Source organism: Sorex araneus, chromosome 1 (assembly GCF_027595985.1).
Source record: "Sorex araneus isolate mSorAra2 chromosome 1, mSorAra2.pri, whole genome shotgun sequence".
NCBI classification, from domain to species: domain Eukaryota; kingdom Metazoa; phylum Chordata; class Mammalia; order Eulipotyphla; family Soricidae; genus Sorex; species Sorex araneus.
The window spans coordinates 37703026-37988302 of NC_073302.1; the positions used below are offsets into that span (position 1 = coordinate 37703026).

Below are 285277 nucleotides of genomic sequence, written 5' to 3' on the forward strand. Positions count from 1 at the left end.
AAGATAATCAGATTTCTTTATTCTATCAAAACTTTACTTGAGGGGCTGGAGAGATAGCACAGCGGGTAGGGCGTTTGCCTTGCACGCGGCCGACCCGGGTTCAAATCCCAGCATCCCATATGGTCCTCAGAGCACAGCCAGGGGTAATTCCTGAGTGCAGAGCCAGGAGTAACCCCTGTGCGTTGCCAGGTGTGACCCAAAAAGCAAAAAAAAAAAAACTTTATTTGAGGGGCTAGAGTGATCGTAGAGTGGAGAAGGCATTTACCTTGCCAGTCAACCCAACTTTGAGCCCCAGAAACTAAGACTTCAGGTCTCATATGGTTCCCTGAGCAAATGACTGCCAAGTTCTGACACCAAAACAAAACTGTACTGAATTTTCCTTTATATTACTATCCTAGTCATCTTTCTACTGTCAAGATTCTCAAGGTCAACCCTGCTAGTCATTCCATTTCTTTAAGTGGTATAATGGCTTCTTAACCACAAAGCTTGAGTCAGGAGATTCTTTGACCTGGAAACTTAAAACAGTTTCTGTTTCTTTTTAAAAGCTACTTTTAGGAAACGGAAAAATAGTAAAGTAGGTAGGACACTTGCCTTGCACAGAGCAAACAAGAGTTCAATCCCCAGCACCCCATATGATTCCCCAAGCCCCGCCAAGGAGTGATCCCTGAGTACAGAGCCAGGAATAAGCCCTAAGCACTGCCTGGTGTGTCCTTAAAACAAAAACTTTCTTTAAAAAGCTGGCCAATCTTTGGGGCTGGAGCGATAGCACAGCGGGTAGGGCGTTTGCCTTGCACACGGCCGACCCGGGTTCCAATCCCAGCATCCCATATGGTCCCCTGAGCACGGCCAGGGGTAATTCCTGAGTGCAGAGCCAGGAGTCACCCCTGTGCGTTGCCAGGTGTGACCCAAAAAGCAAAAAAAAAAAAAAAAAAAAGCTGGCCAATCTTGGAGATTCTAAAGCATGATCGACCTTAAAGTCAGCATCTTCAAATCTGTCTAGGAGTCTGGTTGGGGGATAGGAGGGAACCTGGGGTGATTGGTGGAGGGATGGGATCAAAGGGTGGTGGGATTACACAGTTGTTTACAAAAAGGTTTTAGGCATAAAACTTTGTATGCCTAAAACCTTATTGTAAACAATTGTGTAAATAACGATCTCTAAATTTTAACATTTTAGAGAGATAGATTTTAAAATAAATATAGAAATAAAGATAGAGAAATAGATTTTAAAATAAAATCTAGAAATAAAGACAAGTAAATAAAAAGTCATTATTTCCTCTGTGAACCAGTGAGTACCAGTAAAGTTTCACAGCAGTGGTTAAGTAACATGAGTTAAAAAGGAACTTGAGGGCTGGAGCGATAGCACAGCAGGTAGGGCGTTTGCCTTGCACGCCGACCCGGGTTCTAATCCCAGCATCCCATATGGTCCCCTGAGCACCGCCAGGGGTAATTCCTGAGTGAAGAGCCAGGAGTAACCCCTGTGCATCGCCGGGTGTGACCCAAAAGCAAAAAAAAAAAAAAGGAACTTGAGGGGCTGGAGTGATAGCACAGCGGGTAGGGCGTTTGCCTTGCATGCAGCTGACCCAGTTCCCAGCATCCCATACGGTACCCTGAGCACCGCCAGGAGTAATTCCTGAGTGCAGAGCCAGGAGTAACCCCTGAGCATCGCCGGGTGTGACCCAAAAAGAAAAAAAGGGGGGAAAAAAGGAGCTTGACAACTTGACAACTACTACTTTGGGGCCAGGAATATAACTCAGCAGTACAGGACTTGTCTTAGATATGTAAGGAAATAGGTTTGGTTCTTAGCACCATAAAATAAATGAATAATAAAACAGAAAACTGCATAGAGAATGCACAGAAGATTATTTACTAAACAACTGCAAGGCACTAGGCATAAAGGGAGACAAAGGAGACTTTTTAAAGAAACAAACATGAAAACCAGTAATAACAAGAGGAGACAATTTTCAGTGGTGCTGACACTCAGAACTTGTATTCTCTCCCTCAGTCAACTCTAGATTTGAAGCCCTTCATAATTTCCTACCTCATTGAATGTGGAGTTCCTTAAAATCCAATTAATTCCACAGGCACTGTACACCAGAGGTTCTTGCTATCTAATTTTTTAAATACAAAATCACATAGAAAGAGGCGATACAAACAGAGCTGGCTGAGAGGATGGAGCCAGTTCCAGAGTAGATGAAGTACTCACCTGCTGCGTACAAAGCAGAAGTGAGAGAGAGAGACAGAGAGAGACAGAGAGAGAGAGGGGAGAGGAAAGAAGAGAGCGGAGAGAAGAGAGGGGAGAAAGGAGAGAGGAGGAAGGAGAGAAGGGAGAGATAGAGAGGGAGAGAGAGAAAGAGAGAGAGAGACACACTAAGATTTCAGGTCCAGCACTGGCTCAAGCCAAACAAGCAGCAGCAGCTATGTATCTGCTTACTGCAGAGGCAGTGTCTGTGATACTCTGACATACTCTTTCTGATTTTCAAACAGACCACCATTAGAGTAGCTATTGGGAAGAGTCTCATGAGAAACAAATGAAAGCTCAACACTGTAAGGTGAAAGATTAAATGAAACATACCTTACTGGCCTTTGTCTAGGAAAAAGCAATCTTTCTTATTAAAGATGATACTACTTTTTAAAATAGTTAATATACTAACCTTCATTAGCAGAATTTTCACATCCAACAAGGTTGAGAAGAATATCATCATCTTTATCATCAACTTCACATCCCAGGAGCATCCAACTTTCCACATTATCGCTTTCTGAAATGATGCTCTCTTCTTCTTCTTCTTCACTTGAACTGACCTCTATAACCATAACTTCTCGGACTGTACTGGTTCTCTCTCTGAGTTGAGGTTTCTCAATATTCCTCTTACATTTCTTATCAGCCAACTCATTAGAAGGAAGAGAAGCAGGAGAACCTCGGGTCTTTTTTTTTTTGGCTTGAACTCTAAAATTCTTCCGTTTACATCTATAAACACTATCTTCATCAGACAAAGGGATGACCTCTGACCCATCTGATAGCTGGATAACCTCACTATCTGAAAGGATAATTAAGTTCTGATTTGGTTTACTAGATGATTCAGAATTCCCAGAGTGCATCTCTTCTTGTGCTTCCTCCTTGATGACATTATCCAGATCCTGGGCATAATGAACTTGGCTATAGAGCTGAAATTCCACCTCACTGTCAACACTAAGTTCACTTGATGATTCTTCACGGTAGAGGTCATCTTCATAGTCTTCTATAGTCTCATAGCCACCAAACATCATGAAAAGGCAGGAAGGAACCTCGAAGCTGTAAAAGACAAATACAATAAAGAATGCATTATAAAAGCTCAGTTCATATCTGTTCACTGCAAAATGATATAACCTCTTAAAACTAACTGCTGTATGTTGTCACTTCTTAAAGTATCTTTTTTTCTTATATGACTCTTTTATTCTAAAGAATTTCAAAATTTATTATTATTCTCTAACGTCTACCTCTCCCAATGAAAAGTATTACCAGTAAAATGTGTCACAGTTGTTATTGGAAATAACATATTTCACAAATATTAGGGAAAAAAATTTTTAAGTTCTGATGTTTTTCAAATACAAAAAACATCCTTTCTCCAGAAACGGTAAAAACCAGGTCATGAAGATAGCTCAAAGGGAAAGTGCATGCAAGTGGATCCAGGTTCAAGTCCTCACATTATACAGCCTCCTAAGATATCCTTCTAAGCACCAACAGGATATAGTCCTGGGGGCCCCAGAACCTTTGGGGAAGGTCGAAAATAAACAAAAAAATGTTAAAAATAGGGCTAGAGATATGTAGTACAGGGTGTAAGTCTCTTGCCTTGAATGCTGCCAACTAATTTGATCCCCAGCATAACATATGGTCCCCACACTGCCAGGAGTTATTCCTAAACATAGAGCTAGGAATAATCCCTGAGTAGCACTTGTGACCCAAATCCCCTCACCCACAAACTTCACTCTTATATGCCCTGATAATTAGTAGAAATATCTAGTATATATGTAATATCTAATAAATCATCCATACTAGCCATTTAAATTGTGTAATATGATTGGGGATGTACGTCCATGGTATAGCATTTCCCCTGTATAAGACCTGGGTTTGATTCCAAAAGCAAAAGTGTTTGTTTTTGTTTTTTAAAAAAGGGAGTGGGGTTGGGGCTGGAGCAATAGCACAGCGGGTAGGGTGTTTGCCTTGCACGCGACCGACCCGGGTTCGATTCCCAGCATCCCGTATGGTCCCCCGAGCACCGCCAGAAGTAACCCCTGTGCATCGCCGGGTGTGACCCAAACCCCCCCCCCCAAAAAAAAAGAGTGGGGTTAAATACAAATTTACTAAGGTCCTAAAACTGAGGTAAAATTTTGCCTTACAACTTTACTGGGTTTGATTCCCAAATCCTCACCCCTCCCCATATCCCCTGAGACTGCCACCAGGTGTGGCCCAGAAACCAAGTATGTGTGTGTATACACAAATCTGTATATGTCTGTACATGTGCTATGTATGTTATATGTTATATATATAAGTATATAAGTATATACATATACATACATATATGCTAGCCTATTGTGGACATATTACACTGTGTTTACCAAAGACAACAGAAACAGAAACAGAGAACATGAGAACTGGTATTCATTAGGAAAAATGCCACTTGAGGGGTTTGGGGGATAGAACTGGGAGGGAAGGGTTCTATGGTAGAGGGAAGGGTTCGACCAGGAGGAGGAGGTGGTGATGAAAGGCAGTAAAGTGTTACACACACACACACACACATACACACACACACACACACACACACGCATTCACACAAATAGCTTCTCCTAGAAGCAAACTGATGGGTGGGAGGCAAATGGGTTTGGGGTTGGGCATTGGTGGTGGGAAGTAGACACTGGGGAAGGGATCAATGTTGAAACATTGTATGCCTGAAACCCAATCATGAATAACTTTATAACTGCACTGTGACTAAATTTTAAATTTTTTTAATTGTGTTCATGCTTCAACTTAAATATCTTCAATCTGCTTTCTCTGACCCATCACCCTTCTATAAACATCTAAAGAATTTACATTTCAAAACGCAATTCTAATTACTGATTTTGTTTTGTTTTGGCTACACCCAGCAATGATCAGGGGTTACTTCTGGCTCTGCACTCAGGAGTTACTCCTGGTGGTACGCAGGGGCCATGCAAACCCAGATCAGTCACATGCAAGGCACAATGTGTCACAGTACTATATTGCTCCAGCCCCTCTAATTACTAATTTAATGTGACTCTTCCACAAAAACCGATTACAAACGAAGAAGATTTATAGTTGTATATCCACTATGCTCTTTAAATCTGGGAAGTCTAATGTATGTCCAAAATATAGAACTTATGGTGGGGGGCTGGAGCAATAGCACAGCGGGTAGGGCATTTGCCTAACACATGGCAGACCCGGGTTCGATTCCCAGCATCCCATATGGTCCCCTGAGCACCACCAGGGGTAATTCCTGAGTGCAGAGCCAAGAGTGACCCCTGTGTATCGCCAGGTGTGACCCAAAAAGCAAAAAAGAAAAAAAATCTACAGTTTCTTTCAATTAGGTTATGACAGAACACTGACCAAATGAGAACTCTAGAAAAATAATTCATGTCTGTTAGAAAATCAGTGAAAGGGATCAGATAGATAGTACAGCAGGCAGTGCAGCTGCCTTTCACAAAGCCGACCCGGATTCAATCCCCAGCAACCATATAGTCTTTCCCTGAGTGCAGAGCCAGGACTAAGCCCTGAGCACCACCAGGTGTGACCCCAAAAATCAAACAAAAAATCAGTGAGAGCCTTAAGAAAATAACAATTGCAGGAGCACACCCAGCTGTGTTCCTGGTTTGCTCCCAGCTCTGTGATTACAGGAATCACTCCAGGCAGGCTTGGGAGATCAGACAGGGTGCCAAGCACAGAACTTGAGTCGACTGCATGCAAGGCAAGCAGGTTACCCATTAAACAATCTCGCCAGCTCAATAACAATAATTTATAACTTCTACTCCACTTTCAGCTATAACGATATAATTCAGAAAGACTGGGGCAGGAGCCATAGTACAGAAAGTAAGGTGCTTGCCTTGTAGCGGCCGATTCAGGTTCAACAACCAGCATCTCACATGGTACAAGCCTCAGCAGGAGTGATTCCTGAGCACAGAGTCATGAGTAACTCCTGAGCACACCAGCCCAAAAAACAAAAAAAAATCACAGTAATTTATCAAGACTAGTTGTGAAGTATGTGTGTGTGGAAGGGGGTTGGGGGGAGCTGTTAGCCCACATTCAGCACTGCTGCTCAGGAGTGATCCCTAGGGGAACTACATGCAGTGCAGAGCATTGAACCAGGAGTATGCTGCAAGCAAACACTTTAACCCTGTACTTTGTCTCCACACCGGCTAGTCATTTTCTTAGTTAACCAATTCTCTATCAAAAAACTCAAGGTGTTCTCCACCAGTTGACTCTGGGAAGCAAATCAACAAAGCCAAATATGAAGTACATGCTGGGTTTTTTGTTAACAGAAATTAAACTGACTTTTGTTATAGTCTTTAAAACTTTGGGGCTGGAGTGATAGCACAGCAGGTAGGGCATTTGCCTTGCACGCGGCCAGCCTGGGTTTGATTCCCAGCATCCCATACGGTCCCCTGAGCACCGCCAGGAGTAATTCCTGAGTGCAGAACCAGAAGTAACCCCTGTGCATCCCCAAAAGGCATGACCCAAAAAGCAAAGTAAAGCCAAAAAAAAAAATTTAGATACCGGTCTATGTCAATTACATATCGACAAAGCTGTCGGGAGGGCTAGAGACAGAGCTCAGCAGGAATAAAAGCCCCTAAGTACTGCCTGGTGTGCCCCAAAACAAACAAAAGAGCTGGGGGGAAGGAGAGTGGAGGAGATGAGTAAGCTTTCAGTCAACTAACACCAGCATTCTTCAACCAGTGGTCCACCAACTGATCCACGATTGTAACTGCTGATCCATGGCCCCGTGTGCAGGACAAGTGCTAATCCACAGTTGAACTAAATTATAAATTTGAAATCTTAGAGAACAGACCTTAAGTGTTCTCACCACTACCCTCAACACACACACACAGTAAAAAATGTGAAGGAGGGCCGGAGCGATAGCACAGCGGGTAGGGCGTTTGCCTTGCACGCGGCCGACCCGGGTTCGATCCCTGGCATCCCATATGGTCCCCAAGCACCGCCAGGAGTAATTCCTGAGTGCAAAGCCAGGAGTAACCCCTGAGCATCGCTGGGTGTGACCCAAAAAGAAAAAAAAATGTGAAGAAATGAATGTGATTCATCTTTTACATATGTATAGCAAAGCATTATGTTGTATACTTCACTGTCACTGTCATCCCGTTGCTCATCCATTTGTTCGAGTGGGCACCAGTAACGTCTCCGTTGTGAGACTTCTTGTTACTATTTTTGGCACATCGAATACACCACAGGTTCTGCCATGGGGGAGAGATACTCTGGGTAGCTTGCCAGGTTCCCCAAGAGGGGCAGAGGAATAGAACCCGGATCGGCCGCGTGTAAGGCAAACGCCCTACTCGCTGTGCTATCGCTCCAGCCCATGTTGTACATTTAGATTTGTAAAATAGCATTTGCCAATTTTATCTTTAAAAAGTTGGGAAGAAACAACTTTTAATGCCCCTTTTGAACAGTACAATATACTCTTCTTGCACTGTCCTGCAGGCTGCCATTGCCAGGCTGTTGTCAAACAAGTTAAATGTGACTGTCTGAATAATGCTCAGAGCATTTATAAGTTTATATTGAAATGTTAGCCCCAGAAGAATTCAAAAAAGGGAAAAATCCTTTCCTTTTTATTTAATAGGTAAATTAATTCTAAAAGAGGTCAAAGGAATTATGCTTCCTTCAAAATCCTTACTGGATCCACCATCCTGAAGATCCAGTGTTGGCTTAAGATAAAACATAATTCTAGTAAAGCACAGAAAAAAATTAAAGAGCTAAATTACAGAGTTACAAATTTGTACAACACTTGGAGTCATCCCAAAGGAAAGGGATTAAGAATAGAGCCATAGGCACACCTGTGAATGTATGCCAAAAATAAACTACAAAAATATAATAACTGACTTCCTTGAGTCTAAGGATTTATCCCTGAAATGTAGAAAATAAATTTAACAATTTAGCCCCTATGGCCTTTAAGAGGATTTTGTACCTTCTGTACTTGAAAATTGTGCTCAATATAACTTGCTCCTCTACTTATGTAGCTTATGTGTTCCAGGGTTAAGGTTTGCCTCAGGCTGTTTTGGTTTATGTTACAACCTTAATTACATTCAAATACAATTTATTTGTTAAGTATATACCTAAGAGGATGAATATGAAATATATATTCAGAAGGCTTTCTAAGCTTTTTGATCATTGTACATAAATCTCAAGCATACTTAACTAGGTAACAGAATGTCACAAAATTTTAAATCTAGAAGAGACCCTACTCAATTTATTCAATTTATGTGAAAGAAAACGAGTTCAGAAGTAAGTTTATACAGCTTGTTAAAAAAACCAACCTGGGCCTCATTCACATTTCCCTGTCAACCAAACATTTGCTAATTTTTTTAAATGTTTAAAAATTTAAAAACTTCCAGTGTTTTATTTGCGTTAGTTTTAACACCTAAATTTACTTCACAAATAACCCAACTTACTTCCCACTTAAGTATGAAAGAAGTGTTTCAATTGGAAGCGGAAAGCATACATCTTAACGTCATCAGTTTACCACTTACGAGACTACCAAACTGATACTCCAAATTCGAGCAATTCCATGTATTTTTAATGGCTCTTCTAACGTAATATGTGGAAGTTTTTGAAAGAACCCAAATGGTCCAATAGAGGTACAACAGCCCGTAAGCAACTGCCAAGACCCTCCCCACGCACAAGTGGGCACAGCACCCACTCAGCTTCTCTGATGCCAGACAACCTAGAGTTTAATCTTTCAGAATTCACCAGACCTTTTCTTTTTCTTTCTTTCTTTCTTTTATTGAAGTTTAGGGGAGATGGTTACAGTGGTGTTAATGTTCAAAGTTTGGATGAACAAAGTGACTGCACCTACAACCACCACCAAATCTGCCCAGACGGTGTTTAAGACCCGCATCCAGGATCCCTGCTCCGCCCCCTGTCCTGGGCAGCCCCCGGGATCACTCCTCCCCAGGCCTTCACTTTAGCCCAGCTATTTCCCGCGGGGACTCGGGTCTCATTTCAAGCCAATTCCGCTCCAAGCCCGCGGGTAGATTCCAAACCACGTTCACTTCGAGGAAGTGAGTGGCCAGCACGTTTGCGTTTAACTTCCAATGTGGCCCCCTTCCAGGGGCCCAGCTGGACACTTAACAAGGTTGCCTCCTCGGGGAGGGTTGGAGTGGGGGTGGGGGTGGGAGTCAGCCTCCGGTCCTCAAATGTGACTTCTATTAAAAGTTTTAAAAGAGAAAAAAAAAATGGGAGGGGGGGAGATGGAGAATCCAAACTCACGAGACAACAGTTCCCAAGCCCTCCCCAGTCCGCACCAAAACAAGAGGGTCGGGCAGAAAAATGTGAAGAGGTGGGTGGGAGAAAATGACGCCTGAGCCCGGGGACACGCCCGGCTGTGGCGCTGGAGGGGCGGGGTGGGAACCTTCAACTCTGCACGGCAGGCGGCTCGGCCCCCCACGGCGCGCACGGCGCCCGGACCCTCCTTCTACAGTAGAACTCGACCCTCGACCCCCACACACACACCCACATCCCAACCCTCCCCGGGCAGCCCCCAGGTGACTGAGAAACGGCCCCGCGGGAGCGCGCGCCGCACGGGGGGCAGGGAGGGGTGTGTGCCAAGTCACGACTTTCCCCTCAACACTCCCGAGCGCTCCGAGAGGAGGATCGCGCCGGAGTTGGCCGCGAGCGCCCGAGCTCCGCGGCGCCGCTGGGATGCCCCACAGCTCCAGAGCCCCTTTTCAGCCCAGGTGGCCTGAGGAGGACGCGCCCCCACACCCTCCCCGAGAGAGACCCCCGACCCCGACCCGGCCTCCCGCTCCCGGCCTGCCTGTCACGGGAGGGGCGGGGGGGACGCTGCGAGCTCAACCCGAGTTTCCCGAGTTGTCCCGGGAGAAAAGGGGGACTCGGCGGTCGAGGGCGGCCAGGCCCTGCTGCTGCAACTAGTGCCGGCGAAGCAGCAGGAGTTGGCCCGGGGCTGCCGCGTCCCGGCGGCGGACCCCACCCCACCCCCGGCCCCGTCGGAGCGGACACTGGAGGGGGAGGCCGGGACGGTGAGGGGTCTCAGCAACAGCCTCGCCACAAACGCCCCGAAGCCCTGGGGCGCCCGGCCTGTGGGGAATCGGCGCCTCAGGCCTTGGCCGCAGACAGGGAAAAGGCAGACACCCGGGCCGGTCCCCCTGCCCCCCGTGTCGCGTGGGGCAGGGCATCCCTGGGAGGCCACGGGGCCGCGTCCCGCCACGAGCGGACTGAGGGTGATGGGACACACGCGCGCGCGCACACACACACACCACACACGGGAAAGACGCGGTCGTGGCCGAGGGGACACGCGCTCGCCTCACAGCCCCCGGCGGGAGAGGGGGCTGCCCGGCCGCGGGCGGCTCAAGGTCCGTCACACACGTACTCACAGCCGCAGCTGGGACCAGGAAGCACCAACCAGGAACCAAAACGCGAAGAGGGACGGGGAGGGGCGAGGACAAATGAGGTAAGGAAACCGCGTTCGCGCGGACCCGAGAGGAGGGAAGGTACTTCCGGGGAAAACACGGCTCCCCGGAGGCGCCTTCCGGCCCCGCCCACCCGGCCGAGCCCCGCGCGCATGCGCGATGCATGTTAACCCTTTCTCTTCCCCGTTGTTACTCCTTTGACTTTCCTACTTGGCTTTGTCCCCTTTCTTTCGTGACTTCTTTCAAAAGTGCCTAGGCTGCGTCTGTACTAGAGGACACTTTGTTTAGACATTTAAGGAGCAAAATTGAGGGGCGAGGGGACGGGAGACCACGTTCTTCGATACGCAAAAGAACTACAATTCCCATGATACCCTGGGGCATGTTTCACTTGGGATTCCGCCTCCTTCCCGCTTGTCCTGGGGGAGACCCTCGCTGAGCCACGTGGCTCGGAAGCTGAGCCCAGTGCCTACGCGTGGAAAGTGCGCTGAAAGCATCCTGGCTTTGCGGACCCGAGGAATCAATCCGTGCAAGTCAGAAACCTCTTTAGAAGTTTCTGATTTCTGCCTCCTATTCCAGCGCGTTACACGGCCTTAAACAGCTCTCTTCTAGACAGCTCCTGTGCAAGGTTGAAACTGAACTTAGTTCAAGCTGGGGCGTTTCCGCGGCCCCTTTTTTTATTTCTAGGCAGAAGATTAACTCTTTGTGAACCTTGGAAACCAGCATTCAAACTAGAGATTGAAGTTGATACCGGCCCTTTCGGAACTTCTCATTGGAGGATATAAAATTGGAGGAGGTTCTTTTTTTTTTTTTTTTTTGCTTTTTGGGTCACACCCGGCGATGCACAGGGGTTACTCCTGGCATTGCACTCGGGAATTACTCCCGGCAGTGCTCAGGGGACCATATGGGATGCTGGGAATCAAACCCGGGTCGGCCGCGTACAAGGCATACGCCCTACCCGCTGTGCTATTGCTCCAGCCCCTGGAGGAGGTTCTTGGAGGATAAAAAATTATACTGGGAACTTTTGACTTCAACTCTTCCCACATCTTTTTGTTTAGGAGGTTCAAGGATTGAACTCAGGGCTTCATGCTGCATTGATTGAGTTTAGACCCAACCTAAGCCTTAGCCCCGCCCTTCACACTTATTTTGATATTTAGTAGCAATAATGTCTACATGGTGAGGCTTGCTGTTACTGTTTTTGGCAAATCCAACCGTCAGCAGTGTGCAAGGCAAGCGCCCTGCTGCTATGCTGTCGACCTGCTATTGTGCCAACCTGGGTTCAATTGATTTCTCTGCCCCTCTGGGAGAGTCTGGCAAGCTACCGAGAGTATCTCGCCCTCACGGTAGAGCCTGGCAACCTACCCTGGCGTATTAGATATGCCAAAAACAGTAACAAGCCTCACGATGGAGACGTTACTGGTGCCCACTGGAGCAAATCGATGAGCAACAGGATGACAGTCCAGTAACAACACATCTGTACAGCTTTACCAATAAAGGAACTCTTTTTTTTTCGCTTGACAACAGTCCTGAAACATAAGGTCAACATTAGTTCTTCATGCGAGCATTTACTCGACATCTAACAAGAGCCAGCAATTGCAGAGGTGGTGTATTTAAAAAAAAAAAAAAAGTATGTGTGAGTGTCTATAGCACTAACACTCCCTCCAGGAAAACAATACAGATAATAAGGTTATAGTGTAATAATTTGGGTGGGGAAATTATTACAAATTTTAGTATGATAATGAGAAAGGGAGGAGGCAGGGTACAAGACAGTGAAACTAGAGAACCTAAGTGTGTCCTACACAAGCACTTTTCTATTGTAACACTTTGAAGTCGATTTTCTTAAATTCCCATTTTACAGAAAGGAAACATCCAGAAGAGGTTAGATAACTTGGCCAAGACCACAGGATTAGTAACTGTCCCTAAGTACTATGCCCGTGCCTCCCACTATTGTTCATTGAGACCACAAAGATTTACTAATTGCCATGATCAAAATATTCTGTTAACACCCTTTGTCATCAAAAACCCTGAAGCTCTTTGATAAGTGACATTTTATGAGTGACATCTGCCTGCTCTTTCCCACAACCCTGGTCAATTGCCAGAACAGTCTGCTTTCACACTTTTGTGCCTTCACTGATCCAGTCCCCCTGTCCAGTAAAGTCCTTGTTCTTCTGATAAGGTGAATACCCCTATTCACCTTATACTACTCATGTCTTGGTTCCCCAAGGAAACCTTCCAATGGAGCCACACATAACATGCATTCTTTCCCTCTGGGCCCCCCATACATTCTGGACAAATATCCATCAAGCAATTGCACTGTGTTTGCCTTACAGCTGTCTCCCTGCTAGATTGTGGATTCCCTAGAGGCAGAATCGTGTATATTTTTGTCTTTGTATCCTCCCCATGTTTGGCAGGCAACAAGCACTCATAGGCATTAAAGGAATGAAGAAGCTCTCCCTGTAGAGGATTAAAAAAAAAAACAAACCAAGAAGGAAATATGAATCCACCAACTGTTAGTTCCTTGGAGAAAACATGTCATCACCCCCCAAATAGCTGTGACATTAAGATGGGATATAAAAGGGCACAGGGACCCCAACAATACAGAGATTCCTGACAAAGGAGGACAGCATATATAACAGTACACACACCCTTGACTTTACTTGGCAGGTTCTTAGTCAGGTAGATTTAAAAGATCATGAGATCCTGAGACTGGAGAGAGTACAGCGGGTAGGATGCTTGCCTTGCACTTGACTGAGTCAGGTTCAATCCCCAGCACCCTATTATGGTTATCGAGCTGACCAGGAATGATCTCATTCCCTGAACGCAAGGCCAGGAGTAAGCCCTGAGCATCATTGGGTGTGGCCCAAAACCAAGAAAAATAAAAGATTCAAAAAAATCATGAGATCCTGGGGTTGAAGAAGTAGTACAAGGAAGAGGTTCTTGCCTTGCATGTGGCTGACCCCAGTTTAATCCCAGTCACCACTTGGTGTTCCTGAGCTCAATAGCCCAAGAGAACTTCTGCATGTGGGTGTTGGTGGGGTGTAAAGAACAGAAGAGATATGTTAAGAGTCTCCTAGCAGAGATAAAACTGTGTCTGTAATTCAGGTCTCTGACTCTCTCACAGTAAGTACACACATAAATAGTTTTTCTCTTTCTGCCTCAGACTGTCTCTGGCTCGTAGTCCTTGAGGTCATGGGCAGCAGCATGCCTAAAAGTCTGCAAACTTTCTTACAATGACCATTCTAAAGAATCTAAAGAATCCTATTTATTTGAAGCAGGAAGCACCTGATTTCCCTAGGCCAGTGACGGTTCTACATCAGCACTGAGCAGCTTATTTGGGGTGTGTGTGGGGGGCGGGGGACAAAGTAGAAACTTCTATAGAAGACAAGCATTGGAGACCAGACTGTAACAGTGTCTTGACAAGTAGGACATGTCATTTATCCTGACTCTTCCATTGAAGTGAGAGCATCTACCTCCATTCATTCCTGTTCATTCACACCCAAAAGCTTAGAAATCTGCTTAATCATTTGTCTATTAACAGTTGTCTTTCATTTGTTGATTCTTTGCTGAAAACCTGCTAAGAGGACAGACCCTGGGGTGCCACTTGAGATAAAGTCTCTTCTGTTCTCAAAATGATTCTGTAAGAGAAGCATTAGCCCCTTTCAGGGAAATTGGGAGTTGGCAAGGTTATGTGACTTGCTCTGAACTTCACAGCTAGGATTAAAACTCAAGCTTATCTAAATCCAAACCCTTGCTCTTTTCTGTGCCAAAACTTACCCTTTAAAACTAACCCCCTTAAGAGGTAAACAGAGGCAATGATCAGGGGCCTGGACACATTGGTGGCATAGAGGTAGGTGTGGTATATGTATATATCTAAACCAGCTATCAATGTCATAAGCATGAGACCCAGACTGCAATAATTAATCTTTACAATGTGCCTGTCAAGGAGGCAGGCTGGGGAGTGGAGGGAATCTGGGGACATTGGTGGAGGGAAGTTGACATAGGTGCTGGATTGGTGTTAGAATGCTATATGCCTGAAACTCTATTATAGACGCATTTGTAAATCAAAATTTTATTTTGATTTTATTATTATTTTGATTTACAAATTAAAATTTTATTTGGAAATACAAAGCAAAACTAATTTCATTGAGGCCGGGGTGGGGGGGAGGGGGCGGCAGCTAGAGAGATCTGTTTCTCTCCACCCAGCACTTAGCTGAAGACTGAGCACGCAGTAGGCTCACAGGAATGCCGGTGAAGTAAGTCAGCGTGGGCAGACATCTCTGATGCAGTGTGTGACACAGCAGTCACATAATAGAGGAGGAAGCAGTCTTCGAACAGAGAGCTGGTTGGTAGGGGAAATGGAGCAGTCTCTGGGGAGAGAGAGGCTAAAAAATTGTTCAATAAGAAAAACCCAGTCACCCAGAGCCCCAGAACACCAACAGACAATTCACAGAGGGAATCCAAAATATCCAAACTGAGATGCTCATCAATAATAATCATTATTAATAACCAAAAAATTCACCAAGGCTGGGAATACAAATTTAAAAAAAAAAAACCTTTGAGAGGAGCTACTTGACAGTACCTATCAAAATCATAAAGAAACTAGGTCCTGACATGAAAGTACAAAGATTGTTTGTGAGGCTGGAGAGATAGTACAGTGGATAGGACTCTTGCCTTGCCCTCAGCCAACCCTGAGTTTGACCCCCAATACCTCATATGGTCCCCCAAGCCCCACGAAGACTGAGCCCCGAATGTAGAGCCAGGAATAAGACTTGAGCACTGCTTGGCCCAAAAAAAAACCCAAAAAGGGGGAAAAACTTAAAAAAGATTTCTTGTAATAGAAAAACACAGAAACTGGGGCCGGAGCGATAGCACAGCAGGTAGGGCGTTTGCTTTGCACGCGGCCGACCTGGGTTCGATCCCCGGCATCCCATATGGTTCCCCGAGCACCGCCAGGAGTAATTCCTGAGTGCAGAGCCAGAAGTAATCCCTGAGCATTGCTGGGTATGACCCAAAAAGCAAAAAAAGAAAAAAAAAAAGAAAAACACAAACTATAAATATTTATGAGAAAATTATATATTATAAATTAGCACTGCACTGTAGCACTGTCGTCCTGTTGTTTATCGATTTGCTCGAGCAGGCACCAGTAACATCTCTGTTGGGAGACTTGTTACTGTTTTTGGCATATAGAATACGCCGAGGGTAGCTTGCCAGGCTCTGCCGTGGGGGGGATACTCTGGGTAGCTTGCCAGGCTCTCCAAGAGAGATGAAAGAATCAAACCCAGGTCGGCCTGTGCAAGCAAGGCAAAGGCCCTACCCGTTGTGCTATCGCTCCAGTCCATATTACAAATGATAATAAAAAATGTTAGAAGGATACTGCTAAACACTGTTTTAAAGAAAACTTATCTTGGGGCTGGAGAGATAGCACAGCGGGTAGGGTGTTTGCCTTGCACGCGGCCGACCCGGGTTCAAATCCCAGCATCCCATATGGTCCCCTGAGCATGGCCAGGGGTAATTCCTGAGTGCAGAGCCAGGAGTGACCCCTGTGCATTGCCAGGTATGACCCAAAAAGCAAAAAAAAAAAAAAAAAACTTATCTTGATTTTATTTTGCAGGGTGACTTGTTACTAAGCCCAACTGTGCCACACTTGATCGTTAAGTGCTCGTTAAGTGCTTGGGCCTGGCACTGCAGTGGTACTCAGGGCCCGAGATGCTGCAGCCACTAAAGCCACACCACGGTCATGCTTGGGGGCCACCAGGGCTAAACCTACCAGTGCTTAAGGGACATCAGCGCCAGAGATCAAATCTAGGTCTGTGAACATGCTAGCATATGTTTTATCATTTCAGCTCTTTCCTTGCTCTTCTGTCTGTTGCTTTTATTGGTCATTTGCTTTTTTTCTCTAATGCCAGAGTTGAACCCAAGCCTCATACTTGCAAGATTAACTCTACCACTGAGTTACATTCCCAGCCCCCTCTTGCTGCTTTTAAATTAGGGAGATGAATTTAGATTTACTGACATGGAAAGATCTGCAAGACACATAGTTATGTGGAAAAGAGGGCAGAGCATCACACAGTTGCATCACACATTTATTTTTTGCTGTGTTTTATAGGATCACTGTGTCTGCATGTAGACACATAAATATAAGTGCATAGAGAAAATACTGGATGGATACCAATTGATAACATAGTGGATGGGAGAAAAAGTAGAGGGAGATGAAAGGAAATTTTACTTAGGAAAAAAATGTAAAACATGATTCATCTGGGCTGGAGAGATAGAATAGCAGATTGGGTGCTTGCCTTGCATGCCGTCGACCTGGATTCAATCCCTGGCATCCTATATGGTTCCTTGAGCACTGCCAGGAGTAATTCCTGAGCAGAGAGTCAGAAATAACCACTGAGCACCCGCACCCCCCCAAAAAAAAAAGAAGAGAAGGGGAAGGAGGAGATAACTTCTGTTCTTCTTACCAAAGACATATAACCTGAGGGGGCTGGAGCGATAGCACAGCGGGTAGGGCGTTTGCCTTGCACGCGGCCGACCCGGGTTCTAATCCCAGCATCCCATATGGTCCCCTGAGCACCGCCAGGGGTGATTCCTGAGTGCAGAGCCAGGAGTGACCCCTGTGCATCGCCGGGTGTGACCCAAAAAGAAAAAAAAAAAAGACATATAACCTGAATATATTTGTGCTGCTGTCGGCCAAAGTTGAAGAGCATTATACCAAGGCCATAAAATGCAAAGGAAGACTGAGGAAATGTTTCACAATAACGGAAAGTAAAGACATATGCTACTTTGAAAGCACAACACACAGTGTGGGGTTTTCTCTAAAGGTATTATTGAGAAATTTTTTCTTTAAGGATTAAAGAAAATAATTTTTTCTTGGGGCTGGAGCAATAGCACAGCGGGTAGGGCATTTGCCTTGCACGCGGCCAACCTGGGTTCGATTCCCAGCATCCCATATGGTCCCCTGAGCACCGCCAGGAGTAATTCTTGAGTGCATGAGCCAGGAGTAACCCCTGAGCATCGCTGGGTGTGACCCAAAAAGCCAAAAAAAAAAAAAGAAAAAAAAGAAGTTTTTCTTAAGTTTCTTTAAATTATTAAGATATTTTAAGGTGCTATTGAGAAAATCCAAATAGGATTTAGATTTAATGAGAATTTGCATTATTGTTACCTTTCTGATTTTTATATTTGCATTACAACTGTGAGAGAATGCTCTTGGTTTTGTTTATTGGATTTTTTTTTTCAATTTGAGGTGGTGAGGGTAGGGCCACACTGAGCAATGCTCAGTATTTACCTCTGGCTTTGTGCTCAGGAATCATTCCTACAGTGTTTGAGGGACTGTATATGATGTCAGCATTAGAACCAGAATTGATCTCTGCAAAGCAAATGCCCTAACCCCTGTACTATCCCTCCAGCTCTGCCCTAGTGTCTTTAGGCTATACACATCGGACTATTTGGAGTAAGAGGGAGTGAGATCTAAATCTTCAGAAGAAAACTGGATTGGGGAAGGGATAGAAAAAGAGGGGAGAAAAAGGGGATGAGCCTCACCCAAGACAGGATTAACCTCACCAGAGAGTGGACCCGCAGGAAAACCCAGGTATGTGGGAACCTGTGACTGAGTTCTCCAAGCCCGCCCAGATGCAAACTGAACCTCCTCCCCCCAGGTCCCCAGGTTTCTAGTAGCCTGGCAGTCACACCCACAAACTGCCCCTGCGAAATGTAATCTCATTAGCAGCCAAGACCCAGAGACTATAAACTAAAGCTCCCGGAAGAGAACAACATAGAATTTCCTGGACATTATATTCTATCCATAACAAGCAATACAAAACAAATCATCTAGCATTGCCTTTTCGGCAGGTTTGAGTGGTGGTGGGACTGGTGTCGAAATATCGAATGTAACCAAAGTAGAGAGAGAGTATGGGAAATAATTTCTGCCACACAGGCAGGGAAAGGGTTGGAATGGAGGTGGGGTAGGGGAATACTGGGGATTTTGGTGGTGGAAAATGTGCACTTGTGAAGGGATGGGTATTTTATGATTGTGTGACCAAAGCTCAAACATGAAAGCTTTGTAACTGTATCTCACAGTGAATCAAAAAAAAGGGGGGGGGAAACAATAATAAAATAATAAAATAAAATTAACATTCTGAATGAAAAAAAAAGTAATGTGGACTTCATCCCCAGCTCAATTAGCTTAATCAATGGCTGGATAAATAGTACTCCTACATTATATAAAAAAAAGAGGAGCGTGATGAAATGCATGTGAAAAACAGATTAATATTTGGGGAACCTAGGTAAACAGTAGAGTTATTTGTAGCAATTTCAGAGTTTTTTTTCTCTAAATTTGAAATGATGACAATATGTGAAGTTAAAAGGAAAAATATAAAGAATAAGACAGGATTTGCCAGGTAGAGAACATGGGGACATCCTTTGGCAAAGGAATGAGAGAGACAAAGGAAACCAACAGGTGCAAGAGTTTCTTTATTGAGATACAATCAGTGGGCCCAAGTGTTCAAAGCAAAGCATGGTGAGAGATGGGTGGAAATGGGGTTGGTCAGAAGAAGGAGCAACACAGCCATGAATGGGAGCCTTCCCTGCTATCTAATAGTGGAAATGCAGGTTTGAAACTTTCTTTATATCCAGTTTAATCCCCACAAAACATAACTTCAGTTTTTAGGCCTAGCTGTATAGTTATTTTGTTGACAGCAGCCAAAAAAAAAGATACCTTCACATAGTGACTGAAAGGGGCATCCCGTCGAGCTCCCTCATTTTGCAAGCACTCAAAATGGAGAAAGGATCTGCCAATTTCCAACAAAAGTCAGTCTTACGACGAGCCTCCAGTTCCCAATCCTTCATTCTAGGGCACCAAAGTCTCAAAAAGAGTGAGGCAGAAAAAAGAAGGCCAGCAAGTAAAATAACTGCATGGCCCTTTCAAGTTTGGGTGTTTTTCATTTGCCACAAATATGGACTTAATGTCTGGGCAATTTAAAAATGTGATTATAGAAACGGTTGTCACTTGGAGCACATACATTGCCACTGCTAAAAGCTATTCAATTCAGGCTCCTAGTCTGAAGCAGCAATCAAGGTGATTCTCAGAAATTCTCAATGACATTGGTACCCATCTGGATTTGTTGAAAAGTTTAACATCCTTTTTTATTATTCATGATTTTGCAGTTCTTCAAATTGCAAGGTGATGGAGAGAGCACGCAATTTTCATCCAGGCTATGAAATCGTTCTTGGAAATTTGGACATTCATATAGATGGCTTTTAATTTTTATTTGAGGCTGCTTTTCCTTATAAAATCATAAAATTAAAAAATATACACTATAAATTAAACTATATAAATGATAATACTCTCATTATAATAAAATCCTAGGAATAGGGAGCTAGTATTCAAGGACTCTATTCTCATTTGTTATTAGTCTTCATTGGAATTGTATTCCTCAAGCCTTAGGTCTAAGTGACTATACAATGAATAATGACTAGCTATTGAGATTCTAATTTACTTAAGAAGCAATTCTATACAATATTCCATACAAGACATTTCCAAGCATGCCATTAATCACACATTGAAAAGTCAAATACTCCAAAAAGCTTGCCTTAATTTTTTAATTGGGGTTTGATGGCCACACCCAGTGGTGTTCAGGGCTTACTCCTGGCTCTGTAACCTCAGGGGTCACTCCTGGTGATGCTCAAGGGACCATGGAGTACCAGGTCCCTTCAGTACCAGGTATTGAACCCAGGTAGGAGCAGGCAAGCACCTTACCAGCTGTACTGTCTTTCTGTCTTTTGTCTTGATTTTAAATACCCATAACCCCCACATTCACAAACTCCAATAATGAAGGGACACATATGCTCAGAAAGAAGCGGACTCTATTCAGGTACCATCTTAACCTGCCCATTCTGAACTCTAGATTCACATCTGCATTTTTAGTCCAGAGACATCTTTCCCATGATATTAGCACAAATTCTTTTTTTTTTTTTGCTTTTTGGGTCACACCCAGAGATGCTCAGGGGTTATTCCTGGCTCTGCACTCAGGAATTACCCCTGGCAGTGCTCAGGGAACCATATGGGATGCTGGGAATCGAACCCGGGTCAGCCTCGCTCAAGGCAAACAAGCACCCTACCCACTGTGCTATTGCTCCAGCCCCTAGCATGAATTCTTTAGAGTTGATAAGTGAAATCAATCAATGTTAGATTAATAACATAAACAAAGATCACATTATTGGAGCATGGAAGGTGGTGACCCAGGTTCAATCTCTGATACCCCATATGGTTCCCCTCCTCCCACATCACCAGGAGTTATCCCTGAGCACAGATCCAGGAGTAAGTCCTATGCATAGCCAGGTATGGTCCTCAAACAAAACAAAACAAAAATCACATTTTTCAAAACTCCATATACAGTGTATATTTTACGCTTTGTGTTTCAACCATTAATTTTTCTCCCTTTTTTGGTGGTTGGGGAGTCATATCTAGTGGTATATCTCTGGAAGTGCTCAGGTTCTTCACTTAGGTTGCTGTGCGCTATCACCACCATCCACATCAGAGTCCTTCCTTCTTGTCTTCTAGAACTCAAATTCTGTACCCAGGGGCCAGAGAGCTCAGCGGGTTGAGCACATGCTGTGACTGGAGGAACCCAGGGTCCATCTCTGACACTGCAGGTGCACAGAGCGAGGAGTACACTTTAAGCACCTCTGAATCTCCCCAAATATATGTATATATATATATATATATGTATATGTATATAACAATGATGGGTCTCATTCCCCTGACCCTGAAAGAGCCTCCAATGCAGTACCGTTGGGAGAGGCAATTAAAGAGGCTTCTAAAATCTCAGGGCTAGGACAAATGGAGACATTACTGAGACCGCTCAAGAAAATTGATGATCAGTGGAATGATGATGATGATGATGATGATGATGATATATATATGTATATATATATACATACATGCATATATATATATATATATATATATATATATATATATAACTGTGTACCCAGTGAACCCTGACTTCCTATTTCCCCCTCTTCCCAGTCACTGGCCACCACATTCTGCAGCAATTGAGAAGGAATGAATCTGACTAAGTTCCGCAGAGAAGTGAAAGGCTTCTCTGTGGTCAGTGAAAATCACACCTTGTCATGTAGCACAATCAGAATTTAGGAACTGCAGAACCTTTACATTCCATTTCACTACTGAGATCCTTTCCACAGCTTGCTGGGTTCATCCATGGCAAAGGCAAGACCCACACAGCCTCTCCTCTGTCCTGACTGTCCTATTTTTGCCACCCGGCCTTGATAGCCCCATTTTCAAGTTTCAGTGACATTCATTCATTGACTCTCTTAAAGACTCCCATGTCTTCTTTCTTTCTTTCTTTCTTTCTTTCTTTCTTTCTTTCTTTCTTTCTTTCTTTCTTTCTTTCTTTCTTTCTTTCTTTCTTTCTTTCTTTCTCTTTCTTTCTTTCTTTCTTTCTTTCTTTCTTTCTTTCTTTCTCTTTCTTTCTTTCTTTCTTTCTTTCTTTCTTTCGTTCTTTCTTTCTTTCTTTCTTTCTCTCTCTCTTTCTTGCTTTCTCTCTCTCTTTCTTGCTTTCTTTCTTGCTTTTTGGATCACCTCCAGTGATGCACAGGGATTACTCCTGGCTCTGCACTCAGGAACAACTCCTGGCAGTGCTCCGGGGACCATATGGGATGCTGGAAATTGAACCTGGGTTGGCCGCGTGCAAGGCAAACACCCTACCCACTCCAGCCACGACTCCCATGTCTTGAGCTCCAGCTCCACCCCAATCTTGTGCTGGGTATTTATAATCTAGAACAAGGAAATAGATCTGTAAATTAATGTCAGATAAGATGCTCCCAGCTCCTAAGAGAGTTTCTGGGTCGTGGGAGTCCTTGTCATCTAAAACCGACAGAATAAAGGAGTCTCTAGGACAAGGGCTCTCTCATTCTCAGAAGGGAGCCAGGGTTCCCTTGGGTGGAAAGTGGGACAGGAGAGGACCCTGCAAAGGTGAAGGCGGGAGGATTTGCTGCACTGAGTTCTAGGGAGGCCTCTCCTCTCATTTCCTCTCTCCTCCCCTCATCTCCTCTCCTCTTTCTTCTCCTTCCCTCTCTTCTCTCTTTTCTTTCTCTTTCCTTCCTTTTCTTTTTATGACCCTAAGGATTGGACCCAATATCTCACACAGGCAAGTCCCTCGACCAATAATTTTCTTCTTATTTTTAATTTGTGTTTGTTTTGCTATTCTTTTGTTAGGCCACGCCTGGCAGTGCTCAGGTATTACTCCTAGAAGTCTTCCTCCAGTGCCATGCAAATGTGTACTCAGCCCACTGAGCAATATCTCTGGTACATTGGCCAGTAATTTTCAACCAAAAGAGCAGCCTTGGAAATATTCTGTCTGAATTCATGCACCGCACACACACCCCACCACAAGGTTTTAATGACTAGATCTAAGGAGAGGTGACAAGAAGCAAACTCAAGGGGCTGGAGCGATAGCACAGCAGGGAGGGCGTTTGCCTTGCACATATGGCTGACCTGGGTTCGATTCCCAGCATCCCATATGGTCCCCCAAGCACCGCCAGGAGTGATTCCTGAGTGCAGAGCCAGGAATGCCCCCTGTGCATCTCCAGGTGTGACCCCAAAAATAAAAAATAAATAAAATAAAATAAAAAATAAAAAAAGAAGCAAACTTGAAATGGCAACAGGATGAACCCAAGGTGTGTGTGTGTGTGTGTGTGTGTGTGTGTGAGTTTGTGTAAGAGAGAGAGAGAGAGACAGAGTCAGAGATAAACATAGAGAGTGAGAGAAAGAGACAGAGTTTGTTGTGAACTTGGTTGAAATTCGATGGCATCTTGCTGAGGAAAGTGAGTCGGAAAATAAAAGATAAATATAATATGATATCACTCATGCGCAGAATAAAAATAAATTAATTAAGGGATTAGAGAATTCTCAATGCAAACAAACCCTGAGACACGATCAGTAGAACTGGGGGGTAAGGGGAAGGGACTGTGGACAAGGATGAAGGGAATGATGTAGTTCTCTGCAACTAGACAATAACAACTTTTTTTTTTTTTTTTTTTTTTTTTTTTTTTTTGCTTTTTGGGTCACACCCGGTGATGCACAGGGGTTACTCCTGGTTCTGCACTCAGGAATTACCCCTGGTCGTGCTCAGGGGACCATATGGGATGCTGGGAATCGAACCTGGGTCAGCTGCGTGCAAGGCAACGCCCTACCCGCTGTGCTATCACTCCAGCCCCTAGACAATAACAACTTTAATACTATTGTAAACACCTCAATGAAAATAAAGTTAAAAATATTTCTGTTGCAGCACTGCAGCACTGTCCTCCCATTGTTCATTGATTTGCTCAAGCGGGCACCAGTAACATCTCCATTGTGAGACTTGTTACTGTTTTTGGCATATCAAAAATGCCACGGGCAACTTGCCAGGCTCTGCCATGCGGGCAGGATACTCTTGGTAGCTTGCTGGGCTCTCCAAGAGGGACAGAGGAATCGAACCCGGTTGGCCGTGTGCAAGGCAAATGGTCTACCCACTGTGCTATTTGCTCCAGTTGTATTATACAAAAATATTTCTGTTGTAGGCACACATATGCTGCCTGAGCAAGCACATGTGTCGCTTGCATCTCCCCTCTTGAGATATATACTTTCATGCTTCCCTGTTTAATGCTGGGATGTATGTAGGGGCTCTTTCTGCCCCCTGGAGAAGCCCAGCTTCTCTCTTAAGCACATTACTCTCCACTTTCTTCCACTTTCTCTTCCTCCTTCCCTTCAAAAACCTCCAAATAAAATGTTTTACTTCAAAAAATATATTTTTGTTGTAGTATACATGTGACTATGAAAGAAAATAAATTAAACATGGATATTATGACAGTTGGACATCAGAACCCCACACATGGGGCTAGCTTAGATTTGGAATGATATGCATTGTTTAATAGTAGCTATATATTAACTTTTCTTTATACAGTGACTCTTTTATTCTGATTTGACTGCCTATCTCTTCCTTTGCCGACTCGTTTTTTATTTTAATTTTCTTCTGCTTCCCTTCTCCCCGCCCTCTTTTTAAGATGTCTCTCCCTGAAGGAGTTCCCATCCCCAGTGATCCGTCATCGAAGACGCACTTGAATAGCTGACATGATGTAATGCTTTGACATTTGGCAATTCCCAAGGCAACCCCCCACCCCTGATGCAGAATAAGCTGTCAGAGCATGAAATTGGTATTTTTACATATTCTTAATGTACAGATGTCAGTCTGAAAACCATTCACTAGTGTTATGATTACAGTCTTTGTCTCATTTTCTTTTTATGCCAAGATTCATTCTTGTGATTTCTTTTCTTTGGGGAGTTTCAAAGAGGGATATAAAACTTTGATAATCCAGTTTACTGATTCTGCCAAAGGTGCAAGCAAACTTTTAAGTTTCTGATTATGTTTTTGGCCACAATACATCTGGCAGAGGAGAGATGTAACAAGAAGGGCCAGACAAGGTGGAAGGATAATCACTAACCCATTTGATGGTGCCAGATTCTTTAGCATGCTTCCAATCAGATCTGCTTGCAGGGTCCAGAGAGGCTAGCACAGGGCTTACAGTACTTGCCTTGCATGTAATTGACCCTGGTTCAATCCCCAGCACCACATGGTTCTCCTGAACACCCTTGAGAACAACCCTGGAGACCTCTGAGCACACCCAGGTTGACTCAGGTAAACCCTGGCACTGCAGGACTCCAACAGCATCCAATATTTTTTTCAATGCCAAATTCTTGAGCCCTTTCATCGAACCTCTGGTCAGGTTGACCAAGATTCTCCAGAAGGCCCCTCAGATTGACTGAGGTACATTTCCTCCATGACTGGACTCCCTGGACTCCTGGTTCTGACTTCCAGTAGGTGAGATCACATTTTTCCTCTACCCTTCTAGCTTAAGATTTGCAGTGTACTTTTGTTCTCATTGCTTCCCTCTTGTCAGGAAAGCTTCTTCCCTGGACATCTTCTCTTGGTTGCTAGGGTGGGGACCAGACGTCCCCCAGCTGACTGTGGTGCTTGCACACTTGGATGCAAGGTTCACTGTGGTTGTAATTTTTTTATTTGTTGGTTTGTTTTGGTGTTTTCATCTGGAGGCCTCATCAGATGGTGGGAAGTGGCTACTCCCGGCTCTGTGCTCAGGGATCACTCTCATAGGTACTAGGAAAATGTGTGGTGTTGGGAATTGAAGTCAGGCCTCCTGCATGCAAAAAGCCTGCACTCCAGCCCACTGAACTCTCCTCCGCAGCCTCTGCACACATTGTTCCAGATGTGATGCTTACACACACTAGGCCACGGTGTACCATAGATTGTTCGGTTTATTTTGCCATCAGGAACACAGCATGATGGCACTTAGAACATCGGGTGTAGTCAGGAATCCAACTCCAAGCCCTGAGATGAACAGGCAGGTATTGTGCCACTGAGCCCCAATGCTTCTGAAGCTCCTCCCCACCTTGCGTAAAATTAGCCAATATCAAGGTGGGCCCTAGCCCTGACTTTCAGAGCTCAACACATGATCAGACCTGACAAACAAAGAACCTATTTCCAGCCAAGATATTGACTTGGACATGGTCATCTGACTCAAGCTGACCCATAGAAATCCTTCGCTGGGGTTCTAGCTACACTTTTTCTTTTTCTTTTTTTTTTTAGTGTGTGTGTGGGGGTTTACTCATGGCTCTGTGCTCTAGGATGACTCCTGGTAAGCTCAGGGGACCATATGGGATGCCAGGGATTGAATCTGGTTTGACTATGTGCAAGGCAAATGCCCTATCGGCTATATTATCATTCCAGCCCTGTAGCTCCGCTTTTTCTGATATGGTCTTTGAGCTGGGACAGGGTTAGAGCGGGGTCCTAAGCTTGCCAATGGAATAGGATAAAGCTTACATCCAGCAAGAACCAGCCAGGGCTGCAGAGACTTTTGCTAATACCTTCTACCAATCTAGAGCACCCCCTCCTATCTGGCCTGAAATATTAATTTGCATGGATGCATAGTCTCCTCGTCCCAGTGCTTTCTTCAACTTGGGATTTCCATCGTTCGCAGGCCTCATGTAATCCTAAGAAACACAGATCCATTTGGTAGAGAAATATTCCCTGGAGGAGACCCAAATTGCCTTTTCTCTCAGTGGCAGCCTGGTTCTCAGTTTGGGGCATTTCTTGGCTCCTGCCCACCCTACGTGGCTGTTGACTTCATTTGTCCTCCCTGACCTGTGCATCTCCTCCCCTTCCTCAGTGTCTTGTGTCTCACTATTTACCCCTCCTTGTCCCTTCCATCCAGAATGATGCTGGTCTCTTGGGCCCCATAGCAGCATTCCGGGAAATCTGTCAAGGAGAGCAGATCTATGTGACCTTCAGTCTGAGGCCTTCGTGCCATCACCCTGGTGCTCTCAGGACCTCAGATCCTCATGGCCTCCCATCATTCCCCAGTTTGAGGCCTTAGGTTCCCAGGTATGATGCTGCCTACTGTGTTCTAAGTGGTCCCCAGAATACTATGGGTCCCAGTATTGAGAGTTCCAGTACTGAGAGTTGGCTGTTCCTCAGAAATGACAGTTCCTCTGGAGAGGAGCCCACAAACCCACTCAAACATGGACTTTTCCCAGGAATGGAGAGACTGGCCACATGTACTTGGAGCTGGTCACTCCCCCAGACCTTTACCTATTTTAATTTTGAACTATCCTTAAGCAAAGTGCAATATGCAATATACAAATTGAACTATCCAATATGCAAAGTGCATATTGTCTTCATGCTTCAAATAAAGACACAGAGACTTGGAGTGGCAGCTTGTTCCAAACCTGAAAGGGGGTGAGATGACTGAAATAAGGCCCAAAGAACTCCCTCCACCACAACCCATCTCCCTCACCCGTCCCAGAATGTGTGTTCAGAAACCAGAGGCAGAATATCCTTCCCAGCTACCAGCCCTGGTGGGAGAGACGCAAGAGGATCTGCAGAGGTGGCCGAGGTACTCAAACAGCATGTATACTAGACTTTCTGTTTGTTGTTTTGTTGTTGTTGTTTGTTTGTTTCTTTGGGTCACACCCTTGGTGCTCTGGAGCTATTTCTGCTTCTTTGCTCAGGAGCACCCCTAGCGGTGCTTGGGGAACTATATGCGGAGCTGATTTGATCCAGTGTCAATGGGAAGCAAGTAAGGCCAACACATTACCTTCTGCATTATCTATCTCTCTGGCCCCGGAGCCTAGGTTCCTAAATAATGTAGGACTAAAGAGATGAATGGAGAAAGTTCCTTTTGAAAATGTAGAGATCTGACTGTAGAGCTAGGACAGCGAGTAAAGCACTAGCTTTGTATGAGGCCAAATTGGGTTCGATCATGTATGTTCCCCTGCGCCCAGCCAGAGGTGATGCCTGAGCAGACTGGGTGTGGCTCCAACTCCCCACCTCTTCCCACCCCTCCAAAAACAGTAGAAAGTCACCATTTTACCTAAATAACAACAATAATACATAAATAAATAATAAAATAGAAAACCATATCAGTAGCAAACATGATTTGGGCTGGTACTTATAGGGGGCACCAACCTCAGGACATTTTGAAGAATTTGCTTGGTCAGGCATTTTCACTTTTGCTCAAAGTCACAAAACAGTCTGGAGGCTAAGTCCAGGGTGAATTCAGGGTATTGTTAGTTGGTTGACCTGAGTAACCTTCTTTGAGGAGAAAAGAGTGGCCAAATCCTGGACAGCACCAATCAATTCAGCCAACTCATCCCAGCCCACTTCCAGGGGACAGGACAGGCAGCTCAAATAACCTGTATAGGCTGGTGGGGAGGCTTGAGCACTGGCTTTCCACGATCCTGTTTGGGACATTAGTGGAGTCTTCACTGGTCTATAGTACACCTACCTCAGAAGAGACTCTGAAAGCTGGAGGCAGTGTCTGGTTCTTCTGCAGGAACTGAGGTCAGATCTTGATTTTAGAAAGAGGATGGTTAAGGGGTCAGAATTTGAGGCCAGGGACGATATAGAGAGTCTTTGGGCTATCTCAAGGAAGCAGGTAATGGGAGATAGTAGTCATGGAAACCAATAAGGCCAGATCTCCAACAGGAGGGCTGGACTGGAGAGATAGTACAGCAGGTAGGGTGCTTGCCTTACACACAGCCAACCCAGGTTTTACCCCCAGCATCCCATAAGTTCCCCCAAGCACTGTCAGGAGTGATCCCTGAGTGCAGAGCCAGGAGTAACCCCTGAGCATAGCCCGTGGCCCCCATGCCAAAAACATACACAAAGGATCTCCAACAGAAGGAATGTGACCTAATATTCTCAAGTTGTCAAGAACTCAGGTTTGTTGGAGATCTGTAAGGCATCCAACCGGCTCTCAATGTCTCCCTTCTTCTTCCCTGTTCTTAGTTATTGGTTGACATTTTTCATATGGTTGTCTATTCACTCAACAAATGTCCCTTTGTTTCTTTCATATGATAGACCCTGCACAAGGCAACGGGGATACAAAGGCAAATAAAAAGTGGTTGTTGGCCAGAGAGATAGCTCAATGGGCTGCGTACATGCTTTGCATGCAGGAGACCAGGGCTTTATTCTCTGGTTCCACTGAGGGTGATCCTGGGCTTTATTCTCTGGTTCCACTGGGGGCAATATCCAAGCACACACCAGGAATAGCCCCTGATCATTGCCAGGTGTCATTTAAAAAGCATAAGCAAACAAACAAAAATTTAAATAGTGTTCCTCTTCTAAAAGAGCTCCAGTCCAGTGGGGTTGGAGAGGGCATCCCAGGAAAGATGACACTCAGAGGGCACAGGCCCAGGGAACAGAAGGCCTGGGCTCCACCCAGAGTGGTGCCACTAGTCCTGTAGGTGACCTTGGGCAGGCCCCTTCCTCTTGTTGGACTTCAGTCTGACCCTCAGTAAAATGACTAGGGAGGATTATGATGATGTCTTTGGGGCTCTCTTCCAGCTCTATCATTCTGTGATTCTAAATCCCTTTATAACAAACTCTAGGAGAGGAGCTTTGCTCTTGCAAATGGAGTGTAAAGTTAATCCTGCCTGTGCAGAGGCTAACTAATGTGCGTGTGTGGTTTATCCTACTTCATTAAACCCCGACTCCCTACAGAGCAACACGGAAGGCAGCCCAGGCAGGTAATGCCAGAGTGTTGCTGAACGGGGCCTCCTAATGGGAAATGATCCCCCTCCCAATTCTTCCTTGGGTTTATCAACGCAAAGCCTGGAACCCCCATTTACCACACGGCTACTTGGCCACGTGGATAGATCCAGGACCCCATCATAGAAATGGCAATTGGGGTTTGACACCTTATTTATATGCAGCCTCCACCCTCCTCTCTCCCCTCACCGTGCTGCAGGCAGTACCATCATTTGTATATGAAGAAACCTGGAAGGTCAGATTGATTAGGGGGGTTGCTCAGTCAGCACAGGGTGTGGAGGTGGAAGGATAGCACTATTCTTACTGAAAGGCTCTATAAGGGATGGGGTGGGGTGGGAGGAAGGGAAGGGAAGGAACTGGGCAGCTCTAAGACAACCATGCCAAGTGAGAACTTGCCCTTTTTGTAAAATTTCTTGCAGATTCCCAATTTACTTTTTCTAAGACTCCAAGGAAGCACCCACTCTAGACGGGAGTCCGGAGAGATTTCCTCGAACTCGAGAAAAATGAATAGACCACTGTAGAGGAGCATTAAGTAAACTTTATGGCTCTACCTGTTCCCCTACATCAATCGGGGTCTAGAATCTGACTGAGGAGAGAGCCCGTAGCTTCCATGTATGCGGTCCTGAGTTGGATCCCCAGCACAACACACACACACACACACACACACACACACACACACATTCACACATACAGAGTCAACTAGATAGTAGTTTATGTGTAATGAGGCAAATCCTAAAGTCAGACTAGTTAAAGTCTAGGATGTCCCCACTGCCCCAACACCACCTGGTCTAATTTCCTTGTTTTCTGAATAAAAAGAAATGAAGTACAGAGACTTTCCAGCGTTCCTTTGGTTAGCTTGAAGGGGAACTCAAGACTAGAATTGGATTCTCTGCCTCCCTACTCATTTCTCTTCTGTGGCTCAGATAAGCATAGCAGTATTTTCCCAAGATGGATTTTTTTTTCTTTTTGGGTCACACCCGGTGATGCATAGGAGTTACTCCTGGCTCTGCACTCAGGAATCACCCCTGGCGGTGCTCAGGGCACCATATGGGATGCTGAGAATCGAACCCGGCCGCGTGCAAGGCAAATGCCCTACCCACTGTGCTACTGCTCCAGCCCCACCAAGATGGATTTTTTTAAATCGTGGATTTTATTTGTTCAGTTGTGAACTCCCAAACAGTGCTCATGGTTCAAGGGCCACTTCTGGCCATTTAGGTAAACCAGGCCAGATGGTTCAATGATCAGGCCCAGTAGAGCTGGGAACTATTAGAGCCATGCCTGGTGGTGTTTAGGGGCTTAAGCAGTACTGGGGATTGAACTAGAGTCCTTGCTCATGTGAAGCACGAACCCCTAACCTCTGACCTATCTCCCTGTGCTCAAATCATATTGTCGTGGGTTACTGTGGCATGAGGTCACAAAGAATAATGCGAGGACTGTGAAAGGAATATCTATCCAGTCACCGGAGGAACTTGTTCTTAAAAATAGGTTCTGATTGTATGTAAAACTTGATCATGTAACTATGGGAAACGGCTCTACCTGCACGTGAAGCTGGAGGCGATGGAAGTGCTGTCTGACTCCAAGGTGTGCTCTGAGTCTGAAGCCCAGGCTGGTCCCAGGGGCCCGGGTTGCAGCCTTCAGCACTTTGCCTGCGAACAGAATTTGTTGTCCTGACCGGATGGCTCTGCCTCTTTCCTGCAAGGGGACACCTCTGTCCTGGCGGGGGTGTACGGGCCAGCTGAGGTCAAGGTCAGCAAGGAGATCTTCAACAAGGCCACGCTCGAGGTGATCCTGAGGCCCAAGATTGGACTCCCTGCCGTAGCGGAGAAGAGTCGGGAGAGACTCATCAGGAACACATGTGAAGCTGTGGTCCTGGGGGCCCTGCATACCCGAACCTCCATCACTGTAGTGCTGCAGGTCATCAGTGACACTGGCTCTCTCCTGGCCTGCTGCCTGAATGCCACCTGCATGGCCTTGGTGGATGCGGGGTGCCCATGAGGGCCCTCTTCTGTGGGGTCACCTGTGCCCTGAAGTCTGATGGGACCCTAGTGCTGAACCCCACAGCCCGGCAAGAGCAGGAGGCCCGTGCAGTCCTGACCTTCGCCCTGGACAGCATGGAGTGCAAGCTGCTCATGTCCAGCACCAAGGGCCTCTACACTGATGCCAAGCTCCAGCAGTGTCTGGCCGTGGCCCAGGCAGCCACCCACCACATCTTCCACTTCTACCGGGACTCACTGCAGAGACGTTACTCCAAGAGCTGAGGGGCGCCCCCCACCCCCACCCTGCAGAATAAACCGGCCCTGTCTCCCCCCCCCAAAAAAAAAACTTGATCATGTAACTATCACAGGGTGATTCAATTAAAGAAAAAAGAAAGGTTCTGGTTGCTGCAATAATAGTACAGTGAGCAGGGCACATATGGTTCCACTAAGAGTGATCTCTGAGTACAGAGCAAGCCAAGAATAAGTCCTGAGCATAACCAGGTGTGTCCCTATATGTGTGTGTGTGTGTGTGTGTGTGTGTGTGTATCACTGCCATTATATCACTGTCGAGAGGGCACCAGTAATGTCTCTATTCGGCCCATCCCTGAGGTTTTAGCAGCCTCTCCTTACTTGTTTTTCCCAATGATTGGAGGCCCTTTTCAGGGTCAGGGGAATGAGACCTGTTATTGTTATTGTATGTGGCATATCGAATACGCCAAGGGGAACTTCCCAGACTCTTCCGTGTGGGCAGGATCCTCTCGGTAGCTTGCCAGGCTCTCCGAGAGGCATATACAATATATATACATATATATATTGTGCATTTTGAGACCCTGCACTGAAAAGTGATTTAGTAAGACAACTTGGTTATTGTAGGTTACTTATTTTTTTAATTCATACCTGGTAGTGTTAGAAGCAACTCCCAGGTTGCTCCTGATGAACCTTGGGCCTCCTCCTACTTGTAAATCATATGCTCAGCCCTCTGAACCATATAGATGGCCCTGGTTGTTTTGTTTGTTTGATTTTGGCACTTTTTTTTTTTTTGGTCATACCTATCTGTGCCTAAGGATGACTCCTGACAGAGTTTGGGGAACCATGTGTAGGGACTGGGGACTGAATCTGCTTTAGCAGCATGAAATGTAAGTGCCTTATCCACTGTACTATCTCTCTAACTAGGCCCTGTAATTTTTTTCAAAGCCTGCAAGTTGATCCTAGTAAGAGAGTCTTGGGACTAGTAAATAGTTTCCACTTAACAGAGAGAAACTGAGGCATGAATTCGGACAGGCACAGTGACTGTACTAAATCACATATCATTTCAACAGTTGTCCAGGAGAGAACTGTACAAGATTCTGTATATAAGAGAACTGACATATTAATAATGTTTCTCTCAATATCATTTTTGTGGTTGGCACGTTTGATTTTTTGGAAGCAGCTTAAGAGATTCCTAGCCACGCAGCAAGGCACTCAGATTTGTGCAATGTTTACAATGACTTTGTTGTTCATTAAACAAATTTACCCAGACTAACCCAACATGAAAGAAATCATCTTGTTTACAGTGAGATCCTGACAAAAATATGTGTCGCCAAGACAGACAAACACACATAAACCTGGATTGCCGAGTGGGACATGATTTGCTGCTGCATCCAATTTTTCTCATTAGAACTTGTTTTATTTGAACATGACTCAGTACCCCGTGTAAATGTGCAGTTGTTAATCTTATTACTATATGGAAAACAAATTAATTAGTATGCATGCTATTGGAGATGAGTTGTAAGGTCGGTGTTGGAAAGATTAGGAAAATACACTCATTACTCCAAATGATATCTGATCTACACGTCTGACTTCCACTTTAAGATTGGTTCCAATATATGGGCAACAAATATAGCTAATAATAATCAAGCTTTTGTGCTCAGCATCTGAATGTTGGGATTGGCCAATGTATTATACGATGGCCTTCTTTGTTTCAAAATAAAGGTGGGTGTGCTATCTAGCCACTGTCAGTATTCCCCCATCCCCCATCCCAGCACCTTCTTGGGTTCTAGCTCCCACCCCCAAATTGAACCTAGCTAAGAGAAATATTCCTCTTCTTTTGTTTCTGGGGCCAAATCCAGCAGTTCTGAGAGGCTACTTTAGGTTAAGTGCTTAGGGATGTCTGTTCTGGAGGTGTCTCAGTGGACCATGAAGGGCTAGGGCTTGAACCCAGGCCTGCCGCATGCAGAGCATGTGCTCCAGCCTGTTGAGCTCTTGCTCTCTGGCAATGATCTTTGTTTTCTTCTCTGTGTCACATGTAGAGATCTCTTGTTATAGTGGTTATAATGAGCAAGCTTCACGTTTTAGGAGGGTGTTGTGTGCTCAGTTATGGTGAGGGCTATATTCCAATGGAAGATTCCAATGCAAGTCGGTAAGTTTTTAATGCTCCTGGAAAAAAAAAAAGAACAAATCATGAGGAAGATCTTTTGTATCAATGGGGAACAATTACCAAACTGTCTACCATGCACCTGAGTGGGCTTCCTCCACAGGAAAACTGGTGACACTGAGGTTGACTGCTCAATGCCAGGGAAGGGAGCTGCATAGTGGAGGAACATGGTTAGAAAAAGACTTTTCATCAGGTTCCTTTTGCATTTTGAATTGAGCCACATAAATGTGTTACCTACTTTAAAAATGAATTATTAAATTAAAACATGAAGCTCTCAGTGCTAGAGAGATAATAGTTTACATCCATAACCCCATGTACATGCAAGGTAAGTGCCCTACCTGTTGTACTATCTCTCCGGCCCAAGTTGACTGTTTTTAGAACCATTTTTTGAAATCTCTCTCTCTCTTTAAAAAAAAACTGTTGTGGGGTCACACCCTGTGGTATTTGGTAAAATCTTGGAGGTGGAGGGGACATGCAAGTGCTGGGATCAAAACCAACACTCAAATGTAGATGTAGAGGAAGAGGTAAGGAAGTTTCAGTCAGACTGGAGGCCCTCAATTTGTCTTGCTTTTTATGTTTTTTGCTTTTTTTTTTCTTTTTGGGTCACACCCAGTGATGCACAGGGGTCACTCCTGGCTCTGCACTCAGGAATTACCCCTGGCGGTGCTCAGGGGACCATATGGGATACTGGGAATTGAACCCGGGTCGGCCGCGTGCAAGGCAAACACCCTACCCGCTGTGCTATCGCTCCAGCCCCTGTCTTGCTTTTTAAACACTAATTTCTGCTCAGGCTATGACCTGAGAGTGTTATCAGCTGTAGGAAAACACTGAAGGGCTTTGCAAACTTTCAACAACTGCATCCTCTAGGATTCAGTGTGACAGGCCTTACAGAGGACACTCAGGGTGGCAGCAGAGTCAGGAGCAAAGAGGATTGAGTTTTAAGGAGAGGGTGTTATGTGTGCTGGAAAGGAATTTAGCCAGAAATCAGAACTTACTTTCACATTCCATCTCTCTCATTTCCTCACTGTGATTCTAAACAGGATTCAGTGTCCTGCGACTCAGCTGTCATTCAATTCAGAATGATGATGTGTGTAGGGCTGGGGAGATAAGTCAAGGAACTGGAACACTGGCCTTGCACATACTAGGCCCCAAATTCAAACCGCAGCACCTCATGGCCCTAGTGGTCCCCAAGAACTACTGGATCTGGCCCTGGAAACTTCCACCACTGCTGGGCCACACTGGGCCATTCAGTTGTCAAAGTATCATCAGGAGTGGTACCCAAGACCTCCTGAGCACTGATTGGGAGATTCTACCCTTTCCCCCTAATAATGTGTACAAAACGGTATCCAATAGATAGTGATATCTGAGTCATTCTTATTGGTCCTTCCCCTTGCCCCTCCCCTCAAGAATATATTGTACCACCTTTGCCAGGTCTAATTCTTTCTCTAATGTCTGTCAAGTGGTCCCATCAGGCTGTCTTGGGGACAATGGTTTCACATGGTGACTGCTGTACCAATAGCATTTAAAGAGAGGAATGAAAGATCTGTAGTCTATGAGTTATAGTCAGACACAGCAGACACAGCTGTGGGACTAGGATTCCAACATCTGCAGATTGGCATTTAGCCCCAGGACTTGGTTCTGTTTTATTCCCAAATGCATTTCATTCTGTTGAAATCCCAGCATCCCCTTCAAACCCCAAGTCGGGTTTATCCATCTGGTGACACAGAGGGTGGAGAAATACCCCTTGCCTGCCTGAGCAGGTATTGACACAGGCAGTTTCAGGTGCCCCCACATCTATTCTTTCCTAAGGGAACCAATCCTCCCAGAGGGCAAAAATAGCTCACTCCAGAGCTAATCAGGAGCTCATGGAAACTGGTGTGTTCTCTTTGAGGTAAAGAACTTTCTGGCCATGCCACAGTCCAAGGAGCTAGTTTGCCTCCTATTCATGGAGCTATTCAAACTTGGCTGAGCAGCATATCTTGGGTGTCAGAGAGGTTTCCTGGACCCAGCACATACAATTTAAGGAGGCCCTGGAGCCAGAGAGATTGTACAGCAGGTAGGCACTTGGGTTCAATCCTCAGCCTCCCTGAGCATTGCCAGGTATAATTCCTGAGGAGAGAAGCAGTAAGTCCTAAGCATAGTTTGGTGTGGCTCAAAAACCAAAAACCCCAAAACAATTTTTTTACCCAAATCTCTATGCCATGAAGGAATTATGTACTAATTTATCATGATTCAATTAGCAACGTGTTCATTAACAAACTACCATTTGTACCATCATAGAGAAGAAGCATATTCTAGCTTCTTCCTGAAGAGAATACATCTGGGAGACTCTTGGGTGAGACTGGAGAATCAGATTGAACATAAGGCTTCTATTTTTCTAAGCCATTTTTTATTTTTTTTTTATTTTTTTTTTTTTGCTTTTTGGGTCACACCTGGCGATACACAGGGATTACTCCTGGCTCTGCACTCAGGAATCACCCCTGGCCATGCTCAGGGGACCATATGGGATGCTGGGATTTGAACCCGGGTCGGCCGCGTGCAAGGCAAACGCCCTACCCGCTATGCTATCTCTCCAGCCCCTCTAAGCCATTTTTTAAAACCACTGAGTTAGATTCTTTCTGCAATGTGGAGGGTGTGGGTGCACGTGTGCACAGTCGAGCTCACCTTATTAATGCACTATTGCCTGAAATTATGTCTTTTCTTCTTCCCTCTAGGATCTGAGATCTTCTTTCCCTTCCAGCTCTGCCCAGCAGTGATATTCCTCAATAATTCCAAATCCAACATTATTTTTTCAGAAATTTTGTAGCACTATCATGACAGCTGTTAACCTGTGGCTCTCAGATGTGTTTGAATTGAAATTTTTATTCTTTTCTTTTTCACTTGCAGTGCTGGCAAAGGGCACTTTTGAAAGAATCACACAATTTTCCAACCTATGAGCACTGTCGACCTCTACCCTTACAAACAAACCTTCACTCATCTCCTGTCAAATGCATGGCCACAGGTCCTCTACTGACGAAAAAACTTAGTCAACCAAAAAGACTTTTAAAAAATAGCACTGGTGAAGCCAATCCCCTCCTAACAATGCTTCATAAGGCAAGTGCCAAGCTTGAATAATGTGATTCTCAAAACAGTCCTGAGAGGCAGGTTGAGTAGGTAAGCAATTATTCTTCCCATTATGCAGACTAGCAAGTTGAGGGCCAGAGAGATAAAGACATACTTCTTAGATATGGAGAAACAGGAACTATGGTCAGTAACTGCTGAGGGGGGCCAGAGAGATAATACAGCGGGTAGGGCATTTGCCTTGCATGTGGCCAGTTTGGGCTCTATACTCAGCATCCCGTCTGATCCCCTGAGCACTTCCAAGAGTGATTCCTGAGTGCACACCCAGGAATAACCCTTGAGCATCACTGGGTATGGTTCAAAAACAAACAAAAAAGGAGGAGGAGGAGGGAATGAAGGAGGGAACAAAGGAAGGAAGGAAGGAAGAAAGGAAGGAAGGAAGGAAGGAAGGAAGGAAGGAAGGAAGGAAGGAAGGAAGGAAGGAAGGAAGGAAGGAAGGAAGGAAGAGAAACTGCAGAAATTCAGAGGATATCCCTCTTACCTTTTTAATCATTCACCAGGCTCCCAAGTAAACATTAATGTGCAAGCCCCGTGCTGATTTGGGATTGTAGACATGGATCAACTATTTCCCCCACTTCCCACTCTTTTTTTTTCTTTTTTGCTTTTTGGATCACACCCAGCATTGCACAAGAGTTACTCCTAGCTCATGCACTCAGGAATTACTCCTGGCAGTGCTCAGGGAACTATATGGGACGCTGGGAATCGAACTCAGGTCGGCCGTGTGCAAGGCAAACGCCCTACCCTCTGTGCTATTGCTCCAGCCCCCCCCTACTCCCCACTCTTAGGAGAGGAAGATGTGGGCAAGATGACAAATGGTAATGCAAGAGTGACAAATGAATTAGCCAAAATACGGAACCCAGGGGTCAGAGGAATAGTAGAGTGGGTAGAATGCTTGCCTTGCATATAGCTGACCCAGTTTTGATTCCAGCACTTCATATGGTCCTCCAAGTGATACCTGAGTGTAGAGCCAGGAGAAAGTCCTGAGCACCATCAGGTGTGGTCCCAAAACCAACTAAACAAACAAATAGTGGGACTCAGAGGACCCGAAAATCCTTACTTGTGGATTGATCTGAGTACAAAGTAGACAGAAAAATCTCATCAAGGCAGGTGAGAGTGACCCAAGCTTTTCCAGAGTGGTCTTGCAAGAATGAGGGTCTTTCAAAGACTAGATGGAAGTTTTTATGTTTTATGAGTGCTTACAGGGCATAGTGGGTAAGTGGCCAAGCCTTCAGATTGATCTAGTGCAAGTTTTACTATATATCCTTGGGTCTCCACTTCCTTAGCTAGGTTCAGGCCCATCACCAGGGATGAGCTCCATGTGCTGTGCTGTCAATTTCTTAAAAAGTTAACCATTTTCTGGGGGCTGGAGTGATAGCACAGCAAGTAGGGCATTTGCCTTGCATGCGGCCAACCCGGGTTCGATTCCCACATCCCATGTGGTCCCCCAAGCACCATCAGGAGTAATTCCTAAGTGCAGAGCCAAGAGTAACCCCTGAGCATCGCCAAGTGTGACCCAAAAAGCAAAAAAAAAGAAAGAAAGTTAACCATTTTCTGTCTCCAAGCCATCGCTCATGTCCAACTCTTGATCTGCAGCATCTTTCTCCCCATCGTTTCCATCAAAGTCTTCCAGGTCTAGATCAGAAACCACCTCTTTCAAAAAATCTTCACAGAATTCCCCAGGAAAGAATTCCATCATATTCCTTATTGTATTAAATTAAAAACTTGACTAGGTTCCACCTTGGGAGATTAGACTTCTTTCTCTGGCCTGTCTCTGAGCAAGGGGGGCAAGAAAGACTTATCTCCCTCCAACACTGAGCATAAGGCTGTCTTGGCTGAGAACGTTAACTTTAAAATGGGAGGCGTGGAGAGATGGTGTTTGGGGCCTTTGGGGACACTTTGGGAATGGTTTGAAATAGGGCTGCTGGAGTTTTAGAGATCTGGGTTCTAGCACACTGACAAGCTCCATGTTCTCAGTGCTTGAACAGGTAAACCTGCTCAGGGAGTAATGAAATCACAGCCATTTGGTCTTCATCCTGGAAAAGCTTAGAAATCAGGGTTTCTCAGTGATGAGTTCAGCATCTCATCTCACTCTCTCGGGGACATTAAACATCTGGGTTCAGAGCTCTGCCCAAACCACTAAATGAAGCTTTTTAGAGTTGGAGTTGTGTGCCAGATATCTTCAGGGGATTCCTGTCACGCTGTAGGTGAGAAGCTACTGCATTAAGGAAACAGAATGAGTCACTGCCCGAAGAGCTGGAGCTGCACACTGGTATGCTGGTGAAGACTAGCCACCAACGCTATCTCCAAAGTACAGGAATGGCAGGACTCTGGGGCCTGACGAGTGATGGCAGCCACCAGCAGGGGCACTGCAGTCTTCTGCAGACAGCCAAGGAAGATATCTCCAACTGTGTGAGGACCAATAAATAGGGGGTTGAAGGTTTTTTGTTTGTTTTTTTTTCTTTTTGGGTCACACCCGGCGATGCACAGGGGTTACTCCTGGCTCTGCACTCAGGAATTACCCCTGGAAGTGCTCAGGGGACCATATGGGATGCCGGGGATCGAACCCGGGTCGGCCACGTGCATGGCAAACGCCCTACCCGCTGTGCTATCACTCCGGCCCCTAATAGGGGGTTGAAGGTATTTGCTTTGTGTTTCTTCCAAGCTGAGATTTTTAAAACTTTGATTTTGGGAGAAACCACACTTCACAGTGCTCAGGGTTACTCCAGGTTCTGTTCTTGGGGTTGCTCCCAGATGGTGCTCAGGGGACCAGGCATTCAGCCTTTGAGTTATGTCTCCAGCTCCTCTATGCCGAGCTTTTGATGAGTGTTGTAAATGTCTGTGTGCAGAAGCTAGAAACTTGGGAGAAATCAAGCTTTCCTAGGTTTTTCTCCTTTGTCTCTTTCCTCCTCAGAAGCATTTGCCATTCCTACCACTCCAACCTCCAAGCCCTCGGCCAGCTCTTTGCAAAGCAAAAAAAAAAAAGAGTGGAAGGTTTTTCTCTAGGAGCTTGCAACCCTCCTGAATGAGAAAACTCTTTAACTCTTTGTACCTCCACCACACACCTATACATACATACACATACCTATTGGGAAACAGTTCCCTCCTGGGGAACTGCTCTGGGGTCAGAGATCTCTGGGTCTCTCAAGCTGCTAGCTGCCTCCCCAGAGCCTGGTCTGTACTGAGGGCCGTAAAGGAAGTGGAGGAAGGAAGAGATCTCACAGAGCTTTGGAGGAAGGCACCGGGACAAAAACCCAGCCCAGAGCTTAATTAAACAGTGCGCTTCAGTCCCTCCCCCAACAAATGCAGATGCCCACAGAACGGGGAACCCAGCCTCCAGGAAGACAGGAAGCCTGAGACAGAAGCACTCTGGGCCAAGCCGCTCTGCTATGATCTGATACAATGACTATTGTCAAGGAGGGCTGTTTTTCCATGTTTTTGTATCCTTTTCTTCGCTTTTTCTTTTGCTACCTAATTTCATGCATCAGAGGTCAAAAGACAAAAAGGTCAGGCCTGATTTAGAGGCGGCAGCCCCCTCCCCCAGGAACGTGTGTCCAAAAGGAGGGCTTTGACCCAGAACCCTGCAGACCCCACCAGGTTTCCTCCTGCCTCATTCTCTTTGGTCCCTTCATGGGGCACATGAGTTGACGTGCAGATTGCATAGGAAATGAGATGCCAACTGCTGTACCAACCTAGGAAAAAACGGCCAGCCTTTCAGTTCATCAAATTGTTTCCTGTTCAAACCTTGTTTGTAAGAATTTGTAGCTAGCAGGACCCCCATCTGTGGGCAGACAGGCTGCCTCAGCATGATCTTTAGATACATATCCATACTATGTATTTATATCTATGTAGTGTATTTGTATAGATACATATATGTGTTCTGTGTACATACAAATAAATGTATGTTGTATATTTGTGTAAATATATTGTGTGTGCATGTTGTATATTTGTGTAGATACATCTGTGTGTGAATACTATAAACAATCTGAACAAAATTTCCCTCATTATTTTTCCTTAGAGAATTTACAAATGTCTTTCAAAAATTGCCAATACTTGTCTTAAAAATTGCTTTTAATAACAATGGAACATCATTTTAATATAAATCATTTGGTATAATTCTTTTGGTAGGACTATTTTTTCCCCTCAGACTTTACTTTTTTATTTTTACAATGCTCCATTTTGGATTTCTGGATAATACTAAATTGCTAGATATTTCTTGTGGGATAGATCTACATATGTTTTAAGAGGTTGAATTCTAGGTCATGCTTTCCCATTAGAAATGTTGTCATGCATGATTCAGGGGAAAATGATTTTCATGGTCTAGGTTTATACACCTATCATGCTAACTTGGAATGCCAAATGCTTTTCATCAGACTGAAATAAATTGGGGAACATCTTTCATTTTTCTTTTGAAGGACAATTTTTTAGTGGGCTGGCATTCAGTGCCTGAGGGTCAGGCCCCTTCACCAATGCCAAGTCAAGATGTTGTTAGGTATTATGGCAAGTGTCTCTGCTAAACACCGACACCAATTGCAGGCTCCCAGTAAAGACACCTTGGACCCTCATCCTGGCCCCCTTTTCTGTTTTACTCCCTGCTGAGTCCTGGAGGAACCAACTGGCAAAATAACTGGTCAAGTTGCTGCAAGTAGGTCATCAACAGAATTTGAGTGCATAGTTTTATTTCAGGCATGTTCTCAAACCCAGACATATTTTGCCATTTAACACCACAAATCCCCCCACCCCATGCAAACTAAGCCCTATCTTGTCCTGAGGTGATTCACCAAGTACACCCACTTAACTGGCTTTAAGGAAATTATCCCAACTCCTGCTGGGAACCCTTGCCACAGCTCTTAAGTTATTACCAAAAAAAGGGGGGGATGGAGTGAGAACATTAAAGGGCCTAGTTATAGAGAGCTGCACTTCCATTAACATTCTGCCCTGTGTCCCCAAATTAAGAGAACCGGTTCACCTGTGCTACCTTCAAAATCGCTGGTGAAGGAGGTTCCACAACCTTCCAATATTTTATGGAATCAAATTACATCACATTAAAATATGATTAGTTTAAAACATATTAAATAAAGGAAAGTCTGGGCTAGCGCATGAATATTTAAAGCTTACATTTCACGGAGAACTATCATAAGAAAAAGCGGTGGGGAGAGCTAACAGTTCATCATATAAATATTAAAGGACAAAAATCTTACATATAAACTGTATTGTGCAAAAGACGATACTTACAAATTTATCACAATTGCTAACATTTAAATAAAATATTTAAAAAATAAGCTGATTGACACTTGTTTTCAGTATTAAACAGAGTGCCAATCTTTTCCGTGCCCCTGAGTTTCAGAGTTTTAGGTAGTAGTGGATTTGGGGGACAGTTCGGCAGACTTGATAGACAACTTAACGTTTTCCATATTCACCTATTGGGAAGGTAACTCTGGGAAGAGTAAATTGTGTCTGGAAATTCTCCGAGTTGCCCTCCAGTCGCGTTCCGTGCCTGCGGATACAGCATATTTTTGTCTCTGGCCGGGGCACCTGTGTACTGGAAGCCAGTGGAGGGACTGAACGGAATCACGACTAGATCTGGGTGGAAATGAGCCCCATGCAAACAATCCGGGTCTGAGCGCGCACTTTCAGGCTTTTCTCAGGAACACTTGTAACTAAATCAAGAAAGGCAGTAAAGTCAAACCACAGGAGCAGCAATCCACCACGAGCAGCGGGTCCCTCGAACACTGCCCACCGTGTTTTGTTTTTTTTTTTCCCAGCGCTACACTAATATTTCTAGATGGCGAGCCGGCGAGCACATGGTGCTTCAGCAAGCCAACAGCAAGAGCTCGAAGCCCTGCATGTGCCGAGGATCCCCCTGGCAGCAGACCTGGGCACTTTGCCCCAACCAACCCTTAGCCTCTTCCCGCCGCGGGCGCCGCTCAAAACCCGGTGGCGACTGGTCTGAGCCGTTGCGCTCTGGGCGCTGTGCGCCCCGGGGAGATGCCCGTGGAGCAGGCGGCCTGGTGCACCCAGCGGGGCCCGGGGGGGGGGGCGGGGGGGAAGCCCCTGTGCTTAACACTCGAGGGACCTACTCTCGAAGATCCCGGGTCCGCCCTCCACCCTCACGCTCCGGCTCCTTGCAAACCCGGCGGGGCGGGGCACGAGGGGTGCCACCCGCTGAAGGTGTAGCGCCACGTGCACGCGGCTCGGACCCTGGATCTTGCCAGCCCAGTTGCGAGCCCAGCTGCGGCCTCGCGGGCGGGCAGCACTGGGCCCTCAGCTTTAGGGCGGGGCCATGCCCTCGCCTCCTGCCCGGACGTCGGCTCCCCGCAGTGCGCAGCGCTAGAACCCCGAGCCCAGGAGCCAGGACGTTTTCCCGCGGCTTTTCTCCGCGCTTGCAGCGAGGCAGGCCCAGCGGGTGGCCCACCCGTTGCAGGATTTCGGGCTGGGGGTCTGGGGGTTGGGTTGGGGTACGGTTGTCCGGGGAGTCCTGGGGCCGTTTCCCAAAGCTGGGCTCCTGGCCTCCTGCTGGCCTTCCCCAGCCCGCCGAGTCTTAGCCGGAGGGACTCTCGCTGCGTGCGCAGGGCCGAGCCCTCCGCGACTCTTTTCATCGCTGCCCCTCTCTCTGTTCGTTTCTGCTGTCTCCTTCGCACCGAGCGCGCAGGGGATGGGGTGGTGATGGTGGTGGGTTCCCGAGCGGCCCCGCCGATCTGCGCCCTCCCCCCCAACACCACCCAGTCTTGTCGCTCCCTCTCCACGTGCTTTCTTTCTCGATTCCCCCAGCTTCCCTGGCCGACGTTGCCGGCGCGCCTCTCTGCAGATCTAAAATTTGCCTCTCCTGATCCCCAACCCCCGCCCCGGATGCAGCATGATAGAAATCATGGTGTGGGGGGCGGGGGGGGGCAGAAAGTCCCGGCCAAGTGGACAGAGAGCAAATCTCAAGCTGCCCTGGGAACCTTTTGGGTCACCAGGGTTTGGCTTCCCCTGGAGGTGCTGTCCGCTCCGGTTTCAACCCGCAGGCCGCGGTGGCCCGGGTGCCTGCTGGCTTGCTCGCTTTCGCTCTCGAGCCGTGTTTTCGGTGTGTGTGTTCGAATGCGGATTCGTGTGTCCTGTGCTACAAACCGGGGGTGGGGGGTGGGTGGGTCCTAAAACCCGAAAACGGAGTAGAGCTGTGCTAGGGTCTCGGGCGAGTCTGATGGGGTCGGAGGGTGGGGGTGGGTGGATTTCAGGGATCCGAATGCCGATCGGCGCCCCAGACTGCCAGGATCTTGAGGGCCGCAGCAGCAATTCCGTGTCCTCCGAAGTGAGGCACCGCCTGCCGCCCCTCGGTCCAACGATGCGGGAGTCCGGGAGGTCCCTAGCGCGCGGGCCTGGCACCAGGGGAGGTGGAGTCAGTGTGGGCCGTGCTAGCCAAGGACAGAGCCTGGGCTTGGGAACCCCGCTAGCGGGGGTGGTTCCTGTGAATTCGGAGCCCTGACTCTGGCGCCGCAAGACCCGCCGCCGGGTTGTGGCTGGGGACGGGCGCCCCCTCGGGTACACGCTTCTGTTTCGCGGCGCTAGGGAGCGGGTCTGGGGCGACCCGGCGGCTTGCGCCCGGCCAGGAATTTCAGAGCGCTGCAAAAGCACGAATCGTGGTGCTTGGCCTAAATCTGCCTTTCCTGATTGTGGACGGGAACGGACTAGTGGCAGGTGTCCTCTCCCTGATCCAAGAGTCTCCACAAATATCTCTGTCTCTGTCTCTCTTTTACACACACACGTCTCATAACGTATAACCACAAAACTGAGCCAACACATGCCGAGGTAAAACAAAATGCTATCCCATACACAGCAGCTGATTAAAATAAAATCAAAATCGGAAAACAAAATACACAACGCATAGAAATACAAAATTCACCTAACACAAAACACAAACGACACCCTCGCCCCTACAAATTCAGCACAGGCCAACTGCACCGAACGAAGAGGCTTCCAAACGCAGAGTGCAGTCTTGCCCCAAGTACAGAAAAACATACGGAATCCAAACACCCGAGACCCAACCAAGCCCATCCCAAAGATCCAGCTCCTCCAGGCAAAATCCGTTTAAATGAAATCTACGAGAAGAGAGAGGGGAAAAAAAAGGCAAAATACGCAGAGCACCCGACACAAATGGCGCCTCTCTTAGATACGGGTGGCAGAAAGAAAGGGGGCGAAAAACTCGTAGAAAACAAATAAAACAAAACGAAGGTTCTAAAGAAAAACCCAAAACCAAAACCAAAACCCCCAGTATGCCCAGCCGCCGCAGGGGTGAAATGTCAATTCCGGGAGGGCGTTTGATGTCCGGGCGCCACGGGCAGCTCCGCGCGCGCGGCCAGGCTGGCGGGCAGGAGGCCAGGCTGGGACCCGGCCGCCGAGGCCGCGTGGAGCGCGCGGGGAGGTCAGGAAGCAGCGTGCTGTGCTGGGACTCAGGCCGGCAGGCTGCGGAGGGGGCGGCGCAGGGGGTGCTATGCAGACCACTTGGTGATAGTTGTGGTTGGGGGGCGGGGGTGCCTGACCATCCACAGCCACGTTTCCGATTGAGGCAAAATCCGGCCGGCCGAGTGCCTCTGCACTGTCCGGTCACCGCTACACCACCCCCCTCCCGCCCCTTTTCCCCCCATCTCAGAGCTCTAAGCCCCCCTCTAGCTTGCTACCCAGACTCGTGACCACCCCCCTCCAAAAAACAAACAACACTCTGGCCGAGGACCGTTCACTTTCCCAAACTGCCATTGTCCAGCGGAACCTAGAGGCCTACGCCGCGCTCCCCACCACCCCCCACCCTCCGCCGTGGGGTGGGGGGGAGCTCGCCCCTGCGATCACCCCCGCAGCGGGGGGCCCCACTGGCTTGCAGTGGCCGAGCCCAGCAGCTGGACTCGGGACTGGGGAGGAGGAGGGAGGGAAGGCAGGGAAGACTTGAGCCTCGGCCGAAGAGAGAGGGCTGGACACGCCACACTTCTGCCCGCGGGCTCCTTTCCCCTCTGCAATCCAGCCCCGGGGCTCGGGGGACGTCGCAGGTTTCTCGGGGCTTGAGGGCAAGAAGGGTCCACTGATGGGCCGGGATAAGGTGTCCGGGACTGCTGCCGATCGCCAGGACCTCCTGCGATGGCTCTACCCATCCCGGGTGCTCCACAGCAGAAGAACAGACCGTCTCTTCGGCGCTTCCCAGCTTCACCTCGGTGCCCCGGGCCAGAATGGGGTCAAGTGTGGGGAGGAGCTTTGCAACCGAGAGGCTGAGCAGGGGCCCCGGAGGTGGCCTTTGGGGTTCTGGCTTTGCTTGGGACTCCGGCATCGGGGCAATGAGAACAGGAGACCCGCAAATTCTCTGGGAGCTCCGAGATGGGGCGCCGCCCTAGAGGTGAATCTTAGGAGACTGGACCGCCCCTTCTAAGCCCCTGCGCACTGCTTTGCCTTTGCCACCCCCTTTTTAAAGAAAGAAAGAAAAAACATTTTTTTAAAGCACATTCTTGACAGATGGGTTCATTTCTTTAAAAACAACACCTCCCACACCCGGCTTCCCCCTCCCTCCCCACCTCCGCCGCCACCGTGGGGTCTGCACCTAGAGAGGTCATCTCGCGCCCCACGCAGAGAGCCCGGACGCCAATTCGCAGGGTGTTGTAAGAGGGTGAGGCCGCCAGTCCCAGGGCCCCCGGACTCGCCTCCGGGAGGTCCTTTGCGGGAGGCGCGCGGGCCAGCGCGGGGTTCCGTCTGCAGCCTGCCTTCCCTCCCCCCCAGCCCCCTATAAAAGTCCTGGGCGGCGCGGCGGCCGCACTGCTGCTGGCGCGGCCTCCCGCACGGCTCCCGCCCGGCCCGCCCCGGCCCGCCCCGTCCGGGCCGCTGAGCAGGCCCGGCCGCACGGCGCAGACACCCTTTCGCAGCTCCGGGCTGGGCGCGCGGCGCGTCTGGGGACATCTTGTGATGTTGGGGGAGAACAGGACATGATCTCACATGGCGAGAAGCTCTTTAGTTCCTTAATCATTTCACGGTGCCTTCGGACGCTTTTTTTCCACCTAAAACGTTTAGTTTCAGCTCAGTGATCAGCTACCCCAGCTCGGCGGGGGAGCGGAAGGCTTGAATTATTCCGACCTGTGAGCGGCCTCTGGCACCACATAAAAAAAGAAAAAAAAAAAGAACCAGCACACACACACACACATACACACACACACACACATACACACACAAAAGTGGAAACAACCCCCCACCCCCCTCCCTTGTCCATTCCATCAAGTTCTGAAAAATCAAGATGGATTTAGAGAAAAATTACCCGGCTCCTCGCACCGGCAGGACAGGTAGGACAGTGGGACCCGCTCCAGACTTGCTCAAGCGGGATGGGACGCGCATCCGGGCTCTGGTCCTCACGCACCGCGGCCCCAGGGTGGGGTTGGGGGTTGGGGGCACAGCGTTTTCGCTGGGATTGCTCGAGTGGGTCAGGGGTGCGTTTGTGTGTCTTTTCACCAATATTGACTCACTTTTGCCGCAGTCCAAGTGCCTGCACAAGCCTTGGTCTCCATTTCTTGAATGCTGATGTGGGTGTTTCTCAGAGAGTCTGAAAGTTTGTTTGGGATGTGAGTTTACAGGAGAGTTCAGCTGTGTGCGGCCGTTGACAATGACTTGGTGTACAGATCACTGTTTTCAAAAATTGCTCTAGTGTGTGTCTCAGCGTTTCCGTGCATGGAGTTTGGCGTTTGAGTTGGGTGTTCCAGGTGTGTGTTTCTGTGTGGGAAATGTGTGCCTCTGGGTCGTCTTCCAGATAACCCAGGTAAATGTTACTCCTTGAGGGAAGTCTTGGATTCACATCCCAAGTGGTGTTGGTAGTGAGAAGGAGGTGTTTACATGGACCCCTCTAGTTTGGGGATGTCCATAGCTATTGCTGTGTGCACTCCCAGTACTGGCCTGGAGGCACTAATATTCTTGGGACCTGGGATGGGGTTAGGGGGTCTGTTGTGCCTGGCCTGAGAACAGCCCAGCTCGAGTCTTCTTTTAGAATAGCTAGGGCTGGAGGTGTGCGTTCAGGATGCTGAACTCCCCGCAGCGTGAGGTTGTGGCAAGCTGCTTCCCTCATGGGCACCGTGGAACTTGCCATTTATTTTACAGGGTTTCAACAGCCTTAGCAAGTTAGAGTGGGCAGCACATGGGCTAGTCAGGTCGTTTTCTAGGGATCTCCAGTCTACCTTTGCCATCACCCCCTGATACTGCTCTGTGGTGTGTGTGCGTGCGTGTGTGTGTGTGTGTGTGTACATATGTGTCTGTGTAGATACGTGTGCGTGTGCCTGTGCTGTATCAGTGGGAGCTGCTCCCAAGGTGGAGAGTGAGGGTAGGTGGCATGTTTGTGCATGTATGTGTGCCTTGCCTGGGCATCCAGCTCTGGCCGGCACACACTTAGGTCTTTTTGGCTCTGAGGCTGGTGCCTAACACAGGCCCAAGCAGGGGGCATTGGGGTGTATTTCTGTCTGAGAGGATTGGGGGGGCAGCAGGAGGCTGCTGTCTGCCCAAACAGAAAGGCTGGATGTGAGGGAGCATTCTCTCACTAGGTCACGTGTGCTGATAATCACCCCAAAACACTTTCCTACCCCTGACAGGAGTCCCCCTCCCCCATCCACATCCCTGTGGATCAGACAGCCCCGGCCTTCATCCCATAAGTCAGAGAAGGTGGGAACAAGGTGTAAATTTGTAACAGATTTAGGACAACTCCCTGGGCTTAAACAGACATATTTCCAGAATCATGACTATAGAGAGATGTGAAAGCAGGGATCTAAGGGGTAGGGAGAGTTGAAGATTTCCCGGTTAGAGAAAGGGGGAAAGGAACCCAGAAAACCCGTCTGTTCCAGCACTACCGTCTACCTCCTGCTCCCTAACCCTGGGATTCCCAAAGGTGCTTCCATCTAGGGGCTAAGGGCTGCATCGAGGCTGGGAATCAGTCAGAACCTGTGCGAGTCGGAAAGGGCCTGAGTGACTAGTCAGGCTGCTTCTCCCCGACAAGTTGTCTACCAAGAATGTAATTCATGGCGGTCGATGGGCTCTTTGATTAGTTCAATTGCCTGAATAATCATTTAATCAATAAAGCATTTCATTTCTCCTCCAGGCGGACCTGGGTGGGGTAGGCAGTGGGGGTGGGGGACTTGAGGTTGGTTCAAATTTAAAATCTGGGAGCCACACCCCCCCTTTACCCTGGAGCTGGGGGATGGGTAGGCAGTGTGGAACCCACAGGCATCTCACGTGCTGGCTGCCTTGCCACTGGTCTGCCTTGATCTTGACCCTGGCTGAGGGAAAGGAGAGGACTGGCCAGTAGGGAGCCCTGGAAATCTGGTTTGGGGGATTTGGGTGAATTTTTTCGAACCAATCCCAACTTTGAATGCTTTAACTGGCTGCTTCACTTTCTTTTCCTTTCTCCAATCTTTCTTTTGACCTCAGTTCTCCCATCTTCACAGTGAGGAAAGAGTAAGAATGTCCTTAAAGCTCTAAGGCCAAGTTGGGGTGAGATCATCTCTAAACAGGGAGCTACTTGTGGATTCCCTTATCTAGTCTCTTCATCATGATAACAAAAGGGAGAAACTGAGGTGTAGAGAAGGCAGGGGCTTGTCTGAGACCATGACTCATGACCCACGTGTGGAAGTAGGATGGGATGAGTCTTGTCTGCCTGGTACTTGGATTCCTGCTGACTGAGAGACCCCTACTCCTGTCTCTCCCTTGGAGAAATGCTATTGTTGGGCCAACTCACTGCCTGGGGCTTCATTTCCCAATTCTGGGATGGATTTGGGTGGAATGATAACAATACATAACAATACTTGCCACCCAGAGACCTTTATTTTCTAAACTACTCATTGCAGGGTGGAGGGAGGCTCATTTGTCCCCCATTAGGCACTCAGGAGGTTGAACTGTAAGAAAGTGCTACCGTGTCTCAGGGAGAGAGAAAGGTTGTTCTGGGATGCACCCTCAGGGTGGTGTCAAGCTCTGACAATGAAATTTTACACAATCCTTGAAACTTTTTGGTTAAATTAAAGCTTCTCCCCACCCCACCCACTTCAAGGACTCATACAAAGCTGAGCCCCATGGAGCAGACCCTGATCCAGGCACCACGCAGAACTGGGGCTGTCTCCAATCAGCTGGCTAACTTGTCTCTCTGGAAGGCAGCTATGCTCCCCACTCTACTACCAAGGTCGTCTGTGGCTCCTGCATACTTTTTAGCACAGGGTTCCAGAGGACCTGCCTGAGGACAGTCCTAGCTGATGATGGACCTGGGCTGAGGACAGTGAAGTCAGTCTAACTTTCTGAAATCAGGCAACCAATCTGAGCTCTGTAACCTTGGCCTGACTCTAAGCAAGAGCAGAGGGTGTGCATGGGGAGGGTTGGGGGGGACTTCGGAGGCTGTCTCAGTCTTTGTCGAATCAGGTAGGGAGCAGTCAATCTCAAGGCCAGGAAAGGGGAGACGGGAGGGAGTATACCCTGAGTGAAGCCAGGCTGTGACTGAGGACCAATGACACATTCTCAGTGACCTTTCTTTCAATAGTGAAACTTTCAGACTCAGTGGGCAGAAATTTAGTTTCTTGATGCGTGGTTTCCTTCCCAGTCTCCTTCCTGCCACACTGAGTAAAGAGCTCCAAGCATAGTGGCAGGGGAGTGGGACTGTGCTGTTGCATTGAGGAGGAAGGATTGATGTTTGATCACATTCCCTGCTCATTTGTCTCTCTCCTTGACCCATAGTCCTGTTCTCTGAGCTCTGGGAGGCAGGAGGGGGCTGCTCACCCAGCCCTTGCTGTATCATCTCAAGCCAGTCTTGTCACTTCTTGGGGGCACCATTAGATGCCAGGATATTGATTGGCTCTGGTGGCTCCTTTAGGTGTTCCCAGAGGTTGACTCCTTGGAACCCTGCAGTGAATTATCCCTAATCGTCCCCAGTGGAAGCTCCCTTTGCCCTGGGCATCCTGTGTGGAACGGGATTTGACAGACTGACTAGACTGCTCAAACCTTCCCAAAGCCAGGCACCCTCAGTGTGAAATGAGAATCTGAGTCCATCCTGGTCGGTCACCTCGGTGGTTCCAGTCTGTTCTTTTGGTGCTCTGGAAAATCTTGTCCAGGCTATATAAGAACAGCGGTTTATCCAGACTGGTTACTCTCTTTGCTCCCAAACAGTAAAACAAAACACAGCCCTCACCAGAACAACTCTAAGAAGACCCTTATGAAATCCCAGGCCACAATCTTTTTTAACCCCCAGACTTGCTGTGCTTTTAGACAGGAAGCACCCACTGGCCACACCCAGCCCACCCTTCACTAAGGTCTCCAGGTTTGGAATCTTGTAAAATGGGGAATACCTTTCCTTGGAGCCCTTTAACTCTAGGACGCTGGGGAGGATAGCAGGTGGAGGTATATCTGGTTGCATCCTTCAAACTCTCCCATTCCCCAATTGTATCCCCTTTCTTGGGACTGCAACTCCTCCAGGTATAACCCTGGTCTAGCAAGAGTGAAATGGTCTAAAAAAGTCTCCCCACCCCCCCTCCACTGTTGGCAATCTTCCCACTCTGCTTCAAAGAGGAGTGAAGATGCAGACAGGCATTGAGGACAAAGGAGCAAGAATGTGAGCTCCCCTGCCCCTCCCCCCTGCACCCCCTGCAGTGAACACTCCTGGGTCCCCAGAGGGCCACTGGGACCTTCTGTGCAGCTGTGTCCTGGAGGGGGTGGGGAGATGTGTCAGCACCGGAAATGTATCTACCCGTCAGGGACGGGAGCAGAAGGTGGGCCCCTGACACACTGACACACTGGTGAAGGCATGAGAAAAGGGGAAGAGGTAGAGAGAGGGGAGACTGAGGCAGTGAATAACCCAGAAGTCCTCCCAGAGTCTTTTGTGCTCTGTCCTCCTTGCAAGTCCAGATCTGGAGTAGGCATCCCAGAGCACTTGTTTTGGTGGACTTATCTTCAGTGATAGAAATTCATTGCTAATGAGTTTGAAATGGTGGATCTTAGGATCTTTAATGTCCCTGCTGAAACTGATCTCATTCCTCTTTCAGGAGACTCAGTGGTCAGAGACCCTGCTTTCTGGTCCTAGGGGTTTTGTTATAAATGTATAAAGTAGTATGTTTTAAGAGCAACAAGAACAGCCCTGGGCAAGGAAGACTGGGTTTTTGAATAGCTGAAAGCTGTAGTATGGTAGTGCCCCTGATTTTGCTCCATTCTTGCAAATAGAACCTGTCAGCCCACTCACCCTCATCAGGGACCTTGATTCACACTGTACACACAACACTGCAGGACTTATGCAGTTCCCAGGACTTTCACGAGATGTGGGATTGCCTCTGCAGACAGGAGCCTCCTGTTGCACTCACCATCAGTCCCCAGAGCAATTGGCAACTCCTGGTCCTAGGTTAAAGAGGAGCTCAGTGTTCATTTCTTGAGCAATCTTGGTCTAAAGCCTCAGACATCCTCTTTTCTTAGGAAGATCCTAGTAACGAAACTAAAAGGCTCAGAATCCTGGATCCCACGGGATCCCAGTGAGGAAGGAGGTGGAAAGGAGGCTGCAGACTCTTGATAGGCACTTGATAAAGTTGGGAAACGTCATACTGGAAAGCCTTCATTAGTGACTAGATAAACCAACTCTGCCCATTTTACAGATGAGGAAAACGAGGTCAAAAGGGGCAGATGTGTGCACATTAAGAATCTATGGCTAGTCTGATGTTACTTAGATTGAAAGTTGTATTTTTATATCAACCATTTATGTATTTTATATGTTTATGTATTTTTATCCATTTATGTGGATTTCTGGCAACTATTCCTCCAATCTGGCCTCTGTCCTGGTCCCGGTCTCTCAGGGCATCCAGGGTCCCATCGCCCCGGCGCGGAGGTCAGACTCTCTTGGGACCCGCTACGGAACTCTCCAGGACACTGCTTACACTGCTTCCCCTCCCCCACCCGTGCAGCACTAGGCCTTCGCCCCGCGCGTTTGTCAATGAACGTGGCGCCGCCGCCTGGGCCCCGCCTCCCATTCTCTCCCATTGCCCAGATATCGGCTAATCAGGCGGAGCCCGCCGGTAGTTCAGCCAATAGGAACGTGCCTTGGGCCAGGACCGACTACCGCCGCTCTGATTGGCTTGGTGAGGCGTGATTGGCAGGTGAACCTCCGCCCCGCCCCCGCCCGGAGGGAGGCTGAGCCCCGGGCGGCGCTGTCCACACGCAGCGGGTCCTGAAAGCGGCTTCGGGGCGGCGCGGTGGCGCACTGTGCGCACCGAGCAGGCGAAGGGCGAGCGCCCGCGGTGATCGCGGCTGCAGCGCGGGCCGACCCAGCCGGCAGCGACTGCATCTCGGCACCGGCAGTCCCGGCGGCCTTGGCGGAGGGGACCTTTCTGCTCCCTGCTCTGTCCCTCGGTCCACGCCCGGGGCAGGCGCGGCCGCCGTCCCGGAAGAAGCCCCGAAAGACAGTCGAACTAGACCCTCGGAGAGCGGGCGGCGGGGGCTTGGAGTGTTGGTGGGCGTCGGGCAGACGCTCGGGCGAGGAGGAGCGCATCGCTGTTGGTCTCCGTTCTTGGTGGTCCCCGCGATGAGGGCGCCTCGGGGGCCTCAGGAACTTTGAAAGCAGCGGGCCCCGGGGTAGAGGAGCTGCTGCAGACAGCTCGGCAGGAGGGGGGTGGGGTGTGGGGGACTCGGCCCTCGGCCCCCCACGTCCGGGGCGGAAGCGCCTCCGAACCCGCCCTGGCCCCCGCGCGGCCCGAGAGGAAGTTCTGGGCAACTTGGCCCGAGACGTCGGAGAGGCAGAGCGGAGCCACGGAGGCTGCGGGCTCGAGCCGCGGAGAGCCGGGAAGGCGGAGAGAGCCAGGATCGGGCGCCGAGCCGGGGCGCGAGCGGAGACTGCGGGAGAAGCGGGGCCGCCGAGCCCGCGGCCAGCCCCGGAGCCGCGCGTCCCGCCCGCCTCCCGCCAGCTGCTCGCATTCGAGGCCGGGGCCGCCTCGCCGTCCCGGACGCGAGCCGGTGCGCGATGCCCCCGAAGCGGCAAGAGCCGGGGCCGCAGCGACTCTCGGCCCGCTCGGGATCTGCCGCCTGAGCCTGAGCGCGCCCCGGAGAGAGCTGGACCAGCCCGCGGAGTTGCGCGCCCGCTCGCAGCCCGGCCACACGAGCTCCCTTTCCCGCCTCTAGAGGCAGCTCCGGGCAGCGGTCTCCAGCCCCGAAGTCGCCCGCCGTGTCTTCTGAGCCCGGCTCGCTCGCGGCCGGGGCCTAGCGGCCCCCGACGCCACGCGGGGCAGCCCTTTGGCGCCGGGAGGCGGCGGCGGCGGCCGGCCTGCAGTCTGGAGCGCCCCGATGGAAATACACTGTAAGCACGACCCGTTTGCATCCATGCATAGTAAGTAGGCGGCAAGCTCGCTTCTCTCACTCTCCCACCGGGACGGGGTTGGGGGTGCCGGACCTCGGGGCTGCCGCGGTAGTCATACAGGATGCGGGAGCTCCTGTTAGCGGCGCGGCCAACTTTGCGAAGTGCACAGCTCCTAGGCAAGGCGGGGAAGATTAGAAAACCCCAGCGACTGGCCGCCCGGCCGGCGCGCGTTGCCACCGGGAATCCCGCCTCCAGCAACGCACGGTGCAGGCGGCCGGCTGCGACCTTGGCGGGAAGCCGGAGGCAGCGACCTGCCCTGTGCGGGGAGAATCCCGACTCTGAGCAGAGGTGGCTTCAGGCGGGTCTAGGCGGAGGGCACCAAGTTGTAGGAGAGGTTAGCCGAAGTGTGTAAGACAGCGCCCCGCACCTCATCCCCGGACAGGGATGGCGCCTTTTTCAGCAGCGGTGCTGATTAAGAGCAGGGCTTGCGCGAGGGGGAAAGGTGGGGGCCTGACCAGGGACTGCTTTCTATGTGTGCAGGAAGAGGGAGAGAGCTAGGGCAGGACACCGGGTTTAGAGCTTGAGAACATGCTGGAGCTGAGGAGGGTGATTTGAAAAATCAACGAAGTCGTGGTCCTTTCAGCGCGGTTTCTGCTCTGAAGGCAGCCAGATCGTGCAGAGACCCTAAAAGTCTTCTCTGCGGGGTGCCAGGCTCGTGATGGCTTCTCCCCTAGTGTGTGTGTGGGAAATAAAGAAGCTAATTAGTTACTATACCGGTTCCCGAAGCCTTTTGAAAAACACAGCGTGGGTAGGATGCCGGAAGGGTCATTTTGGGCACCAGCGAGCCGGGCCCAGCTGCCTGCCTGGCCGGGGTCCGCCAGTTCACCCGTTATTAGCCGGGCCTCCTGAGGGATGAGCGTTCTCTGGTGATTAGTTGACGCTAGATTACATTTTGAGGTGTTCGGGAAATTCCAACTGGAACGAATGAGTTGTGTTTTTCTTTTGAGCAGAGCGGGGAGACCCTGCAAGATGCCAGGCTTGGTGGCATCAGACAGTTGCCTAGCTGAGTCCCTGCTGGCAGAGGGTTAGGGTGTTACTTCTGAGCTGGGAGCACACTGCCCCCCTCCCCCTCCCCTGCCCGTGCTGGATTCCCTTCCAGACTGCTCGGTATCCTGCTTTCCCAGTCGAAGCGGTCCTCTATTTAACAAAGGCAGCCGAGACCCGGCTGGAGAGAAAGCAGGCTTCCTCTGGCGCATGTGTCCCTTTCTATCCCGGAGGTCTGAGTGGCATGGTGGGCAGAGAAAGAAAGATTCAGCTGCCTGGGTTGGCTGTAGGGCAGGTCAGTTTCTCTTTGTGTTAATTCTCTGAGACAGAGTAGGAGATAATTCACCAAAGAGGTGGGGAGAATTATGCAGGAAAGCTGCTTGCTTCCATCCACCCCAACCCAAACGATTCCTCCCTGCCTGGGACCTGTGCCAAAATGATTTCCAGTCCCTGGTGACCCCAGCACCCTCCGAAGCCATCCCCGCTGCAGACTCAGAGTGGGGTTCCCCCCTGGAGCTTCTGGTCCTGCAGAGGAGCCAGAAAACAAACGAGTTGGGGTCAGTACTTGAGAGGTGGATAAGCCTTCAGCTCAGCTAAGGAGCAGCTGGGGGAACAAAATGGAGCAGGGCAGGCCCCTGCACTTCTCTCCTTGCCAGCGGAAATCCACAGACCTACACCGCCTCCTTCTGCACAGAGCCCAGCGGCCCAGAGGTCATGCCCCAGCCCTTGGGGAGGAACCTCAGTCCTGGCAGTGCCTGAGCACGGAGAAGACAGTGGAGAAGGCAGCTTTTTCGAGGTGCTGTGTAGTTAACTGCTCATCCTTGGCCCTCCGTGGCCCCAACCTTTATCTGCCTAATCCTGCAGAAGTTCTCCTTCCTCTCTTACTCAGTCTCCTGGGCAGCATAGTGGGGGCTGGGTCCCAGGCAGCTCAGCTTCCAGTATTGGTTTCTCTGGATATGCCCTTGGTTGTAACACACACTTGTTTGCTTGCACAGTGCAGGGCCCCTTTGGTAGACCAGTGTGCTGCCTAAGATAGCGGGTGGGGGCCCTGGTATATCCTGAGAGATAGTTGAGGGCCCTAGAATCAGTTCCACTCTCTTACCCCCTTTCCTTGTCCTGCTCGGTTCAGTCTAGGAATGACAGCAGAACAGCTTCTCTGGAAAAGTGGAGTTGGAACACAGGCAGATATTGTGAAGAAATATGCACCTGAGTCCCCTGGCCCCAGCTCTTATTCTAGGCTCTTCCTTTTCATCGGCAAAATTGCTTTTTCCAGCCCCTCTTTAGATGTTTCTTTAAAAATAAATATTTTATTTATTTGTGGGGGGAGCTGAAACTGGACCACACCCAGCAGTGCTGAGGACTTTCTACTGGCTCTGCACTCGCCCTTGGAGGGCCCAGGGATGCTGGGGACTGAACCAGATAGGCTGGGTACACAGCAGGCGCCTATCCACTTATCACTCCAGCACCCCTCCCTAGATGTTTCTGCCACCATCCCTTCCCTCCTAGATATAGTTACTAGTGTAATAACTCTTCTTCTACCTGAGTTTGTAGAAGCCTTTAGGCACACACCCATCTTGCAGAGAGATAAAAGGACTGACAGGAAGTTCACAAAGGTAAAGCTGAAACTGGTTCTCTGGGACCCAGGGAAGGAGAGAGGGAGAGACTGAGACTGCAGAGAGCAAGCAATGGATTGTCTGTGTGAGTCCCTAGACGTGTAACTGCCTCTCTGTCTGGCTTGACTGTGTCCCACCTGGGACTGCCCATGGGCATAAGTGCTTGTCTGCTGGTGAGAGTTCACACAGCAGAGCTCATCCCGGCCCTTTCCTTGTGTTCTTGTTGGTGTGTGTGTGTTTCCATCCATCCTCTCTGGTGCCACTAGGAGGAATTTCAATGACCTCCTGGATCCTGGAGTTCAATCTGGGCTTGACTCAGCGGAGAACTTCTCCCTGAGATTGGGGTGTGGACTGGACCCTGGTGGAGTATGTTCTAGTCCACTCGGAGGAGCAGCTGTGGAGACTGGCCTCCTGCAGACCACAGCTGCAAAGCGACTCTTGTGGCAGGGGTGGGGGTGGGCAGGGTTGTTTTCCCTTGTGTTGATTTCCTGGCCTTGGATTTCATTTGTTTGCTTGGGTCTCTAGGTTGGTCTCTAAAGTCTCCTGGCTTCTGGAAAGTGTAGCTGAGTTCAAGGTTCCCTTACCAACTCTTGAGAGATCACCCATCGCTCAGCTGCAATTCACAGAGTTGAAATGGTAGCTTGTGCTCTTAGAGGAGACTTAGGGGTGTTGCTGGAGCCCCGTCCCCCTGCAAAAAAATAAAAAATCCTTCCACAGAAACCCTCTGTCCTCCAACCTGGGCTTTCTCCCATTTTCTGGTTTTAGCTTCTCAGCTCCCACTGCCCACCACACTTTCCTTTTTCCTGGCCTGTACTGACTGATCCATTCTTTTCTTGTCTTCCTCTGTCTTCCTAACCTGAGGCTTCCCTTCTAGTCTCTTTCTCCTGACTGCTTGTCTCACTTAGTTCCCATTCTTTGCACACCTCTTCTCTGTCTCTGTCTCTGTCTCTGTCTCTGTCTCTCTCTCTTCATCCTCTTTCAGACATTTGGACTTACTCCTTTCCAATCTCAGGGTAAATGGGAGTCATCGTCTTCACAAAACACCATTGCAAAACTCCCTTCCCCTTTGCAAGGTTCAATTGATGAGACGAGGACTGAGTCAAGTGGGTTTGGGGGCTTTTTCAGAAAATGGAGGGAGCTTCCCCCAGGTCCAACTATTCTGTGTCTGGTGGTATTTGTGGAAGTGGGAATCAGATTCTCGAAGGGCACCACTGGCCTAACCTCTGTGTTCAAGAGTGAAGTGTTTGGGGACCTGCTGTCACCTATCATGTCTGATTTCCCCCTCCCTTAACACAAATGCTCCCCCAAATGCACACATGTCCTGCAGCTCTGCTCCCAGAATTTCAGACCTCTGAATGTTGATGCTGTGTTTGGGCAGAAAGTTTAAGATACCATGGGTATTATAGAGTAAGTTAATGGAGGCCTCAGTAATGTTCTTTTAAAAGTGGCAGTTTTAGCTACCTCTTTGTTCTCCCAGAAGAGCTTCTATCCATTTTAAGTTTACCTTCTTTTTAAATTCTACCCTTTCCTGAAAGATCCTCACCACCTCTTTTTGTTTATTTGTTTGTTTTTGGCCACACCTGGGAATGCTCAGGGCTTACTCATGTTGCTGTGCTTAGGGATCGCTCCTGGCAGGATTCAGGGGAACATATAGGATGCTGGGGATAGAACCTGGGTCAGTCGCATGTAAAGCAAGTATCCTACCCACTGTACTATCCTTCATTCCCATCCTTCACAACACTTTTAAAATTAGGTGCTCCCAACCCCGGAACAAAGCCTGCTTAAGACTTGCTATATTCTTGGCTAGAACTCACTGCGTTCTTGGTGTTTCAGGTGCAGTTAGGTTTCTAGTAGTAAAACCCTATTCAGATGATCTTCCTGTTGCTTATATCTGGAGCCCTTTAGAATGATCAAAACTGGGTGAAACTCATTTTGAAAAGCTGAGAGGGATTCCTCTTAGAACTAGAACTAAGCCTCGATGTTATCTGTAAAATTGCCTTTTCTTCAAATTAGTCAGAGCCTGGAAATTTGGGGAAGTACTCAATTTAAACTCATGGGAAATGTCAATGATTTGCTCTGCCAGTTTTTAGGAAATTAGTTATGTTCTGGGTGTTTTCTTACTCTTCATTTTAGGTTTGTTGCTGACCCCTGGTAGTAGTTGAGTACTAGGGGTGAGGGTGAGGGGGATGCTGAGATGAGGCGCTGTTTCACGTTTTAGAGTGGGAGTGTGTGTATGAGATGCTGAGACTCCCTGAATCCTCGGTGTAGTCCAGTCCCAGTCAAGTACCAATTTAGGAGATAGTTTGCCTCTTCCCTGGCCTCTTAGCTGCCAGCAGTACTGGTAAATGCTTGGACTTGGCTTTTGGCTTTTGACAGTTCTCAGGGATGTCAGTTAGTCAGTTAGCGGCTGATTAACAGCTACAAGGTCAATGATGTAACTACACTGGATCACTCTGTCTTTACTGCTTTGGCTCTTCATTCACTTGGATGTTCATTTCCCTCCAGAGGGATCTTGATGTAAGAGAAGGAGCTTTCTGGGTGGAAGAGATACTTTCCTCCTCTCCTTTTACTTAGACTCTATCCCTGAGCCCTTAAAAACTTGGGACGCAGAAGCCTTCTCCAGCTTCTTTATTTCTCCTGAACCAATAGAAAGCTGCTTGTCAATTGCAAAAACAAAACAAAACAAACAACCCCCAAAAATTCCAAGGAAACTCCTTTATTACAAATTCTGATGCGGTTGAGGAGAACGTGATCCTCCAAGCCCTTTCTTTTGTGTGTTCTGAGCAAGATGCAGTGGGCATGGCTGCACATCTGCAGCGCCTTGTTTGTTTATTGCCCCCACCCTGCTGCTTTATTGAGGTGTGAGCCTCACCTCTTAAAGAAAGGTGTTTGGTTTTTTTTTTAACAGAGAAGTGGTTAGGTTTTGTCCACTATTCTGCAGATATGACTAAAGAACCATTAAAAAAAAATCCTTAACTCTTGCTTTAGATAACTGATTTATTTATTGTTTTGGGGGAAGTAAAATAGTGTCATTTAGAGAAATAGGAGAGGAGAGGAGAAAGAGAGAGAAAGGGAGAAAGAGCGAGAGGAAGAGAGAGAGAGGTCTAAGAGACAACACTGGCTTCTTCCTGGATTGCTGATTTAAAAACCACCACCCCCTACTCCCCCACACTAGGTGTACTGAAATAGTCTTTTTTCACTTTAAAAGATCTTTAAATCCCATGTATTTTAAAATTCATTTTCTCCCTAGATTCTGAGTTAGACCTTAGAATAACACACGTAAGTTTTGTCTTAAGTGTAGAGTGGGGTCTTGACTCGTTCTATTGTTTCAAACAAATTACAAGGAAAATTGTAGCGACTAAAGGAAACATGACATGGGGGTGCTTGCTTTCAGCCAACCCAACTTAGAGGCCAAGGAGAGATGAATGTAATGTGAAGACCAGTTTTCAGAAGCAGTTGGAGGTGCGAAGTTAGCCCAAGCCCATTCCAAGGTCAACACATCCTCTTGCGGCCGTTTCTGATCGAAGGGGCTCTGGGTGCTTGCGGCACTTCTGCTGTGTGATTGGTTCTAACCACCCTTTCCCTTGCCTTTGTTTCTGATCTATTTCAGGACATGGAGGAGTGAATCAGCTTGGGGGGGTTTTTGTGAATGGACGACCACTCCCGGATGTAGTCCGCCAAAGGATAGTGGAACTTGCTCACCAAGGTGTCAGGCCCTGCGACATCTCCAGGCAGCTTCGGGTCAGCCATGGTTGTGTCAGCAAAATTCTTGGCAGGTAAAGGCAGGTGCTCCAGGCTTCCCTTTTCAAATAACCACCTCAAAAACATCACCTAGTAGCTGTCCAGTGCGTCCGTGTCACAGCCAGTGTCCTGGTGCTTCCGGGGCCCCTTAATGCACAGCTTTTCTGGGTTTCTCAAACCCTTACAGGGACATTCAAGTCAAAGTATTAGCGACACATGGAATAGGGTGACTCAGTCTGGAGGAATGGCATTTTTTTCCCTGAAAGCCTGCTGAATTATTCCAAAGAATCCCAGAGTATAAGAGGTTCCTGACAATTTACTAGACACACCCAGGCGACAAGTTACAAAGTCACCAGATTTCAGTGTTGTTTTCTTTTATTTTTTTTATGTTTCTCAAAAAGCATGTTCTGTTTTAAAAAGCCTGCTGTCATTTTTTTTTTCCTGGTTTTGGTTATTATTAAGCTCCTCATGTGGGGCTGCTGTCTTTCCCTTCTCTGTGCCTTGTTTCCTTCCTAGTGACAGGCCTCCTAAGTATATATTAAATTAGAGGGGGGCGGGGGAAAGACCAAGCAAATACTAACTCTCAAATCTGACATTTGAAATGTGCCACTTGACCTGGCGATTTGCTCCCCGCAAAATACTAACAACACCGAATCTCCCCAAGGGCCACGCAGCCTCTTCGTGCTGGCGTTTCTTTTCTCTCTCTCTCGAGTGAGCCTCAGTACAATCCACAGCAGCCTCTAAGCAAACCTAGAAAGGCCGAGTTACTGACCCAGGTCTGTCGGCCAGTTACTGTTTGTGCGGGAAGAGCTGAAAGGCTTGCTAAGAGGCGTCAGCATCAGCGGCAGCCAGCTGTTCCCCCCCCCCACCCACCCCAAGCCCAAGTTTGATCCACAGGTTTGCTTCCAGACGTGTGAAGTTGTTTGAGTTCTGCTCTGGCAGCCAGGAGCGTTCTTGGGTTGAGCGAGTTTGGCGCTCTCCTAGGATTTCTCTCCTCAGTCAGAAAGCAACCTCTGTTTGGGCTGAGAATTGAATAGAAGAGGCGTATTTTTGAAGGATTGTCAGGGACATGGCGCCTTCTTACTTGCTCTTTACTTCCCACTGCTGGTATTGAAGACATTCTTCCGAGGGAGGGGGAGCCCTCATTTCTAACCTAGGGGAGGCTTGCAGGAGGCCACGGGAAGTCCAGCCATGGGCCAGGGGTCTGAGAGCCCAGTGAGGGGCCTGTATCCCACTATTGATTCCTTGGTGCCTTTCGAAGATCATTTGAGCTGTGGGCTCTGCTCCTGCCAGGGCCTCAAGGGGAAAAGTGTGGTGGGGAGGAAAGTGATTTTAGAGAGCAAGAGTTGAAGAGGCAAAATAGAGAAAAGAGAAAAGAGAAAGCAAAGAAAAATGAGAATGAGAAAGAGAAATGGAGACAGGATGGAAGGAGAGAGAAAGAAGAGAGAAAAGAAATATTTTAGACTGAGGCTTGTGCAATTAAATGGGTCTCAGATATATTTCAGATCAGTCTCTTTGTGCCGAGGTAGAGAGAGGAGGCTTTTCTTTGTTTTTGCTGAGAAATCTCTGCTGATCCGACATGTTGCTGGATATTAGAAATCTTCTCAGAGCATGAGACTGATCCCTTCTCAAGAGGGGGCATCCAGATGTGAGGTCTTGGTGTCCAGGTGCACTCCAGATTTCCTCTGGACGCAAGGGGACAGGATCCGTCCCAGGTGCCCTGGGCCCTGAATAGATATGTCAGTAGGTAGAGTGGCATTGAGAAGTTCCGCGCCGCTCGGGTGCCTGGCCGTTTAAGTTGTCAACAATAAATTGGAATTTCATAGCTCATTATTTTCATAACTAAGAACCACAGTGGACAAAATGTCACTCTAATTAGACTGCCTTTTAAGAAACAAGTTCAGTCCTAAAACAGTGTGACTGGGGGTTTCCGAGCTGGGGTTGTTTTGCCAGCCATTGATGGGTTCTTGCTTTTAATTTTTTGGTGGGTGCAGAATAGGTGACAAGAATTTGATGGTTGCACAGTGGGTGACAGGTTGTAGAGGGTCTGCAGTGGCCGAGTTTTCCAGAGGCTGCATGGCAAGACAGCGGTGGGGGGACGCCCCCGGCATCTCAGGGCAGACGGACTGCCAGGAGCGTGGGGTCCGCAGGGCACAAGGCCTCTCCAGAGGGGCTTGAGAGGCACAGGATGTTGGCATGTGAGATCCCTTGCACCCTTCCCCCTGGACAGCTGGAGCTTGGCCTGGAGGGCTCCTTTGGAGCTGGAGGGGGGGCACATGTGACACAGCCATAGAGAAGATCAATCTGCAGCACGTACTTCTGGGCTTTGCAACATTTTCCTTTCATCTCTGGCTTGTCTGTCTGCAGGAACGCAGGGCAAACATGAGCCTGTTTACCCTAACAGGGATCACAGGGACCCCTAGGGAGCTCAGTGAGTCGTCTGGAGTCTCAGAGTGAGTTAGTTTAAGAGTCCTTGATGAAGCCTTTCACCTTGCATCAGGAAAGTCTGTGCACTGCCCTGCCGCGGGCTGGTGCCCGTGTGTGCCTGTCGGGTGGAAGTCCACGAGCTGAATGACTGTTTTGCTGAGATGAAAGGATGGTTGGTTAGTCTGAATCCTCATTGGACACAAGAGGGAATTTCATCAGGGTTACCTTTTAAGTGTCTGGCTTTTTTTTGGGGGGGTCACACTCGGCGATGCACAGGGGTTATTCCTGGTCTGCACTCCGGAATTTCTCTTGGCGATGCTCAGGGGACCATATGGGATGCTGGGAATCAAACCCGGGTCGGCCGCGTGCAAGGCAAACGCCCTAACTGCTGTGCTGTTGCTCCAGCCCAGTGTCTGACCTTTGTGACATGGGAGACAGAGACCTCTCTTGTGAAGATCACAGTTGGCACTGTGGTAGGGGACAGTGAGTGTGGAGGACCCTGAGTACCTCCATCAGCCATGGAAGCCAGAAGCAGAGGAGCGGGGATTTTCCCTGCCTCGAGCTCTGAGTTGCTGCGGGAATATGGCATCCCCATTCGACTCTTGAAATTGCTGGCCCAGGGCCATCTGTTTGTCACTCCTCTTCCAACAGGCTCTGGGTGACTGTTGATTGAGCGAGCACATAAGTGGAAAGATGCATCTATGTGATTTAAAGGGGCCATTAGTATCATGATTATTGTTTTCTCTTTTTTTTCCCCTGGGAGGGGGTGGCACACCCCGTGGTGCTCAGGGCTTACCCCTGGCTTTGCACTCAAGGGTCATTCCTGTTTGGACTGGGTTGGGGTAACCATATGGAGTGCTGGGGATTAAACCTAGATCAGCCATGTGCGTGGAAAGCGCTCTACCCGCTGTACCATCTCTCTGGCCGCTCATTTTTATAACTATAGTGATGGTCGACTCTAGCAGAAGGGCTCTGGATTTAACTGCAGATCAGGACAGAAAGCTGGTGCTGCTTTTCACTTACAGAAGGGGCTTCAGCACGATGCTTCATCTTCTGATGATACATTTTCTCAAACCCCATGGGATTGGTGTAAGGGTGAAGAGAAGCTAAGGATGAGCCTTGGATGCTACAAGTCCTGGGCCAGGAGAAGGCATTGCTGGGTTGATTGTTGTTTGTTAATGACTTCTTGCAAAATGTAAGCAGACTTGGAGGCTGCAGATTGCTGTGTGCCTCCTTTTAGGCAAAAAAAAATTTTTTTTCTGAGATATTTCTGAAACTGTGTTAGTGACTGAATAGTTTTCAACGATGACAGAAAGAGGGAGGGTAAGTTAAGTTTCTTGGTATGGTTAGAATTTGTGAATGACTCATTTAAACGAAAAGTAGAATTTCCATGTCCATGTTATTACTTACAAGAGATTTAATCTGTTTATAGAATGTGATTTAAGTTGAGCTCTACCAGACTTCACCTTGGCTAACAATGTCCACATTTTTGTAAATGAAATTGGGCATTATTCTAGAGGACACTTGCCCATCTGTCATGGCAGAACCCCTTTTGCCCTTATTTATTTATTTAAAAAATAAAATCATGTTAGATGTGAAAACTCCCAGTCATTTCTAAAAAGTCTTTTTGGTTAACTTATTTTTTTTTCTAACTGCAAGAATAATCTCCTTTTGCAATAGAAAGCCAACAATTTTTCTGTAAGCGGCGTACAAGACATCCAGCAAAAGCCTAGTATCAGGAAAGGGAGCAAGTAATTTCTCCCCCGAAATGATCTTCCCATGGCACTCTTCTCAATTTTCCTGTAAAAGCCTGACATCCTATTTGCCTTAACGAGGAAGAGCTGATAGCATGGAAATGTCCTTAGAAGAATCGATTTACCTCGGGGAGGTCCCAGAAGACCCGAGGGAACTTGTGGGTGGCTTTTTAAAATTTTTTAATTCCTTGAGCTTTAAATTACATATGACACATATTAGCAGTTACTTGTGGAAGCCAGCACTCCTTTTACTTTTAATTTATGCCAGGGTAAAGCAAGCCACATTTTCGGATCCACTTTCACAGAATGCAGATGAGGCTGCTGTGGGGCGGGGAGAGACTGGAAAAGCTGGCAAATGAAGGATTCTGGTCAGATTTTTTGGAAACATTTTCTTTCGCTCAGGAGGTTGGGCCACCATCGTGCATTGGCTAATTGGTCTGGTATGATCCTGAGCAAATGGTTTTAAGCTCTCTGGATCTTTGTTTTATACCTAAACATGGGACCTATGTCTGGATGTGCTCATTCAGTCATTCAAGATATTTATGTGATTGAGTGCTTTTAGAAGAGCAAATGGAAAACTGTTCTGAATGTATTCTATTGCCTGTGAAATGATAGATACGTGTGAAAGAATTAATGGAAACTTAGTATCCTGGCCAGTACTGTCCAATAGAAATAGAATGTGAGCCATATGTGTGGTGCGGGTATCAAACCCAGGACCTCATACTTGCAAGGGGTTCTTTTTAATTTTATTTTGGATTTTGGGCCAAATCATGGTTATTCATTCAGAGATCACTTTTTTCAGGGATCAGGGGACTGTATGGGATGCTGGGGTTTGAATCTGAATCGGCCGTGTGCAAGGCAGATGCCCTACCTACCATATTATCTCTTTATTCCTGACCTTGAAGTTAAAATTTTTGTTAGCACGTTAGAAAAAAAATGGAAGGGAACCACATGATCAATTTAAATTATGTATGTATTCTTTTTAACCTAATAAGTTAAAAAATTATTTCAATATATAAGTGTAATATTTAATTTTTGAAGTTAAAAATATGTCTTTTGATTTTTTTAAATTAAAATTTATTAATGAGATATATTGCATTCTTTTTCTGTACTGAGTTTAAAAAATCTGTTATGTATCTTGCACTGACGCATACCTCAGTTCAGACTAGCTCATTTCAAATGTTCAGAAGCCCAGGGGGCTAAGCCACTGCTGTATTGATTGAACTGTGCAGATCTGGACTGATACTTTGTTGCCAGTCTCCATTTTGCTGATACCTCTTGGCTAAGTTCCTTTCTCCTTGAATCCTAGGTATTATGAGACCGGGAGCATCAAGCCGGGGGTAATTGGAGGCTCCAAACCAAAGGTTGCCACGCCCAAAGTGGTGGAGAAGATTGCTGAGTATAAACGCCAAAACCCCACCATGTTTGCCTGGGAGATCAGGGACCGGCTGCTTGCAGAACGGGTGTGTGACAATGACACGGTGCCCAGTGTCAGCTCTATCAACAGGTGAGGGGACTAGGGGTGTGGGTGGTGTGGGGGCTCATGCTGTGTCTTCCCTGATTATCTGGCTTCTTCTCCTTCCTCCAAGGTGCCATAGATGTACCTGTCGGTCAGGAGGGTTCTCCAGTGTGTGGCCCCACGGGTCTCCCTGTTGTCTCTCTCTTCCCTGCAAAGTGGACAACAGTCCTGTCCCTTGAGAGGACCTTGACTTCATCTCCAGACCCAGAGCCTCCCTCTCTCCCTCTTTCCCTCCCTCCCTCCCTCCTTCCCTTCCTCTGCCACCGGCCCTGGTCTGTGTTGCCAGCTTCATAGTCAGTATTTCTGATGAAGTCTTCCCAGGTGGTCTGTCCCTGAGAGCCCAGTCTCCAGGACTTGGTGCTGATGCATGTCAGGAGATGCCTCGAGTTCAGGCGCAGATTTGAGAAGCAAAGCCTTGATGTGGAGTTGGACTCCAATTACTTGTCCAGCTCTGTCACTAATGAACTCCAAGTGTGACCTTGACAAAGAGCTTCCTTTCTTGAGATCCCAGTGCTCTGGAGTCTGGATGTGGGTTTGTGATCTCCAGGTGTGATATTCAGGATAAGCAGGGCATCACTGCCAAGATCCCCACCCAACGAGATAAAGAACCAGAGAAGTTCCATGAGTGCCAAGCTTAGGGGTCTTCTTGGGAGTCACTATGGCTCCTTCTTTCTAGTCTCGCAGAGCTTTTAAAGTGAATGTTAGAAGGGAAGTTTCTTAGGTTGTGCAGTCTCCATTTAACCCCCTCTGGGCGGGGCTGAAGCCATAGTGCAGTGGGTAAGGCCTTTGCCTTGCACCTGGCTGACCCGGGTTCGATCTCTGGCATCCCATATGGATCCCCAAGCTCTGCCAGGAGTAATTTCTGAATGCAGAGCCAGGAATAACCCCTAAGCAACACGGGGTATGACTCAAAAAGACCAAAAAAAAAAACCTTAGGGGCTGGAGCGCTAGCATGGAGGGTAGGGCGTTTGCCTTGCATGGGGCCGACCTGGGTTCGATTCCCAGCATCCCATATGGTCCCCCGAGCACTCCCAGAAGTAAGTTCTGAGTGCATGAGCCAGGAGTAACCTCTGTGCATCGCTGGGTGTGACCAAATAGCAAAAAAACAAAAACAAAAACAAAAAAACAAAAAAAAAACCCTTAAAAAGACCAAAACCAAAAAATCCAAAAAACCTTCAGGCCCCGGAAGAAGTTGGGAGATGAACAAGAATGGCTCTTCTCTAAAGAGAACCCAGCAGACTGGAAAGCCGAGCCATTCATTCCTGCTTCTCCAAGGTCATACCTGACCCTGGTCAATGCAGATCCTGTCTCAGCAAAAAGTACCCATCAGCCCTAGCAGGAAGACCTGCTCAGATCAGAATGTCACTGAGATCCTTGCAGGTCTCAACAGCCATTCCTCCTGCGTTGATTCGTAAGCTTCGAATCTGAGCCCATAGACGTACCACTGCTCTTCCCTAAACCAAGAGTAGGCTTTTGTTCTCTCAGTGAGCGTTTCCATGCACCCCAACTGCGGGCTGGGAGCTGAGCAGAGAGAGGAGTCATCTTGGGTTTCTGTTCCTGAACAGCGCCTGGTTCAGGCTGGGATTCTAGCATGCTCCGAGAAGGCTGGGCAGTGGGCAGCAGGCGAAAAACGGAGGTGGCTGGGGGAGGGAGTAGCTACCATGGTTTGTAGTTACAATGGTTTTGGGGAAGAGATACTTCCTATTCTTTTATTTATTTATTTTTTGTACTTTCTATTCTTTTTTTTCTGGATGATGAGGTGCTTCATTATTTGGGAGTCCCCTGCTGGATATTCAGGACACAAAGCCACAAGATTTTCCTCCTCTGGGTTTCCAGAAGCACTAAGGGGAGGCATGGACTGCTCAGAGCAATGAAGAAGCAGCCACCTTGTGCTCTGTAGAGGAATCTTGGCCAGATCTAGGCTCCAAGCTATGGGGTCCAGGGGTGTCCCAGGGGAGGGTGTACCTGCCATGGGTAGTCCCAGTCTTCACTGCCTCTGTGGGGCCCAACAGGCAACACCATGACTGAGGCAGGCTAGGCTCGAGGTGATCGGAGATGGTGGGGTCACGGAAAACTCGCCAGCACAAATCCTTCAGAAGGGGCTCCAGCTTCTCATCCCCCACCGTCTGTTGCCAGGAATGGGGACACCGTGTTGGGTAGATTTCCCTCTTCTTTTAATTTTTTTTTTATTTTATTGAATCACCATGTGGAAAATTACAATGCTTTCAGGTTTAAGTCTCAGTTATACAATGCTGAAACAACCATCCCTTCACCAGTGCCCATATTCCACCACTAAAAAAAAAAAACACCAAAAACCCAGTACACCTCCCATTTTTCCCCCCCCAACTGATAAATTTCACTTTACTTTCTCTTTACTTTGGTTACATTCAATATCTCAACAAAAACCTCACTATTATTGTTAGGAGTTCCCCACTAGAGTCAGACCTGTTATGAAGAGATATGAGGTCTCTTCACGGCTATTGCGGCCGCGCGGTTTTGGATTTCTGTATTTTAGCAACTAAGTCCAGAGAAATTTTTCCAGATATGGGATCATTGCAAGCTTGTAACTCTCATCTGTGGTCCTCATAATATGGTGGTTGCCACACCCTTCACCCCCCGACCCCGCCCCCGGCAAGGAAAAAGGTGAGAGAGAGAAATACCTTTCCCTTCCTGGGCAGGCATGGGGTCGCGGCTTAGTTCTCAGTCTGGAGACATTCTGCAAAGAGTTGCCCATAGTAAAAGTAGTTTAGCTGGCCTCTGGAGTCATGCTCATGCAGCTGAGGATCACGTCTCGGTGGCGAGGGGGCCGGTGCCGCCCACTTTCCCGAGCAGATTTCCCTCTTCTTAAAGAGTTGCTGGAATCTAGAGCTTCTGTGTGTGTGAAAGTGCTTGGGTCTGTGGCATCTCTTGGAGATGTAGGGTTTGCAGAGTTGGTGCAGATAAACACTGGCATCCAGTTTCAGTGGTGTGGGTGGGGTGGGGACAAGTGTAATTCATTTGCCAGCTTATGAAAATTGTGGTGAATGTATTTGTGTTAAAAATAGTAGAGAGGGGGGCTGGAGTGATAGCACAGTGGGTAGGGCATTTGCTTTGCACGCGACTGACCCGGGTTCAAATCCCAGCATCCCATATGGTCCCCTGAGCACCGCCAGGGGTGATTCCTGAGTGCATGAACCAGGAGTGACCCCTGTGCATTGCTGGGTGTGACCTAAAAAGCAAAAAAAAAAATAGTAGAGAGGGCTAAAGAAGTAGTAGAGGGGTCAAGGTGTTTAACTTAGTACAGGAGTTAAGGAGCTGATTTGCTGTGTGATCCTGCCAAGTCCCTTGGATGCCCTAGGCTTTAGTTTCCTTGTGCATTGGAATTTGTCGCTGAGCTCCCTTTTCAGCCAAGGGTACCTGGGGCCTTCTTCACTCTCAGTAAAAGCAATACCTTTTAGTGCCAAGTAGCCCCTGTCATTTCTGGTTTAGAAATGGCCCTAAATAGGACTCTAGTTGTGATGAGTCTTGAAGATAGCCAGTTACAAAACAATTATTTTGGGGACTCCCAAGCAATGCCTAGGAGTCAGAGACCACTCCTGGTGACACTGGCCAATTGTGCACTACAATTCAATGCCCAGACCCAGCAAGGTGGTGCTGTTCATGCCCAGGATGCTGGGGGCAGGGAGTGAGGAGGGGGGAGGGCCATATTGGAAATGCTAGGGGGATATACAGTGCCAGGGATTGAACTTGAGGCCTCATGCACGCAGGGCATGAACTCCAGCCCTTTAAGCGCTTTCCCCGGCCCCTTAATTTTTTTTTTTTGTAATTGCTATGATTCAATTAGTCTTGTTCTTCCTATTACCATTTCTTCTCAATGGAATATGATGGTTTTTGTCCTTTTCTTGGCAGCTGCCGCCAAGCAGATGGGCAAAATCTCTATCCCTGGGGGCAACGTCGGAGAGTCCCTTACAATTCGGCTATCCCCCACAAAGCACAGTCCCACTGCAGTGTTAAAGTGCGGTGTCAGGAGGACTGCCCTCCCCTCCCCACATCCCACGTGGCTTTTTGTTTTGTTCGTTTAGCTTTGTTTTGTTTTGTTTTCCTGATGCCCTGGATCCCACCCAGGGCTTCAGACATGCAAAGCATGCACACCGCTGATGAGTTCACATCCTTGGTCCAGCTTCTGTGTTCTGAAGGCATTTGTGGAAAATGTGAATATTTGGGGGCCGGAGAGATAATACAGGGGGTAAGGTGCTTGCCTTGCATGTGGCCTACTTGGGTTCGATCCCTGGCATCTCACATCTCCTGAGCACCACCAGGAGTGATCCCTGAGTGCAGAGCCAAGATTCACCCCTAAGCATGGCCAGATGTGGTCTAAAAGCAAACAAGAAAATGAACCTCTTAAGATTGCAGTTGGTTATTAATCCTTGTAAAAATGACAACTAAGGGGCTGGAGTGATAGCACAGCAGGTAGGGCGTTTGCCTTGCACGCGGCTGACCCGGATTTGAATCCCAGCATACCATATGGTTCCCTGAGCACTGCCAGGGGTGGTTCCTGAGTTCACAGCCAGGAGTAATCCCTGTGCATCGCCAGGTGCGACCCAAAAAGTGGAAAAAAAAAGACAACTAAAAATAACAGCTAATATTTATTGAGGGCTTATTATGCAGCAACCACTATAGTCAATGCTGAATTATTTTAATCCTAATATTAGCCCTATGTAGTAGGAATGGATTGGTATGCATAATCCCATTTCACAGATACGGATATTGAGGCATAGTGAAGTTAAGAAATTTACCCTACATTATGCAGCTATCACATGACAAGCATTCAAACTTTAGTAGTCTACTGCCAGAGCCTCTTTTCTTGGGCTTATAGACAACCTTATTTATTTACTTTTTGTGTCACACCTGCTGATGTTCAGGGATTAGTCCTGGCTCTGAACTCTGGAATTACTCCTGGTAGTGCTTGGAGGACCATATGGAATGTCGGGAATGAAACCCGGGTCTGCTGTGTGCAAGGCAAATGCCCTACCCTCAGTATTATTGCTTCAGCCCTCATAGACAACTTTCCAGGTTAGACAATGCTTTCAAAAGCTAGGGCTATATGCTGAACTTCAGAGGAACACAAATATGATCTATTTTACCACACATATATATTTATATACAACAATAAACCATAATATAGATAAGCTATGGATTGGTATGCTCAGACATCTATTCATGTATCTAAGTATATCTTTGTAGACACACAGATGCATGTACACAGAGAAGGAGACATAAAAAAAATGCAAAACTTAGATTAAATGCCAGATTCATTCTAGGTGGTCAAAAAGACTCTATTGGGCTAGGAAGATGGCTCCTGTACTGGAGCACATACCTATAAATGTGAGGCTCTGGGTTCAGTCTAGCACCATATACCCCCATGCTTAGCACTGCTGGGAGTGGTCCCTAAAAAATAAAAGACAATGCCACCTGGAGGTCTCCATCAATATAATCCATGTGTTAGTCAAAATATTTTTAACTATTGGGGAGATATTTTTGACATTGGGTTTGAATTTTGGGGAAAGCAAACAGCCACCCTGGATGTTTTTGAGGAATCCTTACAGTGACCCATCAGAAAAGGAAAAGGCCTTTGTTAAGTTAGTGTGACCTGGACTCCAAAAGGCTTGTAGTTGGGCTGTGGCATTGTCTTGTCTACCACTTTAGGTCACTCACCCAGGGTGCTGAGGGCCCTCTGTGCCAAGCACGGAACCTGGAGAAGACAGAGACAGAAGGCAGAGCCCAAGAAAGTGAAAGGAAGACACCTCCTAATATGTTCTCTCTGTTTCTGAGCTGCCCAGAGCAGTTTGAAATGCACATCTAGAAATAATGGTCTGGGATGGGAAAAGCTGCTCATGTAATGTCTTGTGAAGAGTGAGGGATGCAAAACTGCCTCTCTGTTTTAGTTTGATTTTGTTGTGATTTTCCAAACATACTTAATGATGTTAGTATAAAAGAGATACACCAAAATGTGGCTTTAGATTATCTTCTTTATTCCTGTCCAAATAGTCCATAATGAGCACAAAGTACTTTTGTAACTGGGAAAGACTCTTAAGTGTTCCTTCAGTAGGCATTAGTTCGCAGGGGCGGGGAGCGGCGGCAGGGAGATGGCTCAAAGGGCTGGAGCACATACTGTACATGGGGGGTCAGATTCAAATTTTGGCACTTCATAGTTCTCCAGCACCATGGGGAATGACCCCTGAGTATCGAGCTGAGGTATAGCTGAAGTGTACCTGCAGGTGTGGTTCAAATAAAAACAAACCAAAAGCACAAGTAAACACAAATAAAATAGTGGTTAGGGGTTTAGACTAGAGTTCTATATTAGAGCATGAATATTGCATGTATGAGACCATGGATTCCATTCTCAAATACACAAACACACACACAGAATAGCTGGAGGCTGAGACAGAACTGTTCCAAGGAAGCAGAAGACTATTACCATCCACCCTTCTCCCAAGTGCCTGGGAAGGAATTTCCTTGCAGGTCTTGAAGGGCTTTTTGGTTTTGGTTCTGGTTCTGATTCTGGTGGGCTGTTCTGAGATTCACCAGGCTTAGGACTCATAGAAGCTTTGTTGTAAGCAGGGAATGCACAAACTAAGCTTTCCAGAGCCCAAAGTTGTGCAGAAAGACATCAGAGCTGTCAGGTGACAAAGCAAAGGCTGTACCACAATGATCTCTTTTATCCATAAAGCTTTTCCATAAGACTTCTTTTTCTTCCCAGAAGGATTTAATTAAAGTAAGCAAAGAGAAATATGCTCCAACTCCCCCATTATGCTGAGGTTCAAAATGGAGCAGACTTGTCCAGAGTCACAGTCAAGTTCATATTAAAATTGGAGCAAGGTGTCTGGAAAGATAGCCCAGGTTGGCCTGAATCTTCAGCCCATGGTAGCTTTCCTGGAGGTTTGGTAGGAGGTGAGGTCACTTCCTGGCTCGTGGGAAGAGCAGATCTCCCACACCAGATCTCTGGGTTTGATCCAGACAACAGAAAAGCAAAATAAAGTGGGAAAAAGCTGAAACCCTTTCTAGTTTGAGAGAAGCACATGTACTCACCCCCTTGGTCATTTCCAGAAGGGCGGTGTGGCCCTACTTCTATGACTCTCTAAGACAGAAATGGAGGTGAGAACTGCCAGATGTCACCTGGTTTGGTCCCCTCCTAGCTTCTTATGGTGTGGGAGCTGCTTTTGAGAACAGGGTACCTGTTTGTCGCATCAACAGTCTCTCTCTCTCTCTCTCTCTCTCTCTCTCTCTCTCTCTCTTTCTCTCTCCCCAGAAGAGGCAGTTGAGGGAAAGTGCAAGTCACCCAGAAGTACTGAGGGAAGGAGAAGGTGTGAATTGGTTCTAGTCCACTAGTCTAGGTTTCTCCCAACACCCATTTCCCAGCTAAGGTCATCATCTCCCCCACGCCTCTGCCTCTGCCCAAATCCTGGCAAACCCCAGCGCCCCATGATTCAGTTTGATACGGGTTTTCTGGTTTGGGGTGCACTACGAGAAGAGATTGTGTCACCATAATGGTATAGAACATTTTCTTTTTTACCCTAACTGTCCACCACAGGATCATCCGGACAAAAGTACAGCAGCCGCCCAACCAGCCGGTCCCTGCCTCCAGTCACAGTATAGGTAAGAACTTTTAAAAAAAATTTTCAAAAATCTAATGGGTTCCAAATATTCTAAAGAACTTTTAATCATTCTTATGGACAGATAATTCTGCATAAAACACTTCGGCACACGTACTAATGCGCCTTCTTTGTCATTCTCCAAGGGCTGAACCTGGTAAATGAATTTTATAAATACTGCTAAAAGGTTTTGAATTTTACTGATTATTATGATAAATAGCTTTCACCATGAGACAGAAAATTGAAATCTAAGCCAAAAAAAAAATCCACTAATGGGGGTCTATAGAATGTCAGATAATTAAAGTAATAAATCAAGAAAGGGATACTTATTCATAACATTTTCTGCATCATTAGTCAGTAAGTAGTTTTGAATGTGTTTTTTTCTTCTATCAACCAGCCCTTCTACAATTCTTTGTGCACTTGCAGTCTTGAGCGAAGATGTGGCAAAACTTCCCAAACTTTCTTTCTCTCTCTCTCTCTTGCTTCGATCTCATGTACTCTGTGAACTGTTGAGAGCTACCAGGCGTGGGGGGGCTTCTGACACTCCTCGAGGACGTCTGAGTGTGTGACAATGAGTTTATAGGCTGGAAGTCTTCATTCATACCACTCTGGAGTTCCCTTTGCCCTCTCCTCCCGGCAAAGACTGGGAAGTGAAAGTGACATGTGTCTGTTTAAAACCTCTTATTTTTCCACTTGGGATAAAGGATACTCTTCTGGTGAGCTGGGGGGAAAACGATTCTATCATAAGAAAGCTGATGGCCATTCAGCCTCTGATAGTCCTGTCATCCACAGTTCCTGTCAGTCGTGCTAAATCCAGCTCAGACTGTAGGATGCGTCTAGACCTTTGTCACTTTTTTCACTGAAAACTTGACCTTGCGGTGATGGAATACAGGCAGAGGTGTGGCTTATAATTCCTTCTTTGCCTGGGGTAGTAAGTCCTTAACTTCTCTGAGCCTCAGTTTCCCCATGAGTGGGTGGACATGCTCTCTAAGGGCTTCCATCCTTCATGATAGCTTGCATAGAGGTGAGACAGGATTCCTCTCTGCTATAAAAATCATTCTTTACCTTGGAATCCATTCAAAGTATCCTTACTAACCCCCTGCAATGCGGACGGTGGCTTTTGGGAATCCCTTTATAATGGAGGAGGACCAAGGCCTCATTCTTGTGGCTCTAGGGCTTGGTGTCATGAGGGAATGGAACAAAGAGAAGTTGACCAAACACAGAGAAAGTGCACAGAGAGAAAGTTTAGAGGGCTGTGGGAACAGAAGGGAGGGAACTTCCAGCTCCGTGAGGGCTCAGAAAAAGCTGGCTTCGTGAGAAGATGCTTGGCTGAGTCTTCACTTGCGGCTTTCACTATTTCAGGCCATGTAGCAAAGACTGTTATCAAGCTCAGTGTCCCTTCCACAGCCTTTTAGTAGGGCGTGGGGGTGAATGCTCCTTGTGAGGCAGCAGAGTGCTTCGTGTGGTCTCAGAAAATTTTGCAAAAACCACATCTTATATGTGTACAGCCTCTTCCCATTTTACTGACTTACGGGGGAATGAAGAATTGGGAGCTGAGAGCAATGAAATCACCGGCCCAAGGAAGGGGCGGAGCCAGAAGTGAACCCTGGGTCTCTGAAATCTTGTCAATCATAAACTCTCCACACAGAGGCCTTGGCTCTGTGGGCCCTGTGACTGAGCCTCTGCTCTCTGTGCCAGTTGTTGTTGCAAGTGCCCAGGGACTTGTGGTCTTCTCCCTTCCTCTGTTCTTTGCACCCTAATACAGAAAAGGGTGTGGCATTTGCATAAATCTATTTTGAGGATCTTTTTCTGGTGAAGGAAAAGAGAAGTTAATGATTTCTCACTTCTGTGGCTCCTAAGGAAGATCTAAAACCAAACTCAAACCTGAGAAGCAAAGCCCGGCTCCCCGGAGGTCTGCGGGGGTGAGAGCTGGCTGTGGGAACCCCTCTTCTGCCCTTCTTCCTTTTCTGAGTCATTCCCCATACCTTCCAGCCAAAGGTGGCCCCGTCAGTGTCCAAGTAGCGACAGCTCAGGGAAAGTATATGAGATTGGGTTTGGAGATTTGGAGCTTCTAATGGTCTAGAGGTGGAGATTCAGTAGGGCAATCCAAGAGAAGAGGATGCTGGTAACTCAGGGGTCCCTCCCTTGGACTGGGCTGGTGGCAAGAGTTTACGTGAGCCTTGTATCAGGCTCACCCTCTACACTCACCCTCTCCGGGTTTTTCTAAGGAGGAACTTTGAGACTTGGGTCTAGTCACAGTCACTCAGTGATCTCTGCTCACTTTTCTCAGCAGGAGAAATGGGCTTCAAGTCTGCAAACCCAAAGAGAGGGGAGGCACTGACTGACACTGAGGGCCTCGGTGCTCAGTGGGAATGAGTGAGAGCCCTAGTCTGTGGCAAGCATCTGGTGTGGGAAACGCCACCTTCCTGCCTGTGTGAAGAGTAGCATTGCTGGTTATTATTCATCATCGAGGAGCTGTTGATGGCTCACAGGGATTCAAACTTGCATTTTTGGGTTCCCATCCCCACTCTACCTCTTCTGAACTGTGTGGCCTTGGACTAGTCACTTCCCTTTTCATCTGAGCCTTGCTTCCTTTGTCTTCTCAGTGGAATAAATAGAGGTCTTCTCTCCCCGCAAGGCCAAAGTGGAATGTGCCCATGAAAACTTTCAAAAGCAAGAGGTGTGGTGAACCCCAGCTGGAAAACTTTGGCTTATTTTTGAAATTTGCTTTTGATTTTGTTTTCTGGGACCACAGCTGGAGGTGCTCAGGGCTTCCTCCTGGCTCTGCAGCCAAGAATCACTCCTGGTGGGCTTGAGAAACCATTCGGGATGCTGGTCGAATCCAGATTGGCTATGTTGTATATTTTGAACTTAAAAAAAAAAAAACAAGAAGAACAGCTCATTGATCATACCAAAAAGCACTCAAACTCTAAAACAACATGGACGCCCTGGAAAGGCAGAGGTGATGCTATTTACACACAGGGCTGAGTGAGGTGATTCTCTGAGAGAAGCTTGGTGCCATTCCTTGCTATTCGGTAAAACTAATGTGGACTCCCCGGCTTTGGTCACTAAAGTAGAAATCTCTGAATTTCTTTCCCTTTTTGAAAGCAGCAGAGACTGTAGGTCTTTCTTCAAAGCCAAATGGCCCAAACCCAACAACCATCTGAAAAGTGGGGGGGTGTGGGGGTACCGGGGCTCACAGGCTCTCCTGTGTGATGGTCCCACCGTTAGTTCTCCTTAAATAGATCAGCATAGGTCTGTGTCACCTGACCGTCTTCATAGTGTTGTGTGGCTATGGTATAACTGCTATGAACCAGAAAGGTCCCTGTAGCCTGGAAGGACAAACAGCCAAGGAGTAGTTTAACGAAGGGCATCTTCTTGGGAATTTTGGTGGCTGGATGTATTCTAAAGTCTCAATGTCTCCACCTATGTCTGCCTGTAAATGTGTGTAGGCAGAGAGCGTGTAGGCTTATGAATGAGCCTCATGTCTTTTTATTTCATTTTTTTAGAACACTGGCTGGTGGGCACCCCCTTGCCCAGAAGCCCCTTTTTTTCCCACAGCTGCACATTGAGCTAATGCATGGGTCCCAGGTTCTCACTGCTCATCTCTGAGGACCCGACCAGCCGCCAGCGGCGGGCAGGCGAGCCGTCTGTCTGTCTGCCGGTCAGTGCTCTGTGTGGCTCTGGCTCCCCGCAGCTCGCTGGCTTCAAGGCTCCAGGCAAGCAGCTTGAGCGCTTTTGTCTCTAGCCAAGCCTGCCGCCCGCCTGCCCGCTCAGCTGCCGCGTCTCGCTCCTGCTCGGCCCTGACCGCCCTCTCCCTCCGCACAGTGTCCACGGGCTCCGTGACGCAGGTGTCGTCGGTGAGCACCGACTCGGCCGGCTCCTCGTACTCCATCAGCGGCATCCTGGGTATCACGTCCCCCAGTGCTGATACCAACAAGCGCAAGAGAGATGAAGGTAAGGGATGCCCGTGCAGCCTCTTCTGGCGACCCACGGACAGACGGCAGCAGCGGCGGCGGCGGCGCCCTGGCGGCGGCCCGCGGGTCAGCAAAGCTGTTCTCCAGCGTGCCCTAACCAGCCTAGTCTGGGGTCCCCTAGGATGGTGGCTTCTGGTGGGCTGAGCCCTTTGGCAGGGGAGGGGGGTGGGGAACGCAGACAGACTACCTGCTGAGGGCGTGGATGTCCCCCTGCTTCTCCCACTCCCTATCATCACCCCTGGGGTATGCTGAAAAATAAGGTTGGCGGACTTTTGGGCCCTCAAATGTTGTGCATATTCAGGGGTGGTTGGTTCATGAATATTCCAGAGCTTTCCCCATGGATGGGGGAGGGAGCCGGGAGCCGGAGGGGGCCCTCTTGCTAAACGGGGCTTACAGGAGGTAGAGGGGGTCAGGGAGCTTATAGACGGCTGCAGCCTTGGTGATGGGGGCTGAGTGGGTTGAGGAAATGAAGCGTCTTCCCCTCACCCCCTTGGTCAGGTAGGAGGGCTCCTGGGAGATTCCAAAATGACAGTCTTCCTGGCTGGTTTTCCTCTCCCCACTCCCCCCCTCTTCCCTGGGCCATCCCAGCTCTCCAGGGCTGGCTGTCTTGTCGGGGACACCAGATCACCTTAACCTGGCCGCCTCTTCCTGGATGGGCGGCTGGCAGTGCAGGCCGACTTTAATGGGTTTGAGAGGAGAAACAGCCCCCGGGGACTCTGTAAAACCTTCCTCAGGAAAGGAAAAAGAAAAAAATCCCTGGCCGTGGTCTAGGGCCTGAGAGCTGCGTGACAGAAATCTTGATTCAATTATTCTGTTCCTCCGCATGATTCCTTTGCTGGGCTCCTGTAAGGGACTCCTGTGCCGGCGAGCACATGCCTAAGTACTTAAGATCTGTAACTGGAAAATTGAGTCTGCCCAGCGGTGGATTGGCCTGGGGTCTGGCGGGTGCCGGCAGCGGCAGCGGTGGAGCTGGGCCCAAGGCGTTTAAAGGGGCGAGCAGGACTGGGGAGTAGGAGGGGCGCTGTGGGAGTGGGGAGGTCGTGATTCATGGCTTTCGGAAGCCGCCTCCCTCCGTTCCTTTGCTCCTAAGGCTTGGAGCAGATGTCACAAGTCTTTAACTCGGTGGGAAGCTGTGCTGGGTTCCGAGGGGGGCTGCGGGGCCGGCTGTCTCTGTTGGTTTAGGAGTGGATGCTGTCATCTCCTCTCCCCGGGCCACCGGGACTTGCAGCAGCTGTGGCCTAGGTGGGGGCCCAGATGCGTGGCTGTATGGGATCAGGGTGGAGTGAGGTTCTCTTGGAGAGAGACCCTCCTGGAGAAGAATCCAGAGAGGGGTTTGGAGAAAGGGAATTTAACTTTTTTTTTGTAATTTGAATTTTTTTTTTTTTTTACTTTGATACTGGCCAGCGAACAGAGGCATGCTGCCTTCGGGAGAGTTTGCTGTGTCTGGGAGCTGTGGACTCTGCTTTCAGCCTCTGGCCCGTGGCCACTGGTCAGCCTCTCAAGAGGAAGAGCGGGACAGTGTAGGTTCCTCTGGGCTGGCCAGAGCTTTGTTCAAGGGTTGGGGCTCAGCTGGAGCATTGCCCTTTCAGAGGGACAATGACCAGTCAGTCGCAGTGTGTCCAGATGGGTGGAACCTGGATGAACTAGTCTGACCAGCTCAGCTCCTAGAGGATGCCTCGAGGCGCGAGGGACATTTGGGCACAAAGAAGAGAAGAAGGAGCAGGTCTGGGTTGTTGCGTTCACTCATGGTGGGCAGCAGGGAAGAGAGCTCAGAGGGCCGAGCACAGGCTGTGTGTGTTGTAGGTCTGCACCTGGTCCCCGGCACTGCATGGTCTTGGGGAGTGACCTCAAAGCACAGAGCTGAGAGCTGCCTCTGAGCACTGCCAGATGTAGCGGCCCCACAAATAAATAAATAAATAAATAAATAAATAAATAAATAAATAAATAAATGACAGGTTGACCTTGGGGACGGGGGCAGGACAAATTTGCCTGTTGTGTGGACTTCAAACCCAGGACGTGGCAGACATAGCTATTTTATCTCAGTATAAGAAAAAAAAAAAACCTGTAAATAAGAGTGATCTTGACTGCCTCAGGAGGTAGTGAGTACCCAGTCATTAGCAGTATGTGAAATTAAGACGTAGGGGCCAGGAATGTCGTTCGTAAGTGGAACATTTTCCTAGTATGTTAGGCCCACACAGGCCCTGGGTTTCATCCCTGGTGCCCAAAGGGGAAACGTATCTGGAACTAGATGGAGGATTGTTTGATCTTTGAGAACCTTCTAGTTGTGAAAAAAATTTTTTTTTCTTTTTGGATCACACCTGGTGATGCACAGGGGTCATTCCTGGCTCTGCACTCAGGAATTACCCCTGGTGGTGCTCAGGGGTAATATGGGATGCTGGGAATGGAACCCAGGTCGACCGAGTGCAAGGCAAATGCCCTACACGCTGTGCTATTGCTTCAGCCCCGTAGTTGTGAAATTTATTGTTGTTGTTGTTGTTGCTGTTATTATAGAATTAGGGGTAGAAATCAGAACCTCACACATGCCAGGCAAGTGCTTTACTGCTAAGATTTCTGACTCCCAGAAAAGCATGGGAAGTGCTCCAGTGTGTGGCCCGGAGGCTGAGGGACGGGGCTTCACAGGTCTTACCTTCAAAGCTTACCTCCCCATAGGCCTTGCCTCCCCGAGTCCATGCGGCGAAGCAGAGTCAGGCAGAGTGCCTTGCTCATGTCCTCCAATTGTCTGGACAATTGCTGTGGAGTGCTCACTACGGCCCTTGGCCGTCCTGCCACTGATTCTTCCCGGGTCCTTGCATGGACTTTAGAACAGGTGAAGAGGCAGACGCTGCCCCCACCTCCTGCCCTTGCCCAGCTATTTTGGAGGGGAGAGAACACCACCTGCCTAGGGAGTTTGGTGCTGTTGGTGGAACCACATGGCCAGAGTGGCCCGCTCCCACCCCAAGCCCATGAGGGCTTCTTTCCCTGCTGTCTTGTCCAGCTGTCTGCTGCCCAGCGTTCACCCTGGAGGGAAGCAGCTTGTGACTGGGCAGAGCTGCAAAGCAGGATTTGTCAACACCACCAGTTACCCAGTGACTTTGGGGTCCAGCCCAGGATGGCCAACAGATTCCAGGCTATTGAGAGTGTGGTGAAGAGTTAAAGCACTAGTCCCTGGGGAGAGATGGAGATGGCCGGATGGTCCTTGGAGACTGCAGGCCTTGGCATTTTCTTTCCCAGGAGACCTCAGCAGCCTGAGAGCAGGGTCATGGGACCCAGAGGCAGAAGGTCAAAAGGAAGATGGCTGAGGTCCTCATTCCACTCCTCAGAGGGCTGCGGGGTGCCCTTCACCTGGGCCACAGCTGTCTCCAGTCTGAACACAGCTGCTGCTGTGGGCAGGACAGGGGACACGGAGCTGCCCTCTGGAGCCCAGAAGGGTGGTGGCCAAGGCTGGTCAGGTAAAGGCTCCCTATTGCCTGGGTATTGAGAGAGCCGTGTACCTGGAGGGGAGAACAAGGCAGGGAGGGACCAGTTGGGTCCAGAACTTGGGTGAGTTCCTCATGGGAAATGGCATCTGGTTAATTGATAGATTGATTTTGGGGGCTACACACCTGGCAGTGCTCAAGTGCTACTCCCAAGACTGGGGCCTTTCCTTGGGAACCCTGGGATCACCTCTACAGGCACTAACCCTTTGAGTTCTCTTTCTCTGGGCTGGAAGTGGCATGTTAGTGAGGGGAAATGTGTACTTTGTTTTATTTTGTTTGGGGGCCATACCTGGTGGTGCTCAAGGTTTACTTCTGGCTCTGCATGCAGGGATCGTTCCTGGTGAGGCTTAGGGGACCGTATGGGATGATAGGAGTCAAATCTATAATCCCTATTGGGTTGGCACATGCAAGGAAAGTGCCCTACCCACTATGTTCTCTCTCAGGCTTAATTGTACCTGGCAGATTTTATTCTTTCTTTTACTTTTACTTTTTACTACTCTTTCTTTTATCGTCCTTATAGGGATCAAACCTATCAAACCTATTGGGTTGGCCACATGCATTCCTGCCCACTATATTCTCTCAGGCTCGGGGTGGAGGGGAATATATTTTCAGTGCTTCTAATTTGTGATTTAAATTAATCAAAAATCAAAGGTAGAGAGATAATACAGGGACTAAGGCACTTGCATTTCACGTGGCTGACAGCCATTTGGGTCCCTCCAGCACCGCTAGGGGCCTCTCCTGAGCACAGAGCCAGGAGTAGTCTCTGAGCACCAGTGGGTGTGGCCCTACATAAAAAAAAAATCAATGAACAAATAAACCAATAAATAAATGAAATGAACAATTTGTTTCCTCAGTTGTTCTAGTTACACTTCAAGGGTCTGAAAGCCACTAGTGACCAGCGGCATTTGTATTGGCTACGTGGCTTGAATACTGTAGCACACAGCAGTGCTCAGTAAGTGCTCCCAGGAAGAATGGATTTGTCTCATGCCTGTAGGGGGGTCACAGTGAATGAGGATGGGTGCGTGCGGGTGGTATGGTTTCTACCTCCCTCACCATCAGTGCCCCTGCCTGGTGTTTTGGGCTTCTGCAGAAAACTGCAGCCGAGCATGATCAGACAGGGGCTTGCTTGGGACCTGTTTCATCGAGATATTCTGGGATGCTCCCTGAAACATTTGCCTCGAGGGTTTTCTGGGGAATGAATGTGGCTCCCGAACCCAATTCTCAGATGAACTGTTCTATGGCTGAGGCAGTGGCTCCTCCGGTTCCTGGCTCCTGAGATGGGGCTGGGGAAAGGGGAGCCTTGGGGAGGCAGGTTACCCCCCAAGAGTCCTTAAGGACCAGCTTTCAGCAGCCTGCCCCTCAGGGCAGGGGGGGCACTGGGCTAGGAAAGCCACAAGGAATTTATTCTGCCTGGGATGCTGGTTACTCTGGGGGATTCGTGTGTCTGTGACCGCCTTGGTCTGGAAGATGCTCTGCTTGCTGGTGTTGGCCCCCTGAGCCAGGCTCACTGTCTGCCAATCACGTGGACTGTCTGGACAGGGCCCACCTTGCCTGCTGGGCCCCCTGTCCTTGCGCCCGGGGAAGATGACTTAAGGACGCGGTGGCCGCTCTGAGAATCAGGTTGGGTGCTGTCCAGGCCAAGCGTGCAGCAGAGGGGCCAGTCTGAGTATAGACCGAGGTTTAGACCTCAGGAAGGCTCTGGGCCTGAGGGGACGCTCTCCCCCCTCACCCCCCACCCCAAGAAGTCCTGGGGGAGATGGTGGTGGAGGTTGGACTTGCCGGGTCAGGCAGTGAATAGCTCCATGGGTGAAAGGGCAGCCCCAGACCCTCTGTTTCTTCCTGGGCCTTTGATCTCTGGTGGGGCCTCCTTCCGCTGTCCCTAGGACTCCATTCAGAGCCCTCCACGTCCCCTCCCCTCTTTCCCTTTCTCTGAAAGGCCTTGCACACACCGAGAGCAGCCGAGTGCGAATCCCTTTCACCAGCTCAGAAAGCCGCCGGGGCCTGCCCCAGTGAGCGCCAGAAGCTTCTTTGGGGCCAGTGGATGGTTCATTGCAGGTGGGGCTTCCGGTCTTCAGGGCCCTGGATGGAGAGGAAGGCAACGAGCCAGAGGCCAGTCCAGAGAGATTCTCACGGGGGAGCCTGGGAGGCTCCTTGTCTGGGCTGTGTCCGGCCCTCTTTCTGGGGCTGCCCGTGTCCTCTGTCCTCTGTCCTCCTGTCTCTCCCCAAGTCTTCTGTCTTTTGTTTGCGATGCTTCTCATTGTGTTTCATCTGCCTGGGTTTGTGTTCTTGCTCATAGATTCTCTGCCTCCTGGTCTAGCTCTCTCTTTCTCTTTCATTCTCTCTCTCCTGCAAACACACACACACACACACACACACACACACACACACACACACACACATTCATCCTCTCTCATATGCTTTCCCCTCTCTCTTTCTTTTTTGGTATCCTATTGCTTTCTGTCTTATCAATCCCCCCCTTCTGTCCTTCCCTGTCACTTCCAGGCTGAGACACCCCCCGCATCCCACACTCTGCTTTTTCCATAACCCCAACCCTTAGACCTCCAAGAAGGGAGGGCTGGGCTTGCAGACCCTGCAGGGGGCCAGGGCCCCTTGACTGAGTGTGGACAGGCCCTGGCCTTTCTTCCTCAAGAATGTTCCTTTTGGGGACCCTCTGACCATGTCTTCTGCACCTAGCCTGGGGCCGAAGGTACAAGACCCCGTTCAGAGTTCCCAGGAGGGATGTGGGTGTGATCGAGAAAGCTCAGGAGTCCTTATGGCTCTGAGACTCCAGGATGCTGCTCTCTGGGGAGCCCCAAAGGGAGTGAAGCCCGAACATAGGCACAGTGGCCAGGCGTGAACTGTTTGGGGGACATTTTTGTTTTGTTTTGTTTTTGGGTCATGCCCAATAGTGCTCAGGGGTCACCCAGGGCTCCATAGGTGGTGCTGGGGCCCTAACACTGGCTGTGTGCAAGGCAAGCGCCTTACCTGCTGCACTGTCTCTCCAGCCCAGGCTTGGGGACCTTTTCTGTGTCTTTGCCTTAACATCTCAGAACCTCCATTTTGTCCCCTGGAAGACAGAGGTGGCACAAGCCTGGTTGGTGATGGTGAGAACATGAAGTGGGAATGGCAAAGGGTTTAGACCTCCGGGCAGCAAATACTACACGGCCTCGGAGGAGGGGCCAGGGCATCTGTGGGAGGCTGAGGGCTGGCAGGTTCCAGGCAGTTGTATTTGACCACTGGAACCAGCCCCTGGGGCCATCACCCACTTCCTGTTTGTCCCAGCCACTGTGGTGCGGGCAAGCTTGAACAACAGCGCCCCCAGGTGTCAGCTGCCCACAGGAGGGCCACTGGTCTCCTTGGCTTCCTTCCCTCCAGGACCCTGGTGTAAGAGGGGAGCCTGGTTTCCCACAGAGAGATCCCTCCCCGCATACCCAGGATGAAAGGCAGGAGGCAGGGAAGCTGGGGATGGCAGGGAGCTGGGAGAGGAAAGGCTGGGGTCACCAGCTTGGCCACTCCAGAGCTGGACCCCTCCCGTCTGGCTGTGCTCTAGGACCCCAGTGGTGATTCCAACAAGGAAAAGCAGCTCCAAAGAAAAGAAGGCCAGGTCCTGTGGCACAGTCCCCCAGTGCTGGAGCCAGAGCTGGGGCCCCTTGGATGGGTGCTCGGTGCCCTGTTGTCCTGTGATCCTGTAACCCTGGGATGTGACGTATCTCAGTTTCCTCTCTCCCCATCTCTCCTCCAATTTCCTGGGTCCAGCTCATGGCCTCACCAGCAACTTCTCTGGGGGTCAGGCATGGGGTGCTCATCCCTTTCATCCTCCAGGATTGACAAGGAGCCCTGATCTTCCTACCTTGGCTCCCTCCTACCCCTCTCTGAATATGCAGGTCCTGCCATTCTAGGAGCTGGCCTGTCTCTGTGCCATTAGCCATGGAGGACCAGCACACACACACACACACACACACACACACACACACACACACGCATGCACGCACGGACACACGCACACACACTTTGACTGGAAGGCTGTGAGGTTGCCACAGGTACACACACACACACACACACACACACACACACACACACACACACACTTTGACCGGAAGGCTGAGAGGCTGCCACAGGTCCAGAGCCAGCTGTCCCCCACCCCCCTGGGAGAACCTTCTGGCCTGGACCATCAGTAATCCAGGTGGTCAGCCGAGACCTTTGGTTCCTCAGGGCCAAACTAGAGCTTGGAGAGGGAAGGCCTGTGTTCCACAGCCCTGGCCCCACCCCCACCCATTTGTCCCTCTGGGGCTTCACCAGGTTCTTTCCAAGGGGCTCACTTAGAACCCAGGTGACAGGTGCCAGCCTGACCTCCGTGCTGTGGTTGGCTTGCTCTGTGTTTAAAATAACTTTGATTTAGTGACTAATATTTGACAATCAGAAGATTTCACATCCAGGTGTCTGCTTTTCTTGCAGAAAAAAAAATCAGATATGACAAACGGGGTGGATTTTCCCGAAGGGGGATGGTTGTCTAGGAGTACAGCGCCTGCGACCCTCTGCTCTGCCCTTCACGGGCTCCTGGCACCGTGTCCTTTCTTAACTAGAGGCCTTGGAGCAGCGGGGCCCGGATATGGGCTCTGAAGAGTGAGCTGGGCTACATGGTGTGAGGCAGCTGATGTCTGGGAAACAGTGTGCGCTGTGTTAAGTGTGTTGTAGGCTGTGTGTGCATGTGTTATGTGGTGTGGGGGTGTGCTTGGGTTGTGTGTGTTGTGTGTGTGATCAGAGGAATGGGCATCCCAGTCCTCAGGACATCGGGGAGACAAGCAGGGGAGGCGATAGGTTAGGGCCAAGAAAATTACCCCCTTGGTATCCCAGAAGAAGGGCAGGGCTGAGGTCCCTCTGGTCACATGTGCCTGCGAGGGTGATTTGACACAGTGACGAAGATGCCCAGGGTGGGGTTCCCGTCCCTGCCCTGGCTGACCTTGTTCCCCGGTGTCACGAACACCTTAGCCAAACCCACGGCGGTTGCTAAGACTTCCTGGTTTGTGAAGTTGGGGAACCCAGGCCAGATGGTTCATTGGAGATGCTCAAGGGCCTTTCCCTAGTGCCTTTGTCTGTCCCCTGGGGGAGGTGGGGTCAGCTTTCACTTCCTCTTGGCCCGAGTTTCACTTTGATTCTGAGAGAGGGGCTGTGGGAGAGCTACTGGGCCCTCCCCCTAACCGTGGGGTGGGTGGGGTGGGTGGGGCCCTTCCCCCCACCTTCCCCCTCCTCTGTGCTGTCACACACCAGCTCCTTTCCCAGGCTCTCAGTTAGGGTATCCTGAGGGGAGAGCACAGGGGATGGAGCCTCAGGGGTTGGGTAGGATGCAGGCCTCTCCCTGGCCAGTCGCAGACTGAAATGTGTTTGTGTGCTCACCTGACCTCCTTGCACCTTGGCTTAGAAACAAGACTTAACCCTTGACTGCAGAGTTGGCTGTTCAGGGTTCCCAACAATTGGAGGCCTTTAATTCCACTAGTTAAATTTCATAGGAGTCACCCCAGATAGTGCTGGGGACCTGACCCTTCCCTGCAAAGCTCTGGCTGCGTGTTGACCAGCCCATGGTGTGTGGGGGCCACCAGGACCATCGCTTGGGGATGGAACTCGAGGTCTTGCATGTGCTAGGCATTTTCTTTACTTCTTAACTGTTCCCCAGGGCCAACCCTCTACTAGAGGTTACTGAGGCAGGTGGGGTGGGTGCCCTCTGGGGGGAGGGAACTGGGGAGAGCTGGGTCCCTGCTCTGATTCTGTTCCTATTATTGGTAACCCAGGGAAAATCCCTTCCGCTCTCTGGGCCCTGGTTATATTCTCTGAAATGTGGGACCAAGAGCCAGAGTTAATACCGTGGGTAGGCTGTTTGCCTTGCACTCAGCTGACTGGGGTTCAATCCCTGGCACTTCATATGTTCCCCTAAGCACTGCCAGGAGTGATTCCTGGGCACAGAGCCAGAAGTAAGCCCCGAGTGACTCAAAAATTAAAAAAAAAATCCTACAAAACCCAATGTGGGCTCAAGAGATTCCCAGTGTTCCTTTAAGTTTCTGGGCATTGGCGCCCCTCTGAAATCTTCTTGGTATTCGTTTAGACCAGTAGTGGCTCTCAAACAGCAGAAGCCTTTTTTTTAAAAAAAATGTATGTGAGTTAATTAGAATGGCTAAACTCTAAACCTATTTATTAATTTGTTACAAACAGCAGCCATTGACAGATTTTCTAATACTTGACGAAGAGAAAGAGCCAGCTATTTCAGCTGAATCCTTGAATCAGAGTTGCATGGCTTTGCAACTTTGCTCATGGCTTCAGTATGTGGCTGGACAGGTCACAGTTAGATTCTCGTGTGAGAGCTCACTCCGCACAGCCCTGGCCAGAGCCACTGGGTTCTTGGGAGCAAGAAGTGGGAGTGAGTTTATTGCTCAGGGCCCTCACCTGGCAGTGCTCGGGAGACCATCCGGTGCTGCATATATAAAGTGAGAGCCTTCTCCTCTGTCCTGTCTCCCTGCCCTCATCTGGCTGTGATTATCCAAATTTGGGCTCACAGACTCCTTGACGGGGTCTTGGAGAGCCCTGCATACTCCTGCACTAGCCTTTGAGAATCTGTGCTTCAGAGCCCAGCAGGCTCTGAGCCTCTGTCGTTCACACAGGAAGAGCGGTTAAGTTGTTTCAGTTTTTTTCTTTTTTTTAATTTAAATGTGGCCACTTTCTCCAGATCTCAATCCCTGAAGGTTGTTCATTGAGTGCTTGCCAGGTCTTTGAGCTGGGGATGGAGGGACAAGACAGCTCAGGCTCTGGACATCCTGCTTTAGCTGCAGAGTGTCTGTTCCTTCCTGCATCGCTCCCAAGCAGGAGCCCCCTCAGGAGCAGGCAGCCCCCACCAGCCCCCCACCCCTGTGTTCCCTGTTCCCAGGCCCTGACTGTATACTGAGACGAAAACCCCCTAGGCAGCTTCCCAGAGCTCCTCAGGAGCCTTGGGCCTTTGGGGACATGAGTGTTCCCTGTCCCAGCTCACCTCTGCACTGGCGTGCATGTTCTGGAGCCCCCCATCCTGGGTGTGTGTGTCTGTTGGGGGGGGGGGGTGGAGGGAACCAGGAAATGTTAGTAGGAATTAAACAAAAAAATCACCGTGGTATTTCAGGGGAAAGGCGTGAGTCCGTAGAGACAACCAAGAAAGAACATTCTGATTCTATAGGGAAAGTTGGGTGTTTCTCTGAATGCCAGTGGTTGCTAACTCTGTCTGTCCATGTGTATGTGTGTGTGTTTGTGTGTCTGTGTGTGTGTGTGTGTAATTTCACCTTGAAATCTCTGGTCTTCACTTTTCATGTGGCACATTTTTAGCATTTGCATGAATTCCTGGGACTCATGGACTGAAATGGAGAAACAGAAAAAGAAAATGTCCTAGGGTGATCTTGAGCCTTGACAGAGTGGATCTGAAATACCCTCCGAGGAGCCAGGTGTGAGAAAGAGATGGCTGGTAGTGAAATAAATTGAGAAGAAAGAGAAAGCCCAGCCCCTGCAGAGCTAGGCGGAGGAAAAGAGGGGGTGGGGGGGTGGGGAGTGGGGTCAGACATTTCTCAGCACCAGCCACCAGGTGGCACCATTAACCCAAGACAGCTTAGTTGCTGTCAGGGCTAGTTAGGGAGGAGAGGGGCAGGTAGGTAGCCTGCTTTCTGGTCATTTGCAAGTCTGGTGTGCTAGTAACTCAGGAGCTGAAGGAGCACGTACTGCAGCCCCCTTTCTTTGCCAGCACTTAGCCAGGTTCTGGGAGGCTGGAGCACTGGAACCCTTCCCGACCTCCAGGGCTGGGATGCTTTGATACAAAGTTTCTGAGACAGTACTTGTCCTGGACTTTAGGGTAGTAGCTGTGTGACCTTGGGCAAGTCACTTCTCTCTGCCTGTTTTCTTCCCATCGCAATATGGAGCTTTGAATGGATGATTGATGCAACTTTGAACAGATGATTTTGGGGATCTTTGGCTAGACCTGAACCTGGAATTGGATTCAGGATCTTCCTGTTTCAGCCGTGAGACCTTGGTCAGATCATTTCTCACCTGTGGGTATATTGAAACAGGCCTTTTGTAAAAAAATGACAGGATGGGGCTGGAGAGATAGTACAAGGCTTTGGGCACTTGCCTTGCACAAGGCCAATCCAGGTTTGATTCCCGGCACCATATATGATCCCCTGCCAGGAGTGATCCCTGAGACAGAGCCAGGCATAAGCCCTGAGTCTAGCTGTGGCCCCCAAACCAGAGCATGGATGCACACACATGCACCAACACACACACACACACACACACACACACACACACACGGTTGGAAAATGCCTTTAGATCTTTTCTGGTTTGGAGGTGAGGGAGAGGATGATTTGTGGCATTTCCTTTGGAAATTCGGTTAAGCAGTAATACCCCTGCAGTGAAAACAGCTTGTCCTCTTCCTTCCACCACAAATAGCCACAAATAAAAGGCTTGATGCAAAAGCTCAAGAGGTCCTCAGCCTTTGCATCTGCTCATCTCTCCCCATCCCACTGCCTCAGCTTTCAGTCAAGTACCTTCTCTCAGGCACCATCCCAGACCCTGACAGTCTCCAGACAGTCCTGCTTCCCCAGAGCAGCCCCAGAGGCACTTCTGAAACACCTTCTGTCCTCCGAAGACTCTCTTGGGTGCTTGCAAGCTTCTGTCTGGGGCTGGGAGCTCAGAAGCTCTGCAGTCATCTCCCTAGTGTTCAGCGGCGTTCTGCTCTCGCTCACCCTGTCACACCCACCTTCCATTCCTCCAACACCACTTGTTCTTTCTTGTGAAACGCACAGATGGCAGAAGCCAGGTGCTCTGGTGCCGCTGCTGCCACTGCCTCTGTGTGTGTGTGTGTGTGTGTGTGTGTGTGTGTGTATGAGTCAGGGCCAGGCCTGCCGCCTCCCTGAGTGTTAGCTGCCCTTTGTGTCAAAGGAGGCACCGCCCGTGCCTGCAGTGGGTCCTTGTGTGGGCTGTGAGACGTAGCTGTGGCAAGTGCCTGGGAAGACCGACAAGGCAGAACTACTCCGTCCTAGGAGACTGTTCCCTTCTTGGCCCCCTGTACTTGGCAACAACCCAGCTGTCAGGACTCCTGAAGTGGGTGCTTCCTCCAGCCTAGCCCCGTGGCACAGACCCTGCCTGTGGACGCAGAGATCACGTTTGTCAGCATCTTCTCACAGTGAGACTGTGAGTCCTGCGGGTGGGAGCCGTGTCTGTAGTGTTCCCCATTGTCACCCTGGAGCTTGCACGGGTCTGGGGCATGTCACACTTCTCTACTGGGTTATATGCTTGAAGCCAATCCAGTCTGTGGGTGCGGGAGTCCTGTTGGTCCCATCTCCCCACAGCGACCTGACCCTCCATGGCCATTGTCGATCTCAGAGAAAAGGATCTCATGAGCCATTCTAGTGAGGGAGGAAGTGCTCACTCATGCCTCAGACACCTGGGCACGTGTACATTCATACTCACACACACACGTACACAGGCTCACAGTTGGCTCATGCACACACAGGCACATGTACACAGGCATATGTATATATATATATATATATACACACACACACACACACACACACACACATACACAGGCTCATGCACTGCATAGGCAGAGAAAGTCCTGCTGGGACCTGTCTCACATGTCCCCAGTGTGTATAGCTCATGACTCCAAACAGCTCCGAGACACACAGCTGTGACTCTTAGAGTGTCCGTGGTCTCTGTTACAGATCTATTAATACATTATTAATATGCATTAGTAATATAATTAATATATTAATAATATTTCCATTATGAATATATTGATACTGTACCACTGGTACTCTCATCATCCCCATTTCATTTTGATTTTGGGGTGGGGTCTTCTTCCAGTGGTGTTTAGAGGCTTCTCCCGACTCAGTGCTGGGGCCAGTCCTGTCAGTGCTCAGGGGACCCTGTGGTGCAGGGCTGGAATGCAGAGCTTGAGCTCCTTTGAGCTTATCATCTCTCCCCCACTTTTGGGGCGCCATTCAGCAGTGCTCAGGGATTACTCCTGGCTCTGTGCTCAGGGACCATGCCTGGTGGGGCTGGGAGGTGGGGTGGGGCGGGGAGGGGGATCCTCCAGGTTTTATGAAGACTCAGAGAGATTGTTGCCTCGGTGGCATTGTTGAGACTGGCACCCAGGATGTTGGCTCTTGAGTCCCAAGCCTTGCCCTCCCACTCCCCATTCCGTGTCACCACAGCAGGACACCACGGAAGCATCCCCAGCTCATTCCAACACAGGGCTTCAATTCCACTTTTTTTTTCTCTTCCAGTTCTGCTGTCCCCTTCGTCCTGCCAGGCTGAGCTCAGGGGGACCTTGGCTCAGAGCCTGCTTCAGTATTCAGGTATCCCAAGTGCAGCTGGCTGATGGATTGTGCGTGCGTGGATGCGTGGGTGCGTGTGTGCATGGACTTGCAACTCCTGCAGGGCAGCGAGCGTGGTGGGGACTGGACTTCAAGCACACAGTCCTTCCATTATCTAACTGTGTGAATGCTGAGAACCTGGCTTCCTTGCACTTCTGTTTCCTCGGCTCAAAAAGGGATAATATGTATTCCTGCTTTCCTGACAATTGAATCATTCCCCTTGTTCCCCCACCCCCCCGCCATGCTATTTTGTTCCTTATCTCGGGGGGCTTCCAGAGTGATGCTCAAAACTCCTAGTCTTTCTTGATTGAATGGGCTGGGGATGGGTGGGTGGGCCCCTAAAGGGTCCTGTTGCTTGGGGGGACCTGAGGTCCTGGGAATCCAAGTGGGGTTGGCCACATGCAAGGCCTGCATCTTAGCCCTGGTGCTGTCCCTAGCACAGGGGACGTGGCATGTTCTCAAACATCAGCTGTAATGTCCGTGATCAGATCAAAGTGTTTTTACCCAAAATTCAGAGTCGTGAAGAAGGGATTTCTCCCCTTGATGAGAATTTTTCTGATGTTCTAGTTCTTTTGTTTTCTAGCTCCATCTTTTTAAACGATGATTTTAGTTCTGTTGCTAAGTCTAATGATCGGATTATTCACACATCAGGATCCACAGGGGTAGAATTTAAGCTCCCGTGTCAGGAGCCAGTAATTCACATTGTAGTGGGGGTGGGGGGCAGTGGGCAGTGGAGAGAGTGGAGTGAGGCCAGACGGGGGGGAGCCTGGGTTCTCTGGGGCCCCTGTCTGACCCCATGCTTCCCGCGTGATTGCAGACAGATTCCTGCCTTCTGGGTCCCAGATTTGGAGGCGGTGAACCTGGACACCCTTCCAGATCCTGGGCCTCCCTCCTCCTCCCTGCTGTCTGCCGTCCCCCCTCCACCCCCCTCTCCCTTTCCTTTCTGTTGGAGACATAAATGCCAGCCTGCACCTTTGAATGGTACTTTTGTTCTGCTAACAACTCTGTTCTGAAAAGGAGGATTGGTCAGGTTTGTATCTTTTAAACGCTGCCACATTTGATCAGTTAAGAACCTGCATATCTCTCTCCCAAGACATAACCTTAAGGAGGTGGACAGAAGCAAGCCCACGTGGGGGTCTAGGGGATCAAGAGAGGGGAAAAAGTCTCTTTGGAGAGGGGGGTCTAATGTACAGTGTCCCCAGCAGGGGTGCGGGTGGAGTTCTGTCTTTCTCCGTTCTCCTATGTCCTTTGCATTGTCCAGCTCTTTCTGGAAGTAACGGCTGGCCAGGCTCTGAGCGGCCGGAGGGGACGGAGCTGAGTCTGCGGTGTGGGGCTTGTGTGTATGCTGGGCTCATGGCCCTGGATTGGGGCACGGGGGATTGTGGCCAACCACTCGGGGCCTCTTTTGCCTTATTGACAAAGAGGATGAATGCCATCCTCGAAGCCCAGTGCAAATTCACACAGAAGCTGTGTGAGCCAGTGTGTTGCCGTCCAGAAAGATGGCAGCAGATGAAGAGGGACCTTCTTGGCGGGGCCCTAGCCTTCCGGTGACCCAAGAAAATGCCTTGAACTTCTCCAAGGGTTGGTTTCCTGTTGGTAAAATGGGGGACCCAAACACTAGACTGTGTCTAGGGGGCTTTCAACACCTCTTACAGTTCTGGCTGAAAGTGGGTAGGAGGTAGGTTGATTCTTGGTCCTTTCACTTGCTAATTTCCCAACTAAACACGCAGGGCACCATCGGGAAGCCGAGGGCTTCTGAAGTTGGGGTTCCCTCTCTGAAATGAAGGGGCCGCTCCTTGGTGGGGGACCTAGGATCCTTGCTCTAAGACCTGGTCTCGCTTCTCATGCCCGAGAACGGGTAATAATAAGAAGAATAAAAATTAAATAATGCTAGTTAAAAGGAGAATATCGGCAACTGAAGTCGGTTGAGCAGATGAGACTATGCGCACTGACAACTCCCAGAGCCAGAAAAGGGTGAACATTGCCACCCCCGTAGATCCTGCGCGCTTTGTGTGCCAAGACCCACGACACAGTCGCCCTTGGCTCCTTCAAGCCCGCTGGGCCGGGGACGAAAGCCAAGCCCGAGCCGAGCGTCGCTCGCACCAGGAGTCACATCGTAAGAACCCCGAGGCTTTCCCGGGGTTTCCTCGGTGCCAGTCGAACCCCTCCGAGAGCCCCCGGGGCTGGGGGACGCACCCGCGCGGCCCCGTTGGCGCACCCGGCCCGGGCTCTGTGGCTCCGGGACGCGTCCTGCGCCCCCGCCGCGCGTAGGGCCATCGGTGCGGGGCGGTGGGATCTGGATTTCGGTGCGCAACAGGGAAGGAAAAAGAGCCGTGGACCCGCGTCAGAACATGGCGATTAAAAAAAGAAAAAAGAAAAAAGGCAAAAAAGGGCTGGGAACGCGCGGCGCCCTCGGGAAGGAGGCGGCCGGCCGGGCCTCCGCTAGGCATTTGCAATTTAATTGACATTTGGCGGCAGGAAGCCAATCAGTATAAGTCAATTGACGTTCGGAGATAAAACTAATCGGCGGCCCCGCGCTGCCCCCGCCCGCGCCGCCGCGCCGGGGTCCGGGCCCCGGCAGGTAATGGTGCTGGCGCGTGTCTCGGCCCGCGCGGGGGGCGGCCGGCGGCCCGCTGATTGCCGCGCAGCCCTGGGCGGCCGGAGAGGCCTGTAATGAATGACTTTATTTGCCGGGGCCCTGCTGAGAACAATTGAGTTTGTTATGGCAACAAAGATGCCAGCTTGCCGGGCCCCGGGGAGCGCGCGAGCACGGCGGCCGCCGCGGGAATGCGCGCTGCAGAGCAGACGGTACGCGCCCGGGCGAGGGGCGCAGGCCGCGGGGCACCGGCCCACCCGGTGGTGGTGGTGGTGGTGGGGTCGCTCTCGACCCTCGAGGGATGCCGCGTGCCGCCGCCACCCGAGCTAGCGGAGCAGGGGCCTGGCTGCGGGACGCGGGGGCAGGAAGTTGCTGCTGGCGTGGTCGTTGAGCTGGCCGGTCCAGTGACTTGGAGGGTGAGACCGTTGCTGCTTGTGGGGTGGGTTTCGGGGTGAGACTTTCTCTCTCTCTCTCTCTCTCTCTCTCTCTCTCTCTCTCTCTCTCTCTCTCTCTCTCACTTTCTCTCTCTCTCTCACACACACACTCTCTCTGTCTCTCCTTCCTCTTTGTCTCTGTCTCTTCTCTCTCTCTCTCTCTCTCTCTCTCTCTCTCTCTCTCTCTCTCTCTCTCTCTCTCATGCGACTGCTGCTGCTAGCCGGGCGGGTTCTTGCGGGGTGAGACACACATGCACACACTCCAGGGCTTGACAAATTCAGAGCTGGACTTCACCCCACGGGTATCTGTTGGCTTGCATACATAGACACAGACAGACAGACAGACAGACAGACACACACACACACACACACACACACACATACACACATACCCAGGACTCGACAAATTCAGGGTTGTACTTCACCCCACCGGTATCTGTCAGTCTTGTCTCTCCGAGCAACCCTGGCCCTGGAGTCACACCTGCCTTCCATCTCTTTATCAGTCTCCAGCTTTGTGACCTCCCACAGGAAGCCCTCCTGGCTTGCATAGAGAAGTGGGCCTCCAAGCCACTGCAGCCTCAGCAATGCCCTGGGAGCCCGGGCACCTACTGTGTACAGATTAATGACTGGAATTCCTTGAGTTGGCAAAGGCTTCTGTAAGCGTGAGGGGGGACTTTCTCTATTGCAGTCTGTAACTGTGATTAATCCTGCTGTCCCCCACCCCCTACCCTATGATAGTCTTATTCCCCCACCCCCCACCCCCGATGTAGGAACTGAGCTCAGTATTCAGGAACCAGCAGGCAGGGGGAGAGATGTCTCACTGGGGTGAGGGGTTGCTGGGATCCCAAGTTTGATCCCTGCCAATGCATGGTCCCTGAGCAACATCAGAATTGACCACCAGAAGTGACCCCCGAGCACAGAGCCAGGAGTAGCCCCTGAGCACTGCTGCATGTGGCCAAGAAAGCAAAAACAACAGCAAAAACAGAGAAAGGAAGAAAGAAAAGAAAGGAAAGGAAGAAAAGAGGAAAGAAGGAAAAAGAAGCAACGTGCTTGCCTGGTTGGAGGAGTTCCTGTGGCTAATTCTGTATAATTGCTGTGTGAGCTGTTTTTTTTTTTTTTTTTTTGTCTCCTCTGGGACTCAGTATTCTGATCTGTGAAATAGGGAAATAGGAGTGGGTAATCTCTGATAATTCACACCCAGTAGAGTGTGAATGTTGCACAGGGAGGGCTCTGGCTCCTTGGTCTTGACCAGTGCGGGGTGGGGGAACTCCTGCTCCAGGAGGCTGAGGGAGAGACCCGAGCCTCCCCGTGTGACAGGCATTCTCTCTGGCCACCGCGCGGTACTGTGGCTGCTTCCCTCTGGCAGAAGGGAAAGATGGCCCAGCGCCCTGCCCCACGAGTGTTGAGCTGCACGTTGGCGTCAGGCCCGAGCAGCCAGGTCTCAGAGCCTGGCCTGTAAGCACTCTGCCGGGGGCAGGGGAAGCGTCAGCCCCTGGGGCTCCTCTCCCTTCCTAAGCCTCACCCCCTTCTGGGTCCCTCACCCCTGCTCTCTGAGCTGGGGGCTGCTGCCCTGTGCACTTTTGTCAGCCTGGTGGAGCATGGATATTGCAAGGTGTCTTTCCTCCTCCAGTCTCAACCTCTTTCTTCCTGCCCTGCCCTGCCCTGCCTGGCACTGCCCTTCTTTGCCCTTCTCTTCCTTTTCCTTCCCCTCCTCTTTCTTTCCCTCCCTCTCTCCTGTGGTCCTTCATTCCCTCCCTCCTTTCCTCCCTCCCTCCTACTCTGTCTTGGTACTTATCTCCCTCCCTCCTTCCTTTTTCCCTTCCTTTTTTTCTCTTCCTTCCTTCCTTCCTTCCTTCCTTCCTTCCTTCCTTCCTTCCTTCCTTCCTTCCTTCCTTCCTTCCTCCCTCCCTCCCTCCCTCCCTCCCTCCCTCGCTCCCCCAACAGTGTATGATTCCCCTGCTGCCTCAGCCCCCCACCCCACACCACTTTCTTTCCCTTGTCAAGGACACCTGAGTGGAGGCCCCAGGGGGAAGGGAGCAGCTTGGGGATCTGGGACTCTGCCAGGTTATTGCATCTGAGAAATGGGCTTCTAAAAAGGGTAGAGTAGATCCAGACGCTGGATTTTAGGAGCAATCTCACTGTTCATGGTTGAGAACATCCATGTTTTTTTGTTTTTTTGTTTTTAATTTTGGGGAGGCATCACACCTGGTGCACTCCGGCTATTCCAGGCTCAGTGTTTGCTTCAGGACATGCAAAATAAAACAGAGAAACCACAAAGCCTTTAAATCCTGACACCTCAGTATCTCCTCTTCAAAATGGTTCTTTTCGTTCATTTTTGTTTGTTTGTTTGTTTGTTTGTTTGTTTTTGAACAACACCTGGCTGTGGCCCAGGGCTTCCGGATCAGGCTCTGCCCTTCTAGGCGGGATCACTCCTAGCAGGGCTCAGGGGACTGAATCCTGCTCAGCCCTGTGGAAGGCAAACACTCTACTCGGAGTGTTTCTCACTGGCTCCCCAAATAAATACTTTGTAGTATTTCCCCTGCTATCCTAAGATGAAACTTAAGAGACATTGTAACCAACTACATTTTTTATTTGTTTGTTTGTGTTTAGTGTTTGGAGCTGTGCCCAGCTGTGCTCGAGGGCACTTGGCGCTCTCTCAGGGATCATTCCTAGTGGGGCTTAGGGAACCATATGGGGTGCCAGGGATTAAATTCAGTCCTGCGCCAGTGCCTACCTGCAGTACTGTCTCTCCAGCCCAAATCTACTGCTTTGTTGCTGCCACCAGATCTCCCAAGAGGGAGCTCAGACCCTGGGTTCCAGTGGATCCCGGTAAGAGTGACCAGGTCAGAGGAGACTTGGAAACTTGTGGCAGGTAGGTCACGGGCTATGTGATGGCCTTTAGCAGTAGGGAGGGACCTTCCAGCTCAGGCCAGCAACGGGGAAGGATTGTCACTTTTTGTTTTTTGAAAATATAATTAATGTAATTAAAATTAGTAAGATGCCCGGACTAACACAAAAGGGAAAGAGAAGTAGAATCATAGACTCGTTATCCGGTAGTGTATTTTGCCATGCAAAGGCTTCAACACGACTACACAAAAAGATAATCACGTGGCCAGTTGCTCACTTTTAGTAGTGGATCCCCATGAATGTGGGGCTGTGAATGTGGACAGCTGGTGTTTTTTTGTTTTGGCAATACTAATGCCTATGGTGGGATGGAGCTGTCAGCAAACGGATTTGGTGAAATTATGAACAAGCCTTGATAAAATTCCGACCAAGGAAGAGCACGATCTTACTTCCGTTTCTGTGACGGCAGGACTCTTGGAAAGGTCCGTAAATGAAAGCACCTCGATTGTGTAGATAAGTGAAATGGAGTTAGGCTCATGGCTTGAATTCTTATAAAGCCAGTTTCCGGCAGCCTAAATGAACAGTGGGTCATTCCCCAGTTGCTTGGGGCCTGGACGGTCCCTTCCTGTTGCTGGCCTGGACTGGGGGCTCCTTCTCTACTGTTAAAGGCCATCACTTGCCCCGTGACATACCTACCACATCTCCTAAACCTCCTCCGACCTGTCACTCTTAGGGAGACCCGTTGGAACCATCGGGCTCTGCTCTGAGCTCCCTCTGGGAGGTTTGGTGACGGTTACAGGGCAAATCTGTGCTTACACTGCACACCTGCTGTGCCTGCCCCAGGGCTCAGACTCCTGGAAGCAGAGCCCGGTGCCTCTCTGCGCTCAGGGCTCACTCCAGGTTCTGTGCTAGGGATCTCTCCTGACTTTGTGCTAGGGATCACTCCTGGCTCTGTGCTAGGGATCACTCCTGAATCTGTGCCAGGGATCACTCCTGGCTCTGTGCTAGGGATCACTCCTGGCTCCCAGCACTCAGAGATCACTTCTATCTCTGCACTTCGGGATCATTCCTGACTCTGTGCTAGGGGTCACTCCTAACTCTTTGCTAGGGATCAATCCTAACTCTTTGCTAGGGATCACTCTTGGGGTTGCTCAAAGATCACTCCTAGCTTTGTGCTCAGGGATCACTCCTGCCTCTGTGATAGGGATCACTCCTGCTCTGCGCTAGGGGTCACTCTTGTCATTGCTCAGGGGACCATATGCGGTGCTAGGGATCGAACCTGGGCCTAGAGCTTGCATCAAGGCCATCATGCTACCCTCCGTAGTGTCTCTTGGTCCCCCTGATAAGTATCTGGGGTTATGAAGACTCTGCGACTCAGCCCAGGGGCTCAGTGGCTGAGCAGGTCTTCACTCACCTCTTAGGTCTAGACCACCCTCTACCTTCTTCTTCAGCCCCCCAAATGCAAACTCTGCCCATCCTGTCTCCTTCTAGGAGACATTCCCTGTCCACTGCACCTTCCATGCTACAGCAGGCAGGATCCGCCCGTCTCTAGCACACACGATCACCTCTTTGGGGGCTCTATATCACTGTCATCCCGTTGCTCATCGATTTGCTTGAGCGGGCACCAGTAACGTCTCCATTGTGAGACTTGTTACTATTTTTGGCATACCCAATACACCACGGATAGCTTGCCAGGCTCTACCGTGCAGGTAAGATACTCTTTGTAGCTTGTAGAGGGGCGGAGGGATTGAACCCAGGTTCAATTTTTTAAAATTTTTATTAATTTTTTTTAAATAATGTAGGAATACTGCTATTTGTTCAGCCATTGATTAAGCTGATTGAATGGGCATGAACTCCACATTACTTTTTAATTTTTTAAAAATTGTATCACCGTGAGATAAAGTTCATGGCTTTCATGTTTGAGATAAAGCCATACTATGATGGAAAACCCATTCCCTCCACCAGTGCACGTTTTCCACCACTCACATCCCAGTCCTCATCCTGCCGCCATGGCAGACAATTTCTTTGGGAGCTCATTTACAGTAGTTTTCTGCCCAGGAATGGACTCCCTTGAGGGCCAACACTGGGCTCCTTTCCTGGGCTCTGACTGGAGCCCGAGCAACAGACTTGAACGAGTGCTCGTGCCAGAGACAGCAGCCAGTCCCGCTGGCCCTCGCCCCCTCGCCGCACACATCGTGTCCTTCCCTGCCCCACTTCCTGTCCTGTGGAGGATGCGAGCTGCTCTGCAGAGCGCACGGACCTGGGAATCTGCATGCTTGGACCCCGGGCTGTCAGCTGAGCGTGATGAATGGCCCCCTGGTGCAGAGAAGATGAGTAAGATCCTGTGGCTGACCAGCGGCCGGGGCGGTCCCGGTGCTCAGGACTCCACCATCTTTGTCCCCGGGGTCCTGCCCCAGTGCTGTGCCAGGCTGGCAGCCCCCTTTGTTTTGCCTTGTGGTGCCTCGGCTCCAGCTCTCATGCCCCAGGCTAGGCAGAGAAGGGGGGTCAGGAAGGGGAGTCCTCTTTCCCCCCTAGCAGGCCCCCTGGGAGCACCTGTCTCCTTTGTACTTGGTTTTATTTTGGGGTGTTGCTTTCAATAAAATGCCCTTTAATGGTGTGTGTGTGTGTGTGTGTGTGTGTGTGTGTGTGTGTGTGTATTCCCACACTTTGCTCAGGCGACTTGGGGACCCCGCCTGACACTTCTTGGCCGGGGTTCACTGGGTGGGTCTGAGGTGGTGGTCTGCTCACATCTGTGATGCGGAAGCCCCCTCCAGGGCCACACCTGGGAATAAGTGTGGCGGGGCATGTGGTGCTGTGATCAAAACAAGGTGGGGTGTTTGAGTACACCCTTAGCCCTGTACTCTCTGCCGGAACCGGAAATGTCCATTTTCATCTACCCACAAGTACTTCTTGTGGACCCTGCTGGGTACCAGGCATTGCTCTGGGTGCTGGGGCAGAGTAGGGAACCAGGGAACCTGCAAAACTCTCTGCTCTCATGAGCCCTTCTATTGAGGAGAGCAAGAAAAAAAAAACTGGCAGGGAAACAAACCCACTTGGCCAAGTGGGAAACAAACCCACTCCAGCAAAGCTGGGAGAGAGAGAGTATGACGTGAGGGGCAAGGCTGCTGATTTGGGGGCCACAGTCAATGTGGACGAGAGATATCTGAAGCACTCAAGGTGGGAGGAGGGGGGCCAGGTCTCTGTAGAATGTTTGAAGGAAGGGAGGATGCAGGGGAGAACACGGCCGGGGAGTGGGGGGCTTGGTTGAGGGACCAGCGAAGGCCACTGTGACAGAGGGAGGAAGTGAGGGGAGGGGAGTCGGATCAGCAAGGCCGGTGGGCATCAGCACTTGAGCCCTCAGGGGATGGTGACCCAGAATCTCCGACAGGACTTGGAGCCCTGACACCAGAGTCTCTCATCCAGCAGACCTGGCCGCCGCCTCCTCCCCTGCGCCTGCCCCGGATCCTTCTGTCCCCAGCTACCTTGAGTGGGGCAGGGGGTGTCCGTGCTTCCTCGCCTTCACGGGCTCGGCACCTCAGTGAGGTCAGACCCTCGGCTCCCACCCCTGTGCCTGGGCTGTGCAGGGGATGAGTCGTGAGTGGACCTATATCGTCATACAGCGCCCCCCAGCCCGGTTAAGAGCACAGAAGGGAATACGGGGTCCAGGAAGGGGACTCCTGGAAGGTGCACTGTGGTTTTCGTGGGGACAAGAGGGAGCAGGCTGCAGTTTGAGGATCGAGAAATCCCACCCACCCCCTTCCCTCTCTCAACAACCCCCTCCTCAGGGCAGCCGGGCCTCTGGCCTCAGCAATGGCTCCCCCCAGAGGCGCCGGCTTTATTTATTGCTTCTCCCCAGCGCCCCGCGGGCAGAGGAAAGTCCATTAGTGTGTTTGCGGACTGCGTCCCCCGCTCCAAGCAGATGCGAGGCTTATTTGCAAACTGTCATTGCCCTGACCTCCTCCAGAGACCCGCATGCTGCGCTCAGCCTTGTGTCCCCACGAGCCGCCTCCCCCAGGCAGACAGCCGGGCCCAGCCCCTGCGCCCTGATTTCCCAAAGCGGCAGTGTCTTGGCTTGCAGTTGGGAAAATTAAATTAAATGCCACGAAGGAACCGGAACGGCACGTCAGGCCAGGTTGACAGCAGAGGATGAAGTTCTCTCTGTTGTTGATGGGGTCTCATTGGAGTGGCGTGAATGAGGGAGGTGCTGAGGCAAAGCACAGAGTCCCCCGCCGAGGACTGGATCTGGGTTCGAGTCCCGGTCAGGCCGCCGAGGGTCTGGGCTGGTGGTGACTTGGGGCAATAGCTTTATTTCTACTCCGGACCTTTTCTTAACCTTCCCCAGAGGTGGCAGAGACCACCTCTCCTAATCTTTCATGATCTGTTGGAGGAGGGTTCCTTTATCCAAGGAGGCAGAGGCTGAGCTCCATCATCCCTCCTCATCCTCTTCTCTCCCCCCTCCTCCCCCCTCCGCAAACAGCCAGTTGTTCTGAAATTGCCTGGGGGATGAGGAGTTGTCAGTGGCACCAGGCTCCGGGGCCCCGGAGTGCCGACACATCAGGGCCTCATAGCATCACTGGGTTGGGGCAAATGGCCTGAGTATCTCCTCTCTGTGCCTGGCTCCTACCAGATTGAAGGGAGGCTCCTAATATCTTATCCGCCTTCTGAAATTGTTTTGCGAGTCAGAGAAGCTGAATGAAACGGAAACGTCAGGGCTGGAGTGATAGAACAGCAGGGAGGGCCCTTTCCTTGCACATGGCCGACATGGGTTCGATCCCCAACACCCCATACAGTTCTCTGAGTTTGACCAGGAGTGACTCCTGAGCACTGCTGGGTGTGGCCCCGAAACCAAACCCCCCAAATCCAGAAACAAACAAACAAAGAAAGTGAAATGTCAGTGGGAAGTCCCCATGTGAGGAGAGCGAATTCCTGTTGTTGGCGTTTCCGTTCCCAGTTGTCTCATCCCGTGCAGGTGGCACGTGCGAGAATATACCTCTGCTGAGCACAGAACCCCAGCCCGGTGTGGCTCTGCAGAAAGGAGCAGCGGTGGCGGGTCTGTTCAGAATGAAGGACCCACACTCCCACCCCCTCCATCTCTGCGCACTCTGATTCCACTCCGTCACAAATCCACCACAGCCAGGCCTGTGTGGGGTGAAAACACACTGCAGACAGACACAAAAGCCTCTCGAGGGCTTTTCAGCCGGGACAGGGGATGCCATACGTGGGTAGACAGAGGCTGATCTCTGTATATCCAAGAGAAGTCGAGCCAGTCCGAGTATGTCTAACAGGTCAAGCTCTGGAATGAAGAAGCAATAAGCCAGTGAAATGGTACTATCACCGAAACATGATTGATCAATTGAATTCTATCAGAGAGAGTGGACAGTGAGATTAACTCAGGCCTGATAGGTTCAATGAGTTAAAGCATGATGTTCATTTCAGCTTCATTTCACCAGTCTTTGCTTGTGAAATTGGTCAATCAATAGAGGTTGAAGATCATATATATATATCTATATATATATATCTATATCGGGGACCATCTTATGGGGAATATAATCTCAGTGGTTGGCTCCGGGCTGGGGCCGTCTGTCTTAGGTAATGGAGACAGAACAGGGACTCCATCAGCCCCATCGAAATGGCCTGATATCTTCTCCAAATGAAAAGTATTTTTGGATCTCTGATGATTTATCTTTCTTTCTTTTTTTTTCTCCCTCTCACTCTGATCTATGACAAAACCCATACCCATCTTGGAGAAATATAGTCATTTCTCCTGAAAACATTTGTGCAGTGATCAGATGGATACACTTCAAAATATAAACCTTCTTTTTTAGTTATATTGTTCTTGGGAGGAAAAAAAAATCAAGACAGTCATTTCAAAACTCAAATGGGGGGATAATGCAAAGATATCAGAGTAAATACGATTTTTAGACCCTTTTATTTGTTTATTTCTACGCAGCGGGGGGATGGGAGGGCAGACTGCTGTGTGCATGAAAGCCAGGAATAAAAAAAAAAAAAGGGGGATTTCTGCTTAAGCCTGCTTGCAGGTATAATTAAAACGAACCCTTTAGCATTCTTTGATCTCATTTAAAAGCACAAGCCACAGAAACAAATCACCCTTTTGCTCCTAGTAATATTTCATTTGCCTTGGAATATTTTCACCATGGTGCACGTTCTTCCTCGTTAGTGTGTGCACCTCTCCGTAAGGTGAGTAATTAGGTGCTACCGGGCAAAGTAATGGACTCGGACAGTGCCGATTAGAGAGGACACACTTGTCCTCTGGCAGCGCAGGAGGTATTGCTCCTTCCAGCTTCCCTTTGTGAGGTCATCTCGATGGGTTTAAGCACAAAGAAATCCCATCTCTATATGCCAGCACCAAGGGTGCCAGTCCTGTCTGTGCATGTCTGAACTTCCAGGAGAGGTTAGTTCTGGTGAGAGAGAAATGCCTCTGAGCAGCCGGACAGAGGAGACAGTGTCACAGGCTGCGCCCCTGGAGTGTCCCAGTTTGTCCCTTCTGTAGCATTGTAGCACTGTCGTCCCGTTGTTCATCGATTTGCTCAAGCGGGCACCAGTAACATCTCCATTGTGAGACTTGTTGTTACTGTTTTTGGCATATCGAATACGCCACGGGTAGCTTGCCAGGCTCTGCCGTGCAGGCGGGATACTCTTGGTAGCCTGCCGGACTCTCGGAGAGGGATGGAGGAATCGGACCCGGCTTGGCCGAGTGCAAGGCAAACACCCTACCCGCTGTGTTATTGCTCCAGTCCTAATCCTGCTAGAGAGCTGATCCCTCGGCTCCGGGCTTGCTTGAGCCCCCACACCTTTGTCTGTGCTGTTCGTGCTGGTTGGAATGCATTTCCCCATGTTCCCCTCTTCCTAAATCTTCTGCTCATCTGTTAAGACTTGGATTTCATCCCCCCACACCCCCATCTACCCCTCCCAGTCCCACCAGTTCTACACAGAACTAGTGTGGTTCTGGTTCTATACAGAGCTACTTCCCTGCACACAGTTCTAGTGCTACACAGTTTAGTATAGAACAGACGCAGAGTAGAGTCAGGTGACTTGGGTTTGGGGTTCCTCCATCTCTTAAGCTATGTGAGCTTGAGCAAGTGATGCACCTTCCCCCGACTCAATGTCTACATTAGTGAAGGGACCGTATCATTGGGTTACTGTGAGGATTAGGTACTCTCCTAGCATATCAGATGCAGTGCCAGGCTGACCCCATTGGGTCCCTGGCACTGCATCTGATCCCCTGAGCACTACCAGGAAGGACCCCTGAGCACTACCAGGAAGGACCCCTGAGCACTAGTGGATGTGATCTGCATCTCCTCAGACCTCCCCATGCCAATGAAAAGATAAGGTACTTAGAACAGTGCTTGGCTCAGAGCAAGCAAACCCCGGAACCCCGGACTATCAAGTGAATCTAGGGAGGCTTCTGGGTTGTTCTCCAGCTCAGGTTCCCAGCACAGACCAGGTTACGCTTGAACGACTGTTCCACCTTCTGTCTCCTACTTGAGACAGGGACTAGAACTAAAATCTCCCCAAGGGGACCCAGAGGTCTGGTGCTCCAGATGAGTTTAGGGTGGGTAGCTGAAGCCTCGTGTCTTCCTGGCTTCAGATCGCCAGCTACCTCTCTGGGGTCCTGAACACAGACCTTTGTGCTCTGTGTCACCTTCACTCTTCCCGAATGTAGACTCGGGGTCCTTCAGGGACACCCCGACCCACACACCTCCACCCCCGTGGGACACACTTGAGGTACCATGACATTCCCGCTGGTTGAACCTGAACGCACTTGGCATTTTTACGGTTTTGCGTCTTCCTTCTTCGAGAAGCAAGATTGAGTGAAACTAATGCTGGAATCATGGTCGTTCCGATGGAATTTTCCTCCGTGCCACTTTGATTTTTCTCAGTCTGCGGCCCTGGTTCAGGATGGAATTGATAAAATCACCTGGAACATCGATTTTGGTTGTGGGTGGCTACGGCACGTTTCCAGCCCTGCCACCAGGCCCTCCAGCACAGGACCCAATTTGACTGGAAGTTTCTAGAAATATCACTGGCCGAATCTTGTCCCGGGTGCCTGGAATCCTCCCCCTTACCTCTCAGTTCCTTGTCCCCTCCCCTCTTCTCGGCGGTCTGGCTAAGAAGGTGCACCCCACTCCTGCCCATCCTCCCCCTGGTTAGCCAACGTGAACCCCCCTAGGCCCACCCAGTGCAGAAGCCCCATGAACTACCTGGAGAATAAATGAAATTTATTGTTTGTCTGAGCTGTCATCTCTGATTGCTGAGGCTTCCTCCGAGCCGAGTCATCTGTCACCCTCTTGTTGAACCTTAATGGACGCTGCCTCCAATCACTCATGGGAGTAGGTAGAATGGAAGCTCTTCGTGGACCCTTTGGGACCAGAGATCACCGTTCTCCCTCTCAAGGGAGTGTCCCCGAGTTCTCTGATTCTGCCAGGGACCATCTTACTGCCAGGTTCTGGGGCCCTTGGGGGTGTGCAACCACCCCTCAAGTCTTAACTCGCTGATTCCCTGTGAATGACCAGTTCAGACCTAGGCCAGCCTCTCCCAGACTTGAGGTGAGGGGGACAGGGGCTGTGACCTCAGGGTGCCCGTCCTCTTGCCAGAGGGGGGAGGATTCATGTGTTCAGAGAGCACTACTCAAGACCCCCCGTACCCTGATGCTGCCCGAGCCTGTGTCCGCACCCTCCCCCAACCTCGCCCTCGCACCCGGACAGTCGCTGCTTCCACAGGTGAGGAAGCTGAGGCATGGCGGAAGGTTTCGGGGGCCTCTCAGATGCCGTAGCTTGGAGAGGCCGAGAGAGGTGCTGGTCCTGCAGCTGCCTCGCTTGGGGGTGCCCAGGCTTCATCCATCCCTCACCCGTCACAGTGCTCAGCATCCCTCTGACCTACTCTGGGATGACGGTGTTCTGCCCTGTGTTTGCTGGCAGCTGTGCTACTGCTCGTTCTCTGCCAGTTTCTGGTTCGTTCTTGTTCTGGCCACACCTGGCGGTGCTCAGGGCTTCCTTCTGGCTCTGCACTCAGGAATCACCCCTGGTGGTGCTCAGGGGACCAGATGGAGCACCCAGGATGGAACCTGGGTCGACTACTTGCAAGGCAAGCACTGAATCATCACTCTGCTGTGGTCTCTGCCAGTTTCTGTGGCTGGGAAGGGGGGGTGGTTTCCAGGGGGCTCAAACACCCTGGAGAAAGGGCGCTTCCCTGTGCTTTTGGACTTGAGGCCAGCTTCGGAGTGGGGGATACTTGCTGGCTGGTGGGCAGCACGGAGGGGAGCCACAGAGAGGATTTTGGGGTTCTTGGGGAGGGGGAAAGCCTGAGAGTTTGATATTGGGTGGCTGACGGGGTGGTTCTGACCAAAGGGCCCCCGCCCGCACCCCCTCATGATGTTTCTGGAGGCGGCTGCTTTGTCTGGAGGAACTTCGGGGAGGATTTCTCCTGGTGGAATTAATGATGCCACCTGCTCACTTCCTGCCAAGCACAGCACGAAGCGATGACAGGGCGTCATCTCTGAATCCTTATGAGGACCCCAGGGATTGTCCTACCTACTGCTGTTCCCAGTTTTTCAGGCAAGGGAAAGAAGGCTTCACTGTGGCATGAAGAGCAAAGGGAGAGGAAGCAGAAGGGTGAAGGCATTTGCCTTGCACCAGTGGAGCCTGGTTCGATCCTGGGCACGGCCTAAGGATCCCTCAGCACCTCCACGAGTGAGCCCTGAGCACTGAGCCAGGAAAGAGCCCCCGAACACCAGCAAGCGTGGCTCTCACCAAGAGCACAGGGAAGTAGGAAGAGAACAAGGTTTGCAGCAAAGGGATGCAGGGGCTCAGTCCCCAGACCTGTCAGCCTCTCCTCGGAGCCCCAAGCCTGTAAAACAGGACTGTGTTATTCTGAGCGTCAGTGGGTTCAAGGATGCAAAGCTAGCTTGGTTCAGCGCCAGGGGTGAAGGCAGTGCACCTGGGAGAAACCGGTGGGCTCCTCCAGGACAAACCCCTGCCCTCTCCCCTCCCCTGACTCTCCTCCCCCGCCTTCCCCAGTTGTACCTCCACACCCCCGGGGACATTCTGGAACTGCTGCTGCCTTTGGCAAACTCCCGCTGCTTCTCAGCTTCTGAGAGCTTGCAAATAGGCACGATCTGCCTTGGCGTGGTGGTGGCAGCTTTATCAATTTCATCCAGCGTCAGTCACGAAGACGATCAGAGGGGACCGACCCCAAGGTCCCAGCCCACTAGTACCACTTTGGAAATGCCCCCTACGCACGCATCCAGTCTTCCTTCCCAGCACCTGGATTCCAGACTCCTGTGGCTGACAGACTGTCTGGCTCTGCTGAGGAGGGGGACAGATCCCGGGGAAGGGAGGATCCTGGTCAAGATATCACGGGGAGGGCCGGGGGTGGGACAGAGGGGGCAGCTGAGTTCTGTGGTGGCAGCGGCAGGCTGGCTGGTTACCAGCCACCAGCATCCTAGCATGGTTTGGAGAAGGTGTCCGTTGGGGTCAGGCGCCCCTGCAGATGGGGTAAGGATGGGATTACAGAATTGTTTGTTTTACAATTTAAAGAAGATGAAGGGAGGGAGCCTGGCGAGCTGGTACTACAGGAAGGGCACTTTCCTTGCACATTGCCCACACGGGCTCGATCCTCAACACCCCAGAGGGTTCCCTGAGCCCCACCAGGAGTGATCCTTGAGAGCAGAGTCAAGAGTAAATCCTGAGTACTGCCAGGTGTGGCTCAAAAACAAAGCAAAAGGAAATTTAAGTGTAAATGTTTGTGTGTGTGTGTGTGTGTGTGTGTGTGTGTGTGTGTCTGCACTCGCGTGCGTGTGTATGTGTTTGTACTGAGGTAGGAAGCATTTTTTTTTCCTCATCTACTTTCTCCCAGAAGCCCCCGGCAGACTCCCTGAATGTGTGGACAAAACCTGCTGGTAGGAGGGACGGTTAGTAGATGGGGCAGTTGCTGAGGGGTGGGACAGATCCCCCGGGAGGTCCCTGATCCTGACATACATAAACAAGCGACATGGGAGAAGTAATGCATATTGATTCTATTCGGTGGACAATATCGAGGTAGCTTGTGGTAGAGAAATGACTGACTCTACTTCTTTGGTCATTGAAGGTGGGGCTGTGTGTTGAGGCCCAGAGAAAGAAGGGAACTTGCCGGGGCTCACACAGTAAGGGCAGAAGAGTTGGGACTAGAACCTGGATCAGCTGGCTCTCAACCCTTGTCTCCGGGGTCAGAGAGAAAGTACAGTGGGAAGGGCTGTACTATTGTAGGTTCTATCCTTGCATCCCATATGGTCCCCTGAGCACCTCCAGGAGTGATTTCTGAGTGCAGAGGGGACCCCTGAGCACTGCTGGGTGTGGCCTAAAAACAACACCCAAAAGGAAATCAACCCTTTTCCCCACTGGGCACTGCCCCCCTGCCCAGTTGTACAGGGCAGCAAATCTGCAAAGGCAGGAGGTTGTGCCTGAGGCCTGGGCTGGGCTCTGGGGTATTTCCAGGAAAGCCAGAGGCCGAGCCAGTGCCTGGCTTCCTTTCCTGGAGCTCCTTGGCTGGGGTTGCACACCACAGGCCACCACGCCAGAAGGGATTATGGAGATTCCTGTTTGTTTTTATTTTTTTTCTCTGCATCCCTTTGAGCATCTGCAGACATAAAAAAACATGATGATTTTCAGAGAAACAAGCCAGAACCCTCGAAGAAAAATGCAAAACCTCTGAATCTGCTATGCTCTGGGAAAAAAAAATGCAATGGGTTTATGATCTTTTAAGATACACAAGAGACAGCTTTCTCCTGACAGATGGGAATCTGAGGCTATTTTGCTTCCTCCCCCTTTGCGTGACCAGACCTGATTGTGTAAAGCTTTTAGCTTCCAAGCCGGGTTGTGAATAACATTGGTTTAACCTGAAATTTAAAGCCAGCATTTCTTTGCTCCTCGAGACGGGGCTTCCTGCCCCTTGCTCCCCTGAAGCTAGCTTCCAGAATGTTAATTCTACGAGCCATGGTTGACTAAGCCCAGCACTGGGTCTATTACATATTATTTGATTTGGAGGAGGAAAAAAGAAAGATTTAAAGATACCATGCCCCCTGTATACCTTTGTCGTCGTGCCCAGGTCTGGCCACATATTTAAGCATACCATTCACACGGCGAGTCCCGGGTTTTCTCCCTGGAATAAAATGCGTCTGAGTAATTCCGTAGCCTATCTGTAAGACCAGGCTCCCTGATGGAGCCAGTTGGCGTCACTGGGCTCTGGTAGGAGATGCTCTGGAGGCTTCTGCGGGAGGCTTAGACCTGAGCCATGCAGGGGACCATTTTCTCGCATTTTTTGTTTTGTTTTTATTTTTGTTTCCCCCCCCCACACCCCGCACTCAGCGGTGCTCAGGGACTATTCCTGGCTCTGTGCTCAGGAGTGACCTCTGGCCACGCTCTGAGGACGACTGGTTATAGTGCCAGGGATCAAATTGGGGTTGGCTGCATGCAAGGGGACTCCTTAGCCCCTGTACTATCTCTCCAGCGCTGGCACTGGACAGCTGGATAAAGCTGGGGGGTTGTCCTTGGGTCACCTGAGCACTGCTCGGGAGTCCTCCACATCCCTTTACTCAAACACATTACAAAAGATGAGGCTTGGGAATGAGGTTTTGCAGACCCAGGTAGATGTTAAGGGCCAGTGAGTTGGGCTCCGGGGTCTGCGCTGGGGATGGTAGTTGTCCTGTGGGTTCTGCTGCATTCTCTGCATGGCTGCATAACCTCTCTACAGCCTCCAGGGGGCGTCTGTCTACCCACCCTGCTTCTTCCCTCCCTCCCTCTGCTTCAGGCCTTTGCACCTTTAGCACCTGGCATGTCCTCTGTGCACCACCCCCACCATACCTGCTGACACTTCGTCTTCTACTTTCAGTCCAAGTATAACTGCCCCAACCCTTCCCCATGAGGTCACATCTGCTTCTTTGTACATGGGCATATTTTCAGACTTTTCTTCTTAGCATTAATCATGAGTTATAAGTCAAGACTTATGACTTATATCTGTTTCTTTTTTTGTTTTGTTTTTGCTTTTTGGGTCACACCTGGAAATACACAGGGGTCACTCCTGGCTCATGCACTCAGGAATTACTCCTGGCGGTGCTCGGGGGACCATATGGGATGCTGGGAATTGAACCCAGGTCGACCACGTGCAAGGCAAATGCCCTACCTGCTGTGCTATCGCTCCAGCCCTGACTTATGTCTGTTTTAATGTCTCATCAGAGTCAGCTGCCCTTGCTCCCAGCTCCACCTCTTCTTTTTATTTTTATATTTTGCAGATGTCTTTTTTTTTGAGTGATTTTCCCTTTCCTTCCCTTTGTTGCCATGATGACCTGGGGACCTGGCTGCGATGGTCACACACGCTGCTGTGGTGCCCACCAGGGGGCGCACTCCCTTAGTTGTAGTGCAGGTGGGTGACTGCGGTGGTCTCACACACGCCCAGCAGGGGGCGCACTCCCTTAGCTGTAGTACAGGTGGGTGATTGACGTGGTCTCACACACACGCCCAGCAGGGGGCGCACTCCTTTAGCTGTAGTGCGGGTGGGGATCTCTGGTGTTTCTTAGTGGGAGCATTTTCTGACCATTTTACTCATGCGTCCGTTTTTTCGGCTGTGGACCTCTCCAGGCTCTCTGTGCTGCCAGGGATCCCAGAGGGTAGAGCTGCCAGACACAAACAGCAGAGCTGTCAGAACCACGCTCCGTGCACGTGGCACCCCCCAAAGTTGAACCTTAAAGCTTGCAAGTTGGTTGCTCCAAGCCTCTAAGCCACCAAGCTGTCCTCTGGGTCTGGCTGCCCTTTCCTACTTGGAAAGAGAGCCCTGTCTTGGTCATCACTGTGTCTCTCCTCTTAAGAAATTACTACTTAGTGTGAAGTTTTATCAGTCGTTGTTGGATGGGGGCTGGGAAGATGGTGCAGTGGGTAAGGCACTTGCCTTGCATGTGGCCAACCCTGGTCGATCCATGGTCCCATATGTAGCCTCCCTTGAGCACTGCCAGTAGTCCACGAGTGGCTCCTGAGCGCGGATGTGGCCCCCCACCCCCAAGAAACATTTGTTGGATGAATGCATAAATGAGGGTGTTTCTGAATGTCCTGAGCCTTGTAAGGAAGAGGCAACTTTCTGCTCTGATAGGGAATAGGTGGAGATGTGGGCTGGGGAGAGAGCCCCAAGAGCCCCCCCAGTCGGGAGTGAGGCCGGCAGAGGGCATGTCCCCATCTGCAGGCCTCCCTGTGGACACTCCGGGCACCTGAACAGCTGGATACTCCCAGACTTCTCCTGGGTGCTGTCCTGATGCTCAGAGGGCCCGAGCAGGAAGCAGCAGGCCGCGTGGGGGGCCCCCTGAGGCCCAGGGCTGTGGGGTGTCTTTAAGGCACAGCCTTTGAGTATCCCCTGAAGTGTGTACTTGGCCATGCATGAACCTCGTGGTGGCGGCCCTTGTTGGCCAGCAGACAGTGACCTGGCCCTCAGCACCCCTGCCTCCTCCGAGCTTCCTCAGTTGGGGTGGATTCTGGCCTTCCGGGTGCTGAGCTGAGAGAGGCGACCATCCTGAGAATCCTGGGGAGGACTGGACTTGAGGTCTCTGTGGGGGGCTGGCAGTTGCGGGTTCCTGGGGGGTTGCCTGGGGGGAGTAGAAGCAGCTCCCTAATTGGGGGCACTGCAGTGGTCAGGGCTGGAGGACCGGAAGGAGCCTTTCTTACCATCTGGGGCCTGGCTGGCAGCGTGGGGCTGAGGATGGGAGGTGGACCTGGAGAACAGAGGGTCTTTTCGAAGGATTGTGGCTCCTGATGGGGGACTGAGGCCAAGGCCCAGTGTTGGCAGGAGTGGCTGAGGCAGCTGGGGGGCTGGGGGAGAGGACCAACTCAACTCTCTCCCTGCATGTGTGTGTCTGTGTGTGTCTGTATTTGTGTAGTGTATCTGTGTGTGTATATGTCTATACTCTTTTTTTTTTTTTTTGCTTTTTGGGTCACACCTGGCGATGCTCAGGAGTTACTCCTGGCTCTGCACTCAGGAATTACCCCTGGCGGTGCTCAGGGGACCATATGGGATGCTGGGAATTGAATCTGGGTCGGCCGAGTGCAAGGAAAACGCCCTACCCGTCGTGCTATTGCTCCAGACCCTGTATATGTCTGTGTTCTTGTATGTGTGCATGCATGTCTGTGTAGTATATGTGCCTCTGTGTGTCTGAGCATATCTCTATGTTGCATGTGTGTGTTGTTTGTGCGTTGTCTGTGTGTCTCTGCATTTGTGTGTGGTGAGAATGTTTCCGTGTGTGTGTGTCTCTGTATGTGTGTGTGCATGGGTCCTGGTGTGTGTCTCTGTGTGGTATATGCCTGGCGTGTGTGTGTGTATGTATGTGTCAAAGGGTCAGTTGGTGGGTGTCACCCTAGGGGAGAACAGTGCTGGGTGCAGACAGGCTCTGAGTCCCCATGTCTGCTAGTCTTGTTCCCTTGTAAGAACGGTGGCCCTGCAGATGGGCTCTGGGGTGATGTCCTGGGGGCAGGAGCGGACACCTGTCACACAGAAGGCCGTGTGTCACTGAGGGCAGAGGGTGGAAATGCAGAGACCCCTGACCCACCACAGTCTCTTGGGTTAGAATTGCCCTGACACCTGGAGCCTGCCCTGGAGAGGATTATGGGGGCCCAGGTCTGACCTGCTGGGGGAAGCCTGGGCAGAGCATGCTGGCATTGAGAAAGAGGTGTGGGGCGGGCCTGTGTGAGGGTGTGTGTGGGCATGTTCACAGCACGACCTTGCCTGGAGCATGTCCCTGGTCAGCCTGGGGTCCTGATGACCACTGGGGAAGGAGGTTGCCTGGGGCCTCCTCAGCACCGCTGGTCTCTCTGTGTTCAGGAGACCCTGGGGCCCTGCTGGCTATTCTGTCCATCAGGCTGTGGGTTCCACATGGGGGCTGGGGATTTAGTGGCGCTGGGGCTGGCCAGTGCCAGGGACTATCCGGGCCACCTCGGCAGTGCTTGGGGAGTCATGTGATGCCAGGGATGGAACTGGGGGCAGCTGAATGCTACCCTGTGATCTCTATCTAGTTCTCATTTTTTAAAGATCAGTAACTCTTAGTATGTTATTCAAAATGTTAGCATCACCATTAGCGTCTTCGCCGAATACTCTTCAAGTATGAATCAGTATAGGGAGTATAGGAATGGGAATTCAGGACTCTCCTTGCCGGTGTGTTCTTGATTAGAAATAATCTTTAAAGTTCTGCAGCAAATTTAAATAAACCTGGGGCTGGAGTGGTAGGACAGTAGGTCGGGCACTTGCCTTGCATGTGGTCAACCTGGGTTTAATCCCCAGCAGCCCCATAATCACACCAGGAGTCATCCCTGAGCTCAAGAGTCAGTAGTAAGCTCTGAGCAACGATGGGAGTGCCAGCCCCCTCCCCCAAAAAACCACTAAGCAAACCCCTGGACTGTGCTGGGGTAGGTGTCCTTGCCCTCTGCTTCTGTCCATCCTGACCCCAGGCTCCCTGTGTGGGGACCCTTGGAACTTGTGCTTCCTCCCACAGTTCTTCAATCCATCAGATTCTGTTTCTAGTCTACATCTGTCCATCCAAATAAATCAAAAGCTCTAGGCCTGCATTTTGATCATCAGCCTAGATTTTTGTCACTACCTAAAAGTAGAAAAGACTTGTAGAATGGTAGCAGGAAATCTGTTCTTGATTTATCTGAAAAAGAGCCTTCCCAGACACACCCCCTCCCCCAATAATCTACCAAGTCATAGCACAAAGGAATACCCTGCTTTTGGATAGCACGGGACTAGTGTGTCTCTGGACACGCACGTAAAATGATGTGCGTAAAGTCTTGTTTTCCTCCTCTAGAAAATCACTGGGGGACACTCCCCATGGAGCATGGGGGCCATGAGGTGCCAGGGGTCAAAGCCAGGACATGCCTCGAGCAAACCGTAGTAAGCCATGTCCCTGACCATCTTCCTTTGTTGTTGTTGTTTGTTGGTTTACTCCTGGCTCTGCACTCAGGAATCACAGAATCACTCCTGGTGATGCTCGAGGGACCATACGGGATGCTGGGGATTGAACCCAGGTCGTGCAAGGCAAGCCCTGTACCCACTGTGCTGTCGCTTTGACTGCAAATCGTGGGAGCCCTGGGGCTCCCCCCTCCCCCCACACACTTTCTCATGTTAAAGGTTGTGTATTGTCTGTACTGGACTGAACCTTATTTCTCTCCTTTTTTTTTCTTTTTGTGCCACACCTGCCTATGCTCAGGGATCACCCCTGGCTGTGTTCAGGGGTCCGTATGCAGTGCCAGGGGTAGAAACAGGGCTGGCTGTGTGCAAGGCAAGCACCTTAACCCTTGCACTCTCTCTCTGGCCCTCACTTCTTTATTTTTTCCATTATCTTTCCACGTCAGTTCGCAGGCGCTCTCCCTCCATCGTGCTCTGCACGCAGAGGATCCCGCATCCCACGCAGCTTCTTCTCACGCGCAGACTCTTAGCTCTTCTGGCCTTGTGCTGCTAGAACTTGAACATACATCACTTCCCGTCCGGATCAGTCTGGCCGTCAAATGAGTTCCCAGGGTGCGGTTGCTCTCTCAGAGGCCTCGTGCACTTGTGGTTGAAGTGAAAGGGCCCATCTCAGTGCTGGAGTGATAGTACAGCGGGCAGGGTGCTTGCCGTGCACACGGCCGACTCGGGTTCCATCCCCGGCATTGCGAATGGTCCCCTGAGCACCGCCAGGAGTGATCCCTGAGCGCAGAGCCAGGAATAAGCCCTGAGCACCGCTGGCTGTGGCCTTCGAGTCAATAAAACCAAAATGGTCTCTGACCGTTGTATGACCAATGACAGACACCCCTAGTCCCCCAAGGCTTATCCGAGTCAGCGTTAGTGGCTAGGGCCCAAGGTTCTGGGTAAGGGCATCTGCCTGGGGACAAAACTGTCCCCCAGGTGCTGGTCCAGGAGAGGCTGTGCTGGGAGTGTCAGACTCAGACAGTTCTGCAGGAAGGGGCCGAGACGTCCCCTCCACTGGGGTCGTGGTGAGGGTCAGTTGGGGCAGTGCCTGCTAGGAGTGGTCAGGCACGCCGCTATATGTGGGCAGTTGGGAGGCCCCGTCAGTTTCCAGTCTTGCCCCGAGACACCGGGTGTGTGCAGGCCCTCGGGCCCCTCTTCCTTACCCCTTGGGTGACCTCCACCCCTTTCTCCTCTCTCCTGCTCCTCGAAGGTATTCAGGAGTCCCCGGTGCCCAACGGCCACTCGCTGCCCGGCAGAGACTTCCTGCGGAAGCAGATGCGGGGGGACCTGTTCACGCAGCAGCAGCTGGAGGTGCTGGACCGCGTGTTCGAGAGGCAGCACTACTCGGACATCTTCTCCACCACGGAGCCCATCAAGCCCGAGCAGGTACGACCCGCCTCCTCATGGTCGAACAGCACCCCCGCCCCCCCACGCAGCCCGGCTGCACCCCCACATCCCAAGGTGCCTGGATGGGGTGCTGGGTCTGCTGGGATGGGGCCTCTCACCGCCCTCAGTCACCCTTGGCCAGACACAGCGTCCACCAAGGAAGGGAGGACCCCAGGTCTGGTGTCCGGTTCTCCATGGCCTGGTGCCTCGGTCCCTCTGGTTCTCGCGGCTGCTCTGCTGTTCCCACGTGGCGTCTTTCCTGGGGTCTAGGCCCAGCATGGGCGATGATCTGGGCTGTTGTCTCTCAGACAGGGTGAAGGTGGGAGCTGGGAGGCCCCGTGTGGCATGGCTCACTCGGGGGGGCTCCTGTGTGTCCCCCGGCATCCGCAGGGCAGCTCTCCTGGCCCGGGGACTGTCTCAGTGCTGGAATTCCAAGTGTCCCCTGGAAGGAGAAGCCTTGAGCAGCAGGAGGGAATCTCACGGGCTTTGCCCAGGAAGACCCTCTGGGGTCTGGGGAGGGGACTGTGAGCCCAGAGTTCCCAGAGAAAATGCCCTGACTTGTTTGTGAAGGCCTGTCCTGGCCCCCTGCCAGGCACGGGCGGCCCGGACGTGCTCCCGGCCTGCGGGGGAGCCTGTCAGCCAGGCAGGCCACAGCCCTGACTAGCAATCCCTTCTCCAGCGGCTCTGAGCACTGGCCTCATGGAACCTCACCAATGTGCTGGTTAAAAGACTCCCAGGGGCTGGAGCGATAGCACAGCGGGTAGGGTATTTGCCTTGCATGCGACCAACCCAGGTTCGAATTCCAGCATCCCATATGGTCCCCCGAGCACTGCCAGGAGTAATTCCTGAGTGCAGAGCCAGGAGTAACCCCTGAGCATTGCTGGGTGTGACCCCCCCCCAAAAAAAAAGAGATTCTCCCAGGGGCCGGAGAGATAGTACAGTGGGTAGGGCGCTGTGCATGCAGCCAACTCAGGTTCTATCCCCGGCATCCCATATGTGCATGACCAGGAGTGATTCCTGAGTGCAGAGCCAGGAGTAACTCCTGAGCACCGCCGGGGGTCCCCCCCAAACCAAAACAAATGAACAAAAAAAAAATTCTTTTCTAAAGACTGCTGGACTTTGTCCATCTGACCCAAAGGTCGAGGGCAGCAGGTTGTGGAGATGGCAGTGTGTGGGCGTGTGTGCAGGGCTCAGAGGCATCCCTCCCCCCACAGCCGCGCACACTCACTCACACCATCAAGCCCCTTTGCACAGAGAGGCAGAGGAGCTCGCAGGAGGCCACAGAGTAAGCCCTGCATTCACCTAGCCAGCACTGGTGAATGTCTGCGCTGTGCCCAGCACGGGCACTAGCAGGAAATTTCTGGACTGACCCTTCGAGTATCTTCAGGTGCCGGGAAGACTCACGGGTTATAAACTGGCCCAGGGTGGTGGGCTCAGCTGGGCCAGCTGTAAGAAGGGGCTGGGACAGGCTCTAACAGTGTAAATCTGGGGCTGAGCCTGTGTGGAAGTTGCTGGGGCTTCCTCACGCAAGATCCTGGTGTGGGTGGGCAGAGCCAGGATTGGGGGCAGGGAGTGTGTTATAGCAAAGGGAATGTGATGGCAGTGCAAAGGCCCTGAGGTCAGGTGCCGGGGCTTTGGGGGAGGGAGCTGGTGGTGTCAGGGATCTGGTCTGCTTTCTCAGCTCTCAGGATTCTGCTCTCTCTCCCGTCTCCCTCGGAGGTGGGCTCATGACATGGACTGGGCAGAGCTGAACCTGAGTGTCCCTTCCGTGGCGTTCAGCCTCTGGTCCCCATCACACTGCGTGGGGCCACAAGTGTGCAGGGTTGGAGCCCCGGGCTTTAGAGAGAAGGGACTTTTCCTGCACTGACGGCCTCTCCCGTGGCTCGGAGCCCCTCTGAGAGGCGGCCGAGGGCTCCTATCACTGAGGGGAAGGACAGAAATGCAATCGGGAGAAGTTCTGTGGATGAGGCCTGTCATCGTCCCCCTAGAATCCAGGGAGGTGGGGGGGGGGAGCCCAAACACCCAGTCTTCCCGCCGTTGGTAAAGTCACCACATAGCAGAACTAGCGAGGCCGGGAAGACGAGCGCTCCCACTCCCCCCGTTTCCCAGGCTGGGGCTCGTCTGAGGTTGCACAGCCAGTGAGTGGTGGTGCGGGAGCGGGTGAAGCCTCTGATCTCGGCACGGGGCCCGTAGGAGCTTCCTTCAGACGTTCAGGGTGAGAGGCCGGGCAGGTCCCCAGGGCTCCCCCGATTTGCACGAAGCTCAGACTCAGACATAGATGGTTTGACTTCGAATGTCCAGAGAGACCGGCCTGCACCTCCGGGCCGCCCTCCCCGGGAGGGATCCAGGGATCACGCTCGCGCGTATCCTTGTTCAGACATTCGGAGCCTCATTCAGCCGACAGATTTCTTGTTGGCTGTGAGCCTGGCCCGGAGCCAGGCGCTCTGGGGAGGGAGGAAGCTTCAGGCTGCCGCTCTGCCTCTCTGGGGCCGTGTGACAGGAATTCAGATGCTCCAGGGCAAGGAAGGGAGAAGGCTCTGTGGGTCCCAGGAAGGGGGGCCTCGCGGCGAGCACGCCAGGGCATGATAAGGGGGCCCGCGCAATGAGGAGGACCCCTGTCGTGGGGCAGGAGGCTCTGCGTGACGAGCTGTGGGTGTTTCTCAGGGCTCTTAGCTGCCCTGTGTCCTTCAGCATGAGGCGGGCTATACGGGGGCCTTTGGGGGAGCGCGTGTGCTGGGCTAATGACTCACTCGGTGCTTCTTGGCTAATTGGCTTCACACCCCCCTCGCTCCCTGTGATCTGTAATGAAGAGAGATGGAGGGTGAGGCCACAGGGCCACTGGGCACGCACACAGGCACTGGACTATGAATGACATCCCCTGTGCCCGGGTCCTACTCACTCCGGACAGAAGGTGACCGAGCAAGAGGGTACGGGCGGGAAGGGGAGACGGGATAAAGGTGCAGGTGCCTTGAGCCCCTTCTGCTGGCTCACGATTCCATCCTTCCCAGCCTTTCTCGATGGACGGTGTCCTGGGACGCTGGCGGGAGCAGGCCGTGGAGATGTGCCAGCCCTGTATCCACATCGGGGCATTTAAAAACTTTTTCTTCTCAGATTGTTCACCCGCCCAAGTTCAGATACAAGGGCTTCTTCTGGGACTTGTTGAGGCATCACTAAGATGGAATTTGATCTCAGGATCTCAGGTGTTCAGTTTGGACCAGACAGTTCCAGGGCCTGTATGTCGCTGGAGGATCGAGAGCCTGTTTTCTGATGGGGCCTTTGGTAGAAAAGCCTGCGTGTCCCTCTAGAGCCTGAGTCGTGCCCTCGGCCTGCCTAGTCATGTCCTACTGTGTCACCAGCCCACTGCCCAGGGGACAATATTCCTTCTTCAAGGCCAGCGCAGCAGGCGCTGTACTGGGTGGGTGGGCCAGGCCGTCGGACCCTCGGAGGGTACCAGAAACCGAGGAAATCCCTAGTCTTGCCAGGGTTGGAAGGGGTTAAACCTTTTCCTCTCTCTCTCTCTCTCTCTCTCTCTCTCTCTCTCCCTCCCTCCCTCTCTCTCTCCTCTCCTCTCTTTCTCTCTTCTCTCTCCCTCCCCTCTCTCTGTCTCTGTCTCTCTCCCCTCCCTCTCTCTCTCTGTCTCTCCTCTCCCTCTCTCTCCTCTGTCCTCTCCTCTCTCTCCCTTCCCTCTCTCTCTCTGTCTCTCCTCTCCCTCTCCTCTGTCCTCTCCTCTCTCTCTCCTCTGTCCTCTCCTCTCTCTCCTCTTCCTCTCTCTCTCCTTTCTCTCTTCTCTCCTCTCTCTCCTCTCCCTCTCTCTTTCCTCTCTCCTCTCCCTTTCTCTCTCTCTCTCTTCTCTCTCTCTCTCTCTCTCTCTCTCCTCTCCTCTCTCTCTCTCTCTGCTCCCGGGGCAGTGGAACGCTTCCTTTTTAAAGCAGTTATTGAAAAAGCAATTCTGTCCCCACATTCGGAGTGAGTAAAAATCCGCTTGGAGAAGAGAGGGAGGGAATAAAAAAAAAAAAGAAACAAGTGTGGGTGGCTGGTGTTCCTGGCGGCGGTGAATCCGTGTCAGTAAAACTCGCCTTGACTTTCTGTCGAGGTGGGGGCGGCCCTCCTCTGGCCGAGCCCCGCCACCGCCGCCGTATTTACTCTCGGCAGACTATTAACCAACACCAGGCTATTAATCTGGCTTTTGAGCCTTCACTAAAGCCCATAAAAGCTCACAGTTGTCAAATGGAGTTCATTTTAATTTCCTTTCAATCACAGTAAATTATTCAGGTGATAAATCAGCTGGAGCAGCCTCCTGGCTGTAATAGAAACCCTAATTCCTGGCTAATTATCCAGCCCATTGCTGCCAACAGATCAATACGGGCGCAAAATGGAACGGGCCCAGGGCCCTCCCTCCCATCGGGCCCAGACAGAAAGACAGCTGGGGAAGGGGCTGTGCCGCTGACCTCCCAGGAAGTTCAAAGGTCACTGGGGTTAAACGGGAGAAGGCCTGTCCCTTGTCTGTTGCAGGCCGCCCGCACTGTCTCCTGCTCTGGTGCGTGGCTCTGCTGTGGCGGGCGGCCCGGTTTATGTTCCTGGGCGTGAATGAGCGTGCCCGGTGGGGGTGGCCTGAGGCACACCCGGGTCCCGCAGGGGCATAGGAGTGGGGGTGTCGGCGCTCGTCTTTCCTTTGGGAGCCACTTTGCCGCTCTCTGGTGGACCTGAAACCACTGGGAGGACAGGGGTAGGGAAGAAAGGGGGTGAGGTGACATCTGTCCAGCAGCTGAGAAAGGGGGAGAGCTTCCTGGAGGAGGGGCCATGGGCAGAACCCAGATGCACGGAGTGGGGAGAGCATGCCGTGGGCGCAGAGGGACACTGATGGACCAAGGCAGGAAGCAAGGCGAGCGGCCATCTGGGAGGTCAGGATTAGGGTGGGAATTTAGGGACATGGGACAGGAGAGACTGGAGGGGAGCCGTGCGAGGACCACTGTGGTTTGGGGGAGCCTGGCCCCAACTTCTCGGTCCCCATGGATGCAGTCTCAGTCTGCACCGGGCCTCCCCTGCTTGGGCCTCTCCTCCTCACACACCCCTGCAGAGAGCCCCAGCATGAAACCTGCAGCCTTCCTTTTTTTAAAAAAAAATTTATTAGTGAATCACCATGAGGTACAGTTACAGACTTACAAACTTTCGTGCTTGCGTTTCAGTCATACAATGACATACAGTCATCCCTCCACCAGTGCCGATTCTCCACCACCAATGGTCCCAGCATCCCTCCCGCCACCCCCACCCCACCCCACCTCTGTGGCAGGATATTCCTGTTTGCTCTCTCTCTCCTTTTGGGTGTTGTGGTTACCTGCAGCCCTTCTTCACCCCTATTCTTCTCTGCCACCCTGGCTCCCTGCGTGCACACAGGCTGGTCACGGCCCCTCACTGGCCCACCTGGCCTGGGCCGCAGGGATGTAGTGGCGCCTTCGTTCTTCCCTTCTTCACGCTCTCACCTCCAGTACCTATTGCCTCTGCTCCGTAGGCCAGATGCTTCCGTCCCACTTCTGAATCCACCATCCCAGGCCCAGCCTTCATCAGCCCACTCTGGCCACCACCTACTGGCCTCCTGTCTGATCTCCCAAATCTATCCGGCTCTAGTCATTATTGTAGCAATAGTTGCTCACTTTTTATTTACTGTTTGTTTAGGGGTTGATTTTGGGTCGCTCCCAGCAGTGCTCAGAGCTTACTCCTGACTCTGTGCTCAGAGATCACTCCTAGCAGTGCTCGGGGACACCCTATATAGTGCTAGCCTGGGTTATCCCACATGCAAGGCAAGCTCCTTTTGAGCTTAAACTCTCTTCATCTTTCATTGATCATTAAAAAAAAATTATAACCCTTTTGTTTTGGGGGTTACATCCCGTGGTTTTCTGGGGCTACTCCCAGAGATTTTGTTGCTCAGGGGTTGCTTCCCGTGGCGGCCGCAGTGCCCCCCGCCCACCCCCATGTGTGCCAGCCCCTTGAGCTCTCTCCCTGACCATTTTCTAGTCCTTGTAGTGTCTGCGTATATGTGACCGTGTGCCTGCCTGCTCCCCCCACCACATTACAAACCCACAGCTCTTTCACTGTACAGACAGGGCAGTTGAGGCTGTGTGAGATGAGCACAGGGACTTAGCCAAATGCGCACACAGGAAGTACAGAGCAAAGATGCAAAGTGCCAGCACCCAGGCTGGTGGCACTGGGTGATCCCTGTCACTGCGCTGTCAGGTGGATTATTGCAGGTGGACAGTTTCCTTGGGCTGAATCTGGCAGCTCAGTGGACACCTTCCCCCCTCACCTCCCCGGGGCACCAAGCATGAGCCAGGCCATGTCACGGCGGTCGTGTGGGGTCATGTGGATGGAGGTCTGGGTGATTGTTGGCCTGTTCCACTCTGACCTGCTTTTGCTCCTCTCTCGGTCCTTCCCTCTCCCTGTGGGGCCATGCTCAGCACCGGGGCCTCCTTTGCAAGCACAGCAGAGTTTGCCCATGAGAGATCATCGAACGCTCTCTCCAAGGAGGGATGACAGGAAAAGTTGGGGCTGTTTGACAGGCAGAAGGGAAGACTTTTGCGGGGGTTTGAGCAGAAGAGCAGTCAGGCAAAGGGAACTTGCTAACAGCCCAAACTTTCTAATAATGAAGTGGGTCTCTCTGAGGCCTTGAGCTTCCTGTCACTGGGGCAGGAGAGCAGAGTTTCTCCTTTGCCCCCTGTGCTCTCGGAGGGGAGTTCACTGCAGTGGGGCCTGGGTGTGGGCCCTGTGGGTGAAAGCGCCTACTCTGCTGCATGTTGAAAACTTGATTCTGCTCCACGTGCCGAGGGTCCAGCCGGACTCCCTGCCAGTCACCCCAGGTGAGGGGGAAGAAAGCCCGGATCAGACTCCATTAGCTCAAAGTCAAGTCTCTTGTGGTCTGAAAGAATGAGTCTCAGCCAACGAGATGGTGGGAGAGATGGAAGAAATGGAGGGACTAGGGGCGGCGAGCAGAGGAGCACCCTGGGTGTGTCTGCCTGCTCAGTCTGGGCCCACCTTCTCTCTTGTCTGTGGCATCAGCCAGAAATTGTGGCCCCAGAAGACGCACTATCTCTCCCCTCCTCAGTACCCCTCCTTCCGTCCCCCGTCCACCAGCTCTGGAGCCGGGCAGCCATGAACTGGCCGCTGAGCTCGTGTCTGCCCCAGCTTCCAACTGCAACATGAGAAGCGGAGTAAGCTGGGTGCTCAGGGCCCCCTGGGGACCAGACCCTTCCCCGAGGCCACACTATTGCCCACATTGAGAGGGAGAAGGAATTTTCACAGCCGGCCCTGTGAGGTGCATGCACAGTCCCCAATTGGCTGAGGCAACCCCCCTACTGGGGATGCTGCTGGGACTTCCCCCATGTGGTCAGAAACGCCCCCTGTTCAGCACTCTCACCGCTTAGCCTGAGAAAGCCCCAGACGCTTCAGGCTTTTCTTCCCAGGTATTCCCATTTGAGACTCCAGGAAGATGAGCTACTGCTTGGGAGTGTTGGGTACCCCTGGGAAAAGGACCTCTCCATTGGGAAGGGCTTAGTCTAAAGGAATGTTCCTCATCACCAACTCTTCTTTTTTTTTAAAAAAAATTTTATTTTACTGAATCACTGTGAGATGCAGTTACAAGCTTTCATGTTTGAGTTGCAATCATACGGGTTCAAACACCCAGCTCTCCACCAGTGCACATTCCCCAACTCTTGACAAGAGGATTTCAGCAGTTGGCATCTGTTGTCTCTGAGGAGGGCTTTGGTGTGCAGGGCCTTGGGGGTGTTGAAGGAGGAATGATTCATGTTGGGCGGATGAAAGAAGCAGTTGGGGCTGGGTGGGGCGGGTCTTCCCTATGGTTGGGGCGGGTCTTCCCTATGGTTGGGGCGGGACTTCCCCATGGGTTGGGGCGGGACTTCCCCATCTTTTCCACAGCCCCCAGAGAAGGTGAAAAGATCTCTTCAGGGTCCCTGGGTCCAGATATGTTGGCTGGTGGCCGGAGGGTATGACCTGCAGGTTTTGGCTCCCCAACCCCAAGATCAAGAGGACGTTGACAGTCGATGCAGAATTTGGGACACTCTGCTTTAGGGCAACAGCATTTTCTCCCTTTTCTCTCTGCTCTGAGTCTGTTGATCTAGGGATTCTCTGCAAACCTGAGTTGGTGGCACAAAGCAGGCCAGAGGAGACCCCAGTGAAGTGTCTAGCACCTTCTCTCAGGAATAGGGCTGAGAGAGTGGACCTCTGGGGGAGAGGAACTCTAGAAACAGGGAAGGGCTGGGCTGCCCCAGATGGTAGCAGGTGAGGTCTGGCCTCTTTAAAATCTGAAGTTTGTGGGGCCTGAGTGATGGTGCAATGGGTAGGGCATTGGCCCTGCATGCGGCTGATCTGGGTTTGATCCCCGGCATCCTATATGGTCCCCTGAATACCAGAGCACCATCAGGAGTAATTCCTGTGTGCAGAGTAACCCCTGAGCATTGCTGGATGTAACCCAAAAAGCCCAAAACAAAGAAAACCCATCAAAAAACCCCAAACCCAAAAACCACCCAACAATCTGAAGTCTGAAGCCTGAGGAGCCAGAGACTGACACGTGACCCCAAAGTGCAATGCACCTGCCCCCAGTGGACATGGTCCTGCCAGTGTCCAGCAAGTAGGGATTCCTGTATGTGTGTGGCAGAGCGGGGGCGGGGAGACTGAAACCTGATGGAGGGAGTGGGGAGCAGGAAAAGGTGGTTCTCTTCCAGTAGGGGGAAATGAGGTAGAAACTCCTCCCCAGGAGCAGAAATGGGGTAGAACTCCCTGGACCATAGTCCGCTGAGCCCTGCCAGCAGCGATCTCGGAGATGCTAAGGCAAGATTGAGCCCTCATCAGTCCCCTTGCCTGGGGATGAGGTTCCCACCAGGATTCCTGCTGGAATTCCTGCTTCTGGGGCTCTAGAAGCATAGGGAGCCTCTAGCCGAGCCAGTCCCTCGCGTATCCGTGTGCCATTACTGTGACTGGGCCCCGGAGCTGCCCTGGAGTTGGGGTCCTGGCTGCTGATGCCCACCTCCCATCTTTTCCTGAGCAGCTTTTAAAATATTTTCTGAACATCAGGATGCTCTGAGTATTCTTTTTTTCCTGTGGATCAAGCCAATGGGGCAGGAAGTTGCGGAGGCGGGGGGGGGGGGGGTTGGTTTCCAAGAACGATCATTAGGCCTGTTATGCAAATGGGGGAATATTTGGGGGCGCCCCTGCCCCCACGGAGCAAGTGGTAACAGTGTTAGGAGGGAGTGGGCGTCTGGGCATTTGTGAGGGTCTGTGGGGCTGACGCTTCTCTCTGGGAGCTGCTTTTTTTTTTTTTGCCATGGGGTCAGAGATTGGTGGTGGTGGAGGGGATTGAGATCCATTCCAGCTCTAACATTCTGTGGGAGATAAAACAAATGGAAATCCATCTCTTATTTTACTTTGACTTGTTTATGGTTTTTCCTCCTGTTTGCTCCACTCGTCAATGACAGGTAAATTCTGTGTATGTGGGGCTTAAAGATTACAAGCGAATTGTCACAGAGCTGCCTGGGCCTTGCTGGGATGTTCTTCCAGTCATTTATTTATTCATTCATCCAAGAAATGTTTACAGATATGCCATGACAGTGACACTGCCCACCTGCTCTGTGCCATGTGGCATAAAGTCACAGCAATAAATGCAACCGAGGGGATGTGTGTAAAAGGACTTTCTGGCAGAGATATTCCAAACAGAAATTCCAAATTGTGTAAATATGGACAATTTAGAAGAAAAGAGAGGTCGGAGAATGGTGGTACAGTGGTTAGAGCTCTTGCCTCATATGCGATTAGCCCACATTTAATCCTTGGCACCATAGTCTGTCAAGCCCTGCCAGGAATGATCCCTGAGCACAGAGCCAGGAGTAAGGCCTGAGCACAACTAGGTGTGGCCCTGTAAATCTACCCCCTGTTATTTTTTTAAAAAGAGAGAGTGGCAAAAGATAAAGAATTCGAGTCCTACATTTTGGTTACGCCCCCCTTCCCCACTTTTTATTGATTCACCGTGAGGTACAGTAACAAAACTTTCATGTTTGAGCTTTGATCATACAATCATCAAACACCCATCCCTTCACCAGTGCACATTTTTCACTTTGGTTACCTTCGATATTTCGAGACCAGTCCCACCACCACTCATACCTGCTGAAAAGGCAATGCTAGACAATGTGTTCTGTATTGATATGGATACACTATAATGTTGCGCAGCCTCGAGCGTGCTCTAGGAATTCTAAAATTTTAATAATTGGGGTCTGGAGAGATCGCTGCAGCATGTTGCTTGGGTCCGAGATTCGTTTGTGTGTCTCTGGATCATGGCCGCATGGGAGCTTAAGTAGCTGGTGGCTGTATGTGGGCGTCATCTCAGAGTCCCATGGTAGAGGGGGGAAGGAAAAGGGCCGGCTCCTCCCCTGTCCCATGAGACCTGGCATTTGCTGTCACTGCCACCTGTACCTGGAGCTTTTTGCTGAGTTCTAGAAGATGGCGGCTGCTGGGATTCCTAGGGGGCAGGCGGAGGGACGGCACCTGCCCCCATCTGGAGTGGCGTGTCCAAAGTGGCCTATTGCAAAGTCCAGAGCCATCTCTGCAGCAACTTGCTCGGGTTCGAGATTCATTTGTGTGTCCAGTTTAGTTGCTTTAAAAACACATTGGAAATTGGACTTGTATGATTCAATCATTCACAAAGCTTAAAAATACCTTTATTGTTTTTTTAACAATAAAGGTATTTTTATTATTGTTGTTATTTCACTCTCCAGAATATGGTCCTCTGAGGTGTCTTCAATAGTTTGACTCTATCAGGGGGCTGGAGCGATAGCACGATGGGTAGGGCGTTTGCCTTGCACGGGGCTGACCCGGGTTCGAATCCCAGCATCCCATATGGTCCCCTGAGCACCGCCAGGAGTAATTCCTGAGTGTAGAACCAGGGGTAACCCCTGTGCGTCACTGGGTGTGACCCAAAAAGCAAAAAAAAAAGTTTGATTCTATCAGCAAGAAAATCAAAACAAATAGGGACAAATAAAATTACAAAAGACTTTACTGGATAAAAGAACTTGAGTTAACATAGAAAGACACCCTATTGAATGGGAAAAATATTTGCACACAGTACATCAAATAAAGGGCTGTCATCCAAGATATTTAATAAAACACTCACAAAAGTCAACAACCCAAAACCAATAATCCCACCTAAAAATGGAGGAAGAAGATGAACAGACACTTCCCTGAAGAGGACAAATGAATGGTGACTTGGCTAAGCAAATATATCAGAGTAATGCAAATCGAAACAATAATGAGATATAATCTCAAACCAGTGAGAATGACCAATATAAAAGAGACTGGAAGCAATTAGTGTTGGTAGAGATGTGGTTAGAAAGGACCCTCATTCACTGTTGGTTAGTGTCTTGAAATAAAAATTATAGTAATTATGGGGCTGGAATAATAGTGTAACAGTAGGGTGCTTGCCTTACATGCAGCAGACCTGGGTTTGGTCCCTGTACCTCATATGGTTTTCTGGACCCTCCAGGGGTGATCCCTGAGTGCAGAGCAGGAGTAAACCCTGAGCACAGATGGGGTGGTCCCCCCCACAAACCAAGACAAAACAAAACAAAATTATGGTAATCAAAATTAAATCCATTTAAGGGATCAAATACCAGATAGAACACAGTTCAGTAGAAAATTAGTGATTTGGAAAACAGAGGTGAGGAAATTACCTAACATGCAGTATAGAAAGCCAAAGAGTTGGGAAAACTGAAAGAGAGAGAAAATGGAAAAGCAACATTTTATGAGAAGGTCCAGCTTATGTCTAAGAGTTGCTCTGGGAAAATTAATGGAAAACAAAAGAGAAGGCAATAGTTGAAGAACTATCAATCAAAGGATATGTAGAACAGAACTGTTGAAGATACATATCATTAGATTGAAGAAACATAATACATTCCAGATAAGTTAATAACATTTATCTGGCTGAAACTAGTGAAATTGGAGAACATCAAAGATAGAGATAAAAGTATAAAGCCATCTTCAAGAGAAGAGAGAAATAATTGGTTCAACAAATAGAACACAGGGCTGGAGAGATAATACATGCATTAAGGGGCTTGCCTTATACCCCACTCACCCGTTTGAGTTCCCTCGTACCACTTGTGGCCTTCAAGCACCACCAGGGGTCACTCCTGAGCACAGAACCAGGAATAGCCACTGAGCACTGCCAGATGGGGCACAAGAACCAACCCCCTACCCCTCCACCCCCCAAAAAAGAGAAAAAAGTAAGTTGGGAGTGGGCTGATTTGAGTAAAGATTCTGTGGTTCATATATTACACAGGAGGAGGGTAGATATACTGACAAACTTTAGATTTGGTTGTGTCAAATCTAAATTAAGTGAGTAAATTAAGGGACACCAGTGAAGACATAATAAATAGAATGTATAATTTCCAAACCAGAAATAAAAACCAAAAACTGTTTATGGAATAATCTGTGAGTGCAATTCAGGGGAGAAGAAGAAAGAAATAAGGATAAATTACGGTGACTTAGGGACTGGTGAGTAGCTCAGGGTTCGAGCAAGTGCAAGGCCTTGAGTTAGACCCCTAGCACATGCGAGGTCACGAGCAACACTGAAAGGGGAGCTATAAAAAATTAAACTTGAAAAGAACAATGACTTACAAATACAGTATTAGGTGATAGGTGGTAGGGAAAAATAAAAATACCTGAGTTGTCTCAGTAAATATAGATTTTATTTGTCAGATAACATGGCTGCAAGTACAGAAATAGGAAAAAATAAACCAGAAAAATATTGAACAAAATCTCATACATTATTTCACTCTAAGATGAAATTTATTTTATTTTTTTTAATTGAATCACCGCGAGATACAGTTACAAAAATTTCACGTTTGAGTTTCAGTCATATAATGATGGAACACCCATCCCTCCACCAGTGCAAATCTTCCACCACCAATGTCCCCAGTATACCCCCTCCCCCTTCCCAACCTTCCCCCTGCCTCTATGGCAGACAATTTCCCCCATACTCTCTCTCTCCTTTTAGGCATTATGGTTTGCAATATAGATACTGAGAGGTTATTATGCTTGGTCCTTTATCTACTTTCAGCACACATCTCCCATCCCAAATGATTACTCCAACCATTATTGTCTTAGTGATCCCTTCTCTATTCCAGCTGCCTTCTCCCCCAGTTCATGAGACAGGCTTTCAACTATGGAGCAGTATTTCTGCTCCTTGTGTCTACTGTCCTTGGGTGTCAGTCTCACATTATGTTATTTTATATCCCACAAATGAGTGCAGTCCTTCTATATCTGTCCCTCTCTTTCTGACTCATTTCACTTAGCATGATACTCTCCGTGACCATCCACTTACAAGCAAATTTCATAATTTTGTCTCTAAGGTGAAATTAAGGCCTAATAGTTCCTCAAAGACAAATGGGATCATTACTCAATTACAAGAATAACCATTTGTAGGAGGATTTAACATTCCTAAACTTATATCCCCTTATTAGCAAAGACTCAAAATATTTAAAACAAAAATAATCAATGCAAAATGAAATAGAATCTTATTACAATTTTGGAGACTTTAAGTTCTGTTTCCAGTGGACTGATTCTGACTTTATTGAACAAGTCAATAAAACTTGGCAAGGATAGTTATAAGACTTGAACAATAATCTAAAATCTTGATCAAATAGATCAAGTAGAGAATATGCATGTTTTACGAGCACACATGAAAGACACACAAAGATGGACTACATGCTAGTTGTGAGAAGAAAATTCGGAAATACCAAAAATCGACATCATGGACCATATGCTCTGATCACAGTATACAAAAATCAAAAATTAATAGTGCAAGAAAAATTCCAATCTTTCGTATGTTTGAAAGCTAAAAATAAATGGAAAAATCCAAGGGTCAAAATATAAATCCTAATGAAAACGACAATGGATTAGAATGGAAGAACCAAAATTAAAAAGTCAAAAAAGCAAAACAGTACAGCACAAAAACTTTAGCACCGGAGCTAATGTGGTAGATATTTCTAGGGAAATGAATTTTTATGAGTTAAGAATAGTGAATTAAGTGTGTCACTTCTAAAAGAGCAAGAGTAACATCCAGTAAACCCAACAGTGTGGTCCGAAATAATCCACACACGTGGCAAAGAAATAAAGCCAGTACAGATCTATGCTAAATGAAAATAAGACCATCTTCCTACATCTTGTCCTTAGGGAGCCAGTGTGAAACAATGGAAGAAGAAATTCTAGACCTGTATGTTTGACAAATAACAGTGAGTGGTGAATCACTGTCATCCCATTGCTCACTGATTTGCTCGAGTGGGCACCAGTAACGTCTCCATTGTGAGACTTGTTTGTTATTGTTTTTGGCATGTTGAATACCCCATGGGTAGCTTGCTAGGCTCTGCCATGTGGGCGAGATACTCTCGGTAGCTTGCCGGGCTCTCTGAGAGGGACGGAGGAATCGAACCCGGGTTGACCGCGTGCAAGGTGAACGCCCTACCGAATGGTGTTAGCTAGACCACTAGGTGGATTGGCCTTGGTATGGAATGGGCCTAGTTGCTTTATAAATAGTAACAACTTTGGGCTGGAGTGATAGTACAGCTGGTAGGGCATTTGCCTTGCACTTGTCTGACCCTGGTTCAATCCCTGGCATCCCATATGGTCCTCTGAGCACTGCCAGGAGTAACTCCTGAGTGCAGAGCCAGGAGGAACCTCTGAGCAGCTCCAGGTGTGACCCCAAAAAGGAAAAAAAAGGATAAATAGTAACAGCTTCATAGTTAAGAAAGTAATGTTTCAGAAAATGTAGGTGAGGGGCATGAAGCTAAGCAGAAGCATGGAGGGAAAAGCTTCAGGGCTTTGAGTCACTTGTGAACTCAGTCATTTGGCTCTCAGAGACCGGGCACTCTCCACTTCCTTCTTCTGGGTTAGTCGGACCATATCTGTGCCCTAGGGCTTCCGCTGGGTGTATCACCTGAGGAAGGATGTTGACCAACTGGGACCTGATCAGAAGAGGTGCCGGGGTTAGGCAAGAGACTCAACCTAGACCTAACATTTAATGAGGATTTAATGTGTTCCAGGTATTTCGCTGAACTTTTATGTGGCTCCTAGCCCTCCTGCCTCTATGGCCCGTGAAGTAGAGGGTGTCAAATTGTTCCTGTTTTTTCTTTTTTTTTTTTTTTTGCTTTTTGGGTCACACCCAGCTATGCTCAGGGGTTACTCCTGGTTTTGCACTCAGGAATTACTCCTGGTGGTGCTTGAGGGACCATATGGGATGCCGGGGATCGAACCCAGGTCGGCCTTGTGCAAGGCAAACGCCCTACCCGCTGTGCTATCGCTCTGGCCCCAAATTGTTCCTGTTTTACAGATGAGAAAACAGGTGAGAGGACAGCAACCGTCTAAAGACGCATAGGGAGAAGTGTTCAGGGGGCAGATCCTAAAGCCAGGTAGAGTCCAGGGACTGTACCTTGAGCCACCACTTATTCTGCACCCCGTTCCCGCCATCATCATGCCCCTCAATAAAAAAAACTGTCTTGTGAAGTCCTTGAGGGGGACGAAGAACTGACTGGCTAGGAGAAGAGAAAACTCAGTGAACATTCCGGGGTGTCCTCAGCCCCTTTTGGAAGAAAAACTATTGATTTGTGGTTGCCACAGGCCAGCCTCAGACCCGGTCAATTCAGAGCAGCAGCTTCCAGAGAAGAATCCGAGAGCCCCGTGGAACAACCCTTCCACATGGGCAGAGCTGCCCCGGGAGGAACTGGGGTGTGGGTTTCCTGCCTCTTGTGGCTCCCAAGAGAAGTGTCCGAGCGAGGGACCCGAGACAGTCCTGTGATCTCGGGCCACCAAGGTTCCCAGGAAGCTTCACCCACCTCTTGGGGATTCCTAGTAGCAGCGACTCCTCAGGACTCCTCAGGATTCGCAAGGAAGAGGGTCAGAAACTGCTGAGAGCAGTCCAGGGCGTGCCTGGGAGGGGAGCCCGTCCTCAGTGTCAGTGTCAGGCGGGCTCCCCTGAGGTCTTCCACAGCGCTGGGCCAGGGGAATGAGGCCAGTTCCTGTGGGTGCGGAGGAGCTCCAGGGAGCCACTCTGTGGGAATGTGCTGGTCTGGAGGGGCTGGCGTGGAGAGAGCCTGGGGGCTGAGGCCAGGGCACTGCGGCAGGATGATGTGGGGGGTGCGAGGGCCCGGTGCTGTCTCTGAACAGCCTGTAAGTGTGCAGGTGCTCTGGCTTGCCCAGGGAGTCGGATGGGGGGGAAGGGGCAGTGGGCTTCCCATGGCAGGGACTGTGGGGGAGGGTGGCAGGACAGCCTGGGGTGCAGAGCACAGGCTCGGGAGCAGCTCCCTGTGAGAAGACTTTGAAGTGGAGGGATTGTGGCTCCCCCTGAGTTTGTACAATGATAGCTCCCTCCCAGTCTATAGCATTTCTTCCTTTGTGTGCAGCCCCCCGGACCCCCCCATTTTTGGAGGGTGCACATCTGGCGGTGGTGCTCAGGAATCACTCTTGGCTCTGTACTCTGTGATCACTCCTGGCAGGGCTCAGGGGGCAGTGCTGGGTACCGAAACTGGGTCAGCTGTGTATAAGGCAAACGCCCTCCCCTCTGTGCTATCCCTCTGGCCCTGGCCTGACCTTTTCTGTTGTGTAGGCTTGGAGCCAAAATCAGCAGTACTTGGCGACTGCTTGCAGCTTCGTGCTTGCAGGGTTGGGAGTGGGGTTGTTCCATGCAGGCCTGGGGAAGGAAGCTGGGGCTCCTGAAAGCATCTGCTCACTTCTTGGAGATGTCTCTTCTGCCCGCAGCCTTGCACAGAGTGCACACGGCACTCTAGACGCCCGTATGTTAAGTAGGGTTAACAGTTTCTAAGTACACGCAGACTGAGTGAGGTGAAGGTAGTTTCTAGAGGGTCTAGTCCATTATAGACACTCAACGTTCTGTACACATCCTTTTATGTGTGCATGCCTCTGTGTGTGTGTGCGTGTGCGTGTGCATGTGTGTGTGTGTGTGTGTGTGTGTGTGTGTGTGTGTGCAAACTTGCTGGGGCAGATGAGCCCAGGTGTGAAGGGGAAAGATCAGGAAATCGGCTGAAACAAGAGTATGCTGCTTTCAGAACTTCTGCCCCAGATATTAGAGACCTTTGCAATACTGATTAATCCTGGGATATGTTGTAAGAACTTGGCCCCCTGCAAGCAAGCGCATGCATATCTCCCATTTGGGGTAACAGAGGAGGGCTCTGGGGTCTCCTAGAATTGACCTGAAGGGAGAAGGGGGCTGGCCTGCACATTTATGAGGGAGCCGTCTCTTGGGAGAGAAGCAGGGGGCCCACAGCTCTGGGGACCGTGTCCTCAGCAACTCTGGTTGCTCGTGGTCCTTTGTGGGAACTGGACTGACCCTGACCCCATGGGGGGATTTTCCGCACGGAGTGAGAGTGCTCCTGCACCTGTACCTTTGGCTTTGTGATCCATCACTTGCTCCGTTGCTCATTCGGACTTGCTGAACCTCAGTTTCCCCATCTGCAAGAGGACGGGGAGAATATTAACTCACTGGACTCTTAGTGGTCCTGGGACTTCAGGGGAGGCCTGAGGGCAGTCTCAGAGTATGTCGCTCATCATCCTTCTGGGTCCCCTCCCAGCCTGCCTGGCACACAGAGATGAAAGTTGGGGTACTGCACAGGAAGTGGGCAGGAGGAAGGATAAGAGGGAGCTGGGAGAAAGCTCAGGAAGCAGTTTTGGGGGCTGGACCATGAGGGAATAAATAGTTTGATAACTCTGAAAAACCTGTTTAAGAAGCATGCAAGGGCCTGGAGACATAGTGGGGGGTTGCACACTTTTTTGTGCATTCAGCTGACCATTATCCCAGCACTGAGTATGGTCCCCCCTGCCCCACCCAGCATCATTCCTGAGCACGGAGTTAGGAAGAATGGAGCACCACTGTGCGTGACTTAGCTTTACCCCCAAAGCATCCACACACAGAGATACATACATACATGCAGAGACAGTATACACATAATAACACATGCACAATATACAGACTGCCACAATACACAGATATAGGCATACATAATATATACAGTACACACTTGCACAACACACACATATACATACAATATACACACACCTACACAGTACATACACACATGCGTAATACACGCAGATAGCACACAATGGAATAGGATGTCATTCGTTATAATAATATGTCTAAGTGCGGTATTTACATAGGATCTTATTTAATCGTTGCTAATGAGTCCATCCAGGGTGGTGTTTATTTTGCTCAGGTAGGAGCCTGGATTTGGGTTAGATGGCATCTTGGGAGGCCTGAAAGCATCACTAATCAAAACCTCTTGCCCCTATAGTCTTTGATTTTTGACAACAGAGAGGGGAGTGTGGCTACACTCGCCCCAAATAGCTTCTGAGACTTAAAATCTGATGGCAGGACTAAGTGGAGGCGAGCCCTGGGTCCCCACCATGAGCATAGCCCTGTTGGAGCACTTTCGGAACTGATTCTGAGCTGCTTCCTGGGACCCTGTGAAGTCGACACGTGGGTCTCTGCCCTCCAGTTGGCAGCCCAGTGGGTTGGAGGCGGTTCCTCCTGCAGCAAGTTTCTTTTTCTTCTTTTTTTTTTTGTGGGGGTGCATACCTTGCGATGCTCTGGAGTTACTCCTAGCTCTGCACTCAGGGATCACTCCTGGTGGTGCTTGGGGTCCATTATGGAATGCTGGGGTTCGAACCCGGGTTGTCCGCATACAAGGTAAGTGCCCTACCTGCTGTATGTTGGCTCCTGACCCAGCCTGCAGCAAGTTTCTGAGCCTCTAGCCTCATTCTTGGTTTGGAGGGCAGAAGAGCAGAGCGTTGGAGAATGTGGGTTTGGGAAGCTGAGCTGTGCACCCTGATTCTTTCCTCTCTTCTGCTGTGTCGCTCTCCTGCCACCTGAGTTCTGAGGTGGACCCATGGAATTTTCTACAGTGCCCCTGGGGCCAGCCTTACCCATACTTACAACTTCCCCTCTGAACACTGGGGGATGGGCTTGGGTATGCCCCACATCTCTCCAGCTCAGATGGGGTCTGTACCTGTGGGGTCTGTAGCCACCGTCTGGCAGTGCTGTCAGCATTGTTTGGGGGGGGGGCGGTGCTAAGTGCAGGCGTGCACATGAATCCAGGCATCCAGCTGCCTTGCGTCTCCACCTGTCTGCTTGGGAGACTTAGGCCCCACGGGCCAGCTGAGACAGAGATGTGTTGGGCACCCTCGAGTCAGGGGGGCTCCTGGGGAAACGGCCCAGCTCACACAGCTCGTGTACTGAGAAACAGGGTGCTTTTAATTTTTCAGTATTCCAAACATTTTGGGTAGGTCAGAGTTGCAAATCAAAAAATTTCAGACAGTACCAGAGGTACACAATAAAAAGGTCCATCTTCAACCCCCTGCTGACCCCCACCTTTCTGTTTCCAGACATCCTCACTGCTTTCATGGTGTTCTTTGCTTGCATAGTGCTTTGATGAAGGTAGAGCCTGCGTGCGCACATGCACACATATTACAATGCCATTATAACTCCTCCCTTTGAGACACATAGGTGCTCTGTGACCTCCTCTGTTTTTGCATTTTTGGTTTTGTTGTGTTTCTGAGCCATACCTGACTATGCTCAGAGCTCATGGCTCTGTGCTCAGGGGTCACTCCTGAAAGTGCTCGGGGGACTATATGGGGCTGTGTGCAAGGAAAGTATCTTACCTGCTTTACTATCTCTTTGGACCCTACTTTTGCTCTTTTCCGTTAACAAGTATCGCTCCCTATCTAGAGTTCTGCTGTGAATATTTACATGTAGTGCTTTGTAACAGCTATGTAGTATTTCCACACATGGATCATCATCATTTATTTCACAAGTCTTTTACTGTTTCCTTCCTTCCTTCCTTCCTTCCTTCCTTCCTTCCTTCCTTCCTTCCTTCCTTCCTTCCTTCCTTCCTTCCTTCCTTCCTTCCTTCCTCCTTCCCTCCGTCCCTTCCTCCCTTCCTTCTTCCCACCCTCTCTTCCTCCATACCTCCCTCTATCCTTCCCTCCATTTTTTTTTCCCCTACGAAAAGGCTGCAGGGAGCATCTTTATTCCTATTTAACTTTACATACTGTAGGACCATGGCTGCAGGATAAATTCCCTGAGCTGGAATGTCTGGGTCAGGGTCCAGCACTGTGCATTTTGAAAACAGGACCCCCCAAGTGAGAAAACTTGATTCTTCACATAATGTGGTCTGTCTCTCGGCTCACTGCTGATTGGATAGGTAAGAAACAGCCTGTTTTGATTTTTCTGAGGCTCCAGGGAGGAGCCCAGGGCATCACATCAAGCATGCTACATCCCTGGCTTTCATATGTTGTGGTTTTACTGTGCTTTGATGTGCTTTTATTGTGCTTTGATATGAGTCAGCTAACATTTTTCTCCCTTTCCTTTCATCTTATATATACTTAAAAACTTATTTTTTTATTAAAAACACCATGATTTACAAAGTTGCTTATTATAGAGTTGTTTAGGCGTTTAGTGTTCTTCCCTCCAGCAGTGTTTCCATTTTCCCTCCCATCCCCCACCTGCCCCCTCCCCTTAGGCACATAAGAGATTTACTTTATATTACTTGTTCCAACAAAACTTTAAGAAATGGGAAATACAATGATCAGAAAATAAATCAATAAGAGTGAATTTGTGATTGCTATATGATTTTAGCTTATGTAAGCAAGGAAAATAAAACCCTTTAATACAATATAATAGTGCTGCTTCTCATTGGCATGAATAAGTTTTTAACTCTGGAATCTAAGATAGTGCATTAAATTTTCTTTTATATTTGGATCTCACTGTCACTGTCACTGTCATCCCGTTCCTCACCGATTTGTTTGAGCAGGCACCAGTAACGTCTCTCATTGAGAGACTTATTGTTACTGTTTTTGGCATATTCAATACACACGGGTAGCTTGCCAGGCTCTGCCGTGCGGGCTCCATACTCTCAGTAGCTTACTGGGCTCTCCGAGAGGGGCGGAGGAATCAAACACAGGTTGGCCGAGTGAAAGTCGAAAGCCCAACCGTTGTGCTATCGCTCCAGCCCATTTGGATCTCATTATGAAAAAATCGTCCTTTACCTTCGATTAATAAATTTTTAAAGAAATTCTGTGTCAGGGGCTGGAGCCAAAGCACAGTGGGTAGGACGTATGCCTTGCACGCGGCCGGCCCAGGTTCAAATCCCAGCATCCCATATGGTCCCCTGAGCACCGCCAGGAGTAATTCCTGAGTGCAGAGCCAGGGGTAACCCCTGTGCATCACTGGGTGTGACCCAAAAAACAAACAAACAAAAAAGAAATTCTGTGTCAATATATTTTGGAATTGACTGGAGCGATAGCACAGTGGGTAGGGTGGATAGCACGTGGCCAACCTAGCTTCGATTCCTCTGTCCCTCTTGGAGAGCCTGGCAAGCTACTGAGAGTATCTCGCCTGCACGTCAGAACCTGGCAAGCTACCTGTGGCATATTCGATATGCCAAAAACAGTAATAACAGGTCTCACAATGGAGACATTACAGGTGCCTGCTCAAGCAAATCGATGAACAATGGGATGACCGTGCTATGACAGTGTTATGACATGAAATAGGTAAGGGCTACTTATGTAATTTTTAAATTGAATCACCGTGAGATACAGTTACAAAACTTTCATGTTTGAGTTTCAGTCATACAATGATTGGACACCCATCCCTCCGCCAGTGCACATTTTCCACCACCAATGTCCTCAGTATCCCTCGCCCCCATCCCAACCTTAGCCCTGCCTCTATGGCAGAAAATTTCCCCCATACTCTCTCTACTTTTGGGCATTATGGTTTGCAATAGAGATACTGAGAGGCTATCAAATTTGGTCCTTTATCTACTTTCAGCCCACATTTCTCATCCCGAATGATCCCTCCAATCATCATTGACTTAATGGGATCCCTTCTCTATTCCGTCTGCTTTCTCCCTCAGCTCATGTGGCAGGCTTCCAACTATGGGGAATATTCCTGGCCCTTGTGTCTACTGTTCTTGGGTGTCAGTCTCATATTATGTTATTTTATATTCCACAAATGAGTGCAGTTCTTTTATGTCTATCCCTCTCTTTCTGATTCATTTCACTTAGCCTGATACTCTCCATGACCATATACTTACAAGAAAATTTCATGACTTCATCTTTCCTAACAGCTGCATAGTATTCCATGTGTAGATGTACCAAAGTTTCTTTAACCAGTCGTCTGTTCTCGGACACTCGGGTTGTTTCCAGATTCTGGCTGTTGTGAACAGTGCTGCAATAGACGTTACAGGTGCAGATGTCATTTCTACTGTGCTTTTTTTGCACCCTTGGGACATATTCCCAGAAGTGGTATTGTGGGGATCATATGGTGTAAATTTTTCTTATATATACTTTTACCTTGGAATAATCTTTAGTTTAGAGGAAAGTTGGGGAGTCAGAGGGTCACCCCAAACCTCTCATTAGACTCCTTCAGTGCGGCTCTTGCATAACTACCTCCATCGGTCAAAGCTAAGAAAGCAGCAATCGATTTAATACTAAGAACTAAATTCCACACTTGACTTGGCTTTGATTTCACGGTTGGGGAAGGGAAACCTGCGTGTGAGGGGTCCCGTGGGTGCCTGTGGCCCTGGCACTGTTCCCCCAGCCTCACCCTGCGTGGAGAAGTGAGGGCTGTTGCTTTCAGGTTCTTTGGGAGAGAAAGGCAATGGCTGTGGCATTGCTGGATTGGCCCTTCGGACCATTCTATTGGCATTTTCATAGTCACAGTCTGTGCTAAGGCTTGGAGTATGAAATGGAAAGGCTGCCAGGGTGAGGAAGGCGGGATAAGATAGTATAGGATGGTGGTAATGATAGACTACAATAAGAGTATCGTATCCGTCCATATGGTTCAATCCCTGTCATCACATGTGGTCCCCCAGCACCTCCAGGACTGACCTCAAAATGCAGGGCCAGGAGTAAGCCCTGAGCACCACCAAGTATGGCCCACCCCTACTGCCCCACGCCACCAAAAATTAAATAAAAGAAAAGAAAACTCCATGTGCTGGCAGGTTTGGGTAAAGTGTTATGCATGAAACTCTGTCGGTAGCAGTTCTGGAAATCACAGTTCTAAAAGTTATTAAAAAATAAAATGCCTGGGGCTTGAGCGATAGCACAGCGGGTAGAGCGTTTGCCTTGCACGCGGCCAACCCGGGTTCGAATCCCAGCATCCCATATGGTCCCCTGAACACTGCCAAGGGTAATTCCTGAGTGCAGAGCCAGGAGTAACCCCTGTGCATTGCCGGGTGTGACCCAAAAAGCAAAAAATAAAATGCCTGTCATAGGAGCAGGTGGGGGGTGGGGGGAAGGGGGGGCATTGGTGCAGGGACGTGGATACTGGTGAAGGGACGGATGTGGGGACACTGTATGCCCGAAGCCCAATCACAAGCAACTCTGTCATCACTATGACTATGTAAAATTGAAAAAAGGAAAAAAAAAAGAGAAGGTAAAGAAATGAAAAAAAAGAAAAGAAAAGAAAACTCCAAATCGGCCAGCCGGCAGAGACCGAGCAGGACTGGGTGCACTTCTTGGCATCCTGCTCACTAACGTCAGGTGGTCTTGGAGCAGGGAGACCCCCTTCGAGATTCATCTCCTCTCTTTCTCTTAGATTGTTTTTATTGCTTACATAAATTATATATTTTTAATTGATTGAGATTCTGTGGTTTACAACACTATTAATCATGGCTTCATTGTTAATAATTTCACCACACCCCTCTTTCTTTTTTAAAAGTTTTACTTATATTTGAAGTTTTTAAAATTAAAGCACCGTGATCCACATCGTTAATCATTGTTGGGTCCAGCACCGATCCTGCCACCAGTGTCCGCTTCCTTTCACCAGTGCTCCAGGGTCCCTCTCCTACCCACCCCTACCCCCCAGCCTGCCATCTGGACAGGAACCTTTTTATTTTATTTTTTATTGAATCGCTGTGAGGTACACAGTTACACAGCTTTCACGAGCGGGGCTTTAGTCAAACTGTTCCTTCTCCAGTGGAATGGTCACCCTTTTAAGTTAAGTTGTTAAAGTTTGGGTGTCATGTTTTCAGTGTTGTGGACTCTGTGGTTTGGGTATTTGGCTCTTGGAGTCTTTAACACATCACTGATGGACATGAACCGCCTGGACCCCTGACCCCCATTGCTTCTCATCTGTCTCTCCTCCCCCAACCACTTGATTTCTTTCCTTCTCTTCCCTAATACTCTGGGGCCAAGGATGATCTAGACATCCCCCCTTCAAACCATCATATTTCCTTATCCAAATACCACAGATAAATGAGATCACCCGGTGCTTCTCCTTCTTCGGTTTACTACGTTTGATGAGCTATCTTCCAGGTGCATCCGTATGGCAGCAAACCTTTCCCCCAGAGCTCTGTGTCTGCAGTCCTCTGCTACGAGGATGCTCCCACGAGATGAGCAGGCAGAGGAGCTGGGCAGGGGGTGTGAGCTGGGAGGAGCTGGAACAGGAGCCCACTTAGCCTCTCCTGGCAAAGGGGCAGCCTTACATGCTCGCCTGCAATCCCCCAGCCGAACTCTGCCACCCGCTGCCAATCCCGGTTAACTTTCTCATCCTGCCCACAGACCTTGGCACCACTATTAGTGTGCCCGTTCCTGAGAGAAAGCCAGGCTGATCTGTCCTCACACTCACTCCTGGGGCCTGGATCATCTCTCTTTACAGCCAAGTTTCCTTTCAGACTTTCACGCAGAGGAGACTGTGCCCTCATGAAGCTTCTGCTCTCTTGGCACCAGTGGGTTCTGGCAGGCTCTGGACCACTCTCTATCCCCGGATGTTGCCTCCTCCTCCCACGGACCCCCAGGGTAGGAGTGAAGCTGTGGGCTGGGGGTGCCCCCCGGCTGGCTGGGCTGCTCCTGGGAGCTCTGGAGCCCTCGTTGATTTACCGCGCCCCACTGCGCCACATGTCTTTAAAATTACAGTGCCCATTTCCTGCTGAAATAATTTCCACAAAGAGTGGCTCCTATTACCGCAAGAGGCGTGCAGACGTCATGATTTATTATTATTTATGGTCCCAAGGCCTTGTTTATGCAAGACGGGTTAGGTGCGTGCGATAGAAATGCCATTATGCAAATGACATTGAATGTCCTTACTGCGCCTAAATAATTTTTGTGTTGGACGATTAAACCTCATCTGTTATTGATATGGGCTGCAGTCGGGCTATTACAGAGTCCCAACAGTACTTACTCCCAGTAATGGGGAAACGGAGAGCGAGAGACCCACACAATTGCCTGCAATGGGCTGCGAGGGTCCGGAAGGAGGGGAGCACCTCAGAGGGTGCCCGAGGAGCCAGCCCGTAGTGCCCCTCTGTAAATGAGGCGTTGGGTTGGAGTGGGGGGCTGGAAGGGCCTGCAACCCTCCAGAGGCATGATTTGACTCCGCCAGGGGCTCGGGCTACCCCACCCCGAGAGCCAGGCTGACTCACGTGTGCGCGTGCGTATGTGGGAGGGGCGGGCTTGGAGGAGGTGGCGCTCACGGGGGGCTGGCCAGTGTGGGGTGCCCACCACCCCACCCTGCTGCCAGCCTGCGTGCGCAGCACACTCGCTCGCTTGTTCCCCCCCCCCTTCTTTTTTTGACACAGCTGTGAAGTCCCATTTTGATCAGTGTTGATAGCTTATGAATTCCAAAATTGACAAAATTTACAGAAAAATGAGGATAATCCATCTTCCTTAGCGGCCTGTCAGGAGCTGGCCATACTTCATAATCTCCAATTACAGATGCTATTTTCCGACATTTACATGCAGATATTAGAACCAAATGAAAATGAGAAACAAAGAGAGAATGGAAATGCAGCTATTTATATGTATAAAAGACAAACAGGTAAATTCGAGACATTTAGATTGCATTTGGGGTCCCTTTAGGAGGCCGCCTCGGAAAGAGACGGCCTCGTGGCACGTGGGGTTTCAAGGATAAAATGGCTAGGCACCGGGCCTCACCAGGCCTGCCCACGGTCTGGGGGTTTGGCTTTAAAATGGTCCAAATCTGCCGGAACAGTTGGGGACACGATTTGGGGGACATAGAAGGCGTCCCCTATGTTTGACGGGATCTTGGGATCACCCATAGGTCACACTGAGCCATCTAGTCCACACGCCTTCCCCAAATGAGTGAACTTAGAACCTTCAGTGTTCATTAAAAAATAAAATTATTTGCATGTGTATGGGGGAGGGAGGGGGAGGCCCTAAACTGGACTCTGCTCTCTCCCCAAGATGAATTTCTCCAGGCTGACATCTTCTGGCGAACTGTGCAGAAGCTGCCCTGACGGGGGAGGTTGGCCCCGGGACAGAAAGGCTCCGCCAGGCACATAGGATGCTGCTCCGAGTCGGGGTTAAAAATGGAACAAAATAATCAGCTTAATGTGGAGGGAAGGAGATCTGGTACACGGCTCGAATCCGCTCCCTCCTCCGGGCTGGCCGGTGTAGCGGCTTTGTAATGAAAATGTTCTTCCCATAAAATTGAAGGGAGAACGGCCCCGCTGCCCTCGTGACTGCATGTGGCACGGGCTTCTGGAAAGCTGGGGATATTAATTAGCACCGCTTTGGCTGAAACGCTCCCAACCATGTCGGATGCTGCGATTTCTTCTCTTTGTGAGCTTGACACGGGGCCCCAAGTCTGCCTGGGCTTTCCCAGCTTACCGTGGACACTGGACTTCTTGGGGAGCAGGGGAAGTGGGATTAAACGTTTCTCTTCGCCTGGAAATAAAAATGAGTGATTTCAGGGTGTTCCTGGCGGCTGGGGAGCCAGAGTGAGCTTGGCTGGTGGAGACGGTGGGATGGGGAGCGGGGACCCCTCTCCGCCTTTGGCTTGGAAGCTTCTGTCTGTGCGAAGACTGTTTGTAGCTGGCATTTGGATGTTATTGGTACTGTGATTTGTGGGAGAGAGAAGGAAATGAAGCCTGTGAGCTACATGTAGTGTCTCAATGAGGGAGAGAGAAAGAGAGAGAGAGAGAGAGAGAGAGAGAGAGAGAGAGAGAGAGATTGTTCAAAATCAAACTCAAGGGGCTGGAGCGATAGTACAGCAAGTACGGTGTTTGCCTTGCATGCAGCTGACCTAGGTTCAATTCCCAGCATTCCATATGGTCCTCTGAGCACCGCCAGGAGTAATTCCTGAGTGCAGAGCCAGGAGTAACCACTGTGCATCGCCGGGTGTAACCCAAAGATTGCAAAAAAAAGAAAAGAACAACAAAAAAAGTCAAGCCTGGTCTTCATGAGTGTTCGCTTACGTGCCCAATCTGTTTGAGTAAACTGTGGGTATCAGCACAGGGAATGATGGCTGTGTGCTGTGCCCCGCCCCTGGGTATGAAATTCAGGGTTCACAATATGGACAGTAGCTACTGCAAGCAGACGTCTTTCCAATAGTTAAAATCAGCTGCTCTGAAAAGAAGGTCTTTACACACAAACACTGTTGTCACACATTCATTTCTTCTTTCTTGTTGACATGAGCAAAAAATGTGGGCTTATTTGAAATAGCTTGAACCTAAGCCTTGCAGCTCCTTCTTTAAGTTTCTGATCTTTCACAAAAGCCAAACCACAGTCGCCTTGAGTCAAGAACAGAGCGCGCAGGAACCAGCAGTGATGGTTCCTGGGCAGGACACACGTGTTTCTGTTTATTTCTGTCATTGCCCGTGAATGCTGAGACTAATTGCTGATGTTGACATGTGTCTCAGCGTGCTGTCCTCCAAGTAGAGGGGGAGCAGCAAGCACAAAGGCTGCAGCATCCTGGGTGAAGCCCATCTAGTAGCTCCTGCCAGGAGCTGGCGGGGTGGTGGGGTCAGGAGCAGATGCGAGGTCATGAGTTTAGCTGGAGGTGCCTTGGCCCCAGTGCCACCACGTGAGTGGCAGTTGAGAATCCTGATGAAGGACACACTTTGTCTCAGGCTGTGCCCAGGGCTGACTCTTCCACCCCGCAGTTTCTGATGGGCACTAGGATGGCGGGAATAGTGTGGCGGAGAATAGTGGAGAGGGAAGTTTGAGGTCTTGGGCTTCAGCCACTGGGGGATGACCTATAACCCTTTTTTGCTCTTCTGCCTCATTTTCATCATCCAAAAGGGGGTGTTAGTACTAATTGCCACCGGGTCCATTAGGACTGTACTGTAGTACTGTCGTCCCGTCTCTCATCGATTTGCTCGAGCGGGCACCAGCAACGTCCCCACTGTGAGACTTGTTATTACTGTTTTTGGCATATTGAATACATCACGGGTAGCTTGCCAGGCTCTGAGGTGCAGGTGGGATACTCTAGGTAGCTTGCTTGGCCCTCTGAGAGGGATGGAGGAATCGAACCTGGGTCGGCCACGTGCAAGGCAAACGGCCTGCCCGCTGTGCTATTGCTCTAGCCCCACACTAGGATTAAACTGATGTTTTTACACCCAGAGCTGTAGTTGGGGTGTGGTAAGCCTCCAGAGAAGATGAGTTACTCTGTCACTCTGTGTGTCTTGTGGGTGAAGTGAGAGCGGCTGGTCTTCTGAGATACCATCCAATGTGAGGAACCAGCTGTGGGCCGCCAGCCACTCTGTTTAACCCCAGCGTACCTTGGTGACAAAGGATTTGCCCTCCCTCACTCACCCAAGGCTGACTGGGTGGCCTTTGCCTGTTAGATAGTTCTCTCTGGGACCAGAGGGATGGCACTGCAAGTAGGGTACTTGCTTTGCACGCAGCCAGTCCTGGCTCAGTCTTGGTATTCCATGTGATCCCTGAGCTCTGCCAGGAGAAATCCCTGAGCACTGAGCCAGGAGGAAGCCCAGAGTACCACAAGGTGTGGGTCATTCCTTCCCTCCCCCAAAAGAAAGTTCTCGGACCAGAGCGATAGTACGGTGGGTAGGGTGTTTGCATGCACCACATCTGGGTTCAACTCTGGCCAGCACCAGGAGTGATTTTTGAGTGCAGAGCCAGACCCCTGAGCATCACTTGCTATGGCCCCCAAATAAAAACATCAAAAAAGAGAAAATCCTCTCTGATGGGGAACAGAAAATGCAAAGAAGTCATTTTTAGCTTGAGGAGAGTTTGTGTGTGTGTGTGTGTGTGTGTGTGTGTGTGTGTGAGAGAGAGAGAGAGAGAGAGAGAGAGAGAATGTCTATATGACTGTGTGTAAGAATGTATGTGAGTATGTGAATGTGTGAGTGTATGAGTGTGTGTCTGTATGTGTGTGTGTGTGAGTGTATGTGTGTGTCAGTGTGAGTGTGATTATGTGATTATCTATGATTTCCATGCTGTCACACAGGAGGTCATGGACTCTGGGTTCTGTCTTTGTTCTCTGGAAGTGGAACATGGCCTTCCCAGCCTTGTCTTGTCTTGGGCTGATCCCAGCAGGGTGTCCATGGAGACCCTTCTCTTCCTGCTCATCTTGTACATTTCTCCCTTTCCGGGATCCCCTGATCCTGCTCTTTTCCCTGCTCTCAGCAGGGCTCCAGAGAGATTCTGTTTGGGCCTATGAGTATGGCCCACCTAGCATCAAGTGGTGATGCTTGTTGTGGGATCCTCCCACCTCCAAAGGAGAGCTGACAGGGTCCCAAACCCTGAAGCAGAGTAGCATGTGACAGACATCCTAAATGAACTCTGAATACACGGGACGTTCCAAGGATAGAATTTGTTTCAAGCAAGGAGTTGTAAGGGAGACACACCAAGGAGAGGCTGCGTGAGCTGAGCTGATGGGACGGGTTTAGACTAGAGTACGGATGGGAGCACTGAGTGGGCAAAGCCACTGAGGGGAGGTAGCTGGCCAAGCTGCAGTGTGTGTGTGTGTGTGTGTGTGTGTGTGTGTGCGCGCATTGAATGCATGTGTGTTTGTGTGCATGTGAATATGCGTGAGTGCATGTGTGAGTGTGCATGCATGTAAGTGCATGTGTGTTTGTGTGTGCATGTGAGTGCATGTGTGCATATGGGTGTATATGTGTGTGTGTGTGTGTGTGTGTGTGTGTGTGAGAGCATGTTTGCACGCAGGCATAGGTGCAGTTAGAATAAAGGACAGAGTAGTTTTGGATGTAAGGTAGATCTGGTTGAGCCTATCATGTTCGTGTTCATTCCTTAGAAGCAGTCAGGGCTCGGGAGTCTTTCTGGACACCGAGCACCCTGGCTTGTGAAGAAAGCCCTGCTTGGAGACCGTGAACACTCAGAAAGCCCTACCACGGTCACTCTCCATTTCTGATGACTCCCCGTGTTGGCCGTGAGAACAGTGTGAGTCAGCCGGCAGGAGACCCCGAGAAGCAGAAGTGAGAAGAGGAGAGTGTTGAGATGAGTTCCCACACGGGGTCCTGGCGGGGGCGGGGAGGCCAGTGACTGGAATCAGAACCCTCAGTTGCATGGCCAAGAGCCATGTGGAGGGGTCCACGGGGACAGACCCCACGCTTTCTTATAACCAGAACCAGGGGGCCCGGGAATAACAGCAGGAGGAAGTAAGTGCCTCATTCCAAGGACCAGCCTCTGTGACCCTGAGCCACGCTGAGCCCCACGGTCTGGAGCACTGAGAGTCTCTACGTGCCGTGGGTGTGGGGACGCAGGGTCTTCCCGATTAGTCATTGCTAGGAGTTTCTTCCTGGCAGACACAGTCATCTATGGCTCGGCCCCCCCCTTGGGGCACCCCCGGCTCTGCCACACCACCTGGGTGAGTGTCAGGGGCACGCTGGAGAGCCAGCTGGGCCTCGGGAAGCCGGGAACCTGTCACGCTTTGCAGATCTCTTCTTAGAAACCCCCTTGCCAGTCACTTCTGCCCTCGGTGCGGGCAGGTCCGAGGCGCCGAGTGAAGAATGAGGGCGCCCCACTCTGGCCGCTGGTGCATTCTGAAGCGTGAAGTCCCCCTTGAGACCCCTTCTCCTCTTAGAAGCCCTGGGAAGCTCCTCTGTTGGCAGAACCGGGCCCTGGACCCGCCTCAGGGCAGTTGGTTTCAACAGCATTTAAGGTCCATCTGTTCTAAACCGGGATCTGGGCCAGGGGCTGTTGTCACCAGACACAACTCCATCTTCATGAAAGTTGTCACTGGGGAATGAGAATGCTACACAAGTGAGCAATACGGAGGGTGCTAAGAGCACGTCTGTGTTCTAAGAACATAGAGGAGGGGAAATTAGGGAGGGCTTTCTGGAAGAGGGAGGCCATCTAGACTCCTTGGCAATTAGCAAAAAAAAATTCAGTCACCCCCCCCATTAAAAGGAACAGTAGCACTTTGTAGGCTATGGAATAACTTGTAGGAATTACTTGTCCTCATGCCCTTCGGCAAACCCTTTTCCCTCCCAGTTTGATTAATTTCTCTTATTTTGATTTAATGAGGATGGAATGCTAAGCATTTTTTTAAGAGTCTTTTTATGGGTTTGAGGATGTGGCTTAGTGGCAGAGCATTTGTCTTGCGTGTATGCAGCCCTGGTCTCCATCCCTGACACCGCCCAAACAATCAAACCAACGAACCGACATCAGGAAGAGAAAAACAGGAAAAAAAAGAGAAAAACTCTTGATTTTTAGAAGAGTGCAGCTTCACACAGAGAGGGGCCCCACGCCATTCCCCAGGCTTCTGCTGGGATACCATCTTGCAGGTCACCTGGGCTGCTGACATCCATCGATTGAAGATCCAGAGAAGGTCCAGAATCACAAGAATTTCTTTGCTGCCTTCTTCCACATAATCAGTGTTGATCGTTTGGTCCAGGAGGAGGCTGCCTCTGTGACTTGTCCTCTGACACCCACTTTGTATCTTGAGCGAGGCCGGTGAGCCACAGGGCCAGTGTCTACACTGTATGGTCTTGGCTGTGTCACTCTCGAAACCTGTTCTCCAGGCCCCACTATTCCCGCTGAGTCCAGGGACCAGTGGAGAATGGGCACCACCTTTTCCAGACCTGGGGAGTGGGGGAGTGGGGGAGGTCTCGGTCACATGAGTAAGCCGTCAGGGTGAGAGGGACCCGGCCTGTGTGGGGCAGCAGCCCCGGTAAGCACCTGGAGCCAGAATGGGCCCTGCTGGTTCTGGGACCTGCTGGTTCTGGTGCATCTCTGCTGCGGGACAGGTGGGGCTGTTGAGAAGGGGGGAGAAGCCCCTAGTCACGGTGTGCAAGGGAGAGCCAGGCCTCCAGGCTCTAAGGCAGAAGCCCCCTCTGACATCCGTGCTGTAGCTGGAGTTTTGTGTTCAGCTTTCAAATATGTGATGGGAGCTGGAGAGAGAGAGAGAGAGAGAGAGAGAGACAGAGACAGAGACAGAGACAGAGACAGAGACAGAGAAACAGAGAGAGAGAGACAGAGAGACAGAGAGACAGACAGAGAGACAGAGAGAGACAGACAGACAGATAGAGACAGACAGAGACAGAGAGAAAGGAAGGGAGGAAGAGAGAGAGGGAAGGAGAGAGGGATGTAGGAGGAGAGGAGAGGAGATATGGTGTTGGCGTTGCACACAGCCAACTCGTTTGATCTCTGGTACCGCATATGGTCCTCCAGCACTGCCAGGAGTGATGCCTGAGCACACAGCCAGGAATAAGTCCTGAGTACCACCGGGTGTGGCCTCAAAACCAATAGTAGTAGTAGTAGTAGTAGTAGTAATAATAATAATAATAATAATAAACATGGAAAGCTGGGACTATGGCTGAAGTGTAGAGCAGAAGCTTAGTATGTGTGAGGCCCTGAGTTTTGGTCTTTCATTGCATATCCCCCTTTGCCCCTAGCACTACTGGAAGTGGCCCAAGTGGCCCCCATGGGCACTGGTGGGAGTGACCCCCAAATCAGAAATGAATCAGTGTCTCCCTTGCAGATGGCGTGATGGGCAGGAAAGTGTATGGAGTGGGGCTTGTCCCCATAGTGCAGCTTCAGGCAGTTCCAATGCCCCAAAGATCCCTCAGGGGGCTTTGCCACCTGGCTCTGAGCCCCCCAGCTCCCACCACCCCTGCTTGGCTCTCTGTGTCTGTGGCTTGGCCTGCTCTGGCCCTTCCAGTCACAGCCCCTGTGGCTCCCCTGCAGTGCAGCCGAGGCAGAACTCTGTTCCTTCACGCTCTTGGGTGGGATCCCTGAGACGCATAGAGCAGGTCCTGCTGGTCGTACCCACGTAGAAGCACGCCCCTGCGCCTCGCACCCCCTTTCACACATTTTCCAATGCCTCTGTAAAAGATGAAGCCTTTAAAAAGCCTAAATATCATCTCATCACCATCTCTAAAAAGTTAGCAAACTCTGGGGCCAGAGAGTGCAGGGGTAAGGGGCATGCCCGGCATGTGGCCTGGTTCGAATCCCCAGCACCACAAAGGGTCCTGTGAGAACCTCCAGGAGTGCTCTCTGAGCACAGATCCAGGAGTAAGTCCAGAGAACAGCCGAGTATGGGCTTCCTCCCATCAAAAACAAAATAAATTCAGTGAACTCTTTGCTATTAGGTATGTGCCCAGTGTTTACCTGAGGACACAGTGCTTCTTGGGGACCATGTGGTGCTGGGGACAGAACCGAAGTCCGGCACATGTACCCTACCTTTTACTGTCTTCCTGACCTCTTGTCGACGCGCTCACACACACACACACACACACACACACACACACACACACACACACACACACACACACACACCTCTTTTTCTTGTTTGGGATCCGGCAGTTGGACCGGGAGTGAATTCTCTCCCATGGGACCACTTGTGGTTGATGCGGAGAGCATGAGAGGGGCCCCCAAATCCTCATTCAGATGGGGGGAAGCCGAGTCAGTGGCAGGTAGGCCCACCTGCAGGACCTCTTTCCCAGCTCCCCTTCTGCCTCCCCTCCACCCTCCACTGTTTTGGCATCCAGAAACCCCCTCTGCCTCTTTACTCTCAGTCCACTGGACCAGGCCCTGGGGGATGTGCCCACCTCTGGGGCAGGAATAGCTGACTGGGCTCTGGCCCAGCTCGAGGCATCCCTGAGCCTAGCAGGGAGCCTGGTGGAGTCCGGCTGGGGATGGGAACCCTCCTGGCCCTCAGCGGCGGCCGGATGCCCCGCCTCCTCCCCTGGACCCCTTCTCACGTGTCTGTTTCTTCTCTCCTGCATGCCATGGCAGTGGTGCCCCGTGCTGATGAGACAATACTTGGTGCAGCCCCAGGCAGTCCTTTTCCAGGTAAATTCCTAGGGACCCCAATGATGCCCAGCACCCACTCTCCAGGGCACACGTTCCCTGATTTCTGGGGCGCTGTCCCCGTTCTCGAAGTGGCCCCCGTGGGCAGGCAGCTAGGGCTGAGATGTGGATGACTGAGGGACTGAGGCTCAGAGCTGGAGTGTGGTGTCGGAGATCGGGGTGCATGCCCTGGCTGGCCCGGACTTGGAGGCCTTCCAGGAGCGCATGGTGGCTGTGGAGGAGAGAGGAAGTGTCCTCCTGAGGACTGCATGGGAGTGGACAGTGTGAGTAGCTGGCCTCGTTGCGTCTCTCTTCCTGCATCTTAGTCAGAAAGGTTAGATTGCTGAGGTGGGGGCAGCTAATGAGAAGAAGCAGATGCGCAAAGCAAGAGTCAGAGCTCAGGGGCTAGAGAAATAGTACAGTGGGGAGGGCGTTGCCCAGGTTCAATTCCCAGCATCCCATATGGTCCCCTGAGCACCGCCAGGAGTAATTCCTGAGTGCAGAGCCAGGAGTAACCCCTGTGCATGGCCAGGTGTGACCTAAAAAGCAAAAACAAAAAAGAATCAGAGCTCAGAGCCAGAAGGTGAGACCTGTGACTGAGGGTGGCCGGGGTGGGGAGGGCAGCAGGGGACGATGTTCCCACGCATGGATGTAAGGGCAACTCTGTCGAGGATCGTCTCTGCGCCCCTCTTCAGCCCTTTACTTCCTAGTTCCTGTGAGAAATGGTGCTCGATTGCTGCCGTGACCAGGGAAGGAGGCACAGGCAACCTCCCTCTCTTCTCTTTGACTTTCTTATTCTCTCCTTCGCCTGTGCCTCCTTCTTCTTTCTATCTTCCTGGTCTCCACTTTTCCCCTTTCACAAAGAATTGGAGGTGGCCTGCCACAGAAAAAGTTGCATGTCTCCAAGTTAGTTACCTTCGGACTGAAAAAGAAGTTCTGAAACTAGCACTGTAGCACTGTCCTCCCATTGTTCATCAATTTGCTCGAGCGAGCACCTGTAACGTCTCCATTGTGAGACTTGTTACTGGTTTTGGCATATTGAATACGCCACGGGTACCTTGCCAGGTTCTGCTGTGTGAGCGGGATACTCTTGGTAGCTTGCTGGGGTCTCCGAGAGGGATGGAGGAATCGAACCTGGGTTGGTCGTGTGCAAGAAATGCCCTACCTGCTGTGCTGTCGCTCTAGTCCAGTTCCGAAACTATGGAGAGAAAAAGGGAAGATGTTGGGCAGCCAAGGGGCTGAGTTTGAAGGTGCTTCCCTATAACGGAGGCAAAAAGGGACAGGGCAGTGGTTTCCAGTGCCCTCGCCCGTTAGCTAGAGGCAGACTAACCATGCCTCTTGAGAAGGGAGGTCTTATTCCTGCCACTGAATTGTATGAGGAATTGATAAGGAGTTTGAAGATGCTGGTGGAGTGACTTGTACTCTGTTCTCTGCATGGTACCCAATAAGTGTACATGTCTATTTCGTCACAGAGATGGGTGCTTCTCTGGGGACACAAGGACCTGGCGTGTGTACCCAATGCGGGGAATATCCCCAAGGCCTGACCTGGTGGTCTGGGAGTAAGGAGGCAGAGGGATCTGGATGCTGAGAAAGTAGGGGAAGTGGGGAACAGAGTCCTGCAGGTGGGCCTCCTGCCACTGACCTCTGCTTCTCCCCACCTGAATGAGGAGTGGGGGGGCCCCTTCTCAAGCCCTTTGCAACCTCACTCAAGAGGTTGAGCTGGAATGTCAGTAGAGGGAGATCTTCAAACGTTCCCAGTGAGTTTGTGAATGGTGTGCTAGTGCCATACCATTGGGAATTCATTCAGCAAGTGCTTAGGAGGCTCCAAGGATGTTGCATGTTCCAAGGCGACCTGGAGGAAGATGGATGGAAGCTGCTATCCATGGCGAGCAGCACAATAACAGTACAGACCCAGTCATGAACAACTTTGGAACTGGGTATCTCACTGTGACTCAATAAAAAGAGGGAGAGAATGAGAGAGAGAGAGAGAGTGAGAGATAGAGAGATACAATAACATGACTCTGCCAAATGCCAAGTATGGAAAGATAAACAAGGGATCCATGTTTTTTGGTAGGAATGTGGGATTCAGGAATGGCTTTTGCAAGGAGGCAATATCTGAGGTGGTCTTGTGGTGGCGTAGAGCTTCCCTAAGGGATGGAGTGAGAAGGCTCCCTTAGGGACGGGCGGATGTGGAATGACTAGGCAGCAGCTGGTGTGGCTAGGTTCTGGGGAACCTGGGGGCGGGGGGTGCGGGGGTGGGGATTGAGGAAAGTGCAGCTGCCTTCAGAAACCACAGGCACAGAGAGTGATGCAGACTTGGGGGGTGATCACAGCCCCAGACGGAATGGCAGCACCTGTCCTTCGGGAACAGAGTGCGGGAGAATCCCAGAGACGGTGTGTTTCGGGTGGTGGGGGCGGCGAGCACGGGTCAGCAAGTCCCAGCACTTTACCTTCCCTCCTGCCAGCCAGCGTGGGTCGGGGCCTTTTGGAACCTCTCACCGTGTGCATGAATAACACAAACAGGTTTGTGTGTCTGGAAAAGATGATCCAGACCCAACCGCTGAAGCGTCCAGACAAATGGAGACTGAGCTCTCAGACGAAATCAAAACGGAATAGCTGGGGATGTGGCTCTGTGGTAGATCTCCCCCCTCCCGTGCGAGTCCCTGGGTTTGAATCCTGGCACTGCAAAAAGATAAAAATTACAGTAAAATAAAATCCAGCAACATGAAGGTCTGTCCATGCGAACACTAGAGGAGGCAAGAGACAGTTTTCAGAAATCCAGCTGGACTCTGCTTTGCCTTTTTGGGGGTTGAGGGTCTGGGGGTAGGGGGATTGTTGGGCCACACTCAGGTGCTCCGAGGATACTCCTGGCTCTGTGTTCACCAGCCCCTGGCGGTACTTGGGAGAATGTAAGTCATTTGAAGAATTAAACTGGGGCCCGCCCCACACAAGGCAAGCACTTTAACCTCTGTAATGCTCTGGCCCCTTTTTTTTGGAGGGAGGTAAAGGCTGTTCCTGTGAATGCTGCTGCCCAGCCTGGAACTTGGGAAGGGGTGATCCTGGCAGAGAAGGGGCCAGGGGTTGGTCAGCAGTGCCAGCTCCTTCCTAAGATGTTGCCTGATCCCACTCATGGGGGTTTATCCAAGCCTGTGTCTGCCAGATGCCGGCTGGCTCCCTTCCCACCTTCACTTCTTTGCCTTCTTACCTTGACTTGTGTGTGCTTGCTCCTGGATTATTCCTGACCTCTGACCTGGGAGCCTCCCTGCAGCTTTCCTTGCCTCGAGAGTCAGGGATGGCCCAGGTGTGGTAAATGCAGCCTGCTCTGGGCATATGTCCCTGCCCTGTGGGCATGGATCTGTGCTCTTGTCCTCTTTGGTGGGACTTCTGGGACCCTGTGTCTCTTTCCTGGGCTCAGGCTGGTCAGCCCCTGATCTTGTGCACAGGAGGCTGATGAACACTGACCATACAAGGCTTGGGACAGGACTGGCTCCAAAGTCTCTGAGGTTCCAGGGCTGGAAGATGCCCATTGGGCCGAGGTCCTCTGGGGTGCTCCCACCTTCCGTCATTGCCCACAGCTGTCCACGGAGGTGCTGCCCTGGGGAGCTTGGCTTCCACGCCCCTCTGAGCAGAGGAGGCCAGGCCAGGTCCATTCACTGGAAGATGAAGTTTTAGCTCAGAGATGCCCCAACTTCTTTGACCTACCACCTACCTCCTTTTCAGGAAAAATAAAATCACTCACCGCCCCGCTTGGAAATTTATCTGAGCAAACATAACATATATGCCCAATTGTACCCCAGGTGACTGCTACCCACTTTGAGTCATTCCAGAGCCCTGCAGAGGATACTGTCAACTTTGGGAAATGCTGGTTTAGACAGTGACCTTTGCCCCCTGACCCATAAACCTGCAGCTTTGCTAGTATGACCCCCAGCAGGAAGTAAATGTCTTCCTCTCCACTGGGCACATGCATGTCCACTGACCCTTGAAACCCAGATTCACCAAACACAACTTCCTCTGTCTGGGAAGTTCTTGTTCTACATGCGACTTTCACAGAAGAAATCATGGTGCTGGCACATTGGTCTCACCCTTGCTGGGGGGCCAGGCACACGGTGGTAAACATCACCGTGCTTGTGTGTACTTTGGAGGTAGGTGGGCCTGGGTTTCAGTTTGGGCTCCGGCATTGAGGAGCTGTGTGGCTGCGTGTCCAGAAGCAGGCTCCTTCCCTTCTAGAATAGACATCTCCATTTATTTTCCCTCTCTCTCCGTCTCTTTTTTTCTTTTGGCTATTTGGGTCACACCTGGCGATGCTCAGAGGTTACTCCTCACTCTGCACTCAGGAATGACTCCTGGCGGTGCACAGGGGACCATATGAGATGCTGGGGGTTGCATCATGGTTAGCTGCGTGCAAGGCAAATACCCCACCTGCTGTATTATCGCTCTGGCCCTGACAGCTCCATTTCTTCAGGTGTAAAAGGGGAACAGCATTCATTGCATGGGATAATGCAGAAGTGGACGTTTGATAGGGCTTTGATGGTTGTGGCTCTTATCTATCACCTTGGAACTTTTGGAGGGATCGGCAGTGCAAAGGCATGACTTCTACCTCTGGAAGGTGGTGGTTAGGAAGGACTTCCTGGAGTTGCTGTCATTGGGGCAGTGTGACTGGGACCCACCGCTGTTCTCATGTGCCTGGGTATTCACTGTGAGGCCCCTCATTTCCTTCCCTAGGAAGGGCAGACTCATTTCTAAGGATGTGGGGCTGTACCCAGAGCTGACCTCGCTTGATGCCGGTCTCTAATGCACGTGGCATTGATTTTCGTATCTGGTGTAGAGATCCAATTTTTTCCCGCCTGCTTCCTGAATGGATAGCGGGCGGTTGCCTGGGTTACCTGTTGACTAGAGCCCATCACTCCCTGCTGATTTGTGCCTTGCCCTTTCTTATACATTGAGGCTCCTCAGATGCAGGGGCCCGTGCACTCACTTCATTTCCTGGGTCTATTTATCTGGGCCGGTGGTGGACGCCCTCTGTCCTCTCGATGGCCGCTCCCTCGCGGTTCCTGACACTGCAGACGTGTTCCTGCTTCCTCCTCCCTTTCACAGCAGCTTCTGCTGGAGATGATCAAAGAACCCCGAGCATGGGACAAGAAGTGCTCAGCGGAGATCCATCTCGGGGCCCCCCCTGAACCCTCTGGTTGTTGGTGTGGTGTTTGCTGGGAAGGACTCGCTCATCTATCTGCGGAGAAAGCTCCTGAGACATGCCCTCTGTCCACTGCTGGCCGCTGTCTATGGCCTCCTCTGACTCCCGGGCTTCCGCCCCCTGCATAGCTCTGTCCTTATCCTATCCAAGGGTCCCGCAACTCATTCCGGAGACTTGCTGGCTGCTTTCTCCCGGTGTGTCCAGGACCTGGGCAATGTGGGGGTCCTGCGGGACATTTGCCCACACCAGGGTTTGACGCGTGCAACCCATTTCTTGGGCTTGAGAAATTGCAAATATTTACTTGACCTGGAGCCCAAGTTGGAGGAGAACCCGCTCTCGGTCTCATGGCTCTGTCCTCCAGTGGGAGCACTGTGTCTTTGTGTCCGCCTCAGCAGTGGTTCTCCCCGCAGTGGGGATACCTGGGAAAGGCCTCAGAGCGGGCTCCGGTCTCTCGACGTGACTCCTGTGGCACACGGTGGATGGTTTGTGTGGATGAGATAAATCTGATGTGGACCCACATGGTCTCCAGCGCACGCATGGGGATGCACTTGCGGAGTTCAATGGCGCTTGCCACACCGTGCCGATGGCTGGGGTTTGGAGTGGGGATTTTCGGGGAGCTGTCCTGGAGCAGGGGGCTCTGCTCAGTTCGCCCTGGGCAAACGCCGCCTCCCCGTGGACCCGGCTCTGCTCATCTGTGAAATGAAGGTTTGGATTGGACGGCATCCCAGAGTCCGTTAAAGCTTGTTTCTACGACTCTCCCCCCGGGCTTTGAGAGTGTGAAAGTCAGAAATCTCTCTTCCGGTGTGGTTTTTAGGGTCGCACTGCGCAGCGTGTGGGGGCTACTCCCAGTTCTGGTGCCTGGGGGGTCACTCCTGGGGGTGCTCAGGGGACCCTGTGGCACCTCTAGTTTGCAAAGCCTGCACTCAGCCCTTTGAGCTGTCTCTCAGGCCAGACACCTTGGTTCTTGGCTACCAAACTCTTATTTCATCCTTGACAAGGGCTTTTGCTGTCTCCTTCTGAGTGTCAAGGAGAAGGGCTGGGTAATGGTGATGGGCGGGGTGGGGGGGGCACGGGACGGCCAAGAAGAAGAGAGGTGTGCATCTGCGTGAGGTCGCATCAAATCCTGCCCACCTGGGGAAGCTTGTGGGCCCTGTTCTGGTTCTGTCTAGGTGAACCTGCCCGTACACCGCCAGGGGTTTTTGCGCACCCTGCGGGTGGGCTGCTGGCATGGGCTCGCCTGGTTCAGTGGCTTTTCCTGGGGTGCGTCTGGACGCTGAGCTGATTCTATTTCCTCTCCTAGACCACAGAGTACTCAGCCATGGCCTCGCTGGCTGGAGGGCTGGACGACATGAAGGCCAACCTGACCAGCCCCACTCCCGCTGACATTGGGAGCACCGTACCCGGGCCACAGTCCTACCCCATTGTGACAGGTGAGGATGGGAGTTCGGGGCGGGGGGGAGTTGGGAAAGAGAGAGAGAGAGAGAGAGAGAGAGAGAGAGAGAGAGAGAGAGAGAGAGAGAGAGAGAGAGAGAGAGTGTATGGTGCAAGGGAGTATTCATGGTGCTTTGGGACTCGATGCTGTTTTGCCCAAGGTGCCAAGGTCTCAAAACAGGTCCCCGAGGCTGCAGGGACCAGGCGCTGTGACGCCGAGGCCTGGTTGTAATCATGCTGATGGAGCCATTGAGGGCGGATGTCGGACAGGCTTCAAGGCTGGCAGGGAAGTCTCAGGCCAGAGGCCCCTGCGGTGGGACTCAGTGTTTCAAGGTCCGAAGAGGGGCAGCCCTGCTGACATCCAGCCTTGGGCACCGGGGGGCCTTCAGCTGACCGTCACCGGCCTGGGGACCTGCAAGCAGAGGCTGCTTTGGGAAGGGCAGGCGGGTGGTTTGGGCTGGAAGGTGCCTGGTGCTTGCAAAGTTGCGGCCTTTCAGAGGCCCAGGGCTGACCTCGTTAGCGGTCGGTGCGAGGAGTAAGAGTTTGAGCCTGGGTCTGAGCTCGTTGGGGACTGACTGGGTCATGTCAGGTCCCTTTCAGAGCTTTCTGGGTTGTGCTTTCTCGTTCGTGCCATGGGACTAGTGAGGTTCCCTGTGCCCTGGAGGTGGCTGTGTGCAGGAACTGCAGAGAGCCGTGTCTGGGACACGGGGGTCTCCCACTCATGCCACACTGAGCTCTCAAATTCCTGATACCCACTGGGCGTGCTGCTGGGATTGGGGGATGGAGAGGGGCTGGGGGATATATAGATTCTTTACTCTGGCATGGGACTGATCAGAGAGATGTGTTCTGGGAGGTGGTTCCAGTTGGGGACGTGTTAGTGACAGGGGTACCCTGGGAGGGGTGGTGGTGGTGGCAGAGGGGAGTGGGTGAAAGCCCCCCTCCCCCCCCGCCAACCCCAGCGGTGGGGTCCAGATGCAGGAAATTTTACGAGGCTGGTAGGTAGGATGCAGTAGAGAGTAACAGACAGGGGGGTCTTGGAAAATAGAAATTCGTATAAATCTGCTTTTAAAATATCATAAGAGGACAGGAGTGATAGTACAGCAGGGAGGGTGCTTGCCTTACATGTGGTTGAGCTGGGTTGGATTCCCAGCATCCCATCTGGTTCCCCAAACAATGCCAGGAGTGATCCTTGAGTGCAGAGCCAGGTGTAAGGCCTAAGCACTGCTGTGTGTGGTCCAAAAGCCCCCCAACATCCCACCCCCCAAAAAATGTCTAAGAGAAAAGGACAAAGTTGTGGGGGAAAGTAAGGGAACACAGATGACAAAAGGTAATTTCCTTAATATAGAGAGGGGTTTTAGAAATAAATAAAGAGTGCATAGAAGAATGTAGGCAAAGAATAGATATGTAGGGAGATGATGTTCATCACAGGCAAAACACAGACTATCCAACAGCGTATTAAAAACTGCAAATTAAAGTAATCAGGAGACACTGAAAGAAAAGTAACTTACCAAATATTGAAATTTTTCTCAAGGTCCAATATTGAAGAAGGTCTGAGGAGCAGATCTATTTGGGTATACTGATAAAAGTGTGTGAATTGGCGCAGTTTTTTTCGGGAGGGTAATTTGGCAATATCTATTTTAAACGACATAATGGCTCTCTAAACCAGAAGTTTATATTCACTTTACCTCACAGGTGTATTCACCCGGACACACGGTGATACCTATACCCGGATAGTAATAACTATTTACCAGGGAAAATAAATGGCAATAGTGCAGTCTACCAGTAGGAGTTGGTAAATAAGCTATGGCTTTTCACGCCACAAAATACTGTGAAGCCATTTATAAGAATTAAGCGGTGTTAGCTGTGCTGAGGTGAATAAACATTCAAGGTTCGTTTTAAAGTAAATAAGTAATTTGAGAGTAATATGTTAAGTAAGGTCCACACATCAGTGTGAAAAAATACAGAGCCCCGGGCACAGACACACACACACACAGGTCAGCTGTTTGTATGAAAGGACTCTCCAGGAAGAGCCCTGTAACCTTTCCCTAATCAAGGTGCCGTGCCAGAATGGTGGGGTTCTCTGATCAGCCCCCCTTTGGGGAGAGCAAATATGTCTGGTGCCCCTTTACACTCCTGAAATTAAGTTCATTAAAAAAGGCAGCTTATCTTCACATCTGATTTCAAATCCAATCGAAATTACATCCCAACTGTGAGATTAAGGAGAATTGAATGCAAAATTCTTTATCATTTCAATGAAAATTCTTTATCATTGAATCCCACGCAGTGGATCCGTGGGTAGTCTGCAAGCCTCACGCCCTGGACAAGGCGGGGGGTGGGGAGGCCCTGCATAGAAGCACCACAGGCTTTACTGACCCCCTCCACCCCTCCCCAGGCCAATAGGTGAGAACTCCAGGCAAGGTTCCAAGTAAAACAAGAGTCGGAGCTGGGCTCCATTTACACGGTAGCTGCATTCCTCGAAAATTCAGTATCTATTAAGACCATGGAAATTGCCAGTTCACATTTACATGTAAATGAAGTTCAGTTCTAGACTCCAGTAATTATAAACAGATTTGTCACCTATGTGAATGTTTGGCAGGATGTGACAATAATGGGAGACGAAGGAAAATGTGCTGTTGTATAGGCTGTCCTGGTTACCGGCCAGTCACGCCCCCCCCGCCCCCCATCCCCCCATAGAAAACAAAACCCAAAACAAAAGACCCCTTACAGTTTCAACTGCACCCCTGCAGGGATGGAGGGGGCAGTTCTCAACAGAGCAGCGAGGTGGGTCCACGTGGCTGTTTACACGAGTAGTGTTTGTGCACGTGCCAGGGCGGTGGTGGAAGCTTCAGGGGATGAGCTGGAGTCTTTCAGTGTTTGCACCCCTAGACTCCTCACCCAGAGCAGAGTCCAGCGGGTGGGACTCTGTCGGGCCTGGCGGTCAGTGCCCCCTCCCGGTCTCCACGCTGGCCGCCCGCCCTGCCCTAGCCTGTCCCTCGGCTCTCCGGGCTTCCCTCGGGGAAGATCTCATGAGTGCATGAGCCAATGCAGCTCCCTCGTTTATATGCCACATTAGACACCGGGTTCAACACCCCCCGACCCCAGCCCACCCCCCCTTCCCACCGCTCCGCCAGTCCACCCTCCAGGGCCGCTCTTCAGAAACTCACTGTTTGCAAACCAGTGACCGGGGGCCGTGGGTTCCTACCTCGTCAGCACTTTGGGGCCCTGCTGGTTGGGACTAATGAGGTGCAGATGTGCTCTTGAACTGCGGGGCTGCTGCTGGGGCCGCCACACTGGCTCCCGCCAGAGAGGACAGTGGTGGTGGGGGCCGCCAGCAAAGGTGCCTACAGTCCTGCCCCCAGCGGTGCCCACCTGCCCCTTTGCCCGGGAGAACAAGGAATGGGGGTTGGGGCCGGGGGGTCTCCCCGCAGGCACCCTCCTGCAGGACAGTCTCTGCGTCAGCAGGCTGGAAGGGAGGGGGGAGGCTTCTGGGCCTGGTGTGGGAGGGGCCTCCTGGGCACGCTCCTGTCCAAGCCCCAGAGGCTGTGTATGCGGGGAGGACAGCCATGTCCTTGTCTGGTATCCCCGAGCAGGGATGTTTGGGGGCCCCTCACCCCAAATTTGGTGCTTGAGAGAAAGTCTGCCCTCCTCTGCCTTTTTCACCGGAGCCCCGGCTTTGAGCTGGAGGGGAGAGCGAGAGCTCAGGGGAGTGGATGCCAGAGGAAGAGGGTACAGTTGTGCTATGATACCCCGTGTCTTCAGCTGGCACAGAGGAAACGTCGTCCTCTTGCAGCTCTGTTTCTTGTCTCTGAGTCCAGGGGCCTGTGCGTGCCCCGCCTGCCGCCCCACCCGCTGTGTGGCAGAAACAGGACTGTGGGGAGAAAGCATTGGGAGTCGCCTGGGAGGTATAGGGGGTAACTGTCGGGGAAGGGGATGTGGGGGTTCCGGGTCCCAGGGGTGCTGCCTCCCAGTCTCTCGCAGGACTGACAACCCTAGCACAGGTGGGCAGAGTGAGGGGGGGCGGTTCAGCCGCTTCACAGCTGGGGGACAGGGCAGAGCGGGGAGCAGACCTGTGTGGAGCCAGGACTGGGGTCCCTAGTGCCCTGGGCCCTTCTCCTGCTGCGCTGTGCAGTTGGAGGGGCTGGAAGAAATCCCGGTTCCTGTGTCCAGAAGAAATCCTCTGAGCACAGCAGGAAGGCCAGAGGGCCTGGGACAGACACCCAGGCATCGCTCGGTTCTGACTGGTGACCTTGGCAAGTACTAGCCCTCGTGCCCCAGTTGCCCAAGGGTTTCCCGAGAGGTTTACAGCTGGGGGAGCCCATGCTGCACCTTGGCACGGCATGGCCTGTGGTCAGCACTCCACAACTGGTGGCTGTTGTTACGTGTCCGGGCTCTTGTACTTAAAAGTTCTGGCCAGGTGCCGGGCACTCTCCATTATGCTCACTGTTCTTTTATGGGGAGCACCTCCTTGGACTCGTGTTTTATGCCCCCTTTGGAGGCCCAGTCAGACCTGACTTCCCAGAGAAAGACGACATCGTGAAATATACAGACAAAAAGACGAGCCAGGCCAGCTAGATCCAGGCACCGGACAGGTTCTGTGAAGGGGCCGGAGCAAGAGTCCAGAGGAAGGACATTTGTCCTGCATGTGGCCAACCCGAGTTCAATCCCCAGCACCCTGAGCCAGGAGCCCCACCAGGAGGGATCCCTGAGCGTAGAGTCAGGAGTAAGCCCTAATCACCGCCAGATGTGGACCAATAGCACTGTCACTGTCACTGTCATCCCATTGTTCATCGATTTGCTTGAGCGGGCACCAGTAATGTCTCCATTGTGAGACTTGTTGTTACTGTTTTTGGCATATCGAATATGCCACGGGTAGATTGCCAGGCTCTGCCGTGCAGGCAGGATACTCTCGGTAGCTTGTTGGGCTCTCCGAGAGGGACAGAGCTCCGTGGACCAGTACCCAAAAGTAAATAAAAAAAGGTTTTGTGGAGAATGACAATGAAAGCCACCACACAGGGTGATCAAGTACACAGTCATGGGGCTTTCCTAGGGGCCTGCGGAAGATGCGGGTGTCAAGAGTTGTGTGTGGGGCTGGAGCCATAGCACAGCAGGTAGGGCATTTGCCTTGCATGCGACCAACGGGGGTTCGATCCCCAGCATTCCATGTGGTCCTCTGAGCACTGCCAGGAGTAATTCCTGAGTGCAGAGCCAGGAGTAACCCCTGTGCATCACTGGGTGTGACCCAAAAAGGAAAAAAAAAAGAGTTGTGTGTGCGTTGGGGGCAAAAGGCACCTATTATCCAGAGAGCAGCCACTTGCTAGACTGTCCCTTGGCATGACTGGAGGGACATTGCCTGCCCCCCCACCTTACTGACATACTAGGGAAGCCTATAGTTCACAGCCAGCAGGGAGCAAGCACAGTACCTTTATTGTGTGAGGAGGCAGGGCAGAGAGGAGGGCGGTGGGTTGGAAGCAGGTGGGGAGTGGGGATGGGGTGCTAGCGCTGGGGAACCTACCCAAAGAGGTGGCGTTTGGTCAGAGACCCCCCCACGTGGAGAAGCCCGGGTTGATTTCGAGGAAAGGCATCCCCTGTAGAAGAGGAGGCCTCAGGAAGCACCTTTCCAAAGGAAAGGAGGAAATGCCCTCAGGGTAGGGCCATCTCTTGGTTCTCTCATGCTGGTAGGGTTGCCCCGTCCCTGTTGCTGTACACTTTGAACCCAAGGACACTGGCACGGCCCACCGTGCCCCTTAACTGACATTTAGGTTTCTGGATATATAGCCTGAGGGTTCTTTGGTCTACATAATGTTTTAATAAATTAATTAATTAATTAATTAATTATTAGTGAATCACCTTGGGGGTACCGTTACAGACTTATGAACTATCGTGCTTGTGTTTCAGTCATACAGTGATCGAGTACCCATCCCTCCACCAGTGCCCATTTCCCACCACCCATGGTCACAGCATCCCTCCCACCACCCCCACCATGTTCCCCCCACCCCACCCGCCTCTATGGCAGGGCTACATAATGTTTTTAAACATTTTTTTTTCCTTTTTGGGTCACACCTGGCGATGCGCATGGGTTACTCCTGGCTCATGCACTCAGGAATTACCCCTGGCAGTGCTCAGGGGACCATATGGGATCCTGGGAATCGAACCCAGGTTGGCTGTGTGCAAGGCAAACGCTCTACCCCTATCACTCCAGCCCCTACATAACGTTTTTAATCTTAAAATGAAATTAAAAAAAATTTTAGGGGGAGTGGGTGGAGTTGGGCGGTGGAGTTGGGCCCACACAGTGGTGCTCAGGAGTTACTCCTGGCTCTGCGATCAGGGATTGGTGCTCTGGGGACCCTAAATGGTGCCAGGGATTGAGCCCGAGCCAGACACATGCCAGGCAAGCACCTAAACTCCTGTCCTGTCTCTCCGGCCTGAGACTTGACGTGGTAAGGATGAGAGGACACGCCACATGTCTCAGTCTTGGTGGGCAGTTGTCAGTGGACTCGAGAGCAGGGCCTTCAGCTTCCACCGGCGCAGAGCGGGGAGAGCAGGAAAGCGGGGCTGCCATGGTGTAGACGAGTGTGAAGACATTCTGGAAGGATCCTCAGGAACCTCAGGGCCTTGTGTGGAGGAAGTGTGGGAAGAAGAACATTTTTCTGAAGCTCATAGGCACGCAGCAGGTTTTGAACTCTGCCAGTAGTTCAGGAACGAAAGTGCATTCAAAACCCGGAGATGTCACCTTGGAGCAAGTAGCTTCTCAGGGGAAGTCGGAAGCCTGGTCTGCGGGGTCCTCTGTGCTGGTGGACACACGGGTAGACTGGCCGAGTGCATGACCCTCTTGGGGAGCTGCTTCTCTTCCGTTCCCCCCAAGGCTCCCTGGCCAGCTTCAGCCGCTGCCCGGGCCTGCTGGCCTCAGTGGACTTTTGGGTCCCTGATCCTGCTCCAGTCCCATCCTTTCAGTCTTCCCCTGCCCTTCAGTAGAAGCCTCTGCTAAGCCCAGTGGGTTGCCGCAGTCTATCCCACTGGCCCAGTCTGTGTGCAGGACTGGCTGACACTGGGCTGTCCCCAATGCCAGTATCTGCCTCCCAGTGGGGGTGCAAAGATCTCAAGTGTCCTCTGTGCAGTGACATCACATTCCCTCCAAACACACTCCAGGGAACCACAGCCCCGGGGGGGGGGGGGAGAAGAAACCCAGCATCCCAATGAATTTTTCCCAGGAACATCAGGATTCACATTCCACAACGGTTCAAGGTGCATCCATTGACAGCACCTGGTGTGGGGGGGGGGGGGCGGGGAGTGAGCAACGAGAAGTCTTTGGTGATGGTTGAACAGAGTCCAGGGAGAGATCCAGGTAGAAATCTTGCCTTCGGCAGTCTTGGTGTTTGCAAGGATGCTCAGAGGTTCAGAGAACTCAGGAACTCAGCATCCTGATCCCGTTAGGGCTGGCCTGGAATCCAAGCCTCCCTGTAATTAAAATGCACATCAAAAAGAGAATCGAATTTGCTCTCAGGGCAGTGCAATGCTCCCCGGAACTGTTGGTTGAATAAATGAATGAATATCTGTGCCAAGTGCAGTGTCAATTAAAAAAAATAATTTCAGCAGAAAGTGCTCCACTTGTTTCTGACCTTGTACTTCACGAGATAAAAATAAACAAAGCTGGCTGGCCACCCTGGTAATGCACTCATAGATTTTTACACTTGTGGGCAGCTCAGAAGCCGACCTTTCCAAATAGCCTTCGAGCAGGTCTCTGGGCCGCCCGCTTCCCGGCTCACCCTGCTGTGATCCATCTTCCTAAAATAGCGATTTCATTAGCTTGTTCTCTTGGTCTGAGATCTACACTGCCTTGCCGTTATCTGGAGGAGAAAACAATCCGAGCTCTAGTGCCTGACAATGTGCTGAATGCCGCCATTCACATTCACCTCTTCTTCCTATCATTCATTCACTCAGTCCATTCATTCATTCATTCATCCACACATCGCACCACTCATTTGTTAATCATTCACTCATCCTTCCATTCATTCATTTATTCGTTTACTCAGTCCGTCCTCCGTTCATTCATTCCTTTGTTTATCCACTTATCCTTCCATACACTCACTCATTTAGTTGTCCATTCTTTAATTCCTTCATCCTTTACTCCTTCATTCTTTCATTCCTTCACTCGTCTCTCCCTCAAAAGCCCAACTCCTGGGGCTGGAGCAATAGCATAGCGTGTAGGGCGTTTGCCTTGCACACGGCTGACCCGGGTTCGATTCCCAGCATCCCATATGGTCCCCCGAGCACCGCCAGGAGTAATTCCTGAGTGCATGAGCTGGGAGTAACCCCTGTGCATCGCCAGGTGTGACCCAAAAAGAGAAAAAAAAAAAAGCCCAACTCCTGGGACAGGGATTGGTTTAGTGGTAGAGCGCAGGCCTTTAGAATGTGAGATCCCGCTCCAACCTTCACAAAAAACAAATCAGAAAACCCAACAGCTGCCTCTTCCCTCAGATTAGACCTTGTCCTGGGCTGGGCCTTAAGAATTGTAGAGTCCGGAAGGTGGACGCAAAGGCGGAAACTCACCTCCTCTTGGAAGCCCTCCACTCACTCCCCATTCAGAGCGCTGTCCCCTCGTTCAGGCCCTGTACTGGCACTTCTCATTTCATTCTGCCCTGATTTATGGTTCTCTCTGTGTGAGCTTCTGAAGTTATTCGCGCCTCCCAGCCCCAGCCCAGTGTGAGATCTTGGCTCTCAGGAAGTGCTTGTTGGCTGGTGGATGGTTGAAGACAGGGGCTGACCACCACGATAGGTGGTTACTAGTCTCTGAGCCCCGCCCTGCCCCCAGCAGCCCTCCTCTGGGCTGATGGTCCAGGTGATGGTCCAGGTGTGTCCTCTCTCTCTCACATCTTGGAAGAACAGAGTGATAGTACAGCAGGGAGGGTGCTTGCTTTGCATGTGGCTGACCCAGGTTCAATCCCTCGCATCCCATAGGGCCCCTTGAGCACCGCCCAGAGTGATCCCTGAGTGCAAAATCAGGTGTAAGCCCTGAGCACTGCTGGGTGTGACCTCCAAACGAAAACCAACCCCCAAAGAAGGGACATTTGGCGGTAGGAGGTTATCACGATCACCATGTCCGTGCAAAAGCTCCTGATGCCCTTTCTCCAAGCCCTGGGAAAGAAGCCCCTCTCCCACTTACCTGCTCATGTTGACTCTTCCTACTGGGAGAATCCGCTTCCTCCCCCAGTACTGCTGTGCCTGTTTGGGAAGGCTGGACGGGGTGATTGGGGAAGCCTGACTCTGGGGACTGGCCTCTGGGGCGGGGGCTAGGGTGGAGGCTCTCTCCCAAGCTGACACCCTGATGATGCTCAGCAGGAGCGATGAGCAGGCCTTGTCTCCCACTCACCCGTTACCCTCGGCACTCTGCTCTGGGAGGGGGCAGCCCCACTGCCCCGCCCCCGGCACAGTCACCCAGGCTCAGAGGTGGAGCCAGGATTCCTGGCATGGTCAGATGGCAGAAGCCACTGCTGCTTGCCAGCTCGGGGTGTCAGTGGTGGCAGCAGGTGGGGGGAGCCCTCCAGGGCCCGAGCTGGGGGAGAACAGACCCCAGGCGCTGTGTGGGACAAGGTCTGGCTCTCTGGGGGGAAGAACTGGTGAAAGGCGCATGTGGGGCTGACTTAGTCCTGCACCCAGACACCCCAGCAGCCCAACTAGGCCTCTGCACACAGCAGCCTCCCCCCTGCCCCCCTGCCCGTTACTGGCGAAGGGTCAGTGGCAGGGATCTGTAAGGCTTCTTCTCGGGACATGGACACTGTGTGTCCTCTGGCAGGTTTGTACCTGGGCCCAGTTACCTGGAGGTGCCCTGACCCTCCTAGTCCTTCCCCAGCTGCTTGCTGTCCGTGTGGCTTCCCCACCCCTCAGGAACCTTCAACAACAGCCCTGAGACCCCAGCTCTCTTCGTTTCTTCTTTGGGAAAGAAAGCCAAAGAAAAATCATCCCCATATTGTTGTTGTATTATCATTATTTTGGCAAGGCTAGTGCCCTATTCCAGAGCTACATCCTTGGCTCTTCTTTTTGGGCCACACTCAGTGATGCTCAGGGGACCAGGTCTGGCTCTGTGCTCAGGAGTCACTCTCTACAGTGCTCAGGGAACCCTGCGGTGCCAGGGACTGAACTCAGGGCTCCCACATGCGAAGTTGTGATTCAGCTCTTTGCCTTCTCCTGGCTGCCCTTGCTTTACTAAAATAGATTTTTTTTTTGCCAATTTCCTGGCTAAGGGCTCAGCGAAGGATCAGGCACCCTGCACTCCAGTTCTTTTCAGCAACCAGCTGGTTAAAGTTCTCAGCTCTTCGATGCACACCCACGGCGCGTCATCCTGGGAACACACAACTCTCCATAGTATTGGAGTTGAAGTGCTTGTCTCACGTGCTGCCAACCCTGGTCCAATCCCCAGAAAAACATATGATCCCCCGAGCCTCACGGGAGTGATCCCTGAGCACAAAGCCAGGAGTAAGTCCTGAGCACTGCCAGATGTGGCCCCAAAACAAACGATTCTCCCCCGCCTAAAAACAAACAAAAAAACCCCAAGCCATTCGATTTTTTTTTCCTTTAATCATCTGTCAATCTGCCTGCCTGGCAGTGCAGGAAAGTGACCAAACGCTGGCCCAGTGGTGAGCTCAAGCTGGGGCCTGGGCAGGCAGCAGTTGGCAGGGACTCAGGGTGGCCGCAGGACTCTGGGGTGAGGGTTTGGCAGGGTGGGGGCCACCCGATGGGTCTCCTCCCTGGTCCCTCTTCCACTCTGTCAGGCAGCCGGACCTGGGGGAGGCGGGCATCCAGGTACCCAGCGGTGCCCTGGCGTTGTTGGTGCTAGACGGGGTGGATGCCCTGAAGGAAACCAGAATGAGTGTCTGCCATGCTTTGTGTCCCTCTGGGCAGATGTGACAAGGAGAACCTGTGACTTCACTCAGTGTCTTGCAATGTCCCTTGCACTAATGAGGCTGATGCAAGCGAACACGCGCATAGAACACGGCAGCCTGGGCCCCAGTGCAAAGCCGCCTGGCCTCCTCGGGGCCCCGGGCTCCCTTCCCACCGCCTTCCACGCCAGGCTCCTGGGGCTGGTCTGAGGGCCAGGACTGCCTGCAGCTGGCCCAGAAACTGCCCTGGGTTCTGTGGGCTGAACACCCCTCTGCGGGGACCGGCCCTGCCCATGACCCCTACCCCCACTCCAGGAATCCCTTCTTTGACCTTTGTAATTATTCCTGCTCAATCTTCCTCCCAGGCCTCTCCCTCCCGCCCCTGGTGAGGTGCCCCACTCCGGCGCTCTCTCCAGTGTATTAGGGATGTGAGTGAAATTGATGACTGGGATGTCTCGGGTCTTTATGATGATGAATGACTTTCACTGCCAAAGCTTTTATTGTCTGTGATTTGGGAAGAAGGGGGAACTGATATATCAAGGCTGCCTGTCACACCATTTAATACAGTTATAAATCCTGACGTCACTAACTGGTGGTCAGGAGCTGGAGGGTTCCGCCGGCCAACGCTCGGCCGGCCTTTATGGATTTTTCTCCCCTCTGGCCTTCGTTGGCTTGACTGTCATGATTGTGTTTCGGGGTGGGGAGTGGGGGGAGGATGGGAACAGCTGGAGGGTGACTTTAAAAACCAGGGGCAAGCTGGACCAGAGAGGAAAGCGGGAACCCCCTTCACTCTAGAGGAATGGGCAGGAGCAGGCCTTCGATTCCAGGTGGGGAAATGGTGCAGCTGTGCGGTCAGCAAAACTCTAGAAGTTGGCAGCTACTTTTTCTGCACACGCGATGCCATTGGTGGTTTGTCACGAGGTTCTGCCTGTTGTTCCTCAGCTTCTCCTTCCACTCTTGGGGCCACAGAGGTGGTAGGGAGGGAAGAGGTGAAAGAACTTGGCTAAGGTTTTTCCCCTTCCGGCACTGATGCAAGGAGCGGCACCAGTGGGTGAATCCACAGGGCAGCCTCATTAGAACGGTCCTGGATTCCAGTCCTACACCCATTGCCCTCCAGCTCCTGCTCTCATTTTTATTGTTTTTCCTTTCTGGGTCACACCTGGTGGTGCTCAGGGCTGACTCCTGGTTCTGTGCTCAGGAATCACTTCTGGCAGTGCTTGGGGGTGCTGGGGAGGGAGGGGGATTGAACCCGGGTCAGCTATGTGCAAGGCCAGCGCCCTCCCAGCTGTCCTGTGGCTCTGGCCCCCAGCTCCTGTTCTATAGAAAGTCCCCTGTTTGTGTCCCTCACCCTCCTCCCTGAGCTCGAGTCTGCCGCTCTCCTCGAAGAGTCATGCCAGCCATAAGAGATGGAGCACAGATGATGCATAGCAAACTTCCTGCCCTGTCAAACGTGCGTGGTAAATGCTCCCAAAGGTGGGATTACAGTGAGAATCATGGGGTCAATGTCATGTGAGCATTGAGGAGGGTCATCTGTTCCTTCCTTCCAATGAAAGCTTTCTGTAGGAGGTGGCACTTGAGCTGATAGAAAGAATAGGCATTAGCCAGGCTGGGAGGGTGGCAGAGGAAAGGCATTCAGGCAGAGGGACTCTCATGGGAAAGCAAAGCTTGCTTGTGCAAGTAGTGGGGCAGGGGAGGGCGGGGACGGGGTGACACAGCTGAAAGGGTGGCAGAGGGGCGCTTGGAGGGGACGGAGGGGCCATGTTGTCGAGGCTATCAGGGACCTGGGGTCACGGCCTCCTGGTGCTGGGGAGCCTTGAGGGGCTGCAATTTCTCTGACATCTTCCAAGAAATCTCTCTGGGGTCTTGATCAAAGGCTGGAATGCGGATGAGGCCCTGCAACACTTGTGAGAGTCCGAAGAGAAGGAATCAGGACCAGGGCATCATGCAGAAGGATGGGGAGGAAAATGGGGCGGCTACAGAGGGCAGTTGTCAAATGTCAGGGGTGAGGGAGGAGCAGAAATTACAGGACGGTGCCCTGGGGGGAGGGGTGGAGACTGAGTGGATCCAGGAGCCCCCCGCCTGAGAGAGGATGGCAGGGGTGTGTGTGAGTGTGTGTGTGTGTGAGTGTGTGTATGGGTTTATGTAACTGAATGTGTGTGTGTGTGTGTGTACTAGCACTTTGCGCTGCCCAGAGGTGCTGTTGCAGAGCACCCAGAGAGCAGTGGGGCCAGGGCTAGTCTGCAGACGTCATGGGAGGGTCACCCAGGGAAGAGCAAGAGGGGCGAGAGGAGCAGAGGCCGGAGATGCTGCTGGGGCACAGACGAGGTGGCTCGGATGGCTCTTCCCTCCACCCTGCAGCCGGGCCCATCACAGCACGTGGCTGTGAACTACAGAATTCTGTTGGGATGCTTGCGCAAAAAGGGAGTCTTCTCATTGGAGTTTATTTTAAAATACTTACGTCTTTGTTTTTTGGAGCCATACCTGGTGGTTCTCACAGCTTACTCCTGACTCTCCTCCAGGGTCACTCGTGGGCATGTTTGGGGGCCCATTTGTGATGCTGGGGACTGAATGAGGGCCACGTGTATGCAAGCCACACACCTTAGCCACTGTACTGTATCTCTCCTATCCCTGTTTTTTCAGTTAGATAATTGTTTATAATTTAAGCAACAGTCGTGTAGTTTAAGCTTACAGTCATGCCCGAGGCTCCAGCACTGTCCCCGGGGCACCCCCAGTCCTCTTTCCTCCCTCCCACCCTCCTCCCTGCACTGCTCCTTAGTCTCAGCTTTATAACCCAGGGCCTAGGATCTGTCATTGCTCCATACTGTCTCCTTGTATTGTCTGTCTACCACAGGCGAAAGAGAGAGGAGAGAGAGAGAGAGAGAGAGAGAGAGAGAGAGAGAGAGAGAGAGAGAGAGAGAGAGAGAGAGAGAGAGAGAGCATTCAGTATTTGTTCTTTTCACTCTGGTTTATTTTGCTGAACATGACACCCTCTAGCTCCATCCACATTTCAGTGAACTTCATGGTAGAGTGAGTGTGTGTGTGTGTGTCTGTGGCTTATTTTTCCATTTATCCAGAAAAAGGATTTTCTAAGAGCTATGAGGACACTAGAGAGGGCTATAGAACCACACTTGGCAGCCCTGTGCCCTGCCTGCACTACACCTGCATCACACCTGCACCCTGTACCACACCTGCACCCTGAACCTACCCGCACCCTGTACCACACCTGCACTGTGTACCACATCCACACTGTGTACCACACCTGCACCCTATACCACACCTGCACCCTGAACCTACCCGCACCCTGTACCACACCTGCACCCTGTACTGCACCTGCACCCTGTACCTACCTGCACCCTGTAGCACACCTGTAGCACACCTGCACACCTGCACCCAGTATCACACCTCCAAAATTGTACCACACCTGCACCATACCTATACCATGTACCACACACACCTGTACCCTGTACCACACTTGCACCACACCTGCATCCTGCACCACACGTGCACCCTGCACCACACGTGCACCCTGTACCACACCTGCACCACACCTGCATCCTGCACCACACTTTCACCCTGTATCACACCTGCACTGTGTACCACATTCGCACTGTGTACCACACCCACACCCTGTACCACACCTGCACCCTGTACCACACCTGCATGACACCTGTACCACAACTTTATGCAGCCCTGCACACACCTGCAACCTGTGGTACTCTGCACCACACCTCCCCCCTGCCTGACCACATTGTCTTACTGACCTACAGGGAACACACTTCAGCTGGGGCAGGGAGCTCTCAGCCTTTGCTGCAGTTGCTGGCCATCGGATGTCCCCACTGGAACCTCTGCCTCAGTGACAATCTCCTTGGCCATCTGCCCCTGAGTGTCACTAGCTTCTCAGTCAGTGAGTCATGTGTGTATCTGCTTGGGGCAGCCCCCTTGCTGCAGAAGAGTCAGGGAGAACAAGCTTCTGACTCCGGCCTTGAGGGGCCTTATGGATTTTTTAGAGCTGGGATTTGTGCCTCACTTGACAGTGCTCGGAGGCCATACTCAGGGGTTACCCTTGCCTCAGTGCTTAAGGTTTCTTCCTTAAGAAGAAACTGATGAGTTCAGGGGATCATGCAGTCCTGGGGATTGAACTCAGACCTCTGCACACAAACCTGAGCTCAGCCTACTGAGATCTCTCTGGTCCAGCATCCTAAACTCTTACTGTGGAAGATCCTCCGAACCAAAGAATGGTGTTACATGAGGTCAGGTGGCCCAAAACATATGAAGAACCAGGGAAAGAGCAAAGATGTTTCCGTCGGCTTCGGGTTGTTTTGACGACAGGGAAGTGCTTGTTCTCGGAGTTCTTGACTGTCCTCAACCCTTTCTCATGAGTAAGTTACACCCCGAGGTCACCTGCACCCAAGCCAGAAGGCTGGCAAAGAAAGTGGAACTGAGCTCTGGGGTTCGAGGCGTGGCCGCGGGATGAGCTGTGCCTTCAGGACTCTGGGGGAGAGCACAAACCCCATGGAATGGCTGGGAGGTGCCCCCATTGCTAGACCTGGGGTGGTTTTGAGCCTCTGCTAGTGACTGTTTCTCCAGCAGGGAAGATGAAACAGATCACCCTTCAGACTCGCTTTTGTTTTTGTTTGTTTTAGTGCCATACCCAGTGGTGCTCAGGTGTGTGTGTGGGGGGGTGATTCTTGGCTCCGTGCTCAGGAGTGACCCCTGGAGGTGCTTGGGGGACCATAAGCAGTGCTGGGGACTGAACCAGGGTCGGCTATAGCCACCACATACTAGGCAAGTGCCTCACATCCTGTATTATCTCTCTGGCCCAGAAACTCCTATCTCATTTTGTTTTAGTTTTGGGACCACTCCCAGCAGTGCTTAGGGATGGTTCCTGGCTCTGTGCTTCTGGATGACTCCTGGCAGGCTCAGAGCATGGGGGTGCTGGGAATTGAACTCAGGTTGGATATGTGCAAGGCAAAAACCCTACCTGCTGTGCTATCACTCTGGCCCCCCTCCCTTCTTTGTTTCTAAGGGCACAAGCGCCACAGTTCCTGACCCAGCTCTGGCCCCAAGAGTGGCTTGGAAAAAGTTTCTGCGCAATGAAGCAGTGGGTTTTGGTGGGGGCACTCCGGGGAAACAGCTGGGTAGGATGGGGTCTCTGCCCGGGGTGGGGGTGCAGTTCAGTGCATGCTGTAGACAGCTGTCCTAGGGTGACACACGTTGTAACGGGGAGCCACAGGGGCTCTGAGAGCACTGCAGAGGGAGTGCAGAACTGAGGGTGCAGGGTCAGGGAGCAGACCCAGAAAGGCAGCATTGACTGAGTGTGCTGGGAGGCCCCAGGACATGGTAATGCTTCCTAAGGCCTGGGGGGGAGCTGGGGGAAGTCAGTCATGGTGTCTGTGTCCCCAAGCCAGGCTGGGAGACAGGTAGGGTGGGTGTGCCTGGAGTCACCTCGGTGATGAGGGAACCCGTGATGCCCCCAGCTGCCACCTCAGACCAGAGCCGAGGTTGGAGGAGGCTAGACCTGTAGGTGCCCAGGACACCCCAGAACCTTCTGGGTGATCTCTGGATGCTTCTCCGGGCCGGCGGGAGAGAGGGGCGGCGGGGGCACCACCGGCTGCCTCCTGCTGGCATGCAGAGCGCCCGACAAACCACACGAGAGCTCATCTCGCGCATAATGTGCATCCGAGGACAAAATTAGATTGAGAAGTAAATGGAGCCGAAAATTTCCAAAGCGTTTCCCGTCAAGAAGCTGTTGGATCGCGTGTTTTAATTCTCCACGTCCTCCTGCCCGGCGAGGCTCATTTGGGTGGGGTCGGCTGCAGCAGGAGTCGGTGACGGAAGGGGAGCCTGGGGGTGTGGGGATGGGGGGAGAGGCATGGCCCGAGTCTTGATTCCAGTTGGCCCCTGTCCCTGGTGAGCTGGTGCAGACCTGTGCAAAGTGCTCCTAGGTACCCGCTTTGCAGACGAGGGGACTGAGAGCAGCATAACAGGGTAACCTGTCTCGGCTGTAGCAGGAGCGTGAGTGACCGGGCAGTAAGTGCTCAACCCCAGACAATCCGTTCCAGCAGATGACAACGGGGTTTCGCCTCTTAAGTTTCTGGAGCTTGAGCAGATGTCTCTGCTGTCTTCCTCCAGTTCCCAGGCTTCTCTCCTTCCTGTGCTCCCAGCACCCAGCAACACTGGCAGGGGCTCTGGCCCCATTTTACAGATGTGGAAATTGGGGTCCAGGGAGATGCCATCCATGTTGGTGGGGCTGAAGCCAGGGGGAAATTCTTTGATGTCTGGTTCCCAGGTGTGTTCATGGACACGCACACACATTCTCACTCGTGCATGCACATACATGGTGCAGATGGAAAGGCTAGAAATAGAGGATAAGACTGTGGGTGGCCATAGGGTGGGGTCCTCGGGAAGGACCTGCTCCAACCTCTGTGCTCAGCCTGCCCAGCCCTGCCCGCGGAACCCAGGGCAGGCACACCTGTTGTTCCTTGCAAGCAAAGGATAACAGGGACAGGTTTTGTGCCCACTTTTTTGGTTTGTTTATTTTTGGGCTATCCCTTGCTCTGTGCTCAGGAATCACTCCTGGTGGGCTCAGGGGACCATATGATGCTGGAGATTGAATCCAGGTCAGCTGCGTTAAAGCAAACACCCTATCCACTGTACTATCTCTCTGGCTGCTGAGTCCACTTTTTTTTTATTTTATTAGTAAATCACCTTGAGACAAAGTTACAGACTTACAGGTTTTCATGCTTACGTTTCAATCATACAATGATCGAGTACCCATCACTCCACCACTGCCCATTTTCCACCATCAATGGTCCCAACATCCCTACCACCACCCCCACCCTGTCCCCTTCACCTCACTCTGCCTCTGTGGCAGAGCATTCCCATTTGCTCGCTCTCTCTTTTTGGGTGTTGTGGTTTGCTATAGAGGTATTAAGTAGGCATCATGTCAGTCTATAGTTTATTTTCAGCCTGTATCTCCCATCCCTAGTGGGCCCGCCTAGAACCCTTTGCTTGTTGATCCCTTCCCTATCAGAGCTGCTTCTTCACCTAGCAGGTGAGATCAGCTTCCAAGCTGTGGAGTACTCCTCTTGGTACTTATCTCTACTATTCTTGGGTGTTAGTCTCCCATTCTGTTACTTTATAGTCTACAAATGAGTGCAGTCTTTCTGTGTCTGTCCCTCTTTTTCTGCTGAGTCCACTTTTTGGCCACTCACAGGTTGTCAAGGCTGAGAAGACTGGATGATGCATTTGGGGCCAGTGAGATTCATTGTTTCTGCTTATCAAGGGATGTGTGTGTGTGTAGGGGGGGGCAATACCAGTTTGTGGGAGACCTCGTGGGACCATGAGATATGGGCCTGGGGCTTGGCAACGTGGCTGGCATCGTGCTGTTGACCTTAACATCAGGAGGTTCTCTCTGTGATTGCTCTGGCCCGAAGGCTGCTGAGGTGGGAGCCAGGGGCAGGGAGGCGCGTGTACTCAGCATCACTGGGGTTCACTATCTCCCTTTCTGGGCAGTGAATGAGCAAAGTTCATTTTAAATCAAGAAGTTTATTTTGAAGAAAAGAAACACAGGCCAGGGGGCCCAGAACAATAATAGCACAGTGGGTAGGGCATTTGCCTTGCATGCAGCTGACCTGAGTTCGATTCCCGGCATCCCATACGGTCCCCCAGGCACTGCCAGGAGTAATTCCTGAGTGCAGAGCCAGGGGTAACCCCTGAGCATGACTGGTGTGGCCCAAAAAGAAAGAAAGAAAAAAAGAACCACAGCTATCTATTTAAAGGTTCAAATATACACCGAAAAACTGTCTTCCCTTATTCTCAGCGTCTGTGTCTCATCCCTCGTCTCTCCCTCAGTTGCAGTGCTCCTGTGTTCCAGTTCAGGAAGGCTTTTATGCAGCAGACATGTTTTTCCGCTGTTAGGAGCCCACCTGACGCAGGGCTGTGGTGCTTCAGGCTTGCTTTCCAGGCGCATGTATCTTAGGGGCCTTCCCTTCACCCACACATACAAACCACCTTCATGGTTTGTCAAAACTACATACGAGTGCATCATAGGGAAATGTCATAATTTATCGAACCCAGCCATGATGATGGACACTGGAATTAACTCCCCCCACCCCCCCACCTTCTTCTTTCCCTCCCATCTAGAGTAAATACTTTCAGGCTGGAGTGACAGTTGGGCGTTTGCCTTGTCATGTAGCCAACCTGGGTTCAATCCCCAGCATCCCATATGGTCCCCAGAGCACCGCACTAGGAATAATTCCTGAGTGCAGAGCCAGAACTAAGCCCTGAGCACTGCCAGGTGTGGCCCAAAAAGGAAAAAAAAAAAGAGGAACTACTTCTTCATGTACTTTCCCACAGACCAGTCCTGGGAGTGGGATCTCAGGCTGCATGGGGAGGTATGTCTGGGTTTTGCAGTTCACCCCAGAATGGCCCAAAAGTGGGGGTGTGGTGGGTGGAGGAAAGTCAGAGTCGGGCATCCAAGGGACTATGTACACTCCTCCCCTACTTCTTCCTTGCTGGGTATCTTCTCTGCATATTGGGGCTTTCAGTGGCTTTGATCTTCCTCAGGGTTGCAATACTGAAAAGAGAGAAGACGTGCAAAACATGGAGAATGGTGGACGGGGGCGGGGGACGGGGTTGGGGCAGGGGGGTTGGGGCAGGGGAGCGGGTCAGTAGCTATGTGCTGGCCGTGCATCTGTGAGGGCCTGGGTTTGATCGCCGGCACCACAAGCAAAGAAAACCTCTAGAATGGTGCCTGGCACCTGGAACAAGCTGAATAAATGATTATTTTCTTCGTGGTGGTTATTGTTATTGTTGCTATTATTATCACTGCTGGGCCCGCAGCACTTTGTATTAGACCAGGCATGAGTGAACTCGTGAGTGAGTAAGCGAGGGAATGAAGGCAGGAGCTTGCCCACAACGGCCTTGATTCCCGCCCCCTGCAGTGAACACTGTTTTCCTTCAGTCCCCGTGAGGTGGGGGATGGTGCGGGTCCTGGCAGGGAGCTCAGGACCTGTGACTGTGGCAGAGCTTCTCTGCACCGGGCTCATTGCATCCTCGGCTCTGTCTGTTTCTCGCATTAGACCAACCGCGGCTGCTTTGGAGGCGAGCACATCCTAAATGTGCAAGGGGTTATCCATGGAGTCTGGGTACCGCTTCAAATGCCAGGCGGACTGTCCTCAGGGCTGGTCCCCCCGCCCAGGGTTCCCAGGAGGTAGACCGGGCCGGTTTTAAAAGAAGGAACGGGGATCCCGCGTTGGTGTGACCGCCACATAAACAGCGCCCTGAGGAAGGAAGGCTCTGTCCTGTCTTCCCACTGCCCAGTCCTAAAGAGCTCTTGAGCGGTCAGAAGAAGTGAAAGGCAGGGATGAAGTCATCGGGGGCGGGGAGGAGTGGAGGGCTGTTATTTCTAAGTAAACAACAGCACCTAAAGTAATGGCTAATAAGCCTGTCACGGGGAGCCTTCGGGCTGCCCTAATGAGTGGAGAAGCGGCATCTGCAATTAGCACAAGGCTGTCTGCCGTGGGGCGGACTCTTGCTCCGCTGTGATGCCAGCCTTTCCCGAAGGTGAAAGCCGCCCCTCAGTGCCACCCGGCTCCTCAGCCCCTTCGCTCTGGCAGGTCCAAACAAAGGCAGACTTGGGCGCAGCCCTGTTAAAACTGTCACACATTTCAGAGGCCAGCTGGGGGCTCCGGCTTGCGTGGGCCACGCACGTGTCCACATGCACGGGGTTCCACGGTAGGATGTGTGGGGGTGTCCCTCTCCCCCCCTCCCCACAGGTGGCACTTGTTTCTGGTCATCTGCTTTTAGCATTTGTTGAAAACCACCTTCCGCTCTGGTCTCTCAGACCTGGTTGGCGTATTTCTCTACCGAGTATTAAGCTGTGATTTTTTATTTTTTTTTTAAGTTAAGCCCGTAACTCATGTACGGATAGGGAATGAACACATGTAAAGGTTTTATTCGACTCATAAATGAACAAGGGAAGCTATAAAAAGATAAAAGTGGTTCCAGGAGCGTTTGTGGAGCAGGGGCTTACATCATCGACAGGGAAAGTATTGAAAGAAAGTTGCTGGAAGGAGCTGGGAGCAAGCTCAGAGCGTTTAGAGGGCACAGCCTGCGGGCCACTGGGGTTTCGTGCTCAGAATCACAGGGAGCGACTCCCGAGCACAGAGCCGGAGCACTGCCAGGTGTGAGCCCCACTTACATGTTGGAATAAAATTGCTAGATTAGTTCTTTTTTTTTTTTTAATGATGTAATGTCCTTTAAGGCAATAAAGCCAAGCCTCTGCACTTATGTTTTCCACTTGGTAGAAATCTGCTCATCCATGAGCAACTTCCCAAATAGCATCACTAACACCAGCCAGTGAATAAATCATCTCTCGGAGGTAGAATCAGTGACTGTGTTCCCCACATCACAAGGCAAAGCTCCCAACCTTCATGACCAGTTTTTTGTGTCTGTATAAAGGGGGTGGGAGAGTAATTTTTCTTAATACTCTAAAAGAGATTTTCAAAGGAAGATTTTTTTTCTTTTTTGGGTCATACCCGGCAATGCACAGGGGTTACTCCTGGCTTTGCACTCAGGAATCACTCCTGGCGGTGCTCAGGGGACCATATGGGATGTTGGGAATTGAACCCAGGTCAGCTGTGTGCACGCAAATGCCCTACCCGCTGTACTAATGCTCCAGCCCCTGTTTTTTATGTTTTTGTGGCACTAGAGTTCGAACCCAGGGCCTTCCCTGCAGAGCTGTGCTGTGGGTTTCTCTGGGACAGAGCTGCAGATGGCTTAGACATAGCGCTGGCCAAGGATAGAACCAACACAGAGTGAGAAGCCCAGCCTCAGAGTAAGGCCCTGGCTGACAACAGCCCAGGTGTCCTTGGGGGAACTTTGGGGAGGGGGCGGGGCCTGGGAGGAGGTTGCCAGGAAATGGGGTCTCAGCTGTGGGGAGAGGGCGCTGACAGGCTGGTGAGCCATAAGGGTCATAAGGAGGCATTGGAGCCCACGGGGCTAGAGTGTGGGGTGCAGACAAGGAGGCCGACAGGAGGAGCAGGCCTGGGCCAGAGGCAGGTGGCTGACCTCCTGGACCAGCTGACTGGGAATGGTCTCTGTGACTCTTCTCTTGGTGCTCCAGCCTGTCCCTCTGTCCCATGCTCAGCTCTTTGCTGGTTACCTGGACCCTGCGCCAGGCTTGTCGTGACAATGATGAAGCTGGAGTGGTGTGGAGGGGGTTGAACGGGGCTTGAGAGCTTGCGAAGGTTGGCCAAGGGTTAAACAGGGCGTCCCCAGGAGTTTTCTTCTGCTCCCCAAGTTGGCTTCAGAGCTTGGGCCAGGGCCAGGCGATCTCCCCAGGAGGTGAAACCAGACCTTCTTTGCAAGGGCTGCTGATCACCAGCCAGGCTTCCGATCCAGCCCACATGGATGTTAAGCGGAGGGGTCCTGCGTCCATTTCCCAGAGATGACCCAGATACTCACCCTCCTTCCATGAGGCTGTGTTGGGAGTTTGATACTTCAGGCAGGAGTCGAGGCTGGCCCGCACGGCCCAGCCCTCTCTCTAGTGACCCAAGCCTCCGCTTCTTCCAGGCAGGGATGACCTACGGGACACAGGAACAGGAAAACACAAAGCAAAACCCTCTGAATCCACCAGCTTGTTGCCGCTGCTCGTGTGTTCGAGTAGCACCCTCTGGGGCTCAGCGAGGCAGGGAAACTTACCCGAAACCACACAGCAAGTCCCAGCTCTGTGTCCTCCAGGATCTAATGGTCCAATGGTGGGGGCCTTTGTCTTTCCTGACCAGCCACAGTCCCCCGTGCCTTGTGGGCGGAGCACTTCCTCCTCGGGGGGGGGGGGGGCCCTGCTGTCCAAGGCTGTCGATGCTGGCAGCCCCTCTCCCACCGGTGTGCCCACACACCAGCCTGCGCCCCCCGCAGCCCCGCCTGTTCGTGCCCGTCCCCGGCTGGCTGTCTCCCTTCTCTCGCTTGCACAGGTAGGGGGGAGCGTGTTCGGTGTCCTGCGGTATTCAAAGTGAAGGGCTTTCACACTGTCAGGGAAATGAATTCTGCAAGGGTTTGAAGGGAGGGGCTGGGCGGACCCCCGCCTCATGTGTCTGGGACTGACAACCCCCAGTGGTTAATTACTGCCACACAATGAGAACGGAGCCAGGAGCAAAATGAGATAAGTTCATTACGAGCTAAATGTGAAGTTAATTGGATTCACATTCTCCCCCCCCCATTTCCATCCCCCATCAGAGTGTATGTGGAGAGAGCCCACCTAGAAATGGGCTACATGGAATGGAAAAAGTTGCATGTGAGCCAAAGGAAGTTTTAAAAATAAAGACAAACAAAAATTCTAGATCAGGCTAAGTTATTTTCTAGGGTTCTTGATGAAAGGTTTTCTGAGATGTTGGAGACACGGGCACGGGGGATTCTACATTCCTTTCCGATGGCATTTGATGGTTTTCACAGTGGTGGCCATTTCTGGGCACCTATCATGTGCCAGCTCTCGCCCTCAGACTACCTCCAGAAGGGCCAGTGCCCAGAGTGCTTAGGGATCGGGGGTGAAAGGGATCTGGTTCCAGAACTCCTGGGGATTTCTAGCCTTGGGACCTTGGCAGGTATGTCATCTCTCTGCTTTGGGTTCCATCTCTGTGAAATGAGGGATAACTAGGGCATTCACCCTAGAGTTCTGAGGGAGAAATGGGCCAACCTCTCCCCGTAGCATAGGGAACCGTGTTGGGGACCCTGCTTCGAGTTCGAACAGGTCCCAGCTGGCATCTTGCCAGTTCTGCAATCAAGTTCGCTGTCAAAGCCAAGCAAGGTGACCCTGGGTATATCAGCAGTGGGAGCCTTTGTTTCTTTATCTGTAAAAATGGGCCACTTTTAAGCCCCTTTGGGGTGGGGAATGTTGAATGAGATATGGCATTTCCACCCCTGGCCCTGGGGCCTGCTTCAGAGCAGCCTCAGAAGAAAATGTTAGTTGACCAGTCTCCAGGATGCCTCAGATCCAAGTCCAGGACCCCTCGACCCCACTCCTCAATGAGAAGGGTAACCGAATTTGCAGACATATTTTAATACAATACTGTCTCACAAAGTACCACTGCATTGTTAGTTCTTCCCACTAAACACCCTTTTCCCCCAGTATAAAAGATAGCACAGTGTGTAGGGTGTTTGCCTTGCACACGGCCGAACTGGGTTTGATTCCTCCGTCCCTCTTGGAGAGCCCGGCAAGCTACTGAGAGTATCTCACCAGCATGGCAGAGCCTGGCAAGCTACCCATGGCATATTCAATATGCCAAAAACAGTAACAACAAGTCTCACAATGGAGATGTTACTGGTGCCCGCTCGAGCAAATCTATGAGCAACGGGATGACAGTGACAGTGACAGTGATAAAAGGAAGAGCAAGGCATGGATGACTGTTTTTCCTGCCAAAGTCACATATCTAGTAAGTGATGTGCTGAGATTTGAACCCAGATTCGTGCAGTTCCCAATTCACCTCTGTCAGCCTCAGGAGTCCCTCCCCTGCAACAAAAACTAACGTACAGAAGGTACATTTTGTTCCCCTTAGTAGTCACTCCTTGCTCCCCACTGCCACCTTCAGTAATACAGTTTACGGTATGTCCCTATTGCCTATTCTGGAGGTTGTATCTCTAAAGAATCCTACAAAGTGTGTGGTCCTTTGTGACCTTGCATGCATCAGCCCTTCCGTTTTATGCATCAGCCCTTGCGTTTTATGCATCAGTCCTTCGGTTTTATTGCCAAACACTTTGTTATACAGATATGCCATGTTTCTTTTATTCATGCATTGGTTGATGGATATTTGAATAGCTGTTACTTTTTTGGTTACTTGGTTAATGTTACTTTGAACATTCATGTATTTGTGTTTATGTGGACGCATGTCTTCATGTCTCTTGAAGTGGAATTGTTGGGTGACATGGTAACTCTATGTTTAACTTGTTGAGGATCTTTCAGAATTTTCCAAAACGGTTGCACCATTTTTATATTCTCCACCAATAGTGTATGAGGATTCTAATTTGTCATGACCTGTCGACACTGACTCAATCTATCTATTTGGTTATAGGGATTTGATTATAGGGATAGATTCTGGTAGGTCTCAGTCTGAAGGTATGGTCTCAGTCTTGGCAATAGTTCACTGTGATTCTCAAGTCTAAAGAGGTTAACCAGGGGCCGGAGCGATAGCACAGCGGGTAGGGTGTTTGCCTTGCACGCGGCCGACCCAGGTTCGATTCCTGGCATCCCATATGGTCCCCCAAGCACTGCCAGGAGTAACCCCTGAGCATTGCTGGGTGTGACCCAAAAAGCAAAAAAAATAAAAAATAAAGAGGTTAACCATATTTTCACGTGTTTGTTGATCATTAAATATCATCTTTAGACAAGTATCTATTTGGATCTTTGCCATTTAAAATTGTATCATTTGACTTTATTATTAAGTCATTGGAATTCTTTATATATTCTAAATATAAGTACTTTATCAGATATTCTATTTGCAAATATTGGTTCTGTTCTGTGGGTCATCTTTTCATTTTCTTTTTGTTTGTTTGTTTTTGTTTGGAGGCTATAACTGGCTCTGTGCTCAGGAATCATTCCTGGTAGGCTCGGGGGAACATATGGGATTCTGGGGATCAAACCTGGGTCTTCCGTGTGCAAGACAATCATCCTACTCGCTGTGGTATCTCTCCTGCCCCTCTTTTAATTTTCTTAATGGTATCTCTGAAACATCAATGTTTCTAATGTTGATGGGGTCCAATTGATCTAAATTCTTGGTTTGTGTTCTAAGAATTCATAACCTAATCCAGGGCCCTGAAGGACATTTGAGGTACATTTTCAACTACTTCTGTTGGTGTTGAGTGCATCTGTGGGTTCTCAGAAAGCCTCTTCCTGCACCAAGTTGGAAAAGAATTCACTTCTATTTTCTTCTAGTTTCGGCATAAATATTTACATGTAGTTCTCTTATTCATCTGGAGATTATATCTGTACATAGTGTGACTAGTCCAGTGTTGGGGCCAGAATGATAGCACAGCGAGTCGGGTACTTGCCTTGCATGCAGCTGACCTGGGTTCCGTGTCCCTGGCATCCCATATGGCCCTTGAGCACTGCCAGGAGTGGTTTCTGAGTTCAGAGCCAGGAGTTATTCCTGATAAGTGCAGGGAATTGCCCAGAAACAAAAACAAAAACCGAGAACCAAAGAATACACCAGTGTCCTCTATTTGTGTCTTGTCAGTTGTCCTGACACCACGGCTTACCAAGGCCACCTCTGTCCCAGAGACTTGTGTTTCCACTTTAATCATGTGCTGGATTTTCATACAGAATTGGGTCTATTTCTTTTCCATTGATTTTTCTGTCTCCTCCTGTGCCAGAAGCACCCTCTGAAGCAAAAGGACTTTGTAGAGTGTTGTAACGTCTGGAAGATGAGTTCCTTTGAGGGACACACTTTGAATAATCCTTCAAGAGGAACATTTTACTAGAAGCCACAAATCTTGAGTTAAAGTTCCTTGTCCTATGGCCTTGGGTCAATTAAAACTCATCCTAAGCCTCAGTTTGCTTATCCATATCGGCGGTGAGCCCCTTTTTTGGGGGGCGGATGTTGAGTGAGGGGCTTCCCAAGCGATACTCATGAGACCCTGGGATCCCACCAGCGATTTTTCAGCTGACTAAGCTGCAATCCTCTGGGGATGTGGTTCTGCTCTCGGCCCTGTGGTGACAGGATTACCTGGGACACCTTATGGTGCTTGGAACCTCCAGGATGCCCCCAGTGTGCTCAGAGGGCCAAGTGGTGCCCGTAATCAAACCTGGGTTGGAAGCATGCCAGACATTCACCTCTCTCTCTCCCCCGCTTCCTATATCCCCCCTCTCTTTTCTCTCTCCTTCCTTCCTTCCTTCCTTCCTTCCTTCCTTCCTTCCTTCCTTCCTTCCTTCCTTCCTTCCTTCCTTCCTTCCTTCCTTCCTTCCTTCCTTCCTTCCTTCCTCCATTCCTTCTTTATTCTTTTTGGTTTTTGGGTTACAGCTGGTGGTGCTCAGGCATTGTTCTGTCTCTGCACTCAGGAATTACTCCTAGTGGTGCTCGGGGACCATATGGGATGTTGGGATTGAACCCAGCTTTGGTATGTGCAAGGCAAGTGCCTTACCAGCTCTGCTGTCTCTCCAGCCCCCTGTACTGTCTCTTGGCCTTGAAAAGAGTGTCACTTTAAGCATGCCTGTCTCTTCTGAAGGCATGGTCTCAGTCTTGGCAGAAGTGCCACGTGGACTCCTCATTATTTGCTCTGGAAGAGAAGGGCCACATACAAGTCGGTCAGGATGCATGTCGAGGCCATGAATAGGAGAACTTATATTAGGAACCCAAATCAATTCATTTTATTTAGTTTTCAGTTTTATCATATGTCACCAGTAATGCTAGAAGTCATTGTAAATGCTATAAATAGCTTCTCCCTTATCTCCCAAAATGGTATAAAAATGCTTTGAAGTTACATTAAGCTCATAGTTTTAGTTCTGGCATCCTATCAGGTAAAAGGCCTGACCTGGTGCTAAAAGGTGCTGCAACCTCTCCTGAGCTGTCTTTGGTGGTAGTGTGGGGAGGGGTGTTGGGCCACACTTGGGGTGCTCAGGGGCTGTTCTTGGTTCTGTGCTCAGCAGTGACCCCTGGCTGTTCTCAGGAGTGACTACATGGTGCTGGAGATTTGAATTGGGATCAGCTGCATACAAGGCAAGTGGCTTCACCTCTGTACTGTGTCTGCAGCCCACACCTGCCTTTTGTGGGTGGGCTAATAAACACCTGCAGTGGGGAAGGCTACTACATTACCAATCACTGTATCACTGTCATCCTGTTGCTGATAGATTTGCACGAGTGGGCACCAGTAACATCTCCGTTGTGAGACTTGTTGTTACTGTTTTTGGCATATCGAATATGCCATGGGGAGCTCGCCAGGCTCTGCCATGCGGGCGAGATACTCTCGGTAGCTTGCCGGGCTCTCTGAGAGGGGCAGAGGAATCGAACTCAGATTGGCTGTGTGCGAGGCAAATGCCCTACCTGCTGTGCTATTGCTCCAGCCCACGTTACCAATACTCGTACATAATTCAATATAATTCCTCCCCAGACTTCTCAAATATCTGGAATATAAGCCTAATTCGATCCTGTATTTCAACTGTGTTCTAAGGCAGGCTCCCTACGGCCATGCTCTCTCTCTAGCCCTTGCTCCTCTGCTCCCGACTGACTTCACTCAGATGGTTTCTAGTTACATCCATGTCTCGGCATATTACGTGGCCTTGTTTTCTCTTAGAGCAGCATAAGATTCCATTGTGTGTATATGCCACAACTTTTTGATCCATTCATCTGTAGTTGGGCATTTGGGTTGTTCCCATATCTTGGTGATTGTACAAAGTGCTGCGGTGAACAGAGGTGTACATGCATCCGTTTGAGCAAATGTTTTTGTGTTTGGGGGTTGGAAGTGATGTTGGTGAGCCCCATGAGTGACTTATATGAAGTGGCGAGGAGAAAGACAGTCATTTTCTCCCCAACCGCCTCTGCCACCTGGGATTCAGGGTTCCTGGGTTCTTGTCTCACTTTGCAGAAAAGAATTTCAGGAGTAGACAAGCAGTGAAGTCAAACAGATTTTATTTGGAGGTTTTGAAGGGAAGGAGGAAGAGAAAGTGGGAGAGAATGGAGAGTAACATGCTCAAGAGAGAATTCGGCTTCTCCAAGGGCGGAGAGAGCCTCTATACACATCCCAGCATTAGTCATGAAAGCATGAAAGTATATATCTCAAGAGGGGAGAGGCGGGCGACACATGTGCTGGGCCAAGTGGGCACAAGCAGACATGGGCTCGGGCAGCATATGCGTGCCCCTCCATTGTTCAAGGTGGCTTTTAGAGCCACCTCCTCAGGATGATTCCAGGTCTGGAATGTTCTGAAATCTTTTCTGTACTGAATCACTAAAGTTAATCAAACTAAGGAAGAGGTCAGAGGGTATTCGAGGCATTTCCGTCACGGGGAGGGATCCAATCTCCTCAGGGTTCATTACTGGTGCCAGGTGAGGGTCTTATCAGACCTTAGTTTCTGTTTTCTGCAAATTTGGCCTTTGCAACTTCAGAGCTCTTACTTCCCAGGAAATCTATTTGCCAGCGCCCGGGGAGGGGGCCTTCCCTCCCTGCCTGTCTGTCTATGTCAGAAGGAATCCAGGGTTAAATGCTGGAGTGGCAGAAACCATGGGGGTTCTGATAGGCCATTGAGGAGAGAAGCCAGGACTCTTCATCCAGGAAATCCCCTGCACCAGCCTGTCACTGGGCACCTCGGCATCCTCTGCCTCTCAGCTGGTACATCCGGCTTCCCTCTCCCACCCCCCAGAACCTACAGATTCCCCCAAACTGTGTGGCTCAATTTCCTCCTGCACCTTGGAGCACTGAGTAATGGGGACAGTGAGGCTCACAGGTGAGGGGTCCCCACTGGGGGTGCCCTTAGGGCCACTGGACTCATGGTCACATGCATAAGTGGATCTGTGTGCCAGGAGCAGGGTCTTTGGGGGGCTGGAGTGGGTCGGGTGCTTACCTTGCTTGCAGCTGACCCAGGTTCGACCCCTGGCATCTCATACGGTCCGGAGAACCCCACCAGGAGTGATCCCTCAGTGCAGAGGAGTCAGGAGTCAGCCCTGAGCCCCATTGGGTGTGGCTCTACACCCCCTCCCTCCAAATGAATAAAAGCATGAACTTCGGGCTGGAGAGCCCAATGGGCTGGGCAGAGACTTTGTATGCAGAAGTCCTGGGTTTGATCCTCAGCGCCACATGGTGCTTCTGGAACAACTCCCAGTTTGTTCCAAGCTGTGTGTGACCCCAAAACAATCAAGTGTGAACTTTGACCATGGATTCAAATGGGTTCAAATCTTGGCTTTCGCTGTCCCATCTTGGATAAATCACTCAACCCTTCCATTCTACCCAGTACAATGGGGACAGCATTGCATGGCCCATGACCTGGTAGGTTGGTGGAGGGTTGCAAGGGGGAACCGTTCACAGTCCTGAGAACACGCTCCGACACCTGTCACTTCTCTAGTGACAGGTGGTTTGCTGGGTCTTCCTCAGGGGCAGGGCACGTGAGACTGGGGGTGGGCTGCAGGAAACTGTTGGGCCGTCGGTTCCCACTCCGTCTTCTTTTGTCCGACGCCTCTTTAGCTGCCCTCCAGCCCCGGCTCCCTGTAACACACGTGGAGATCATGTGAACTCACCCGCCCTGATGCTGCTTACGTGTCCGGGGGTTGGTGTCTGCAAACGGGCCCAGACCTCTGTGGACCCCTGTGAGCCTAAGTTGGTCACCACCCCACCCTTGCCACGGGGCTCAGTCTTCCCATCTGAAAGATAGCTACAGGGGTGGTGAGGAAGAACCCCATGAGCCTGGTGACCCCAGAGGAGGGGGACTCCATGGCCTCCTCAGAGCTGGTGCTTCCCCGCCCGGCCACTCCCCCTTTTACCCACACTACAGCCCTCAGCCGTGAGGACCTGGGGCGCCAACCTCAGCTGGACCCTGCTGAGACCCTTTGCGAGCTGAGAGAGGAGTCCGGGACCGGGCGGTAGCTGGGCTGGGCACACTCCATTAAATTGCTTCTTGGGGTTTGTTGGTTTGGGTTTGTGCTCAGGGCTTACGCCTGGCTCTGGGCTCACTCTGGCAGGGCTGGGGGACCACAGGGGACGCGGGAGAGTGAACCTGGGTCAGCTGTGTTCGAGACCAGCTCCCTACCTGCTGTGCTACGGCTCCAGCCCCAGAGCTGGTGCTGTGGGGAGGCAGAGGCAGGATGCTGATTCCAAGTCTGGCCTATGGGGGATGTTGCTGCCTGGAGCGGGGGGCGGGGGGACGTGGACAGAGCCCTGACCCGAGCCCACTCTGCTGCCCTTCTCTGTGTGGCCGGTCCAGCGGGCTCACTGGCTCATGCAGGGAACGTTCCCCCACTTAGGCCAGGTGCGGGCTCAGAGACAGTCAGGGGCTGTGCCTCTCTGTGTGTCCAGCGGTCGGGCTGCAGCTGCCCGTGACCTGTGTGCTGCCCCTTGCCTTTGGTGGGGTGGGGTTCCTGGAGCCTCACCTGGCTCTGCGTGGTCAGGAGCTGCTCCCCCATGTCTTGGGACTCTCCTGACCTCTATTTCTCAGTCCCCAGAAAACTCAGCATGCAGAGTCCTCCCTTTCCCCTCCTTTCTCACCACTTCCCAGAGGGCCCCGAGGGGTGCAGCTTGGACCCCAGGAGCAGGAGCAGACCCGGTGGTGGGAGGGACCTAGCCCAGCCCTCTCCCTGAAGTACCTGCCACTCTGGCTGTGTTCTGCTGCCTGGGGCTGCTCCCGGAGTCAGAGTCGGGGAGTGGGGGGTGGGGGGAAAGGGGGCTGGCAGCCCAGCCCTGTCCCTGCCCTGCCCTTTGACCCTACTGCCTCTCTCCTTGGAGCCTCCAAGCTGTCAAGACCTGAGTAAGGCGGGTTTCCTGGGTGCCACGCCTGCCCTTCCCTGCAGGAGCCCCCTCTGGGCCCCGCTGCCTGGGGCAGAGCTGCAACTTCCTGCCCTGTCAGTGGCCTCAGGAGTAGCTCAGGCCACAGGGTGGGGGGGAGGAGGACGGGGGGGGGGGGGGGGAGGTAAGGGAGAGAGGAGGAAGGGGGGGAGGAGGAGTGGGGAGGAGAGGAGGAGAGGAGGAGCCAGGAAGGCCCAGCCCTGTGGTCACTACTGGCCTCTCCCAGCGAGGACCAGGATCAGGAGGCATCTGAGCTGGTGTTTGAAAGCCGAGGGGGTTGGGCCAGTGCAGCGGGAGACTGTGGAAGTGAAGTTTGAGTCCTGCCTGGGGGGCAGAGGGTTGGCTGAAGCTCTGCGACCCTGGCCTGGCACTCCGGGGACTGTCCAGAGCCCCGTTCTTGCTGAGTGGAGCCAAGTTTTTGATACGTGTGTTGGTGGGTGTGCGTGTGTGCATATGTGTGTGCATGTGTACACATTTGTGTGCTCATGTGCCTGTGTGTTCATGTATGTATATGTATGTGTGCGTGCATCTGTGTATATGTGTGATTCTGTGCATTTGTGTGTATATGTGTAGGCATCAGTGTGTTTGTGTGTGTTGCATGTGTATCTGTGCAGCGTGTATATTTGTACACGCATGTGTATATGTGTGAGCATGTGCATTTGGGTGTACTTGCATGCACCTCTGTGTGTGTGTGTGTGTGGTGTATGTGTGTGTGTGTGTGTGTGTGTGTGTGTGTATGTGTGTTGGGGCTGGGGGCAGGCGGCAGTGCCGGGGACTGTGGACGTGAGTGGGCCTCAGAGATGCTCACGCTGTCATTTGTTGCTTTGACTCCGCAGGCCGTGACTTGGCGAGCACGACCCTCCCTGGGTACCCTCCACACGTGCCCCCCGCTGGACAGGGCAGCTACTCGGCGCCCACGCTGACAGGGATGGTGCCCGGTGAGTTCACACTGTCTGTCGGTGACCCCGCGTCACTCTGCGGATGGGGTTCAGGGCGTGGGGGGGTTCCCACCTACAGCGCCAGTGACCTCTGTTCTCCCGAGGAGTGGAGCTGAATTCACCAGGCAGAGCTTTGTCCTGGGGACTGTCTCTCCAGTTGGCCTCCTGCTGGCCACAGGGACCCTCGAGAGAGTGGGTAGGGGGCTGGCCCTCTGTTGTCACTTGATCGTAGAGCGGCTCAGAAACTGGCTGGGGGCCAGGAGGCTGATGCCGAGTGACCCCGACTGTCATCTCCCAGCCCGTGTGAGGTGAACACCAGGCTCCCACCCCCTGGGGTCCCAGAAGCCTGATTGGGGTGGGGGTGAGGCTGCGTTCAGGGTACACAGGAAGTGGGTGGAGGGTCCCTTGATTTTCAGTGCAGCCTCCTCCCTATGTCCACGGAACCCCAGGCCTCTGGGGCCGGCGACACTCTCTCTTTCAAGACATCTGGCATAGAGGCCCCTATCCTCCTTGCCAGGGGGTGGCACCCAAGTCATAGTGCGAGATGACGAGGACTCTCGTCCCCTAGGGGTACCCAAAGTGCAGCGCTTTGGTGTTTAAAAAATAACTCAGAGTGTGTGTGGGGGGGGGGCTGGAGAAGGGGAAGGGGACTGAGGCCCCGGTGGCTGCTGTCCCGGCCTTTGACGTCTGGCACCGTCTCATTCTGAGTCCTAGACTGGCCGAGCATGTGTCCGGGACTTGGAGCAGCCGCGTGCTCTCAGCACCTGCTGGCCACTGTTTCGGAGCGTGGACATGTCGCCCCTCCCCGCTGGTGAGGGAGTGGAATGGGGAGAGGGGCTGCGGCTCCCAGAGACAGCATAGTGGGAGGAGAACTCCCCTGAGACCCTGGCGGGAGCCACCCCATGGCCCTGCAGAACCTGAGTCCCCGACCCAGGCCAGGGAGAGTGGCCAGGCCAGGGGGCAGCTTCCTTGAGCCCAGAGAGCCCCCCACACTCCCCCCCCCAAACCCTGTCCCTCCCAAGCCTGTACCCTGAGCCCCAGGAATGACTGGAGGGTGGGGGTGGGGGTTCAGGACAGGCTGGGATCTAGGGATCTAGGTGGGGGGCAGTGCCCCCGGGACTGAGCAGGGCCCTGGGGAAGACAGGGGGGCACATTCATGCCCTCACCGCACACTGTGCCCTGGCACGGAGTACCCGGGAGTCCTGGCCTCTCCGTTGCACCCTGCCTCGCAGGGCTGTTAGGGAGATGTACTTAACAAGGTAGGAGGCTGGAGCATATTTCATTTAACGGTTTGTTAGCTTGATTTATGACTTTTAAATGTGAGACATATGGCCAATGGCCTTCGTGGTCTCCGGCCCTGGGCACTGCCAGTGTGGGCAAGGCCTGCCAGGTTCCCGCTGCAAAGCCTGGACCTTTCTGGCTGCCAGGACCAGCCGTGGCAGGTCACAGGGACATGGCTGGGCCAGTGTAGGGTTGTACGTGTGTTGGGGGGGGGGTGGTGGTAGGGGCATGGTTAGCCCCGTGCTTGTACTTGACATTTCCCAACCTCAGCAGCCTTAGGGGAGGGCTCCCCAGCTTTAGCCACGGAGGGCCCCCAAACTTCAGAGGCGTTTGATAGATAACAAGTGATTTCTTTAGAGTCTCCTGACATCCCACCCTGTGCGGGTGGGGTGGGATGTGGGGGGCAGGATCCAGGGGAATACCTCTCTGCTTCTCTCACCTTTTCCAAAAGGGGAAGCCGAGACTCAAGGGAGGTTAGGGGAGTTCCCCAAGGAGGCCCTGGGGCAGATGCCTGGGTGGGGATCGGGGTGTCTGTCCTCCCACTCAGCAACCCGCCCCCTGGGCTGTGCTGCCTGGGGGCTGCAGGTGCGTCCCTGGGCCTAACACTGCTAAGTTATCAGGAGCACACGGTGCGGGGACAGGCGGCCCGCCCACACCCAGCCCACCCTGCGGGCGCCACGCTACAAACCCCAGAGCATTGGGAGAAGCAGCCAGACTCTACCAAGTTTATCCTCACAGTCTGCCCCTGGCCTGGGGCTCCTCCAGCCCTGACCATCCGGCTTACAGATGACCTCGGGCCTGGCCGGGCCCCAGCGGGCTCTGTGGGGGCTGCTCCCTGCTCTGGGGGAACGAGGAAGCTGTACTGAAGGGCACCATCGAAGAAGGCCTGCAGGGAATGGCTGGAGGGGGTACCCCGGCCGGCCAGGGGCGCGGTCCTTGCGACTCTGGTGTCTTCTTTCTCCCCCTTTCTTCTTTCCTTGTTTCCTCTTCTCCTGCCCTGCTCCCCAAAGTCCACCAGTGCCAGGCACCCCCCGCCACCAGGGCTGAAGGCCCACACTGCAGTCTGGCTCCTGTTTCCTGCTTCCCTGGACCCTTGTCGTGTCTTTGGAAGCCTTCGCCTCGTGATGTCCCATCTCTGTTTCTTGAATGGGCTTACGGGGCAGCGCTGGCCCATATGTACGCTCTGTGCTGGAGCTGCCCACCAGGGGGGCCCGTCTGTCCTTGCAGCACGCGGGGGTCTGCAGGCCTTGCGGGGGGAGGGGACCTTGCCCAGCCAGTGTCCCCTTCTGGGTCAGGGGCCAGCATCCTCCTCTGGACTGAGCAAGCACCTCTGTTTTAGGCCTGTCTTTTGGGGGTTACCCGCAGCACCCAGTTCCCGGGCCTCTCCCGTGGTCCTGTTGGGTGGAGGCAGCCAGAGCTAAGGGTGGAAGTGAACATCGGTCCTTGTCCTCGTTTCCTGAGGCTGCTGATACGAAAGACTCTCCCACCTCCTCCTGCCAATAGAGATTTCTTCTCAGTGTTGGAGCCCAGAGGTGGGGTTGGTGTCTCGGCCATCATCAGGGGGTGTTGGCAGTTACCCGTGCTGGAGGTTTAGGGGCAGACCTGGTGATGCTCAGTGATCACTCAGAGACTAATCGGAGGGAAGGGGGTGTCTCCTGGAGGTGCTTGGTTGGGGTCCATGTTTTGCTGAGGACAGAACCCCGACCTCCTGCCACTTCTTCATAGTACATCCTCTTGGCCTGTGGGGGAGCCCTCCCTCCCTCTCTCCCTTAGGTGACTGCACGTGGGGCCCACCCAGGTTGTTCAGGGTCATCTTCCTATTTCAAGACTCTCGAGTAACTCACTTTGACAAAGAACACCTCCCCTGCCCCATCTATGCATACCACCCCCCCTTTTTTTTTTAATGTAAGAGTACTACTATTTATTCAGCCACTGATTAAGCTGATTGAAGTGGGCATGAACTCCACATTATTTTTATTTGTTTGTTTTTTGCTTTTTGGGTCACACCTGGCGATGCACAGGGGTTACTCCTGGCTCTGCACTGAGGAATTACTCCTGGCGGTGCTCAGGGGATGCTGGGAATCGAACCCGGGTCGGCCGCGTGCAAGGCAAATGCCCTACGCGCTGTGCTATCACTCCAGCCCCTCCACATTATTAAAAAAATTTTTTTAATTGAATATCTGTGAGATAGAACATTGCATAGCTGTTCATTATTGAGCTTCACTCATACAATGATCCAGCACCCATACAGTCATACAATGATCCAGCACCCATCCCCACCCAGTGTACATTTCCCACCACCAGTGTCTCTCATTTCCCTCCCACCATCCCCCAATACCTCACTCCCTACCCCCAGCCTCCCTCTATGGGATGCACTTTCCTTCTTCCTCTCTCTCTCCTTTACCTTTTGTGCTTTATGGTTTGCAATAAGGTACTAAGAGGTCATGGTGTTGTTTAGAACATTCAGTATTTTTACAGGATGGTAAGGCTGGAGTAACTTTTTAACTGGGTGGGCAGCTTCGGGGTGTGGATGTAACTGCCAAGGCTTCTGGAAGTATAGGGATGAGGGGGGAGGTAGCTCACCCCGACCTCCAGAAGGCCTGGAAATTTCAGTCATAAAACCTACATACCAGAATTTTCAGCAGATTATGGCTCGGTAAGGTCCACCCTGAGACAGTGGACCACCCCCTTTTTAGGTCTCTTATGTTCTCAGGAGCCAGAGGTTGGGGACTGGGGAAACCATGACTGGCATGAGGATATCCTTGTTGGCATTTGTTCAGTTCTTCTGAGTCCCAAGTTCTGAGTCCTCAACTCAGAGTTGTCTGCTTCTGCAAGATGTTTGCTCAGGACCAACCATGGTGCCAAGCACGAGAGCTTCCTGCTGACACCATGGCCTGCTGGCAGGATCGGGAGGTACAGGCTGAGCCAGTGGCCTCACTTGTTCCCTCTGGGGCTGCAGAGCCCCTGTTTCTCTGCAAGGATTTTTCCACCTTCTTGCCTGGCGGTGGATTCGGAGGGAAATGGGGGCTGGGGGGGAGCTGAGTTGTTTCAGGTTGGGAGGCGGGAGGGTTTTGACAGCCCTGCTTCCTGCCAGGGATGAGAAGCAGCGTTCTGGCCACCTGTGAGAGAACAGTGGTATCCTCTGCATTATGTGCCGGCTCGGTGGCTTGGCTCCTGCCCTCCCTGGCTCCGGGCTCTCCCCTGGCTCCCTCTTTCCTGGTCTTTGTCGATGGTTCAATCTCTGCAGCACTCGTAAACCCTGCCAGGCCCTCTTCCCATAATCCACACTGAACAGAACCAACTCCGAAGGGAGACTGTTTCCACATGGCATTTCTGTGAAGCCCAGCAAATGCCAGAAGTTCCGCGTCGTGTGCTCATTGGTGGAACTGGTTGATTCCTGCCTGAAGATATTCGCACGATCTAACATATATCGACCTGGCATTTGAAACTCTCAAAAATTCTGTGATGGAAGGGGAATGCACTGCCCTTTGACTTGTGGGAGTCTTAAGCCAGAAACCAGATCTTTGGAGACGAACTGATAAACTAGAGAAGGAAGGTGTCTTCCTGCCCTCCCCCTAGCTACCCCTAATTTGATTCTCACTGGATACTTTTTTTTTTTCTTTTTGGGTCACACCCGGTGATGCACAGGGGTTACTTCTGGCTCTGTGCTCAGGAATTACTCCTGGCGGTGCTCAGGGGTTCATATGAGGTGCTGGGGATTGAACCCGGGTCGGCCGCCCTACTCACTGTACTATCACTCCAGCCCCTCCTTGGATACTTTCGGCATGAATTCTGAGCTAGAAACCGAGCGCCCAGGAGTATGGCAGCTCCTCTGTGTCCCAGGCCTGGAGTCATTTCGAGGTGCCTGTTGATGAAATGGCTCAGTTCACAGATGACTTTGATTTTCTGGAAGTAGGAGGTGGTGTGTGCGCCTGAGGGAGGGACAGACAGGGTCCTCTTAGGCTTCCTCTTAGCATGGACAATTTTCTGACCTGGAGGGCTGGGCCCAACCCATCTCCAGATGGTGCGTCCTGGGCCCTTCTTGTACCACCCCCTCCTTGAGGGTGAGGGTAGGGGGGCCTCTCCCGTCTTCCTCGTGACCAGGTATGTTTCCCGGCCCTGTTGCTCTGGTGCCCCTTCCACGTCTTCATGCCTTCAAACAACAGAGGGGGCTTGTTGTTCCCAGGTACGCAGCCCAGCTGGGTCTTGGCGAGCTCGTGGCAAGTGCTGTCTAGACTGTTTCTTCTGCAGGCATGAGGGGAGACTCGAGTCCTTGCCTTTTCCAGCTGTGGAGGCAGACCACCCCACACTGTGCCTGAGCCGCTGTTTCCTCCTCAAAGGCGACTGTGTCAGGCTGAGTCCCATGGGGCTGCCATCTTTCTGTTCTCACTCTCCTTCTCCCTGCCTGCCTCTTCCTCCTCCATCCACCCGGTCATCTTCCCGGTCCCAGATCGTCTGTCATCTTTAGGTCAGTTCGTCAGCGATGTTGCTTCTCCTTGGCCTTAGCCTGCTTCCTGGTTCCTGGGGTTAGAGTGCTGATTTTTATTTTTATTTTTTTTTGGCTTTTTGGGTCACACCTGGCCATGCACAGGAGTTACTCCTGGCTCTGCACTCAGGAATTACTCCTGGAGGTGCTCAGGGGACCATATAGGATGCTGAGATTTGAACCCGGGTCGGCTGCGTGCAAGGCAAATGCCCTACCCACTGTGCTATGTCTCCAGCCCCAGAGCGTTGATATTTTCTGTGGCGGCTGTTACTCCGCCCTCTAAAGCGAGGCCCTCTCAGTCCTGTGTCTGCACATCCTGTTCTTCTCTTTCATGCTAGATACTCAGCTGGATTGGCATCATTTTGGGAGTGGTTCTCCCTTCCTCCCTGCCTTCCCCACTGAGTAGCACTGCTACCCCTGCCTTGGGCACTGTCTTTCCCCTCTGTCCCTCTTCCTGGAACAGCACCTGACCTGGAATAACGCTCAGAAGTGGTTGAAATACAAGTGGGAGGGTTTTGGGCTGTGCTGTTGGTGAGAGCCCAGTGCCTCACCTGGAACATGGTCGCCAGGGACATGGGGACTGACCCAGGTAGCCATGGACACTGGGGCTGACCCACGCAGCTCTGGATTCGGGGACTAATCCGTGCAGCCATGGGTGCTGGGGTTGACCCGTACAACCACAGAGGCAGGGGCTGACCCACTCAGACACAGGAGCCGCAGGGAGGCTGGGGTGAGGGGCTGCTCTCCAGAGCTGCCTCCTTGCTTTGGGACCACCCTCTGGTTCCAGCTGTGTGATGTGGGGCATGTTCCGTACATAACTCCCCTGCACCCGAGTTTCCTCCTCATCTCTACAATGAAGAGGATTCTCACAGTGAGCCCTGGATGGTATAAATGTGTGTAAAAACTCTCAGAGCTTCGGCTCCGGGCATATGTCTAGGTGCTTTCCACGAGGCCCTGCTGTTCGTCATCATCATTGCTCCGTGGACCTGGTCTGAGCTGGTGGTGAGGAGGGGGCTCAGCAGGCAGCTCCCTTCCCAGATGACCTGTCCTGGGGGGGGACCCAGCAGGTAGCCCCCAGCCAACCTGCCCTGGGGGGCACCCAGCAGGCAGCCCCCAGCCAACCTGCCCTGGGGGGCGGACCCAGCAGGCAGCCCCCAGCCGACCTGCCCTGGAGGGGGGACCCGGCAGGCAGCCCCCGCTGACTGGCCCGCACTGGTGTCTAAGCAGGAGTCCTGCTGTGAGCTCAGCTGGGCCACCACGGGTCAGTGAACACGAGCAGTGCAAGGCAGAGCTGTGCAAGGGGGCACCTCTGAGATGCTGTGGGCCCACAAGAACAGGCCCCTGGTGGGGGGAGGGTGTCCAGGTGAGATGGGTCGCCAGCAAAGGGAGGTTAAATCTAGGCGGGGACGTGTACTGGAAGAGGTAGGCAAGGGGGTGGGTGCGTGGCTGCAGGAATTCTTATGCCCGGGAGCTGGCGGGTGGGGCCAGCCTGGGTTAATGGACAGGGCAGGGAAGGAGGTGAAAGAGAAGGCTGCTGGCCAGCAAGGTGAGGCTTTAGGATTAGAACCTGGTGCCTTTCAGAGTCCTCTGCAGACGGGGTGGTGCAGGCCAGGAGTACAGGGGCCTGGAGAGCTCAAATCTTTAAATTAAAAAATTTATTTTTTAAAAAAATATAATTTTGGTTCTTTTGGCTACACCCAGCTTGTGTTTAGGGCTTACCCCAATGTTCCTAAAATAGAAAGTCTCCAGCCCACATGGGCCCTGAAGCCAAATGTGGGTTGTGAAAAGGAGGAATTCCAGAAGTTTCCACAGCGCTTGCCTGGGGGCATGCAGAGCCCCATAGCAGAGCCTGGGGGCAGGAGCTGCCCTGCCCAGGCTTCCCGACCTCCCACTGCCTGAGGGTCAGCACAGGCCTCAGCCCAGGGCCGTGCCCACAGCGTGCCCAGGATCCAGGCATTTGTACCCGACCCGTGAAGCTTCTTGCTCTGACAGAAACATAATGGCTTGATTCGCAGCGTCTCTGTGTAAACATGAGGAAGCACGCCCAGCTCTTGTCCCCGCCGGGCAGGTTTGCTTTTTCCTTTTTAATATGTGGTACAAACAGACGTAGAGCAGAGTATTCTTTAAGAATAAATGTCTGTGTGGTTTTTCATCAGCAAATGTTTGAGCTGCAGGCCTGTTTGTATACTCAGAGACCCCCATGTTACGTAATGGTTTCTCTGATGGAAAGGCCGGTTGTGGACAGTGAAGGAATTTTAAAAAGTGTTGGGACTAGTCTCATCGAGAGAGAGAGAGAGAGACAGACAGACAGAGACAGACAGAGACAGAGAGACGAGAGACAGAGAGAGACAGAGATAGAGACAGACAGAGACAGAGAGACAGAGACAGACAGAGACAGAGAGACGAGAGACAGAGAGACATATACACAAGAGACAGAGAGAGAGAGAGAGGGAGAGAGAGAAAGAGAGAGACATAGGGAGGGAGGAAGATGTCCCCAGGAAGAGTTGGGGGTACCCAGGAGGAGTGTGGCTACCTGCGTGCTCTCGGTGGATCCTGTCCAGCCGCTGGAGTGGCTGGTCTGAGATGAGGCAGAGGCTGTATGCGGCCCGGACAGCACCCATGTGTGGGCTCAGAGGTATCCCTTTCCCAGCAATGCTGAAAGACCCTTCCCTGTAGATGGACTGGAAACTGTGGGAGTGGGCAGGCTGGGGAGGGGAGGGGGTAGCAGAAGGAAGTAGGGAGCATCGATGGGGACTGAATCGTCCTCTCTCTGTGCTCCGGCTTGGGAGTGTTTACTCACTTTCTCTCTCACCAAGCTCCAGCCAAGCCTGTGCTCCCTGCGCCTTTGCCAAACTGCCCCCCAAGTTTGGGCGCCCACCTGTTGCATATTCCTGACTCTTTGCTGCCCTCTAGTGGCCACTGGGTACTCTGCCACACCAGGAATGGAATTGACCCCAGAGAACTGGAGACTAAATGGTAGGGCAGCTGTGTTTTTTTTTTCCTATGTTCCTTTTTAAAAAAGTGTCCTTAAAGGCAAGGTTTGCCCATTCGAGGGTTCTAGGTGTGGTGCTGAAGAGGCAGCTGATACCCTCAGGGAGCTTGGAGGCAACTTGGGGAGACATAAAAATTCATCTCTGGGGCTGGAGAGATGGTCCAGGGGTTAAGGCACCCGCCTTGCACACTGCTGATCTGTATTTCAACCTTTGCAATCAAATATGGTTCCCCGAGCCCTGCCAGGAGTGATCCCTGAGCACTTCCAGGTATGGTCCAGCCTCCTCCGCGATCACACCCACCCCTGCCCAAATCATCATTCTTGCCTTTGCTTGGTGCAAAAGTTTCATCTAGGAACTTTCGGAGTGCTGAGGTTATGCAAGGGAAGGGGACCGCTATATTTGTAAAGGCCTCTGGGGAAAGGAGGGAGAAATCAGAGAAGGCTTTCCAGAGGAGGTGAGCTTGGTGAACTTGAAGGATGTGTCTGTCGGGCTGAGAAGCTGGAGAGCATGGTGGGGTGAAGGACTAGAACATGGAGAGGACTTGGGGAGTGGCTATACCCACATCATGCCCTGAGCCCATCCGGGGAACTTCCAAGCTAGGAACAGGATACACAAAGCCTCGAGGGAAGGGCCCGGGTGTCCTGTGAGCCAGCAGAGACTCGAAGGCGAGAAGAAACTCCTGGGATGCAGGAATCTGACTTCTCATTCTGGCTGCTGATGCCAACGGGGAGACCTTACACTTCCCCTTTCTTTTCCTTCTTTGTTTTGTGTTGGGGTCACTCCCAGCCATGCTCAGGGGTTATTCCTGGCTCAATGCTCAGGAATCACTTCTGACATGTTCTGGGGACCATCTGGGATGCCAGGGATTGAACCTGCAAGGCAAGCCCCCTCCCTGCTGTCTCTCTAGCCTCAGACTTTCACTTTCTTTCCAAACAGGAGACAGAGAGACTGGACAAGGCTTCCTTAGGGTTTCTAAGTCCCGATGATCCTGCCCTCTGGTCTCATGTCTCGGTTGGACTAGAGGACCCCAGCATCCCTACTCTCACCGCCCAACTCTGCCCCTTCTGTTCTAAGGCACCGTGAGGTCCTTTCAGCATCCTTCAGAGCTGGGGCCAGGACATGAGCAGACAATGGCCCTGGGTTATCCTGTCTAGTTTGGCAATAGGCTGCAGGGGGGTAAAATGAAAAAAGGGGGTCTGCTTCCCGTGCTACAGATGGAAGGTGCAGGATGGCCTTTGGGGATCCGCCCTGGCTTTGGAATCTCAGGGGGATGTGAGAGGCACCAGGGAATGCCAACGTTTGCTGTTTCCAGGAAGCCACAGGCTGGATCGATAGTACAGTGGGGAGGGTGCTGGCCTTGCATGCGGCCAATCTGGGTTCAATCCCTGGCACCCTGTATGGTCCCTGAGTACTGCCAGGGGTGATCCCTGAGTAACCTCAGGCAGGAGTAACCTCAGCACCACTGGGGATGGCCTGAAAAAAACAGAAAGAAAGAAAAAGGAAAGAAAAATAAGCAGCAGCCTTTTGTGGTGTATCACAGCAAGTGAGATGGAAAGACATCCCCTCCCTCTGGATGCAGCTTTATGGGGGTGCCAGAACAGTTCCTCCTGGCCCTGGGGGCCCCACCTCACCTGTCAACTCCCTCACTGGCTCTTCTGAGGGTGCTGCGTGGTGCCTGGGCCTGAGTCCCTGGAGACCCGGAGTCTGGCTTCCTGGTTCCAGGTCTTCCGGCTCTGTCTCTGTAGGTTTGCTGGTAAGAAGGAGCAGTGAGTAGGCTGGAGCCTAGTGGAGACGGGGTAGGTCTGAGTTTGCTAGAGCAGGAGCAGTCATGTGTGGCACAGGTTGGGCTTGATGGACTTTGAAAACCCCCCAGCCCTGAGAAGTTGGGTTCCCGGCTTCGTGCCCAGAGCTATGTGCACAGGGTATACATAGCCCAAAGTGTGGGCATCCTTGAGACAAAAGGCCTAGTCCCATGCTAGGAGCAAGCCCTGGGATTGGGTAGGAGAAATGGAGGGTGGCCAAGGCCACTGGCCTGGCACCTGCCTACATGGCAGCATCTGCATGTGGCTCTGCAGAGTGGCCTCACAGCCGCCCTCGTGAAGATGATGATTCTGTTTACCCCTTTCCTGCCCATTGTTGGGATTGGGGTCTTTGCACCCCGCTGTGGTGGTGCTCACCAGGGGCTGCTGTGGTGCTCACATGCATCCTAGCCTTGTCAGAGCTGGGGCCATGGCAACAGTGCTCCTGTCTAGGGTGGTTTTTAGCATTTTTTTTTCATTAGATCACCATAAGATTTACAGTTACAAAGTCGTTCACATCTGGGTTTCATACAATGTTCCAACCCCCATCTCTTCATCAGTGTACCTTTCCCACCACAAATGTCTCCAGTTTCCCTCCTTCCAGTCTGCCTTTACGGCAGAAACTTTCTTTTTCTTCTCTTCTCTCTCTCTCTCTCTTTCTCTCTCTCTCTCTCTCTCTCTCTCTCTCTCTCCTTTTGGGCATCATGGTTTGCAATACAGGTGTTGAAAGGTCATCACGTATATGCCTTTACTCAGTTCTTGTCCAGAGTGATCATTTCCAACTATCATTGTCATAGTGGTCCCTTCTCTATCCCAACTTCCTTCTCCTCCCCACTTGTGGCAAGCTTCCGACCGTGGGCCAGTCCTCCTGGCCTTCATCGCTACTGTCCTTGGGTAATAGTCTCATACTGTGTTTTCTGTCTCCCACAAAGGAATGAAGTCAGTCTATACCTGTCCCTCTCCTTCTGACTCATTTTACTCAGTGTGATACTCTCCATGTCAGTCCATTTATAGGCAAATTTCTTGACTTCATTTTTCCTGGTGGCTGCGTCGTATTCCACTGTGTAGATGTACCAGAGTTTCTTTATTCGGTCATCAGTTCTCAGTGCTCCTGTCTATGAACTCCCACATCTTGAGTTGTGGCACCCCATAAGGGCTGCCCACTTTATTGGTGGTGCTCCCATGCTCCTGGATCTGTGTTGAAGGTCACATACTCTGGTGCAGCACCTGGGGCCCAGTTTACACCGATGGGCATTGGTGGTAATCAGCCTCGAAGCCCTCCATTTTGCAAGGGAGGTGTCTTTGACCACCCTCTTACCCCTCTTACCCCTGGGCCCACCTCTTAGCAGACGGCCTGCAGAGAAGTGCTCTGATTACAGGGATCTTCCTACTCAGAGACCAACGAGGAAAGATGCTGTGGAGCTGCTCTCCTGAGCAGTGCCCCCAAGGAGGGCTTCTTGTGCCAGAGACAGCTCCAAGGGTCCAGGAATCAACCAACCCTTGGGACCTGGTGAGCGGCCATCTGTTCCAGCCATCTCTGTCAGCGACTCTCTTAAGTGGGTCTTAGCCCTAGCACACCTGAGCTCCTGGAAAAGGGGTTGGGGATCCCCCACCTGGACTCCCCACAGGTCAGAGTGCAGGGCCTCAGGGTTTCAGAGAAGACCTGGGATAATGGCCTGGAAGTTTCCGGAACTCCTGACAATTGGAGACCAGGTCAAAACTCCTTTTGCCTCTCATATTCTGAAGGGGGAGCTGGGGAACTGGGTTAATGCTAAATTAAATGCCGACCAGTTGTAACATTATTAGCTAATTTTATTAACTAATAAATTTGATGCCCATAAAAGTTTTATTTCATTTGAGCACAGAATGTGTTAAGTTGGATTTTCTCACTTGGCAAGAATTCCCGAGTCTGTGCCTTGTGTGCTGAGAAATCACAGCTCATCATAAATTAGAGAAGCCATTTGTGGCCAAATTCCAGAAGCAAAGTTACACAAATAAGCCTTTTATTTTTTCTGAGAAAAATCATCATTACTGCGGTGCATTTAATAGGTGACGTGCAGCATGGAGGGGTAAAGAGGGGCCTCCTTAGGAAACAGCCTCTATGGAAGCACGTGCTTGCGAGAAATACTACTTTTTCCTGTGAACTTTACAGAGCGTAAAAGAAGTAACAGTGGCATCTTGAGCTGGCCAGGATGAAGCAGTCACTTGTCTATTGTACTATTACCCATCCATTATGCATTCATCATCCATCTACCTATCATCCATCTACCCATCATTTATCCACTCACCCACCCACCCACCCACCCATCCATCCACCTACCCACCCACCCATCCATTCACCCATCGATCCATCCATTGATCGATCGATCGATCCATCCATCCATCCATCCATCCATCCATCCATCCATCCATCCATCCATCAATCCACCCACTCACCCATCTACCCATCCATCCATCCATCCATCCATCCATCCATCCATCCATCCATCCATCCATCCATCCATCCACCCATCCATCCATCCATCCATCACCCATCTATCTTCTTTCCTTTCCTCTTCCTTCTTTCCCTCCCTCCCTTCCTCACATTTATTGACCACCAACACTCATTGACCCTCTATGTGTGCCAGGCCTATACCTGGGAACGGACAGGGGATGCTGTGGCTCGTGTCCCTGAAGAGTCCAGGTCTGCATTGCATCCTGGGGGGTCATGAAGGGCCCAGGGAGACTCAGTATGCTTACAGGTAAGCAGAGGGCTCTGGAAGCACAGACAAAGGGGATCCAGCCTCGAAGGGGGATGTCAAGCGCAGAACCCTGCAGTATTTCCTCTTGGGAGGTTGATGAAGGAGGGGTCGGCTTGTCTGAAACTGCCTTTGCTGAGAATCTTGCTGTGAGCAGAGCAAACCCCATGGCCTGCAGGAAGGACAGACCTTCCTCAGACCCTGCTTAGGCTGCGGCTTGACATCCTGCTGTGAGGCACAGCGCTGCCCTGGGTCAGGGCGGGAGGAGGGGGAGGAGGAGGGGGAGGCCTGTCTCGGGTCTAAGGCCAGGGAATCAGCCCATGCTCTCTGGAGGCCGGGGAGGTGTGGGTGCAGCTTCTGGGTGAGCCTTCACTCCTTGCCTGCTGGAGCACCAACCCTTGGGGAGCTTGTACTCTCGTCCCTTGGATCTGCTGGACCCGCCCCAAGGCCTCATCTGAGGTCAGCCCTGGTAGCCACGGTCTCTGGCTGGGTGGGTCACTCCCTCTGGAGCACACCCTCTGGCCACCCTCAGTGCCCAGACCCAGGGATGCCTATGCCCACCGGCTCATCCAGCCAGTGTGCCTTCCCCGCCGCTAACTGCACGAGGCTGTATTTGATTGGAGGCTTTATTTTTGGTTTGGAGGCTGCGTTCGGCAGTGCTCAGGAGCTGCTCCCATCCTAGTGCTCAGGCCCCACTCCAAGGGGGGGTGCTCCTGATACCATGTGATCCCTGGGAAGTTACACTCAGGCCCAGCCCACCCAGCCAGCTTATCATCCTTTTATTTGGGGGGTGGCAGAGATCCTCCTCCCCAAACAGTCCTCAGGTTTCCCAGGGGCTGTTCCATCCATCCTAGGCCCGCTAGGTCTGGCTGGACAGATGGGGTGCTCTTCTGGCCTTTCCATGCCTGGGACCCCCATGGGCACCCTCTAGCATTGCTCTCATCCCTGCCATCTCCCGGGGTGCTGTAGAGAGGGGTTTTCATGGAGCTCTTTGTGGGCCATGAGGGTGGAAGGATCTGGGCGACCATGGGGGGGCGGCCAACAAGGAGTGCTCAGATATTGGAGGCCAGGCCTGGCGGAGTGGGGGTGTCCCGCCTGCCTGTTGGGACCAAGTCACCCAGGCAGGTCGGAGTGTTTAGGCCCAACTCAGAGTGGGTCATTTGGGTTTGGAGAGGGGCCTGTGTTGTGGCATGCACAGCTAGTCGGGGGGAGCGGCTGGGCCTGCTGTGGACCATCCCCGTCTCTCTGGGGGCCCGCAGGGAGCGAGAGACGAGGGCCTCAGAGTCTGGGGGAGCCTCGGCTTCCTGGCTCCCCCCGCCGGGGGTGGTGTTGGCTGCCTGACCCAGAGCTCCTCCGTGGCCCTGCCCAGCAGGGACCCCGGTAGACCCCACTTAGATCCTGCCCTTAGTCCGGGTGACTCCCCACCTTCATGCATCCACGCAGGGCCTGGTGTGAGCCCCTTCCTCCCGCCCTGCGCGCCCCTCCTGACCTGGTGGGTGGGTGCTCCGGGGATCTGGGGGAGCTGTTTGGATCTGGCGAGTGTGCTTCCCCCTGGCGGGGCCTGGAGACCCAGACTTAGGGTCCTTCTGTGTCAGCACGCAGGGCTCGGTCGCCTTCCGCACCCCCCGCCCCGCTCTCTCTCCCAATATTTGTTCTGGCTTGGCGCTGGAGGCCCGAGACAATGGCCCTTGTTACCCTCTGTTTGAGTTATTTATTTTTTTCACTTTTCCCTCCTTCCCCTCTCAGGGGACTCGCCTCTCGCCCTCATCCCTCATGTTTTCCCTTTCACTGGACTGTCACTCTCATTGTCCCCCAGGGGCTGGGAATGCGGGGTGACAGGCACAAGGAGCCCAACCGGGCTAGGGAAGCTGGAAATATAGTCATTAAGGGGACCCGCGAAGCCCAGATGTCCTCCCTGAATGCGGGTAATTTGTTTTTAATGAAAAACCACGCGGTGACCCTGAACAAATGAATTTTCTTTATAAGAGGTCTATGTGCCCCACTCCAATAAAGGGCCCGACTCCGGAAGACGCAGATCAGGGTGAGGGGTTGGGGAGAGAGAGAGAGAGAGAGAGAGAGAGAGAGAGAGAGAGAGAGAGAGAGAGAGAGAGAGAGAGAGAGAGAGAGAGAGAGAGAGAGAGAGAGAGAGAGAGACGAGAGAGAGACGAGAGAGAGAGAGACGAGAGAGAGACGAGAGAGGGAGAGAGAGGGAGAGAGAGGAGAGGGAGAGAGAGAGAGAAGAGAGGGAGAGAGAAGAGAGAGGAGACAGGGAGAGAGAGGAGAGGGAGAGAGGAGAGAGAGACAGAGGAAAGAGGAAGAGAGAAGAGAAGGAGAGAGAAAAGAGAGGGAGAGAGAGAAGAGAAGGAGAGAGAGGAGAGAGGGAGAGAGAAGAGACAGGAGAGAGAGAGAGGGAGAGAAGAGAGAGAGGAAAGAGAGAAGAAAGAGGAAAGAGAAAGTAAGAGAAGAGAGGGAGAGAGGAGAAGAGGTAAGGGAGTAAAGGACGTTTTTAAGAAACCTGACAGCAGGGCCTGGGTAGGGGGCTGGGGTGATAGGACAGCGGTGAGGGTGTTCACCTTGCATGCAGCCAATCCGGATTGATTCCCGGCACCCCATAACACTCTCTAAACCCTGTTGGGAGTGATCCCTGAGCACAGACGCAGGAGTGTTCCCCCTTGAGCACCACCGGGTGTGGCCCCCAAGATGAAATTAAACTAAAATGACAGTATTATTTGACTGTGTTATTTTTCAGTGTTAAAATTAAACGCAAACAGATGCATCAGCACCCAGAGATGCTCTTACAGGCTGGAGCCCACCTTCTGCCTTGGCCCTATGGGGCCCCCTTACCGGGTGTGAGCACCCAAACAAACAGACAAACAGACAAAAGGGTGGCTCCATTCTCTGTCCTTCGAGGGAAGAGCTGACAGGCCGAGGCCTGGCTCCCTTTTGGGCAGACCTTTGGGGGTTCCAGCACCCTTTGTTCATGGCCTGAGTAACTCCCACCAGTGCCAGGAGGTTCTGGCCCAGGGAGGAGTTGGCTGAGGGGGGCGCTGACTCTGGAGCGTTCTCTGTGTGCGTGCTAGGGCTGAGGGATGGATGCAGAGGTACCACCATGCTCCCAGCAATCTTGGACAAAGCTGGCCCCCTCCCTGAGCTTCGAGAATGCCAGATTACCTGAGACTTCTTTGAGGGGCGGGGTGGGGGCATGCTTTTTGGACAAGGAGCCTCCCAGAACTAGCCAGATGGCTGCAAGGAGATTGGGAGAGCAGCCACATCCCCCCTCCCCACCCCTATCACCTCCCCCTACCGCCTATCACCTTCCCCTTATACCTTTCCCCTACCACCTCCCCCCTACTGCTCCCCTCCTCCCCCTTACACCTCTTCTCTACATCTCTCCCCTTCCAACTACTACCTCCACCTTCCCCTTACACCTTCTCCTTCCCACCTCCTACCCCTTCTTATCCCTCACCCCTACCACCTCTCCCCTACTACCTACCACCTTCCCCTTACACCTCTCCCACCACCTACCACCTTCCCCCTACCACTTACCCTTCCCTGCCATCTCCCACCTCCCCCTACAATCATCCTCCTTTTATCTCCTACCATCACCTCCCAACTGCCCCCACACACACCTCCCCCTACCACCTACCTCCCCGCAGTTGCCCAGGACCTTCTTTTGGAGGAGAGGGGAGAGGTGTGGATTAGGGAGCAGGCACGGCAGCAGCAGAGACATGGATTCAGTGGGTTTGGACCGAGGCCCTGCTCTTGGTTTGGGGAGACCCTATCCGCAGAAGCAGCGTGAACACCAGGTCTGGGGAGGGGCGCCTCTGTTGCGGGGAGGGGTCTGTTCCAACATAGCCCTTCTAGGAGGCAGGAGCGGTTGACTCTGCCTGTCTGAGTCCTGGTCAGGGCGTGTGTGTTGTTTGTGTGTATGCATGTGCTTGTGTGTATCTGTGTCTATGTATATATGTGTATATGTTGTATATGTTTATTCATTTATGTGTGCGTTTGTGTATGTGTGTGTTAGAGAGAGAGAGATAGAGAGACAGACAGACAGACAGACAGACAGGCCTGGCCTCCACTTCAGGAATGAGGCTGCAGGGTGCAGATGAGGACGAGAGAAAGCACTTGGGATTTTGGGAAGAAGCCTGGAAACTCCCTCTGTGGCAGGTTTCCCTGCTGGGCCAGCAGCACCCAATTTCTCCCCACCCGCCACTCCCTCCACCCTCTCACTCGGTTAAAAAAAGAAGACTTGAGGGGCTGGAGCGATAGCACAGCGGGCAGGGCGTCTGCCTTGCACGGGGCTGACCAGGGTTCGATTCCCAGCATCCCATATGATCCCCTGAGCACCACCAGGAGTAATTCCTGAGTGCAGAGCCAGGAGTAACCCCTGTGCATCACCAGGTGTGACCCAAGAAGCAAAAATAAATAAATAAATAAATAAATAAAATAAAGAAGCAGCATTGAGTTTTTATCCTTTCTCCTGACCCCTGCAGGGCTGGTCCTTCCAGGGGAGCTTGTCTCCCACCTGCCCCTGTCCTGAGGGGGTCTCCTGGGCTTTGGGCAGCGCCTCCTGCAGGCTGCCCCCATCTCTGCTCCACCCACCCACAATGAGACAAAAAGAAATGATCTGTTCTTTTCTGAGGTTCACTTTCCCTCTGGAAGCTGGGACTCAGTTAGAAAATCAAACCAGTAGAAAGATCTGGCCTTGACCTGGTGGAGGCCGCCAAGCTGGGGCTGGCGTCGGGGATCTGCCCCCAAGGATCTACCCCTCCCCCACTCTCCTCCCTAGTGGGTGACTTTCTCCTCACCCTCGTCCACAGCAGATTTGAGGCACTTCCAGACCTTCTGGCCACATCCCTCCACACTGAACGTCCCCTCCATCCAACACAAGACTGCCTCGGGGGCCCTTCCTCAGCTCTGAGCTGAGCCCTGCCCTGGGCCGGGAGGTCCCCATGCAGCCCTGGGAAGCTGGAGCTCCTTACTCTGCCCCAGTGCCAGGCTGGAGGCATTCCAGAACATGCTTCCAAAAACATAGTTTTAATCAAAAGGAAGATCACCAGAAGAACGGGGACAAATTGTAATTTTGACAGGGGACAATTATAAATACCAGGAGGGGTTGCCAGTTGGCAAATAAACTGCTCTGATGAGGTCTAGGATTAATTATGCCACCAGTGAGCGCACCAGGAGGGTCTCTTAATTGTCCTGCTTTGTGGGATCAGTCCTGCCCTTCTCTCCCTCCCTCCTTTCCCCTTCCTCCCTTCCCCCCTTCCTTCCTTCTTCCGTCTTTCATTCTTTCCTCTTTTCCCTCTCACCCTTCATCCTTCCCTCCTTCCTCCTTTCCTCCCTTCCTTCCTTCCCCATCCTTCCTCCTTCCCTTCTCTCTCTTTTTTTGCTTTTTGTTTTTTGGGGCCCCACTCAGGGTTTACTCCCGGCTCTGTGCTCAGAGATCACTCCTGGCAGGCTTGGGGGACCATCAGGGCTGCTAGAGATCCACCCTAGGTTGGCCACGTGCGAGGCAAGCACCCTGCCCGCTGTAGTATCTCTCTGCCGCCCACCCTAATGTTCTGTCCCTCCCCTCCCCTCACTCTCACACTCACCCAGTCAGTCCTCCGCAGAGCTCCTGGGAGCCGACTGCAGTTCACCCAGGAGGCCCAGAAATCTCCAAATTTCTCGGGGCCTCAGGGCGTCTCGAGAACTTCCCAGGCCACCTGCTCAAGGGCTAAGAAACCAGCGTGAAATGCTTTTTCTCTAGGGGGTTCCAGAGGTCCCGCAGTGCTGAAATCTGGGGACTCACACATATAAACCACGTGCTCTGGAGCCACACCCCTGGGCCTGCAGACAGCAGTTTCCTGGGATTTTGAGACCCAGGGCGCCGGGCAGGGTGAGGTTGGGGGCGATGGGGACGTCGGGCCTGAGGTCAGCTGTGGTCTGTCTCACTCTGTGTGTGTGTGTGTGTGTGTGTGTGTGTGTGTGTGTGTGTGTGTGTGTGTGTGTGTGTGTGTGTGTGTGTGTGTGTGTGTGTATGCGCGCGCGCGCAGGGGCTGGGGAAGGCCTAGACCTGGGGTATCTCGGGCCATCCGGAAGCGGGGCGCCAGGCCCGGGTGTACAAACAGGGGGTTCGGGCTTTAGGAACAGGGAGGCACGGGGAGCGGCCCTGAATGGCTGCCCGCTTTGGAAATTTCTATGCATTTGTAATAACAAAATTACCATAATTTGCTCGTTAACGCAGCTAGATCAGTCAAGCATTGTTCCATGGCGGGCGGGCGGGGAGGCCGGCAGCCTCTCGGCACACGCCCCACACCCCAGCCGGCCCGCCCGCCCGGCGGAGCGCTGGAAATTAGCATGCAAATGGTCCTAATTCGGTGGGCGAGCTGTCAGCCAGCGCTCCCCGGCCTCGTCTCTCTGAAGACCCTGACAGCCCAGCGCCGGCGCCGGCCCACCCTCCTCGCTCCAGCCAGGAGGGGATCCGAGGGGCACCGGCAGACTGACAGCTTGGCGGCCGCCCCCCCTCCGTCAGCGCCATCAGGCCTGGAGGCGGGCTCCCCGGGGAGCAGGCCGGCTCTGCCACCGAGCCGGAGGCAGCGGCTGCGGAGTCTCCGGGGCACGCGGGCCTTGCCGCCCAGAGGGAGGGCCGAGGCTTTGGGGGCAAACTTGGACCCGTTGGCGAGGCCAGCGCGCAAGAGAAAGAGTCCAGCAAGGGAGGGCGCTTGCCTTGCATGCGGCCAACCTGGATTGGATCCCCGTCACCCCATCGGGTCCCCTCCCGCCCCCAGGAGCACCGCCAGGAGTGATCCCTGAGTGCAGAGCCAGGAGTAAGCTCCGCGTGTGGCTGGGTGTGACCCCCGCCTCCCCAAACAAACATTATTTTAAAATGATGCCTATCTATTTTCCTAAGGATCTAGCTTTTGTCGAATCCCCCAGATTTGGGTGAAAATATCATCTTTAGATAGTACAGGGGTTAAGGCACTTGCCCCCCAGGCAGCTAAGAGAGGTTTGATCTCCAGTACCCCCTACGGTCCCCCAGCCCCGCCAGGAGAGACCCCTGAGAGCAGAATCAGGAGTGAGCCCTGGTTACCTTCACGCATAGTCCTAAACCCCAACCCTGAAAAAACGAAATAAATGAAGTTTCTCCCCCGCCCCCCTCGCTTCCTGGGGGTCGCGGTCGCACATACGCCAACCGTGGGGCTGTGCTCCCGGGCCGCAGGCTCATGCATCTCTGGTTGGGGTGCTCGGCTAGGGGTCGCGCACTCTTCCTTGGGGTCCTGGCTCACACCCGCCGGGCCTATTGCGGGAATAGGTGGGGCTCAGGCCCTGGAGCCCACTTCGTCCTCAACCTCCACAGGAGGGGAAGGAGGGTGCCCCCTGGTGGGCGACTCGGGCGTGGCGCGTCCCTGGCGCTCAGGAGCGTCTGGACGGGAAACAGAATGCCCACGTAGTTGGAGTGTCTCTCGCGTCTCCTGTGAACGTCCTCCTGCTCCTAGATAGCAGGGGGAAGGGGGAGCCGTGGGCAAGTCTCCAACTTTCCCCTCCACACCCCACCCGCTCTCCCCAAGTTCCTCAGGAATGACCCCTACCGCCCCCACCCTGCTGGGATTCAGGGCTAGTGGGTGGGGGCAGGCTGGACCTTCGCCCTGAAGGCTCCCCCTGAGTGGGTGGATCTGGTGCAGGGATCCCCTCGCTACCCCTCCAGGAGCTCATCGGGGTCTTCCAGCCTTGGGAGAAGTGGAGAATGAAGGGCCCTGAGCAAGGGAGCCCCAGCGGCTCCCAGCTCCTGCCCCACCCACCCTCTCCCCAAGTTGAGCTCTGAGCCTGGCCCCTGAGCTCTTGAGAACATTTTCTGGGGGGCAGAGGCAACATACTCATTGATCCTCAGGGCTTCCTCCAGGCCCTGCACTCAGGGATCATCCTTGGTAGGTAGGCTCAGGGGGTCATATGGGATGCCAGGGATCGAACCCTGGTGGCCCATATGCTAGGCAAGCACCCCTACCTGCTGTACTAGCGCTCCAGCTCTGAGGATGTTTTAGAAGCCACAGGGAAGGCATGAGGTGAGGGTTGGTCCAGGACAGAGTGAGCGAGGCAGCAAAAAGGCACGCACATAAACAAGCAGAAACGTCCGCCCCCTCAGCCTTGAGCCTCCAGCCAGTGGCTCCTCCTTCCAGTGTGCTCTGGGTTCATGGGGCTCCATGGGGTCAGTCAGCTGGGATGTGAGGCTTCCTGAAGTACAGAGATCAGCACCCCAGGTGAGGGCAGCTCCCTGCATTTGCTCCAGTCCCTCTGAGTGGGCTCCCAAGTGCCCAGGGGACCCCCAGGTAGAAGAGCAGGCCCACTCCAACCCCTAGCCCCACACCCTCCTTCCTGGTGAGCCAGCTGGGGGCTGGACCCCCACTGCGGCCAGGCCCCACCTCGGGTTCCCCAGAGCTGGGCGTCCATGCCGGGATCCGCACCACAGCCCTGCAGGAAACCCAGCCCTTGCTTGCGGCAGGCGGCGGCTGGGCAGACAGAGCCCAGCGAGGGTCCGCGGTCCCCTCCTGCTCTAGCCCGGGTCCTGCTGCCTGGTCCTTCCCAGCCCAGTGGCAGTGGGTTGCACATGTTCCCCCAGGAGCCTGCTCCGAGAGCACCTCAGCCCCCAGGACTGCTCACAGCTTCTCTGCTAGGTTCTCTCCTTTCTGCACCATGCAGAAATCCTCCTCTGCTCACCCAGGATGCATTCGCTGTCTCCCTCCCACTCGCCTCCTTCTCCTTCCTGCTCTTTTTCTTCCCTATACACCACGCCCCCCCCCCCATACCTTTCAGACATCCTGGTTGCTTGGCCAGTCAGCTTCAGGGCCTTTGCACCTGCTCTTGCCATCCCCACCCCACACCGACATACACAGCATTTGCCTTCCTTCCCTCCCTCCACTTCTGTTCCAGAGTCACCTTTGCCAGGAAGCCATCCTTTGCCTTGTATCTTAGATGTCACCTTCTTGTATTGGCCTTAAAATCGTGGTTTCAAAAACTGCTTGTCTTGGTTCATCATTGGAACCACTTGAATACAGCATCTGAGGGTTGAGGGCAGGGCCTTTGGTCTGTGCCCCTCGCTTCTCCGTGTCTAGTCTGGGAACTGCTGGGTGCTCGGCCGGTAGCTGGAGGCTGAGTGGGCAGAGGAGGCCCCGGCAATCAGCTCTGGGCTCCCGGCCCTCCTGGCCACCCCCATCCCCCGCCCTATGACCATGCCTTTGCCTGGCGGCTGCATTCCCTCCTTTCCCCTGCCCCAACACATCAGCCCTTCCCTCCTCTCCCTGCAGCTCCCTCCCGGGCCCTTGATCACAAGGACAGACAGGACAGTGTCTGTGAGTATCAGACACAGGAGCTCTCCCACCTGGGCTGACCTCACTGCACGGCTGGGGAAACTGAGGCGGGGAGGAGCTAGAGCCTGACTCCTGTGGGTCTGAAGCAGAGGATGGGCTGTGGACCTTCCGCCTCCCGCTCCAGCCTTGGCGGTGCTGAGGACTGGCCTCAAGGGGCCCCCAGTTCAGCTCCCCACCATGTGCGTCTCCTTCAGCTTGCTGAGGGTGGTCAGTAGAGCCCCCCGCCACCCCCGCCTCCAAACGGCTTAACTCTGCAGCCTTTGTCAAGGTCTGCCTTCCTAGGGCCTGGGGGCGACCCCCGAGGAGACTGGGAAGTGAGTCTGGGGGTCTGTGCTCCTGAGACTTTTCTTTTCTCACTGGGCTCTGGGTAGGTCGACCTGTGGGACCCAGGAGGCTGTCCCTCTGCCATGCTCCCCTGGAACGCGGGGGGCTGCAACCTCTGAGTGCCCCGGTCCTGCCCACCGGCTCTCAGGCCCAGGCGCCTTGGGGAGTTCAGACAGACTCAGCTACTACCTCGCCCCGAGACTCTGGTTTAACTCGGAGGTCCTGTGGCCCTGTGTGGGGGTCTGAGGGCCGGTGAGGGTGCTCTCGGCCGTACCCCGTGGGGGGATGTGCGCCAGGGGTTGACCCAGAACCTCACGTAAGCAAGACGTGTGTTCCACACTCCCACCCAGCCCAGCCCAGGGTCTGGAGTTTTTATTATTAACGAATTTTGTTTTTGCTTTTGGGGCCACAGCTGGCAGTCCTCTTGGCTCTGTGCTCAGGGGTCATGTCTGGTGCTTCTTGGGAGGGGGAGCCATCTGGGGTGCTGGAGATAGAACTGGGCTTAGCTGTGTGCAAGGCAAGTGCCCTACCTGTTCTCTGGCTCATGGTCTGGCATTTTAATTTTTATTTATCTTTGATTTGGGGTCAGGGTTTACTCCCGTCTCTTTGCTGAGGGTCACACCAAGCGAAGGCTTGGGGGACCACGTGGGATGGCGGAGATTGAACCCGGACCATACAAATGCCAGGCTAGTGCCCTACACATTGTATTATCTCTCTGCACTCCCACCCCTCCCTGCCCCCTGCCCCGTGTCACCATTTTAAAACTCCCCAATGACAGTGATGGGCACTGAGGTTAGAGACTTGCTGGCCGGTGGTCACTGCTCCCACCCGGCACAGCTCTGCTTCAGGAGACCAACATAACTTCAAGAAAATGGGTGTCCTAACAGTGAGGAAAGGGGGAGCTGCTGGGAGGCTGCATCCCACTGGCAGGTGGCCTTGAGAGGGCCCGCCCCAAGGACGGAATGGAGTGCAGGCACTGAGTCGCTGACGTCAGCAGGGGCAGGGGCAGAGAGCCCAGGGTCCCTGGCAGGCTGGGGACGATCCAGGAGAGCTGAGGCAGTGGACGGTCTCACCAGACCTTACCTTGGGTTTCCTTCTTGCATGTGGTCTGATTCTGAGGGAGAGCTGACACCCCTTTCTCTCTTCCCCTCTTCCGCCCAGCCTGTCCCTGGGCCCATGTCTCAGCTTTTGCAGTCCCCCAGGGTCTGCATCATTGACGTGACCCCTCCCGGCTCCCGTGTAGGCTGAGTGGGGGCAGGGACTGAGCTGCTTCATCTCCACTTCCCCCCCCACCCTGCAAGCTGGGGGCGGGGTGGGGGGCAGGCACAGGCATGGGGTGCAGGAGGGAGTGGGATCCCCGGGACGCCACGGGGCTGGGCGCCTCAGAGCAGCAGAGCTGTGAGCCCCGTGGTGGTAATTGTGGAGGTAAATCTTGTCCGGTCCCCTCTCGGGAACTCGGTGAGGCATTCCATAAATATGTCAGCGGCAGCATTAAAATTTGATGGCAGGAGGCCTGAGTTGGCCGGGCTCGGCGACTCGGCAGCCAGGGGGACTCCGGCCCCTCCTCTCATTAGTCAGCGCCAGGCTGCCCGGCTGGCCGCCAGGAGCAGGCCACTGCTTGCGAGGAGGACCCCGGCTGAGGGACAGGCCAAGGTCTAGGGCACAGGGAGGGAAGTCAGTCAGTCAAGCGGGGCTGAGGCGGGGCTGAGGGCAGGGAGTTAGCAGGGACGTGAATGGGCCTCCGTGGAGGGCGCTGGGGCCGGCCGTGGGGGCCCGTGCAGGGCTGTGCTCCCGAGGGCAGCCTGGTGGAAATGAAGGATTTGCCCGCAAGAGGCCTCCTAGGACCTTGGAAGGCATCAGGCAGTTGGGGGGATGGGGGGCCTCAGCGTTCCCTCCTGGCTGAAAGATTGGAAATGGAAACTCTTCCACCTCCAGCCTCTGCCGCCTGCCCCACCACGGTCCCTGTGGGGAATCCAAAGCCACATGCACCCAAGGGGGCCCTGCAGACGGTGCATCGTGATGGCGAGAGAACCAGATCGGGGTCCCCAACTCCTGGTTCCGGCTTTCCCTGTCACCCAGGAATAAGGGACACTTGTTGAAAGGAAAGGGAAGCCTCTGGAAATAGAATTTTCATGAAAAATGAATTCCAGGCAATCTGTTTAGCATGGGACACTTGAGACCCAGATTTCGACTAGCACCCCCCAACTTTTGGGGGCTCACCAAGTCATTCAGGTCTGCGGATGTTACGAGGTTCACCTGAAAGAGAGCTGGGCTTCTGGGGGGTGGCACTTGGCACGAGGACTCTGGCTCGGGGGCTCCTGGCCCTCCCCGTGCCCCATCTCTAGCAGCTGCAGGGGGGCAGGGGTGCGGGCCGCCTCTCTGGAAGGATCCACAGTGGGCGCAGTGTGCCTCGTGCTCCTCTGGGTCTTGGTCCCGCTCCTGCCTGAGTAGCCGCCATGTTGGGCCCCCATGGCCTGACCACGCCAGGGATCACTGATGCCTGGTGGGGTGCTGCTGGACAGGGCCTCGGCTCCAGGCCTCCTTCCCAGGGGACAGGGCAGCACGCTTGGGCTGAAGGATGCAGCTCAGGCTGGCGGGAGGTGGAGGGGACAGGTTTCAGTCACCCACTAAATGAAGACCTAGAGTGAATTTTCCTTCAGGAGAAGCCACTTCCTCCTCTTCCTTCCTTCCTTCCTTCCTTCCTTCCTTCCTTCCTTCCTTCCTTCCTTCCTTCCTTCCTTCCTTCCTTCCTCCCTCCCTCCCTCCCTCCCTCCCTCCCTCCCTCCCTCCCTCCCTCCCTCCCTCCCTCCCTCCCTCCCTCCCTTTACTTCTCTCTCTTTCTTTCTTTCTTTCTTTCTTTCTTTCTTTCTTTCTTTCTTTCTTTCTTTCTTTCTTTCTTTCTTTCTTTCTTTCTTTCTTTCTTTCTTTCTTTCTTTCTTTCTTTCCTCTCTCTCTTTCTCTCTCAACTGTGCCTCGTCCTTTGCCAGTACGCAGACGTCAGTGTGGGTCTGGGGTGGCCTCTGATGGAGGGCCTTTGCTGAGGTCTGTGCTCCGTGGACAGGAGTTTGCCCTTTCCTGTGCTCTAGCAATGGTTTCTGCTCTTTCCTTCTCTGTCTCTGTCTCTCTTTTGCTTCCGTTCTCTGTTGGAGTGAGCCGGCCTTGGTGTTATCCACGAGGCAGTGAGGCCCCATGAAGGGGGTCCTTGACCTTTGGAGGAGTGTCTACCCGGGTTCACTTCTCACGATGGGACTTGTACTCTGGACTCTGAGGCAAACAGAGCCGTGTCTTCTTCCTGGGTGCCTTGTGGCTCTCACCCCTCCCTCCCCTCCCTCTCTCTGTCTCTCTCTCCCTCTCTCTGTCTCTTCGTCTGTTTCTCTCCCTCCTCCTCCTCCTCCTCCTCTTCCTTCTCCTCCTCCTCCTTCTCCTCCTCCTCCTCCTCCTCTTCCTTCTCCTCCTCCTCCTTCTCCTCCTCCTCCTCCTCCTCCTCCTCTTCCTTCTCCTCCTACTCCTTCTCCTCCTCTTCCTTCTCCTCCTCCTCCTTCTCCTCCTCCTCCTCCCTCCCCCTGTCTCTGTCTCTCTCCTTCCCTCTGTCTCTTACTCTCCTCACTCTGACTCTCTCTCCTCTCTCTCCCTCTCTGTCTGTCTGTCTCTCTCCTCTGTCAGTCTGTCTTTCCCTCCTTCCCCCAGAGAAGGGTGCTGGTGTTGTTCCCCTCATTCTTTATAGTCCCATTTCATCATCTGTTTTGTCCTGGTGCTCAAAGAGTCTGCTCAGGCTCCCACAGTCAGTCCAGGGAAAGCTCTTGGCTGCCAGGAAGTGTCCGTGGCACTCAGAATCAGCCCCGGATGGTGCCTTTGAGCAGGAGCCACAAACTCCCCCGTTGGGAACACCAGTCAGGACTCAATCCCCCTGAAATCTGGGTAGGAAGTGCTGGGCCATCGGCAGACATGGACCCAGAACTGGGACTCAAGAGCGTGAGGGGAGGGGGAAGGGGGGATGCTGTCTGTTGACATCCATGAAGGCTTCATGGAGGAAGTGGTCTTTGAGCTAGGTCTTGTCAAGTAGTGGGGTTTCAGATTAAGGGAATGAGCAGGTAGGGGATGTGGGGAATGGTTGTCGCCTGAAACGGGGCTCTCAGGATTGGGGGACAGTGGGAGCTGTGACTGGGAAGGCCCTTGGGAAACCAGCAGGAACTTGAGTCTTGGTGCTGCCATTGAGCGGCTCTGGGAGGTCCTAGGCGAGGAAGCTCAGGGGTCCACTTCGCGCCCTGCCCCCGCCTCCCGCACACAGTTTAGGTGAGGCTGCAGGGGCCTTGCACCCGGCTTCGTCCTAGCTTCTGTCAGAGCTTCTTCTGTCAGGGACCCAGAGAGATGTCCAGGAGAAGCCTGCGAGAATGGGGGTGGGGCAGAGGGGGAAGCTGAGGAGGGAGAGGTCAAGGCTGAGGCCCAGATTCCATCCTGCTACTTGCAAGGTCCCCGAACTCAGCGGGAGTGACCCCCGGGCACTACTGGATGTGAACCTCAGACAATAAATAAGTAAAAAGAAAAGAAAAAAACAAAACAATGGAAAAGGAACTGGAACTGCTCTGTCAGAACTGGGCCAGGGTCCCATCCGAGCTGCCACGGGGCACAGTGGCACGGTGCTCCAAAGTGGCCAAGTCCACAACCGTGGGGAGGAGGCAGCAGTTTCCAGCGACTCTGGGTGAGGCTAAGGGCCCGCTCCCCCCTCAGACTCTGGGTACCCCATTACTGTCTCCATACTCTCTCCAGGGCCCCCCTTTGGGTGTACGTGGGCTGGAGGCACCAGCGCCTTCTCTGGGCACCACAAACCTGAGCCCAGAGCTACGGGCCATGCCCTGCACGGTCCAGGCAGTTGTGGAGTTGGGGTGTCCGGCAGGTTCCCCACTCCCAGCCCTGTGGGTGGCCTGCACAGCGCGGCCATCCCCGTGGAGGCCCTTGGCAGAGCTGAGAGCCGTTCAGCATTCCCTTCCTCCTGCCGCCCTCGCGCAGAGTTTTTCTGTTCTCGCCTTTCCTGAAGGCAGCCACGCTGGCCCCGGCTGCCGGGGAAGAGGTTTTTCCCAAGCCCCGGTCGATGCCGTGTCGGGGCTGACAGCCTGACCTTTGCGGAACTGGCAGGGTGCTCCTCCGCCTGGCCTCTGGCTCTGCAGACAGGCCCTTAGGGCCCTGGTTTCGATCTCCCCCACAGCCCACCCCAAACACCAGCACATTTACAGAGGAGAAAACAGGTTTGGTGAGGAGCAGGGACTTGAGTGAGGTCATCAGAGCGACTTCGTGTGTGTCTGTGTGTGTGTGTGTGTGTGTGTATACATACATACACGTATGTATACATACCATATGCTTGTGTGTATAGTATGACTAACTGGACAGTATAGTAACATATGTAAGATCTAATGTAGCAGAATAATACATACCAAGAGATTTTATATATATATATAAAAATGGTCTAATTTAAGAATAGAATATATACTAAAAGCTTTTAAAGGATCTAATCTAACAGTAAAGCATAGACTAAGAGATTTTATATATGATCGAATGTAGGGCCAGAGCAATAGTGCAGTGGATACGGCACTTACATTGCACATGGCCGACCCGGGTTCCATTCCAGGCTTTGCATATGGTGCCCTGAGCCCTGCCAGGAGTGATCTCTGAGCACAGAGCTAGGAGTAACTACTGAGCACTTTCATGTGGGCCCCCAAAACCTAAATAAACAAACAAATAAATAAATAAATAAATACAGGGTTGAATGTAGCAGTAGAATATCTACTAAAAAATTTCGTGTATACCATCTTCACCATGCACGTATTTGGAAGACCGGCATGTACCAGGAGGCTGCCAGTGCAGGACCTGGCAGTTTTAAGTGCATTTTCTCCTGCCTTTTCTTCTCTTCTTTTTCTTTTTAATGAAGTCATACACACGTTATTTAATTATTATCCTGGTTCAGGGTCATGGCCCCCTAAAACTTTTTCTTCTAATCAGTCGAGATACCTTGTGCGGCGGCGCGGAGCCAGCGGGAGCCTCCTCCTTTTGGACAGCGGTCCCCGGGGAGATCGGCTGCCCTTGGAGACGCGGCCCCCCTCTCCCCCGCCCCAGGAGCAGCAGCAACCTCGCAGTCCTTTCCCGCCGCCTCCTCCATCTCCCCCGCCAAGCTTTGCTTTCCAAGCCTGGTTTGAATCCTTCCCACAAAGAACTTGGCTGCGGAGTCACTTTGAAAGACTTTCCGTATGTAAATTGCAGCGGCCAAGGTCTCGCCGCGCAGAGGCGGGAGCGGCCATCTGCAGATGGGGTCGGCCCCCAGCGCGCTCTGCAAATCCCCATCATCTGGCAGGTGTCGTTTTGGGTTAATTAAGAGCTACACTGAGCCCACAAACCTGTCACTTGAGAGAATTTGAGGAAACTTGGACTCTCTTGCCGTCTCTGAGCTCCCAGTGAAGGGGAAACGCAAAAAACATCGCTGACTCTGACCGTTTCCCTGGCCCCGCCGTCGCCCGCTTAGCTTCATTAAGTGCATTTTCTCCTGCCCCTTCTTTTCTTCTTTTTCTTCTTAATGAAGTAATACGCGTTATTTAATATTATCCTGGCTTCAGGGTCATGACCCCCTAAAACTTTTTCTTCTAATCAGTCCAGATACCTTATTGGATTTTTACAACCTGTTCTGTGTTGAGTTTGGAAGAAAATGATGGGAGGGATAACCCATTAACTTAACCTAAATCCGTCTCTCTCTCTCTCTCTCTCTCTCTCTCTCTCTCTCTCAAAGTGTATTTATTGATTTATCTCTGATTTACACTATTATGGAATTTCAGGAGTCTAGCTTCATGAATCTCTAAGTATGTAAGACTCACCACACCCACTACCAAAATTCTAGTGCTACCCCTTGTCCAAAAAAGGTTCTTCAACTTACCTTACCAACCAGTGCCTCTTCCCTCTGGTAATCAGTGTGGTTTTCACTGAGACTGGGAGTTTGGATTTAGGGAAAGGGGGATAGTTGTTGCTATTGTTTGACGGGTTGTTTTTTTTTTTAATTGAAACACAGTGAGATACACAGTTACATAGTTGTTTATTGGGGACCTCAGCTATAGTACAGCAGGTAGGGCATTTGCCTTGCGTGTGGCTGACCCAGGTTTGATTCATGGCATCCCATATAGTCCCACAAGCACTGCTAGGAGTAACTCCTGAGTGCATCCCATATGGTCCACCGAGCACTGCCAAGAGTAACCTCTGAGCACTGCTGGGTGTGACGTGGGAAAAAAATTGTTTATGGGTTTCAGTATACAATGTTCCGACACCCTTGTTTGACAGTTTGTTTGCTTTGGTAACTCATATTCCACATAAGAGTAGAAACATCAGATAATTGTTGTTCACTTCCTAACTTCTTTTGCTTACCATAATCATCACAAGACCCATCCACTTTATCCTAAGAAGTACATTTCCGCTTTCTAATGGCAGAATCTCTATTTTGAATGTATCTCCCCAAGCCTCTTCCTTGAGTCATCAGTCTCAGGACCTGTAGGTAGGTGGATTCCTACTTTTGACTTTTTGCATAATCCTACTATGAATAGGGCCTTTCAAATAAGTGCTTCCTTTGTATTTGGTAAATGCCTATATACATATATATTTAAATTTATTCTTTTATTGAATCACCATGTGGAAAGTTACAAAGCTTTCAGATTTAAGTCCCAGTTATACAATGCTCGAACACCCATCCCTTTACCAGTGCACATATTCCACCACCAAGAATCACAGTATACCTCCCCCCATCTCCCACCTTCCCAGCCCCCCACCCCGCCTGTGTAACTGATAAATTTCACTTTACTTTCACTTTACTTTGATTACATTCAATATTTCAACAAAAAAAACCTCACCATTATTATTTGGAGTTTCTCCCCCCTAAAGTCGGACCTGCTGAAAAGGAAGCATTTGATAATTTGTTTTCCATTGCTGAGAATGAAGAGATATGAGGTCAAGTGGCCACACTAGCAGCCGCACGGTTTTGGATTTCTGTATTTTAGTATTTTAGTAACTAAGTCCAGAGAAATATCTGCCAGAAATTGCATCATTACAAGCTTGTACCTCTCAGCTACTTTATATTCCACATATGAGTGCAACCTTTCTATGTATGTCTCTTTCTTTCTGACTCATTTCACTCAACATGACACTCTCCATGTTGATCCACTTATATGCAAATTTCATGACTTCATGTTTTCTGACAGCTACATAGTATTCCATTGTGTAGATGTACCAGAGTTTCTTTAACCAGTCATCTGTTTTTGGAGATGCCTATATTTTTAAGCCTCTGCTTTCAAAGTCTTGGAGGAAAGAACTTGTCCTTCTCTACCTTTGTTCTAAATCTTGGAGAGCTCTATAAATTTGTGGGTCAGGAGCCTCTCTCAGCATTGGGATTGAGGAGACAGTACTGATCTTAGATCTTCGTGTTTATGGTGGGGCATGCAATCAGACCCTTAGATAACTGAGTTCCCCTTTGTTCAAAGCTCCCAATTTCCAGCATGAGAGAACTTTCTCTGGGTGATGATAATATTCTAATCTTGTTAGAGGTTTGAATTACAGAAATGGAGATGTTTGTCAAAACATAACAAGAGTACATTTCAAATATGTGCCTTTCTTTGTGTGTATATTTTATACAGAAATTGAAACCTGTTAAAACAAATAATGACTCACCATTAGCAATGTGCAAACAACTGAAATGCATTTTTTAAGAAAATTCGGTGGAATAAAAGACTAGGAGGGTTTAGAGAGATAATATAGGGGTAAAGGCATTTGTCTTGCATGCATCCAATACCAGTTTGATCCCTGGCACTGCAAATGGTTCCCTGAGCTCAGGTAACATCTAGGAGTGACCTCTGAGCACAGAGCAAGGAGTAACCCTTGAGCACTGCTAGGTATAGCCAAGAAGAAAAAGGAAGGAAGGGAGGGAGTGAGGAATGGTGGAAAGAGGAAGAGGCTCAGCCTAGGAGATGGAGAACTATATGATAAGCAGGTAAGAGACATTATTTGTACATTATCCATCAAATGAAAGACTAATAACTAAGTTATAGAAATCACTCGAAAAGCTCAACAACAAAACAACCCCATCAAAAAATGGGGAGAGATGAATAGACACTTTCTTAGGAGGTCACTCAGATAGCCAGTAGGCTTATGGAAAAGTGCTTACTGTCACTTATTCTTAGAGAAATGCAAATCAAAATGACAATGAGGTAACATTTCACACCAGTGAGGAATGGTCTATATCAAAAAGACTCCAGGGGCCAGGGAACTAGTACAGGGCCATAGACACTTGCCTTCTGTTCAACCCACACTGGTCCAATTCCCAGCCTCGAGTATGGCCCCTGAGTCCTGCCAGGTGTGACGTGTGTACACTGCTGGGTGTGATCCCAAAAAGCAATTGAAAGACTGGAAACCACCAATGTTGGTGGGGGTGTGATGAAAAAGAAACCCTCATTCACTGTAGGTCCACCTGTTGTCTATTCCAGCCTCTGTGATAAACAGTATGGAGAGTCTCCCAAAACGAAGACTAGAGCTTCCATATTAACCAGCAATTTCTGTTCTTGGATCTACTCTCCAAACACAAAAGCATTAACTTGAAAACATATTTGCATGCCTATGTTCATTGTCGAGCTTAGTACAATAGCCAGAAAATGGAAACAACCGAAAGGTCCAGCAGCAGATGAATGGATCAAGAAGTCTGTGTGAGGGCTGGAAAGATAGTACAGCGGGTAGGGCACTTCCCTTGCACATGGCCAACCTGGGTTCCATTCCTGGCATCCCAGATGGTCCCCTGAGCACTGCCGGGAGTGATTCATGAGTACAGAGCCAGGAGTAATCCCTGAATGCTGCCAGGTGTGGCCCAGAAACAAACAGTAGTTGTAACATACTCCATGTGGAATATTACATAGCTCTAAGGAAAGATGAAATCTTGCTGTTCATTGCAACTTGGATAGATCTGGGGGACATTATTTTAAGTGAAATGAGTCAGACAGAAAAGCACAAATACCAATGATCTCACTCACCTGTGGTACAGAGAGAAATAGCACTGGGCAAATCTTGAGTGATGGTGAATAATTGGCCTTGGATTACAAAACTCGGATCACAAGTAGGGGAGGGAGGGAGCTGGGAGGAAAAGTGGACTAGAAGGGACACAGGAACAGTGGTGGAGCATCTTGGACATATTGATGGAGCAGCAACCGTATAAATTAATGCATCAGTGTTTACACTATTGTAACCACGTTCTAAATTATCACCCAAATGATCCTTTTTTTAAAAAAAGCATTATTGATGGTAGAATGAGATAGTGGGTAGACAGATACTTACTATTGTTATCCTATTTACTACTGTATATGAGCACAGTAAGAGATATATCATTATAATTGGTTCTTCCTGAGGAAATTCACTATATATTCCATATCACAGTCTTCAGGCCAGGTTAGTCTTCCTAACCCCAGCAGGGTCCTAGTCTCGTCGTTACTTTTGGATCATGACAGCATTTGTCCATGACCATGCTCTCAACTTATAGTTGAGTATTGTGGAGCTTTGGCCAGGCCCATTTCGATGCCAGGGTAGCTCACAGCTTTCCCTGGGTCCATTCAGTCCCGCGTCGGGATCCTGCCTTTGGGGTGCTAGGAACTAAGGGCAACTGAGTCAAGAAAGCAGATGCCCGGGAGTAAATATTATTGGAGTCAATCAGCTCCCAAGTTACAAAGCATAATATTAACTGTCTTCCTGTGTCCATGCAAAAAGGACATTGCTTTAAGGTAAACTAAGTTCCTTGCGGCAAGGCTAAAAGGACAAATCCAATGTTATTCTACACTTACTACAAAATCCTCAAGATTTTCCATGTGTTTGAACCTCTGCAAAGGGACTGGGGCTATTGGGGGTGTGTCAGCAGGCCTTGCTGGGCCCTGGCTGGCCCAGCCAGATGACACCTTCCCTGGGCTGGTGAAAACCCTCAGTGACCTGAATATTGCAGTCCTGCCCTGTCCCTGCATGGTTCTGTGCCTGAGGAAGCCATCACTCCACAGCTTCATCCCAGTCCTAGTCATCTGGGCAACGGGAAGTAGTCCAAGCTGGTGACTCTGCTACTCATTGGGTCTGGGATGAAGCAAGTAGCTTATGGTTGGGTGGGAATGAGGAGAGTGGGGTGCCAGTTCCGCTGCATGTCCAGTGGGTTGTGCCCAAGGCCTCAGCATTCTCTGTTCCAGCACCTTCCAAGGGGTGGGTGTGAGGCAGGCCATGCCGTCGAGCTGCTGCCTGATGCTCTTGTTCTTGGAGTCTCACTTAGCTGTTCTTTGCTCCGGGAATCTAGAACAGACCGTTTCTAAGCAGCTTCCCGGCTTGCCCTTCTGGATCTGTCTATCCTGTCCCCTTTCTGAGCTTTGGTTCCCCCCCCCCGGGGAACCAAAAGCCAGATGGAGTCCAATGCAATGGTGCTCCACTCTCCTCCGGCTCAGACCCTGCTCTCCGTGTCCTGGTTCTCCTCTGCACACCTTCACAGAATCCCGGGGCCTTGAGTTGGGCATGCGGTGGTGGTGGAGACACTGAGTTCTCTTTCCTTCAGCGTTGGGAGCTCACAAACCACAGAGGCCTTTGATCTTCTCCAGTAACTCCAAAGCAAGGATGCTTCTTCCTCCCAGTTGACTCGTGAGGGAACCGAGGCTCAGGAAGTCAATGTATGTGTCCCAGGTCACCCAGCCTGGCCTGGCCACTGGGTATGTCCAACTCTGTCCTGTGTCTGGTTCCCCAAGGGGAGGCTAAGTCCTTTCTTCCCTGGGTCCCATTGTGACCCTCGTGGTTGTGTTTCGTTTGGAGGTGCCCAGGGGAGCATGTAGTGCCACAGATGGAACCTGGCCCCCCTGCATGCAGAGTCTGGGCTAGCGACCAGAGAGCCGCCTCCTTGGGCCTTGTGAACTTTCTTGCTGGTGCCCCACTTTGGCTCACACTCTTGCCCCTCTGCACCCCCGCCCCCAACTCCTGCCCCAGCTCAAGGAATTCCCCAGCACCCTGACATCAAGATTTGCTGGACTCAAACCCCATCCTCAGCCTCATGGGGATGTTCATGCACCCCTGAGCTCTCTGGCCCGTTCCCCCAGGGATCTCCACCCAGGATTTCCTCTGTGCTGTCCTGGGACCACAGTCTGACATTTTAACCCCACTAGTCACCCCAGCGTGGCTCCCATCATGCCCTCTGCCCCATCTGTGGAGCAACTCCCAGACAAGGTGAGACAGGCTTACCCGGTGTAGGGCAATGGGGTGTAGTTTAAAACCCCCAACATACAATGACAACCCAGACACACACACACATACACACACACACACACACACACACACCTCTCCACTTCTCCCCTTACCTTCCCCTCAACAACAAGCTCCCCAGTTTAGCTTCTCAAATTTTCTTTTTTCTGGAACGCTACTGACATTGGTCAGGGGTGGTGCGATGCCAGGGATTGAACCCAGGGCCTTACCCCTGCAAGCCGTGTGCCACATCCCTTGATCCACACCCCTGACCCTCCAGTTTTCCTCTGCCCAGTACTTTACCTCTCTTCGCCTCCTGAAGGGGCTTCCTCTCGCTCATCCGAGAACTCAGAACCAAGAAAGCTATAACATTCCTCTGGGGAACTCTGCTCCCTTTGTTTTTCTGTGGCCACGTGCATGGTCAGGGTTGTGCACTCGGGGATCACTCCTGGCAGGGTTCGTGTTTGGTGATGGGGATGGAGTACTCTGTCTGTCTGCTGTGCTCTCTCCAGGAGCTGGTGCTATTTTTGATGGAAAGAGGCCCGGGTACTCGTGCTGAGAGAAGGAGACCTCTGCCTCGGAACTGCTGCACCCCTGGGGTCCTCACAATGAGTTGGATGTGGGAACCTTCACTTCCCACCCCTGGACCACCAGGCCATGCTTCTTTGCCTGGCATCTGTGGGGGCTGCAGCTCTTTCTCCACACTCCCATTGCTAGCCTGTATCCAGAGCGCCTGGTTGAAGGCTCAGGCCTCCCCCTCTCTGAGGGCCTCTGGGAGACTCAGCCCTGTGGGGTGCCCCAGTGCCACCCAGATCTTTACCAGTGCAGGAATAGCCTGTCTCCTTCTGCATATCACAACCCCTTCTCTGTAGGGTGTATGGTCCCCAGGGCCCCTGAAATGCCCTCTCTGCTTTCCTCAGGCCTCTTCTTGGCAGTCCTGGACTCCCTGTTCTAAATGGCTGTCGTGTGGTTTGAGGAGGAGAAGGTGGTTGGGGGGACGCTAGGAGGGATGCCATGAGTTGGAGTCTCCAGACTCAGAAAAAGACAGCATAGTTCCGGGAATGGACTGGAGCGATAGCACAGCGGGTAGGGTGTTTGCCTTGCATGCGGCTGACCCGGGTTTGATTCTTCCATTCCTCTCGGAGAGCCTGGCAAGCTACAGAGAGTATCCCGCTCGAATGGCAGAGCCTGGCAAGCCACCCGTGGCATATTTGATATGCCAAAAAACAGTAACAAGAAGTCTCACAGTGGAGACATAACTGGTGCCCGCTTGAGCAAATCGATGAACAATGGGGACGACAGTGCTACAGTGCAGTGCTACAGTGCCAGGAATTGGGAGGGGAGGGGGCATAGTCCCAGGGAGGCAAAATGCAAAATCGGCAGAAAAGGGGGCTTCAGAGCCCAGGTGGTCTGAAAGGGAGGAGGGGCCCAGTGTGGAGGGGGAGGGGCCAGTGTGGAGGGGGAGGGGCTGGGACATAGGAGCCCAGCCTTGGACAGGCCCCTCCCAGGCCCCAGATCCACACAGAAAAGGGTCTACTTGCGCCTGTTGGGGATGGGCCTCAGCTCTTTAAAACGATTTTTTTAAATTGAATCATCATGAGATACAGTACAAAACTTTCATGATTGGGTTTCAGTCATGCAATGTTCTAACACCCATACCTCTGCCAGTGTACATTTCCTAACACCAATATCCCCATTTCCCTCCTGCCACCACCTACCTTCACCTGTCAGCCACCATGATTCCAAGGTACAGCCAAGTTTGAGTCTCACGCTGGAAATATTCTCTGTGGGTGATGCCATTGACTCCCACAGTTCCCGCAGCTGAGAACCAACTGCCTCTTTAGGATGTCTGCCAGGAAGTCCCACAGGCACTTCAGCCAGTTAATATCTAAAACAGAACAGGCCATCTTTCCTAGCTCTACTCGATTCTTCTTTTGTTGAAGGGAAGGAACATTTCACTCTCAATATGCCCAATTTAACAAATGGGAATTATTCTCAAATACTGCCGCACCTCACCCCAGCCCCCACCTTTTCTACTCCACATTGAGTTGGTCCCAAGTTCTGCTGACTCTGTTTCAATAATACTTTTCTTTTTGTTTTTATTGAATCACTGAGATACAGTTACACAATTTTCGTGGTGAGGTTTCAGTCATATAATGTTCCAACACCCATCCCTTCAGTGTGCATTTCCCACCATCAATACCCCCCATATCCTTCCCCCACCTGCCTCTGCCTCTATGGCAGGAATTCTTCTTCTTCTTCTCTCTCTCTCTCTCTCTCTCTCTCTCTCTCTCTCTCTCTCTCTCTCTCCTTTCAGACATTATTGTTTGCAATACAGATACTGAGACGCCATCACGTTTGGTCCTTTACCCACTTTCAGCCCACATCTCCCATCTCTTCCAACCATCATTGTCGTAGTGGTCCCTTCCCTCTCCCAACTTTCCTCTCCTCCATCACCTGAGGCAGGCTTCCAACCATAGACCAATCCTCCTGACCTTGGTTGTTAGTCTCGTACTGTTTTTTTTTTTTAATTGAATCATAGTAAGATACACAGTTACAGTTGATTGGATTTCAGTCATACCATGTTCCATCACCTGTCCCTTCACCAGTGTACATTTTTCACCACCAATGTCCCCAGTTTCCCACCCCCCCAACCAACCCCCTACCCCTTATCCCTATGGCCTCAACTCATTGGTTCATTCCATCTCTGCGTGACTTCATGTTTAGGAAGCTCAGTCCTCCTTTATGGAGGAAAAAGTGAGTCTCAGAGAGGCCAAGTGGCCCATGGAAGGAACCACGAAACAGGAAGAGGGGGACCAGGGCTCTCTCCCCTGTCATTTCCCCCTGGGACTTGCTCTCCTAGGCTGGAATCAAGGGCTGCTTGACATGCCTACAGTTGGGTGACAGGTGTAGAGAGACCTTTGCAAGAGGTGCCCGATGCCCTGGGGCTGGCCCAGGGGGGGGCAGAAAGTGACTCTGATGGGGCTGCTCAGGGGAGCCCAGGGCCCAGAGGGAGGCCGTGTCCTGTGCTCCCCAGAGCTGCCCAAAGAGGAGCAGGAAGGAGAGGAAGAGGAGGAGGAATGGGAGGAAGAGGAGGGAGGAGCACGAGAAAGAGGAGTAGGGGGAGCAGGAGGAGGAGGAGAAAGAAGAGGAGGAGGAAGAGGAGGAGGAGGAAGAAGAGGAGGAGGAAGAGGAGGAGGAGGAGGAAGAAGAGGAGGAGGAAGAGGAGGAGGAAGAAGAGAGGGAGGAGCTGGAGGAGGGGGATTCAGAGGAGGAGGGGGAGCAGAGGAGGAGGCAGCGTCTCTGTGGAGCTGATAGATATTCGAGTCTGGGCAGCTGCGCCCAGCACTGTCACCAGGCTCTCCCTCCGTTGGCGGTAACCTGACACCCTGACCACTGAGGCATAAAAAACAGAGAATTGGAGGCTCAGCCTGTCAGGCTGGGAGTGGCCCCCAGAGAGGCCTGGGGAGGGGCGCTCCTGTGTGCGTGCGCGTGCGTGGGCGCGCGTGCACATGCTCTGCAGTTGCCCGTGGGAGCAGGGAGGAAGCTGGCGGGGGTCCCGGGGGCGTGGGCCGCTGGCCCCTCAGGCCTGCTTTGTTGTTCCAGCAGTACCTGACCAGCCCTGAGATCCCCATCAGAGCCCCACTGGTGCCGGAAGCTGCAGGCCAGGGGGAGGTGGGGGAGGGGGGCCTTTGTCTTCCTTGAGCAGGAGCCATGGAAACATGCTGGGGGCCAGAGTGGTCTCCCCGGGAGCTGTGTCACTCCTGGCTCCTCTGCAGGGAGGGACACAGCCCGAGTGTTCTGTAAGTGGTGGCTGGAAAGGCTGTTCCATGGGGTGGGGGGCGGGCACAGGCAGGGCCTTGGGGTTCCGGCACAGGGCCATTGAGCTCCTTCCCACCAGCTGAGCGTGAACTGAGCACGGGACTGTGGGGCAGGGGTGAGGCTGTGGGCCCACACACAGTGGGCCCAGAGCAGAATGGTTCCACGCCTGCACACCACACTACCCCTGGCCCCCAGAAGATCCTTCTTGCCTGTACCCTGGGCCTTTGGCTTGTCCCTGCGTTTCAGCACAGTAGCTCCGGACTCTGTTACCTCAATCCCCGGAGCAGCCACTACAGGGGGCCACACCAGTGCTGAGCTCACCTTTGGGGTGTCAATTCTCAGTCACCCAGGAAACACTAGGAATGGGGACCAAAGCCAGCCATCTGGGCGGCCCGGAGGGGCCCGGACCAGGACAGAGTGCCCCCTGTCCGAGGTTCCAGGTTCGGGGGGACATTCTTCTGTGACCTCTGCTGAAGGATGGGCCAGTGGGTCACCTGGCATGTGACTGTTTCATGGAACTTGGGTGAGAGGCTGGCATTTTAGTCCCACTGAGAGGTTTGATGGGGCACAAAGCCAGATCAATGAGTGAGTCCACCTAATTAGGGTGTCGCCCAATGATAGTTGGAAATGATCACTCTGGACAAGAACTGAGTGCTGGAAGTAGGTAGAGGGATATGTAAGATAGCCTTTCAGTACCTGCATTGCATACTGTAATGCCCAAAAGAAGAGACAGACAGACAGCGACAGAGACATACAGAGAGAGAGAGAGAGAGAGAGAGAGAGAGAGAGAGAGAGAGAGAGAGAGAGAGAGAGAGAGAGAGAGAGAGAGAGAGAGAGAGAGAGAGAGAGAAGTGCCTACCATAGAGGCAGGTGAGAGGGGGTGGGTGGGAGGGGGTGGCAGAATGGAAATTGGGGGAATTGCTGGTGGGAAATGTACACTGATGAAGGGACATTTCTCGGAACAGTGTATGACTGAAACCTAATTGTGAACAACTTTTTAACTGTGTATCTCACTGTGATTCAATTAAAATAAAAAGTTGCTATCTGGCCTGGCCTTTGCTGGCCACAGCAAACTTTCTGGGCCCTATGTGACATTTGGTTCCTGTTTCTCTCTCCGCCTGCCCCATGCAGGGAGTGAATTTTCCGGGAGCCCCTACAGCCACCCCCAGTATCCCTCCTACAACGACTCCTGGAGGTTCCCCAACCCGGGGCTGCTTGGTGAGTACTGGCTGTCGGGTGCCCCTGGGCCGGGATTCTTGGACAACATGAGGCAGGGAGGGCAGTGTCCATGTCGGGCTTCTGATGGGGCTGTCACCTACCCTCATCCTCCCCCCACCTTGCCTGGACTTGTGAGTGGAGAAGGACGTGATGGAGGAAATAAGGAGGCAGGGAAATTGCTTACCCAAGAGTAAACTTAGATTATTTCTTTTTTCAAAGAATGAATGCATATTCAGGCGAGAAATTCCGGAGGAGCTGATGCTCTGACTTGGATTTTCCATGAACCTCAAAATAGGAGGGAGCAAGGTGGCCCTTCAGAGTGATCGGTACCGACTACCCATCTGAAAAAGGGCTCTGGGGCCCAGGGAGCGATTGGTGATGTCTGCACAGACATCCCCAGACCAGGTCTGCTGGGAACAGGTGCTACCTGTGCCACGGGGCAGGCTGTCCCCACTTATTTCATGCCCAAACTCTCACCTGGTCTCAGCGTGGCAGATTTCTCCTCTACCTGGCACCTGCCTGGCGTGTGAACATCATCGAGATCATTAGGCCTGGCTCAGTCTCCCCAAGATCAAGCAAGGTCCACGCAGCCTTCAGAAGGTTGAGAAGATGCTGGGGTGTAGCTCAGTGGTAGCCCGCATGGCCCGAGCTGAATCCCTGACAATGCAAAAAATAAATAAATAAAAAGTCAGGAAGAACCTTTTGCTTCCTAGAAATTAATTTCCATGGACCCTGCTGGTGAGTGGCAGCTGGGCTGCAGTTTCTGGGGCATGAAGCAGGTTTGGGGTGAGGTAGGGTGGGGTGGAGGGCAGTAGGGGGGACTCCCAGATCTCATCACCTAAGGCCGAGCCACACAATGAATTTGCTGAACTTGAGATGTTCCCCATCCCTCCCCTGCATTCAGCTGAAGGCCAGACATGAAAGGGCCAGTGAGAACCCCACGTATCCATCCGTCCATCCTGCTGACCTAAGGCCTGCCTGCTTGAGAACCGGCTCAATCCCAGACCCTCAAATATTTTAGGACTGAGGGACCTCAAGTCAGTGTGCAAAACAGGAACATGGTGTCTTTAGACTCAAGCTGCCAGGCCTGCAGTAGGAGCCTCGGCCCCTTCCCTGCCCCATGGTGGGGAGAGACAGACATGTGCAGAGGGGCCCGCGACAGTGAGGGAGATGCTCTCTGCACTGGAAGGTATCAGGGTTCAGACCCCTGACTCTGCTGCCCGGCGCCTCCCGGAGGAGCTGATGCTCTGACTTGGATTTTCCATGAACCTCGTTTTGAACCGTATTGAACTGGGGCTCCAGACACCTCGTGCTTTGCCTTGAACCAAGGCCTCTGGACACCGAGTTGATCCAGCCTGTCTATCTCAGGGGACCACCTGGGCCATGATCTCCATGGAGCAGGATTGGGGGGGGGTGCAGAGGGAAGCTTTTAGCAGGGGTGGGGGTAGCTTGCAAACCCTGGGCCCAGCCAGTCTCACAGGGGATGTGCCCTAGAGGAAGCTATAGAGGTGTGTGTGTGTGTGTGCACACGCGTGTATGCACGTGTGCATGTGTGTGTGTGTTGTGTGAATGTGTGTATATTTGGGGGTTGTGTCCTTGTGATGTGCGCTGATCTCTGCATTTGTGGAGGTGCCCATGATATCTGCACTTCCTGAGGAGTCCTGGGAGCTATGTTCAACACTTGGGTGACATAAACCCAGAGGGGTCCCTTTGTCTTGTTTTGCTACGTGTTCTTGAGCCTCATTTTGGGGGGCCTTCAAGCAGCAGAGACATTGGAGGTGCTCAGGCAAAGGCTGGGAAGGGAGTGGGGTGGCCTGTATATATGGGAGCTTGAACCCCAGACTTGCACCTGCTGAGGGTGGGGCAACTTGCAGCCTGGGGAAGGAGGGTGCTGGGGGCTTGTGCTTTGCAGGCTGACTCCGAGTGGGTCCCCATAGAGTGCAGACTGCATGTCTGGTGGGGGGGATGTGGGGGTTCTGTCCTGGGAGCTCACATTGCCATTGAGGGAGGTCCGGGCAAGTGTGTCTGTGCTCAGAGATGCTTAGTGACATGGGTGACATGGAGAGGGAGGGAGAGACTGTATGCATGGGGTTGGGGGAAACAGAGCCCTTTCCTCTAAACGAGAACTTGCTGATCATTAAGACACCCGGCAAAATCCTCCTGGGGCTATCTCCTTCTACCCTGCTCAAGGCCGTGTGTGGGAGTAGCCACTGTGGTTTTCTTTCTCCTGTGAGTGCTCAGGCTCAGGAGATATCCCCTCTCTCACACAACACACACAAGCAAAAATGTGCATAAGTACAACACAAACGCACACACGTGCACATGCACACACATACTTACCCGCACATATACATGCACACACGTGAATGCACATAGGCATGTATACATATGCATACAATTACATGTACTTACCCATACTTGCACATATATATGCACACGTACTTACATATACCTGCATATATACTTATACATACATGCACATATGCATGCACATCCATGCCTGTATACATACACATATATATATACACCTGTAGATACACAGACACTTGCCCACGCATACATGTGTACCCATATGTGTGTACATCCCTGCAGATACACGTATATGTGTACACACATATTTACACATGCATGCACACGAACACACGTGTCCCTCTCTCCCAGGCCCATCTGCAGGTCAGAAGCAGCACTGACCTGGACATGCATGCACTGGGGACGACGGCCCTAAGACTGTGCCTGGCCCACAGACAAGAGGACAGGGGAGGGGACAGGTGTCTCTGAGTCAGGACCCCAGCTGGAGAGGGGACGGAGGGGCTGCAGGAAGCCCCCCTGGCAGATATGGGTGTGGGGCTAGTATCACACTGACCAGAAGCCCCAGCAAGGCCCCGTCCCCCTGTTACCATCTGAGCCTTTGGAGGGAGGGGACATGCAGGATGTTGGGGGCGGGGCAAGTGTGCCACTAGTCAGGGCTGGGTGTCCCGGGACGAAAGCTTTACGTAAGAGCTAAATGGCCTTGGTCCCTCTCTGTCCTCCGAGAAATTATCATGTCCTCCATGTCCTCGTCTACCTGGGGACAATGCCAGTTCCTACCTGATGGAATTTCTGCGGAAGCCCTCAGAGCTCCAGGCGTGATGGGCTTTGAAGAGTGTCCATTTCCACAGTGCAGCCCCAGGCCCGGCTCAGGGGCCCTCCCCCAACCCCACTGTGACCCCCTTTGACAGATGAAAAACCAAGGCTTGGAGCCACGAAATTCGCTCAGCCGGGCAGAGGGTGAGCCTGGCTGGCTGTCTCCAGCCTGAGTGCCTGGCGATGGTGTCTGGGAGAGGTGCCAGTACCCCGCCCTGGCAGGCCTCCCTCTGCCATCCCTTAGAGAAGCACCTATCCCGGTGTTCAGGTTGCAGAACGCTGCTGTGGTGGAGGGACCGTGGAGGGGTGGGGGTGGGGGAATCAGGCACCCGAGTCCAGCCCAGGCCCCAGAGCTGAGAATCCTGGAGCTTTGGGCACCTGCTGCTGGCGGCTCGCTGAGCCTGTTTCCACACTAAGGGGGCCAGCCTGGTCCCTCTCATTCTGAGAATCTGTTGGTCTCCCTGAATTGTAATCTCCCCCCTCCAGCCCCCTCCAACCCCTTCATCTCTGGCGAGGAGTTGGAGTCCACAGCAAGGTTCCTGGCGGCCTCATCCAGAGCGTGAGGTCAAAGCAGGCGGAGAGGGCGGTAGCTGGCTTTGTCTGGGGGGGCTGCCGGAAGCAGCCAGCACCCAACTCTTGCCCCCTGCATCCTTACACATCGCTCAGCCCACCTGCAGATCTTCCCATCCTTTGAGCCCACCTGGACCCACTTCCTCCAGGATGCCCGGCTGCCCAGGAAACACCAGCCTGCTCCTGGGGCTGATGTTTGCATGCCCTGGCCCCGCCCAGCACCCCACAGGGCCTGATGTGGGGCGTGTGCATGGCTTAGGTGCTGGTCACGCTGAGCTGCAGTTCAGGTCCTCCGCAGACAAACCCAGCTGAGCAGGCGCTTCATGTCGGGCTCCAGACCAAGGCCTGGGGATAGGCACCGAGGCGAAGGGATGGCACTAGAGAACCTGACCCTCTGTGCGGGGTTTCTGCAGGAGGGCGAGGAGCCATGAAGGCCCCAGAACAGCAGCCGGAAGCTGCAGGCAGAGCGAGGGCCTGGGAGGCACCCTCGGCTGCAGCTCTCAGCAATGCCAGGCGCAGGAAGGACGTGGCCGGGTGGGCACAGGAGGGCAGGCTCAGAGGTGCTGGAACTTGGGTGCAGGAGCAGTGTGCAGTGTATGTGTGTGTGTGTGTGTGTGTGTGTGTGTGTGTGTGTGTGTGTGGCTGGGAGGGGGTAAGGGGGCGCAGGCAGGAGGCAGATCCAGAGAGCTGAGCAGGGCCAGTGCATCTGTGATGTCCTCTAGTCCAGGGGCTGACGGCCGTGCCCTGCATGCCAGCCAGGGTGGCTGTTTCGGCCGTGGGAGCCACGGGGGTTCCCACATCAGGCCTTCAGCCCTGGCAGGTTTTGTAAGTTGTTCAGGGGCCCAGAGGGAGCAGACAAGGCTGGGTGCCAGCAGTACATTATTGTGGATTGAGGACTGCCCCCCCCCCCACTGCCCGCGCTGGGCTCTAGACCCTGCACCTTAGCAGCTCTAGATGGCGTGAGGCCTTGAGCTCTTGGGGAGCAGGCAGCAGCCCTGAGCCGACCACAGTCTAGGGGTGGGACGAGGGGGACATGAGGGGACAGAGGCCTGGACAGGGTACGGAAAAGAAGTGGGGGACTCTGGGTGACACCCCAATCTCTCTCTGTCTTTGCAGGCTCCCCGTACTATTACAGCGCCGCCCGAGGGGCCGCCCCGCCCGCAGCTGCCACCGCCTATGACCGCCACTGACCCTCCCGCCGGCGGGCACCCTGTGCTCCCACATATATCCCTGAGGGTGGTCACTCCTGGCCCCTCAGAAGACAGCCAAAGGGGCACAACGAGATCGTCCCCCAGCACCAATCCCCCACCTCGCCTTGAAGCTCCTCCCCCACCCTTTCCTGCAGGGACTCTGGGGGTCCCTGGCCAGGCTGTTGGACTTCCAGACGTGTGTCTGCTCCCAAGAGTCCGTCTACGGGTTTCTCCCAGCAGCCACGGGGGGCTCCGCAGACCTCTGGATTCTTGTGCAGACACCTACCCGCAGCTCCAGCCCAGCCTGCCTACCCAGTCCTTGCACCCCCACCATACCCCCAGGGTCCCCCGCTCCTACGTCGCCACCCCGGGAGGAAGACTTGCTTTTGCCACATCCACCCGTGTAAATAGCATCTTGCTCTCGTGGGCCGAGGGGCCAGCGGAGCCGACCAGCCACCCGTGATGATGCATCCTGCTCTCCTGATGTGTCCCAGGACATCCCAGACCTGCACCCAGAGCCAGCCTTTGCCCTGGGGGAGGGGCCCACCCCAGCAGGTGACCTGGGAGCTGTCCTGAGCCCCACCCACTGGGGTGCAGCCCCCAACCACTGCCACTTCTTTGATGTCTTAAAGGAGCCTCATGCGGCTGGCTCTTCGCCAAGCCCCCTTCTCCCCTCTGAAGATGCCCCCCCCCAAGAGAAACACATCTGGGGAGACACCTTGAGCCGCTGCCCCCAGCCTCCATCTCCCCATGCCCAGTGTCCTGCCAACAGCTTGTCCCCATCCCCCTCTCTGAGGACTCAAAGGGAACTTTTGAGGTGATGTCTCAGCGGTCACCTGAGGTGTTGATGGCACTTGCGGACTCAGCACCCGCAGGTGGGGACTCGGGTTCGAGCACGGGTCTGGAAGCTGTCCCGACCCCCGAAGCTATCGAGCCAAGCGGGAGAGGTCTCCTGAAGCAAACCTGGCTCACATCACAGTGGACGCCCCCACGGACATTTTCCCAGCCTCCAAGGATGCCAGCAAGCAGGTTCTGGACCGGCCCATCCCTGTCACTCAGACAGAAGTCACCACAAAGGACTGTCCCTGCACTGGCCTCTGCCGCCACTCAGTGCTCCAGAAGCAGGCCCTGCCCTCCGCATGGTGCCCAGTGGGCAGCTGGGAGCCCAGGCACTGAGCTGGGGGCAGCTGGGTGCCCTCCACTGTGGCAGCCACCTGGGGGCCAGGACCACAGTGCTCACAGAGCTTCCTGTGGGCTGCAGCAATCAGAGTCCCCTGGGGGGCGGTCCAAGGCCACGGGAGAAGGCCTGTGGGGAGGCGGGGGAGGCGGTGAGGAGCGGGTGGGTTGGCACTCGGGGGTCCCCGGGGCCTGGCTCTTTCCACAGGCTCTGCTGACTCAGCCCAGCCAGGCGGAGGGCCCATCCCCACAGCCACTGAACTGCAGCGCGGGCTGACTCGGCTTTCCCACATCTGCCGGTCACCGGGAGGGCAGGGGGAGAGAGAGAGCCTTCAGGGGTACCGAGCCTCTGTGGTCTTTTCTGGGCCACCCCTCTGCCTTGCTGAGGGACCCCAGGACTCTGTGTTCTGCTGAGCCCCAGACGCCCCATGGAGGCTTTTCCCACTGCCAACAGCTCTCTCCTGCCCTTCCTCCTCCTCTCCCAGGGAGCTGGGGAGGGGGAGGGGGAGTGTCTCAGGAAGGCCCCCGATTTCTGAGCAAGCCCAGACATGTGGGCGCCTGAGTCTTGCTTATATGTAGGCCAAGTGGGACATGAGAACACCCAGAGGGGTGGAGATCAGCCTGGAGAGGGAACACACGGAATTTCCCTCTGGGGACACTGAGGCATTGCCCGCCATGCAGGCAGGAGACCCAGTAGACCTCCTCTGGCCACCAACAAGCATTCCCCCCCCCCACCCCTGAAGGCAGGCGAAAGAGGAAATAGGCTCAGCAAGCACCCCACTCCCCTCCCCCCACCCCCCGTAATGTCTGGCAGACACAGGCTCTGAGACGCCCTGACCAGGGGCACACGTGAAGGCCCATTCCTAGGAGGGAGAGGCGGGAGAGGGCTCCGGGCCTGCTGCCCGGGCCAGAGGACTGCACAGGGGGAGTGCCCTCACCCAGGCCTGAGGAAGAGCCAGCAAGCTGACAGCAGGCTCAGCACCCCCCTCCTTGACCCCACCACCACCCCGCTTCCCCAACAACCAGGTGCACAAAGAAGGGAGGTTGCTGGAGGCAGAGCCCAGTGTGGACCCTGAAAGAGATGTCCCAGTCCTCAACTGCCAGGCCGGGCTGCAGGTGCGGTACCTGCACCTTCCACCCCGTCGTTCCCTCCTGCGGGATGCAGGGGGTGCCTGGGACCGGGCAGCCCTGCCCCATGCGCCCACAGGTCTGGGTCCTGCTTTATTGGGAGGAGGTCAGCCCCATGGACCTGCTCTCCACTCGCTGTCCCCTCTTGCTGAGCGTCCTCTCCCCCCATCCCCCCACGCCCCCCGAGGCCCCGAGAGGCCTCAGATTTTGCATTTGGATTTATTGGACCAATCCCTGGGCTACCACACACACAAGCACAAGTGCACACGAGGCACCTTGGCTTCTCACGCTCCCCCTGCTCTCCCCGGTGCTCTGCAGAGAACAGGGCTGGGGCTCCGAGAGACGGGAAGGATGGGCCAGACCAGGGCTTCCCCTCACGGAGGCGGAGGCGGCCCTGGGCAGTCCTCCATGCACCTTCAGCCCTGAGTTCCAGCTCTGACTATTTTGTTTTAGAGAATATTGTGGATTTTATGGAAAAGAAAAAAAAAAGTTCCCTACCAGGAGTCTAACTCCAACCTAGAAGAATTTTTGGCCTCCCCAAACCCAGTATTCTTTCCCCTAGGCACCTGAGCTAGGGTGGGCACCTCCCCACCTGACGCCGGTGTGATGCTTGGCATACATGTGCCCGTGATGCACGTGTGGTGCTTGGCATTCACATGCCCATTTCACAGATGGAGAAATAGAGGTTTGGACTCTTGTGACAGAGGTGAGGTGAAGTCTCAACTCCCTGCCCCACCCCCCGACTCTCCATCAAACCACGCTCTGGTCATGAGATGGGAGGGCTTAGAAAGACCCCTAGAACCCCCCACCCCATGCCCCAGTTCCAGGTCAGATGTCGGGGGGCCCTTTGATGGTTCCACTTAATTCCTCCCAGCCCTGAAACCTGCAGTTTGTGCTCAGATTAACCCCCAACACTCCCGAGGCTTCTCCCAGACTCCTTCCCCGCTGTGCCAGAGGCTCAGAGGCGGGCTCTGATACCCGGGGACCCTGAGCCACCGCTGCCCTTTCCTTTGTCCTTCCCTTTCCCTTGTAGGACAGACTCGGGCCCAGGAAGACAGCATGTGGGAGTTCTCCAAGCCTGGGCCACAAAGCACCCACAGTGCTGGGAGACCCTAATCACATCATCTCTGGGGCCTCAAACAAACCTGGGCCTGCCAGGTGGGGTCCCCGAGGCCCTGAGATAGGACAGCAGCATGGCTGTGGGACCCCAGAGGCCCATGCAGCTGGTCCCACCTGACACAATTCTCATGTGGAGGCTTTGGAAACAGTGTCGGCCACAGAACAGTCTGTGGGCTGGCTCAGTCCCCCAGGCTCCCTTTCCCTTGCCCTCCTTGCCCACCGTTGTGGATTGGGGGTTCACGGGAGCCCAGAGGCACGAGAGGCGGGCTTCTAGTTGTCCTATCCACCCTCAGAATCAGACACCCCAGTCCCCCCTCCTCCCCCGGCCCTCTAACCCCTTCATCCAAGGGGCTCTTGCAAATTGCTCAGGCTGGGAAGGAGTGGGGTAGAACCCTGAGTGTGTGTGTGTGTGTGTGTGTGTGTGTGTGTGTGTGTGTGTTTGTGTGTGTGTAGGGGGCGGGAGGTCAGCAGCACTCCGGGGCTTTCTGACATATGCAGGGACAAGCTGAAGAACCGAGGGAGGGGGGACAGCCCATTTTTGAGGAGTCATATCCCGGGGGCAGCCCCTGGTATCAGCCACCCCGGCCGCGCTTCTGAATTCTGCCACAGAGAGAATTGAGTTCCAAGCCAGGGCTGCAAGTGTTGAAAGTAAACGGGGCATTCCTGACAAATAACCTGGACCCAAGATATCTGAGACGAAGCCCTGACCATCCCTCCCTTTCCCCCCCCCACCCCGGCACACACACTCCAGCCCCCATCCTCTCCCTCCTCCCCCTTTCCAGGCCCGGGTCAGCTCAGACCCGAGCTGGCCAACTCACAGTCAGCTCCCAGCGGCCCTGTCACCCTCCCGGCACCTGCCTCTGACGGGCACCAGCGGCGCTTACCCTGGGGCTGCCTGGGAATTTATTCCGTTCAGTCTCTTTGGCCTTGGAGAGGTCCAAGGCGAGCACATCTCTGAAAAGGTAACAAAGCACATTGTTGGGAGTTGGACAGTCAGGCCCAGACCCAGCCTGGGGTCAGCCCCGCCTTCCCATGGCCCCTCGCTGCCCTTTGTCCCCTGAGGTCCCCATCCCTCAGGATTCCCTCTTGCATATTCATGGGGGGGCCTTGGAGTTGCTCTGCACGCCCCACTCTCACCCCTAGGGGTCAGCTTCAGGGCTGGGGATGGGGGGGGTTGGTGGTGGGAGGGAGTCCCCTTCCTGCCAGCTCCCCTGATGGGGGTGGGGGGGAAATGCGGCTGCTGGCCAGATTCCACAGGCAGAAGTCTTGCGTTCACGGTCATTGCTGAGCCCTGGTGGGGGGTGGGGGGTTGTCTATTCCTGCCCAACCCCCGCCTGCAGGATTGAAAGTATCACATCACTGCCATCCTGGAGTTTCTGTCCGTATGTTTGTTCCCAGGGGTCCCAGCAGGGCTCATCTCTGAGTTGGGGGTACACGTCCGCAGCTCTCAGTGAATCCCGATAGGCTTCTCTCCACCTCTCGAACCCCTGGTCGGCGCCAGGAGACACGGGAGCTGCTTGTTTATGGAGCTGGAGTTGTAGAGTGTGCAGGACCTCAGCGGGGCTGTGCTGAGTGGGGCTGGGGAGAGACAAGCAGGGCAGAGTTGATGGGTTTGCATGCCTCCCTCCTCCTGCCCAGCTCTAGGCCTCCTACCCTTCACTTGCAGTGGTCCCCACCCCACCCCACTCACCACCCCCCAGTCACCCTTGTCTCCCAAATCACCAGACCTGTGGTCACAACCCTCATCCTTTCCAAAAGCACCGCTCAGAATAAGTGATTTCTGGAGGATAGATTTTTTTTGCTTCACACCCGTGTGTTTCGCCTGAGGGTGGAGCAGAAAGGGAGACTGTTTAATGGTTCCCTTGTTTCCAAGCATGAATACATTGTAATGAGACTATTTTATTGTATTTGAGGAAACGGAGAGTTGAATGAACATTCCAGCCAATCCATAGCCTATTAATTACTCGAAAGGGAGGAAAGAGAATAAGTTTGAAGTCTAGAGTAAACGCCCCACAAAGCTCACAGCCTCTGAAAGTCTGGCCTTTCCCTGCCACACGTGCGCCTGTGAGCAGGTCCATGCACACGCATGCACACACACACACCACGCACACCCCAACACTTCAGACGTACTTGAAACTCAGAGCAAGTGCTGAGTGTCCCCCACGCCAATTCTTGCCTGTTCTCGCCTTGGGTCAGAGAAGGTTAAGCAGAGCCAGCAGCGCCCAAAGGCGGGGTCAGGAAGAGGCCGACCAGTCCTTGGCCCCCAGCCCACAGCCCAGTGTGGGGATTGGGCCCCGAGCACCGTCCCCTCCTTCTGGGCCTTCACACCGGGGCTGAGGGTGAAAATGTGGCTTGAGTTCGGCCTGCCTTGCCGGAAGACGCTGCCCTGGTCTTTCTCCCTCCCGTGGCCTTTGGACATTGAGGATCTGTAGAAACGCAGATGACATTGCAGATGGAATGCTTTGCCAAGAAGACACGGAGTTTTTGCTTTTTCTGTTCTCTGAGACAGGTGACTTTGTCTTAGGGACCAACCTTCCAGCATCAAAGAAATACATATCTACTGTACCCGCCAAAGTTTGTGATGCCTGAATAGACACTTCCTTGTAAAAAACACAAAACAAAAAAAGTGACAAAAAAAAAAAAGAAAACAACACAAAAAAATAAACCACAATTGAATTGCCTTTGAAAGTGGGAGATTCTTTCTCCAACAGATGGAGGGGGAAAAAAAATGCTTCTTAAAAATGTGTATGTTTTGTATTCTTTTTTTCTAGTAGAAAAGAACTGACTTGAAATATTGGTGGTTTTTTTCCTTAGTGATGTGTGTTGCTTTTGTGTGTAATACTATTTGAATGTAATTACAGCAGTGCCAATTTGCCAAAGATGTTGGACATATTTTTCTTTTGTTGGGTGGAGGGCAGGGGCTGGAGGGTGGGACTCGGGAAAAAACAGGGCTGGGATTTTGGTTTAATTTTTTAATTTTCTTTTTCTCGTCAAACCTGGATTTGTGGTTTTATTCTAAGTTAAATGGTTGACTGCAAGATTTTTATTTTAGATTAGTTGGAGAAACTTGCAATAAGATTGGCGTAGTTTCAATATCTGTGTGTCTTTTCATGAGTGACTGTTACTTGTGAAGAATTGATTTATGTAACCTTTATGTGAGATAATTATTTGTAAATATTTGCCATAATTTTATTGGTTCCTAAAATAAAAGTAATTTTTTAAGTTCAGAAAGAATCTGAGAGTTGTGTGTGAGTGTGTGTGGTGTGTATTGTGGAGTGAGTGTGTATGTGTGTATAGAGTGCATACATGGTGTGTGGTATGTGTGTATGTGTGAATGTATGTGAAGTGTGTGTCTGTGAATGTGTGTGTGCTGTGTATGTGTGGAATGCATGTGTGTGGATTGTGTGTGGGTGTAGTTTGTGTAAGAACATGTCTGTGAGGATCTTGTGTGGATGTGTAGATTGGTGTGAGAGCATGTTTGTGTGAGTGTGTGTGTAGACTGTGTATGTGTGTACATAGTATGTGTGTGAGGGCATGTCTGTGAGTGTGTAGATTGTGTCTGTGAGTGTGTATGTAGATTGTGCAAGTGTGTATGTATGTAGTATGTGTGTAGTATGTGAGGGCATGTCAGTGAGTGTGTAGATTGTGCTTGTGAGTGTGCATGTAGATTGTGAGTGTGTATGTGTGTATTATGTATGTGAGGGCATGTCTGTGTGAGTGTGTATGTGTGTAGATTGTGTGTGCGTGTGTGTGTGTGTGTGTGTTTGTGTACAGAGCTGTCATACTGTGCTCAGGGGCCTGGAGCCACTCTCAGCCAACCAGGAGGCTCAGCTCAATGCCAGGGTCTGAGGATGTGGTTCTGCTACAGTCCTGCAGTGCCAGCGACCACCAGGACCTCCCCGGTACTTGGGGACCCAGGCCCACATGTCGTGGTGCCTAGGGGGCCGTACGGTTCAGGCTTGAACCAGGGTCTCTGTGAAAGCAAAACAGGAACCCTGAAGTCGGAGCTCTCTCTCCGCCTGATTCTGTTTATTTTCTACCATCTCGTGGCAGTCTTGGACCATGTGGACAAAACCACAAGTAGCTAGGGGGGCGGGCAGGGTGGGGGTAGGAATGTTATTTGCTCTGCAGATGAAGCTGGATCAAAATGAATCGGTTATTTGCATCCTTCTTCACTGGATAACTGATCCTTTTTACTCTATCTTGACTTAAAAACAAAGTGATATTTGTACAAATCCTGATTATAATGCTGCACACCTGAAACCTATATAATGTTATAAGCCAACACTACTTCACACACCAAAAAATTAAGTGAAAAAGAAAAAAATATCTAGATGAATTTGAGATTTCAGGATAGGACTATGATAGGGGCTGGGGAGATAGCTCAAAAGACAGAACATGTGCCTAGTGTGTGCAAGGCCCTAAATTTGATCCCTAGCACCAAGGAACACCCCTTCCCTCTCCCACCCTTGGGTGCACCCTGGTGGGCCCCCCAACCCTGGCCAAGTCCAGCACCTGAACTGTCAGTCCCACCCCTGAAGACACAGTCCACCTTGGAAGTGACATCAAGCCTTCAAGCACTGCTGGGTAGCAGCCCCTTTAGAAAACATGCCTCTTCATGGTGATGCGCCCATCTCTTGCTGGACACCTGGTTGCTCTCAAATCCTAGCTATTGTACCAAGTGCTGCAATAACTTTGTAAGCCACAGTGCCTTAATAAAAAAAATTTTAAACACAAAAATATCTTAAAGATAATATTTGCATGGTTTAAAATCCTTCCAAAAATACAGTTTTCCTAGAGCGTTCACGGGAGGCAGGCAGGCGAACACCCAGCACACGAAGGCTCTGCAGTGGCTCCTACTCCCACCCACAGCAGCTACTCCAAGGACTCAGTTCCACCCCCCTCTCTAATGTTCCCTGCAGAGGCACCAACCACCGAGGAAATACAGGTACCCAGCAGGCCCCACACTGAGATCTCTTCCAGAATCGGGGTGGGTAGCCTCCCCCCCATTTCCCCATAATTCCGGAAGCCCCTTCAGTCCCGCCCACCACGCACATCTGTCGCCTTAAAAATCCACTCTTTGGCCCAGATCATAGATCTGGGAATGTCTGGATCACATGACACAGCCTGAAGCAGCAAATAGCTTAATAAATTCCTAGACAAAGACTTAACATACCTATAATCGGGTATGACAATGTTCACATAAGTTTATTTTCTATATATATTGATTTTTAATATTGCAACTTTGTTATCTAATCAGTTTTCATTCTATAATTGCATCAACAGTTGCTCCTTTTTTTTTTTTTTTTTGCTTTTTGGGTCACACCCAGCAATGCTCAGGGTTTAGTCCTGGCTTTGCACTCAGGAATTACTCCTGGCAGTGCTGGGGGAACCATATGGGATGTCGGGGATGGAATCCAGGTCTGCCTCGTGCAAGGCAAATGCCCCACCCGCGGTGCTATTGCTCCAGTCTCAACAGTTGCTGCTTTTATCCATATTAAATTAAAAAAAAGTTAAAAACGTTTGAATCATAAATAACGTTTCTATTACTATATGCTACTATAATTTGTAAACAAATATGAACTAAACAAACCTGTGGGGTGAGAACTTTCAGTTGACCATGGGTATGGGGTCCCAGTTGGGGTGGGCGGGGGGTGAGGAGGGCACAGTCCTGGTCTCTAGCAGTGTCAGAAGGGCCGGGGAGCAATGGTTGAACCCCATCCCTGGCTTGGACTCTGGGGACAGATTCTCCCCCGCAGTGCTGCCTTGTCCGAGTTCTGTAACTGTGACTTGGTGAACACCAGAATGGTCAGTGACACACACTTTGTTCACTCATTTGTTCGCTCAGCAAACAGTGCTTCAGCACCAGGGACATAGCAGAACTGTTGAACGAGGACCCTGTGACGACAACACACTCTTGTTGGCTCTCAGGAGAAATAAGGTGACACACATCTAGCGTGTGCCCTGTGAAATGGCCTGGGATGGCAACAGTACGTGGAGGAGGGTGTGGCCACATCAGACGGGTGAAGCCACTCGCCTTGCAAGCAACCAACTGGCCTGGGTTAGACCCCTGGCACTCACATAGGAACACCACCCCTTAAGCCGCCTCCGGTACGGACCCCCTTGCCAGGTACTGAACATTGAGGTCACTATAGGGCAGGTGGAGAAGACGGTGCTAGACAGAGAGATTAGGGCAGCAAAGGGGCTGGGCTAGGCCTCAGGCTCTGCGTTAGCCCCTGGAAGCTTCTCTGGGGCTGTCTGGAGAACAGCTGGAGTCACCTCAGTGCCTGCCGGGTTGGGCATTTCCATTCTCCTGATAGGAGGGTCCTATCCCACCCACCGCCCCAGCCCTGCCAAGAGTGATCTCTGAGCACAGACCAGGAGTAATCCCTGAGCATTTCTGGGGGTGGCCCAAAAACCAACAGATAATTCAAATGGGTTGTGCATGCATCTCAGTTGTAGAGCACATGCTTCACGTATGTGAGGCCCTGGGTTCAGTCCCCAGCACCACACACACACACACACACACACACACACACACACACGTGCGCGCGCGCGCGGGAGCACGCATACACACAAATACTTTAAAAAATTTATCTGGATCTTTCCCTCATGCCTCCAGTCTGCTCAGAAGACCTTGTCTGCAGAGTCCAAGTTGCAGGGTCCCGGCCAGAGCTCCTTGGCTCCCGCCAGCCCCTGTTCCAGCTGTGGGAAACATGACACTCGCTGTCCTTCTGCCATCGGAGCGCAAAGTTTGGGCTTCCAGGGGGTTCCAAGGCTGCTCTTCATCAGGGCGCAGGGCAGCTGCGGCCCCCAGCCCCGTCCCTGCTGGGTGGCGTCAGTCTGCGAGGGCAGCCAAGGGCCTGCTGCGCCCCTGGGCACAGTGTGTGTGCGACGCAGTAATTGCCAGAGATGGAGTGGGCGAGTGACCGCGTGGGGGCCGTGGGCTGTGACTCATTCATATTTAATAAAGCCGGCTGCACGGCCGCCATTCATTTTGGCAATGGATGGTGAGAAGGCGATTCCTGCGGGAGATAGAGACGCTGGCCCAGCTCCCTCGCTCCCAGGCCAGCGTGACAGAGAGGCACCAACTTCCAAGGGAGGTGTGGCCACACTTTGGAGCTGAAACTTGGACTCCAAGCCTCTAAGAAAGGGCATGGCGGGGCAGGCGCTTCCTGCTGGGACTCAGGCCTGTGTCCCCCAGATAGAGATTGCAAGGTCCCTCCTGTTAGAAGAGTGGAAATGCCAACCTGGAAGGCACTGGGGCTGACTCCAGCTGCCCTCAGGAAAGCCCCAGAGAACCTCAGACTGTTGCCTCCTTAAACGTTCTCTAGTGCAGGCCCTGAGCATTGAAGTGACCTTGAGGCAGGTTGGGGAGATGGTACTGGAACAAGACAGAAAGATTAGGGCTCCAAGGGGCTGGGCTGGGGCTCCAGCTCTGCGCTAGCCCTTGGCACTTGGTTTGCTGCCATGAGCAGTCACTTAACTCCCAGGACCCTTTGCTTCTTCATGGCCAGCAGGGCACAGACTTCGCCACAGTCACGCAGAGATTCCAAGGACGAAAGAGCTCCTGGATGAGGCCCATGACATGGAATTAGAGGGCCAATGGATAGGATTCGAGGGGACCTTGGGGGGGAATCAGGGTTGGACAGGGCCTCAGGAAGAAGGTTGAATAGGGGTACCTTGTTGGATGCTGCAGGAGCTAAGAGTCTCCCCAAGGGGAGAAGGAAAGCTTTGCCCTCTTGGCTATAGAGAAGTCAGAACTTGCTCTCCCAAATCAAATTCCTGCTGAACCTACTCAGAGCGAGACCCCAGTGGTGCCTAGTGCCTGAGGAGGGTGGCGGAGAGAGAAAACGCTAATGTCTCCTTCCTCGAATTAACTTGTAGGAAACTAGCCACTGTGGGATAGGGAGAGGGGGGAGGCGGCAGGGGCTTAGGGTGGCTGAGGGGGATCAGTACCCTTAAATGGGACCCTCCAGGCCCTCTTTTGCCATGTGAGGTGAGAACATAGAAAATAGGGTACTAGGCACTTGACCTGGTGGTGGGTGGGGGATGGAAAGGTCTTTATTTTGGCTGGTCCAGCTCTGAAGCTGTGGGAAATAAATGTCTGTGACTCAAACCACAGAGCTGGTGGAATTTTGCTTTGAGCAGCCTGTATGCTGTCTGTATCACCTCTCTGTCATCACTGGTCATTCATTACTTGAAGTCAAAATCTGTACAACACTTGCCTAGACATGCAATTTTGTATTGACTGGTGTCCGTATTGCATCCTTGGAGCCGATATGGGTTCAGTCTCCAGCACTCCATAGGGTCCCCCGAGCCCACCAGGAGTGATTTCTGACTGCCAGGAGTGAGTCCTGAGCACAGTTGGGTGTGACTTGCCCCCCAGAAGATGGGAAAGTCTGAAAAAGGAAAAAAAAAGAAATTTTTGACTAGTTTCCCTCTCACTTTTATAGGTCAGGAGAAAAAATGATCCAAAAACCCAAAAACAAACAACTAGGAGATAAACAAACCTAAACATGTGCAAAGGTGCGATATTCTTCATGTTTTGGAAAGTTTGGGTATCCCCTGTGGTAAATCCTCATAGAGGGTTGGCTGAACACTGCGCACTGTCTTTCCTGGTGAGACACGCTAATCCGGGAAATGTCTGATCCAAGATCAAAACATCACGATTCAGGGCAGGAGCGGTGCTGCAGAGGTCAGGGGGACATGTCTTGCATGTGTAAGGACTCGAGTTTTATCCCCAGTGCTGTGTGCCCCACCCCACCCCACTACCATTGGACATGGTCCTGGGGGCCCCTAGCCCTGCCAGGCTGAAGCAGCACCACATTGGAGGGCTGAGAATTGAGCCTTCCAACCTGGCTAGCTGAGCATTACCTGAGTCATGGTCAGAGCCTCCTGAGTTCTTCTTGGGAGGTTCCTTTCCCACCCCCAAATAAAGACAACAGCACAGTTCTGGGCCTGGGAGATAACGCAAAGGGGTACATCACATGCTTTGTATGCAGGAGTCCTGGGCTGATCCCCAGCACTGGTTGGTTTTCCACCCCCGACCCCCAACCCCCAACCCCCACAAGCACCACCAGTCAGATTTGACCCTCAGTACCAGTCGGTACGGACCAAAAAACAAACTGAAAGCCCTCATTGGATGTCACAAAGGTCTTTTCAACGAGCAGTTCTGGTGAAGATGCAGGAAATGGACCTCCTCTGCCCTGAGTTGTCCAGCCACAATAGGTGACAACTGCCTGTCACTCACTCAGCTGGTCGCTGGCCCTGGGACAACTGGACTGGCAGGAACTTTAAAAAGCATTATTTTAGGTAACAGGGTTACAACAATGTTCAAGTTTCTGATGCAAAAATGTCACTTCACACAGTCACCACCAAAAAGTCCCAACCTCTCCCATCCCTATGTCACCTCTGGTCCAACCTTCTTTCCCTTGGCACCCCTCCCCCACTCTTTGAAGATGACTGTTACGGTCTCGTTCATACCATGACCTTTCTTAGCACCATCATGTGCTCCCGACCCTCCATCTGTGTTCCGAGCGTGTTTCCAGGCTTTTCCCCTGTGCTGGCTGCCTGTGTGCTCCTGATGAAGTTTCCAGCCCAGGTGAGGGGAGGATCAGGTTGTTTCAGCTCCAGCAGTGTGAGCTGGAGGGGTGTGCCAGCTACCAAGTTTCCCATATTATCCACAAACATGTGTAAATATCACGACTGAGCGTAATGTAACCAAGAAAATCACTTCCCGTTGTTTCCCCTTCAGTGATATTTTCTGCTTCGCTGGGTTTGCTTAGCGCGTTGGAAAGGCCAACTCATCAGTTCTTGTTGCTAATCAAGAGCAGTAATTGTCCGAGTTCAAAGCCGCCTGCCTGAGAGTCTGCTGAATAGGATAACAAGTTCCAAAACTGCCAAGTAGTAGTTTCTATAAATGGGCTTTTTTAATAGGGAAGGCCCCTAAAGAGGTTTGGGAAGAAACCCTTTAAGTGAAGTGGAACTAAAACATTGTGTGGACTTTATAGAGCATGACAGGTGGACAACGTCAGGCTCTCCCAGCCTGGGCATTGTGGGTACAAATGGGTCCCCACATTGACTCCATGAACTGGTATGTTGGTTCAGGGGATGCCTGTTGTTCACAGGCAGATCCCATACCTGAATCGTCTGGTTTGGGCACACTGTCCATTGTGGCAGGTCCTGGCAACACAGCCTTCTGCAAAGCAACTCAGGGCTCCAGATTCTTTCCATCTTTTGTTTCTGCTGGCTTCTGTGTGTGGCTGCCAAGATTATCTTGTGGGTCTGCCTCAAATCTGCTAGCAAGGAAAGTGCAGGGCAGATCCGGCATTGAGGAGGATCTCTTGGTTTGGTTGTGGGTTTTTATCACCAGGCAGGCTGTTTTGATCCCCAGAAGCAGAGGGCTGAGCATATGCTTTGCATACAGGAGCCCTGGTTCAATCCTCAGCACCACACGGTCTCCCAGGAAAGGATGGGAACGACCTTTGAGCATCAAGCCAGGAGTGGTCTCTGAGCATTACTGAGTGTGGTGAAAAACGCAGGGGACATCCTTGTGACCTTTGTTCCAACCTTGTGAGGTCCTCATTAGGAAGCAAGGACCCAGACTAGTCAGACCCAAGAAGCTGAGGTAATACATTGGTATTCTTCTAAGTGGCTGAATTTGTGGTAAGTTGTTGGGCAATCCTAGAAAACTAATTTAGTTTCTCTCTGGGCTGCTGGAATAACAGAACATTCCAGTCTATTCTGGGCAATAGGAGGAAAATACCTGCTTGGAGTTATATTTGAGAAGAGTGTTCAAGTCCAGAATAAATCCCAGAATCAGTGGAAGTCAGTAGAAAATTCTAAAATCTAGCATGAACACCATGCCATCCCTTCATTAGAGAGTATAGTTCTATGTAGTAGAGCTGGGAGAGCTGGGAAAATCATGTCTTGCTCATGTCTCAAAGAATCGCCACTGAATAAATTGATCTCACAAGCTCTATCTCATTTAAACCTTATAGGAACTGTAAGAGATAAGCATCATTATTGACGTGCCCGTTTTCACAGATGAGCAATCCAAATCAGAAGAGCTCAGTGAAATAATCCCAGTCCACACAATTGGTCAGCAGTGGGGTCAAGATTGTGTGACAGCATGTATGTTCATCGCAGCACTGTTTACAATAGCCAGAATCTGGAAAAAATCCGAATGCCCCAGAACGGATGACTGGTTGAGGAAACTTTGGTACATCTATACAATGGAATACTATGCAGCTGTTAGAAAAAAGGAGGTCAAGAATTTTGTAGTCAAGTGGATGGGCATGAAAAGTTTCATGCTGAGTGAAATGAGTCAGAAAGAGAGAGACAGACATAGAAAGACTGCACTCATCTATGGTATATAGAATAACAGAGTGGGAGACTAACACCCAAGAACTGTAGAAATAAGTACCAGGAGGTTGACTCCATGGCTTCGAGGCTGGCCTCACGTTCCGGGGAAAGGTCAACTCAGAGAAGCGATCACCAACTACATTGTAGTCGAAGGCCATGTGGGGGAAGGGAGTTGCGGGCTGAATGAGGGCTAGAGACTGAGCACAGCGGCCACTCAACACCTTTATTGCAAACCACAACAGCTAATTAGAGAGAGAAAACAGAAGGGAATGCCTTGCCACAGTGGCAGGGTGGGGTGGGGGGGAGATGGGATTGGGGAGGGTGGGAGGGACACTGGGTTTACGGGTGGTGGAGAATGGGCACTGGTGAAGGGATGGGTTCCCAAACTTTGTATGAGGGAAGTATAAGCACAAAAGTGTATAAATCTGTAACTGTACCCTCACGGTGATTCTCTAATTAAAAATAAATAAATTTTAAAAAAAAAGAAAAAAAGAAAAAAAAAAAGATTGTGTGACAGGGTGGAAGATGGTACAACAGTCAGGATGCATGCCTAATAAGGACCTTTCCTACTTTTGTTTGTTTGTTTGTTAAGGTTGTATCCCTCATCTCAAGGTGGGACCACCTCTTGTGGACACTTTATTCTTTTTTGGCTTTTGGTGGGGGCAGGGTTATACCCAGCAGGGATTACTCCTGGCTCTACACTCAGGAATTACTCCTGGTGGTGCTTGGGGACCGTATGGGATGCCAGGGATTGAACCCAGGTTGGCTGCGTGCAAGGTAAACTCCCTACCCGCTGTACTATCTCCCTAGCCCCCACCCTTCCTGGTTTTGAATCCTGGCATCACATCATCCCGCGGAGCATCACTGGGTGTGGCCTGGAGCGCCCCAGCACCACCAGGGTGACCTAGGTCTATCCAGCACTGCAGTGCCCAAGCAGCACTGCATCCTCGGGTCCTTACACGGTACTGATGACCCGTTTGGCCCAGAATCGCCATTGGGCCCGTCAATCTTCTTGTCTTCTCGCCCCAACAACAACAACAAAAAATGTGTAACCCCAGAGAGGAGTCCTCATGAGTTTGTGCTTTGGTGTCAACTTTATGCCAAACTCAGGGTCCCTGGCTGGCAGCAAGCAGTGAAGTCCAGGTGGAGATGTCACATGTGGAGAGGAGCTTCTCAGCCCACATCAGGGAAGCATCCAGAACAAATGGAAATGACAGTGAAAATCATCCACTGACTGGGAATCCTGAGAACCACTGTCCAGATTTGCACGTTGAAATGAACCGTCATGATTTTCCACTCAACTCACCCAGTGGATGTTCTGTTGAGCTCTGCTCCATGCCAAGGTCTAGGAGGGACACTGAGGTCAGGGTGACCTCGATGTATGGGCATGGACCCTGCCCTCAGGGAGCTCTAATTTCTGGAGAGGGGAAAGCAAGTAACTGGAGTCAATTAGCCAGAGACAGGTTGAGAAGATGTTGCGGCCAGCACAGGTGGGTGGACAGCCACATGCATCTTTGTCAAATGGTTTGGAGGAGATGGTGAGAGTTTCTGTGTGGAGGATCTGTTTCTGCAGGCTCTGAGAAGTGGGCATGCCTGTCGTTTCTTTCCCCTTCCACAGGGAGGCAAAGTTGTCTGGGGCGGTGGTGGGCTATAGTCACTACAGTGCTCAAGGAGGACAGAGGGTAGGGCACTAGCCTTGCATGCACTTGACCTGGGTTTGACCCCTGGCAACCCATAGGGTCCCCCAAGCACTGCCAGGAGTGATTCTTGAATGCAGAAGGAGGAGTAAGTCCTACTGCCCGGGTGGCTCCCAAACAAACAAAAACTAATACGAAAAGAGGAACTGGGGATGCATTTGGCAACTTCACAAAGGTTTCTCTGGTAGTGACTAGACTAGGAACACTTAAATTGTAAAATGAAATCTCATTCACTTAAATCTGGAAGACCCACGTCTGGCCTCTGGCTCTAAAGGACCCTGAAGCACCACTGGGAGTAAATCCTAAGCACCAAACGAGGAGTATTTCCTAAACACCACCAGGCATGGCCCCCAAACAAAATAAAATATTTTCAGAGTATCTGTTTTTTTTTTTTGCTTTTTGGGTCACACCCAGCGATGCTCAGGGGTTACTCCTGGCTTTGTACTCAGGAATTGCTCCTGGCAGTGCTTGGGGGACCATATGGGATGCCAGGGATCGAACCCGGGTCGGCTGCGTGCAAGGCAAACGCCCTACCCGCTGTGCTATCGCTCCGGCCCCAAGTATCTGTTTTTTTTTTAATCAAATCTCCCTTCCTAAAAGTAGAATTTGATGTTTTTACTGCAAAGCTAGAAAGAATCAAGATGCTCTGTCAACTTAGGCACCTGAAGTACAATGTTAACACATATGTTATGTTACAGCATATCATGTTTTACTATGCGCCCATTGCCAATGTCTTAGAATCTCTCCACCACCCTCAAGAGGAAAGATTTTGACTTTGGTGGTGGCAAGGTGTGCACTAAGACCATTAATGCCAATACCATTATTGGCACTAAATATATTACCCTGGCTATAATAAATTGGAGTGTGGGGAGTTTGAGGTCACACCCAGCTGTGCTTAAGACTTAATCTTAACTCTGTGCCCCAGGATCACTCTTGGAGGTGCTCAGGGATCAAGCCCAGTTCAGTTGCGTGCAAGGCATGGACCATCTCTCTGGTCCAACTATAATAACTTCTAAAAATAAACGATGAAAATTTATTTTAGAAAATTAAAAATTAGAGATTTGGGGCCAGGGAGATAGCACAGGGTTAAGGTGCATGTCTTGCACCCTACAGACTCCCCCTTGATGCCACATTTGGCTCCTGAGCACTGCCAGTGGCTACTTTGAGCACAGAGCAGGAATAATCCTTGAGCATTGCCAGGTGTGGCCCCCCAAACAAAGAACAGTAAAAAAACTAGAAATTTCTCCTCAAAGCCATGCTAATGATTGCCTTTCCTGCCTGTAATAGGACAGATGAGCTATAAATGACTGAAAATCCCAGATTAACAATGCCTGAAGCAGGACACACTATCCTTCCTCACACCCGCCTTCTTGAATCCATTTCTTATTTGGCTAAAATGGCAACTCTGCAACAAACAGATCAGTCTCTCCCACTCGCCTTTCACTCTCCCCAGGCTATGTCCCTCAGCCCTGAAAGCAGCAGGAACAGAATTACAGGCAGTAGGACAGGGCAGAAGGGAACCAGTTGCTCTAGAGTGAGACTCCTTAAGTTGGCCCCCAACACAAGCTTCTATCCCATTGTCTAGAACTGAGGCAGGAGCAGACCCGGGAGTCTGCGGGATGTGATCTCTATCCTCAGTGGCCCTGTTTGTCCAGCTGCATATTTGAACCCTCCTGGAAGAGATGGCAGATATGGGAACACGGGCAGCAGTTTCTGCTCTACCGCCCTGCCTGCACTGCCTGTCTTGCTGCCTGCTTCAGAGCAGAAGTTTGTTCCTTGCTTGATCCAGTCCCTGGTAATGGAAGAGACACTTGTTGGAATTGAACGGAGAATGATGTGGGGGTAGACTAATGTGCAGATGGTAGAAGACCCCTTCCTGCATCAGAAACTCTGGAGGGACCTGCTGAATTGTCGCCTTACTGCCTAATTCCTCTCACACCCATGTCAGGTTCAGTCTCTCCATCTGCAAAATGTGGTCGTGGACAGAAGGGTGGGCTTAAGACTCTGGTTCTTGTATCTCAACAGCACAACCTGTGCCTGGTAGATCAAAGGCAAAGAACCAAGCATGGGTGATTTGGAGTCAAAGATAATGGATGAAAGGGCTGCCCCTGCATTGATTGTCATCCCTCAGAACAGCCTCTGAAGCCCCAGACACTGGCTTCTGCCAAGCTGGTGAACTGGATCTCAATCAACTGGATCTCGATCAGTTGGATCTCTGTCAACTGGATATCAACCAACTGGATCTCAGTCAACTGGATCTCAATCAACTGGATCTCTGTCAACTGGATCTCAATCAACTGGATCTCAATCAACTGGATCTCTGTCAACTGGATATCAACCAACTGGATCTCAATCAACTGGATCTCTGTCAACTGAATCTCAAACAACTGCCTCCCACCCTTGAGTTGGGAAAGAAGAAAAGAATAACATGGCAGAACTCTGGCACCTGTCTTTGGAAATACTCCCTTGCCAAGGAAGCGTCAGATTGGCAATGGCCCCAGGTGACCGCTCAACAAGTTTCCAGGAGAAATGATTAAAAATGGTGACTTAGGATACACAAAACACAAATCATAAGGTAGTAGAGGTGAACTGTGTCTGATTAAGGAAGGTTTTTGTTTTAAGAGTGGATGAGAATAATCTAAGAATTAACTATTAGTTTATTAGTTAAACTAATCAAATATACCCATTTGATTTAGCCTTCAAATGGAATTGAGGAGGTTCCATAACAAACACACTAGAAACAGTGAGTTTTTCAAGGATTCAGAGTATTCTCACATTAGCTAATGCATGGAAGGATCAGCTGTCTCAGGGAAGGAATAAAACAAATATGAGGATATATTCATGTGTGAGTGAAATCTAATAATAGTATCCAGTTATATAGAAACTGGAGTCGAAGGGTTTTAGTTAATAGTTGAGCAATATAGGGAAAATTACTTGGGAGAAAGAAGTTAAGTCTTTTAAAATTTAACTCAGTTATTGCTTTTATGTTTGGTGTTTAGGCACACCCCTGGGTGTGCTCAGGGCTTACTCCTGGCTCTGTGTTCAGGGATCACTCCTGGCAGTGCCAGACGACCATATGCATTATCAGGGGACCAAAACCAGGTAGACTGCATGCAAGCAAATCCCTTAACCCTGTACTATCTCTCCAGCCCCTGAAACTTGAGTCTTGGAACAGTGCCTAGGTTACTTGGAAGCCTGAAATTAGATCAGGTGATGTTCACTGTGGAGAGAGGCCTGGCTACTGATTTGGAGGAACAGAAGACATGGTCCCAAGAGCTACACAGAGATGAGGAATACTCAAAAATTCCTGCATCTCCCTGATCCACTTAATTAAAGAATTATTTATTTATATGCTTTTTAAAATTTAACTTCCTTTTGCTTATTCACTTTTTTGGGGGTTTTGTTTGTTCAGAGCCATGCTTGGCAATACTAAGGGACCACACTTGGCTCTGTGCTCAGGGGTCACACTAGCGGTGCTCAGGGGACCATATATGGTGAATTCAAACCATGGTTGTGGCTACAGTGACATGCTAGGCAAGTGCCTTAACCTTTATCTTATCTTTTCAGCCCAATTTATCTTCCTGGTAAACAGAAATTTTTAATGGTAAATGTGCCTATAGATTAAAAAAAATTTTTTTAAACAATCACAGCCTTGGTTGTGTTTATATAGTCAGGGCAGCTCTAAAAGTAATAGGGAGGGAGGTGTACTAAATTTCACTGTCCATGGACCTGATGTGCTTTCTGCCTGCACTCTGTTTGCTGACCCTGGTCTGGAGCCTCCTTCCATCTTAGACCAGCCAACAGTTGGTTCCCCCTTTAGTTCCTCCTGGGACACTGGGGTTTCTATCCAGTTTTCCAGCAATTCTGAACCTGGTAAGGCTTTTAATTTCCTATCTTGATGAAAAATGTGTAGTTTATACACTGTCACAGAGCAAATAGAATTGGGATTTATGTTTCACAACTTATATGGTTTGTTTGAGTTTTTTCCATATGTCTTCTACAGCCCTATCACATTTCTGACAGTTACAATATTTTGTTCCTTTCTGGGAAGTTGCGGATATGCTTTTCTCCTTTTCTCACTAAGCTTTGAGTTGGCGCCTTTGTGTGCAATAGACTTAACACACACATCGTTGATTGAGAGGTTTGTGTCCATGAACCCAGGGCCCGGTGTTCTCTGTCTGTAACATGCAGAGCTACAGCATGCATACATGTATACGTTAAGAGCAGTCACAGTGTTTGAATATGTTTGGGGATGTGGTGGTAGTGGGTAGCTACATGAGTGTCTACAATAGAAACAGTGGGTCAACTAGATACTCCCTTAATTCAGGTGTTATTTATGACTAAACCTTCCTCTTCACAATGCCATGCACTCATATGTACCAGGCTTGCCAGCAGCAACTAAAAGCTGAATTGTTCTCTTTGTTCCAGATTTCATATGTTTTTAATTAATTTCCCATTTGTTGTTTGCAAGTGTGGTGCTTTAATTAAGTAGGTGAAGAAGACACTCATTCCCAACTATTAATCGAAGTATATTCCTTTACTTGGGGTAGCTAAGTCTTCATCAGAAAGTGTTTTAAAACAGAAAATCAATCCCGATAGTTTAGCTAATTCCTTTTTCATTATTTCAGAAGATTTACAACTTTGGAGACTGACCTTTTTTTTTTCCCCTCCTGCTAGAAAATTCATCTGTATCCCAGAATCATCTTGTAGCTCAATGTAAATTCAGTGTAGAATTTAGTCAGTTATTAAGTGGATTTAAGTGGCTGAACCCTGGTGTAATCTGACCAGCAATGCATGAAGGAAAGAGTTGGAGGTGTAAAAAATGTCAAATAGCTTCCTCAGATGCATTAAACTATTAATAAAGATAAAACGATCTTTATGTTTGGGGTTTAGAACATCTCTTTTATGATATCGAGAAGCCACTTTGATTCACGACTCGTTGGCTTCAAGGTCTGGTGTCATTATTCAGAAGGTGTCAGGAAGAAAATGGAGACAAGTTCCTCATCAGGGGAAGAGGTGAAAACAGAAACAGAGTCTAGGACTCGACTAGGCTGGACAAGGGGCCGTGATGGCAAAGTAGAGGATGTCAAAGGCAGCTGGTGACTGTGTCCACGTCCTGCTAAACTCTGCAGTTAGCCCCTACAAGGACCAATTTCTCTTGGGAGCATTTTGGAGTGGCCATGGCCTCCCTGGAGGAGGTGCACAAGCCAGTGTTCAGAGGAGGGTGCCCCTCTTTCCCTCTACCCAGCAGGCCAGCTCTTCCCTCTGCCCTGCTAGTATCCTAGGAGGTAGGTCCCATTACCCAGTACCCTGGCTCTCTGCAGCTTGCCTGCTCCCAGCATGTCGGAGACCCCCGGATTTTATTTTATTTTATTATTATTTTTTTTCTTTTTGGTCACACCTGGCGATGCACAGGGGTTACTCCTGACTCTGCACTCAGGAATCACCTCTGATAATGCTCAGGGGACCATATGGGATGCTGGGAATCAAACCCGGGTCCACCACATGCAAGGCAAACGCCCTATCCACTGTGCTATCGCTCCAGCCCTGTCCCCCGGATTTTAGAGATGACAGAATGAGATCAGAGGCCAGAGAGACAATGCAGTGGGGAAGGAGCTTGCCTTGCATGAAGTGACTGCAACCAATCCTGGTTCAGTTCCGGGTACTGCATAGGTGTCAATTGACCCACTGCCAGGGGTCAATTCTGAGCAGAGTCAGAAATAACTCCTGAGCATGGCAGGTATGGCCCACCAACAGGAACAAAGTCAGAGGTCAGAGGTCGACAAACAGGGGAGAGGTCACCTGACTCTTGCCCCCCACCTCCTAGTTTTGCACCTTCTAGAGCGGCTGCATGTCACAGCCCTTCTCCAGTGGCTCCCGCCCTTTCTCTGTGCCCTGGAAGCATCTTTCTCTCTCCCTGACCCTCCAGGGCTCGCTCAGGGCTGTGCACACACACCTCAGCATCCCATCCCTGTCTCCCGAGCCTTCACAGACCTTGGCAGAGAGCCTCACCCTCTGGGTCTTCTCCCTGGAACTCTCTGCGTGTTCCGACCACTTTCTCCCAGGACACTGATGGGTTCAGAGAAAGTTTCCCATGAGAACCAGAGCCAGGCTGCCCAGTGCTGAGCACGTGAGGAGGGTGGGCAGAGACGGCAGGACGGGGCAGAGGGGAGCCAGCAGGAGTGTGAGAAGCACCTGCCCTCTGCGGCTCTGCAGACACGCTGCTGCCACTGCTCCAAGGACGACCGCTCTCGGCCTACTGTGGTGAGGGGGCTTCCAGGGGCCCGGCGGTGCACTAGCAGGCCCTGTGCTCCTAGAGTCTGCGGCAGTGGAGGCACACAGGTACCCCAGATCACAGGGAAGTGATCCTGTTTGTGATGCATGGTGGAAGGAGATGCAGGGTTCAGGGGCCTGTGAGGGAGGGTTCCCTGGAGGAAAGGACACGGAACTAGGGACTCTGAAGGAGGAGAAGGGAATATCTAAGGAAAGGCCTTGGGACGGAGGCCCAGGGAGAGTGATCCTGGCAGAGGAAAGAGCATGCAGGAGCCCCAGAGGGGAGAAGGGGTGTTTGATAACTCTTAGGGGGGTACAGGGAGGTAAAGAGCATAAGCAAAGGAGAGGTGGCTAGTGGCTGGTCCCCATGTGCCCCGCACCCCATTATCTTATCTTCTTATCTTAGGGGCCAGAAGGCTGGAGGTATAGGCACAGACAGAGCCAGGCTGGTGGTCTGCGAGGCTCCCTCAGTCTGGTCGTCAAAGAGCGAGCGGGTGGGTGATACAAACGGAAGCAGGGTCCTGGTCCTGGCAGGTGAATGGGGGAAAGGGAGTTTGTGAGATTTCAGCCGAAGCTCCTATGAGGCTCCTGCTACACAGCAGTCCAGCCGATACACACACCTGAGCAGGCAGGAGTAGCCAGGCTGGGAACCCCCTCCTCCGGGGAGGAAGACCCCTTTGGAGGGTGATCGGGCACCCAACTCTGAGGTCCTGGTCACAGATGTTTCCTTGAAGGGTGAGGTGATCCTGGGGGCCAGAGGGACCTCACCCGGGCAGGACCTACACCCTCATTTGGGCACACTCCCCGCACCTCTGCCCTGCGCCCGGGGCCCCCCCGCACAGGTGACTGATCTTCCCACCGAAATGATGCGAATATTAAGCTCATCAGAGCCCAGCTCAGGAGCGGGTGAGCCGGGAGGCGGCCCTCGGAGCCGCGTGTCACTCCCTCCACCCCACGCGTCTTGCGCTGTCCCATTTGTCTGGCTGTAATCTACATTTCAAATGATTACATGGGAAGCTGAAGTGGTAGTGACAAGGATAAACGAAGCTTGTTAAACTAATAGCTGCACTAATGCCCAAATATGTGAACTTCCCGACGCAGGCCGCATCCCAGCCTGGCGGAGCTGTCAGCCCCGCTCCCCCGGGCTCCGCCGCCAGCCGCGGCCACATGATGAATGGCCCTGTCGACCAAACTCATCCGGGGCCCAATTAAACAGGCAGAAATGAACTGGAGCCGTCAGGAGGCGGGAGGGGAGGGGGGCGGGGGATGACGGGAGGGGGATGGGTGAAGGCAAGGGGGGGACACCAGGGGGTGCAAGAGAGGGATCAGCTTAGGAGGACAGAAGGCCAGAGAAGAGGAGAGAGAGAGAGAGAGAGAAGGAGAGAGAGAAGGAGAGTGGGAGGGGAGAGAGAAGGTGGGAGAGAGAAAAAGAGAGAAAGGAAGGGGAGAGAGAGGGAAGAAGGAGAGGGAGAGCGGAGGGGAGAGAGAGGGTGGGAGAGAGAAAGAGAGAGAGGAAGGGGGAGAGAGAGGGAGGGAGAGGGAGAGAGGGAAGGGAGAGAGAGAGAGAGAGAAAGAGGGAAAGAGAGGGGAGGGAAGGAGAGGGAGGGAGAGACAGCCACAAAGGAAGAGACACAAGGGAGAGTTGGGGAGGGGGGGAGAGACACAGAGACAGTGAGAGACCCAGAGATGAGGAGAGACCACAGGGGCAGAAGCTCCCACACAGATGTTCCTCCACAGAGAGAGACAGAGCGGTAGGGAGCGTGGGATGGCAGAGACATGCTGAGACATGGGGGGTGGCAGGCAGTCTTGGGGCGGAGGGTACACAGAAGGGGGAGGGAGGAGAATGGAGATGAGAAGGTGAGCAGAGAAAACAGATCCCAGTGAGCCCAGCAGCTCAGAGGTGGTGGCGGGGGGAAGTCGTTCTGTCAGAAAATGGTCATTTAATGGTTTGCCGAGCCCGCGACAGATATGTCATCTGAGGCGGCTCGGTGGCGGTCCCAGGCCATTTCATTTATTAATTACCAGCTTCCAGCGGCTCCCTCTCTCTCCTGCCTGGCGCCCTTCATCCGGGCTCAGCCCCTGGCTGGAGCCCCCACAGGGCAGCTCGACCCATTTCCGGGAGGAACCGCTGAGGCCAGAGAGGGCCGGGCCCCAGGATCCATTCCCGCCTTTTCTCCCTGGCTCCTGTGCCCATTACAAGACAAAGTCTCTGCCTGTCTTTCTGGGGGAGGGCGGTGAGAAACTCTCCCGGCACGAGGCCTTGAGTGCTGTGTTGCAGGGGCACCAGGGTCAGTGCCCCAGCCGTGTGGAGCTGCCATGTGGTGTTGGGGGTCAAACTCAGACCCTCCCACAGGCCACACACCACTCGCTGCCGCTGGGACCTTCTGCCTGGATGAGAGCCTGTTTTTAAGCAGGCAGGAGTGCAGTGGTCTCCAGCGCGGGCCTGGGTGCTGAGCGGTACTTCTCCGGGATTTGGGGGACCATATGAGGTGCCGAGGTCTCACCCGGTTGACCCCTTGCAAGGCAACCACCTTTCCCGCTGTCCTGTCTCTCCAGCCTCGGGGGTCCGGCTGAGGAGCAATGCCCTCTCCCAGGTGTCTGGGCACGACCCTGGCTAGCTGGGCTGCCTCTCCGTGGGCTGGCGCCTTCTTGCTGCTCCCATCATTCTTCCCAACCTCCATGCATCTTCCAGCCCAGCCTTGAGGGGCCAGGAAGATGTGGCGGTGGGGGGGTGGGTGGCAGGGATTCGCTGGGTCACCTTCCACAGGCCACACAGACTTCCCAGGGCCCTGTGAGTCAAAGCCCTCTGCAAGGAAGCAAGGCCATGAAACTCCGCCTCAAACTCAGCAGACGCGGTGGGCCTGAGAGAGCACAGCAGGTAGGGCCCTTGCCTTGCATGTGGCTGACCCAGATCTGATCCCCGGCATCCCATCAGGTCCTCCCAGCCAACCAGGAGTGATTCCTGAGCGCAGAACCAGGAGTCAAATCTGCACACTGCTGGGTGTGCCCCCAAACAAATTAAAGACAAAAACACAGCAGTCAACCCCGCCCCCCCCCCAATGATGGGTTCAGCTTGAGGTGAGCTGACCTATTGGTGGGTGACCCTCCTCTAGGGACTATGATGAACTTGAGATGTGGGTCTGAATCCTCCAGGACTCCAGGTGGCTCTTCTCCTTCTCCAAAAACACCCCCGGGGCCCCATATCCCAACTTCTGCAGTGTCTGTGCTCTGACTAGGGTGTTAATGCTGCCCTGCCAGCTTTTCTGTCTTCCCACAGTCTCTCTCTCCCCACAGCAGCTTGGCTCCACTGTCTTCACGCCACAGCTTGAGGGGCCGGGGGGGGGGGTGTCAGTATAACGGCAAACTTTCCTCTTGCCTCATGCTCTTCAGGACAGAATTCAGGCTCCTCTTTAGTCTTCAAAACCCTATCTTGCCCCTAATCTCCTATTCCAGCTAGGTCCCAACTCTAATCATACCAAGCATTTCTGCTCTCTCTGTGTGTCCCCTTCACCCCTTCACATTGACACATGGTGTTGGAGTTGCCTCAGGACTCTTGTTTGCAGCTGGGAAACTATTGGGAAGATCATGTAGCACTGTAGCACTGTCATCCCATTCTTCATCGATTTGTTCGAGCGGGCACCAGTAACGTCTCCATCGTAAGACTTGTTGTTACTGTTATTGGCATATCAAATACGCCATGGGTAGCTTGCCAGGCTCTGCCATGTGGGCGAGATACTCTCAGTAGCTTGCCGGACTCTCCAAGAGGGATGGAGGAATCGAACCCGGGAAGATCATAGGCAAAGGAAACACTTGAGGGGATCCAGGATGGGAGTGATTCCTGTGTTCAGGAAGGTAGTCTCGGACTGGAGGTGTACTCTTGCGGGAGAGAATACCCACAGAGAGCTGGGAATGGCTTAGAGACCTCTCAAGACCATCCAGCTCAGGGGACTCACTCTGTGAATCTGCTTCCTAGAAACCATAGCTGTTAATTACCTTTTGGGGGCACCTGCCATCGGACCACTGCCCCAGAACAGGCCTGTCACACCAAACATCTCTCTCCACAGAGACTGGCCAAAGAGATAAGCATATGACCCATCTAAATCAGCCAGAGCTCTTTCCTAGGATTCATATACTGACACACATTAATTCCTTCTGTTCACTGTAATGTGAGGCTAGAGGACTCAAAAACTCTTTTCTCAAAAACCTGCAGAGAGGAAGCCTGACCACATGGAAGACAGGGAAGTCGATATTCAGAAGGAAGCAAACCCAAAATAGAGAGAGAAAGAGAATGATGACATAATTTAAGCCCTCGATTCTTTGGAGGTACCCAGTCCTAGATGCCATTAATTCTCTTTAGCCATTATTTTAATTTTGATTTTTTACTCTTATTTATTTGTTTAATTGAATCACTGTGAGATAGACCCTTACATAACTGTTCATGATTAGATTTCAGCCATACAGTGTTCCAACACCCATCCCTCCACCATGTCCCCAATTTCCCTCCCATCACCCCCCACCTCACCCCCAGCCTGCATCTATAGCAGACACTTGTCTTTTGTGCTCTCTCTCTCTATACATATGTATATATATGTATATATATATATATAAACCCCCTTTTAGGCATTGTCAAGACTCAGTTCTTGTCCAGAGTGTGATTATTTCCAGCTATTACTGTCATACTGGTCCCCTTCTCTATCTTACCTACCCTCTGCCCCCCACACATTTGTGGTTAGATCCAGCCATTGGCCATCCTAGCCCCTGTTTTCCTTGACCCTGGATATTAGTCTTCTAATATACATATATATTTTATATACCACAAATGAATGCTATCATTTTATATTTGTCCCTCTGACTCATTTCACTCAGCATGATACTCTCCACATCCATCCACTTACAGGCAACTTTCGTGACTTCAGTTTTCCTAACAACTACATTGTATTCCATTGTGTAGATGTGCCATAGTTCCTTTATCCATTCATCTGTTCTCAGGCACTCAGGTTGTTTCCAGATTCTGGCTATTGTGAATAGTGCTGCAATGAACATAGAAGTGCTTTGGTGTCTCTGCTGTGTGTTTTTGGGGCCCTAAGGTATATTCCCAGAAGTGGTATCTCTGGGTCAAATGGGAGCCCAATTTCTAGTTTTTCGAAGAATGACCATATTATTTTCCAAAAAGGCTGGACCAGTCGGCATTCCCACCAACAATGAAGGAGCGTCCCTTTCTCCCCACATCTGTGCCAGCACCGGTTGTTCTTATTCCTTCAGATGTGTGCTAGTCTCCATGGTATGAAATGATATCTCATTGTTGTTTTGATTTGCATCTCCCTGATGATTATTGATAAAGATCATCTTTTCATGTACCTTTTTGGCCATTATTTTAGATTGAGTTGGATTCTTTACTTGCCCCCCACCCCAAATTAATACCAGTCCCTTTCTCACGCCAACCTGTCTTACTCAACATTTGGCACACATACTGGCCTTAACTGCAGGCTATTTTGAGTGCAGAGTTCCTACACACATTCTCTTTCTATTAAGGAAGCAGTTGTAGCTTGGGGACCCTGATTTATAACACACACTGTGCCCCCATCCTCCATTCTCAACCTTGCACTATTTTCTCAAGACCTTAGGGATTCACCCGTGGGCCGAGAAGAACTGAGCACTGGTACTTCTCTCAGGGAGGCCAGAAGGTCTGAAATCCTTCCTGAGTCACATACAAGTCCCCTTCCAAGGAGGACAGAGAAACTCCTTGCTCAAGTGCTCTCCTTCACATGATGGTCCTGCTCCCAATCTTTCATGACTCTGCACATAGTGCTCACCTTTTATTCCTCCCTACCTCTGGGATTGTGTGCTCTTATTCTTCCTCTGAAATATTCCCCCATAGCATATCCTTCCTGTCCCTCTCAGGTCAACCGAGTTCTGCCTCTATAGGCAGCCTTCCTCACTCCTTGGAGGCAATGATGCGTATTCTGGTATGTTCTTGATCTGCTCCTCTTTGCAGGACTCTGTTTCTCTGTTTGCATTGCTGTATTGTTCCTCCTGCCTGGCTTGTCTTTTGGTCCTTTTGCTCCCCAGACTGGGTAACTTTACCTTTACCCTTTTGATCTCTTCTTGAAGGACATCCAGGGTAGAGAGGCTTCCTTTCCCCTTCCTCTGGCTTCCTTGTGCTCACAGAACTCTACATTCTTCTTTATAAGTGCTCATAATTGTTCATCATAATGCTCGTAATGATTTGATTCCTACATGTATCCCCCTAATCCAAAATATGTACCTCTGAGGATGGAGACTTGGTCTTGTTGTTAGAAGGTGCCATAGGGGCAAAGTGATAGATAGTGCAACAGGTAAAGCACTTGCCTAGTTCATGGTCCACCCAGATTCAATCATTGGCACTCCATATGGTCCCCCAAGCCTTGCCAGGAACACTCCCTGAACATAGAACAAGGACTAAGTCCTGAGTACCACTGGGTGTGACTCCAAAACAAATGAACAAGGAAAAAAATGGTGTTAGAAGCACCAGTATTAGTAAATTTGTATTAGTAGGAGTCAGCCGTGGGAGTATCTGTCTCCTCTAGGCCCCCTTTACTAAGCGGGAGCTTGCTAACATGAGGGACCATGTCAGTAACCTTTACAATCTTTACATTCCTTTCTCATTCCTAGAAGGTGGCTGGAATGAAGTGGTAAAGACACGCACGTAATTAGCTGGTACAGTTTTTATGGAAGGTCCTGGACTCCATCCATGGCGATACCACATGACCCAGAAGTCTGGAGCTTCGGTCCAAGATGGACCAATGATGGAAGTATTTTAACCACTACATAGAACATTTCCTAAGACAGAAGAGGACTTCCTAAGGCAGAAGAGGACTATAAAAGTGTCTAAAACTAGCCCCTTCCCTCGGGAAGCATGCCATAGCGTTGCCCTGAGTGAGCTGTTCTGACCCATCTCCTCTCCAATGGGGTATGACATCGTTCTCAAGTTTTATTGCTCCAACACGGGCTTACTGAACTCCTTAGCAAACAGCATTTCACAAGCACACGCATGCAAATCCAGAGTGGACAATAACCCCAAGCGTGCTGGAGTGTTTGATGAGCTAGCCATGGGAAAGCTAGCCAGGAGCCAGCTTTAAAAACAATATTTATTTATTACAATTGGCAGAGCAATGGAGAAAATTGCCACTTACATGGGATTTTACATTTTGCAAAGCATTTTGTAATCAGCACTGTTTCTCCCAACAATTCTGGAGGACAAGTTGTTTCTGTCATTCCCGCTTGCAGGCAAGGGGGGAAGGAGGAGTGAAGGGAATAGCCGCACTTTGACTTACACAGAGAGCAAAATTGGAGAGAAGAATTCTGTCTTAACAGAGCACCAACAGGCACCTTCTAAAGATACCTGGGACACTGAGGATCTGGCTTCGCAAGACCTGCATAAGATTCTGGGCTCTGGCTCATCACTGGTTCCTCTAGGGGGTATGTCCTATGTCTCAGTCAGACAAAGGTAAAATGTGCTTTGTGACATTGCTGCCATTTATCTTTTTTTTTTTTTGCCACCCACCTCTTTTAAAACTACACACAAGTTATATAAGTCAGAACAGGCAAGATTATGCTGCTATGACATAGAGTCCCCAAATCTCAGCACCTTAAAACAACAGCTTGTGATGTTTACCTTCAAGGTTTTAGGTACATTGCAGATCAGCAACAGGAGACTTGCTCACTGTGGACATTCACTGACCCAGGCGGATGGACAAGTTTTCATGCTTGGTGAAGGAGTTAAGGGGGAAAAGTGACTTCTGGAGTCACTCGTATGACTTTAATGTTGGTGCAAAAATTAGACATAGCATTTCATTATTCATTTTTTTGGGGGTAGAAACTGTCACATAGCCGCATGTAACCATGAGGTAGTGCACTGGGATAGTGCATTGCTAGTTGGAGGAGAAGACAGACTTGTCAAATGATGGATGTGTGAATAATGACCAAGAAGTTAACTTTCATTCCATGCCAGGAAAATAAAGTCAAGTTTTTGTTTGTTTGTTTGTTTGTTTGTTTGCTTTGGACCACACCCAGTGATGCTCAGGGGTTACTCCTGGCTCTACACTCAGCAAATCTCTCTTGGTGGTGCTAGGGAGACCATATGGGGTGCCGGAGATCGAACCCAGGTTGGCCACATGCAAGACAAGCACCTTACCCGCAGTACTATCTCTTTAGTCCCTAAAGTCAAGTTTTTGTATTTGTTTTTATCCTGAAAAACTAACAATTCTATGGGTAAAAGGAGTTTTTGCAACTATTTGTGCTTCTATTTGAAGGCAAGGAACTGGGAAAATGGTATTTTAAATAAATACCATTTCGGGATAAAAAGTAACAAACACTTAAGAATACATTTAACAAAATATGTCAAATTCTTTTACACTAAAACTATAAAATCATACCCAAAAAGAAATTTTAAAAAGTCTAAGGAATGAATGAAACATTGAAGGAAAAAACATGACTTGAAACCTCAATTTCATAACTTCAATCCTCCTCAAATTGTTTCATTGTTATCCCAATGGAGATGACTTTCAAATTTACTTGAAAAGGGAAAGGACCAAAAATAGCCAAATGATCTAGAAAATGAATAACAAGGTGAGAATATTCCCTACCAGATATTAAAATGTAACTTTAAACCTATAGAAATCCAAAGAGTGTGGGTTTTGGTACAGTGATAAACACTGGGCCGTGGGGTATAATAGAGAGTTCATAGAAAGGTATACACAGGTATTGTCATTTTATGTTTAATAGGGATGTGAAAGTAATTAAAAGGAGAAAAGGAAAATGTTTCTGGAAAATGACATTCATAGGAAAATGAAAAACCTTGACCCCAAGTCATACTACATACTAAGATAAATTCAAGATGCACTATTGGAGTCAAAAAAGAAAATAAGGAAATATGACAGAACGTCTTTGTTGGTTTAAAGACTTCATTGAAAGCATAAATTAATAAAGAAAAATAGAGATTTGTTAGAAATAAAGATTTATATTTATAAAAAAATACACAAAGAAAATAAGCTCTAGCTTGAAGAGAAAATACCTATGACCACTGATTTTACCAAAGAATTGTGTCTAGAGCCAGGGGTGTGACTTATCAATGGGCACTAGCCCTGCATGTATGTAGCATCAGTTATGATCCTTGGCACCACAAAAATAAATAATGGTTTGTATCCAAAATATATAATCTCCACAGATTGATAGTAGAGACAGGGAGAACAATTACAACAAAAATAGGTAAAAAACTTCAATGGGTAATTCTTTATATTTGATATTTGTATGACACCAAAGAGGATATGAAAGTGATTACTGTGTCCATGAAAGGTTGTTTGATATAATCACTAGGAAAATGCACATCAAAAGCACCATGAGCTGAAGGGATGGGTATTCGAGCATTGTATAACTGAGATTTAAACCTGAAAACTTTGTAACTTTCCACATGGTGACTCAATAAAAAATTAAAAAAAAAAAGCACCATGAGCACTATGCACTGCCTTGAATGGCTGGAACCATGAAAGCGGGCAGCATTAAGTGCTGGAGAGGATGCAAACGCTGCCTCTCACATGCATGGAATATGGTGTTACCACTTTAGAAAGCTGTTGTGCCATTCCTTACTAAGATAAGCACATTTCTATCCAATATTTCAGCAATTTCATTTCGTGGTATTCATCTAAGAGACATTAAAAATGTACAGCTACGAAAAGGCTGGTATAAGAATTGTCATAGAAGGGCTGGAGTGATAGTACTATGTATAGGGCATTTGCCCTGGGCATACTCAGGGTTGATCCCTGGCATCCCATATGGTACGCTGAGCACTGCCAGGAGTGAGTCCTGAGTACAGAATAAAGAGTAACCGCTGAGCACCTCAAAAAGGGAACCAGTAAAAACTACCATGCATTCACACACTGCTATGCATGGCATTCTCAGAGCATTGCACAATAGTTCACTTATTCTTCAGAGAGACCATTATTATCCCCATGTGGCAGGTAACAGATCTCCACTGCAGACATGATTGAAACCATGTCCAGGGACAGGGAGCCTGGTGCAAGCAACTGAGTGTGGAGAATGGAAAATGAAGAACACTCAGTTCCAGGGCTGGAGTGATAGCACAGCGGGTAGGGCGTTTGCCTTGCATGCGGCCGACCCGGGTTTGGTTCCCAGTATCCCATATGGTTCCCTGAGCATGGCCAGAGGTGATTCCTGAGTGCAGAGCCAGGAGAGACCCCTGAGCATCACTGGGTGTGACCCCCCCAAAAAAAGCAAAAAAAAAACCACCTCAATTCTAAAATAGAGTTTTGTGGGAGGCCCCAAAGGGTGGGGTCAGATAAATAGAAAGAAGACGCTCAGTGTCAAGGTTTACTCCCAAGACAAGGAAAAAGCACTTTCCCCAAGCATAGCCACCCTTTTCTCAGAGCCCCTCTAGCATCTAGTGAAGACGCTGTCACATCCCCATTCCACAGACTGGAAGGTCGAGGCCAGGTGTGGTCACAATGATACATCACACATAGGAAAGAGGTAAGGTGAAAGCCCATGCCCTTCCCTGTTGTCTCTATGGGTGTCTCCCAGAAGGGCCTCTTTGAGGCAGCCAGACTCAGAGGGCCAGCAAAGTGGGAAACCAAAGTCACACAGGCCTGGGCTGGTGTCTTCACTGGCTGACTTTGGGTCAGTCAACTGGCTTTAGTTTTCTTACCCATGAAAGGGAAAGGACAACAGTTCCTGTGATCTCATCAGGTAGGGAGGAGAACTCACTGAAATGATATCCAGATGCTATGATAAACGATTGCTATGTGCAGCATTGGCACATAGTAAGTGCTCAGTGAATTCCAGTCATGCTCATTCACCCTGGAGATCAGGCAGAGCGGAGGCCAACCCCATCAGCTTGACACAGCCTTAAGTTCACATCCTGCAAACTGGAAAACAGCTGGATCCCGTGCAATGTTTGCCACATCACGGAGGACTAGAGACCTAATTAAAATTGTTCCTTTGTTTGCATGATCAAATGTCAGGGTTTTTGTTGTTGTTATGTTTTTTTCCCCCCTCTCTTCCCACAGAGCAAAGATTTTTCTTATCAAAAATCTATTCACTAAAATGCTAATGATCATCAGTGATTAGAAACTGCTGCTCAAATTTTGAAAGTTCCCAGTGGGCCTCTCAGACATGGCTTGTAACTTGTCAGTTGCAGAAATGTTCTCAACAAATCAAACTTTGCTGTATAGGTTTGAAAAAAAAAATTATTTTTTTTCATTTCCTTAACGCTTCACTGTGCCGGTCCAGGAGGGACTTTTGAATTAAGTGACAGAGACCACATTATTAGTTGTGGAGTTGCTTCTAATCAAAGTCTCTCAAGGCAAGAGAGTCTCTGATAGGCCTAGCAAACGGCTAACACGAGTCTGTCAAGCCCAGTGCCATTTCCATAAGCATTTAGCTTTCCAGAGAGAAGCACCATGAGCAATTTGCTGTTGCCAGCTTGTTGGTCCTGCCTCTCACTTTCCTTCTTCCTCCACCTGTCTCTGAAGGGCGGTTGTCCTCCAACGTTTCAACATGCAGCTGAGAGTCCCACTCTGCCCTCTGCCCTCTGTGGTCCTGCCTGGGGACCTTGGTCTGTAGGACTGGATGTACAAGGTCCCTGGAGAACAAAATGACCTCCTGGTGTGATGTAGAAATCCCTCTAAGCCTGTCTGACACATGTCAGAGATGGGGGTCTCACCTCTCACCACAGACCCAAATGCAGCCAACAGTCCTCTCAGAGATAATTTGAGGCTGGAAGCCCTTTGCCCAGTCACGGTGAGGGCACGAAGTCAGGCAGGGGCTCAGATTCCAATGCTGAGGACATTTAAGACTGACTCTGGAGCTAGGCACTATTGGGCCTGGTTTTCTCATCACCACTTTGCTCATCCAGTCAACCAACGTTTATTGAGCATCTATTAAGTGCTGGGTACTGTGCCAGGAGCTGGTGACAGGGAAGTGAGCCTAAGAGAGATTGTCTTGTTCCTCCTAGGACTGACAATTTAGAGGAGACAGGAAAATATTACTTGGGTAGGTAAAGCCATTGTAGACTTCTTATTTTGTTTTTTGGGGCCACACCTAGTTGTATTCAGGGCTTACTCTTGGCTGTAGGTTGGGAGCTCCCTCCTGTAGCTTCTGAGGACCACGTGGGGTGCCAGGGATCAGACATGTGCAAGGAAAACACCGCACCCATGGTACTGTCATTTTGCCCCCCCACTACAGATCTTCTGATCATAGTGCACTGTTTATTTCCTTTGAAGCACTCCCTGGGCTTCTGGTAAGGGCTTCAAGGAGGAGAAAAACACACTGACCAATGACCAATGACCAATGATCAATAAGCCAATGACCCTTAGAGCTGGCCCAGTCCCCGTCCCACAGCTGGAAAGTGTGGAGAAATGTGGCTTTAGGAAGAGAGGTGGCCCAGCTTTCTCTGGCATTTGAGGGCTGGGAAACAGAATCCCAGTGTGAGGACGGAGTCTGTGGATTGAGGAAGGTCGAGAAGGCTGGTCAGGGCCCAGGGAGGTAGCTCAGCGGCCGCCACAGCGCATATGCCAGGATCTAAGTTTCTAAGATCTAAATTCGGCACCCCAAACACCCCAAGTGTGACCCTGGTGCTAGCCAGCCCTACAGCATACAACCAAGGCCACACACTGAGTCAGGGGCAGTGGTAAGGCTGGGATCTTGGCCCTGGGCAATGCCCCCCAAGAGGTAAGAGCTGGGCATGGAGGATGCTTGCTGGCCAGTGTCAGTGTGGACTTGCTACCAGGAACTCCTGGGACCACAGTGCCAGCTCTTTTGGACTTTAATAGCTACTTTTCCCTTCAGTCAGACCCTACACCCACCTGCCTGAACAGCCTTCAGCCCTAGGGACAGCCAACTAGACCCAGCATCAAGGTGGACCCATCTCTCTTGGCCTCAGTGCTGTTGCTTCACCTCTGACAAGTTCCTTCCTTCCCTTTGTCCCAGACTGTCCTCTGTGGGGGCTGCTCCTCCCATGGGGTTGTAGGTTTTGCTTTCTACCCCCTCTCCACTATTAGGCTCATCTGATGTGTGTTCTTATTATCCCCGGCTTCACAGCTATCAGTGAGTGAGCATTTCTGTCCCCAAACTCTCTCTCTCTCTCTCACGCGGGAAAAAAACCTACAGACATCAAGGAAAACCACTGCCTTCAGCATTACTTTCAAAGCCAAGCAAATGACTACATCTAGAAAAGAAAAACATAAAAATGTGGGTCTGAGTCATGAAAATTATACTACTTAGAGTCAATGAAGTGAGCTTGGGGGCATCGATCACGAATGACAAATCCTAGCACCATTCTCATTCATCGGGGAACTGGGCTGTGAGCTCCATTCAGCCATGCCCGGCAGCACAGGTGAAGCCGCAGCCTCTTCATTGCCCTGTCTAAGAGGGGAGAGGGTGCAGGAGCCCTAAGCAGCTCACCATTTTCAGGATGCAGGACAACTGTGCTCCTGTGTTCATAAAATCATCAAAGGGCCTCGGGAGCCTCCTGGGACCCAAGAAGGAACCCCAAGCTTGCCTGTCTGGGGGAAGCCATCTTGTCTATTCCCCTTTGGGGGGTGGGGATAGTTCCCAAGTGATAATCAGGGGGCCCAGGAACCCCTTTTGGCAGTTGTTGGCCATCTGGGCTAGAGGTTTGAGTGAGGGTCCAGGACTGTGGTGCTTCTCTAGCCCTGGGGTACCAGAGATGACCTGGTCTTCTGGGGTCTCCAGAGCTACATGGTGCTCAGGGATCAAACCTGATCAGCACATGCAAGTCATGCGCCCTGCTTCCTGTACTCTCTCTCCGGCCCCTAGCCAGCCTGCTCCTGGGGGTTTCTGTGATGAGAAGCTTTTTCACTACAAGGGACTCTGCTAACCAGTGCTGTCTGAGAGAAGCTCTTTCTTAAAAGGGGCCCAAGTCTGCCTCCTCTGATTTACATCATGAGGACAGTTCTGCAATCCTAGAGCTCATTAAAGGCCTTCCTGTCAGCATGTATTTCTCTTCCACAGAACAACCCCTCCAGTGGTGAAGACACTGAGGCTGCCGGACTCCAAGAGGTAGTCTGGTACAGCGGTTAGAAGTTCAAGCACCAGTTCTACCGGCTACTGTTACTGTGATGTTCAGAGTGTGGTGCCGTCTCTATACCTCAATGGGTTCACCTGCGAAATGGGGACAATTGCCTGTGTTTCCCAGAGCTATTTAGAGGATTCATGAGCACTTAAGCCAAGAGAATCATGAGGATAGTGACTGGCACTTTATAAGCTCTCTTACACTACTTGAATCTCACAGTTCAAGTACCGTCCATCTACCCACCACTTTCCTCCTAAAGATTAGTCAAGACCTCAGATAGAACCAACAGGGCACTCTGATGAGCTCCCCAGATCAGCTATGAGCAAGACCATTAGGGGAGTTACGAGAAGGACAGGAGTGATTGCAAATGAAGTGTAGAATTGCTTAATACAGAGACCCCCCACCCCCTATAAGAAAAAAAAAACTGTTTGCAACTGATATTACTGGGGCTTATTCAACTATTCTAAAATGGAAAAGTGAGATTGTGTGATGATGCACATCTCAGCTGAGCTGACTTTTGAATAACGAAGACGGGTACCTAAGTGAAATGTCTTAAATAAAGACTAGGCATGTGTGCGGAACGCTGCTCTAATTACTCAGCTGTGCAGCCGCCTTCCGGCCCTCGGAGACCCACAGAGTCTCGGTTTCCCATTCCCCCCAGGTATCACACTTCACGGTGATGGCTGGGAATTGGTTCCTGGAATGGAAACGCCGTGTTTCCACGGAGCCGCCACACCAGAGGCAGAGGCAGCGGCAGCAGCAGTGAAGGCGGTAGGTGGGTGTTTGAAGTGCCTGGAGAGGACCATGGAAGCCCCAGGCTGCCTTCGAGAACACCCCAGAGCTGTCCTGAGCCCCGTGGAAAGCCTGTCCCCAGCAGGAAGGTCAGGACCACAGGGGACTTCTGGAGTCACAGACACCCTAGTGGGGGCTGGAGCGACAGTACAGCAGGGAGATTGTTTGCCTTACACGAGACTGGCCTGGGTTAGGTCCCTGATATCCCATATGAACCCCTGGGTGGGGTGGGGGGGCTGGGACCAGTAACAAAAACAAAGCAGGCACAAGCTTTGGCTGCTGCTCTTACAGATCCATCCTGCTGGCATGAAACTCCAAACACAGCAGATGCCTCGCTCTCTCCCCATTTTGTCCGCACTTTTGGGGGGCTGCCATTGTTCTCTCTTCGGACTCACACTGGTGATTTGGGGATGTGACTGAACCCCATTGTACAAAGGAGGAAACTGCAACTCAGCGTGGGTGTGTCAACTGTCCACAACTCTTCCTGTTCTCTCGGTTCCCCCTGGAGATAGACACAGTCAGACTAGCTTTGCCCAAATGAGAGAGGGAGTGGGGTGATTGATTTGAGGCTGACCCTTCCCCTAGGACCCGTCCACTCCTAGATGCTGGACGCTTATTAAAACCACCCCCTCCCCGTTGACCTCACCCACACGAATGAGGCCTTAGATTCTTCTCCCATTTTCCCTCTACATAAGGCCCTTACACCCATACTTCGAGTAAGAGCCGGCTGGGCCCAGGCACACATGGGGTGGAGGGGACCCCCTCTTTTCTCAGCCTCAGCCTCTGGTCTTCTGCCGGGCACACGCATGCACAGCAGGCTCACCCGCATGCAGGCGCACTGGCAGGTGTGTCGGGCTATGCCCCCCCACCCCCCTGCAATACTTTCCAGCTCAGCCCCAAGGCACTTCCTTAGTCTCTGTGTGCCCTGAGGCTCTCTGCACCCCATACTGGGGCACTTGGGACAGGGAACCCATCTGACTTCAATATGCATCATGAGATACCCCACAGAACTGGGCCCAGAGCAGCCTCAGCTTTTGACCTGCGGGGAGAGGGTGACCCCTGGCCGTTGCGCCCCTCTAAGAGGACAAAGGGGGCATTCCACCACGTTCCCTCCAACCCTCTGCAGCAAATACAAGCTACTTTGGCTTAGTACACAGCTGGTGCTGTGCTTTCCAGGGTCACCTTCATCCTCTTCCTCCAGTTATGAGTCATCTTGGGTGGAATGCGTACCCACGGGGCCACGGCACAGCCACAGTCTCTGCTCACACGCTCAGAGCTGCTTCAGCATGGGAGATGCAGAGGCTAGTGGGCTGGACGCCAGCAGCCGGGGTTCCCCGGGCCAGCCCCAACACCTGTCCACTCCCAGTTCCTTGCATCTGGCACGAAGGGTGCAGAACCTGCCTTCCCCACTCTGGCCTGCCTCATTGCAACCCCCACCTGCCTTTCCTCCAGGTAGCAGCCAGTGGCCAGTGATCGGCAACTGAGGCCACATGTCCAGGGTTGAGTAGCAGCAAGTGCTGGGCCTGAGCGCTCGTTCTCTGAAGCGCAGCTCTGGGAGGTGGGGCATAGAGAAAGAATCCCCGAGGAACTTGAGTAGACCTGCATGCACATTTGGAGCAGGACGGGGAGAGAAAGGGGAGAGGATGGCCCAACTCTCTGTCCCCTCTGGGGGTCCCTGGGGTTTATTCTTAGCTCAGTTCAGTTTCATAACTCCTAGTTAGCACCAGTCATGTTTGCATTCGATAACTGTTTTCCCCTTCCCAGGACAGGAAGAAGGTGAGTACTAGGGCTCAGAGTCTGCTATGGTGCGTCATGTCCAGTACCCCCGCCTGCCTGTCCTACTCGTGGCCAGGGGCAGCGTCCCAGGCCTTGCAGGCTGAGTATTGTGAAACAGGTTAAAGGAAACGGTGTGAATCCCAGGTGTTGGTTCCAAGGGCTGAGCTCACGCTCATGCCTGGTCTGACCGAGGCCTGGAGTGATTCCTGGCAACTCGTGGTTCCCCAGCATCTGGGAATGACCTGGATAACTGAGCTGGGAGTAACTCCACAGCACCCTTGGGTCCTGGATGTAGCAGAGAGAGAGAGAGAGAGAGAGAGAGAGAGAGAGAGAGAGAGAGAGAGAGAGAGAGAGAGAGAGAGCGAGTGAGCGAGTGAGAGAGAGAGCGAGTGAGTGAGCAAGTGAAAGAGAAAGAGAGAGCGAGTGAGAGAGAGAAAGAGAGAGAGAGAGAGAGATCTGTATCTGATCTTTGCTTTCTGGGGAGATTAGTCCCCTTCTGTCCTTGTGTTATTCCCAAGCCGCTAGTCAGTGGACAGGGCCAATCAGAAGCTGCCCTGGCTGGTCCTCTGTACATACCCCCAATGTGGGACTCAGACCCTTTCTCAAAAAAACTCTCCTTGCTGGTGCCTGATGTGGGAATATAGAAAAGGAGCAATGCCATGGTTCTGCTCGTAGCATCCCCGGCTCCAGTGAGGCCACCAAGCCTGGGCTCCCAGGGGTGGAGCACATGCCTGGCAATCTTGAGCTCAACTGCCCGGAGTTAGATCCTGGCACAGTGTGGCCCAGAGCACCACGAAGCGGGCCCTGAGCTCTGCCAGGCTAGCCCTGATCACCAACCCATCCACCCCACTCAGCCAGGCGGGGCATCTCAGCGGTGGTCCCCAGCCCCCGCCCCCTGCTCCCGCTGGGTATGGCTCCTGGAGAAACAGAACAAAAGCTCTAGCTCTGTCACTGTGCACCGAGAAAGCCTCCAGGGCCTTGGAGAGAGAGCGGCCTCCCCCAGACCATCCAGGGACAGGCTGATTGACTGGGCTGAATGCATTTTTCCTCCTGAACACAGAGACAAGTGCTTACAAATTGAATGAAATTGATGCAACATCGGCGAGTGAAGTTATTCAATTTTCAACAACCGCGTTCTGAGTCTTTAACATGCTCCTCACAGTTTTAGGGCAAATAATATTTGTTTTCTTTCCACACACATATACAAATGCTTCCAGCACTCTCCAGTCCCTTTGGGAGTTGGGGGTGGGGGGTGTTGTATTTATACTCAGGTTCGTTTCTGTAAGCATTTGCCATATTACCCCACAAGTGGATGAATGTCCTTAAGTACTGTGCTCCTCTGATTTCCCCCCTTTTTCAAGGGAATGGGGCAGGGAGTGAGTTGGGCACACTTGGTGGTGCTCAGGGCTCTCTCCTGGTTCTGCGCTCAGGTATCACTCCTGGAGGTGTTTGGGGACTGCCTGAGGTGCCAGGGATCAAACCAGGGTTGGCCACATGCAGGGTAAATGCCCTAACCCCTGTGCTATCTCTCTGGCCCCTGTTCCCATTGTTTTTATAGGCAGGACCTCATTTTACCCCAGGAGACCCCTCTGAGACCACCCCCCTTCACAGGGAGGAAATAGGCCCAGAGAGGGGAAATGACTGAGAAAACCCAGACAGAAAATCCATGGTGGGCCTTTCTATAAAGCCAGGGTCTTCTCTGGGGTCCCTGGAGAGGACCCACACCCACCAGGCTGTGAGGACATAGAAAGGGGCCAGCCAGCTCCAATTTGAGCAGGTGGAGAATCATCAAAGTTCAGCTCAGACCCTGGCAGAAAATGTCTATGTATGTACGAATGAATGAATGAATGCATGAGCAAATATAAATTACTATCCTTTAGAGCAAGGTTTCCATCTTCTCCCATCATGCTCCAGGCACTGCTTCTCTGACCGTGATAAAGGAACATCCCCTCAGATTGTACCTCCTTTCCCCCCCCCCACATTACCCTGGCCTCACCTGATGAGGAGGAAAGGTCTGAGCACCCTCTCTATGGAGAGCTCATTTCTGGGTGCTGAAGAGCAATACCCAGTTGCTCACAACCTTCCAGTTCTCTTGGCCACTCTCTTGAGCCCGGGAGACTTCTTCAGCCTGACCTTGACCGTCCTTACAGACGCGTGCTGGGAGGCCAGGAAGAACTCTCTATAAGGGCAAAAACTCAGTGCTCAGGTCTCTGTGGCCCATGCCTTGGGACAGTTAGGGGCCACCGGAGCAATGAATGCTCAGGGGAGATGCCTGGCCCTCTGCTCAGGAGTGACCCCCGGCAGCGCTGTGGTCAGCTGCATGCCAGACAAATACCTGAACTGACCTACTGAACCTCCCCGTCCCCCTTGCTGGACACCTCTGCTAGAGTCTGGTCTCCATGTAGCTTTTGTTGGAGTTATTAGGAAAGAAGAAAAGATTGATTAGCATTGTCCATCATGACTGAAGGAAAGAATGACACCGGAGGGGAAATACACTTATGGATCCTTCCAGACCCTCACTGGGAGGCTCTCTCCCTCTTCAAAATAAAACCATCATGAAATTACTTTCTTCCCCTTCTCTCTAAGCCAATAAAAATTTCAGACCTAATGGCCAGAACTTGGGAAACTTCACCTTAATGCAACCTGGGCAGAAAGGGCTTGATAAACAACTTAACGCAAACTCAGGCTTGCGAGAGGAGTGTTTCATTTCCTTAAGAGACCCGCCGTCCTCAAGGACTTCAGCCCATTAGCTTTTGTCCAACTAATGACAAGTGAGTTTTCTATATTCATTAAAGCAGACTTGGGATTTGGCTGGAGGGGCAGTGAACTGGAGAGGAAATAGCACCAGGCTCAGGAGGAAAGTTCTTGATTACTGGCTGTACGTTTTGAAAAAGAATAAAATGGTGTTTTCGAAGGTCCTTTCAAGCCCGACTTTTCTCCGCTCCAGGCAGGTGAGGGCTTCTGGGGCCAACTAGGGCTCGACCCAAAAGGGGGTTTGGTGGGTTCCAGCCAGCTCAGCTCCACGTGGGGATCTTCACCAACCCCCCTCCCCCCGCCCCCATCTGCTTCCTACCACCCCACCTCCACCCTCACAGTGCCGGCAGAAACAGAGATGTGAGGAGAACTTGTCTTTGGCGGGCTGGTCATGGCTGTCTAAGGGGGCAGCAGGTGAGAGCCATGAGCCTGGCGCCTGTGGCCCCCCCACTCCTCCCCACCCCCCCATGAGAGACACTCAGAACCTTGCCTGCCCTCGCTGCAGAATTCAAGTCAGAGCTGCCAGCTTCACAGGGATCTGGTGCCGGGTCCTAAACAAAGGCAGCTCTCTCCACGCGGCCTCTGTCTTGTCCTGCACTTCAGTTTCAGTGACACCATGATCTGGGTTGTCCCTTACTCGCAGAAGTTTCTCCCCCTCCCACAAATGTTAGGGAGTAAAGTCAGAAGGTTTTGAAGCTGCTGCAAGGCTGATGGTGTCTTACTGTTGGGGCAGATAGATGACGCCCTTTGAAACGAGTGGCTGAAGTTTGGTGAAAAAGCTTTACTGGGGTGTGATCTAAGTTACCAAAAGTCAGCAAGAAGCCAAGGCAGCTCAGTAGGACCAGCCCCTGTGAGGGCAAAGCCCTGGGATGGATCTCCAACATCAGGAAGGCACGGAAGGAGGGAGGGAGGATGAGCAGAAGAAAGTGACAGCAAAACCATCACGGAGGGAGTTCATCCGTCAGCAGCACTGTCAGGAGAAAGAAACCCACTAGAGCAGAGTCTCTAAGGGGCCCCCAAGCCCCGAGTGCAAAGGCAGCAGGAAGGAGCTGATGGATTCAGTCCCCTCCGATCTGTCATTAGCTTGGGCCATTTCCTGCCAGTGCTGCCCATTGGCTGGGCAGGAAGAGAGTGAGCAGGAAGCTGGGCTGATGCGGGCCGGGGGGCTGCGCTTGCAGAGCCTGGAGAGCAGGGGAAGGGTGCACAGAAGCTCTGCGGGGCAAACAGAGACAGTCCCATGGCCCAGCCTCCCGACCATTGTTGGACCTGTGTCATTGTCATGACACACACCTTATGTTTTTTTAATTGAGATTCTGTGGCTTACAAATACTATTAATAATGTTTTCCCATACACACAATTCCAGCACCACTCCCATCACCAGTGTACCCTCTCCCAAGGACCCCAATACCCCTCCCCTCAACCCACCCCAACTCAATTGTGTGGCTCAGTTCTCCATTATGTTGCCTTTGGCCCTTTGTTGCTACCTTGCTGTATATCTTTAAGTGCCACATATGAGAGAGACCATTTGCGCGCGCGCGCGCGCACACACACACACACACACACACACACACACACACACACACACTCCTATTGCCATTTCTGAGAAGAGGAAACAGCTCTAAAGGCCAAGCGCTGAGTGCCAGGCTGCACACCTGGGCAGAGGGTAGGGATTCTTCAGAACTGGGGTACCTAACCTGTCCCATCTCCACCCTGCGTGCATGGCATCAGACTCCCTCTTAAAATTAAGGCTAGGTCAGGATGAACCCTAATGTGCCCTGGAGGGACAGCCAGACTGATGGGAAATGACAGGGAAGCCGGCCCTTGGTGGGGACCCCCACCTCTTCCCTGTGGTTCCCACTGCAGCAGGGATTTTGATTTGCCGTGTGTGTGTGTGTGTGTGTGTGTGTGTGTGTGTGTGTGTGTGTGAAGGTGGGGGAGGGGGAGAAAGGCTCCTGGCTGCGATCCACACTGTCCCACATTGCTTTCTCCTCTCTCCTCTTCCCTTCATCATTGTGATGACTAGGGTCACTCTCATGCTTACGGACAGTGCTCACCAGGCCTCACATGTCTGCTGGCAGAGCTGGCACATGCTGTCAACTGGGGCAGGCACGGTTAACAGTCGTGAGGGGTGCTGGAACGCGGGTTACCCTTCCAGCTGCTCCAGCAGGCGATGTGGCAGCCTTTTGCCACCCACCAAAACATTTCCAGTTCCCCTTTCACGCAATTAGTAAGATTACACTTGAAGTAGATGGGGCCACATGTCTTGCTTTGGCCAAAGAATATCTGGGATTTTCTGAGTGACAGTACTCAAGAGCACAGACTAAAGTGGGACCCGCTTTGTGACTGAGGCCACTATAGGCCACTGCAGTCTGGAAAGTGCCCGTTATCCCAGCACGGCTGAACTGATCTTGACTGGTTCCCACGGGGTCTGCTGTTGTCCCCATTCCTCGGTGAGGAAACCACATCTAATCCTGGATTAAAGAGCAAATTCTGGGTCTGAGAGATGGGGGGTAAGGTGCTTGCCTTGCATTCAGCTGATGCTGGTTCAATCCCTACCACCAAGCAGGGTTTCCTGCTCACCACCTGGATTATCCCTGATTATCCTATTCCTTAGGAGGAAGTCCTGAGTATTGCTCAGTGTGGTCCCCAAACCAGACTAAAACAAAGCATAAAAGGCTGAGTATTGTGCAGGCTTGCCCATGCAGACTGGCATGTAAACAAGTGTGTTAAAGGTTACCTAGGGTGGATACAGATTCTGAGCCAGTAAGTCTGCCCAGGATGCTGCTCAGGGCAGCCCAACCTCTCACCTGGGTGGAAAGGCAGGTCTCCCGTGCACATTTCTGCTGTGCTCCCTCCAGGCCAGGCCAGAGCTTAGAAATCAGCAAACTCAGCAGATGCCATCTCTCTCCTTGGTTCCTTGTCTGTCTGGCCATCGACCTCGATTCACTAGCAATTGCTCCTGGCTGCAGGTGAGCTGGCAGCCATGGATTTTCTTTCCTATTGGGTTAAGTGTCTGGCCATCAGCGGGTGAGTGTCTGTCACCTCCAGATCACCCAATCTGGCAGAACCGGGCCAAGCTGGGGGGATGTGATAGACTGGGAGGGGCCGCCAGCCCAGGGTCCTTCCCCACCTGCTTTCCTGGGAGACCAGGGGTGACACTCACAAGCATGGCATTTATGCAGTGCTCCCCGGCTCAGAGCAAACATGTTTTTCCCTTCTTACATACTCCGCACTCACTGACCTCAGGACCCAAATCCAGGCTGGTATTGCTGCCCCCGCCTGCTCTCACGTTTCGTAACAAGCTCTCAAGGTTTTGAACGTCTACTTCCAGCCAGGCACTGCCAAGCATTATGAACACCATCCCGTTTCATCTCCCCAACACGCGGCTCAAAAGATCAGTGTTAGGAGCTATCACCTCCGTTTTACAAAGCAACCGAGGCACAAGGTGACAGGACTAAAAACACAGCTGGAAAATAGCGAGTTCAGGATTCAAGCCACATTGGTCTAACTCCAGAATCCCAGAACCCAAACAGTGACTCCAAAGGGGCTGCCAGGCAGAGAGGAGGGAGCTAGAGTTGTCTTCTCTTCCCTGTGTTGCAGGCAGACACGCTGAGGACCAGAGATGTCAGGGATGTGCACAAGGTCACATAGCAGGTAGGCAGGGAAGGAAGTCATTGAGCAGCCTGGTCACTCCAGACAGAAAGCTACCTGCCGTGGAAATCTGAGACAGGCCCAGAATGAAGAAGGGCACTAGAGACCCTATGGGACCATATAGTGGGGATATACAGGGATGAGGGAGGGACAATCAAGGAAGGCATCTTGGAGGAGATGGCATTTGAGTCAAGATAGATGAAAATTCAGAGTGATAACTCAATAGTCTAGAATCATGTATTGCGTTCAAGAAGCCTTGGTTTGATGCCTCGCTCCTTGTGATCCCCTGGGCACTGCCAAGGGTGACTTCCACAAGTGGAGCCAGGAGTAGCCCTGGCGCATCACTGGGTATGGCCCCCAAAGAACCAAAATCTAAGAAAAAGAGTCTGGAGATGGGAGTGAAGGCTGTGAGCTGTTAACAGGCCCAAGGTATAAGAGACTCGAGAGACCTGGCAGGGCCTATGTCTCTAGAAGGTTCCATGGAACATGGTAGAGTCCCCTTGCTGAATTTCTTTCCTCGTGCCTGAATCCAACCACTCCACAGGTGGGGCACGGGGGATGGGGAGTTGCGTTTGAGTTCTCATTCCCAAACGTTTGGGGGATGGCCAGGCCAGGGGGATGGGGAAGGGGAGAGGTGGTGGTGATGATGGCAGCCTGAAGCTCTCAGGGGTACACACAGAGAAACTTGGACAAACACCCCAGTACCTCCAGTGACCCCCACACCCACACCCACAACCGCCGTCTCCTTGCTACTACAATTCCAACCCCATTTATTTTGTGTGTGCCTGCCCTCATCTGGAAGGACGGTGAGTGCAGAGTCAGAAAAGTCTCAGCCTGAAGCTCCTAGCTTTAGCTGGCACCGAGTGCTCTCTGGGTCATAAGGCATTTCAGTGGAGGAGGGTCTGGGGGCGTTGTTGACAGGAGGGGTGGAGGAGGGGTCTGGGCTGTGCAAATGCCCCCCACACACACACACGTGGCAGCAGGAAACGGGAGAGATGGAGTCAGAGCAGATTTTCCAGCATGTACCGAAGAGCTGGAAAACAAAGCGTCCTGGCGGTGGAGAGAAGGTACCCAGTCCCTCTGCACGGACGGACACTGCAGGCAGCGCGGAGGCGGCCACGTTGCGCCTTATCTAACAGGACTGAATTAATTCGAGGGCTGCGCGAGCCTTGGACTCCCATTTCGATTACAGAGAGACCTAGTTTTCACAGAACTCATTAACGAGCAGGTCTATGGGGATCTGGGCTTCCAAGCCTGGCTGGACAGGCCCCAAGAGCTGGAATCCAAGTGCCCAAAGTGCGGGCAAGGCGTGTGCGAAAGGCTGGTCTCGGAGGGAGTGCCTGCTGCTCTGGTGATTCTGAAGGTCAGTGTGTGGAGGGGCAGGAGGGAGCCGGGTCTTCTATTTCTCTGCACGCCAGACCGGAACCACTGAGGGACCCAGTACCATGTGGGTAGGGGCCAAGTCGGACAGTGGATGATGGAGCTCCACAGTTCCTGTGGAAGGTTCTCCTCCTGGTGGCCACATTATGTTGTCAGCAAGGCACAGGAGGGCACTGAGAGCCCGGATAGAGGCACGTGGGCATGATTAAATGCTGCCTGGGTCTCAAAGCTTCCCTCCTTCAGAAATCTTGGCATCCCAGAGGATCAGAAATTGTTTGGTTTGGTCGGGGCTGGAGCGATAGCACAGCAGATAGGGCATTTGCCTTGCACATGGCTGATCTGGTTAGATTCCTCCATCCTTCTCAGAGAGCTCGGCAAACTACCAAGAGCATCCCGCCTGCATGTCAGAACCTGGCAAGCATGGCATGTTCCATATACCAAAAACAGTAACAACAAGTCTCACAATGTAGACGTTACTGGTGCCTGCTTGAACAAATGGATGAACAATGGGAGGACAGTGCTACAGACAGCGCTACAGTGGGCTTTTGGTGATACTCAGGGCTCACTCCTGGCTCTGTGCTCACGGATCCGGGCTGGCGAAGCTCAGGGATTATACGCAGAGCCAGGGACCACACCTGTGTCAGATGCATGCAAGGCCAGAGCCTTAACCCCTGTACTATCTCTCCAGCCCCTCCTAGCAAGTAAGAATATTCTCTCCCTTCTAGTTCCCACTCTGTCTCCTCTGCTGAGCTTCAATCTTCCAAACAGACCTCTTTGGTTTTCTATATTCTCACCCTTCCCACATAACAAGATCTGTGTGTACTGGTTGAGTACACAAACAAATAAATGGATGAAAAGCATAGACCAAAAGAAAACAAGTAAAAGAAATGGAATATTTCACGTAAATGTCTCCAACAGTTTAATCCTAAGAGAAGCCTGTCTACTGACAATCTAGCTTATTGTAGGCCAAGTTCTGGAGTCATGGAGAAAGGCAGGGGCTCCCCCTGGGAGTGGCCAGGCTGACCAAGGACTCACGTGTCTTTGGAGCCAAGTGACACAGCTTATTTCCCAGCCGTGACCCTAACAGCAATGTGACTTTGACTAAGTTAATTTTCTGTGCCTTGGTTATCCATCATTAGAATGGGGGATAATAAGATAGTATTAATTTACATATATCACAGATTGTGATTTTTAAATTGCTCAAAACCGAGCTTAGCACAGAGTCATCAGCAATTCACTTGGATCCTCTGGCTTTCCTGAGTTCAAGCCTGCCACTGGCCACATACACCTGGACCTCAGCAACCATGCTGTACTGTGTTAATGGGCCCCCCTGGTGGCCATGACATGGAGCTGTTCACTGCCTTCTTCATTCAACCCAACAAGGGACTACTGACTGCCTCCAGCACCCGCTTCTCCTTGATGTTTATTTTTCATAACTTGGCTTGTGTCACCTAGATACAGGTAAGGTGTATCGTCTTTAACTTTTGTCCAGTGACTGCACTTTTTCTTTTTCTCTGTTGTTCTGTGTTGTTCTTGCCCCATCTCGTTCTTCCCACCCTACCCCATGTGTGTCTGCATTGAAAGGCTTCATAGCAATTTATCCTCCACTGTCTAATATGGTAGTTACTGACCAGAGGGGGGCTATTTTTGTATAGTGTTAAATTCATACGAATCAAATAAAATCTAAAATCTGGTTCCTTAGATGTACTACCTGCCTTTCTCGTGTTATTATGTGACTAGTGGTTGCTACTTTGTCTAGATCAAGGCTTCTAAACCTACTTCCACTCATGACTCTTTTTCAGTCAAGAAATGCCACATGGGTGAGCACTGCAGAAAACTACCTCAGACTCATTAATTAGTTGAATTTGAATACATTTTGTTGTTGGGGCAGATTCAAAAACTCTTCATGACTGCCAATTGTCCGTAACTCCCGCCTTTACTTATACAACTCTGGACATACATTTTGCGTTTCTGTGATGGCGATAGGGGTTATCCCCAGCAGTGCTTAGAAGCTCTGTGCTCAGAGGTCACTACCAGTGGTGTGTGATGGACCATTTGTGGGGCCAAGGATCAAACCCAGGGCTTCTGCATGGAAAGCATATACTCAACCCATTGTATTATTGCTCTGGCCCACGACCCCCTACATTTATGATGCAGGCATTTCTATCACTTGCAGAAACTTTGATAAGACGATTCTACATTCTTCTAAATAAGAAACATAATTTCGGGGCCGGAGAGAGAGTACAGCAGACAGGGAGCTTGTCTTGCAAACAGCCGGCCCAGGTTTAATCCCCAGAACCCCACATATCTTCTTCTGAAGCCTGCCAAATGGATTCCTTGAATGGATAGCCAGACGTAATGTCTGAAGGGAAGAAGGAGGGAAGAAGGGAGGAAGGAAGGAAGAGAGAGGGAGGGAGGAAGAAAGGAAGAGAGAGAGGGAGGAAGGAAGGAAGGAAGGAAGGAAGAAAGAAAGAAAGAAAGAAAGAAAGAAAGAAAGAAAGAAAGAAAGAAAGAAAGAAAGAAAGAAAGAAAGAAAGAAAGAAAGAAAGGAAAGAAGAAACATAATTTAAACTTATGTTTCAAAAAATTATTTTTCAACTTAAGGAACAAGGGCCAAAACAATAGTAAGTAGAGCACTTGTCTTGCATGCAGTTGACCTGGGTTTAGTCCCTGGCACCACATAGTTTCCTGAGCCTGCCAAATGATTCCCGAGTGCAGAACCAGGAGTAAGCCCTGAGCACCACCTAGTGTGGACCCAAAAGCAGAAAAGAAAATCTAAAAAGGAACAAATATAATAAGAAACAGTTGTGGGCAGTACAGCAGGTAGGCGTTTGCTTTGCATGTGGCCCACCAGAGTTTGACCCCTGGCATACCATATGGTTCCCAGAGCACTGTCAGGATTATTCCTGAGTGCAGAGCCAGAAGTAACACCTGAGCATTACTGGGTGTGGCCCAAAACCAAACAAACAGACAAAATAATAAAGAAACAGTTGGTTCCTTTATCAGCAAATTAGGCATTTATCCACATTAGAGAAATATATCTGTATCTCTAAATATAGAGAGAGAGAAAGGGAGAGAGAGAGAGAGAGAGAGAGAGAGAGAGAGAGAGAGAGTGATTCCCTTTAAATGTGTTTGGCCTTACTGGTGGAGGGATATTGCCTGGTCATGGAACAGGTGTCTGAACATAGTATGTCTAAAACTCAGATACCTTTGCAAATCATGGTGCCTCAATTTAAAAAAATTAAACTAAAAAAAGAGATAATTGGTGTTTGGAACCTCTGGAGCTTTATAGGAGAGTAACTGATGATTGTCATTGAGTTGAATCTGCTTTTTCTCAAATATCCTTATGCAAGATACGGCAAAGCTGTTTCTCCACAGTTCTGCAGACCTGGGCTTCGTGTGCTCCCCTGTCCATGTGACTTTGAACACGTCCCTTGCCCTCCTGGGTTTCTGGCATGTGATAGGAATACAGGGGAGCACTAAGACCCTGCAATAAGTTCTAAGAAAAGTTGTGCTTCTTGATTTGCTTTTTCATCACGTGAATGTAGAAAAAACAGAATTAAATGGTCATAAGGGTCTGCAAAGAGATTTCTAT

The 285277-nt window shown here is 51.5% G+C and overlaps 2 protein-coding genes and 1 pseudogene across 4 annotated transcripts in view; 2 read left to right on the top strand and 1 right to left on the bottom strand.

The window, feature by feature from the left end:
• Positions 1 to 10716, bottom strand: part of ZCCHC7 (zinc finger CCHC-type containing 7) — a 217459-nt gene extending 206743 nt beyond the window's left edge. Inside the window, exons 1-2 of one of the 2 annotated variants that reach the window (XM_004600415.2) lie at positions 10606 to 10716; positions 2652 to 3289 (exon numbers count right to left, since the gene is read on the bottom strand). In XM_004600415.2, the coding sequence (XP_004600472.2) occupies positions 2652 to 3264 (613 nt within the window). In that variant the 5' untranslated portion in view covers positions 3265 to 3289; positions 10606 to 10716. Of the gene's footprint in view, positions 1 to 2651; positions 3290 to 10601 lie in introns of both variants that reach the window. The other variant, XM_055123878.1, reaches the window with a different exon arrangement.
• A 20600-nt stretch (positions 10717 to 31316) lies between these two features.
• On the top strand, positions 31317 to 32018 carry LOC101556116 (exosome complex component RRP46-like; annotated as a pseudogene).
• A 21421-nt stretch (positions 32019 to 53439) lies between these two features.
• PAX5 (paired box 5) lies at positions 53440 to 235774 on the top strand. Of its 2 annotated transcripts, XM_055141679.1 has the most exons (11): positions 53440 to 54585; positions 60823 to 60988; positions 66444 to 66641; positions 74224 to 74288; positions 78113 to 78241; positions 92030 to 92101; positions 116178 to 116353; positions 156913 to 157042; positions 189232 to 189333; positions 229513 to 229599; positions 234409 to 235774. In XM_055141679.1, exons 1-11 carry the CDS (start codon positions 54543 to 54545, stop codon positions 234480 to 234482), a joined length of 1242 nt encoding a protein of 413 aa, XP_054997654.1. In that variant the 5' UTR covers positions 53440 to 54542; the 3' UTR covers positions 234483 to 235774. The 2 variants fall into 2 exon arrangements, with proteins under 2 accessions (XP_054997654.1, XP_054997662.1); XM_055141687.1 differs by lacking the exon at positions 92030 to 92101.
• The last annotated feature ends 49503 nt before the right edge of the window (positions 235775 to 285277 follow it).

What these genes read in the sequence shown, in the direction of transcription:
- PAX5 (XM_055141679.1), top strand. Translation starts at nt 54,543, where the DNA reads ATGGAAATACACTGTAAGCACGACCCGTTTGCATCCATGCATA. An exon ending in AGTGTCAGCTCTATCAACAG is followed by an intron (nt 66,642 to 74,223) that starts GTGAGGGGACTA and finishes TGTCCACCACAG; the next exon opens with GATCATCCGGACAAAAGTAC. An exon ending in TGCCTCCAGTCACAGTATAG is followed by an intron (nt 74,289 to 78,112) that starts GTAAGAACTTTT and finishes CCCTCCGCACAG; the next exon opens with TGTCCACGGGCTCCGTGACG.